Consider the following 288,358-nt stretch of genomic DNA (forward strand, 5'->3'; position numbering starts at 1 on the left):
GTTGGGACGCCAATTGTGGAACAGGAGCCCGCATTACTATCGATGCCCAGGCTGCTGGCGCAAGTCGCCTCTTAGTTCCCATTCTGAATAGTTACCAAATAAAGAGACGGGCGCTGGGAGCAGGAATCACAAGAACAGAGTTTATTTCTCATGAGGAGAGCCTGTCATTTCAGACACGAAACAAGATGTCATCGGGAGGTGCTCTAACAAGTGAGCTGAGACTCCGTCTTTTATACTTTACAAAACACTTGGTATTACAATCACGATATTGTGAAACAAGGAAAAGACATCCCCATAATCCTCGTGTCAATCCTACCCCACATGTGTTCACAATAGGGACCCTTGACCTGCTGATAAGAGGGGAGGGCAATCACGCAGCTGAGTGTTCCGTCAACTGTTTAGGATGTGTGCGCCTGATCATAGCCCAGGGGGTGGGGTGGCCAGGATCAATAGTGGGTCCTTTGAAGAGGAGTGACTCCATACAATAAGCAGTAAACAGCATCTCCTGGCTTAGGCGATGACCTCAGACATGTGTGGACAGTCAATCGCGGAGGGAGGGTTTGGTAACAGAGGGGTTATTCATGAAAGGAGAGGAGGTGCTGGTCAGGCGCGGCCGTGACTCCCAAGGACAGGGTCTTGCAGAAGAAGAAGGTTTATGACTTGCCCATGTGAGGAGAAGGGAGGGGGAGCCAGGGTGGACACAGGGACAGAGTCGCATAGAGAGAGAGAGATCTTATGACCCGTACATGAGAGAGCGGGGGCAGTCAGGTGCAGCTGGGGAGGGCTATGTCAGCTAAGGCGAAGGATGCCTCTTCAAGAGGGAATGGGGGGGGGGTTTGCGTGGGTCAAGCAGAAGGGCTGCCTTTCAGGGCAGGGTCGCGCAGAGTGAGAGGGTTTCATGGTTTATGCATGTGAGAGAGAGGGGGGGTTTCAAATACACGCAGGAAGGGAAGCCGGTGATTCTAATCTTAGGCGGGCAAAAGGCCAGGGTGCCTAAAATGGCTGTCATGTACACACGGATACAGGCCTTTGTTGGCAGAGGGATGCAGTCAATGCTTTACGGTATTCATGGTGCGCGCAGGGAGAGGAGTGGGGAAAGGGAAATGAACGTTGCTTATGTACATCAATATTTCTAATTTTCTACACTCTGACCCTGTTGCCCCATGGGAACAGTCCAGTCCGAACTACAAAAGCCATGTCCTTCCCAGAACGGAATCAAGCATCCGAGGACCGGACCGGTTTCGAGGTAACACCTCTCATCAGCCCGGCTAGCTTGACTCCAAGTGGTGTGGAGTGCCTGGGACCCACGTCTGGGCATCCCCAGCGCACGGATGCTTGATTCCGTTCTGGGAAGGACATGGCTTTTGTAGTTCGGACTGGACTGTTCCCATGGGGCACAGGGTCAGAGCTGATTTGCATATCGCCATTGTCTAACCCAGGGTGGTGTGGAGTGCAAAAAACGATGGATTTGGGCCCAGATCTTTGGACTGGGGTGAATGTGTGACATTGATCCACATTCGGTTCATCACCTGTTTTGTTTGCAAATTCGCCATAAGTGCGCTGGGGATGCTCAGACGTGGGTCCCAGGCACTCCACACCACTGGAGTCAAGCTAGCCGGGCTGATGAGAGGTGTTACCTCGAAACCGGTCCGGTCCTCGGATGCTTGATTCCGTTCTGGGAAGGACATGGCTTTTGTAGTTCGGACTGGACTGTTCCCATGGGGCACAGGGTCAGAGCTGATTTGCATATCGCCATTGTCTAACCCAGGGTGGTGTGGAGTGCAAAAAAACGATGGATTTGGGCCCAGATCTTTGGACTGGGGTGAATGTGTGACATTGATCCACATTCGGTCCATCACCTGTTTTGTTTGCAAATTCGCCATAAGTGCGCTGGGGATGCTCAGACGTGGGTCCCAGGCACTCCACACCACTGGAGTCAAGCTAGCCGGGCTGATGAGAGGTGTTACCTCGAAACCGGTCCGGTCCTCGGATGCTTGATTCCGTTCTGGGAAGGACATGGCTTTTGTAGTTCGGACTGGACTGTTCCCATGGGGCACAGGGTCAGAGCTGATTTGCATATCGCCATTGTCTAACCCAGGGTGGTGTGGAGTGCAATAAAACGATGGATTTGGGCCCAGATCTTTGGACTGGGGTGAATGTGTGACATTGATCCACATTCGGTCCATCACCTGTTTTGTTAGGGTTACATAGTCAGCATAAGACCAAGGGGAGGTCCTGGCACATGTAAGCATGCAAAATGCCTAATATGGGCATACAAGATCTGCTTGCTCAACAAAGTGGGAGGAGAGTTACTTCTCCATACAGCAGCAAAAATAGCCTGACAGTTATACTAGAGGAGCAGGTGCATTCTACTAGCTAGGTCTCTCTGAGCATGTGCAAGGCTCTGAAGAGGGAAACAGCACATGGCGAGCACATGGCTAACTAAATTGACTGCCAAAATACAAAATGGCTTTCAGCTCATGCTAACAAATCCCTGCAATCTTTAACAGTTCCAAAAATGAGTCAGGTATTTGCCCTTTAACAGGGCAAATATTTTTAGTCAGTCATTCTGTTCTTTTTGTTTCTTGGCTTCCCATGTTGATTTTTTGTGCAGTAAGGCCATATTATTAGCAGAGTGCTCTGTGCCTTTCAATTTGTGCAGGCCCACAACCCTCCTTAGGGCTCTTCTTTGAATGGCTAACACCGGGTTAAAAATCTGGTTTGGGCGAGGCCTGGGGGGGTCTGTGGTGAGCTTCAGGGCCTGTTAAGAGGTCTTGTAATTTGACAATGGTGTTTTCTCACCAGTGATGGAAGTCTGTAGGAGCATTGTGCATGAAATTTGGAGTTGTTCCCATGAGCCAAGTGCCCTCCTTGTTGGCACCCAAAGCGTCCCATTTAATTCGTCCAACTAGAGTGTGCAATTCGACCTGCATTGAATGCCCCACTTCATTTATTTCGGCAGCGGCAGGCACTTGCAGGTCCATTGTTACAGTCAAAGGGTTATGGTCGCTCTCGGTACGAGTGGGGATATCCATCATGATTAATTTGCTTTCCAGAGATGGTGATAAAAAAATGAAGTCAATGGTCGAAATATTCTTAAATGTTGGGGACATATGGGCACCAGAATCCTGTTCCAATGTGATTTGCCTCGCAGAACGTAAATTGTATTTGGTTAAAAAAGTGGTCATGACTTCTTGCTCTTTAATTTTGGTGACTGAATGGGCATTGGAAACCAGGTCTCTGATGTTGATATCGCCTAATAAGTACAGTTTGCCCTGCCGTTAAGTTCCGATGATGGGAGTAGCTGCGATCTTGCACCTGTGCTTTATGAAAATGGAGAGGCCCCCTGAAAGTCTTCCATAGGAATTGGGCAGGGAGGCTGATTTAAAGAGTTCATAGTAGCCGTGGAGAGCCGATGGAGATAGACCAAGTCTCTTGAAAACAAATGATGTCACTGTTGATTTGGATGAGAGGGTTGACTTTAACCCAGCTGCATTCCAAGAAGAAATGGTCAGTTTGAAGTCTGAACATTTGGCTTCCCCATAGGGGCAGTACTGTTGGGAGCATACGGTTGGAGGCTCTAGATGGGAGTACCCATAGCGGCTGTAAGTATTGTGGGAGACAGGGAGGCTGGATTTACAACTCACCAGACATTGATTGTTATTACATGAAATGTTTATGAGGTTATCCACTTTTGAAGCATCTGGCAGCCAAACATGGGTTGCACCCTGAGTCCCCTTCAGTACGCTGATGTACGGCCTCACTGGATCGTCCTGAAGAAGTGGGGATATTTTTGTTGTGGGGGATCCAAAGTTCTATGCCCCAGTCTTCAAAGAGGCTGGCTTCCCCAAAAATGTAATCCCTTAGGGAGTCTCATGACCACGTTGTAACAGTTGCTTCCGAACCCCCTTTGCCTGGTATTGAGGAGAACTTGACCGATGTAAGATCAGAAGAAGTAACCCCAGAAAGCTCTGGAACATGCTTGAATAGGTGGACGAGTTTGCTTCTATTAAGGATGTAATGCGGGCACTTGTGTACAAAGTGTGGAAAAAAAACAAGTTCTGCGTCTTTTTCTGGACTTTGGTATTTTTGTCTGCCAGCTATTTCAGGCGGAGGCACGGGGACCTGAAGATGTTGGGGTTGAACTTCAGCTAGACAATTATTCCCCACCATTTGACTTTGCCCTCCTGAGACACATATAAATTGAGACTGAGAAGGCCTCTGCATTTGTTTAGGGTAGTCCCGAAGAGTTTTGGTTGGGTCACCTGACGAGTGACACAGAGAAGGACCCGTCAGTACACCATCTGTTGTAATTTGGAAATCGACGGTTTGTTTTTCATTTTCTGAGCACTCGTTTGGGTTGTTCCATATGTTTGAGACTTCCCTTAGGGGCTGAGCTATGCTGTCTTGCCTGCCCAGGCTTTGGCCTTGAGAGGCTGTCCCCATGGTTTTTGTTGACAAAGATCTGTGCTTCGTGATTGTAGAGTATAGTTCAGTAACTCCGGAGGAATAATGTTGGTGAACTATAGATGTATTTTATATTTACATTGCTGTTATTCTCTTAGAGTGACAGTTCTTACAGTGTTAGTTTTAAGCAATGCCATCCCCTTCATTCATGAGGTCAGCGACCCTACGTACTTGTAATCTGCATTCTAAAGAACACAGCTGGAGACCAGAATCTGCTGTACATAGCTGGAGATCATGTACAGTGGGCACTGGATCAATGGCAAGTGGACAAATGGAATGTTTAGAGGCTGTTCTTTGCATCCATTGTCCTTTGCACTTGACTGCACAACAGAAAAAAAGTTTGAAAATTCAATAGGAATAACAAACATATTCTGGAGAAATAAATAATTGAAGTATTTGAAGCAGATCCCATATTTATGCTGTTTGTTGCCTGCTCATCTCAAGATATCCACTGCAGGCGTACGTGATATCTGCTCACTCACTGCTCCATCTAGTGATTTAAAGTGACAATTCTTAACTTTTTCACTTCTGTGGACCTCTACTGAATCAAAAAAAGGAAGCCACCCCACCCCCTAATCAATTTCTATTATTGGAATCTCAAATCAATACACAAACCTACAGGAATATATGAGCATCAAGCAAAGACACTGTTTTTAAAATATTGTATTTACCTCACAAATGAAAGATATGAAAAATCGAAATTTTAATCAGTAGGTTCGAGTGTTTCAAAATGTCGTTTTTTTTCTGAAAACAAAGTCATAGAAGGATCCTAGCAAATCATTTTGTCTTTTTGTTCCAAATGTATGCTTTCTTTTTGTAAGCATAAACCAGTACTTCCATTGAGGTCACAAATCATCCATACTATATTCCTTTGGCTGTACTTGTGCTGCTCTCAGGAATCAACATAAGGACACAACTTAACTATTAGCATCCAATATCAAATTCTGTATACATTTAGGGGGAGAGATACAATGAAGTAGCGGAGCGTGTCGTTAGCCACGGGGCTTAACGGCACGCTCCGCCACTTCAGAAACGCAAGGCTGCGCCATATTTACAAGAATGTGGTGCAGCCTTGCGTTTCTCAATGCGTTGGCCCTAAGTTTAAAAACGTAGCTAAACGCAGGCACCCTTGCATCAGAGTGCAAGTGTGTCTGTGTGCAGGGAAGGATTGGTTATGTGTGGGAAGGTGTCCCTTCCTGCACGTAAGCAATCCTGAAATCCTATTTTGTAACTTTCATGTGTGCTGCGTCCTGCAGCACACACAAAAGTTACAAAATGGCATTTAAAAAAATATATTTGTTCATGTACAGGAAGGAACACCTTCCTGTACATAAACAAAACATGGCATTTTTCGTTTTCCATGTGTGCTGTACAAGGCAGCACACAAGGAAAAAGCATTTCTCCTTGTTTTGCCAACTTAAGACCAGGATTTTCCTGGTCTTCATGTTGGTGCTGCCTCCTATGTACGCCACCCTTTTACATAAGGGGCAGCCTCAAATACAATGGGCTGCCAAAGATTGAGACAGGTACGATTCTCGGTTAAATAACATGTCAATTGGGTTTCTTTGCCTTTGGAAGAGTTAGATAAGCAGCCTGCAAGCCAAAATATTTGGCAAGTTACAATTGCCTGTGTTGTACTTACAGGCAGATACGACGACAGCGGTACACAACGGCCTCATCCTGCCAAGCAGGTAAGACACAGCACCCGTGCACACGCTGTAGTTCGTTTTCAATCCAAAAAAGAAACAACTCAAACAACTGCTTTTTCTTGCTCTCGCCCCACACTGCCAGATTGACCATAGTTTGACCAATTTAAACCAACACACAAGGAAGTCTACGATGGTTAGTTGAGAGATAGAGTATGAAAGTTGAATACTTGATTAGTAACAGAAGTCTTTGTATATATTCTCTGGAATTAGATTTGACTGATCACCGGGGATTGCTCATTGAAACCCGCCACACGAACTTTGAAGTTCGGAGGTAAGAGATAAAGGGCTTGTAGTGATGGAGGGTGAAGCTAGAAAGGTTAGCAATGAAATGACTATTCTAAAGAAAGGCTGTTCTTCCTTTCTTCACAGATCTTGGTCCTGATGAGAACTCCATAACAACGTGAGTTCGAAACGCGTAGACTATTATAGCCAGAAGTTATACAAAATTGATTCTTATAATTCAAAAAAAGAGAAAAAATGAATATATGGCTTTCTGAGAATAGTGTCATTCCAGTGTAAATTTATAATTATATGTTGTCTGTGGTTGTATGAGAGTTAGGATGATTGATTTATGAGTGAATTCTGATTGAAAATGTATATAATATTTGTTGGTTTTTGTGTTGTGCTTAATGTAAATGTTGTGTACATAAGGTCTTGTAAAATGTAAATTTGATGAAATTATAAACCAAACTCATGAACTAAAAAATCATTTGGTAAGAATAAAAGATTAAATCTATACATAGATGTGAGACCAAAACATTTTGTTTAGTTCAGATGTTTTGAGACAATCAATCTTGAATTTATATACAGTATTGGCACTTCTTTTTGGTTATTATGTCCAAGGCAGCGTTAAGCCACATTAAGTAGCTTAACACTGCCTTGCACATAAGGCAAGCCCCTATCGCCATGGGAACATCTCAAAAAGTGACGTTCCCGTGGAGATAGGGACTTGTATATATGCCCCTTAGTGTTTTAAAATTGTCAATTTCTCTTTTTCATATATATGTATTTTAATAATGTGCTAATACTTAATTTTCTAAACACCTTCCTGTACATAAACAAACCATGGTATTTTTTTCCATGTGTGCTGTACAAGGCAGCACACATGGAAAAAGCATTTCTCCTCGTTTCGCCAACTTAAGACCAGAATTTTCCTGGTCTTCATTTTGGAGCTGCCTCCTACGTACGCCACCCTTGTACATAGGGAGCAGCGTCAAATACAATGGGTGTTGCAGTGAAACGCCCACCACAACATCCACTGCACGCCCTTTTCACGCCAAACATAGCGTGAAAGGGTGCCTTATGTACAAGGCAGCGTTAAGCCACATTAAGTAGCTTAACACTGCCTTGTACATAAGGCAAGCCCCTATCGCCAGGGGAACATCTCAAAAAGTGACGTTCCCTTGGGGATAGGGGCTTGTATATATGCCCCTTAGTATTTTAAAATTTTCAATTTCTCTTTTTCATATATATCTATTTTATTAATGTGCTAATACTTAGTTTGCTAAACAGTCACGCACCCACTGCTTAGGAGTTGCAGACTCCTGAGAATCACTGATCTAGAGGTTAATAGTTGAGCATCTACAGCACCGTCTTCTTCTACACAAGTTTGATCCTAAAAGGTATTCCATCAAGAGCATTTCATGGTGTGTCTTGATTTGATGAGCATAACTGGTCATCCTGTAGCAGTACAGCTGGCCATTTTTCTCCATTAAAATCTATATATTGAATATTTTGCAGACAACAATCTGCAGATTTCATTTTATGGCTCCCTCGGTCAGGCTGACAGAGAATCCTCCTTCTAGGAGATTTTTCGAACGATATAGTTTATTCAACAATTTGGACATTACTGTCTTCGAATTTTAGTTTAGGGTGTAATTGTTACTGGTCCCGTGTACATTGGGGGAGGGAAGTTGATTGAACGCCACTACCTGACACTTGAGAATCCATTGTTTTATTGCTGTTTATGAAAATATGAGCTAGCGCCACAAAGTACATCAAAAAAGGGGTGGGCGTAACTCGTGTAATTTGCTGTAGTTTAATTACACAAAATGACATGAAAGTTATGCAGAATTACAAAAAGGAACATAACCCACCATTTAATGCTATTTTCTTAGCACAAAATGCAGCAGAATACAAACAGCATCAGCCAGCAGGTGCTTGTAGTAGGTATTTTGGCTTCAAATTACTCGGAATTACAAGCGTTGCTACTTGCATAATTGTTGACAGTTGCACATCACAAAGAGTTATGCAAAATTACTCTGGCTTAATTAACATTTTGCCCAGGTCCAGTCTAATCCAAATAGTTGTTCGTGCTGCATAAGACTGAGGAATGACAAAATCTTCCCATGGCTTAATACACATACATTCATGGTAAATTACACTTGCTGTCTTATTTTCTTTTCCTATTGTTATTTGTGCTGATTATTATAAAATTATTTTTGAATTTGTGTTGTCCAAAATGTTAAATCTTTTTATGCAGTGTTTTATTGCACAGGGACGTTCAAGAACTTTAATTGAGAAATATGTTTGTCTACTCGAGAATCACGTGGCATGTATGACAATATACATTAGTTGGCAATACTTCTTGTGCGAGTGTTTTGGAACGGTATGGTACATTCAAGGGCAAGCATATGCCTTGGTGAGAAATTGTTCCCAATGCAAGAACTGGGCGTTTGCAATTAGGAATGCATTTTCAAGTATTTTAGGTGTGTGATTCAGCATGCATGTTTGAAGATCACAATACATAGTCAGTGAGGCACACGCATGTTGATTATCAATGGTTTTCAAATACAACTGTGTTTTTTGAAAACTGAAGGTTTGCATACATCCATGTGTAATCAGAAATAGTGCTGCACAATTGGGAACTTGCATGCACATTGATGATAGTGGTTCTCTAAGTTGCATGTGCATTCGCGAACCAGTGTGTTGAAGTTTCCAGTGTTTGGTAACCACGAGAATACGTTTTTTTTTCAATCTGAAAGCTCACTTCACAATTTCAATACCAAGATTGCTGATCAGCATCTCTGAGCTCCAGCTTTTATTTCTGTGGTCTTGTGGCCAATGCGGGTGCCCATGCTCATTTGGCAAAGCTACCTTGGACCGCCAGGGCTGGTTTTGGCATCTATGACTCCATTCCAACCACAAGCTCCAGAGGAATTGTACTTCTCAGAAAATACTTTTTGTTGAATGAGGGGGCCTTCCAACTACCCCTCAGGAATTGACTGTGCGTAGCAGGGTCGCCTGGCTACCAGCGGTTCTTACTTTGTGCCGACAATCTCTGTTACACAGTGCAAATTAACAAATTTCACATTTGTATTGGACTAGTATTTGAACACTTTCCAGGTTTGTATAATGTTTCCATTTTTTTCGAAGTATCCGTGTTTAGCATACATTTGTACCTTGCTTGTGTGAATATATTTTTCTTAATTTATGAGAAAATAAACTCAAATTACTATAGTAAAGTTACTACTAGAAACGTTGCGAGTGTAGTTTAGTCCTATGTCGTGCACTTCTATACAGCTTAGCTGGAGATTCCAGCCTAAGGCAGGTAGAAATAAGTTCGACATGAAAAATAGGGAAACTGGCATCACCTGAAGGAAAATAAAAATGTGGCAGTCATCCCAACTGAAAGCTCCCACATACAGCTGAAACCCTCGCCCCTTGTACTTCTAAGTAGCCAGACGTCACCTAGAGTAGTGTCATTGTGTGTGTGTGTTTTTGGGACATTCAAGGTGTCATAATGTTTCTTTGATAGTACTGTTAGATGTGATACGTGTCATATATTACTTAATTCATTACCAAATAATAAAAAATGTAATTATCTAAGTATGTACTGCTGGTTTGCTTACATTTCTGCAATGTAATTTGTAAAGGAGTCTACAACGTCTAAAGTTATATGACAATCTTTTCATCCTTTCATGTATTGTAATTCTTTATGTGTACGACACAAATTGAGGTTAAAGCAGGGTTGCGTTCCGGTTCCCCTGCTTTTTAATCTATATACTGACTTAAGGAAATCCATGGAGTCGGGTTGCGTGGTCCCTCCCAAGTTAGGGAGCACCAAGTTGTACATCATTCAATAGGTGGACGACATTGTGATTATGGATCACACCAAAACAGGTATCCAACCTGCATTGAACGCTCTGAATATATACACTCGATTAATCCCCTCCAGGTACATCAAGACCAAACAAAAGTCCTTATATTTTGAAGATTCCTGAACAGAAAATAACTTAACCTTGCAGCTGGGTTGCACGACAATTTATTCAGCAGAGAAAAACAACTGTCTGGGTGATTGGTTCAATGAAAACAGCAAACCAGAGGCACATATGAGGTCTCTCAAAAAGAAAGGAGCTGCCATTACCTACAGCATCGGCCAACTGAACCCGCTCTTAAGTAGCGCGTCTGTGGACCCAACACGCAGGGTCATGAATGCGACACTCCTCCCAGCCTTGCAGGATGGCCACCACCCTTACCCACGTGCACTAGACTCAGTCTTAGAGCAAACTCACTGCCTCTCCTACAGAAAAATATTCCAACAGCCACGGAATATAAACTGCTCAAGATTAGGATTAGAATTCAGCTTTGTGAATGAATCATTAGACTGCAAAGCCTCATTGTTGGCCTTTTACATCAGGACAAGGAAGGCTTTGATCAGTTCTCTAAAGGCCCCTCTAAAATATGTCTTTCAGACTCCAGGCAATCCAGGGTTTAATCAAGTAACGAGCACCGTTACGTCCTTCCATATAGAAGCAGCCCTCCGAGTAGGGGGCATTCCATAATCAGCATGAAAAAAGAAATAAATCAACAACTAAAGGAGCCTTCGATGGAGCATGATATACTATCAATAGGTAACTCGGCGTAAGTACAGCCCCTGAATGACACTGAGGGGCAGATTTACAAGCCCCTTGCGCCACGTTTGTGTCACTTTTAACATGGGAAAAGTGACGCAAAAGTGGCGCATGGGGCTTGTAAATCTGCCCCTTAGTGGGCTGGAAGGGCGCCACCTTATCTTCTGGAATACATAAAGGCGCAAACACGCTGCCAGATCCTGTACATGAGACTTTTAGTGCTTTCAATAAAATAATTTAACCCAGCCTGGGTGGGCCGAGGAGACGCAGGGGAATGCAGGCTAAGCAAATATAGCCAAGAAGCATTGCTACACTTGTTATGCTGCTGCCCCACTCTAGATTTTATACGGAGATTACTGCTCAAGCCGCTATACCTTGTTCTGGGGGTGAGCACATGCCAGGAAGCATCTTCAACTATCAACTTGCTTCACGAGTTCCACACCATGGGCTCTTGCTAGATGCGCCAAATATGTTAATGCACTTAGGAACTTAGGCAACAGCTCTCCCTGATAACAATGGCCGCACCCAGCCATAAGCAAGGGCAATGTCTAATAACAAATTATGTCATCTGTGCTGGGCAGGACAGTTGGCCTGGGCAGTGCTTAATTTGTCTAAAACATAGTGCCGGGGCTCTAGACAGGCGGACACTAGAGCTTGCACCATCCGTTGCCCCTGGCAGCACTGCCAATGACAGCACCAACACACTACTAATCATGACACTCTTAAAAATGTAATTTACCCACAATTATGTTTCGCAGCCTCTAACTTAGTGTTATTTCTATTAGGCCCCTCCACCCCCACCACCCACCACCTGTCCTGAAGAATATCCCCTGCAAGGTTTCCAGTGATCCTTCAACACTGTGGGGTCGAAACCTCGACAACCTACAACCTTGTCAGCACGTGTCTCAGTCCCAATAGATTGACGTGGGCACCTTATGTGCGTGACATTGTGTATACTGTATGACATTCATTGTGACTTTTCTCAAGCTCCACAAGGAAGCAATAGCATGGATATTTGAAATGTAACCAATCTAGGCCATTGTGATTGCACATTTTGATCTGTTCTACTCTTTCAATTCTGCACGCCATTGCACCATTGCAAACTTTTCTTCCCCCTCCTCTCCTTCCTTCACTCCACGGGGCACCTATTTATTTATGCTGGATGTACAAATGCATTGTATTATATGCAAGGTCCATTGTGAATAAATAACAGTGTACCTGCATGAATCTATTGATTTGTTCATTGTCCAGATTTCTTTTTGCCCACAGCTTTATAATTCAGTTCGTAAATATCAGGCTGTCACTTTTTCTCATTTTATTTCTAATTGAAATTTGTTCTGAGACTCCCCCTTCTTAATGTACATTATTATACCCAGGTCCCAGTGACTATAATTGGGTTTACCCTTCGTTTTGTAACATAGGTGGGTAGAGCAGCACAAGCAGCCCAGCCAGACATGATCTCCAAAGCCCCCGCAACTGGACCATGCGGTATCGAGGCATTTGTCCTTGTGCTGGGCTGAACCAGCCATCCAGTGTGGCCCACAGCAGGTCAAGCCTCAGGGCGGTCAATCCCAGTTACTTACCTTGGCAGTCTATCAACAACAAGTTCTCAGTCATCATTGCATTTCACCACTAGAAGGATGTTTTTTTTTCTAAACAGTCCCTAGAAGATATTTTGTGATCAAATCACTTTTATTGCTTCGAGGATTCTGATGATGGTCAAAGAGGTCAAAAATGTGAGGGATATCTGAGTTTGTCATTTTCTGATTCCTATTTTGAGTTAAACTAGAGGGCATCCTTTGGTGTTATACAAAACGAGCTAACTGTGAAAGACAGTTAAAGAGTGTCAGAAGGTGCTTGATATACAGTTCTAACCCTGGGTTACTTTAATGGTGTCCTTTTGCAGGCTAAAGCTGGCAAGGGCCTATAGATTTTTCATGTGTTTATTTGGGTGGATGAATGCTTGATAGTGAGTATGTTCAGATATGTAGTGCTTTGGTCATGTAACTAATCATGTAAACTGCCACAGAGGGCAAATCCTGTTTTGTCAGGATAGAATGTTCAGGCTGAATCAAATTGATTCTCTTTCAATAGAGTGGTGATATAAGGTGGAGGAGGGAATTGAGCAGAGTGACGGGGAGAGCTTTGCTGTCACAAATTGATAAAAAGACCTTCCCTCGAGAGACAAATTCTGGGTAGGTCTTGTATTCATTGGCTGGCAGGGTACAAGGGTGGAGGAGTGTAGGAGGAGGGTGGAGGAAGCGTTGTTATCGGTCTGAATGCTGGGAGTCTTTGCATGTTCCTCACTAGGCTGTGTAATGCAGTCTAGTGGGGAAGATGCAAAGTGTGCATGACTGTTTGGTCCCAAGAGGGCCGGTCAAGCAGTCATGCCCACCTGGAGTGGGCAAACCACTCCTCCTTCGTAACCCCGGTACCGCCCTAACTCAGCCCATAGTGAAAGATAAAATGATAATAACCAAGTTGGGCGACGCCACTGTCTGTATTAGAGCACTATGAGGTGCCCCTCTCTTGATTATGATGGACGGCGTCCTAGGTTCCTTGGATCATGCTTAAACCAGCAGAGCTGCAGTGAATCACAGTGATTCTCAAGTGAATCTCTGCTGATAAGGGGTGGAAGGCAGTAACGTAGACTTTTGGGTGGATCACAAGGATCGTAGCAGGTATCCCCATCTAAAGTGTCCGCCTGTTCTTGGCCTTTGACTTGGAGTAGACATGAAACGTGAAGTGGATGAATGAATTGCTGACTGTCCGCTGGAAGATTTCAGGTACACTTGCACAAAATATAGTTTAGGTTGAAGACTGCAAACAGTCCCACTGGGGGAAAGGTCTCTCAGAGTTTTTATGTGCATTTTCTGTAAGAAATACACCAAATAAATTTTATTTTTATTTTGCAAAGTTAACATGGAAACAGATACAGAATAGCAAAAATTATTTTACAATAAATAGCAGTAAGACACAATTGAAATAAATAACAAATATATCCTTTAAAAATCAATTACAGATGGTGCAACAATTCATCAACAGCCCATATACGTTCCATGTGTCAGCAACGACTAAGGATAAGTTAAAGGATACTATATTTCATCAAGTTGCTTCAGTCCCAAAGGGTTTTTTATTTGCAAAATAGTAACTTTTAATTCAAAATAATGACTCAGCTTGCCTCAACATATTTTAGTAGAGGGGGCTTTCCACTCAAGCCCTTGTTACTGATGATGGGCCATTGGCCTTGCCTGGTCTAGAACGCTGTAGTAGATTCAAACAGAAGACAGTTTGCTTATGTATCCTTCAGTGTGTCACCTAGACAAAAAGATGTCCTGGGTAGGATGGTAGATAATGATGGTCTGCTGAGCCTGTGTGGCCATGTCTATCTGTGTCATGGAAGGATATTACCAAACATCATAACCCAAATGTAAAGGGGTCTGGAGACTGTATAAGATACATTGAGGGTCTCACTTGAGTTCTCAATAGGCAGATCTCCTCTTATATTAAACCACCCTCACCATTCACAGCAGGATAACATTGGCACTAATGTGAGCAAGAGAAGAGGGCTGATTCTTGGTGGTGGAGAGTGTGGAAGTATGCACTGCTATACAGGTGTTTATTAGAGGGTTGAGTTTTCTACTATGTAGATGTTAAAACTCAATATACAAATTATCAGTGCATAATTGTGTGTGCAGTGCTTCAACAAAGTAATAAAAAGTGGTAACATTTATTTGCATCATAAGAAGGGATGCTATCAGAAAAGGACACGTTACTTTACTTGTCCATGCGTCTACTACTCAAACTCAGCATGAACACCTGTTGTAATTATTTGTCCACTTGGCCATCGTGAAGTCCACACATGTCTTTGCATGGATCCTGATGACACTGTCTAATGTGCTAGTGACTTGAATTTTGATGTTCCTGAACCTAACGAGTGCGTGCGTGTGGTTGTGTGAATGTGTGTGTTTGCGTGTTCATGCAGGTTTTTGTGTGTGTGTTTGTGTGTGTGCGTTTGTGTTTTTCAAAATGAGACATAAGGTGATATGTGCATTATTGAGAGGAGCTTGAGAGGTTTGTGGCTGTGTTGGTATATGCTTGCTTTGTAAATAAAAAGATATGGTTTCCCAAATAGAAGGATAAGAACGTTTTGGAATATTCTGGGAATTTAAATGGAGCAAGTCTCAGTTTAAGACCTCTTCGTAGAACTTGTGGAATTTTGTACTGGGATTGTGAGTATTTTTTTTCATTTTTCTTGGTGTTTCTTTAATGTAAGAAAATGTGCAGTGTGGGTGTGGTTGAGGTTGATTATCCCAGATAGATTTAATCTGAATACAGTGTGTGAGTAATACTGTACAATATGAATAGTTTGTTAATTTATATTATATTTATTGGTCTGGCTTGACAGTGCATCTGTTACCAGACATGATCAACAGAAAATTAGATTTCAGAAGTACTTCTTAAAGGGGATTTGGCTCCTCCCAAATGTTAGTTACATAGCATACAGCTTTGAATGGGCAGTATGGGTGCTGCCACTGAAACTGAGTGTTTGTATTGCATGTTTGCCTAATGGCAAAGCGTATGCCCAATACCGTAGGCCTGAGTTGGCTATGGTGGCTATACACCTGATCTGTTGATTCTGAAAAGAATAGAAAGGCAGTAGACCTGGTTTATTTATTGTGAAAAGTGTGTGATAGAGTCAAAAGCCATATATGGTTGGCTTGTTATTTGACTGTATGCCTGATATTGCCTTATGGGTAAGCTTACCATTAATATAATGGGCTTGAATTGCATATGGTGACATGTCATAAGGTAACAACATAACCTTGCTTGTTTCTCTTGTCTCTTTTTGTTTATTATGTATCAAAAGTGTGTCTTCCATTGTATTACACTTATCTTTGCAAAAGATAAAAGAATAGATTTTACGAAAAGTGACAGGGATAACTAGTCATGCATGTGCCCTCACTCTTCTTTTTTGATGTTGCAAGATGAGAGGCCCCTGTCCTGGGGTGGGTGGGGGCCTTGGTGGGGTCGAGGTTTATGCTCATGCCTGTGACTGAGGATACCGGGTCCGCAGCCGGCAGACTGGCATCTCACGCTGCCTTCAGCTCGACTTCAAGTTCACATGTCAACAGACAAACAGCTTCAACCACCTCTTGTCCAGCTGCCCCCTCACCCCTCTAGCTCTGGTGGTCGGAGTTTAGAGAAGCCTTGGGCCACCCAGTGAATGTCTGTGAGATATGGTACAGTCGGGGAGGGGTCATTCCATTCTGCAGGTGGGCACCACCACTCATCTTTAAGCTGTTGCTCTTGCAAGCACACCGTGTCCGCAGTTGGCTCTGCCACCACAGCCCACCGGGGGAGCTATTAGTTACCACGCGATGTGCCGGGGCATTCGCACGTCCGTCGAAGCTCTGCAGCCCGTCACTGGCCCGGCTATGCCCCCATCGTCCCTACCAGCCCTCCTCTTGCCCTTACTAGCCACATGCGCAGCTGGCATCTGACGCTTGGCACTGCATCACTCCTATCATATGTTGGGGGCACCCAGCCTCCATTCGAGCCCTTTGCCTCTCCGCCCGGAGCGCAGCTGAGCTGGCTTGTGATTTCTGATGCGCGCACACGGAGCCCTCCGGGGTACCCTGCCAAGTTCCAGTTTATTGTTCTAAGTGCTTCGCGCGGGTCCCCCATCCCGCGTAAGCTCTCCCTGCCTCTCGTTTCCATAAATCTACTGGCAGCTTGATGTTTCCTCTCCCCTCCTGATTGGGACCAGAAAGCATCGCGTTTTAGGAAATGCCCTCCGCGGATCCCCACGGAGGCGGCCTGGCTGCTAGCGAGCTGCTTTTACTATTGGTATTAAATTGTCAGCCGAGAACAACGCGAGGAGGGTGAAAAAAACGCTGGCGGCCGCCCAGCGGGCCTCCCTCTGGTCCCCAAGCGGGCCCGGCGCGGCGCGGCTCGGTTTCCAGGTCTCTGCTGCTGCCTTGTGTTCAAAAGAAAAGCTGAACAAGCGACCGTAGGAAGCTGGGAAGACGGGCCGCTGCTCCCGCAGGCCGAGCGGCATTTCTGTGAGATGGACTTACCTGCGCGGATACATGGCGCCCCTAAAATGTCACCCAACCAATCACTGGCTTTATCTGTGGTTTTATTGAGGCGAGGATAGCCCTAAACTATCGGTCAGCAACAAGCATCCTAAGTGACCATGCAACCCCTGTCATGGCCACTTTAATTATTTCAGTATTTTTTTTTTTACTTCGATTTTTTCCCCATAAACTTGGCCCCCGACATGATGCCCTGTGAAATGCCGCCCTTGGACACAAGATGCACACTATATAGAGAGGGCAAGTAGTCATTAATACGAACAGCGTGACATGCTTGCAAAGGTGTCTTATTGCCAAGTCACAGGCAGCCGGTGGCAGCATACAGGGTAAACCTGTGGCTTCGTGGTCTGGGACAAGTCGGGCTTGTCTCAGCACTGTCCTGTCCTGTTGTTTCCCCTGCGGCCCTGGACGTCCATCCGTCCTGCGCTGTTGAGCTCAGGTGAGCGGGTCCCCTTTGCACCAGCCCCGGCCTCAGTGAGAATTTGGTATTTTTGAGATTCCAGGATTCAGACGAAAGACCAGGTGTTGTGTGCTGTTGCGTGACCCAGAAAGAATGGCATGTGAGAGCACTACAGGCAGTTTCTTCCAAATTCAAGCTAGTAGAATGTAAGGGGGGCGGAGGGTGGGGGTTACTGTTCAGTAACAAAGGCAAGTGTCCTGGGCTGTACCCGCGGAACAGCCATGATATCTAAACTATAGCCATGGTGGCCGGCGTGAGCCGCATTTCAAAGATGCGCGTTTCACCTGAGGAGTGTGGGGACTGCTCGAGCGGAACTAATTCCTCTCAGAGATGCGGACCCTCGGGGCTCTTGTTTGCACGTATCCCGTGACAGTCTGCACGTACATGTCGCCATTTTGCAGAAAGGCAGTCTGTTCCATTAGTAGCTGTCAGTCCCCGAGGCAGATAGGAAACGAGTGTCAACTGTGGCTCAAGAGATAGTGTATGTTTCGGGACATACCAGGAACTCTGGTCAGCAACTACCTCAACAGGCTCAACTGCCCCCCGCCGCCCCTACAGTAATAAACACCTTTGACCCTCCTTTCCTGTCTATAACGCACTCTACTCATCGCTAATAATCACTGTGCTCAGCACTTAGCTGACACCTATCTAGAACTCGGCTCTTAAAGTCCTTGCTACACGGGCCAGGTAACACTACCCACTGAACAGAATGTGTCTGTGCTTATATATTCACACATGAAGACCCGTGAGCGTCTACCTACCTGGGGTAGACACATCAAATCACCAACCCACGACAGCAGGGTAGGTACTAGTACCCCATCCTCGTCGCCAGTTGACTTAACCTCTTGTTAATCGTGGGGCGTAATAAAAAGTCACACAAAGCTAGCAGCGGGGTCTGCTCTTTCTTTTCCGAAAGGCCCTGTCTCTTCTCTTGCCTGCTTCCGTGGGATGTGACCTCTCACCGTCCAATCCATCCGCTGCCCATCAATGAACTGCCCCGTGCCCCGTCGACTTCAGCCCATAATATTTCACAGGAAACAGTGCTCTGCGTTTGAAAAGAGCTGAGTTGTCTACGTCACATTCAACTGTGTTAAAACAACAAAGGACGTTTCGCATCAATCTATCAGGGGTGGGGGGGCATTTCCATGTTTTTCGTGTGTGCACACAATGGTGTCACACAAGAGTCGGTCAATGAGACAATGGCTCTCGTCGACTTTCGTGCTAAGGAGATGTCTGTGTCCAGCCTTTATAAAGTTCCGAACAGGGCTTTGAGTGGGATGAAAAAACCTGGGAGCGGGACCCCCAAAGGGGCGTGGCCGATGACATTAGGGCGTGGCTAGAAAACGAAGCAACAAATGTGTGGTTAGCATAGTGTGCCTCTCGAGAGATAAGTTGCTGCTTCTGTCATTGCATCCAGCTATATAATACACCACCTAACATCAAACCTACAACAAGCCAGTACCATTGGCTTTCTCAATGGCTGTTAGTTCCTTGACATAAATAAGCAACAACCATGGCTATGGTATCGCATATTGAAAATGCCTCGGTTCTGAAATGAAGAGACTGTGAAAGAACTACAGCGAGTTTCTTTGAAGTGACATCAAAGGCAGTGAAGGATGGCACTGCTGCGAAGTTGAGTTTGCTTTTTTCATCCTGAGGGTGATGGCAAAAATGGACCCGTCTCAACACCTGCTTTTTAGAACTGCTGGTGAGCACCGGCAGGACCCGGCCCACTCAAAGCCCTGGTTCCGAAGGTAGCCAGCAGATGCAGTACACTTCCAAGCGTCATTATGGCGCACACCACTTTTTGCTATAGGGCAGTGTGTGCTGTTTCTACTGCCTCTGGGTGCTCTGAGAGTCTTGGGCTCATGATTCACTGTGGAATATCCCAGTGGAGGGCGCTCCTACGATACAGTGCAGCCTTGCAACCTACTACTAAATTTGTATCATAACATTCCCTCCCTCCATGTCAGTATATGTTTCTTCCCATTGTGAGTGATTCTATGCATTTATTTGCAATTTTATATAGCCCAGTCTATGATCCCTTGGTGGCAAGTGCCTGTAATTGAGTGCAAATTATTTTTAAGTGGAGAGCTGCAGTGTGAGTTCTGAGGGGTACCTTGGGGTAGGACATGTGTATACGGCCCTCCCTGCCTGGGTCCCCCCTTAGCCTTCCCACACCAAACCTCGGTGGTTATTGCAAGCCAATCACGGATGATTCTTCCTCCAACACACAATTAGACCGCACTGTTTTTTGTTGGGAGAAACTGATGCAAGTTTATAAACCTTATTGTGCCATGTGACACACGCAGGAGGAAAAAGGGTGAGCAGCAGCTGTGAGCCTTCTGAAATAGCTGCTATCCCACATCTGGAGAAGGCACCCTGGTGTGACTGTTGCAATGTTTCTAGGGGCCGAAAGATTAGGCATGGCGGGCTTCCTCTGTGGTGACCACAGAAAACATAGTTCACTTTCACCAGCTGATGGAAAAAACGAAGAGCCTAATTACGAGTCTGGCAATGAATGGATCACCAAACTCATGGGGGCGCGGTGGTGAGGGTCTTCTGACCGCCCTTTTACAATTAGGGTGGTCGGACTACCATTGCCCCCACCACGGCCACCAGGGAACCACTGTTCCCTACTATTTGTGGTGGTCAGGAGGCTCAATATGCTTGGAAGGCATTGCCATGGTCCTGCCAAGCATACTACGAGTTTCCTCTCCAGCGTGGTTTTCATGGCGGTCCCTCCGCAATGAAAACCATGGCGGAAAGGAAATGGCTCCCTTGTGCCTCTGCACCGCCAAGGAGAGCATGCAGGGAGGAACAACACGTGCCCCCCTGTGTGCTTGCACCCCAGTTCCTGCACGGCATGGACTTTGCAGGAATTGTTTTTGGCATTCCCATTGCAGTGCCCATTTTCAGGGCAGGTGTGGGAACGTCAAAAAAGCCTGCCAGACACGAGAAATACTTGTAGTCTGGTGGGCGGCCCGACCGCGGGTTTGGCGGTGGGGAGAACCTGTTGCCAGAACCGCCAAACTAGTAATCAAGCCCTAAGTGGCTGTCCCCTCCATTGTCACCCTGCAGGCGACGGGGCCAGCCACCTTCACAGTGACCTGGGTTGATACAGGGTAGCTAGGACATGCAGTCTCCTAATAACACAGGTGGCTGTGAACAGCGGATCCTGTGTTTCGATTATGGTGCGTTCGAGCCAGTGTCACGTGGTCCAGTGAGTGGATGATGTTTTACATGCAGGGCATTCAGCACTGCTTGGTCATCGTCATAATATTGTTGTTACCTATAAAGCGCCAAGGCCAACACATCAGCTCCTGCACAAACATGTAGTACACGCTGCCTAGTCTCAAGAAGATGGCCCATAAGGTTGTTTTCATGACTTTGAGAAAGGCTAGTATTTTTTAAAGTCCCTGAAGAGTGGCCATACATACTCTCTCATGGCCCGGGCTACTGGCCAAGCCGCTGAGAGGTCACTGGCCAGCACTCGTCATTTTCAGTAAGCACATCCCCCGGTGTCGCCACTTCTGACGCAGTCTCTGGTTTTCCTGGGCAGGAAAATGACTGCACGACCAGCCTTGAGACAGCCTTGAAGGCGTACTCTGCATTTCCCACACGCGCCACCCACCCGTGGTAGGATAGGGCTGCAATATTCACTCTCTCTGGTCAATGTCTCTTATGTCACGTGCTCGCGGTGCAAACCGTCCCTCGATGAGGGATGCTGATCTAGCCAGGAAAAGAAAGAAGGCACAGGAATCTCAAAGACGGGCCTAACCCGGGCTAAAAACTGGATTTCCTGCAAGGAAACACTTCAACCCCCCACATAATGTTTAAAGTGGGAATTGCCAGGATTGTAAACTGCCAGGAGAGCTCCCCTGCCGCACACTCAGTCAGGGGCATTGGTGTGGCAGCTGGAAGCAATCTATACGCTGTCAGATAAACTAAGGCATGCGAGGCAATCTTGACCCTCCGCTGGGGGACGTGAATTGCAGTTTCCAGTCAGCTCCCGCCTCAGTTCAGCAGCGTCACAAGTGAGCTTTCGGCCGCTCTTCCGTGGAGTTTTCCACCCGTTTGCCGTATCGCAGATGCAGAAATAATACACGCAGAAGCCCTGTTCCAAGACTTTATTAAGGAAAGCCCCTCGCTAATCCCTGGGCGTGGGCCGTCTGCAGAGGGCGAGTGACGGAACGGCCTGGCTCGGTGTGTTTCTTCCATTACCGGTACTGTGAGGAGGAAGGTGGCTCGGGCTGCAGCTCGTCTGCGCGTCACGGCGCACACAGGGGACTCTCCCTTTCCGGATAATTATTATGTAATTACAGTCGCAAACCACATGAAACTTTGAGCTCCGTGCGGCAGTCCATATCGACCTGGGCGCGGGGAATGGGTGGCACGCACGTGTGCTCCGCACGTGTATTTTTTTTTTGGGGGGGGGTTTCTTAGAGTGAGTACCTAGTAGGTGAGGTAGTGTGCGTGCATGTGTCTCTGTGTGTGTGCGTGTCTCAGTGCGGATCTACAGTGTCTAAGTGACAGTCACTATGTCATTGTGTGAGTATGTGGCTACTTGTGCGTGTCTGATGTAGGTTGGTTCGTGTATATGTTTGTGTGTGTGTATGTAGCTCGTGTGCGTGTTTGGGTGAGCATTGTAACCGTGTGTAGTGTAGGTGTCTCGGCTGGTTTACAGTAAACGACGTACCACTGAGACAATGAAAGTAAATTGAAAAAAATTCGTTGTCACAATACATCCCAGTTCCCCATTTTCGCAGACATTGTGATGTGTGGGGTTTTGTTAACCAGCCGGCACTGAGGAAAAACGAAACTCTAGAGCAGGGCGTGTTGCTATGTTGTGAAAACCGTTATGTTCGCGAACCACAATTAAGTGACTGGATTCCAGGTGCCACTGGAGTGACCGAACTTATGCTCTTGGGCGTAATATCTTCACGTGCGCCCATTACTCGTAGGCACCTTCCATATGGCGTTTACGCACCACCAGTGCACTCCCCCCCCCCCCCCCACACACACACAAACACACACACACCAGTGCTAGTTACAGGGCGCTGATGCTCGGAGTGTGAGGTACCCAGGAAAGTTCTCGTTCTGTGGGGTGCACCCCCTCAGAGTGCATCTGCTAAAAGCAGCAGCTGGGAGAAGGAGGGAGCCAGGGGGAGGGCGCTAATCTCAGTGACTCACTTGGTGCTGGACCCCGGGCTCCTTCTTTTTTTTCATTAACTTGGAGAAAAGGGGGTGTGCGAGGCTGAGCCCTCCTCTCCTCCGTGCCAGCGCCCCTCCCCCGCCAGCACCGACGGCAGATTGATATATCCACGAGGGCTGTCAGAGCTCGCATTTGAACTTGCAGCCAAAAGTGGCTGGGTGGCTCTCCCCTCACTGCCCGGGCTCGGACCAGACGCACAGCACCCACACTCACCCGGGAAGGAGGGCATCGGGCAGGCGCCCCTCTCCGACTGGAACCCTCAGAAGCCGAGGCCGCCAAGCACTGGACTCGCAGCCACCGCAAGCACCGGGCACGGGATTACAAGACTGGCCACCCCGCGACAGAGCCCCGCGATTGATGCACCCCGCGCCTTCTTCAGGTAATGCTCGGCTCGCACCGCACACGTCAGTCTGGCATATGCGGTGAGACCGCACTCGCCGCATGCTTGCAAGCTTGCCCCAAGGCAGGACCTCGCTTTTCAGACTCAGCGTGGCAGTAATTCGTTCTGTTTTTTTAATTCCCTCCATCTGCATTGGCGATGACTTCTAAGACAGGGGGCATCGCCCTTTCTTCGGACATTCACATGTGGCGCGCAGTTTTTGTCTTCTTGTTTCGTCTGCGCAGCGGCAGCTAAACGAGGGCTGCATTTGGGGGGTAAAGTTGTAGGGTTCGTTTCGAGGGGGCTGATGACCGGGGCGGGGGCACACTGAAGTAAGCCGTAGTGTGTGAAGTGTTGGAGTGCTGGGGACGCACCGTGTTTCACGTCTCGCCGAGCAGCTCTGGTGGCTGTTGTACGGGCGGCAGGGTACAGTGGGGAGCGGGGAGTGCGCCTGCTGGGTGAGTGGCACGGCGATGCGTCTTGCTCCGGCTGGTTTTGTTCCAGGAGTGCAGTGTGCCTGGAAAGCTCTTCGCCTTCTTTCTAAAGCCTCTCTGCATTCAGTGCAAAGCGCTATTGTCTCGGGCTGGGAACCTCACAGGCAGCTTCTCAAGTGGGCAGATAAAACTGAAGGCACCCAGCGGAAAGGAGGGAGGGGGGCTATTGGCATCGGAGGGGGCACGGAATGATGTGTTCACTGGAGCTGAACCAGCTTTTCCCAACCCTGGAGACAACGACCTACCTTTGGGGCTTGGAAGAGAATGCCTTTTTAAACGAGAAATGTCCTGCTTGCGGGGTTCTGCTTTGCCACTGCAGCGACTGGACAGTTTAGGAAACAGAGAAAACAAGCAACAGAGATGGGAAAGTGCCAGTTGCAGCTGCAGGCTGATCTGAAAGAACGGGTGGGTCAACTCCGCGAGACACCACCCACGTAAGCCACAGTGTCTACGTGGAAAGGTTCAAGATGTCACAGCCCTCACGATAGCGCCGCTGTCCGTGTGCATTGCGACCCCCTTGGTGTCCGTGGGGTGGCTTCCTTGAAGTGCCCCGTTACTGCCCCCACCCAGTCACACCGGGAAGAGTGTGAGGCTGTGAACTGCCCTGTTAGCACTTAAGGAGGGGTTCTGTGGGACCTGCGCTGGGATTTGTGGTCACCAGTTAAATATTGACTTAGCGCTGGCAGTGTTTCTGCCAGGCAGCCCAAGAGGTTAGCCATTAATCTGCCCCACAACCCCCGCATGACCTCAGCGCGGGCCGGGGGCTCCCTTTGAAGAGCATGGAAGTGTGAGAGGCCACGGTGTTTACTCTCCATCCTCCAGAAGGTGCTGCGAGAGGAGGTCTGTTGGGGTGGAGCGGTGCAGAGGGTACACTGATGCGGAGGGCGCTGTGGTTGCTGCAGACTGGAGGCACGCGCTGTCCGACCGCACAAGGATGACACAGGCAGTGGTGGGTGAGAGAGGCGGGGGCGGACGCTGAGATGGGGAGCCAGGGAAGCACATTCTGAAATCAGGCGGAGCTAGGGCAGAGCTAAGGCCGGGGACGAGGAGGGAGGACTCCGGACACAGGAGCTAGGACGGGAGAGGGGGGGGCAGTGCAAAAGTTGGGATGGAATTGGGCAACCGCGGTCAGGAGCGGAGACCGCATGAGGTTGGGCCCAACCAAAACGGGCAGAGCTAGAGGGTACACACGGAGAAGGACAGGACCTTGACGAATAGGACACAAGCGGCCAGGCGGTGGGATGGAGGAGCTGGGAGGGCCAGAGACAAGGAGCTAAGAGGGCAGAAGCCGCGGGACACCGCTTGGGGTAGGGGTTTGTAGGCTAGAACCTGGGTGAACACCCTTGAGCCAGCAGGACTTGATGGGCAGAAGCTAGAGGTGACGTCCAGAGGGGCTGGGGAGGTTGGGGGCAGATGTTGGAGAGGCAGAAGTGTGGATGGCAGCAGCTGGGAGGGCAGATGCTCGTGGTGGCATCTGGGTGGACATGGCCTAGGATGACAGCACTGAGGGCGGAGGACCTGGGAAGTGAGGGTCGGGGGTCAGATCCCCGGGGAGCACAGCTTGAAAGGCAAGGCTTGTGACTAAAAGCATGGAGAGGGTCGGGAGGAAAGCCTGGTAAGGGGGGCCTTGAAAAACGAAAGTTCGTTGTGCTTGAGAGCAGGGGCGGGGCGGTGGAGCGCCTGCGAAAACAATGCACTCTCTGCAGCACGTTAAAAGAGCACCCTTTCCATGTAATATAAATTAGGCTGCTGTTGGCGGATAGTGTGACACATCCTTACATACGTGTTTTATTGTCATGACTGAAAACGCAAGTATTGCCAGTGCGTCAACTATAGAGAAAAGAAAGGGCTGTCATTTCAGTAATGGTAAAGTCCAACGCGCTGCAATGGATTATGCTTTTCCAGGCAACCGCCGCAGCTAGAGCTGCGATGTCTAGGAATTAAGGACGCGCTGCGATCTGCGAGGTGCGTGGGCGCCCCCTGCTGGAGGCGGCCGGGGGTGGCTGGGACCCCCAGCGGGTGTGAGGCGCGTGGAAGCTCGCGCAGGCCGGCCTGAGGTAAACGAACACCCAGCCCCTGGCACGGTTCCGAGGAGGGGCTCCCGCCCCTGCCTTCGAGGTGGGAAGGAATGACACACACCAGTATCCCACATCAAAATGCCGCCTGCGCACAATGCCCGGGGCAGCAGTTAGCAGACATTAAAGGCTCAGCCTCAAAGTCTTCTCCTGAAGGCGGGTTTTGTTCTCCAGCGGAGCGGTGAGGAGAGACGCTCTGGGTGCCACTGGGAGAGAAGGGGGCCGGAGGGGGCCACACACGGGGAAGAGACAGCGAGTGCAAACCGTGCCATCCCCCCTGTAGCGCTCCCTAATATGTGAGGAGGGGGTACATCCATTCTGAATGGCAGACAGTTGAGTCCTCAGTTCGCTGTCTCCCTTACCCTAGGCCCCCTTATGACCTTTAACCCCCCCCCCCCCCCCCAAGCGTGTGCTAAACTTTTCGCATTTGCACGGCGTGGGTCAGCTGGCGGACTGTTCTGCAAGCGCCTGACGAGGCGCAACACAGTTCTCCAGGAGCTTGTGTGTGTGTGTGGTGGTGGGGTGGGGGGGATCTGAGGGGGGGGGGGGGGTAATCGCCCCGTTATGGGAGGTGGGCATGGAGGAGTGGAAAACAGGCCTTAAGTTGAGAGGCATCCGGGGAAGTACCTTTTACGAGGAACAATAGCTACTGGGGTATTGTGGCTTTGATGAGCTGTGAGAAAGCAAAAGACACACAATTGATGGACGGAATGCAGAACAAATCAAACATTCATCCCCAGTCAAGAGATCTGGGTTAAATCCATCATTCTTTTGCTCACCATGCCCCCCCCCCCCAGTGAGCGATGAAGCTACATTTTTGACTCTTACTCTTGCCCGCTGGGTCCACGCCCATCTTGTGTATAGCTATCTGGGCAGCCTTTAGGTGAAGTTGGCGCTATATAACACAGCACATAAGTACTGCAGAAAAGCAGAAAGAGTAAGTGTGTTCCGGGGAACGAGGGAGGAGAAGGGTCAGCAATAAGACGGGGGACATAATGGAGCGAGCAGTCCTGAGAAGCGTAGTGGGCGGCGCTAGATCTGTACTAGTCTAGTGGGCAGAGAGATGGGGCAGGGATGTGTTTGGAAACAGCAAAAGGAAGCTCTTTTGGGAAACTGTCTTATTTGCCAAAACACACACATTCCCCACACCTTAGGTCGAGTAACCCCGCGGCCTTGCTGTAAGGTCCGCTGAGTGAGCCTCGTGGCTGGGACCCCACAGTTGCCCTCCTTGGACCGGTCCAAGTCTTATTCTACTTCAATCCTGGGGGGGGGGGGGGGGGGGGGGGGTTAAGTACATCAGAGGCGGGGGCGACTCTCTAGGTGGCTTACTGCTGCCAGCCCCCCGTCTGTCTGTCTGTCAGGGCGGCCCACGGGAGAGGTCCGAAGCAGAGTCCAACACGGAGCTCGGTTTCAGGAGAGGGGGGCGGCCTGCGGGAATGAAGGGGGTGTCTCGCGTAACAATAGACAGCTCTACTGGCGGCTGCCCCACATCTGCATGCAGTGGGGTCCGCAGCTTAGGAGAGGGCTGGGGCAGGCACACACCCGTGACTAGCGCCGCAGAAGGGACAGAGCGCCGAAGAAGGGATGTGCGTATGGGGCCCGATGACTGTAGGAGGGAGAGTACGGGACTCAGGCTTCAGGACACCGGGAGGGGCGACAAGTGCTTCAATGGGGGCCAAGAGTTATCGAGGGGAACGAGAGACAGGGGAGTAAAGCAGCAGGGGGGAGGGGACGGCGGGGCAGCCCGCCTGGAGGCCCCCGTTCAGCCAGAGGCCAAGGGACATCCTTGAGGTATTGGAGGCACATGGGTCCCTATCATGTTGCGTTTTCCCTATAGACCTAGAAGGGTCGCAGGACGGGCCAGGACTGCAGAGGGATGGAGGGATGAATGAAGGAGGGGCGAGGGAGGGGAGGCCTGAAGGACCCACGAGCTTCAGAAGGGACCACGGGCGTGTGGTTGCAGGAGGAAACAGGGTCTGCAGAGGCATGGCTTGCAGAAGGGGCCGAGTCAGTGTTGCAGGGGGACAAGGGGCTCGCGAGAGAGAAGGACGCGCGCAGCCCGGGCTCCAAGTAGGAGGGGGAGAGACAGCGATGGAGCCAGTGATGGGGGAGGATTTACAGGCTACATGAGAGACAGACATTAGAGTGGGGGAACCAGAGAGCCCGAGGTCCGGGGGAAGGAGTGAGGAGGAGTTTATGCTCCGTCTACAGAGAACGAGCACCGACTGAGGGACAGCGATGGAACGATGGGATTGGGGGCGGGGCGAGGAGGGGGTGGTAGAAGGATGTGAGAATGCATTGGGGCATAGGCTTATGGGGGGTGGGGGGTGGTACGCTTCTTGAGTGGTCGAGGTTGCCTGCCGGCGAGTTTGCTACCTCTTGTATTATGTTTGCTCACAATTGTCACTTTTGCCTCATGTAACTTAACGTCTGCTTTTGTAATTTGTTCACTTGTAATTTTCTCCTCATGTATCCTTAACCTTCCTATTGTGAAGCGCTCTGACACTTTCAGGTTGAGTCCGCGCTATATAAAAACGCACAAATAAATTAAATAAATAAATAAATAAATAAAAACCCAAGCACTGTAGGAGGGGTCGAGAGCTCCAGGAGGGGGTAGGGTGGGCTGTGGCGATCTGAAGGAGGGTAAAGACTACTGGAGTGAGAGGCAGGGACTGAGGGCGGGTGAATGGGCAGATGGGTCCACGTGAGGGATGGACTTATTTGTGGCTGCTTGAGGTAGGGGGAGGGGTGCCCTCAGACGAACAGAGTGACAGAATGCAGAAAGTGGCAAGTGCTTCGTGGGGGAGCACAGGCTGTAATCCACAGCAGGGCCAGCAGGAGGCGATAGGAGGGACTTGTGAGGGAGGGAGGTGTGACTTAGCGTGGCCGCGTGCTTCAGAAGCTCTCGAGGCCTGCATTTGAGGGAGGGGCCAGGGCAGCAAGATGGACCGAAGGAATCACCGCTGCATGCTACAAGTCACCGTCTCCACCGGGAGGAGTGAAGCAGAGCACTGGTTGGGGGTCGTGTCGGCATAGGGGTCGAGAAGGGGCCATTGGCTGCAGAAGTGAAAGTCTGCTGCAGGGCTAAGAGGGACCGAGAGCTGCAGGAACGACAGCCAATGTGTCAGGGACACGAGTGAAGGAGGGACACGGAGAACAAAGAGCTGCAGGGGAGGTGCGGTCTATTTGCAGCTCGGGGATGCTACAGATAATGCAGGCTGGGGAACATTGCGGAGGGTCAAATGGTTGCGGAAGGGAGAGCATGCGTGATGTTCCCACAGCTGCAGGAAGGGTCGTTATGTGGCGGAGAGGCCACAGAAGGAGCCGGAGCGCACTGCAGGAGAGGCGCTGGGAAGAACACTGCACACAGACACCCGCTGCTTCTGGAGGGGCCTGCAGGGAGCTGCGGCCGCCAGAGGGCGAGCTAGAGCAGTGCAGGAGGGACTGAGGTGGGACGGGGAGGCCAGCGGGATGAGCGCTGCAGGGGGCCACGATAGGACGAGGTATCCTTGGAGGACACAGGGAGAGAGTGCGGTGTGCAGCGGAAGGGTGCTGGAGCGGCCCAGATCCCTGCCTGCCGCCACGTGGCCTGGCACGCACTCACGGCCACACCACAAACCTGACGCGGCTCTGTCATATTTCATCACTTCTCAGGCACGTGCCTCAAGAAAGGCCACGCGAGTGTCTGACATGGCAAAAAGCACAGAGCGCGCTCCTCTCCCAGAGGCATGTCGAAAACCCCACAGTGCAAAGAGAGCTCGGATATTAGCATGTCTTCAGCGGCTGACACTTGTGTTGCATGGGTGATCTACATTGGAATCAATGGAGTTTGCATACCACCCTGTCTATTGAGTGCTTAGATACCTGTGGGTCTTTAGCGCTATAGGTAATTATGAGGATGACAGTAGCTGAGCGTGGCAATCACACCCGCCCCACACCTAGGCAGCACCCTACTACAGAAGGCGCTCTGCAGAGCTCCTCCCCCCAAACCAATAGTGTGAACCAACTGGCCGAACGGATTTTTTACTGCTTCAAAAGACAACCGGCATCAAAGATAGCAAGGGTGGGGGGTCAGGTGATTGATGGTTCATTGAAAAGGGAACATTTGGAAGAGATTAACTGACCAGAGTTTACTGTTCAACACATGCAAGGAGGAAACCAACCATATGTGCATGTCTTTAGGGCGGAGGAGCGTTTAGAACAAGCATTGGTATTTGCAAACGCTCTTACATATGAATGAAACGGCATTTTGTGTCATTGATGGCGTTTGGTACTCAATAAATAATCATTCATGCACTCTGTCACTCATCTGTGCAAACATTCATCCATTTATCCATCCATTGACTCATTCTTTCATTGACCCTCTGGCACAAGCACAAAAAACACACACAAACACAACAACATATGCAGGATCAATGAAAAGAATATATGTAGAAAAAAGAAAATATGCGACAGTCTAAGCATGGCGGACATGTATTGTATTGATTTGTAATTGCATTTGTATAGCGCTTACTACCCCTGACGAGGCGTCAAAGCGCTTTTTTGGCGAGTAGCACACTACTCCGGGATCCATAGAGGATTAGTACTTGCAATATGAATCTGAACATGGTAGCGGGTATCCATCTTGCGGAAGTATTTTAGATAGTCTATCTTTATTTTAAAGTTCCAGCATAGTTGCCACAGTTAGAACTATCAACGTGTTGGCCATCTTGGAATGGTAAAGTAATGATACACTATGGACAGCAGAATTCCATAGTGGCCTCCTGATTTAGAGGAAGTTGTCATATGGGATGCGGCAAACTGCAAATTAAATTAGCAGTAAGCAGTAAAGTTGTTATCACTGCCTTGAGAGCGGTTTTATCCTCTTAAGAAACATTACAATATTAAGAGAAGAAGCAAAGAAATGAATGGGGAATTATAAATGGAGAACATTAAAAACTAATGGACTGGCCAAACAATACTGACACTGAAACACACATTTTCAGGTGGATGTATGTATGTGATCAGAACATGCTCTCATTCACAGGGTAGGAGAGCCAATGACTGATGTGGACTGTACCATTAGTCCGTTCAGGATGCTATCTTGGATTGAAGCAAATGTAAATGATACTCAGATAGACTAATAGCTAATAGCGGAAAAGAGCACACTAGAGATGACCCAAAGACCCTCTATTTATCTAGATAGAAATATATTCAAACATTTGGATGAACACATTATTTAAATATTTGTTTTTTGTATGATCCTGGTAGACAGCTGAGAAGAGATTTTAGCAATGATTATTACAGTGCAAATATTTTCACCTTAGGATTTGTCAGAGGCAGTAAAGAACACTAAAATCCTTCCTTGCAAAGGTAATCTACAATATTTCATCTAACAAAATGGCTATTTGTAGAATTTAATACAGAGAAATAATAATCCGCCTTAAATGCCTATTGACTTTAAAATGCGCTTTTCATAATTAATATCAATATGTTAGGCCTACTGCGTTAATCATAACTTTCCACACAGATCAGACCTATAGAATCAGAAATATTATTCCTAGTGAACCAATCAGGCCTCTTTGTGTTGTCAGTGACCTGTCACCATAACCAACGGAGGCCTCCCGTACTGAGTTTAAGCTTTCCCACATGGCAACCTTCAGGCGTATGGCCATAAATTACTTAATATAGAAAATGACAGTTGTCAAGTGAAAATACTATCTCTCCTAAAACAGCTGAACAAGGATTATTGTGGTGGATACCTTCCACCTACTTGGTGTTATTGTCTCTCTTACCTGCAATATACAAGGAAAGAACAAGCCTGCTATGGTGTATGGCAGATACAAGGGTAACAGAACACTTCATACCAACCTGTTAGGTAAAGCGTGCTGTGCACAATAGCTTTAAAAACACCTCAAAGTGAGTAAAATCCAGTGTAGGCTAAAAGGGAGGCCTAATGAAGTGTTTAAGAAAGCACATCTGTTAGGTATAGTGATCATCCCTGTGATTACACACAGAATTGCAAACAACACACTTGACAATGCAACAATCATGTATGGTAGACACTACATGCATTTAAAAAGCAAAAGTTTTGCTCCATAGTTCCTCTGGTTGCACTGTGAGTCTGTAGTCACATTCCATGCCTATATAAACAGGGGTAGTTGACATGATTAAGTAAGGAAATCATCCTGCAATGTGGGTAAGAGTCGGCTATGCTGTATTTACTGCATCAAGCCGCCCCCTCAGCCTATACATCTCAGAGTACCACACCAGGGCCTGAATATTAGCCGACTTGCGTTATTCATTCTAATTTTAAGTAATTGTGCTGAAGTGCGAGCACATGTATTGCAAGCCCTCACTCCGTGCTGAAGGGTGTGGATCACCAACATAAAATCCCTTACTGTCTATGGTAATCTGTGAAATTTCAAGTATCAAAATATCTGCCTACGTACTTTAGCATATTGTAATAGCAACCCATCCTTAAAAGCTTATAGTTTTTAGCACATGTTTTTCACAAAAAGGTGGTCAGTTCTACTGACTTTGTCATAACATTTCATATTAAAAAAGATCAAACCTATTAAATCTGGCATTACTTCCCCAGGAAATGATTAAGCCTGTTCCACATTACAGCTTGCAGAACAATATGCACCCCTTCTCAACAGGCCCAAAGAACAGTCATCACAGTGAACACTCCCAGGGTTTGTCAGAGTGGGTGACCACTACCAAAACCCTTACTTATTACAGTTATCTATGAGATTATGTATACCAAAATACCTGTCAATAGCCTGTAACACAACCAGCTGTTAAAGGCTTATTTATTTTAACAAACGTGCTTCACAATTATTAAGGCAGACCAACTGCCTTTGTAATACGTTTCATAATAAGTAGGGTTGGGAGGTAAACTCTGCGCCGCCAGAGGAGTTCGCAGAGATTTACCCACTCCGTGCTCCGTTTGGAGTGCGGAGTTTAGCAAAAACTCCACCAACTGCTGCATGGTGGAGGTTTTCTCGCTCTCTGCTCCCCAGCATTAAGTTGGTGAACAAGAAAAAACGTGCACTAGACTGCCTCCCGGTGAGATTTCTCAATGCGGGCCGTCGCGGCAGGTCGCTACAGCTCGCATTAAGAGAGTTGCAGCTCGAGTTGCAAAAGCTGCAGCTTGAGTAGAAAATCTACTCTAGTGGCAGAAAGAAGCTGCGCCCTCTGGCACACAGCGTGGTGCCGTTCGCGCTGGATTTACAGCACGGGACAAGCTACAGGCGCTAAAAATCAGCACAAGCAGAGCAACGGACCAGAATTCGGTCGCTCATGGAAATCCACTGAAGCTCATGGAGTTGTTAGGTAACTCCATGGAATTCAGCAGAGTAAAACCCCGGGAGTTCCTCCCATCCCTTGTAAATAGGAGGAAAGTCCTATGCCTTATGTCATAATTTTCCTAGTGCTCCAATCAGACACATAAATTCTCACCATAACCAACTCATGCCTACTGTTTTGAGCATAAACTGCACTCATCAGTCATAGTCAGAAAATTAGAAAGGTGTACAAAGCTACAATTCGCTAAGCAAAGTACAATCTCTCCTGAGAGGACTAACCAGGGTTTCCCACTTCTATATCCATGGTTTGTCACAAGAGGTAAACAACACCAAAGCCGTTGCCTACTAGAGTAATCTGTGAGTTCCATGCAACAAAATACCTGCCTGTAGGCTTTAATATAGAGTAATAGCAATTAACACTTAAAGGTCAGTTGACTGGTGGTGAGTGCTTGCAATGTTCAACACTCCGCCCATCATCCCCTTTGGTTTTGCTATATTGTAAATATGGAGCATCCATGGTGGCACAAGGGTTTCTCAGGGTGGCACAGAGAAAATTACGCATCTCTGCAGATGCGTCACAGTGACGCATCTCTGCAGATGCGTCAAAGTGACGCATCTCTACAGATGCGTCACTTTCTTGAAAATCTGCCCCAGGGTATCTAGAGGTACCGACTGCTCAAATCACTTTAGTAAGCCTTACTGGCCAGCATTGTATAGTGGGAGAGGGCCTTCTCCTCTGCAGTAGAAAGTGAAGACATACTCCCGGCTGGTCTGGAATATGACGATAGAACCACCTTTGCCCACTTTGCACAATCTACCATCTGCCCTAGGGCTCCTTTTCAGACAGCTCTCGCCCTGCCTTGGCATGGCTATGGCTCCCAGCCCCGTGCACACAAGATATCCTCCAACACTTGGAGCCTGGAGCTCGCAGCCCATTATTCCGCCACCCACTTAGAGGAAATGGCTTTGAGAGCGGACAAATGCTGCTTGTCCGGGGCTCTCCAGCAGCGGCCCTCGGGAGCGGAAGGGACGTGCCAAAAGTGGTGTAGGAGAAGGTGCAGCCCGCAGCCCCCTCCCCTGTCGCTGTCTGCGAGATTTAAGGCAGACCCGGCGCTGATTGGTCAAACAAAATACAGCGGACACCAGCAAGCTCAAGAAGTGCTCGCAGGTATTTAAAAAAAAAGACGTAAAACTGTAAAGGCATGTTATTTTGACTAGGTTACATGTCACAATCTATCAAGATTGCACCACTATCTAGACGTTTATGTATGTGCAAATTTAGGACAGCATTTTTGAGACATTGTTATGAAGTCCCACCGAGCGACATTAACATAAATCTGGGATCATTTTAGTGGAGGAGGAATATTAATTACCCTTACACTGCCTGGAAGGGCATCTTTTCTTCCTCAAATTCAAAAGATATAATAGAAGGGAATTGTGACTGGCACTTTCACTCAAAAGCGTGATTGTTGCCAATTACTCCGAATCACTTTAGACAAACATTACTTATTGATTATTCAGCGAAATGTAAACGCGAGGACACCAGGGGAGGGGATTATGACCGTTCTCAGGTGCACCACTCCAAACCATTAAAGGGGCCAAAGGTCGTCTCAGTGACTTTCACGAGCCTGCCACAACCTCCGCCCACGCGTGAATTCACGATGACATGTCTGCAGTTCTCATGGCGACCACAAGAGGCCGTAGCATTCCTCAGTTTACTATCCTAAAACAACACCAGGATCAGGTCTATTTTGACATCAAGGTTTAAATTGCGTGAGATTAACGTTTAACCACCAGCTTCTGTGCAAAAACAATTGATAAACTGGAATATGGAATCCCTGACAAAAAGCAAGAGAGACGTTTGGAAAGGTGCCTGCCACCAATGACAAACCAGTCTCACACTGTGGTCACAACCTTATGGTCTAAAGATGGATCTGGAAACATATCGCATCCACAATGTCGATTACTACTATTTTGAACTAGACACATACGTACTATGATGACTTAATAGTAGTCCATAATGTGGGTGGGATTTTGCTTCTGGTCGTTATTTTGAAACACTGTAGAGACGCTCACCTCCAAATTGAATTTACTGGTATTTAAAAACATTAAAATGAAAGGCGTCACCGTAGCCACATTCACCCATCTTAAAAAGTCTGGCAATGCTACAGCAAAATTGCAATTTGAAAAGTTTATATAGGACTTGAACTCTCAGCTACTTCCGAACACTACATTAATGTGTTACATATTCAATGAGGTAAGCATCCAAGACTATCAAGCTCTTTATATGTAAATTCTTCACTTCAATTTCAGTGGGTTTTTGGATAACCAAACTACAGCATGAAGGCATACTAAAGATTCTCTATAGCCCTGCATGGAGAATTGGGTCTCCCAAGATACTGCTTTGAGACTGGGCATAAAGAGAGTTCAGAAATGCTAAGCTTAGGCTTTTACTTGAAGAGGATGGCAGTCCTAAGTGTGGATGTGCAGGAAATGCAGTGTGGTCCATTGTCACATCAACTTGTTGTGGCATGCGTACTGCAATTTAAGAAGCAGAATCACACAAGGAAAAGGTGAAAGAGAATAGATGAGTTCTCAGAATAATTTTAGATTGGGGACACAGTCGGACACCAAGGCCACAGGTCGAGGTTATGATGTCCATTTGAATGTGAACTCTTTAGCAGAGTCAACCTGTGCCTGAGCTCCACGGTTACTAGCACCTGTAAACAGTTTATATAATTGTATTCACCTTTAGTTTGGACTCACAAAGTATCCCTAACCCAACTTCATGCATCCAAGTTACCTGTAGGAAGCGCACAAGAGAGCGTGCCATTGAAGCTCAGAAGTGTCTGCAAAGTGACCTGATGGTTATTGGTCTTTTGAGTGCTGTATTTGAGGTTAGATGTGTCACCAGCATCAGAGAGTAATGTCTGCTAATGGGTGGTTGATATTGAGCAGAGGAAGACGACCTTGTGCTTTGATGAAACACAATTTTTTTTTTTTTATAGAACAACAGTGGTCTCATGCACAGGAATATACGGACAAAAATAAATATAGACACAACGGAAACTATATTCAGTTATGACTTGTCCAGCCAGACAGAGGTTCAATTTTTTACTATAAAATGGAGTCACACAAAGATACCTTCAACAATTCTTCGAAGTAGGGCACAATCCTGTACCCTCACATATACAAATTGGCATGGTGAAGGATTAGTCAAGAGACAGAACAAGGTTTTTAGGCAGAAGCTACAGATTTTTGTAAGTGGAACAGTAACAGAAATTCATTTCACACCATTACGAGCATACCACATGAGGTATACATTCAAAGTATATGGTGTTTAGAAAAGTCGACGGCGTTTCAATCCCATTATAAGATCAGAGGGATCATCATCAGGACAAAATAATGCCTAAATAATAAAAGCCACAATAGCCTACGGGTCCCACACAACCGGTATATGCCAGGTAAAACTATGGGGAGGTGGAGTGACATGGCAATCTGAGATAAGAGAAACGGCAATTAATACTGAAAGTACCACACGCAAGCTTCAAAAAGGTAGGACTCGATATGCATCATACCCCTGATGAGGAAGCCTTGCGGACACAGACCGGCAAAAAACTCGGTTGTGTGTAGAATTAGCGCGGAAGGTGGGGTCAAAATCGGACCGTCATCCCGTAATGCGGGAGACTTGGAGTAGCGCGCCAACGGATTGCTCGGTAGCGTTACGGGGAAGTTAAGCCGTGTCAATGGGCTGTAATGTCTTCTCTGGCAGTTGCGTGAAGTGCGTGCAGTGAAAGATGTTCAAAGATAAATAGATAAAACTACCTAGGAGTATCTACAGGAAGATCCTTTAATAGCGTGTTATTCCTGGTAGATTAAAAAACCAAAAGGTTGGTGAGTTACTGTGAGGCTTAATGTGCCAGTGAAACTGTCAAAAGGTCGACATGTTTCACGCCTGGTTTGTCTAGATGAGCAATGGCATTCCTAGGTAGTTTTATCTATTTATCTTTGAACATCTTTCACTGCACGCTCTTCACCACTTTTACTACTGGATCCACCCCACACACACACTCACCTATTGGCTTTCTCTTAAAAGATCTCTGTGAAAGTGACCATTCGGGGTGTTCTCCTGCACCCTTTAGCCTGCTCCTCATTTGTTCCCCCACCCTCCATGTTGAGTTATTTTTTTATTTATTTTTCTTGGTAGGAGGGTCCATCAGCTGCAGGTTGCTGCTGGACTGCTCATTTATAACGTTTGCACGTTTGCACATTTGCACGTTTGCACCGTTAATGTATTCTTCCATGTTTCAACTGAAAATTAAAAAGAAAAAGATCAGTGCAGCGTCATAATATGTGATTATGCATGCACATTTCCATTTCATTGCCGTGGTAGGGACACTTTTTTGCCAATGCTAATGGCAAAAAGCAAACAGCAAAGCCAAAAGGCGAGGCTTATTGGCTTTGCCAATGTTTCCTAGTGCCAAACTCTCTGTACTATTTTAAGGCAATTGATAATGGATGATTTGATGCTATGGCTGTTGTAGGTTGCATATAATTATGGCAAAAGTAGCAGAATGAGGAAAGGTGTGAGAGGAGGCAAAAGCAGTGGCATTCTGTGCTTGCCTATACTCCCGTTTGGAATTCATGTGTTATTTCGAGTCAATGATGAATTGTAATGGTTGCCATTGGTGCTTGCGGTGCTAGAGTTTCCAATGATGATAGGAATATGTTGGTCAATGAGGAGGATGTTGGTGTGGCCAGCACTGTAAACAACAGCTGTGCTTCAGAATGTTTCTTATTTACAGTAAATCCTGATTCAATGGAACACAGGGAGGTGTCTATGACCTTGGATTGCTTTTGCTTCTTGGTAATGGGTAAGTACAATTTTACATCAGTAGTGTCATAGCTGTTCAGGAGGTGATGGTCCAAAATCACCACAGGAGAAGGTGTACATAGTCAATGAAGGATGATCATTGCTAGACCCGGCAGTTGCCGGCTGGCAGGGATGCACCAAAGCCAGTCAGAATCCACCCCTCGAGATAGGATGCATACGATACACTTGTCTGATAACCTGTGCTCACCCTTGCATAGCTTGGCACAGAGAAGTCAGGCTTATCCTCAGGGTCAATGTGTGAAGTATTGAAACAACCCCACCCTCACAACACACTCCAGTTGCAAAAAGACTGCACTCTGTGTGTATAAAACACTGGTCTTTACATTACAAACACACTTTTAGAAATTAAGAGGATATTAAAATTGAAATCAGCACAATCTGCACATTGACTATATACTTTACCGTTTTATGCAGTTGTCCAACTTTCCCATTAGCTGCAGAATGGAATAACCTTAAATGCCCTATTCAATGATTCCTCTTGTCGTTGTCCATGATCGAACTGGCATAGTATAGTTCCAAATCCAAAAGTGTCTCTACTTTTGGAGGTCAAAGCCCCAGTAGTTTTACCCCCAATCGCCTTTGAAGACACAATCAGTTCAAAAGACCACCTTTGATATGCACAGGACCTGTCTAATTTTGTCCTGTCTGCCATCCTACCCTAGGAGGTTTGATCACTATCTTTAGTGGGGTCAAGCTGCTGCCCCTTAGAAGGCAGATGCCAAATCCACCGTATACGCAATCGTCCCAGAGAGGCCCCTCGGAGTCAGTGGTCTGCAGAGAGCCATGAGCACCAAAATGCCCACTTTGCCAAAGTGACACTGCCACTCACATAATGTCGGATCCACTCACGCTACAGGAGAGGATTCACCATTACAAATGCATCAATACCTAATGCTACACTCCTACTATTCTGCACATGGGAAATACTGCTCAATTGCCTTTCGCTAGATTCCCCATGCTAATCCAATGCGAGAAGCAAGCCCCGTCATACCGAACACATCATCCAGAGTCATTCACGACCCTTGAATGTAGCACACCCGCGCACATGCCCTACCTCTACTCAAAACGTACCTTGTTCCGAGGGAGAACTACGATATATCAAGAGACATGCAGAACCATGACCATAGTCTTTTAAATGATATTCTGAGTAGCAGTTACCTGTGCACACAGGCCCCACCAGGGCAGACCTGTGGTACGATCATTGAGCTACCTCCATGTGTGGCACAACCAGAGCTGCAGGCCCATGGCAAAACATTTGAGGTACATGCCCTGGGTTTATGTCTTACCATTAGACAAGGGACTTACAGCTTACTTGAATCAGCCAATCATGTATACACCAATCACCAGTATTTATACGAGGGGCACAACACTTTGGCACTGAACAGCAGTGTCAAACGCGATCAAAGTCCTAAGGCTAGCACCTAAATCAGCGGGAAAGAGAAAAGCAAAAAGTCAAGGAAAAGCATCCTAGAAAGGGCCATTTCCAACAGTCATGACGCTAGAATCTCTGTATGAAATTCCCTAGTGTGTCAATGTTTGGTTAGGAAGAGGCTGAACCAGATAAAGGAGGATCAGTCCAGATACTTTAAAGTTGTAGTGATGCTGGGTATCTATATTGGCCTTGTTTATATTGGGCTGGCCACTATTCCACGTAGCCACAGGTATGTGAGAAATGTATCTTAAAGGTACATTTTCAGAAAATGCTTGTTTTATGTTTTTGTAGCTGTTTTATATTTTACATAAACTTAAGTGTAAAAAGTAGTGACACCATGTAATGCAAGCCGTTGTTCCTTTGACCTAGCAGTTGTCCTCAGTGACCATTCCTGTATGACTGTGACCTCAGCTCAGCATGAGAGGCATAATAGCCAGGGGTAGCTTTAGTGCTGGTGGTGCCCAAGGCAGCAATCATTTTTGGTTCCCCAACCCCTTATGACCTCTTTCTCGGATTCTTTCACTACCACCTGGCAAAAATGCCCCTCATCTCTCCAATCTTAAAGTTATTGCTAAACACAGAGCCCCAGCATGAGGCCAGCGTCCCCCTTCACAGGTCAGCGCCCAGTGCGGCCGTAATGGTCGCACTACCCTGAAGCCGGCCCTGGTTAGAGCATTCAAGAAAGGCAGGCTTTGATGACCACTACAAATCCTGACTTGAAACTCACCGCAACAGCTAAATGTTGTATGCATGCACGTGGTACTTGTACAATGCGAATCTAGGCAAAAGTTAGCAGAGTGCCCAGTCAAAGGTGAGAATACAGTGAAGTGGTGATGGCGAGGCAGCTGGTGTGTCCATTTTTGCTGCATCATGATGTAGTATTCTTCAAGGAGTTGTTTCTTCAACTCCGTCCTGAGGGAGAGCACGCTTGGGGTGGCCCTGATGGATTCATGGACATGAGGAGGCTGCGCCAGAAGCTGTTTGCAAGGATGGAGAGCACCGGCCGCTTTGCTGTTCTCTGTTTTACACTTCTTTATTTCCAGTCTGATGGCCCTAGTTGTGGTTATGTCGAGAGTCACCAGAGATGATGTGCTTGTTAGCCAGATAGTAGTCGGGCGGGGAGGGTGGTGGGGGTCGCCACAACTATGTAAATGATGCAGCATTGAACATATTTAAACATTGTTTTTGCTGTATTTGCAGCTATAATTAAATGTCAGCAGTTCACTGTCAGAATGTACTTTCGATGCCACACTATGTAACCAGGGCCGGGTTTAGGGCAGTGCGACTGCTGCAGTTGCGCTGGGTGCTGACCTGTGGATGGGGCGCTGACCCCGGGGGGGGGGGGGACATTGTGTTTAGCAATAACTTATGTTTGTAGAGATGAGGGTCACTTTTGCACGCTGCTAGTGAGAGAATTTGGGGAAGTGGTCATAGGGTGGGGCGTCGCCAAAAATGATTGTCGCACCGAGCGACGCCAGTCCTAAAGCCGGCACTGTAGGTCACCATGGCTATTATTTACCCACATTATTTTGTATTGTGCTCACATTTTTAACAGTGTGAGATCATTTTCTCTGGCTCTACCTTCTCGCTATGAGTACTACTTATTATTGTCACAGTTAACTACTTTGTATTATTTTATTCTCCACATACTTTGTATGTAACATATTGTCAGCCATGTGCAAAGCACTCTGTTATCTACTGGGTCTAGTCTCTGCTACAGAAAAGTGGCAATAAATAAATAAAAATGCCAATACACATCATATTGCACACTGGCCCTTTCCCCATTTGTATGTTACATGTCCCGACCGTGCAAATAATGAAGGAATAGCGTCTGCCCGTCACACCCGCCAGATTACAGGTCAGAGGTCATGGCCAGGACATCTAATAAGCTGTCAGCAGTGATGCATTGCTGCCTGAAATGTGCAGTCCACGCTCTTCTGAAACTATATCACCAACATTGATAAATATAAGGTGTACACAGCTTGACTATCATGCTTTTTTTCCCTTCAAATGTAGATCCTTTTTATAGCTTTAGAAAATAAATACTTTTACTATGGATTCTTTTTTAGAACATATATTTTCTAAATTGCACAGATTAACCTTTTCTTGTCAGTTGTCAATCTGCTCTGGTCAGCATTACGTGCTATTTTTTGCTCTGTTCTGGTGCAAATGTTACAATATGTAGCTAGCATCAGCAGACTCACGTCATGGCTGACCTCCTCCCTGCCGGGCAGCGATACAATGATTGTAGAAGAACGCAGTGAATAATTGATAGATAATTATGACGTCACAACTCAACTGTAATAAAGTATTCCAAATGAGCACTCACATTGTTTTATTATGCAGGTGCAAAGAGATGTCACAGCTCGACTGTAATAAGGAAATTACATGCAGGTTTCACAAAGGGTTTGCAGGCTCCCATGTATAAATTAATAATATTCAGTGTAAATTAGGAAATCGGATAGACTCCCCATTTATTAAATATCTATGAAATGTCTAGAGATGTCCTGTCAGAAGAACAGTGTGTGTCATCCCGCAGGTTTAACAGAACACGCCACACTTCGTATCTTCGCATCTCGGTCCAGGTGGACAATTTACATCCCATCCACGATCTTTTAATTGGTACTCACCGCAGAGATAACAGGCTTGGGATCAGTTATGAACCAATGACGTCACCCTTACACATGAACCCATGGGTGACATACCAGTCTTGGCCAGGAGTTGCCATGGATGGAACTTGCCCCTGTATTTCCTTTAGCGTCATCTGCTGGTACATCCTGGTGAGACCCCAGATGTGCTCCTGTGCATACAGAACTCTTCTGCGCAATGTGGCAAGTGATGCAGAGAAAATTATTTTTACAAAGTATATATTCCATTTTGGGACAATAGTGATAGGGCAAAATGTAATAGTTTGAGAAGCACTTACCTTCTTAGAACAAACTTTGTAATTATTTTACAAGCCTAATTGCAAGGAATCACTTGTTTCCTTGACTAATTATCCAAGGACTCGAAGAGAGACTACTATTCTTATGACCACCAAAATTTGGATTTTAATTACAATGTCCCATTACTAACCTGAAAATGCACAGACTCATTGCTGATACCATGATGCTAGAATGTAAAGACTAGCCTTGAGAAAGCCCTGGCTCTATCAGCCACATAGGGTGAAACACGTGTCGGCTGTGGTGAATAATAATAACTATTTTCACTCAAATCAACCTGGATCAATGTGTGTTACTTGAACAAGGAATTACCCTTTGACCGTAATATTTCTTTGAAAAGGAGGAACACCTGCTCACAACCCTTTCCTCAACTGTTTATTCAAGGCAGTAAAGGTTCAGAGCCTTGAGCAAAAGTTCCTCCGACTACGCTAGGAATTCATATCCAGATCAGGATCTCTGGACCGTTCACTTTTCTCTCAACTCCCTTATCAGCTTGGCTTCTTGTCTGATGTTAGCATAACAGACTACCACTTTTATAGTAGTAGCAATTTGCTATTTAGTTAATTAAAACTATAATAATAATTTAAATCTGGCTCGTTAAAAAATCTTTCAGCATAACAGCTGTTGACAAAGGATAAGGGCTAATGGTCCAGATCTGGGTGCCGTGGTGTGCGGTCATTGAATTATGGAATAGGTGTAGTATCTGCTGGCGAACCAAGTTCTGAATGCCGATGATGTCGGCTCCAGCACGTTGTCTCCCAATGTCAAGCAAGTGGCAATGCTCCAGTTGTAAATTTTGAAATTAATTGTTGCTCTTGTGTGCGGTCAATTGCATTTGAGGGACAAAGCTGCTGCCTGCGTATACTGACAAATTTGGCACAGCTTGCCAAAGCCCACCGGGCAATGCTCTTGAAACAGATAAATGATGCAACCTGGCAGGTTCACGCCCCAAGAGCCAGGAAGACTGGTCTGGTTAGTAGACTTGTCTCTTGTTCTAATGCAGGACACAGCATAGCAGATGTATCCAAGATTCTTGTTGGTAGGAACATACCCTGCAATCCCCTTTGTCGCCCCCCCCAGGCTGGATTGAAGTCTCTTATAAGGCAATGTCAATAGTCTCATATATAGTATCTGGAGGCAGGTAGGCACATTTATGGCTTCAGTATAATACATTTGTGGTTTCCCTAGGAGACAAGAGTTATTTAGGGGCTGGACCAATGATGACTTGTCTACGGATAGTAAGTCTTTATCCCTTGAGGTCTCTTTTAGTTGTTGGTTAATCCTCCTCTTCCAGATATTGAATGGGACGTCCCCACTTTGGAGGGCTGTTTCTTCAATCTTGAAGGTCTTCATTGTATCTCTTATTTGGGAATACCAAGGTCAAGGTTTGCCTGGAGTTTCAAAGATACATTTTAGGTGACATTTTAATGTCTTAGACTATGCCCTCAAGGTCCCGATGTAATAATTCAACATGGTAGTTTGACAATCCAATGCTTGGACCGCCAGCCCCAGTTGCAGCCTTAGCCTGGGCCGACGGGTATAACACGTTTGTTGGAAGATTTTCCTGTATGGTCTACAGTGGATTTGTTCCAAGATTGAATCTAGGGCACCTGGGCAGGCATGATGGCTGTATGTTAAGGCTGGCAAAAAAGTTCCCTCATTACCCTTAATATTGGCTCTGCCGAGGCTCTGCTCAGCTTCCGATACAATTGGTCGATCCAAGTGCATGATGACAGACCCCTTTTCGTTGAAAGCATTAGCCTGTGCCACTGAGGTGCTATTTTCACACACACCAAGGTAATTCAACTCTCTGGCTGTGCTGACTGTGTTGCTGCCCGTGTCCTTGGTTTTACCCAATGTCATAAAAAAATCTTTAAAAATTTAGGGTTCGGGTATGGCCTTTTGTTTGATGATTTCTGGTTAGGTTGTAAAATCTATTGTGACATCATTCACTGGCTGCCCCCTTTAAATAAATGTGTGCAGTTATTAACCACCAAGTACATGAAGCTGGGAATGGGGTGGGTGAGAAGGCATGGACCAATCGGCGGCCACAGCTAATCTGCCCTATTTGTCGGCTTCATTCACAGTATCCTAGGTAGACTATCCTGTTACGCATGCACATGTCCTGTCCTGATTTCCGAGTTGTAATATGATACACCCTACATTGCGGATGATGCAGCGGGCACATGGAGTTTTTTTTAGTTTTGTGTAATATCACAAACTATTGTTTACATTACTCCTGCCTAGATGGAGGGGAGGATGTGGTGTAAACGCTCTAGATTTGCAAAATCAACCAAGGCGCACACAGAAATAACCTTTGTTATATTTTATTTTTCGTGCAAACATTAAGATACTTGTGTGTAAGAACCGTTTTACGCTAGCATTCGTGAAAAACTACACCAATGTATCTCAGTAATTAACAATGAACGTAGGCAGGTATCGGTGGCTTAAGTCTGTGTAATGGGTTCTGTCAAGTAAAGCATGAAACTTCCCGGAATCCATGTTAATGTAACAGCCCCTCACCACGAGTCCCTGGGAACTTGCACTTCAGCGTTACTCATTCAAACGCCTGTTACTGGCTCCATTAAGTGACCGTAAAACTGCCTCAGATTAGTGGCGCGCGGGTGGAAGGGGACCTGTCTACACGGATTTGATGGGGTGTGAAATTAAAAGGCCGGTGGCCAAAACACACAAGCGTTGCTTTCACAGACAAGTCACCTCACTGTCTGTACATGTGCACTAATGCCACGGAAAGGCTCGGTTACGAATCCACTGCTTTCACGTTTGGCCCCAACTCAAGATTCGAAGGACACCTGCTTTTAATTTGTCATCATCTGAGAATGATTTTTGCCTTGTCAGGAGTAGAAAGAACGATATACATGCAGTTTCAATTCACAACTAAATATGCTCATTGGGAGCCAACTTATTTTTGCGTCAGTCTTACATCATAATCATTAATATGCGAAAAACAATGATACTATTTTTGAAAATGTAAGTTTATCTTTCTTCTATGATTTATTACATTTTACACATATTTTCTGAATAAAACCACAATTTATACAAACCATTCACATAAGAAATTATTGTCCTCCTTTATATACATTTGTTTCACGTCAGCATATCAGGCATTTCCATATCCTCCAATTTTGTGTCTAAATTTTTCTGTATATAGAGAAAATATCTCTAAAGCTCTTTGCCCTTTGTGTCGAAAATATTTTGTATATAAAGGATCACCAGAGCCCAACCAGTCATATTATGTGGAATATTTAATACATTATTGAAGAAAGATAAAATAACAATTTGAAAAATAGTATCATTGGTTACAATTGCAGGCATCCTTGCGCAAACCTAGTTTTCTCGCTGTCAACTAAATTGTCAAATAGCCATGTCTTCAGCTTTTTCCCAGAATAATTTTTTTCTTCAATAAGGTTTATTAATTGTTACCATGTGCTCCAGTTTTTAGGTCTCGCCTGTCGATGCGCATGCGCATCGAGCAAGCGAGAGTATTGGGACTTATCAACTCTTTATCCACACTGCAAGGAATCGTGGCGATTCCTTGCAGTGCCCGTGACTTTTAAGCTCAATGCGCATGCGCATTGAGCTTAAAAGCGCGTGCACGTCCGTCTTTGTTTACCCGCTCCGCCCCCTCCCCTTCCCGCCGTCTCGCATTTCCCCTGCCGCTTCAAAGGCTTTCACGGCCGGCCGGCCATGCTTTCAGTTTCACGACCGGCCGGCCGTGTCAATTACATTCCAAAGCCCGCTCTCCCTGCTCCGCCCCCTGCTCCGGCCGAGACGCATTTCTCCTCCCTCCTCCCCCCTCCTGGGTCAGGTTACCCTGCTTTCTGTTTCGCTTTTTGGATACGTTTTAGATGAAATCTGCCGTTTCCGGCCATCCCTTTGATCTGTAAATAAACATGGCTTACTTCATGGAGTTTGAAGCCAAGAGTTTTAGTTGGCTGGTGCCACTGAGTTCACCAGACTTTTCGACGGGAAGTTCCTGTCCCTCAATGAGAGGAGGAGAAATTCATGTTTCTGAGGATGTAACTTTAGTTTCAAGTTGAATATCCAGTTGTGCATGCCATTGCCTAAGAACGAGTGCACGTAGCGTGTCGGGTGCTTCCTTATCCCGGCCGTTCGCACCCCAGCCCCTTCCCACGGCCTCTTGGTGGTCTGTAGTTGGACAGACACCGGCTCCAGCAGCGCGTGCACTCTCAAGCCACAAATGCTTGGGCCTTAATGACGATTAGTGTCCTGGTCACGTGCTGCCTCGCGCACGCCGATGAGGGGCTGAGTACATTCTCAGGACAGCACCCTCTGACCTCACTGGACTTTCCCCGGCGATAACATCACTCACCCTCACTCTCACTCATCCTCACTCACCCTCAACCCCTCACCCTCACTCACCCTCACTCACCCTCAACCCATCACCCTCACTCACCCTCACCCTCACTCACCCTCAACCCCTCACCCTCAACCCCTCACCCTCAACCCCTCACTCACCGTCACTCTCACTCATCCTCACTCACCCTCACTCACCCTCAACCCCTCACTCACTCACCCTCAACCCCTCACCCTCACTCACTCACGCTCAACCCCTCACCCTCACCCTCACTCACCCTCAACCCCTCACCCTCAACCCCTCACCCACCCTCACTCTCTCATCCTCACTCACCCTCAACCCCTCACCCTCACTCACCCTCACTCACCCTCACTCACCCTCAACCCCTCACCCTCACTCACTCACCCTCAACCCCTCACCCTCAACCCCTCACTCACCCTCACTCTCACTCATCCTCACTCAACCACCCTCAACCTCACTCACCCTCAACCCCTCACCCTCACTCACTCACCCTCAACCCCTCACCCTCACTCACTCACCCTCAACCCCTCACCCTCACTCACCCACCCTCAACCCCTCACCCTCACTCACTCACCCTCACTCACCCTCAACCCCTCCCCCTCGACCCCTCCCCCTCAAACCCTCACCCTCACTCACCCTCAACCCCTCACCCTCAAACCCTCACTCACCCTCAACCCCTCACCCTCAACCCCTCACTCACCCTCACTCTCACTCATCCTTACTCACCCTCAACCTCTCACCCTCACTCACCCTCACCCTCAACCCCTCACCCTCACTCACTCACCCTCAACCCCTCACCCTCAACCCCTCACTCACCCTCACTCTCACTCACCCTCACTCAGCCTCAACTACTCCCCCTCACCCTCACTCACCCAAAACCCCTCACCCTCACTCACCCTCATCCTCACTCACCCTCAACACCTCACTCACCCTCACCCTCACTCACCCTCACCCTCACTCACCCTCAACACCTCACCCTCAACCTCAACCCCTCACCCTCAACCTCAACCCCTCACCCTCACTCACCCTCACTCACCCTCACTCACCCTCACTCTCACTCACCCTCACTCACCCTCACTCACCCTCACTCTCACTCACCCTCAACCCCTCACCCTCACTCACCCTCACTCACCCTCACCCTCACTCACCCTCAACCCCTCACCCTCAACCCCTCACCCTCAACCCCTCACTCACCCTCACTCTCACTCATCCTCACTCACCCTCACTCACCCTCAACCCCTCACTCACTCACCCTCAACCCCTCACCCTCACTCACTCACCCTCAACCCCTCACCCTCACTCACCCTCAACCCCTCACCCTCAACCCCTCACCCACCCTCACTCTCTCATCCTCACTCACCCTCAACCCCTCACCCTCACTCACCCTCACTCACCCTCACCCTCACTCACCCTCAACCCCTCACCCTCACTCACTCACCCTCAACCCCTCACCCTCAACCCCTCACTCACCCTCACTCTCACTCATCCTCACTCAACCACCCTCAACCTCACTCACCCTCAACCCCTCACCCCCACTCACTCACCCTCAACCCCTCACCCCCACTCACTCACCCTCAACCCCTCACCCTCACTCACTCACCCTCAACCCCTCACCCTCACTCACTCACCCTCACTCACCCTCAACCCCTCCCCCTCGACCCCTCCCCCTCAACCCCTCACCCTCACCCTCACTCACCCTCAACCCCTCACCCTCAAACCCTCACTCACCCTCAACCCCTCACCCTCAACCCCTCACTCACCCTCACTCTCACTCATCCTCACTCACCCTCAACCCCTCACCCTCACTCACCCTCACCCTCACTCACTCTCAACCCCTCACCCTCACTCACTCACCCTCAACCCCTCACCCTCAACCCCTCACTCACCCTCACTCTCACTCAGCCTCAACTACTCCCCCTCACCCTCACTCACCCAAAACCCCTCACCCACCCTCACCCTCACTCACCCTCAACACTTCACTCACCCTCACCCTCACTCACCCTCACCCTCACTCACCCTCAACACCTCACCCTCAACCTCAACCCCTCACCCTCAACCTCAACCCCTCACCCTCACTCACCCTCACTCACCCTCACTCACCCTCACTCACCCTCACTCACCCTCACTCTCACTCACCCTCACTCTCACTCACCCTCAACCCCTCACCCTCACTCACCCTCACTCACCCTCACCCTCACTCACCCTCACCCTCACTCACCCTCACCCTCACACAGTGCAATAGTTCTCAGACCATTTCAGTTAGAGCTTTTAGAAATGTTTATGGCTTTTTTTATTTGTAATACTTTCGCATTGGCTACAGGAAACAAAAATGCTAAACATTTACAAAAAAAACCATAAACAATTCTAAAAGCACTAACTCTAATGGTGCGAGACCTATTGCATTTCCAATGCTTGTTTGGTGCTGCAAATGAGAAGGCCCTGCCCCATATCTAGTTTTATTGATTTTAGGAATAGCCAGAAACTCTGGGCGGTGGATATAATTCACATGGGGGCTTATATGAGGATGGTGCTGTTTGAAAATTCATGACTACCACCATATATGACACTGTGACAAATGCACAGACTTTTCAATGTAACCATTTCCTGTAAAGATAACCAATGTAGCTGTTTCAAATGGTCTAGAACCGGGGCCCCTGTGGCAAGTCCTAAAAGGATTCTATTGGCTAGTCGTTGAATTAATAGTATTTTCTATTGCTTGTATTTAGGGAATGTGAGAGGCAGAGCAATGTAATAGTTTAAACAACGTTAAAAATGTAAGACACGTTACTCAACAATCTAGTTGTAGCAATGGAAGAATTTTCCTTTGTACACATAATGAAAACATAATTTATATCAAAATAATTTTTTAAATAAAGATGGTGCAGGTCTCCAGTAGTGTAAATGCATTACTGTAATAGAGCTGAGGCGATCCCATTTGCGTCCATTAGATTTAAGGAAATTGCACCATGACCTCTGCATTCTATTGTGGACATGTGCAGTGTCAGAAACTGTGGTTCTAATACAGGTCCTTAAAACATGGGAACATCCACTTCTCTCCCTAATGCAACCACTGTCCTGCTCTGTGGGAATAGCACATTGTAGGGCAAAATGTTATCATATAAATATTATTTGCTTATGTCGGCCTCTGTTCTGAGTGACACACCGTGGACACTATAAATGCTACCTTTATTTCTCTTTACATGATCTACAGACTCTTCATCATCCCCATCTTAGAAAATACTGTGACCTCCACCCTCCAACCTTTGCCACTCATGAGCTGCGATCCTATCATTGTCAGGGCAAATGTCTTTCGGAGAGCCTGATATGTCTGCCAAACGGCATGACTTGGGACAGAAGGAAAACATATCTCTATCCTGCAAGGACATCATAGTAGCACTAGAATGGGTAAATTAAAAATCAAGTTTGAAATCAGTACCATATCTAATCTTACTGATTTTGTCATGAAATTAGACGTGCTCTTCTGAAATGAGAAATAGTCAGTCAACCATGACCTGAACATGATCACTTATTCTAATTCAAGAAACTCAAAAGGGCAGACATGTTTCACAACAAAAGGCCCCAGATTTTGAAATATCATGACCCCTCAGCCACTGACCTTGAAAAACTACCTTCTTTGACATCAGAAGCCCCACAAAGAGACTTGCTTTCCGAATTTGGCCTTTTTATCATCACTGTGTAAACTTATGTGGTACCTTGAAGCACAGTCAATTTTGTTTATCTTGACAAGAGATGCCAAATTGTAATCTCCTTTCTATATGTTGAAAGAAGTGCGGTGCTATGGTGAGCAGATACAGTCAGGTACACATTATGAATGGACATTATTTACAATATAGAATTGCTTTGATGCTTGAACTACTTTTACATTATAAACCATATTCTGCCGTTCCAGAAAATGTTGAACTGACTGCACAGGCTGTCACATAAATCGTGCACATTGCAAAGAACCTACACCATCACTTGTGATTAATTACTATAGTTTGCTTTTGTGGACGCCACCAACGTCAATAATATGTCTTCTTTGTCCCCAGGTCAAAATGTTAAGACACTTACACCATATCATCTGGTTCCTATTCCTCTTCGTGGTAACCAATGCACAACAAATAGGTAAGTATGTGTTACATTCACACCTTCAAAACTGCTTTAAGATTAATGTGTGCACGGAGCTAATTTGTTTTTAGTATAATTGTGTATTTTATGATAATATTTGTGAAGCTGATTATTGATAAGTATTGATAATGTGTTGTTCTCTGTTTCTTCTGTATGGGTAGTTTTTACTTATAAAAAATCCGGATTATATGTAGTGGTAGATGGAAATCTGTTAAAACACTGTTTTTTTCTCCACCAATGGTCTCCATGACATCATGTAAATCAACAAGAGCAAACACTGAATTGTCTATGATTTCACTTGGCTCCTTGGTGAACAGTATTACTATTACTACACTAAGAACACCTTTTCATCTTCAATGGTATGTTATAGAATTCTCTTCCCTGCTCATATCCAGAGTACAGAGGTAGACAAACCAGTGGGAGAAGAGGGCACATGCACAACATGGCCCCACCTCGCTTCTTCCTCCTAGTCCCCTTTTGAAGTAGCTGTGGTGCTACCATTCACCACACTCCCCTGTGGTACCCTCTCCCCACCATTCCATGTGAAAGTATAAAAATAACAGGTGTTCTGCCAAGCTTTCGACCCAAGCTCAGCAGTACCAGCCCTCCCAGGCCCGCATTCCATCAAACATTTGTCCCATTTTGCCACCCTCCCAAATCAACCTAAGCAACACCCTCACCTTACCCCCAACAAAAAAAAATATATTGATGCTTCCACCCTTCTTATCCACCCTCTGCAGGACACTCCCCTTATTCCGACACAGAAATAGCTGCCCATGTTTTTGCAACCTCTTTTGTTACAGAACAATGTTTTTTTGTAACACATTTATAAGGTCACAATGAAATATATACTGCACACTGACACATCTGTAGATTATCTAGACTAGTCACTCTAACAGACCAACATTTTTCCACTAGAGCTCCCTCCCTCAGTCGAATATTTCACCTCATTGTCCAGGTTGATGAAAGAAAGCTGGGAAGTGACCTAATTAATTTTCACAAGCTGCAATCACAAATTCCTCATATTCACGTAATATTAATTTTTCATATTTCTACATATCAGATATTCCACATCATAGTACCCATTGCATGTTCCTTGCTCCTGTATTTAGTGAGTTCAAGACATCGCTGTTCGTCATGGTTTTAACTAGTTTTGAGTTTGCGTCTCCCTTAACACCTTAGCTGCGGCACAATTCCCTCCCCAGTGCTACGCTGTCCATTCGAACTAGTGCTGAATGAACGTCCAATGGACTTGCGCAGCACTGGGGAGGTAGTGCTGCCGTCGGCCAACGCCCCGACGCAGCACTTAAGGGGTTAACCCCACATTTGGCCAACCATCTTACACCACCATTATTGTGGTGGGGAAGAGTGACCATTATTTCCAAGAGCAGCTGTTTTCTCATTGTCTTCATCTTTTACTATCATTCTATGTGTTGATACAGTGATCCCTCAATGCATAGAACTGATCAAGTGGTGCAGGAGGAAGAAAGACCCCAGGGGGTCAAAATGCCCTTTCTTAAAGTTCATAAACTTCTTTCCTCTGAGTCAGCATCTCCACTGCAACTCATTGCCTACTTCTCCAATGTGCACTTTTATACATCAGTATAGATTCAAAATGTACAGGGAACCCAGTTGACACCCAAAGGGTGGATCTTCTATCTCTATTGGAGAGACTAATGTTCAAGTATCATCTGTCAAGCATTCCAAATCCAAGATACACTGTGTGTTGCACAGGGCTTCAGTCCCTATGCATTCTTCTGGATTCTCTTAATGCTTTCACTCAAGACGGAGGAATCCCTGATGGCTTTGTGAAGTCACAGCCACCCAAAACCCAGTCGGTCACACACTGGCAGTATTTGTGAAATACATTGTTGAGAGTGGTGATAATTAACACATAGTGTGAGATGTCACAACTTTTGTTTCAATGATCCATATCTTTCCTATTTAGCCAATGTTGCTTCTCAGCAACTAATTTTCAATCTACAATACACCTATTTTGCAACCTCGCCATAGAGTACAGCCTTCACGTATCGGCTACTATCTCAAAATAGACACATACAAAGTCACATCCATTCATCCTGTCTTGAATGCCCTGGTACATTCTCATGTCCTCAGGTATGTTCAGATTAAACAAAGACCAACCTCTCACGGCCTGCTGCAGCGCCTTATCTAGGAGCAGCCAGAACAGGCCAGGAACAATCCCATATAATCAGATACACCCTTATATACCTTGGTACAGCTACAAATGGCCGTGATCAGACTCGTACACAGAGACCTCTATTAAATGACAAGTACAGCGTCAGATGGCCAAATACAGTCTGCCATATTTTCTAATGCCCTTATACATAAACCAATATACTTACATTTCTGGCTGTCCTGAAATGTGTACCTCACTCCGTGGCTCAGCTCAAGCTTTGAACTGACATAGACATTAGAAACACAAAACAAATGACTCACATATTGCAACTTTTTTAATGCACATGGAATAGTTCCTCTAATCTACTATATTTTGCAGCCCTAAATAAGGAATGCACATAATTTGTGGCTACTATATGACTAAATGCAGAATAATATATTGTGATTAGTGTCACTTGGTGGATTTAACTGAACAGAAACTGGAACACAGTTTTCTGATATTTGATAGGGCAGATCACGCCAGGCCCCCACCTTCCAATTATGCTATTAGAATTAATTACATTCAATGTGGCTGTTGTTAGGGCAGGCTGGAATTGGAAGCAGATGGAAGGCTAAATATTTTACAAACTTAAAGTAGTTGAGAAAATGGTGAATGATAGGTTCAGAGGTCAGGAAAGTGGATTGGATACAGATTCAAATGATGGTACTATTCCATTGGTGCATGCACTACAGAATTAAAAAGACATCAACGGGCTGCAGAATTACTGGTAATATGTTATGTTTTATGGGCAACGGAATCTCTTGATGAAACATTACCGACTTGTTTACCATTATTTGCCAAGATGTGATGGACTGCATGGATTGTAACATCTAAGACGAGTGGTCCCACTGGCCTTTTAAGACTGGAGTCCTGTTTATTGATCTGTGTCCCACAGAAATCCCTTCTTTGAAGACTCCGGCTTATGGAAACAGTAAAATGACTTAATAACCCTTCTGAAGTCACCTGAGGAGTTGTCAAAACCATAGTGATGCCATTTAGATGAAAACATATTTTGTCTTTGGGGAAAAGAGAAATAACCCATTCAACCAAGCTTCCCGTGGACTATCCAAATGGATGCTCAGGGTAAAATCTGCATTCCTGCTAGGAGGGTCTGCAAATAGAGAAAAGAATATAGAAAGTGTCCATATATTATTCGAAGGTCACCCTTAGGTTTCTCGAAATGGTACAGAGATCAGGAAAAGGGGCTACTCTTTCTCTGGGTCAAGTACTTTTATACTTTTCACATTACCATCTTTAGCTCCAGCAAAACAGCTGGCCTTTACTCCTGCAATAACGTGCATATGCAAGCGCAAGGGGTATAATTCATAAACATCCTGGAAAATATGTTCAGCAAAAAAGCAATTAAAAATCTCTGATCATCCGTCAATGAATTATAACAACAAATATCCGACTGAGCAAAAACCACAGACACCAGTACTGACAATAGCTCTGCTAGAAGACTGGGACCTCGCTAAAGAGACTTTTTGAACCCATAATACTTTGGTATGCAGTTTCAGGCTAGGCCGTTTATTATTGTTGTTACAAATAACCTTCTATGTCGTTGAAGATTAGACTTTTCTTGGGAACACTAGTTTATACTTTGTGGAAATTTCCCAAGATCATCTTCTGTACTTCAGACCAGATTATGACAATGTGCCAATTCACTACTCAAGACTCTATCCGGCTGTGGGCTGCATAATTTAAAATACATTTTAAATATAGCCTATTCAGAGGTGCTTTGTCTGTCTCAAAAGATACCACAAGAACCACCTCTCTCTCACTCCAATAAAGCGTCTGGTTCTTCTAATGACATTATACGCAGGGCCAATGGATTTATGCAGCAGGGGAGGGACAAATTATATGGCAGGGTTAACTAAATTATGCAGTAAGAAGAGGGAAATGATGCAATGTCATGTGGCACATTCGGTTGATAGCGTTACTTAATTATTTGGTAATTTATAAACTTGTTAACACTGACTGGGCATAGGTTGCACCCCATAAGTGCCAGTTTAATACCCAAATCTAGCAATACACAACAGAAAGGTGACCAGTCGTTCCACAGTGCGGCAACAATTGTTGCTATGTTTATAATAACTTTGGAACCGTTACCGCCAGAATTTCTTTTTTGTTTAAATCTACAGATAATGGGCAGATGACGGATTAAGTAGCAAATGCTGCATATCATTTATTATGTAGAGCCGTTACCGCACAATTGCATAATTCCAGGTGCCGTGGTTATACACAAAAAAATATTCAAAGAAAGATATTCTTATACTGCGGATGATCACCTGCCATGGACTCAGTGGATGAAGTTCCAAACAAGTAAAGCTTTTTCGTTTAAAAGAAGTATCTCTGTGGAATGGATCAGACATAGGCATAATCGAATCAAAATAATATGAAGCTCTGACACACATTATCCATAACTGGCAGAGGTTTGGGACCTAGACTTCGGTCTGTGTGTAAACTGCAAAACTGGAATAATTGCCTCTTTAGTTGATGCCACAGCAAGAAAACGACAAGCAATTAACCAAATTACCAACTCCAATCTGGTGCTAATTTGACGCTGCTGGTCACTGCTTTCCTGGGATGGCTGTTGACATGTGACACCCACTACTTGATTAAAGAATTAGGGGGATTTTGCTCCACGAGCTGCCACTGAAAAGTTAGACTCGATGACGTGTTATCTTTCAGCAGTTTATAAACTAGAGTTTGCACTAGAAAATGTAGTAATTGCACTCGAGCAAACGCTTCGCCATAGCAGCCTGGAGTGATGTTGCTTTCGTTTTAATTAGAATTTGTCTAGGATCACGAATTTAGAAACATTGTTTAATGTCGAAGTGCAGAAGCTCACATATAATTCGCCACAGCGTCTGAAAACATGCAAGCCTCATCTCACGCAGCAAGCCTTTACACTTTAGAGTCACTCTATTATGTCAGCTCGGTATTGAGACATGTGAATACTATGAAAAGTATGATACTAACACTGGCAGGGCTTCCCAAGTTTAGGACGAAAATTGGAATGGTAAGGAGCATACCGGGAGCATATGAGTTGGTAGCAATCAGTAACCTTGTAACTGGGCATTTTTAACCAAAAAATTTGGAGTTAGTAGTTACTCCAAATTTGGCAACGCCGCACTCCAACATTTTTAAATGCAGGGATGCGTCGTCTTCACACCCCTGTGTTTCCCCCAACGCTGGTACTAAAAAAGAAACCTAGGGCCAAAGCAAGCACCCTGCCTCAATGTTGAAAGGGTTCCGGCACTGCGGGAGCAAGTGCTTCTGTGCAGGAAAGGACACCTTCCTGCACATAAACAATCAATATTGGGGATCTGCTCTTTTTATATGTGCTGCTGAATGAAGCACACATAGAAAGAGCAAAATACGAGGAGAAATTAATATTTCTCCTTGTACCGCCATTCTAAGACATGGTATTCCCTGGCCTTAGATTTTGGTGCTGCCCCAGCCTTGTATATCTGGGGCAGCGTCAAATAACAATGGATGTTGCGGTGGAACGCCCACAGAAACACCCATTGCACGCCCCTTTGCCACAGTGGACTGTGGCGGAAAGGGGCATATATACAAGGTGGGGTTAAACCATGTTAGGTGGTTTAACACCATCTTCTAAATACCGGGAATGCGCTACGCCACCGGAGCGTCAAAAAAAGTGATGCTCTGGTGGTGGCGAGGGCTTGTAAATATGCCCAATTATGCTGTAGACAAATGGGGACAGTGGTCTATACCTCTCTTACAGCAGGAACACGTCCTACACTGAATGTATTTGGGTATAGACAATTACAGTGGGTAATATAGAGAAATGGGATCTTTTCAGATTTATGAAGTAGTGAAGGGTTCTATGATTTTGCTGATAAGATGCAAAGAATTGAGCACCTGCTGACAGGGACAGCATAGACAAATGCTCAATGAACATTAAAATCAAGTAGGTCTTCCTGTGTATAATGAAGTATTGTAACATCCTACACTGCAATATTAATGTTGCCTTGCCAGTAAAATTATTAAAGATTGGCTAAAAATGTTTTTTGTTTTGTTGCTATCCAATGTACTTATCTAACAGTCATCTTAACAAGGAATATTAACAAACATTGGCAAAGCCACTAGATCTCGCTTTTATGACCTACTGGCTTTGCCAATGTTTTTGTGAGGATGTACAGCATCCCTGAACCTGTTCTGCATAACTAAAGACAAATAAAAGTAGTCTATGACGCGGCTGCCCACATCATTTTGTGGGATGACTCACCACACATGCATGTGCCTACAAATTGATGCAAGCGAGTTTGTTTCTTTTTATTTACTGATCCAAATTGGACGAGTAAATAAAAGAAAAAAAACACAAAAAGCATTCTTTTCGTTTTGGAAGCATGTTTGGAGAAGCAACAGAAGGGTTGAACTGGAAGCAACAAGGGAAAGTGGGTGGAGGAAAACACACCGGCACAGGCAACAAGTGGTATGCCACTAGAGGAAGTAACACAAAGGGTGCAGGTGGGGGCAATGAAAAGCAAAAGCAAAAAACGTAGGAAAACACTAAAATAAACAAAGGTTAAAGGGTTGTTATAGTTAGGTAGAAATGTTAGTTAAAACATACTGTTTTACAAAACCACAGAAGTTCACCATTTATAGTTATCACAAGTAACTATAACTCGTACCCAAGGTAACTATCACTTGTGCCCCGCCTTGCACAGTGGTGTCGTCAATGATGTCATTTCAGATTTTGAAGGGGTTATAAATGGTGTCAGAAGATGTAGTGCACAGTGAAGGCCTGAGTTACACTTACTTTAGGGTACGAGTTATAGTTTGTGCATCCCCTTCTGTTGAATTTGCTAGTGACACCTAAAAGAGTCTTGAGGAGGGTAACCACATGTGCCACTACCCTTAATTTTAAATATGGCCCTGTGGAATGGTGTTCCTGGTTTCTCATGGAGGCTCGGGGACGAAGGGCCACACAGCCCATTCCGCTAATTTTAAACAAACCGCCCTAGTGATGGGATCCCTGGGTCCTCTAAAAGGATCCCCTCCCCCAAACATATTTCTGAACCACCTCTCCTCCTGGTAGACTGCCATATTTTTTTTTATTAGTGGTACTGATCCATGGATCCTTCATTGGATCCAATTAAAAAAATTACAATTTTCAGACCAAGGGGAATCATTCTAGGGCCCAATATGCAGTCCGTTCTAGGGGAGCAGGATATCTCTACCCTGCCTCTCAAATGTTTAAAAAAAACTGGAGAATGAGTCCTGAGTACTAAGATGGTTGACACCACATCTTTTTTCGGAGGTTGCAGCCAATCAGATCTTATCTAGAGATCTGCCAGCTGAATGGATCGTCCAAAGAGTGTTAATTCTACATTTTTAGAACCATAATTTCTCAAAAACGACTGAACTAATTTACACCAAATCACAAAAGAATGCCTTCTGGACCAAGATCTAAGTTTCTGCCACATTTAGTGTAATTCTGTTCAGCCGTTTTGGCTGTAGCTGTGTCTAATTTTCTATGGAAAATTGAATAGGAAAAAAGCTTTTTTCTCTACTCCCGCTTCATGGATCACCCCAAAACTTTTCAGGAAGCATCCGAAGTGGATCAGACTTTTGTTTGCAAAGTTTTGTGAAGATTTGTCAAATGGTGACAAAGGTATTAAGAAAACAAAAAATGTTTTTCCTGTAGAAATGTGTTTCTAACTATAACTACCCACTAGCAACCGCCACTTGAAGATTTAGGCTCACAAGAAAACAACAGCCAGCCAGGGCAACAATCCAGATACAAAAAGGATACAATGAGTCACTAAGTGTTAGCTGTGCAGCCACTGAGCAAATGATCTTGTACTTCTTGATGAAGGCAAAAGCCGAGTCAAAGTGGAAATATATTTTTGATCTTTGGCAAATCCATCTGTTTTGAGTCACTTCTGTATTGGATATATCTATATCTATATCACTCTATGTATGTATGTATGTACGTACGTACGTATGTATGTATCTATCTATCTATCTATCTATCTATCTATCTATCTATCTATCTATCTATCTATCTATCTATCTATCTATCTATCTATCTATCTATCTATCTATCTGTCTGTCTATCTACACATACATATATATATATTTAAAACGCGTTGGCATTATCTAGATGTTAAATGTCTTCGAATAAAAAATAGTTTTGTAGAACTTCTCGGAGTGCCCTTCATAATTTGAATTATATACATGGAGAATACTAGGCTGTCCTTGAGTGTGCAAGGATAATGCATTGGTTACAAATATTTTCTCATTGGCCATGCATTGCACATTAATCACCTTTCCATAAATTCTCTTTTGTCAATACATCTTTCCACATAATTTAGGTAACTGTGATAAAAAATATTATCCTGCTGTGACTATATCGTTTCATGATGTCTCATGAATGATGAGTGGGAGGGCTGGCAGTAAAGTATGTGGTAGCCCACTCGTGGGAAGCAGTAGCCTTCAGCCACTTCTCAAGGCTTGACATGACAGGATGGCAGCCCTTGTAACAGCAATTACAAAACCCTTGACCCTTGCTCATTAACTTGGGTTCGCTCCCAACTGTGTTTATACAGCTGGCTTGATCAGACCTTGGTGACGACCTTGGCTGAGAGTGTCTGGTTCCTGGCATGCCATTGGTGGCACTGACAATCCGTTGATAGTTTCACTCAGAGCTGCTCCCTGCCTGTTTTGAAAGCAATTTGCACTTAACTTTCACACTGAGCAGAGCGCCATGAGTTCTATATTGTGTAAAATGGTGCCACATGTATACACGTTAACACGCCTGAGTCACGATTCGGTGTTTATCCACCAAGAAAGAACGGCCATAGCTGAACCATGATCCCCATTCTCAGAATCATGGTCAAGCTGGAGAAAGCTTAGGTGACATTTCCCCTGTGGGGGCTAGCTGAGGAAGCATTATATGGAATAGTGCTAAGGGACGCACATGCTTGACTAGGTCCCCATGGATTCCGCTGGTCGCGGGAGGGCCCAGAAGCCTTGTATTCTTAGGTATTGAGAGATGTTCCAACCCGCTGCCATGCCCTTGGAAAAGAAAGGAAGCAATTTAAAAGAATGTGTGAGAGGAATCAGGAAGGAGTTTATTCATCTGGTGTACACAGCCAAGCATCCAGCTCACACTGGCTTCCATGGATTCATTTTCTTTAAGAATAAGGATGAAGTGTGATGGGGCGATAGATTTACAAGTTTGCATCAGAAAGCCACTGCATGAAAAGTATAGCACACCCTATAAATTTTTGTCAGGAGCAAGATACTCTATACAAATGCAGTCAGTGTGATGGAACTGGGGCCTTCACATTTACAGAGTGTCCTGTGCACTTGTTGTTTTACTCAGTGGCGTAAAGCAAAATGATGGCGTCCCCCTGCAGAATGGGCTCAATGGGGGCACCCGGAACGGTCAGGGTCCTCTCGGTAAAGCAGAGTGGCTTTTCCAAGCATTTAACTATTTTTTTAATTCCATGTCATTGCATGCCTGGCACACACTCTACAAGTCATGAAATGGCAAGGCTTAGAGGGTGAGGGGGCTCCGTCCAAAACAAGGAACCCTAGGGGCCACCCCGCACCATGGGGACTCTGTTACACCCCCGGTTTTACTTAGTGATTCAGAGGCACTTAAGGCATCTGCTTTAGTTGGGCATGTTTGTGTTTAATGTATCTCTGCTGCTATGTACTCTAACTGGCATATCTAATTTTAAGACATCTATAGTCTACTGATGCAAATGATAAGATGAATAAAAATGCTTTGTTCTGCTTTTTTCAGTCAAGGTGGAGAAAAGCCCCCCAGTGCGAGGGTCGTTATCTGGCAGAGTAACGCTTCCTTGTTATTTCTCCACAATGCCCACGCTGGCCCCATCGGAAAACAGGACAAAAGAATTCCTTCGAATAAAATGGTCTAAGATTGAGATGGATAAAGACCTAAAGGATGTGAGGGAAATGACTGTCTTAGTGTCACAAAGTGGAGGCATCAAGATTGGTCCCATCTACAGAGGCCGCGTGTCGGTGCCCAGCCACCCTGAGGATATTGGCGATGCCTCGCTCACCATGGTCAAGCTACGGGCAAGTGATGCCGGCGTTTACCGCTGCGAGGTCATGTATGGCATTGAAGATACTCAGGAAACCATCTCCTTGGATGTGTCTGGTAAGCTCCTGTTGCTCTATCTTCATCACTTACCTCCAGTTGGGGTTTGCATAGTGAAGCAGGACTGCGGCTTGCAGCTTTCTTTAACAAGCTGAGATGCATTTGCGTGTGCTTTCATTTTCATCAGCATTGTTTGTATGGGTCTACTGAGAAGCAATCACTTATCTCACTAAAAATTTGAATGTACGAGAAGAATGAAAATCATCATACAAGAATAATGTAGCAAAAATCTTAACAAACAGAATATTGTCACGGTAAGTATATAATTTATATGCATACCATGACAACATTAAGGTACCTATAAGTCAAGCTAAATATACTAAACCTATACTTACATAATTCTTACCTTGTCAATAATTTTGTTGTCGTGATTTTTGCTCCTGTAGTTTTGTAGCACAATATTTAAAAACGTTTTTTATGGCCAAGTAATGAGCTGCACTGTGTGATAGGTAAATGGCAGGAATGTACTGTAGTTAAAAGAATGCGGTACATTCCTGCCTTTTCCCTTGTGTTGGTACACTTTTGGCTGGCTAGCACCAATAGAGGACCCTTGCACCATGGTGCAAGGGGGCCTGCTTTCTGAGGAGAGTAGCTTTTGTTCAGGAAGGGGCACCTTCCTGCACAAAAACAATCACCTGAGGCAGTATCCTCTTTCTTTTTGTTCTGCAGCATGCAGCACACATAGAGAGAGGAAAAAACGAACCTGCGGAGGTGTAGATTTGTGGCGCATTCCCAGGTATACCAGTTTTGGCAAATCAGGGAATGTGTTAAAATCCATGAATGTTGTGTGGGAAGACCCATACAGCGCCCATGGAAACATTTTCCTAGTGCAGAGTAATGCAACACAGATATGCATGCTGTGCTGCATTACTTGAGATGTATGAAGCCACTCAGGGCCACACAAAGTAGCCTTGCCTGGCTACATGAATCTCATTTTTAATTTGCGTTGCTCTTGCACCACATTGCGTGTCGTGCAAGAGCGACGCAATCAGGCTTGTAAATATACCCCACGATGTTCTGGTACCATGCTCACAAAGCACAAGCTGGAGGGTTCAAGCACTACCCAAATGAATGCTCTTTATTTGAAAAGGAAGGTCTCTCTTCTCTTTGTGGTATGTCACATGCTGAGCTTGCCCAGTGCTATGATCTTAGAGTAAATTGGCTCAGCTGGCAAAAATGACTGTGATCGACCATTCTTGAGTATCCATATTTCTGACCTAGTTTCCACTTGAATCAAAGCATTGGAGTTCTACTGTTACCGATCACAAAAAGTGGATCATTAATTCATCATAGTTAACAAACGTAACTATGTTTTACGCATATATATTCAGTAGTATAGTAGCTCATTTAATGGTATTCATTTTATGAACCACAGCAAGATGAAATACTTTGTCAACCCTACCTATACTCATATCTAAAGATTTATGCTAATTTTGTGCAGCCAGCTTTCAGTTCAGGAGCTGTCTTGTAAGCTTTGAATAAACACCTGGGGATGGGGCAGTTTTTTTCAATCAGGTTTGACATTAGTTGGTGGTAGACATTGTTTAAGTGCCATTATTGTCTGCTCAACTATATCTTTTCTGACTAACTCTAAGGCACATTATTTGTGTACACTTATTTCCATTGCACTTCAGAGAGTGACAAGCAAAAGCCTTTCCAAAAAGTGATGTCTCTGCTTGTGGACTGGTACATCTTCCATGTCTACCTCTAATAGAGGAACGTCTGACACGGGTTTCGCTCGTGTTGGAAATGGTCCAGAGTTTAGACCAGCCATGAGGCTGGAATCCTGTAGAGTCATACCATCTCCTTGCAAGCTTACAGTCCTGTGTATATTATGCAAAACATCAAAAGGAACTGTGGCATGCTCCCACTTTAGGCAGACAGCATCCATAATTAAATATTCATAATCCTCTATGGGCACCCTAAGAGCCAATTTACTAAATTCTCTTGTAATGCAGTGCAGCAGCCAAAATTGTTGCTTGAGAAGGAGAGAGCAGGAGAGCGCATGTCTACAGAGATATGTCTCTCTCCTCCCTTCTCCTGAATGCTGGCACAGAATTTTGTTGCCGAGCACCATGCACACACCTTTGCACCATACTGCAAGGGTGTGTGCTTGAGTCTAGCATAGGTTTTGTACTAGAAGGGTTCCCTTCCAGTGCAAAATACTATGCCTAGAAAACTTTTTAAACTTTTCCTACTTAGTATGCATGCCGTACCATGTAGCACACATGCAACGTTGCAAAAGAAAGGAGAAATGAAAACATTAATGCCTGCTTTCAAGTGCAGCTAATTTTTTATGGAAAACCATGTCTGAACCTCTTGGTAGATAGGGTTTTGCATCAACAAGCATGGGTGATTGCATGGGAACTTCCAAGTACCACCCATGTAACGCCCCCTTGACGCTAAGTAATGCAAAGCAGTGCATTGCTCTGCTTTGCGTTACTTTTAAGCAATGGTCCAGCACACAGAAAAAAACATTTTGTACTGGATTGCATCACTTTTGTGACACAAACACAGCGCAAAATGTTTGTAAATCACTTGAAAAGAGAAAAATGCCTCTGCAGATTATTTTTGTGCAGGACGGTACCCCTTCCTGTACACAAACATTCCTGCCTACAATGTACGTACGCTTGAACCATTTTGCAAGGGTGCCTGCATTGTTGCTAGGCAGCAGATTGTGCACGAGGGCAGGCAGAGCAGGTATACACCACATAATGTTAACCCCTTCCCTGCGCATGATGGAACCACACCGTCATGAGCCAAAGGCGATGTGTGCTCATGACGGCGTGGTTCCGTCATGCTGCGACCGCTCCGTCCACGCGGCACTGATTCCCTCTCTTTGCACAGCTCGCCCATGACTCATGATGGTGTGGTTCCATCACGAGCATGGCGGCGCCGCTCTCACCCCCTAACCCCCCAGCGCCGCGACAGAATTAGTGCCACTGCCAACTGGTTAAATACGGCACATCCCTGCTGTCTTCCCTTCATGCAGCACATTGCAACAAGGTGGCTTGCTGCATTACGTCGCATGAAGTATTGATAAATAGGTGAGGTTGAAATTGGATCCATGATATAGAACTAGTGCAGGGTGCTATTAGGAGCAGCATGACGTGATTTTCATTTTAGGCAGGGCTTTAAGTGTGCCGGGTCTCGCCGCAGCGGCAGTTTTTTAAAGGGGGGCTCGAAACGGGTCTCTATCGGGCACTGTTTTGTGCCCTGGCACAGGCGGTCCTGTCAAGGAACAGGACTGCAGTGACAATGGGCACATCGATGTGCGCGTGCTCACACTGCTCACTTCTCACAAGTGGAGAAGTTATGACATGATGTCATGCCAGGTGAGCATTGTAGGGGAAGGGAAATCCTTTGAATAGAGTAATTTTGTCTCTGGATTTCCCTTCTCTTTTTGAAACTCAAGAGCAGCAACATTTTCATAGTGTCACCAGGTCTTTAAGTGGAAGCTTTATCCATATTATATAGAAGCCATAGTTGCTGCTTATTTTCTTGTGCAACTAACAACCATTGACAAAGGCAATAGTCCTGACTTGTAGTTGGCATGATGTCACTTGTTGAATCATATATCTGGATGCAATGACAGAAACAGCAAAATATAAGTCGGGTGGTGCAATATGCTAAGCACAGATTTGTGGCTTATGGGCTTTTAAGCCACACCCTTAATTACATTGGCCACACCCCTTTGAGCAACCGCCCAGTTTTTTCATCCCACTTAAAGCCCTGATTTTAGGAAAGAGGAAGTCAATATCTGGCATTTCAGAAACAATCAAGGTTTACCAGCAGTTGTAAATTAAAGAAGAGTGCGTCTATAGCAGCTACAATGTGTGTCAGAAGGCAGTGGTAAACGTGTACACCACCCAGAACACGTGGAGTGAATGGATTGAGCCGGTGGGCGTGGCGCTGCTAATCAGCCATAACACGCCATGTTTCTGTCCGCCTTGCCTGTATTGTTTGACAGGCCATGAACTAAACGGTGCGGTGCTGTAAAACTAACACCTCTGCCAACATTGAGAGTATGAAAACAGACCTGTTGTGTCGTCATGCGGTGCGTTTTTGCGTGTCCCTGTTTAGCCGCGTCTGCAACCGAAATATTCAGTTTCCTTACTTTGCATTTTCGATGCAACATAATAGCCGTCTGCCGCTCCTGGCACGTTCCTTCTGTAATTATATGGGCGGCCTTTGCCAACATTTCAAGGAAAAAGGTCCTCCGAATCGCAAGCCTGCTGTCCGTACTTGCTCTCCATCCAAGCAGACCTTCTTTTCTCGAAGTGCGTAGGAGGAGAGGCCTGAAACAAGGGACAGGCCGCGCACCCCCATTCTCCTCTGTGCTTCGTGGCACTCGCAAACAAAGGGTTGAATCTCCCGAGCCCCACGAGGGCTGCTAATTATTGTAGCCTGGTGCACGGCGAGTTCCCTCACTCATGTCTTCATTCACCTAATAGGCCCTTTCAAGTCCCTCGCACGTCCCTGGGAAATGAAGAGATGTCCGCACTGAGCAGAAAGGTCAAACTGGAGGTCAAATCAAAGGAAGGTGGACAAAGGGATGGCCAAAGCGCCCTGAGGGCGGCGGATGCTCTGCCGATGTACCAAGGCACCCCTTTGACCCGAGTGCATGACTTGCTTCAAAGTAATGGTGCTTAAAACCGGCACTTTTGTTATGTTAAGAAGAAAGCATGTCTGTCAGGCTCCACAAAACGGCAGGCCACAGTAGGATAAAAAAAAAATGTTCTTAAAACACGCTCAGTGCCTATTACAGGAGGTTGCAGATGCTTGCTGGAAGAATGCTTGCTAATACCATAGCACTTCGTTCTACACTTTCCAAGGGCTTCAATGTTGTTGTTATCCAATTTAAGTGCCCTGAATGTAAAGACCTCATAAGGATGCAAGTCAACATTGCAGAGATTCATACTTGTGACATGCAGCTCACCACCTGTGGACAGTAAACACTTGGATCGCTGAACCATCCTGTCCCTCCACCTCCAATGTGCCCTGTCTTTCCACCTCCCAATGATTCTGAAATGTATTTTAATAATTGGATTTTTGCTATTATACTTAATAAGGGCTGTCCTCAGATCTTTGCTCTTCTAATACTCAATCATCCTGGAAAGAAAATTCGTTTTCTCTGACAACAGCTTCTATGCACAATATGTGCATATGCGTGTACATGTGTTCATAAACAGCCAAATATGTGCAGAGCAATGGATGCTGCATTATTTGGGAATTACATAGTTTGGAGATGGAAAGACCCAAGGCAGCTCCTTATTGGTCTGCTACTATGAGATAATAACCACAAAACGGCGGCAGACATTTGTCAAAGCCGTTTAATGTGAGTAAGAAAACCATTTTATGGTATTAAATGTGCATTCTTTAATTCCTAGGGACCCAGGTCGGATTGTTTCTGCCCTTGCCACATTCCAGCCCTGATTGAGAAATTACATGCACAATTACAGATAATGCTTTGAAGGCACACACTCTGTGTACCTGTGCAGTTCTGCCCACTCTGACAAAGTGTCAGACTGATCAAATGCTCTGCCTGGGTGTGCAGGCTCACCTCTTCCCTTTTAGTGTTGGGGGTCACCTGAACTCTTTTCATCTCAGTTGTTTGAACCAGAAGTTTTAGGGTTCCTGGGACAGAGGCAGGTTGCACAATCCTGGCCATGCTCCTCGGCTCTGCTCCAAGGATGACAATCCAGGTGTAAGACGGGGTCCACGGAACCCCTCAGCGGCAAGTGTGCTTAAAGAATTTCTGTATTTCTCATTCTCTCTTCACTAAGTCTGCAAATTGTCAGCGTGGTGCAAATGTCAATAATATTCCTGGTAGTTTACAAACGATGGAATATGATTTAGTTATATATTTAATTTTCCCTATTCCGTCATCTGTCGACATCCTCCCGCCCCACGCGCTTACCTGCACCGGCCATTGTCGCATTCTGCCCCTCTCGTGGGTGGCAAGTTATTGCAGGGCAAGCTGTCTAATGTGAACATACATCAGCAGGTCCAGCCTCATTATCAAATCAGAAAATGCCGCTTTCAAATGGAAAGTCACTTAAACAGCATCAAATCTCAAACTTACAGCCCATTCTGTAATGCTGAAGTATTGTCCTTCTAAACAAATTGTATTGTGTTAGTATTTGCTGTCACTGTGTTTTGTGTAAGAAATTTCCACAATGAAACAGTGTCTCGCAACAACTATAGGAAAGTACAGCAAGTGTCTAAGAACAGTGATTGACTGATAAGATTGACACATGGGGTAGTTAACATGTTGTCTGGATTTCATTTGTTACCTGATGGTCAGGAGTCTGAGCCCTTGGTGACATCTTTTCAAATGTTGTGTGGATTTCATTTGTTACCTGATGGTCAGGAGTCTGAGCCCCTGGTGAAATCTTTTCAAATGTTGTGTGGATTTCATTTGTTACCTGATGGTCAGGAGTCTGAGCCCTTGGTGACATCTTTTCAAATGTTGTGTGGATTTCATTTGTTACCTGATGGTCAGGAGTCTGAGCCCCTGGTGAAATCTTTTCAAATGTTGTGTGGATTTCATTTGTTACCTGATGGTCAGGAGTCTGAGCCCTTGGTGACATCTTTTCAAATGTTGTGTGGATTTCATTTGTTACCTGATGGTCAGGAGTCTGAGCCCCTGGTGAAATCTTTTCAAACCTCGCCATATTAGTACTATTATGTTTGAGAATTATAATACCAAGAGTTCGAGCAAAGGTAAAATCAAGACCCAGATTTATTTAAAGTTGGTGGTGGACGTCTGCATGACCCAAAGCAACACAAAGTGGTGCAACGCAGTGCAAAGAGCAGAGACGATCTATATTCACTCGCAACATTTTTTTGATGCAAGAAGTGGAGCCTTATGTAGCAGTACAAACACTTTTGCGCCAACCCCATTTAATGTAAGGAACAGGCATGTGTATTCAGTGGAACATCGCAAAAAATATAGGTTTTGGCATAAAGTGAGATCTGCTAAAGTAGCAGGAGCTGCCTTTGTCCTCATCCCAATGCCACATTGAACCAAGTGCAAGCAGGAGGGCAAGCATTACGTTGCATGCAATACCTATGTGCAACATGTGATTTATATTTGAGCACACATCTTACACATCTGACCCATTTGGGGTACTGTATAAATACTATGCTAGACACTGCTGGCTCACCATTGCTGCATAGTCCAAGACGGACCATCATGAAGAACAGATATTCTTAGATCAAGCACTGCTGATAATATAATCAGTGGCTGACTCTTGCTGAGGGCCAAATTACGAGTTTGGCGTTCCTGGAGCCAGAGCCCCGCTCCTGGACTGCCAAACTCACTCATATGTCACCCGGCAGATTATTAGTAATCTCGTGGACTGATGAGGCGGTCTTTTGGCATTACCAAGGCCCTGCAATGGGAACACCAACGCCTGTTCCTCTACGGCATGGACTGTAAAGTCCATGCCGTGCAGGAAAGGGGGTGACTTCATATAGGGGAGCATAACATGTGCCCCCTTGGCCCTGAGGCAATAGGGGGACCTGTATGACCCCCCTTTATTCCTCACCACCACAGTTTTCATGGCAGCCTCACTGCCATTAAAACTCTGGCATGAGGAAACCCATGGCGGTCGGCCCACTGGTGCAGCGGACCATGACCGCCGTCGCACCTCCACTGCGTGGTTGGTGGTCAGATGGACTGCCAAACTCGTAATTAGTCACTAAATCTGGTGCTGTGCTATTTTTTGCCCTTTCCGCCAGGCAGCCCTGGGATTTTCCACATAGAGGTCTGTTACACTGTTATTAATACATTTTTAATTACTATTCTACTCCATGCTTAGCTTAGTGCTAATCATGATAGTTTTGAAAACGTTTAATACCACTGAGCAGTAATACTTATTGGTCACCATATAATGCGTATTACAAGGAATTCTTCAGTGTCTATAGAAACGTTTTTGGCTCAGTCCTTCACGATTATTTGTGCTTTTTTCAGGTGTTGTGTTCCATTATCGTGCATCCACCGACAGGTACACACTGAATTTTGACAATGCTAAGCAGGCCTGCAAGGACAATGGAGCAGCCATAGCCACCCCAGAACAGATGAGGGCAGCATTCGAGGACGGCTTTGAGCAGTGTGATGCAGGATGGCTCGCCGACCAAAGCGTTAGGTGAGACATTTAGATTGCATCATCATAGTTTGCTTCACAGGCAGAGTAAAAAATGGTTATTTGGTGCGTTGCACCTACAGTTTATGTATTTTATGTTGCTCCATTTTTAATATTTGTTTTTATTTGTACGCATTTATTTGTTAATGCTTGTATTTTGGGGGGGTAAATCCCACACATTCGTCAAAGGAAAGAATGACCAGGAGCGTTGTTTATATCTCATAATCAGACTTTTACAGAGGGAAGGTAAAAAAAAGATATAGTTCAACGTCTTCACGAGTTTTACTTGTAAGCAGCAGTTACTTGTATTGTTAGGAAATGTTTAAGTGATGGCATGTTTGCACTCATGTTCAGATTGGGTGCATTACAATGCATGCAATGCCCGTTTCAGAAACTTTATTTATAAGATTTAAAAGGGAAAAGGGAACTTTGGGGTGCCACCATTTTTCGGCTCTCCCTATCATGGAGAAGTAGTGAGGCAGAAGGATGGAGCATTGGTCCTATAGAAACATTGTAAATGCCTTAGAAAAAGAGGGTCAGTTTTATTTACTCTATACAAAGGACATTGTTCCAGTAGATATACAGATGGATATCTGTTGCTCTGGAAGTCTTCATATTTATAATAGAGTTAAGATTTTTAGTCATTTCAGTATTGCACCTGTTTTGTTCTGTGGGTCTTTCCCCTGGCATCTTCTGGATGTATAACCTAGGAAGACCATCTACAAAGGGCATGGGTGGTATGGCAGATAGTAAGGCAGTATATCTCCCTTTTAAATGCTCCCTGTCAGAGCTTTATAAGGTTTTAACTGGCCATGTATGAGATGTGTGCCGCCCACCCTTGTTGTACATATTATGTGCCATGCAATGTTATTAGGGGACATAAGCAAATTAATTAAACAGGACATAATTTAGAGGTGGGGGTAAAGAGAAAGCCACGAAAATTTAGCAGCTTCTCAGTTCTCTCTCTTCTATTGCCTTATTTAGACCTAGGAAATGCCAGTTTTACTGTGTGTTGCCCATGCCAGCTCCATCAGCACCAGGGAAAATCTTCACTGTCAATGAATTGCTGGTTTACATGGCATTGGAAGAGCTATCTACAGAGGCCCTTCTGATGTCATGGCCATCAGCATGTTAACTCTTCTGGACAGCTGTGTGAACGCTGGTGATACCAGCCAGGATACAAGTTGAAATATCCCCCTGCAACTGGAATATTACTTTTTCAAACATAAATCTCTGCTTTGGGGATTTCTATTTGTAAAATAAAAAACGCCCACAGAACAGCCATGCCACCACAGTATGGTGAACCTGTCATCAATGATGTGTTCCGTTAGGTGACTCCTGCGGCTAAGGTGGGAGCTGCTTGATAAAAAAAAGAACTAAGAATCTGCCGACCTAGCTGGAATCGTTTTCTCTAATGGACTGGGCGCAGCAAGGATGGCCACGCGGGGATGGCAGAGGCAATACCTTCACCGCCCTAGCTGTTTGACAGCCTTCCAACTGCAGGCTGACTAACCCACTTAGCTCTTAGTCTAACTTACTGCCAGCTTTAGCTGTGGTTGAGAGCCCATGCCTTCACATGTCACACAACCAGTGCTTAATTTGTGCCGGTGCTTTCCGGTGCTTAGCACCGGCACTTAATTATCAGGGCCGGGTCTACGCATCCGCTTCGCAAGTCACATGATGTTTTTTCACATTTACAGTGTCTGTACTCAGTGCGTGCAGCGCAGCCGCGGCGTTTTCATTGTGAGTCACGGCGACTAGTTGCTGCTGTGTGAGACTCTTTAATAACTAAGCCTGCCATGAGGCTGAGCCCAAGTGCAAGAGAAGATTAATAAATTAATAAATATATGTTCATCATGCCGCAGCCGTGGGCCGCGGCCCTTAGTTCACACTACAGTGCAATGTTGACTGTTGCAGACAGTGTTGCCACTTGCCGGTGGGCGTTTCGCGGACACAAACACTTTGGGCGGGCTGGATGTTGGTTCTGATGGGGGGTAGGGGCTGTGCACGCAGCGCGCGGCAGCATGCGCAGATTTTTTCACAAGGCCACGCCCCACCATAACCACCACAGCGCACCACGTCCGTCCATGAGTCATCATCGTCCCTGAAGTCCGCCGATGCCCGACCCGACCGACGGCGACATTGAGCCTGGACACTATGGGCAGGGCAGCCTGTGCAGTCATCGATCAGCCAGTAGTACAGTACAGACCAGTACTACTGTCTGGTAACCAGCAGCACCAGGCCGCGGCTGGCCGCCTAATCGTACAATCAGTTAGCAGTGCAGCCAGTGTGTCTGTGCCGACCGGCCCACCAGTAACGGTAAGACGTTAAACAGTAAACTATCCAAACTAAGAAGTCTAACTACTAGCGATGCCATTCTAATACTGTGCCAAAAGCAACGCTGTGTTTTTTTTGGTTGGGTGGTGGCATGATTGGACGGTCCGCTTGCAAGATCACCTGCGTGGTGGGTGGGAGGCAGCTCGCCTCCGAGGGCTATGTAAGATACGATTAGGCTGCATCCGTGTGATTCATTCGTTCAGATCAGATTCACTAGTATTAGCCCGCCGCCACGCCCGCCGGCCGTAGCAGTACACAGTGTGTACACTTTTGATATCTGGATAGGGCCTGCCGGCGCTGCAGTAATGGCCTGCGGGTTTAAGTAAGTTAAAAGAAAAAAGCCCAAGGCCCTACCGGCCCAGCCCCTGGCTCGCTGACGTCTGTGCGCTAAATCGACAAAATAAATGCATGGATAGAATAAAAACAAAAAATAATAAAGTCAAATATGTAGTGTGGATTATGCCGGGCGAAAAGCCTGCTTCTTTCAAGTATAATTTCCCACAACAAACAATCCTTCTGAATGACCAGGTGAGACAAATCGATAGCACGAGATATGAGTTAACAACTAGGTGTTGTTTTGGCAGCCTTTGCTGAACGCGGACAGAAGAACATTTTCCACGCGTTTATCTAGCCGGGCTTATAAAATTATGGAAATACCTCAGAAAGGCTGTTGAATAGTGAAACGCATAGTGGTTGAAAATTGCCTATTCGTCTTTCAAACTTCAGTGTAAACTACTTTAACTCCAAACGTGCTGGCTGGTGCGCAGCCCGCACTAATTAGTTACCAGTCGACAAAACACAGTTTGGTTTCACTTTCCCAGGCCTTCCCTAAAATCAGGCATAGGCAGGCAGCAGCATTTGTTCCCTCTTCCTTCCCTCAAAGGGTTCTGAACTAATTAAGGAACAAACTACTGGTGTGTTTGCAGTGTGTTCCAGAGTGTCAGATATGTTAACTAAAAGTGTCGCTGTTTGACGAAAATTTAACTAACTAGGGGCAAGGTCTCTTGGAGAGAGCAGAAAGTACACAGGGGGTCGTGGGTCACCGCCAAAGGGCCGGCCAAGGAGACCAGGGTCCGTGGCTTTAGCCACAAAGGTGAGGAAAAATGTCTGTGTCGTGTGTCACGTCACCATAGGCATTGGGGTGTAAGCAAGGTTGTTCTGCTGGACTGGTATTTAGGCAGAGACCGCCGGCTAAAGCAGTTGTCAATAAGAACAAGTCTACTTTTTTTCTTCACTGTTGTCTTAGAACAGAGCCGAACTTAATCGCCTCTGCGCCAGAGTAGGTGTTTGACAACATGCACAGCGACAAAGAAAAATGGTGTACAGTAAGTTAGAAATTTCAGGAGCTGTTATCAACAAACCGAAAATGCTCTTTGAATAAAACCAAAATATGTTTCCACCTCCGATCTTTTTTCGCCCATGTTTCTTTTTGAGACTGACACTGATTCAGCTCACCAAACAATAGGGCGGGTAGTGGGCACTTACGAGGTAAGGATGACGTCCTACATTGGGTGGTGAAGCTATATCCTTGTTTATGCCCATTGCCCACATAGCAGACCAGTGTCAAGCACCAGAGAGCCCTGTACACAGAGGTGGCTTTGCCAAAACGCCCGGGTAGTGGAGGCGGCATCGCGCTCAAGTCTGGTTAGGGTCATTGAGTTTAACCTGTGCGCTCACATGCAGACTGGCCCCGAATTTGTTACCCCAAGAATCTTCTTTACAACTCCAATAGGGTCTGTTGTGGCTTCCAACACTGTTATTGAGGTTAAAATGACTTGCACAAATACTTCATTTGGGAATTTTTAACTGAAGTTTCTCATGATGTACAGTTAATTATAATTTTTTGAGCCCAATGCACTTAGTGCATTTTACACCGCCTGGGTGCTCCTTCAGGACTCAGGAGTATTTCTGTGGTATGTGTCCCTTTTAGTGAGTTTCTTGTGCCTGTAAGATCCAATTCGGAGCACTGTATTATCAGAATGGCGTGCTTATCTAACCTGCCCGCAGCTAGGCAATAATGTTTTAAGCCAGACTGCATGTGTGATTTGAGGCCGATTAAATATTGAGCGCCAGGTGTCCGGCACTAGCCTGGATGTACCTAGAACACCTTTGGAATGCTCGGCTGGTTAGACCTTCACAATAGTTAGACAACCGGGAAACCCTTTTGCAGCATTGGATTTGAATACCAGCTTATAAATGTCAACTTGTTTGATAAGTTTAAAGAGAACACAGGCATTAAGTTCAATTCTTGACTTGAATCTATAGTCCACACTTGAAATGGCCACCTGAGAGCACTGCTGATTGGATGTTTTCCTGCCCCACCACATTATAAAATCACCCAACATTACTGATCCTTCTAGCACCACAGGTTCTTCCCCTAGATGCTTACCATGTTTTCTCTTAAATTCAGCAGATAGATACGCTTATTTGCCATGAAAGACAAATGCACACCTTCCGAACGATACAAGAGAATTCCTCTACTATAATGTTGCTGTGTGCAAGACAGTACTCTGAGACCATGCTATCCCCAAAAGACCATCTCCTCTCTGTTTAAGTTATTTCTCGCTCTGCCTGAGGCACATACTTACTGGTCCCTTTCCACACTCTTCTCATGCCTGACCACGTGTTTCTTTTGTATCAAAGCCAGTTGAAGATGTGGGTGGAGCTAACCGAGTAAGTGGGTGGAGCCAGTGGAGGGAGTGGGTGGAGCCAGAGAAATGTAGGTGTGGCCTCCGACAAACATTTTAGCACCTGCACTTCATATTTTACAAATTAAGCACTGCACACAACACAAACCATCCACACACTTACCACAATGTTTGTTACATAATCATATATGCAGGTACAGAAAGGGGCTTCTGGACAGCCACTTCCACCTGTTGATTGCCTACTATGCTTCAGGTGACTTTTTGAGGGCCGCACATCAGCAACGGTATCAGTACTTAAAACTTGTCTATGTAGACTTCTTCAAAAAATAGTTTACATATTGTTTATACTGTTAAATTATTTTTAATGTGACTGTTAAAAATGTTGTTTTATAAAGAGGCCCCCACATGCTATGGGTACTCGTAATCCCCCCAGGCCTCCTTCTCATCCATTGTTCCTGAGTGCTCCGCCTTCATACTCCAGCCTGGTTTTTATTATTTTGCTTTTTATTTTTATTATTACTTTTGTTTTCAAGGGCTCAGCAACTGCTAAGTGCTACAAGGACACTTGCTTTCTTTTTTGCCACTATGCATGTTCATTTTGTATTTATATTTTACCAATCCAAAATGACTATTTGCCCTGTTTTTAATGTAGAAATACACAGCGGCCATCTGGGAATGTAACCATTCCAAATCACAGTTTTGTGTTTTCCAAGTGCACCCATGAATCACAACAGTAGTGCACAAAATGTGCTTTGTGACCCATCTGCTTCTTTTTTTATTTTTTTTATTTACCATTTCAATATGGCTAATGTCCATTTTGGAATCCTGAAGGTGAAAGCATTGGTAAAGGTAATAGGCTGGCACTAGCATGTTAAAAACGAGACTGATTTGCTCTTGTTATGAAGTTAGGAGGAGTGTGAGGGTTGTTGAAAAAGTACAATATCGGAATGACCTCACATTAGTGTCCTTATGACTAGGTGTACCACTGCTTATGTTTGGTGGCACAGCTCTTCCTTACTATCTCATGATCGTCATCTTTGAGGTCACACATATTACATCTAGATGCAGCAGCATATTTTGTGGAGCCAACTTCTGAAGACAAGCTTACAGGGAGTAGTTGGAGTTCACAAAATCGAATGTAGCTAATAAATGTCACATTCTGAAAGTATCTAGTTTAACAGGTTATCCTTTATATGTATGTGTTTCAAATAATGCAAACTGCTTGTGATTGAGATCTCAATGTATATTATAGTATATTATTCTAAAACATAGAATTGACAATCCTTTACAGATATCCAATCAAAAACCCTCGGGCAAGATGCTGGGGTGACAAAATGGGAAAGGAAGGAATAAGGACATATGGAATACGCTACCCCAATGAAACATATGATGTGTACTGCTTTGTGGATAACCTGCAAGGTAAGCCAAGCAAGGAGTTGCTAAACTCTACTCAAGATGGAACACTGTGAGAGTCCGGAAGGACGAGGATTTAAAATAGGCACGTTTTGCATAGGATGTATCCTGATAAAGCTGCATAAAAAACAGCAGTGGTTTCAGCTGAACCCGTGGTTATGTGGTATGGCAGGCTTTCATTAGAGCAGAGGATGGAGGTGGCAGGGTTTGCAAACAGCCAGTCATTTGAGTAGACTCTATAGTTAGACTCAGCTACCATCAGTGGAAAGCAACTTGGAAGTAGACGTACAACTGTTCAATTGTCAGAAAAAGAAGGAGACCAAGGGCTTGCTCAACACAATTGTTAGAAAACAACATTTGTGCTTCACTTTTTGTTTCTGACTGTATGAGGTTATTTTTTATGTTATTCATAGCTTTATTTAGCATAAACCACTACTTAAATACATGCACTTTCTAACCTTCCCATGCACCCCATACCAGCCGGCATAAAAAAGGGCATATTATCAAGGACAGGCGATACATTATCGCCGCTTTTATCGGCAGGAAACAAAGCTGCGATAATGGCCTTGATAATATGCTTTATGAATACCAATCGAAGCCCATGTTAGATGTGTTCACATCGAACATGCGCTTCGATTGGAATTCATAGAGCATATTATCAAGGCCATTATCGCCGCTTTATCGGCAGTTTCCTGCAGATAAAAGCAGCGATAATGTATCACCTGTCCTTGATAATATGCCCCAACATTCCTTAATCATATGAGAGAGAGTTCAATGTAAAATTAGCACTCCAGAGATTGCACAGAGCCTATGAAACAGCCTTAACTTAAAAACCCTGCAAGAAAGATCTTTAAATGCCTCTAAAAGGGCAACACGTATGGCTAAATGCATGTCTGTACAGGCACTTTGTGCCATTATTTATCTGTAGTCCATATATAAATTAACCTTTCACAAAAATTGCAGAGTACCAAAGGTTACATTATTTGACTCTTGTTGGTAGATCTACTTTATAGTTTTTTTACTACATAGGCAGAATATACCTGCTGTAGAACTTTCACCATTAAAATATTAGTTTCAAAAGTATCTAAGATGTATGAGCTGTCACATACATATTTACAGGCATGGAGTTATGTAAGCATATATTAACGTTGGACCCACCGGTCTATTTTTCGATTTTGTTACACTGATAAACAGAGTTCAACTTATAAACAAATAAGAGAAAAATATTTAGCATATTGTGCAAGAGTCAGCAGAAATACTAGTCACTTTACATCCTACTAGGATTGAGAAAACAATGTATCAGGGGGCAACTCCATGTGTACCTATATTCCCAGGGTGATACTGGAACAACAAAGAAGTATTGGTCCGGTAATACTGAAAACACGTTTCAAAGACTCGGGTGCCAAGAACAAAAAATCACAATTAGAATAAAACAAGTAACAAATTTGCATGTAAGGACATGTATTTTAGGAAGACAAAATGCAATTATAAATGAGAAAGCATCCCAACAATTGTGCTTCTGGCATCAAGCACTGCAAACAGTCAGAAGATATTGTGAAACGTGCAATGTGGGAAATGCAATGGTCACAAATATAATGTTGTGTTCCAAGACATGCTCTGGTGTTCAAGGTAAATAAGTCCTTGATTTTAGTATGGCCAAGCACAAGAGAATGTCAACGTTTGGACATGTAGGGCAATTTGACCCAGGTCTTCTTCAGGACAAGAGAGAACAAGTAGCGATCATTGAAAATCAAAATCAAACTTCATTGCTCTGTATGTGGAAGTCACTGACCATTAGCAGCACTAAAGAAAGAAATGAGATGTGCTGCCGTTCAGTTCCTACAAAAGAGGAATACCTGTTGTTGGGATGAATGCGGATAAGTATTGTTTCAGTTGATAACTTTGCATAGAAAATTGTGAAGTTTGAACTTGAACTTGAGCGGTTGCTACCTGTTTTTTCTTGTCCTGAAGAAGACCTCGGTCAAACTGTCCTGAGGGTCAAAACGTATGCATGGCTGCAATTAAATCATGGACTTATTACCCTTGTGCAGCAGTGAATGTCTCAAAATATAAGAACATATATTTGAGACCTTTGCATTTCACACACGTGCCCTTCTTTTCACAATATCACCTAATCACTTGCACTGCAGCGACCCCAGGAGGACTATTGTTGAGAATTAATTTGTGTTTGTGATTGTACTATGCCCCTGTAAAATGCATGTACTGACATGTGAATTTGTTACTTGTTTGATTCAAATTCTGTTGTAGTTTTTTTGTTGCTCTCCCTTCCACTCCCACTAGAATACTTCAAGTGTTTTTAGTAAACCCCAAGAATCCATTGTTTCTTTGTTTTACTAGATTGGGAAAAGGCAAACAAATCCATATAATTATGGACAATTTTAGACTTCAGCGCGAAGGCTGTTGCAGCAGTGGATGGCACCTTTTACTGACTAAAGTAATGATAATTGTGGTTTGTGTGTTGATGGCATTGTTCATTCTTTGGAAGTGCTGCACTGGTTTGATGCTTACTCTTCTGTGGCATAGTTTGTGCGTTGATGGCATTTCTCACTCTTCTGTGGCATGGATTATCGTCTTTGCAGCTTGCCACTGGCACGACTCAAGCACTCAAACTGTACTTGCGACATAGGTTCTTTTCAATATTCGCTGTAATTTAATGCTTGTGGTTTTTTGGTCATGGCCACCCTGTTCTTACAGACATGAAATCAGTCATTATACTCCCAGCCATGAGCAGTTCTGTATACCGGGAACTAGAAGTCTAGAAATTAAATATTGACAGATCCCTCAATCAGCCCACCAGAGTTTTTCTTCCCACCGCAGTATGTTTCTGTGTTTTTTGACTGTCTTGTGTCTCAAACATAATTAGTTTCAACATTAAGCACATAACAAACGTTATAGCTTTTCTAACTTGCTTGGTGAGAAATTAAGTAACAAGCTTTAGCTGTGTGACTTTATAAGGAAATTTCATATGAAAAATCCTGGCAACGGAATTAATCCATAAAGGATCCAAATGTGTGTTTTGCTGCCCAGTATTTCCTTGGCAGCTTTACGGCAACAAATGATTTATGTTGGGAATTATTGTTTTCCCATTCTTTTAACATCAACACATTCTTAAACATAAATGTATTTTCACTCTTTTTTATTATTAATGTGGTTCAATGAAACTACACAAACTGCAAATTGTTATTGTCTATTTTCGATTAAAAAAATTAAACCAGTCATAAAAAATGTCAACTAACATTTATTTCACTGACATTTCATAACAGACATGTTTGCTGAATGTAAGTAGCAAAACTCCATTCAGTGCAGTTAAGGGTAGGCAAATAAGAAAAGGCAGATTATGGAGTGGGTTGCTAATTTTTTCAAGAGACTCCAGGCACATTTAGGAAACATCTTGAGGTGGCAACAATGTACACCCTTATTGTGCAGTAAATCAGTGGTCAACATGGAAGGAGGGAGAATGAAGCATAACCTTAAATGACTCCGCGAACGAAAGACCTTCATGAGTTTTTTTTTTTTTGTTCAAAGTAAAGTTTTTTTTTTATTGTGATTTTGTGTGATATGTAGTTTAAGGACAAGGTATTGTTGTTTCTTCCTCAATGTTACAAGCACTGTGTAGTATTTTTCATAATGGGAGGCATGGTATCTGATAATAATAATGGTGTATTTGTACCCCCTATTTACAATCCATGACCATCTGAAGTTGTATCAGCCTCGGCATTGTTCTGCTTCCTAGCAAATAAAGGCACCACATCATCATATGTGAACATAGGGAGGGCTGCAGGCCTTTTCCGAGACTTCACCCAGAGCTTGTCTGTTAAGTTATTCTTGGTTATGATTCTCACCTATAATTTGAACTTCGCTCTTGTTCTCCATGGCCCCAAGGTAATTCTTCCCTCAGCAGCATGGCAGTACTTGTTGACATGGAAGGCACTTCAGTAGACGTGAGATCAAGCACCCTGTGATCCCTGATAACAACAAAGGGTTGATCACTTGCCCCACTCACAGGAATTCCGCAGCCTCCTACAGGTCCTGAGTGGGTGGAAGACAGGCAAGGATTGAAAACTGCAAAGAGTACTTATGTCTCCCAGGTGCAGAAAAAAATGTATGTGTGCGCAGTGCGGACGGCCGGGGACCGTCCGATGCACACGCCCACCATGACGTCGTACGGCCGGGGGCTGTCCGATGCATGGAAAAGGTTAACATAAATTCTAATACATGGTAATTACCTAAGCATATCTAGGCTGTTACTGTCCTCCTTATGGGAGGAGTCCCCCTCTCCCGCTCGGACCTTCTGGGAAGTCACCTATGTCAGCAAAATCTTGAACAGGAGCCCCAGCTGCCCTTAGTATGCCTACCGCAGGGCACCACTTACACCCAGGTTTGTCACCCCCATGGGCCAGTGCTAGGTTATGCCCAACTGCGCCTGGGCGGGTGGCTACTAGGTAAGGACCACGTCAGCAACTGCACAGAAACCCCCTGTACCCCTGCCACCTCCTTCCGACCTGGTGGCAGCACCCCTTGGAAGGTCCATGAATGCCGATGTCAAATGTGGTAAAACAGGATGGCAAAAAGGAGCCTAATTGTCCCCCAATCTTTATATCACCCATCATCATAAATGCGACAATGTACAAAAAGGAAGCAAAACTGTTAGTCGCACAAGATAGAAAATTACTGTTACAGCAAACCACAAGAGAGCAAACCTGATCAAATTCAAAATCTAATTCATGATCAAACACAAATTCATATAATAACACGCTCATCAGTCTAAGCAGCAACAATTCCCTCATAAAAAACACCTTAAAACGATCCTAGTTTTTTTACATGGTGGGTGGGACAAACTCAACAACCTGCGCGGCTCCCAGGGAGGTTTTAACCGGTTCCAGGAGGAAAAGAAAAGGCAGGTGGTGGGGGCACCAACACCTCCGCGGGTTCAACTGGTGAAAGTACTGAGGAGTCCGGTGGCCATGTAACAGGGAAAAGTTTGACGCGACCGCGTCCTGGAGCAGGCAGGAAACAGAGACTTGCCTGCACCAGTGCAGCCGCTTAAATAGTGGCCGGTTCCCAACTGCTGCCCCGTAAGCACTTACGTGCTTCTGGGGCAGCAGGTGCGGCGACCAATCCGCAACTATCCCACCTGGAAGGACGGGGTGGCCCTGTCCACGTCCCCCCCGCTGGACCCTGGCTCCCCGCCATATATAACCCCATGAAGGGGAGAGCCTCTGTTAGTGCCCTTGTTAACAAACACAGGCAGTGGCGACCCATGCAGGTAAGCGAGGTGGGGGCGGTGGGGTGGAAGTGACGAAAGACAGAATAGGGAAAATTCAATAAATAAATAAGACCACTTACCTTGTGCTCGACACATCGGCGATGTGGCGAGCACTAGGTAAGTGGTTTTATTTATTTTATTTTCTCTAATCCGTTGTTTGTCACTTTCAACGTCCCACCCTACTGCGCTTGCCTGCACAGGCCACGACTGAACACAGGCCAGGGACCGTAGCTGCTACTCCCAGCTACATATAATTGCCCACCACTGAGTAGTGAAATTCAGGCGGGTTTTCAGAATCACCAACATAGGTCCACATGGTCTTCACTGAAATCCATCATATGTAACTTTGCCTCATAAACATTTGTTGTGTCTATTCTGAAACACTGAGTGGATGTTGCTCTTTGGTGGGCCTCTGTATGAAGCCCTAGTCAGCAGCTTCCGCAGTCCTGCACTCTCCTGCTGCCATGGGACTGCAGCGGTGATCCTGTGCACATTATTTTGGTCACTTCACCATGGTTGAATAGAATATGGACTTTTAAGCCTCTTGGGCTCCATGGGGGAAATAGTATATTCCTCTGTGGAGTGTGTCCGATACATTATGCGAATGATGAAGATGGCATGTTCAACAAAAGAAAATTTTGTCACATCATCAGATAACATTCACAGAAAATATTTTAATAGTTCAAATATTAATTGACTGATTAACGGAGGGAGGCATGGTCAATATTCCACAAGTACAGTTGCCATTCTAAGATATCCCACGAATCTAGCATATCCACCTCCTTATTTTCATTAAAAGTGTTGTGACAATGACGAATCCTTAAAGGAATGATTGCCTTTGTGTGCTCGCGGGCACTTTTTCTTCTTCACTCTGTTCTCGATGATTTGTGTTCATTCGGGATTACTTTTCACACAATTGCAACTGCTGAAGCCCCAATTGCGGTTTTCACCTGGCTCCGTAGTACCCAGAGCTGGTCGCCCTAACGCCCCCTCGAGCTCGCTCGCGCCCGTGGTGACTGGTTCCGTGAACTCTGACGAGCGCCCCAACGCACGTGACAACCGAGCACGCGACGGCAGCCAAGAAGGTCTCGTTTCCAGCCTCTGAGGCCTATCTCTTGACTCATGATAGACGCGGTCAAGATTATATTGTCCAGAAGGAGTGTTACCGAGAAGGAAACGCACGCAATACTTACAGAAGAGTGAGACTGAACAGGCTCTGGGAAGTCCGCTGATAAGCCTCGGGGCGCAGAGCTCACAGGGCGGCACTTTTCAATCGCCCTTTGTCTGAGAGGAAAGAGCCCGGTGTCTCAGACTCGTCTGCGGTTTTTGGCTGTAATAAAAAAACGAACATTTAAATGGCCAGGTGCTGGTTTTTTTTTCTCCTTGGCAATGCATGCCACACACATGGGGAACACCTCGCCAGTTCTCAGAGCACCGGACAGACTAGGGCCGGGGACCATTCTGAGGGAGAAATCAAAGGCGTCGCCAAGAATAACACCCAGTGGATTATTGTCGGTAACCTGAGCAGGGTCATGTTTTCCACTCTGGCCCTTTCTGGTCAGGCCGTCTCCTGCAAGCCCCAAGCCTCAGGGTTTGGCTGGCCGCTTTTGCTGACTTACACCTCGGCGCTGGAGGCTCCAGCTGACAAAACACACCAACGTGTAGCGCGCAACCTGCCAACTCCCCTCCCCCCTCTTGAATCTGTTCTTCATTCTTTCGGCATCTACGGATACGTCACTCGACATAATACCTCCCGGGGCCATGGTTTCTCTTTGGTGTACCAAGGTGCAAAGACGTACGATGCTCTACTAGGAAACCTTGGACGTTTCGGAAACTATACTTAATTAAAGGCACGCCTTGCCTTCTGCGGGACACTCTCCCCGTGACTGCTTGTGATGCTATTAATAGATCCCCTTGTCATGATGGGCTTCGGATAGCAGCATACCTATTGTTTAAAGTACGAGAGCTTTTATTAAGATGATTTGGACAGCTTACGGGAGAGCTACATACACCATTTTTTTGGGACCACCCATAAAAGGAGATTTAAACTACTACGATTGATGACACGTTTAACTATTGGCATCCCTCTACAGACGAACGCTGCAAAAATACACAGCAACAAGGAGAGGGTGGAAGACTGTTTGACTGTGGGCATCTACTTGCAAAGTAGATGCCAGCCCAGTTTGAGTAAAAGCTTCAAGATGTATTAGCTGTCCGGTGCAGTTTCGTGTAACTCACGCTCTCTCTCTTTTCTCTTTCCCTTTTACTTTTACTTTTACTTTCACATTCCCTTTCTCTCCTCTCCTCTCCTCTCCTCTCCTCTCCTCTCCCTCTCCTCTCCTCTCCTCTCCTCTCCTCCCCTCCACTCTCGCAGGCAGGAATTGTGGGGGAGCGGGGGGGGGGGGGGGGGGGGGGGGGATTTTGAGAGACAACCATGAGAGAAAATTAATTATTTCTTTAATTCATTGTTATGGCCGTCTCTTGAAATCCCCCCGCCCCCCCCCCAAAAGCTGGCCTCACTGCTCTTACCTGCAGCAGCCGCGGCTGCCTTCTAGTACCACCTTTCAGCTCTTTCCACCTCCTCAGCCTGTGGCCTTTCCTCTCTTATGCTTCTATTTAGCCATGCGGACCAGCACCAACTCCCACTGGAAGCAGCTCTTAGTTCCTTGTGCCCATTGGTCCTAACGTCTTCTTTGATCTGCTTATTCCCAGTCGTTTCTTTTTGGTATGTCACCTAGCACTAGCTTCCTCTGGCAGACACTCTCAACTCTTCTGTTGGTTCTATGTGGTGTCTCCTTTCTTCTGCTTCTATCGAGATTTATCTACCACATCTGATATCATTGGCAACAACTTCCAATCCTTCTGTCCCCTGTTCATAGAGTTTTCTCTCATCTCCTCTCCTCAGCCATTCCTCTATTTCTCGTCCGTCTGGCATTGGATCCCAGCCACAGAAGATACAACCTTTTCCAGTGCGTTGCTGTGGTGTCTCCTCTCTTCATCTTTGCCCTGGAACTCCTCCCCTGTGCTTTCAGCCTAGATCTGCCCTACATTCTTCTGTTTTCTGTTTCACCTATGGTTTCCATTTTATGTGCAGATGACGTAACACAAACAGCATGATAGATGTGATTGTGTTGTCAAGAGGACTGCTGTGCTAACTTATTGGAAATTATCTAATCTTCAATTCACATAGACACTTGGCACGGAATCAAAGGCACAGACAATGTTATTCTTGTCAGAGATTGCTTCGTCTGCTCTTTCCCGAAAGCACATACTAAAGACAGGAATCAAACAAACATTATAGGGAGATTAATTTCAAGCTAAACGGATGGCTGAAAAAACAGCTATTTCATAGTTTATCAGATCAACAGAACCACCCAGTGGCACCGGAGGGCCTTAATGCATGATTATGTATTTACATTAATTTGCTCACTTTTGAGTTCAACTTCACAGGCACATGTTAAGCTTTGGGGACACCCAACAAGCCCATTGTGGGTGGAGAAATTACATTTGTCAGACTGAAGGATTTAGAGCATGTCAACATGATATCGAGACACTAAAATCACATATTGAAACAAAACCATATTGTACGAAGGTGTGTCTTACATTTTCTGAAACTGATGGAGACTCAAGATCTGTTTGACGCAAGTGTATTCAGATTTTGCCAATACAATTTCAAAACTAGTGTTGAGTGATAAACTCAAACCAAGAGACGTGATAGGAACCTGAGGACTGGAGGTCACAGTGGTAATTGAAATATGGGCGGGCACGTGATTTCAATTCAAGCCTTGAATCTAAGCATGGCTTGTGCTGGGAATATCCCAAGTTGCACAGCCAGACACAAATGGGTTTCCATTGCAAAGAGAGAGACACACTTCAACATCTAATCTGAATAAATGTAAGCTTCTCCCTATTCCATGGCGGGCTTCTGAACCCAGAACTTCCCCACACCTAGAACATGCTATCACAAAGCTGTGCGTCCATGAGGTCCATGATGCAAAGTTCTGAAGTGACAGAAGAGAACCAAACTCGCAGAGCCCTTCACGGTGATAAAACCAGATGACAATAGTAAAAAATATAAAACCATGTCACTAAATTGTGATCCTTGGATGCTGGAGGAATCTGAATACCAAGCAATGTGTACATATTCTTATTACAGTTATAGGCATTCACATCATCACACTCTAGCGTGATTTCCATCTTGTCGTACGTTTGTGAGACAGAGAGACTTCTAAATGTACTGAACAAAGTACAGAGCAATGAGAAATTTACTGAGCAAGGGGAATGCCAGTACCAACTCTCTGGGTACCAAGAAGGGCGCTAAACTCTCCATAGCCAGAGTTGTCTGGTTATGGAACTAGTGAAGAAGGATATGGGTGAGATTAACCACCGAGGTTTACTTTGTGCTGCCATCTTTACTCTCCCAGGAGCATTTTCTGTTTCTGACGACGTGAGTGATGCAAAAAACACAGTTGATGGAAAGAATGCAGAACAATGTCTTACATTCACCCCAGTACAAAGATCTGGGCCTAAATCCATCGTTTTTTTGCTCTCCACACCACCCTAGGTCAGACACTGGATACATGCAAATCAGCCTTGACCCTGTGAGTGATGCAGTCAGTGACCAGAAGTGTTCCTCGTTGAGATTCTGTGATACATTTTAGGTAGCATTTCCTAGCTGTTTTGAACATTAAGAAGTTGTGGCAGCCCTAACATTACCTTCGTTTTATTTCTATTGCGTGCTTTTGTGTTTGTAGCTGTAAGCTTGCAATTTAATATCAACAGACAGCATGGACCAAAGATCAGAAGTTCCCAATTTAAATCAGCACAAAAGTCTGAAAAACTCAAATGCCTCCTTTAACAGTCAAAGAGAGAGACAGTCGCAAAACCTATGGAAAAGTTTAATTGTAGCATAAATCATACCTGTAAAGTTTTATTGCCTGCTGAGTGGCTTGGAAAATGTTAGCTTTTTCTCTGGGAGATGAAGGAAAGGGCCTGCGTCTGTGGAAAAACGTGATATAATTGTAAGGTTAAAATAGCTGGTCATCTGAAGTATTTATAGATTCTGCTTTCATTAGATGGAGTATTTATATACATCCCTTATATGGGTACAAAACGGTTACAATGTATCAAACTGCTCTCGGCATGACTATTTGGATTCACATCCAAAAGTCAGTTTGCTGATGCAAAAGTGGGAATTGTAAGTTTTGTGACTGCAAAACGGCCTATGTTAATATACTAGATATTCATGCTTTCAAACGAATTGGGCACTGGAATTAAGTTCAGTTTCAGAAAAAAAATTAGAGATCCAGATCTAACATCAGATCTAAAATCAAAAAATCAAAATACATCTATTAATACAACTGCAAATAAGAGCTAAACATGTAAACATTTTAACAACACATTCATTCATTAACTGGACAGTTTATCATCTCCGTTGCACCTGTTGCCATTTTAATGCCATATTTTTTAAAAAGTGATTTTAAAATTATCTGTTGGTAAGTTTTTAAGGCGGGGCATAAAAATACAGCATGTTCAATGGTCTTTACATCACATTTACATAAGGTGTAAATTCTCTCCACCCATCTTACACTCTTCCGTGCATTCATCACAGTTTTTATAATGGCAAACATTTAAATCTGCTTAGCATTAGACATCTTCACACCCTATGCTCCAAATTCCAGCTCAAATATACTTGGGGATTGGCTGCTTGACAGGATTGTGTACTATAACGGAAACAGTGTTTTGTTCTACATAGCTCTACATTATTTTCTATGGAGAAGTTTTTCATAGTATCTTTTAAGTCAAGTCATGTCAAATAAAACTTTATTCAGTCAAAATGCCATAAAAGTCTAACACAGACATAAAAAAAAACATACAATGGGAATAGTCTTAAAAAAACAGGTCATGAAAATACACATCATTTAAAAATCATCCAATAAAGAGAATTGTATTACGATTGCTATCTTTTCGGATGAATAGGCAATTTGTATAAAATGTAGTAATGAATACGCGCTTGAGGTAGTGTTGTTGACTTCCTTCCACCCAGCGCTAGCTGATAGACGCAGAATCTGTTTTAAAGTCACTGTTATTTTGGAAAACTGTTCACCCTGATTGTTTTAAAATAACCCTGTGCCTGAAATTGTAAGGAACTTACCTGCACTTCTCATTGAGCACTTCCGGTCTCCTCTCCCCGGTCCACTGCGGGTCGCAATCCCGTTTGAGTGGAGGGAGGACATTTCCGGTGAGAGACGGGTTGGCGGTCTAGTCCCCACCCTCAGTTTGGTATAAATGAGGATGCAAGGCGAAACGCGCAGCGGACGCGCATGAGGTAGTGTTGCTGACTTCCTTCTACCCAGCGCTAGCTGATAGACGCAGATTCTGTTTTAAAGTCACTTTTATTTGGAAAAACTGTTCACCCTGATTGTTTTAAAATAACCCTGTGCCTGAAATTGTAAGGAACTTACCCACACTTCTCATTGAGCACTTTCGGTCTCCTCTCCTCGGTCCACCGCGGGTCGCAATCCCGTTTGAGTGGAGGGAGGGCATTTCCGGTGAGAGATGGGTTGGCGGTCTAGTCCCCACCCTCACTTTGGTATAAATGAGGATGCAAGGCGAAGCGCGAGAAGCGGGCGTGCCGAAGGCAGGCCAAAGGCAAGCCCATCTGTGCCCGTCTGCGCCAGGACGCCGCCAGGAGCCAGGGAACCTAGCCAATTGCTTGGCCACGCTAAACATATCCAATATGCCAAACAACAACTAATGAACTTACAGACTAATCCCCTTTCAGGATGTAAGCCGAAATCCTGGCCTGATCCAGAAGGCCCATTTGCCTGTCGGGCCTGCCGATTTCAGGCAAGCCACTCCACTCTTGAACAGGACATATTCCCCCTATTAAACCTACACATAAGGGATGGATAACTCTTCTATGTAACATCAGATCTATGCCCAAACATGCCACAGAGGTATGGGACCTATTGTCTTCAGTCCAACCGGAGATGGGTTTTTTAACTGAGACCTGGCTCAAACCCCACAGTGTACCCGCCATTACACTAGAAATACCAGAAGGATATAAGATGATCAGATTAGATAGAACTACGAAAACAGGGGGAGGAATTGCCATTGTGCATAAAGAAGATATCCAGATCTCCATCCTGGATCAACGCGAGGATGCCAACATGGAGATCCAGGTCTTCAGAATTGAATCCTCCCTACAAGCTAGCTTGAAAGGGGCATTAGTTTATCGTCCTCCAGGACCCCTTGCCGATTTTTCTCTGCAAATGGTCGAGTTACTAGCTCCCTATGTGAACACATGCAAAAACTTCTTACTCCTAGGAGATTTTAACTTTCACAGTAAAAGTATAAAGGAGCAAGCTGCTCAGACTGCGGGGTTTTGCTTCCATGTAATGGGCCTACTACGCCGAATCTTCCCTTTGCTCCCTGACTCCTCCTGGAAAACCCTTGTCCAGGCACTTATATTAAGTCGCCTGGACTATTGTAATGACCTGTTAGTCTCTGCCAATGAAGCCTCGCTGGCCAGATTGAAGGTGGTTCAGAACTTGGCAGATCGAATGGTCCTTAACTTCCCCCGAGAACTCCCTCCCGTCCTCTCCTGATGAAACTACACTGGCTTCCCATCCGCCAAAGGGTCAAGTTCAAAATATGCTGCACCATTCATAAGGCATTGTATTGCTCAGGCCCCTCTTATTTATCTGAGAAATTCAAGCCTTACACTCCCCTGAGATCTATCCGTTTGAGCACTAAACATATGCTGGAGGTACCACGAGTAAGAAGAACAAGACTGGGAGGTAGGGCTCTCTCTCCTCTTGGTTCTCACTACTGGAATGAACTACCCTTACCTCTGAGGCAGTATGCAGACCACCTACAATTTAGGAAGCTGCTAAAAACCACTCTTTTCTGTACCTATTAGCCCACAGGGTCCCACACCACCTTCATGTGCCGTTTAAGCGCAGAGAAACCCCTTCGGGGGTCGATTCTAGCGCTATATAAGCATATAAATAAATAAATAAATAAATAACACAAATCCAGTGAGCCCATGTATTGCAGAAATGCTAGCCCTCCCTTATGGAGTCTCAGGTTTGATTTGCATAAAATTGGAACTAGGAAAGAGCGTCTCAGCTCTGAATATGAAGTGCAAAATGAAATGAAGTGGCTAGTGCTTTGTACTGAGGTGCTATCACACCCACAAGGCGGCAGATCCCTTTTTCAGACCCCAGCAATGAGAAAGGCAAATTTGAAATGCAAGGTTCCAAGCCTGATATTAGTTAGCCAATATCGAAATGTGGGATTTTCAATCCACACTAAGTACGGCTCAGTGCTACATGTTATGGATACAAGAGCGTACCTGGCAATTGAGTCCTTGACCTGGGTGATTTCCAGGCGAGTATTTATTCAATGCTCCATTTAACATTGTTTAACACGCACCTTGTGTTCGAGCCCAGCCATAGAGGGATTGTCATACAGATCCATTAAGCCTAGTATCATCAAGGTGTCTTTCACGTAGGACAGGTGTCTCCAACCAGTTGATCAGTAGCTACCAGTTGCTCCCAAACACCTTCAGAGTAGGTCACAGTCTTGAGTTTATTTTTAAATAAGCAGAGGGTTGCGTTTTCCTTTTAAAGTTAAGGGAAGGCTGAGTTTATTTTACACTAGCTTACCCGTCGTGCGTTGCTGCGATCTCAGAAGAAAGGAAATTTAAGGAAACTTGTTATGATAACATTCAATTTACATGGTGTCATTTTTATTGAAACGTATTCATTTTAATATGGAAAACATTTTAAAGTGTTGTTTTGATTCTGTTTATTTATTTGAGTGCTTGTGAATACACGGTGTTTTTTGTTTTTCCGTCTGGTGCGTACACAAATAAATCAGAAGGTTTTCCGACGCGTAATTTGTCATTTGTAATCTATATTTATATAGCGCATTATCACCAACGGTCTCTAAGCGCTTGCTTTGGGAACCCGTCCTGGTTTTTCCCTGTGAGATAACCCGTACTGGGCACCCGCAAGGTGAAAGCCAGGCATCCCGCTACGGGGGGCCATAGTGAATATTAATCAAGCTATTGCCCGGAGTTGCAGAGTGTGAACCCGTGATTCGAGCAGGCACCGAAGCGAGAATTATCGAGTCCGTGGACATTTTGGGCTCAAGACACTGCCGCGTCGGGAATTGAACCCTGGTCCCGGGTCTGACCTCTGCTTCATCATCTTCCTCTTCTAACCATTGAGCACTGGTCATCATCAGGACTAAATCATTTAGATCAAATAGAAGCAATACGTGTAGCTTGGGAGCTATTAACCACACAAGGAACAGGGCAGATATGATCTCTATGTTTGAATGGGAAACATAAATGTATATAAATAAATGAAATTGTAAGAGAGGCACGTTTAGGATACATCGGAGCAACACACAGGAAGGTGCAGGACTGATAGATGAGACAGTCACTGCAACTCTCGCTGTTTGTGATAATGCAGAACGGGAGATGACACTCAATCCTACAGTGCAGATCTTAAGATGCGGGCACGCTTAAACAGAGAGGCAATGCGACTGTCAGTGTCCATGTCCAAAACGGATTGGAATATTCTTAATCAATACTCAGTGAAAGAACACCTTTTCGTCCTGCCAGTCAGATGCCTAAGACCAATTGTGATCTCACCATTTCTGGCACCTATGGACATTGCTGGCTCCATATTCTATCATAGGTGCTCTTACCAGAACTCTCCCCCCTTCTACTGGCTGACTGGCTGGTCCATGTACTCCGCGTTTATCACCTATTCTTCCTCATATGTGTATTTTTATCCCAAGCTCACTGAAGCAACCACAAGGTGCTATGTAGCAATTTCCAAAAACTCCAAATGAAGAGAAATAATAGTATTTTTATGAATAGTTTGCTAATGATTATGTCAAGGCTTTAACTGTAAATTGCTCCCCGATTTCCAGGAATTCCCATTTTGAAATAGGACACTCATACTTGGGCATGTCGGTGTGCAGTGCTTCTGTCTTTAATATGAGAGGGTGTGGTAACAGCTAAAGCTGCCGACTTTGGCACCGAGGAAAGGGCTTCGAGTCTCGACGTTGGTTCAACATCCTGTGATTCTGGCCAAATCACTTAATCTCCCCGCACCTACAAAACATGAATGTGTCCTTGTGTAATGTAACTGGTGCTCATGTAAAGTGCTCCAATATCTTCAAGTCGAGTTCCTGCTATCTAAAAACTTCAACAACAAAAAAGTCTACTTGTTAACATAGATGCTTTCTTAAAGGCTTTAAATATACATCAAATAGAGCGGGCCTCATAACAATAATATTATTGACCGTTCGTACAGCACCACCACAAACGTACTTGACACTTAAATATTGCAGTTAGTATCACCAAAAAACACTAAGGCTCTTTTCATCAACTTTGTAAGGATGAAAGGCAATATCAGCCCTGACAAGGATGAAACGTGTGCATTGCAGGATTTACTTAGACATCAATAGTGGGTAATTCTGGTCAGAGTTGCAATGTTTTGTAAGCATTGTTGGCCCTGTTAACAGGGTGTTCTACAGGTGCCATTCATAAATAGGAGGCTTAGTTCTCTGGCATTTTCAGTAATCATCACAAGTATAAAACATCCTAACCTAATTGTTGGCATCTTGAGGATTTGTCCAATCCCAGCAGCCCTCATGTTTAAGCAAGAATAGAAAATGCTGACATGACTAAAAACAGAATAAATCCCGGTTTAAAATCGCGGATCTTTTTTGTTTTAAAAGGTCAAGAGATCGGGCGTGCATTGAACCGTGGCGTGATGTGAATTAGCGGAACTTATGTACTTCTACACTCACCAAACCCCCTACTGTTTCCGAAAGCAGGTTATTGACATGAAAGGGTGTGAGTTAATAAAATGAGATATTCATTCTACTATAAGCCTCACCTACCCCCCCCCCCGCGAGCTTAAATCCAGGCAAATGATGTGTAGGCAGTGCAAGGGGGCACTTTTGAAGGTGTTGGTGCTGGGTGGCCAAATTCACCTATATCTACCTATCTGAAAGCGTTCCCCAAAAACGTTTCTCTAGCTGCCTTTGGAAACTGGAAACTTTATCTCAGGGAGGGGGCAGAGAAGGGGTATTGAGAGCTGGGGCTAGGCTAGGGTCGGGGGTGCAGTTGCAGGAATTATAGAGCGCAGGTATATGAATGCATATTGTCAGTCCTCCCAGTTTGTGCTTGGGGAGGGCCAGCATAATTCTTTTAGATTAAAAATCAGCAAAGCTCTGTAAACCACATGTGCGAATTTCTTTCAAGCTATGCAACGCATGGCAATCCTTTGAATACACATGTATATGTTCTAAGAGGGCCGTCTACAACAATGTTGTGGAAGTTAAAGATAAAAAATATTAATGCTACAGTGCCTTATCTCTAATTAAATTATAATAAAAAGGATGGTGTAGCCTTTAATGAAAGAAGGGCACCCTATCTCCGTGTACATATGCGCTCTAAAACTAAAACGGCCTTGTAACATACAACAGGAATTCAAAACACCGCCCACTTTGAGAGGCGTGCTACATCACGTGGTCTGCTCTTCACTCTGCCGGGATGCTGGAATCTTAGGAGATGTGTGACCAACACACACGTCTCACACATGAACACACGGTTACTGCTACTACAGTGTCAGTGTATTCATGGGTTGTGCACAATCTTCTAAAGTAACCGTGACATTATGGGTCCAGAGGAATAAAATTGTGAATGTGTGTGCGTATGTGTGAGTGTGCGGTAACCCCTAAGGTTACTAGTAGGCACTTTTCACAAAAGTAAGAAAAAGAGGTTATAATAAGTCTCTTCATTTCGAAATTGTCATCAATTGTGCGCCTCTAAAAAATCCTTGATGGATCTTTAGCATTTATCGGGACAGTGGTCTGACTTAGTCTACCCAATGGACTGTGTGGCGTGAGTGTTACTAGTAGAAAAATCATTATAATACAACACAATAATAGGATAACAGGTGTAACAATGGCCAAGAACCCGGAAGGAAGACCGACCTTGCTAGACTCGCCTACCTCCCTCTAAGGGTGAGATGATGTGGCACTAGATTTAAAGTCTTCCCAGAAGCTCTCGGGGGCTGCAATGCGAGTTACTCCTCCTTAGGTGCAACATTTAAAATGTGACAAAGCCATCAAGGGGTGCAGACACCTCAACAACAACACCACAAAAAACAATGATGTGGAGGAACAAATAGACCCAAAGTATTAATAGGGTCCATTCAATTACCCCTACGCAGTGGTACCTAGTCCCATCTCATTAATATATATTTTTACAAAGTCACATATCAACGCTTGCTCCTGATCATAACCAATATATATTTCTTTTCATTGGTTTACTGCTTAAGATCAGTTGTTCATTTTCCTTATTTCATCATTCATTTAATCTACATAAAACATTAACACTCAATAACATAAACTCAAATATATAATTATACAAAAATGTATTAGAAATAATTTCCTAACTCCCTAAATACAAAAAAAGTGTCCGCTTTCTCAATTCACTTCGGTCCACTGTGAGGTAATCCTTTGCACACTTTAGGTACCCTATCCACCTCTATATCTTTTTCCGGTGTATATGTCCAATTTTAATGCAATTATTATGTTTTAACCGATTCCTCCGTCCTTGTCTGTCGACGCGTTTCAGCCCTGTTACTTGGGCCTCCTCAGGACCGGGGTGTAGGGACCAACTTATGCAGTACTGTCCCTGAAGCACCAATATTACAGTGCCATCATCACCATTTATACAGGCGGAATCTCTTGTTATGCCCCCTACAAATTCAGGACTTCTCTATGTCTCGCAAGGCTCTGTCAAACCGTTTTTGTCCTATATACGTGCGCCCAATGTCAACTGCATGTAACACCTCACTGATATTCCACTGGTTTCCAAACTAGCATCATTCTGTGCCTGCCAGGTCACTAAGGTGAAAACAATAACATCATTGTTTTGTGTGTGTCTAGCATCCTGGCACTCTCACACTATCAGCCGTGGAATGTGGTAAGAACTGTTTTCAAACAAGTGAATTTAAGGAACTGAGAACTGCACTCCATTTTGGGGCCTCGAACGCATCCTACCAGGTACAATAAGCTTCTTAATGAACCAGGATACAAACAGCAAGAGAGGATGTAACTTGTAACAGAGCAACCAGTGGGAGAGATTTTATACAGAGGTGACTTGATACTGCTGGTAAATGACTTTATAAAACATTTCACCACATATATTACTCTGTGTTACGACTGTTGAAAAATACATGCTTTCTGCATAACAAAAGAGCTCTTACGCACTACATTACTTTGCTACACTCTAACTTGCTTTAAAGAAATCATTAGACACAATTTGTTAGAGTGAGTAATACAAATTGCTGCCTGAAACCGATCTGGCATCTGTAATAACATATCGCCCCTCTGTATGAGAAAATAATGAATTGGCCCGCTGCCCACTTCACACGTCCTCTACTTTCACATTGGCGCTGCAAAACCTTACTAATGATAGAATGCGTGCTGTATATATATATCTACTATAACATAACATACTAAATGAAACATGCATGATGATTGTGAGAAATATTTTCGTTTGTGTCCCCTTTCAAACAGTTGTTGTAGCACAGAAAGGAAAGACACAGCAATGGCACTGTTCACCAATGAATATCGCCTGCTGAAGATGCGCTGCATTTACACACATGAATGTGAGCCCTGAGGAAGGATTGGGCCTTCTTCAGGTTGTCTGTGTTAGGTTTGGTTGTCTTTGGTTCTTGTTGTAGAACAGGGAGTGGATAGTCTTGGTATGGTTCAGGGTTTTTTTTTTTTTTTTTAGAATTTTTTATTGAAGTCTTGGATAAGCTAAATCGAAACATACAATGACAAATCATATACTAACCATAATGTACACATACCCCCCATATTCCGGAGCCACAACTATGACCATCTCAAAAAAGATTAAAGAGAGAAAAGGAAAACCAACATAGTCAGAATAAATCAATTAAAATTGAAATAAGAACCCCAGATTTTCTCAAATTTCCGAATCGCACCAACTCTTTTAGCATACAGTTGCTCACTATTTCTGACCTTTTGCATTTTATAACGCCATTCATGTACGTTAGGGCAATATTGCAAACACCAATTTTGAAGAATTAACGATCTCGCTACAGCCATAGCAATGTATATTAGTTGAACTAGTTGCCCTTCTAACATCAATTCCGGATCAAATCCATACAGCTCCGTCTTTTCTTTCTTCGGAGTGGATATTAGCATGGATCTCCTAGAAAAATGGCAGAGGATAGGGTTTATGAAGCTAAGCGATTATATGGAAGATAACGCTTGGATTACGATGGCAGATATGACATCCCGGGTTCAAGGGAATTTCTTAATGCTGGGATAGTATAAGCTGATTTATGGAGTGCTGCTCCAATTAGATCCCTCACTCCTTTTTTCCCCTGTGCCGTTAGTTAATGAATTATTTTTTTTAATACAAGAAAGAAAACCGGGGGAGTGGAAACGTCGCTTAACCGCGAATAGGGATCCGGACTTATGTCTTAAAGCAAGTAATAAGTGGCTAGGGCAGGAAAATTTGGTACTAACTCCTGCGGTATGGAAAAGAATCAATGTGCTGAACTTTTCTGTACTAAGAGGTGCCAATTGGCGCAGAATGCTGTTTTTTAGTAAATGGCTTCTGTATTACACTCCGGCAAGGGTTAGTAAAATGTATCCTAATTGCTCTTCCAATTGTTATAGGTGTCTGCATCATAATCCTGCTAATTGGTCTCATGTTGTTGCTCAATGCTCTAAAATTGTACCTTTCTGGGAAGAAATATTTGCATTTATGCAAAACCAGTGTAAAATCTCAATCGCGGTTAATCATAAACTGATTTTGTATGGATTTGATCCGGTATGGTTCAGGGTTGACGTATCCCGTGTGCAGACTGATAACCTTACACAGTGTGGTCTCCTTGCTGGTTAGCAGCTTGAGTCCCACTTTCTCAAGTTGCTGCTCATCAGAGCTTTGAGCGACCGCTTCGATGTTTACCCACTGGTGGACAGACCAGTGAGTCCCACACACTTTGCACCTTACTGTGCTTTGGAGACCGGCCGAATCTGACGAAGTCCCCAGATCTTTTATTTCAGGTTTTCTTTTCCATATTTTCAGTAGCACTTAGATTAAACCATGCCCGGTCCTCGTTACACTTCCTAATTTCCCTTCACTGTACATTGTTTTGGATTTCTTTGTACGGGGCAGGAAGCAAATGCATGAGAGGGGTGCATTTCACAAACGACCATGGAAGAAAGGGGCCATTAAGCATGTTGCAGTTGAAACCTTCATTAGCCTGGCTTTGGTTAATGTTTCTTCAGGCAAACCCAGGAACATGCTCTGCCATTTTAACTGGATGCCCTTTCACCAGGCCTTTCGGCGGATTTAATGGAGTTCGTTTTATGTATTATGCACTTATATAGCGCGAATCTGCCACCCAGAGGGTATCCTGGCGCTTTTGACTCTACTGGACCAGCTACACAGACACGTTGTTATGCTGTTCTAGGGAAAAGATGGGTTTTAAAACTTTTCTTGATTCTCTTATGTGTGTGCCCGCACACACTGACACACACAAATAGCCACACCCACTCAGACGTGAACACGCACACTCTCAAACACATGCACAGAGACACACAAACACAGAAACATAGAAACTTAGATGTAAGCATGCACACATTCATACACCCAACGGCACAAACATTGAAACTCACAAAGACAGATACACATGGACATAAGTAAATAAATAAACATACACAAAAACACACACACACAACGACTTAAAGGTAAATAAAAACATTCCTAAGGATGCTGGTATAAATGAATTGCCTGCTGCTGCTGACATTATCTTCTGCAAATAACATGGAGGCTTAATTTGAGCGGACGGTTTCCGATGCTCGGCACCGGCTCTTAATTGTCAACACCTGCGCTTGTGGCAGTCTGCCATAAGGTGGCGCTGTCTGAGATGACTACATCAACAGTCAATTATTAATTCAGTTTATATTAAAATTGACTTTTACCTGCCGCCCAAGCTGTTCTTATGGGGAACATCCTTTACAACGCAACTTTTACCACGCAGTTCCTTTACGACGCAACTATTACAACGCAAACCATTACAACGCATTGCGCTGGGGGGCGCTCTAGGATAGGGAATAGATTTAATTTACTAACCAACACCTATCCCTAGTCTCCATGGGGACTGGAGTTGGAATAGTAAATTAAACTATTCACTATCCAGCACCCCATAGCGTTATGCGTTGTAAAGGTTTTCGTTGTAATACTTGCGTTGTAAAAGCATGCTTGGTAAAAGCATGGGTTGTAATGTCATACATCCGTTCTTCTAGCTTTGGGGGCATGGAATAGTCTGAATTGTCACACTTGTACGAGTGTGATGGTTAGAAGCTGTGTTGTAAACGACCATTGGCAGCATGGTAGGGGCAATGTTTAGTGCAAGTTGCAGTGGCCTCCTGAGGAGAGCCCTGGCACTTCTTGTTTTACAAATGCAGCACTGCTTGGAGGTGACACAGGCACAAACCTGCGCTATGAAGCAGACCTAGAACAGGTGGAGGTGAATCCACAAGGACATTCTTAGTCTTTCTTAGTGAGTCATTTGTAGGCCTGTCTATAACAAAGGCCGGAATACAACAAAGGCTTTGTCACACACCCATCAGCGGGTGCCTTGAGGTTTCCTTGCCATGAAGTCTGAGCTCATGAATAGTGATTGACCCGAGTCTAACTTGGTGGCGCTTGAGTCGTGAATGGAGGAAAGGCATGGGGCAGATGGGGATGAGGAGAAGAGGGTACTCGTGGAATACGACCCTTCTCTGGAACACAAGCGACCAGTGTAACCACGGCCGCGCCTAGGCCATGGTGATGTTACCCTAGGGGCCAGGCTCTGCCACTGAGACAGTCACATTACTCTCTTCCCCGCGAGCAGAGCATTGTAAAGTGAAGGGCAAGCAGCACCTTCTATGAGCTCCTTAGACAAACATGGAATGCGGTTAGCAAGAGCGAATACACATAAACTGCAGTTTCAGTGTTAGGTTCACCATAGACACCGAAGGGGTGCACCCCATTCATACATCAGCAGAGAAAGCCCAGGCGAGAGCCCGCAGGCAGCCTGGATGGCCCTGGACCGAGCCTTTTATTTTTTTACCTTACATGTTTTCTCTTTTTCTTCCCTTTTCTCCTGTTCATGCAATCTTTTGTGTTTCTATGTTTAATGCGGCCAAAGTGACTGTGTTCAACACACGGAAGTGATGAGTGATGGACCGACAGCTTGTGCAGCATTGGAATGCTTCCTGCTGAATGGGTGATTACGCTCTCTCGAGATCTAGCAGACAGATTCTCTGTTATGTTTGCTGATCTGTGTGGAGAAGAGAGTGATAACGCTATAAGTGCTCAATTGCTCTTGTGTTGGTTAAGCAGCTAATGATTTACTTCCGGGTCGTCTCCATTTCCTCCGGAATTCAAGGCGGAGATGCAGTCTAGTGGCTAATCTGTTGACTGTGGATTTAGGAGACTTGATTCGAATCCCAGCATCCCACTTCAAGTCCCTGTGTGCTCACAGGCAAATCCCATTTCCTGACTCGGGCTCTGTTCGCAAATTTGCCAAATTGAGAATCTTTAGAAGTTTGTTGATCCTCAACATTTTTCGCTTCAAAAACAACTGCACAAGTGAAGGTGTTTCCTTAGAAGAGTTAGGCATGTAATGCTAAAATATGTCTGCTCAGATAACCGTATACGGGTCAGTCGTATACGGTTATCGAACTGATATTGAAGGTGGGATTATGGCACATATACGAGGGGTGTTTCAATAACTCGAACGAAGGAATCCCATGGCAATCCTGCGAAAAGGACATTGAAAACCTAAGTCAGCCTCAGTGAGACTGCTTGTTGGTAATTCATTGTTCTGAGGAGTGAATCTTGCCTTGTGGACGGTTAGTCAATAATAGTGTGACTTTCTATTTGCGTGTCTGTGTAACAGTCTTCAAAGCTGAGGCTTCGAATGCCTGTGTGATGCAGAGATCATGTCACAATTCCTAATATCTGTTTTTTCAAATAAATCAGCTAAAAGTCCTAGCTCTTTACATTTGATTCTTACGGCTCAGAATGTCCCTGCATTGTCCTCAAGGAGTTGTACGACCACACCATACCCTGTGTGTACTCTCATACAATACCCTGTGTGTACTCTCATACACTGCCTGCTCATTCATGACAGTTCCGATGGCAGACATGTCTTGCGTGGCCACACTCACTTACTTGGTTTGTGAAGCATCTGTTCCTGTCGTGCACCACTTTCACTTCATTTCTGGCCCCTATTTGATACGTTGTGAATCGCGTCCTCGTGATTCTTTTATACATCTGGGAATCCCTGCAGTTTACGTCACCAAATGGCCTGGTTATTTCAAAGAAGAAACACACAACCTATTGATGTGTGCGGTGTGCCCTGCTCTTCAAAGATACAAAAGAGGAGAGACACGTTCCTCTCCCCTGGGCCCTAATGTGTTTTATGTTGAAAGGCTATTTAGCATCCATACCGACAAGTACCCACTTTAGACATGCTGATTTCAAATATTAACTTGTGCTGCCAGAATGCAATAATTCCTTCAAATAAACGCTATTTCCGTGCAGTGCCAGAAAAAGACTCTTACAGCCAATCTATTCTCTGTCTCGAAGAGGAAACCAGTGTGTTACCCAGACTAAGGCCTCTTCTCCTCCCATCCTTTTTAAGAACGCCATCCATTGACCGGCTGCGTGTCCTCCTGAAGGCACCACAATATCTTTCCTGTCTTTGCTGCTCAGGTGGGCTGAATCATAGCTGTCTCCTGATACTCATTGGTTTATAGCCCTAAAACGGTTAAGGTACCTAGCTACTGCCGCTGGTCACTGCATCAATTCCTTTGAGCATCATGACTTGCATATCTTTCTTTCTTCCCGCGAATGGTGCATAATTACGCAATGCGCCCTAATTGCGTAATCTAGAGTAAACACGGCAAGCAAAATTGCTGAAATTACGCGATACTACGCGGGCGTAAAGGAAATGCTAGCAAGTCTTAATGAAAATCCTGTCCTACACCACCACAGCTCATGGACAAACCAGGCAGTGCTTTATCCACATCTACATATTTTATTTTTAAATTTAGAGATTGGCTCGCTAACGAGCATTTAAAAAAACAGAAGGGTTCCAAAATCATAGTGCAGCTCTAATGCATCAACACTGCCATCATGTGGTCAAACAGGGAACATCTTTAACTTGCATTTCTTTGATCTCACTCCAGCTCGAATCAATAGCATATAGGCAATATGCCCAAACCTCTTAAGAGTGCTATATTAAATCAAAGTTTCTGCTCCATAGCATCAGCTTGACTGACTTTCAAAATTAACAATCTCGATAGCATCAAATCGAATAGCTAAACTACATAGTAACTGATTCTGTAGCTGGACGGTCGGGATCTGTGCCCCTCAATCTCAGATGTTGGGAATTGGGTGGAAACCCATCCTAAAGTAAATTGAGGCTTAAAGACATATTAGGCACCAAATATGAAATAGAAGTAGCATCTTTTAAATGCTACATAATTACATGTTTTTTCCTGTAAAAATTGGGATGAAACAAGGAAAGCCTTGCGAACGCTCATGTGGCTGCAACGGCTCCGCACTGATGGCTAGAGCTGAGCTCAGTGGCACTGGACTGATTGTATAGATTGAAATTGATTAGAGAAATGTGTGCACCTTTTCTAACATTGGCACTGGTTGCTTGGTGTAGGAGCTGGTGTCAGAGTCCCTTCCATTGTCAACTCAGGCCCCCATGTAGGGGGAATTAGCACCGCAAGGCTTCTGGCTGAGCTGGCCTACGCCAATATGAAAGGGCAGGAATGACCATATTTATGAAATACAGTGCATTCCTGTCCTTTCCCCCTGCACTGGAGCACAATTTGCTGCCTAAAGGGAATGCAGGCACCCTTGCACCACGGTGCAAAGTTGTCTGCGTTGCATTCAGGATTGTGTTTGTGCAGGAAGGAGCACCTTCCTGCCCAAAAACAATTCAGAGAGGTGTTTTCCTCTTTCTGTGTGTGCTGAAGAATGCAGCACACACAGAAAGAGGAAAAACCAAAGTGAAGCAAAAATATTTCTCTTCGTTATGCCTGCTCTGGGGTGGCGTAAGGTTTTGGAGCTTCCCTAGGTTTACATAAATAAGTAAATCTGGGGCAGCATTAAAATCCATGGGTGTTGCTTGGGAAAACCCTCTGCAGCGCCCATAGAACGCCTTCCTTGGGCAGAGTAAGGCAACGCAGCGACTTGCTCTGCTTTATCTTACTCCATATCTAGGAGGCCGTGTAAAGCCACGCAGAGTGGCCTTGATTGGCCTCATAGATATGACTGAGAGGTTTGGGAGGCCATCAAAATAAGTGATGCTGTGGTGCCGAAAGCCTCTCATAAATAAACCCCCAATCTGCTGAATCCACTGCTTGTTTTGTGAGCAAAAGCATTTGATTTTACAATTTGTAGAAGTTAATGCAATGATGGTGGCTGGAGTCTGTAGAAGGTAAACATGTAAACCATTGTCTCTTGTTACAATAAGAAATCGTGCAGTGTGGATCGTACAACTGTGACTCCTACCACTACTACTACTTCTACTGCCATCACTTCTGCCAACACTATTACTTCTGCTACTACTACATCTGCTCCTATAGTACAACTACTGCTGCTACTGTCATTACCACCAACACATTTACTGCTATTACTACATCTGTTCCTAGACTTTTACTACTACTACCCCATAATACTTCTGCTGCTACTACATTAAGTACTAACATTTCTACCAACACATTTACTGCTACTTCTACATCTGCTCCTATACTTCTACTAATACTGGTACTACTACTAATTCTACTACTGCCCAATAATACTACTGCTACTATCACTACTACCAACACATCTACTGCTACTACATCTGCTACTATAAAGCTACTACTACTGGTACTACTACTAATACTACCACTGCCCCACAACACAACCACTACTGCTACTAATACAATCATTACTACCAACACATATACTGCTACTACTACATCTGCTCCTATAAAGCTACTACTATGGGTACTACTACTACTATTACTACTACTACTGCCCACAATTCTACCATTACTTCTACTATCCTTCTTACCAACACGCTTACTGCTACTACTACATCTGTTCCTATAAAGCTACCCCACTACTAATAATGCTTACAATCACCTCATATATTTCCACCTGGAATACTTTTGCAGCATACAGCATTTACCCCACACAGACACAGCCCGTTCCTTTCATTTACTTGGCCATGGTTGGCTCAGTAAGGACTGAACATATGGACAGCCGTGGTCCGTGGAGGTAACAGCAGTGGGGTGCTGGGCTGGGTAAGGGGGGATTTCGAGGGACAATGCGGAGGGAAAATTAAAGAAATAATTAATTTTCCCTCAGCATCGTCCCTCGAAATCCCCCCTTACTCGGCCCCACTGCTGTTACCTGCATGGAACACGGCTGCATATGGAGATGTAGTCGGAGAGCTGTCAAGGAAGGGGGACATTTTTGATAATCCAGGCCCTTTCCGCTGAGACGTTCTGCCAAGGTTTACCTACTCAAACGTGTCTGCTGAAGATGAGGAGGGTACAGTATCCCTGCGACGATTCTCCAGACATCAGTTCCAATGGAAACATCCGTTTCTGTCCATATCACGATCACAGAGGAGATTGTAATCAGTTCTGACTTTTTCTTGATTTACTTGTGAATTTGCAGGAGTAAGTCACACCTACCATTTATCAATTGGAATCGTTGTGCTTTAGAATTCTTTAGTTGTTTGTTGTCTCTAGTGGAATACATGCTCTCAATCCGGATACCTGGTCTTGTGAAAATAAGTTATGATGCAACTTTATTTTCCTTTACACAGGTGAGGTGTTCCACATCAGTTCTCCAACCAAGCTGACATTTGAGGAAGCAAAGGCGGCCTGTGAGAACAAGCAGTCTATCTTGGCATCTGTTGGAGACCTCCATGCTGCCTGGAGGAAAGGTTTCGACCGCTGCGACTATGGCTGGCTATCTGACGGCAGTGTCCGGTACCCCATCTCGGTGGCTAGACCTCAATGTGGAGGTGGGCTGTTGGGGGTACGCACCAAGTACCGCTACAGGAACCAAACCTACTTCCCTGACCCTCAGAACAAGTACGATGCCTACTGTTTCCAAGGTAAGCATGTGTCTCCCATTCATTTCTGCTTGATTCAATCAGAATATCTCTGTGGGAGTGTCAAAGGAGGGGACATCTTTCTTTATGTGTTGACATTCTTCACCCTGAGCGGCCGTTTTTAAATGCCTTGAGGATGCCTGCACACATTGGACCTAAGCCGCTTTATTATTTCTGTGAGAAGCTGTGTCTTGTTCATGATTTTGGTGTAATTTACCTAATAATGTCCTTGAGTAAGCACACTGATCAATAAAATACAGATTTAAGAACTCACTTTAGAATAACCTAGATGAGTGTAAATAATATAGAAATGTTTCACACCTCAGAGGATTAAATAGAGTGGATGACGAATTAATATTTGCATTAAATATGTTTTTCCAGATATGATTTTTTGGTGTGATCCATGCATTTTTTCGGTGATAAGTATATACACATCATTTTCTTTCAGCAGTGATTTTGAAGCATAAGCCCTCATTTACACGAGGCGTGTGCCTCCGGAGCATGACTTTTTATAACTATCCGAAGGCCCAGGCCTCTCAATCATATCTATGAGGCGACATACAGCCACCTTGAGTTGCTTTGTATGGCCTCATAGATATGGAGTAAGGCAAGGTCTTATTCTATGTCAAGGAGGCATTCCATAGGTGTTGCTTTAGGTGTTCCCGCTCAACACCCATGGAATTTGACACTGGCCCAGATCTACAATATCACATAAACCTCGGGCCGGACCAAAAACGTACACCTTCCCACAGCAGGCGTAACGAGGAGAAATGTTTGTATTTCTTCTTGTTTTTTTCTCTTTCCATGTGAGCTGCATTCTGTGCCCCTTCCTGCTCAAAAACAATCAAGCCAAAAGCACAGACACCCTTGTACCGTTGTGCAAGGGTGCCTGCGTTGGAGTTCAGCCACAAATTGTGTGCCAGCACCGGCTGAAAGGACAGGAATGCACCATATCTTGTAAATATTGTTCATTCCTGCCATTTGGAATCGGCATAGGGCAGCACAGCAATATAACTTTTGGTGCCTCCCTAAGCCAATTCTTTGTAAATGAGGCCCAGAGTTTGCAATATAATGGGACTAGTTTAAAAATCCATTTGTGGGTGTAAAACTATGTTTAAGGACCAAAATGAATGCATTTTAGCCTGTCAGCTAGCAACACAAATGAAACCTGTCAGGTTTAAATACTTTTACTACAGTCTAATTGTACACAGGAGTAAACCTCATGCAAGAAGTGGGAAGTGGTACGACAAAGGCATGGTTATCATTAAGATATTGCAGATGCCCTCTAACTTGTGAATTTATTGGTCTCCACAAACTTTTTTCCTACCCATTTCCACGCTGGCAATGGTCAGGATTTACTCTATTTCTTGGGTGAAAAGGGTAGCGGAACACCATCAAACCTTAAGGTGGGGCAGCAGAAAAGACATTTCCTTGTAGACAAGATTTCCCTATGAAGAAGAAAACAGAAAGAACACGAATTTGCACAGCTTGTTGTCTCTCCACAAAGCAGAGTGGTAACCCGAGTACAACTCACAAGGGGGAAATATCAGTTACCACATGATATCCCAGCAGTACACCTGGAAAGCTGCCACTGGTGCAGCATTCTAGTCACACAACTGGGAATTTTTATGAGTTCCCAAAAGTCATACATTTACACCGGTGCATAGCACTGCAAGTAAATATTAAACAAGGTATAAATATTCAGCAACCTTTTCCAATTCTTCTTTAAGTCAGTTGCTATTATGAAGTGCTGAATATTGCAATGTAACACTTTAGTGGCAAACTTACAAATCTGTCATGAAATGCAGCAACCAAGTCTTCTGTGCTGCATTGCATGAGAAGGGGAGAACAGGACAGCACCACATCTGAAGAGATATAGTGCTGTTTCTCTTCCTGCCTGCACTGGTGCTCTTTGAACCTGCCTTGTACCATCGAGTGGTGTAATGAAAGCCCCCACAGCTCCCACGGTGCAGGGGGCACCCGAGCTTTGGGCCCCCTCTAGCACTGGCAGGTCCATGGCCTGAGATCTCTGGACTGGGTATGGATTGTGGGGGGACCTCCTGCATGTACTTTGTGGGGGGCTCACATTTTGTTATGCCACTGGTACCACCCCCACACCATTACATCATAGTGTCTGGCATAGGATTTGTATTGGAAGGGCATCCTGCCAGTACAAATTTGAAAGGTACCCTTCCAGTAAAAACCACTAGGCTTAGACCAAATTTAAAACTTTTCCCACATTGGAAGCATGTGTTTCAGTACAGCTCGCATGCAATGTTGAAAACGTTAGGAGAAATGCAATATTTTTTGGCCCAAAGCCCTTTCTATCATTTTTGGTAAAGAAAGCTTTGTGTCAGAGCCATTGGTGGTTTCATGAGAATGCCATTATATCAACCACAAAAAGTCCCCTTAAAGCAAAGCAATTCAAAGTAACAGTAAGAGCTATTTGCATTATTTTTTGGCAACTTTCCAAGGCAAAACTAATTTTGCACTAAATAGTATATCAAATTTTGGAGCAAATTGGGTCCATTGTTGTGCTTTTGCACCTGCGCAAAGCCTCGATAAATCTGCTCCGTTGTCTTCCGAGCTTTTTGACGATGGCTAAAAACTGTAAGGGGCCATTGACAGTGAAATAAAACCAGGTTATTGTTACCTTTGTTCTGAACAGCTGAATCAGTGGTGACTAATTGGAAACATGGAACTCCACTGTGAGCTAAATAAAATCAAGCAGGGATCTGTAGGTAGCTGGAGCAAAAAGGTCTGCAGTCCAGATGCTCAGGGAGGGAAAAGGGAGTGATGTCATGCTACAGAGTGCCTCAGAGAAGTTTCCTCTGCCTCCTGCTGCTAGCCTGGTTCTGTTCTCACTGACTCAACTCTCCAAGTGCCAGAGACACATGTTATGCATTTAGTTTGAAACAAAATGGCTCGAGCTGTCCACAGGACAAAAGTTTTCTCATGCACCCCTGAGAGTTTCTGTCTTAATCATTATCCAAACAAATCTTTCTCCCAATGAAAAAGACATTTCTCCAGAGCCGTCACCATTAGTTTATTGCCAAAGACATAGTAGTATCCCCTTTTATGGAAAAAGTTATTTCGTTCTCTAATTTTTACAGTTAGAAATTGACCCCCAACTTCCTGAGCCAGAAGACTCCAGTCTGGCATTTCTGCTTTGTTTTGGTTACACAAATCCACAATCTCTTTTCATTCGTTACTATTTAACGAGTTAAACGAAAGAATCCGACTGCAGCTTCAGCATGTACTGCGTTTTATCCTCAAAGATTATCGCCCAGTGCATAAGTAGCCACATCAGCACCCACAGGAACAAGTCTGCCTGTTACAGATGCATTGCAGGTTTGAAATGTTTTGTGTTAGAATGGTTTAGTGAAATTATCCTTAGTACCATAACTAAATAGGGATATACGAATATCACATAATTGGTAACAGAGAATATCTACATAAAGATATATAAGAAATAATACTTTTCTAGAAATATTCTTCTTTATTAGAGGATTATGGAGAAATACATTTATAATTTTAAAATAACAATAGTGGGATAGATAACATGTCTGCATAGGTCAGTGTTCTTCAGTCAGTATTATTCAGTCAGACATGTCTGCATAGGTCAGTGTTATGGAACTTTTTGAATCATTTGTAAGTAAGGAATACAAATACACATGCATCAAGGACCCTTAGATGATTGACACTTGTTTCTGTCTATTCAAAGTCATTTTTTGAAAGGTGTATTTGATTCAAGATCTAGCAGTGGCCACTCCGCGTTGGATGAATATGTTTGGAATAATAGCATTAAATAGCTTCAGCTCAAGGACGCCCATACATGGAAGAGATTTGCTGTATACATTCCTGACTAAATTTAAACCAGTGGTGTGAGCATTATTGTAAACACAAATCAATCATAGGCCTTCTCTAAACCAAATAACAGCAATGTGGTAAAAGAAATGTCCTAAACTATAGAACATACTGATTACTAAATGGGATATCAGTGTGCATTCAGTGCTCTTTAGCTCCTGTGAGATCTTTCTGAGTGGATGCTGACCAAGCTAGGGATGCTCTTGAGGATACTATTTCCCTAGAATGCTTAGTACATTCCAGTTAATCCTACATCAGCGAATTGGGGAGATCTGTTAGGAAAATTATTCAATGCAATCATTTGGGTGGTGAGTATGACCTAAACTATTATCCCAAGGAAAGGATTGAATGTGAACTCATCTATGTAGATACCAGTCACTCATCCCAGACTGCCAAAGATTGTAGCTGGATTGGAGGAATCATGTTAGGGAAGCTTGCAATGTGCTTCGCAAACAGTCGGATCTCAGCTGTGAAAATAGTTTAACAGAACTGTCTGGAAACTTCCAAAATATTTACTTTAGAAAGCACTGTACTAGACATTTCCTCAGATTTAGACATCTCTCTCTGCTCATCGTGTATGATGAATTAAATTATCCTACATAATAAGCCATAATAAAATATTTATCATAGACTTTGATTCCAATTAATGGAGAGCCTTTGCTTAAAAAAATTATTTTTGTAATTCATAATAAAGTGGTTAGGAGCCACCATTACATTTATTAAAATGACATGTCTAAATGAATGTCTTATTATAGGCCACTCTGACCTGTTGAAACCTTTCAACAACACATCTTGTCTAGGTGTGGGCATAACTCACGTAATTCCATGTTGTGTAATCTCGTGGAATTACCTAAAAATCCCACAAGATTATGTTTGAATTACACAAGAGGTGTAATTCTGCATTCAACGTTGTTTCTTTGAGCAGAAATTCCTCCTCGCACTTAAAATGGACATGAGGATGTATTTTGAGCTAAGAAACAGCATTAAATGCAGCAGTACACAAATAGTGGAAGTGAGCAGCTACTCACACTTGCTAAATGTGCTCTCTCTTTAGTATTTTCCCCCCAAATTACTCTTAGTTATGCAAGAAGGAGTAATCATGTAATTATCAGTAATTCGAACGTCAAATGCGGAAATACCAAAATTACTCTAATTACTCTGGTGTAACTGAAAGTCCATCAGGTGTAATCTTGTCTTCAATGGCTGTACCAACATAATGTGCTTGCAAAACACCATCCACCACGTTACTCAAATCATTTAATTTGGAAAAAGCACTAATAATGTACCTTAAATGCTCTTCCACTTCAGCATTACTCACAAAAGGTAAATCTGTACATATTTTTCTTTCTTCTTGGTAATGAGTGAATAATTAGAACTTATAATGAGGTTTGAATGAGGCAGAGATGAGTTTAAAGATGGTTGTTGTGTTCCAGTACCAGACAAGTGGAGTTTAGTAATAATATTGAATGAGGTGACGTGGATTAGAAAAAAGAGTTTCTCTTCTATTGCCATTCTAGTCTTAGTCTCGTGCCAGCCTTCAGGCTAGGATAATCGGTGCAAATCCCATGGAGCGTATGGCCACAAAGGTGAGTTGTAGCATCTGTCAATTGGAAGAGACTTCATTTTTTTTAGAGTTTCTTTAAGGGACTTGGCCTCAACATTGTCTGTGTTATCAAGGAGGAGGTTAAAGTCTCCTATCAAAGTAAAATACACATAGCGAATTACTGCAGGGTAAGCACCTCCCCCATTGTAGACAAAAGGCTTGTGTTAGGACCTGGGGGCGCAGTGGCATAGTAAGGAGGGGGGTTTCCCTCTGGCGGCATGAGTTTTGGGGGAAGAATCCTCCACCCGTTAGTACCTGCCGTCTCGGGGGCGTCAATCCCCCCACCCACTCTAAATTTCAGCTGTCGCGGGGCAGCAAAAGCTGCAGACTCACCAGCACCGCCTCCCCCCCACTCTTCAATGGGGCTGCCATGGGACAGCAAAAGCAGGGACCGCCACAGGCGGCCACAAGGCTAGCTACGCCACTGGAATGGTGATACAAAAGACAACCAGTGAAAGAGTCTGATGCAAAGACCCTAAGACAGAAGCCTAGGCTTTCTGCAACTTTGAGGGTGTCCATGTCAAAGGTGGGAAATTGAAAGCTTTCGCAGAAGATAAGGGCTATTCCGCTGCCCCATCCACCTATTCTATTCTTGACACAGTTGTATAACCAGACGGTATTGCTGCAGCAATATCGGGATTACACTAAGCTTTCAACCAGGTTTCAGTGAGGAACACAAAATCCAATTTCTTCTTGGTATTTAAATCAGTAATGTCTTGTGCATGTTTACTTAAAGAATGACCATTGATGAGACCTCCTCCAAGAGTAGTCTTGGGTGAGCTGAGGGCCCGAGAGGCCAACGAAGGAGGCTCTAGAGGACAGCAAAACTCGTTTCTGCAGGCAATGCATGCAACAGGGCCCATTAAACATATTGGGTCCTATAAATGACAGTTAGTTGAGGGCTGGCTCCTAAGGCTGTGGAGGAACTGAGAGGATAGGGCCATGCCTGTCTCCAGCTGAGCATAGTGGCCAGTAAACCAGCTTTGAAGAGCTGAGCAGGGTCATAGCTAAGCTATAGTTGGTGCAGCAGGAGCAGTGGTATCCAAAGACCCTACGCTGAAAGGGCTCACTGCAACCCAATTATGGCTGTCTTTTACTACCCAACCATTTGCCTTATATGCTTACATCTCCATGGTCCCTTTCCATGCCAGGTTTCAATAAATTATCATTGGACAGTTGTTAGCTCCAGTAGTGAAGGCAACTGCTCTGATAAACATTAGTCACTTCATTTTATTTTCCAGTGGCCACTTTTTGTTGCCTTAGTGACATACTTTTGCTCTAATATATGTAGCTTAATTTTGAAGCTAATATTTCGTCATTTTGTGAAGAAAGACTATACACTACACACTTGCCTGTTGGGGCACACTGAATGTATATTCATTTGATGAATTAGGAAAGTTATATCACAGTATAGCTGTGTTCACACAAATCTGAATTTAAAATATCTGAACCAATGCTTTGGTTAAGTTACAGCCACACTACAATATTGCAAGACGATGCAAAAAATGCATTTATTGAATTATTAAAGTAAAGATTTGTATTTACATCCATTTGTTCTACAGTTAAGGTGTACTGGAAATACGTCGAAAGCAAACCTGTAAAGTGAAACGTTTCACTCTGCTTAAATGGGTCAGCCCACTTCAGCCATTATCCCCCTTGCACTGTGAGTGAGGTCATTACCTGATAGCTTGCATACATCTGCCGAAAAAGAAGTGCTCTTCAGTGCTAGGGCTGGTACATTAATACTTTACTTTGCCAATACCTTCTCTCTTTCCATTCGTTCTAACCTCTTTTATTTTCGTTTAGTCATTCTTGGTATGTCTTCAGTAGTTCAAAGCATACAGTAACTTGTCTTAGTGCCAATAAAATCATATTGACCTCTGAGGGTTTCTACATCTGTTCTACGTTCACGTGCCTGCTAGGTAGCGCTCTTACTGTTTCATTACAATTATTTGCAATAGTTAATTGTATGGTGATTGTTTATTTCATACAGCCAGCACATTTGGGTGGCTGCATGTTTTCTTGTTTTTTTTATCTACGTTTTGTGGCATATGCTTGTAATAAAATTCGTATCAATAGAATTAGTTTGGCCAAGGCCAGCTCTGTTTGATCTGCCAATGCTTGTTAGCTATTGTAAGCAGCCACTCTTTGCCCACACACACTCGTAGAAGAATCACTTTGTGTGGGTTTGGTCTTCAGGGTGTTTTATTCTAATTTCTTCATGGCATTCTCCACTGAAACATCAATTATATATGCATTTATGTGGTGATAAGCAGAAACAATCGATAGCAAACCTTTGCTTGTACCTTGGGGTACAAAAATCCTTACACCGCGAGTGTCACTAGTTTGCCCAGGCACTGCATGCCTCAGAAGGCACTTCAAGTTTCCTTGAACGTTATTGATATGACATAGGCAGCCTCATTGACTTTGAATTTTTTCATCCTGAGTTGAAGCCCAGGTTTTCCAAATATAAGCTGTGTGATCTGAGATACATCATGCACGTCTGTGTTTCTGAAATGTAAACAGGGCCCACTTACAAGCTGTCTTCTTCTGGATTTAAGAGATACATAAACATGTGTAGCCAGTTTCCAATTCGAGCCAAAGGAGTCCTTTCCTTCTCTCTGAAACGGCAGCCAATATTTACTTTTTGGTGGAGTGTCTCAGTGTTATAATGATGGCTTGCAATATTGCACTACGAAATGCAAACATTAAAAGCTAATTAGCAACACAAAAGTCTAGACTGGTGTGCGGGGGATAATCCAAAAAACATTGTGAATAAAGGACTGTGGCTCCAGGCATCCTATTAAAGTAATATCCATTTAACTCACTCCAGGAATAATATACTTTAATTTAATTATCCGAACTTAATTTCCTTACTTAAACAATTTTGAGAAGAACAGAAGTGAGCTGTTCTACATTGATAAAAACCGCCCTAGCCCTATAAACAGTGATACAGTCAACCTAACATCAGCCCTTCCTTCCTAGCATGAAAGGCCCCATTAAATGCGCCAGATAGCCTTTGATCAGTACAGCAGTGGGCCGGATCATTTCCGTCCTTTTTGTAGTGAAGAGACTGCCGCATTCGTTAGGAAGTGCTACCTCATTATGAACACAAAGATCACCCTCTTTACTTAAGTGCTTGTGAGACAGGAGCTGCCTACATGCAATAAAGACATCCTGAGAACAATGCAGAGCAAGCTGTAGCATGTCTGTATGCATTAAAGTGAGCACAGAAAGTAAAGGCGGGAAACAGCTGAAACACCTCCAGCGGCACCTGTAATTTTTCACCTCTGCGCGACCTCCCTTACTCTAGGCTGAATCTTGCTGAACTGACGATCTGAGCAGCATCCACCCATCTGGGAGGATCCCCAGCATAAGTCCTAGATCTGTGCTTTCTGTCATACCTGATAGGTGGCCAGTCTGCCTTTCCCTGTGACCTCCTCCTTGTAGAATGGTTTCGGCATTCCATCCCCTGAATTGAGCCTTCCGCATATCGCTATCCTTGTAGATGAGGCTTCTGGTGTTAATGAGCTGCATTTTTATCATGTTTGTGCATTTCCTCCCTGGACAACAAGCTTCCATCCTGTGCCTTTTGGCAATCTAATGCCCTCTTCTGGAAACTGTCGTCTTGATTTCCTTCCTTTGAGATAAATAGTCTAGCCTACTTGATAATAGTGATTTGTAAGAGTAAAACATGACAAAATAAGGTACTGACATCATTTCACATGGAAGAACTAGAGGAACCATTGCGCTAATCTCTTCTCCTGGCCTGTGCCCTCACCTCTCGACTTGTTGCTTTTGTTTTATGTTGTGTTTTTCATGCCTCCCCCCCTTCTCCCCTTTGTGGCCATTTTGACGATTTCATGGTAAAGGCATGAGCTCCCTTTTCCCCTCCTGCCAGTGTACTTTAGCACAAGAACATGTACTTTGTTCTTCATCCGTTAAATGTCCACACCATTTACACAAAGTCTCCTTAATACTGTGCCAAGCAAAGTTTTACAAGATATTTTTCGAGGAAGAAATGTATGTTGCCCCCAATGAAATAGAGTTCCATGAAAATGCCTTCTTGGGTGCGGTCAACGGAAAAGGAGAGGCAAATGTGGCATCAGGGGTATTCTTTATTCCAGTGTGCATGCCTGCAATAAATGGTCCAATGATGAGAAGTTTTCTCTTCAAGCTGCCCCCTACAGTGTAAGTCACCCACGCCTTGCAGTGGCTATGAACAGCCGTTACAAGCCCATCCAGGGCCCAATCAGAGTTTATTGGAAAAATAAAGGTTAAGAAATACACAATATAGAAAAAGCAGTTCGAGTTGAACGCTTGTTCTCTACTGACTTCACTGCTGGGTTAGGCAGAGAAAAGGGTGAAAATGGACCTTTGATGATGAAAGATTTAATGATACACGTTTCAAAGCCTAAACTCCTGCTTGCTGGCAAGTTGCTATGTGTTTAGCTGCAGTTGTTATAGCAATCCTTTCCCATTTCCCTAATGACCATAACAAAGCAAGCTGAAAGACAGGCCTGGTGTAGTAGACCATTCATGCGCTAATGGCGCTGATTGCTTGTTTTCGCTATGCCAGGGGATAATTTTGATCTCACTAATGTACTTTTGCGTAAACCATTACTATTTTTTAGGGTATCACACGAAAGTTCTGTTTTTCTTACACTGACGCACTGAAGGTTTGGGTCGAGGACAAAATGACTTGCCGGGGGAGGTTTGTATGTATAAGTTGCATGTGTTGCCATAGCAACGTTCATTGCACAACTCACAGAAGCAGGATGGAAATATCTTGTAGTGAGGGAAAGTTAGCAGAAGTGATAGTTACTTAATCCTAGATTGCGTAAATGGGGATCTTGTGATAAAAAAGCATCACAAAATTTTAAATTGTCGCTCAGCTGACCTCCCTCTGGTAATGTATTAAAAACCCATAATGTTTGCAAGAATGATGCGTATCACATGAATAAAAATAAATAGATACAATGTTGCTGACTTTTAGCTTTAGTCAACTATGTTCTCCAGTCTTACTTACTTCCTATGTAGCATGAAGCCACCCAAATATATCCACCCCAGGAATCCGTCTATGGTTAGGGAAGGCATGTGGCAACAAGGGGCACATCGTGTGCTCCCACCATAATGTTGCAGGGGTAGGTAGGGGCCTATCTGTGCCTCAGCCCTCATCTCCTGCCCCATTCATGAGAGGTTTTACCTGGTGGAAAACCACAGCCCATAAACCTGGTAATCCACGGTGCGAGAAGACTAGTAAACTCCTAGTCCAGCAGAGCCGTATTACTCCAAAGTGAGATGGTCTGAGCCCCCATCAGAATGAGAATGGGGAAAGTGTTCTATTATACTTCATTTTCACAAAAGGTGTAGGAAAGTAAGGCCATTTATGCAATAACATAGTTCATGGCCAACAAGAAGTTTCCAATACATTTTTTGTTGAAGTTTATTTCCCTAAACCGACTATTTTGGAATCTCCACACGCCGGATACTCTACTGATAGAATTTTAGGCCAAAAAATCAGGTGCCAAGTATCTTACACAAATCAAACCTTGCCCTGGAGCACGCCTAGGAGAGTTATTCGTTATTATAAACCTCCGAAATGTATGATCATAGACCAGGCAGCCTGGTGTTTGCAAGTCTATTTTGAGAACGATGCTTATCTTTTAAAATCCTTCATTGTGTTTTGAGATGACTCCTAAGTAATTGAAAGGGCCCTGGAACAGAAACAAGGCCAAGCTTTAAAAAAGAACATCCCAATCATGAACATGGTCATTTCATTCATAATTCGAATTACTCTTCATTGATAATCTCCCCTCACATATTTACAAAAGAAGAGAGACCCCTCGAGGACCAGATGCGAATCAATTGTATACATTGCTGTTCTTCCCCCATTTGCCAGTGTTGCCAGTCCTCCAATCAGCACAGGTCTACTTACCATGTGTTCTTTCAAAATATGACTCAACTGAAGGGTCATGCTGGCCCAGTTTAGGACAAGAACCCACTGCTTGTAAAGCTGTCCATTAGTTTATATGGAAGAAGAGTAAACTCGTTTCAGCTGGTACAGTTTTGTTTTTACATTTCAAATCTGGATTCATATGAAGTGAGCTAGTATCATTCCTAGTAAAATGTGTTGTAAAGAAAGGTAAGGTGGCATTGTAGATCACTGCTTGTCAACTATGATGGTATCTTGGCACTTATCATGGTGACTAATCTTTTGATGGTTTCTGGCAACATCGTGTGTCCTGGGACAATCAGACAGAAAACAATGTATTTTCTGTCTGTATTTATTTTTAAAAGCAGAAAATAGTGCTTCTTATGAGTGACTCTTCATGCTGCCCTTCATGAATTTTATCCAAACTGCTGAGCAGATAAACAGCATGGGTTGTTAAAAAACTGGATGAGATTTTCCTGAATGCAGGTATATTTTAACATATATTTGTACACCTGTGGGTGCAGTGTTTTATTATATTTGACTGCTTAGTTTTGTAAAATGTGACAGGTATCAAAGTGTGAGTGCATGTTTAGCAGTTAAATAAATGTGGAAATATACCGTTTTATGACTCCATGTATTCTCAAAACACAAAATAAATATGAATAAACACAAATAAGCTGGCCCAAAAATAAATATGGATAAATACTGACGGAAATCTTAAAAAAAAAATAACATAACACCGGGAGCCCTATTTATGACTCAGATACCCTTTAAGATTTTTTTTTACTCAGTAAAATCAATTTACAGTCGTACCTTGCTACAATTCTTTGGCACACCCCTGAAACATCACACATCTCTCCGTCACATTCCCTAGACCTACTGACCCCGCATCGCCACAATCTGTGGCTCTATGAGTGCCAGTAAGAATAACATTCCAGCAGAGTATTTAAAAATATGCCAAACGAAAAAACAGATGATGTCATACCTTGGCCATAGGAATGGCCCAGAATTGACCCCAAACTATCTTAGAGCAGGAATAGTAAAGTAGAGTTGCAAAAATAACATCCATATCTATAGATAGTGTTATTCTATAGATGTAAGTGCGTGATTTCTGTGTTTAGAAATTGAAGAATAATCTGGCACCACATATTCATCAGCATCTGCATGCCTGAGGTCATCCAAGTAAAATTTACATCAGGTGCCTCTCTGAGGCGTGTGGCAGGCAGGCACATATGAAATGTTTACACAGCCTGGGTCAGAAATGTCATGTCTTTGTCACCACAAGCGGCAAGTACCTTTTCCTACATTAAAACAACGTCTTCGAGGAAAGTGAAAGCATGGCAGCGCCAGTATTAGCAGCCATCTTGGGATTTTAGCTCTGATAACTGCCAGAAATAAACAGGTTCAAGCTTGCTTCCGATTCTGTAAGTAGGGCGGGCCCTGACACAGAGCAGAGCCAGGGAATAATGACCCCCGTGTCCCTTGTTTCTTCTGGCACAGGTGGCACAGACATACACCTGCGTGTCGTCATTCACATAGAGATGAGCTCTCTGCCCTTCCCCTACGAGAGTCACAATCTATACAGGCGACAAATAGACCCCCAGGCCCGTGTCCTTCCCGAGCTGTGACTCACAGATGTAAAAGGACACTCTTGAAGTTAGCATGCACCCACCTGTTTAGCATTTAAACAAGAAGTGCACGCACGATATGTGTGTCACCAACTCGGCAATGGTAGTGAGAAAATGCTCGTATGCGTTTTAGTGTTTTTCAGTATGCTAAAAGTAAATAAGCTGTGAATGTATTTCAGCCATGAATATTCAGTTTATTATTTTGATTATATGTATTTTCATGCTCTATTCTCCGTGCTAGCGATAGTAACGAAATATATTTTGCTTTCAATTTGGAATACGATACAAATTACAATGTTCACACCGATTGTGCTTTTTGTTTTTGCAGAAAAAAAGAAAATATCCGACTCGGCGCCTGTTATTCTGATATTGCCGGAAGACACTGTGTCTGCGAGTGCGATCCGCAAAGTTGAAGCACTGCCCGTACAAACCACTCTAAAGCCACTGGAGTCAATAACCCAGGAAGTTAAAGAAGGGGCCACAGAGGCGAGCAGTACACCGGGAGAAGTTGTAACGGAAGCAGAAGTGACTCAAACGGACGACTCTGCAACAGCAGCGCCTGCACTCTTGATACAAGCAGAAAGCACTTCCTCTACAGAAAATGAGGATGCCACAGAAGATCAGACTGAGAAAATGGCGGACGCTACACCAGTGCCAACAATAGGCACAGTTAAAACAGAAATGCTCGAAGAGACCCATGCAGTGGATGAATTGTCAGCAGAACCAGCCACAAGTCGCATTACCCCCACAATTGTGCCAACACAAAGAACTAGTGCGGATATTACAGACATTGCCAGCAGTTCACTAAAACCCCTCACTGATCAATCACAACTTGGAGAAGGCGAAGAGGACAGCCAACAATTTTCAACTCAACAGACTGAGACAAGCACAAACATTGCTTTTCTGGATGACTCGCTGCAGACCACCTTGCAAGAAAATGCCACAATTGAAACATTGGAAACAGAGAGCTCAGTTACGCTGACAAAGGAAGACATGCAGTTAAGTGCTGAATCCACCGAAGTATCAGTTGAAGCAAAAAGTCCTCAAAACATTACAACCATCATAATTTCCCAAGGAGCATACACCGATCAATATGGACCTATAACAGACTTGGGTGCTGAAACTGTAACACTGCAGCAGGGTATTGCAACTTCTGCAGCATTTACAGAACTGGACATAATCACAGTATCTAAGACATTCCCAGATGGAAGCGGTGTGACTATGCAAGAATCCTCAGTGCAGCATGTGTTATCACCCACAGATAAAACACCCCTCTTTGTAGCCTCATCTAGCAGACAGCCCTTTCTAGAAGTTATCACTGTTTCAAAGACATCTCCAGATGAGGCAGATGTGACGAATAGTGAGGCTCCTGCAACTGTGGCAACATTGCCTTACAAGGCACAGACATCTCTTTCCACTCTGGTCGAAGAGGAGGTATCATCAGGAGACCACGAAGAGCCTCTTTTGAATATAAGTGCTACTGAAGCAGATGGACTGACATCTACTGATGTCACTGTAGAAACTCTTCCACCCACAAGCACGCCATTCGGGATAGAGTGTGACACAGTTCCCGGATCAACACAAACTACCACTCAGTCTGAAGATTTAACAGAAAGTGCATCTCAGTTGGTTGCTGAAGGAACATCAGCTGTTGTTTTTGTCCCTGAAGAAACAGAAGGGTCAGGTATGCTTGAAAGCAAGGAGGAAACACAATATACTGAAAAAGTAGAGTACACTACTTCTCTTGTTACTGAAAGTTATAGACATGAGAGTGCTGACGTGTCTACTGAAGTTACGTCACTCTCAAAAGTGTCAGAGGACCAGTCTGATGTTGGAACCTTTCCACCAAAACCTGAAAAGCCTTCTGAAGAAGGGGTATCACCTACCCCCTTGCTAATTGAAATAAGCAGCAAAGGAGAACTGGAAGAAGCTGTATCTGAAAGAAGCAAAGCACCTTCCGCAATTGAGAGGCCTGAGCACAAAGATGAAGACAGCACACAGTCTACACCCACGGAAAGTAGTCATCAGAAAATGTCAACGGCAACAGCATTTGTCGCTTCTAGAGAGCCTGAAGAAGACACAGATGTCACTTTAGCGGCAGAAATTCGGGTGGATACAAATGTTGAAGGCAGTGCTATGGGAGAGGAAGGGACAGAGATTGCAAAGAGAGTGACCACACAGCAGGTACAAACCCAGCATGGTGATGAAACAACACCTATTGCTATTAAGACAGATGAACTGACTTTGCATGTCGATCTAACAACAATGGCTCCTGATGCTTCTGAGAAAGATACAAGTCAAATAATCGAAGCAACACCCACAGCTCCAGTGCCAGAATTAACCTATACAGAGAGCGCAATTTCGGAGCAGTCAGTTTCTGGTTCAGATTCAGCTCTGGAGGTGACATCTTCACTAATACATGAACAAGATGTGAAATTGAAGCCAGATCTCTCAGTAGATACAGAAGGGTCAGCAGATTTTGGTAAAGACGACACTACTGGAGGGGAGCTTACCCCTGGAAAGATTGTTATAGCTACACCCGAAGCTCCAATAGGCACCACAGTCGCGGAGATATCTAATGAAGTCGACACCACAAGTGAACAGGAAATTGAACCTGCAGACACTACAACAGAAGCACCAAGAACTAAAATTGAAACGTTTACCCAAGCTAAACATGAGGAAGAAACTGAGAAAGTGGGTCCTCTGAAAGCAGTGTCTGAGGAGGCTTTGCTACCTGAACATGTGACCCATGTACCATCAAGATCCGAAAAAGAGGAAACATTTACTGAAGAAATCCTGGGTTCAGGTATGAGTGTTGAAAGCACAACCACTGAACAAGCTATTGTTTCCGATAAAGAAAAAAGCATGTTGCCTGTCTCAGAAACTCCAGGTACAACTTCATCCGCTGGGACAGATGATGTCGTGACTGTATCATCAATACCTGAAAGATTGATCTTGCCGCCAGATAGCACAGCGGAAGTGGGTATAGAAGAGGCATTAACACAAGACAGTCCTAAGCAAACAGAAACAATTCAAGCAAGTAAGGCACCAGAAGCAGAAACTGTTGCAAGTGATGTGACAGTCCAGGCAATGTTGCCAAGTTCTGAAGATATAGGCACGCCTTCCCATGGCGGTATGTTAGAAAGTCATACCCCTTCGACTACCCATCAATTCATATCCACACAGCGACCACTTCTAATTGATGGGGAACCCGGCGAAGAGACGAGCAAAGACATGCTTGTCATAGAAGAATCTGTTTCTCCCTTTAAAGCTACTACTGAAGTGGATTTACCAGGCAAGAAGACGGAGACAGAAATAGATTCTGAATATTTCACAACCGCAAGCGATACAGTGATTTCACAGCCAACAACGACTCCAGCGTGTGATGAGGCTACTGAGGGCTTGGAGCCAACCCAAGAAGCCGCCCCGCTCTCAGAAGATGGATCTGGTGTACAAATATCACATCCTCTTGGAATCATTCATGTGATTATGGTTAATATCACTGATAATGAAACAGGTATGCAGACTGTTGTTTTAGTCATAATATATCCCCCTTTATAAATATAATTGATCATTTACGAATATGAACATCACTGTGGTAAACTCTGTTGTAATGACCCAAACAAACATTATTTATGAAATGGTACAATTTATGCATGCAAAAAGTATGAAGATTAATGTCTTGACATTCATCAATGCAGATGCTGCAATTTAATGAATATGTTGCTGTGTCTGTGCATTTTCCATGATCTGAAGCTATTAATGTACATATGTATTTAAATATTGGACATTTGTAAATGGATACAAAGCTAGAAATGTCCACTTTAAAGTGTAAGGCTGAGTCAAATCGGTTAGGTTATGGGTGGGTAAGCAAAAGGATTTGAAGTAGGTAAAGAAATAGGTTGTTAAAATACCAGATCAGTATTATATGCTCACATGCATCTTGCAGGGCTACTGGCTGGTCGACAAAGAATACTTTTGAGAGTTCTAGCGGCTGGTGCTTGATGAGCGGAGTTCTATAGACTGTGTGTATATGGTGATCCTAGGCTTGAAGCATGATGGCCCTTTGCCATGTTGGCTCTGTCAGGGGGCAGAGGGGTCTGTAGTCTATGAGGGCTGTCACAAGCGGCCACTGTAGTTATTTCACTGCTTCACGAAGATGATTATTTGGGTTCAGTTGGAAAATGACCCGTTCTGCTTATATGGACTGGTTTGAAGATTCCTGATTAGGACAATCGACAGACCAAGGTGAAGGCAGCTGGCAGTGAAAATAAAGTTTGGTGGTGCCAATGAGACTTTCAAATGAAAAGGCAGACATGTTGTGAGGTTTGCCAGCATTAGGAGTGAGTTTGTATGAATTATTATATAGGCCTTGAAGGAGTGATTGTCATTACAAAGACCCCTTACTTTAGGTGTCAGAAACAAGTGAAAGCTAAAGCCAAAAAAGAGCAATGTTAATTGCAAATGAGCTGTCCAAAGGAAACCAAAATCTAGGATTTTAATCTAAATTCAGGTGAGTTATTTTGAACCAGTCTTGTGGCTAATTCTTGTGGTCTATGGAGAAATGTTCCTATATTGATGCAAGGTTTTAAATGGGGAGCCTGTCTCAGAGGTGGCCAGCAGTATTGGATGCTAACAATATGTACTGAAGTGAGAAAAGGATAGATCGAGACATTTCTTCAATGCTGTATTTTGGGATGTCGAGGAAGACAGATTCAAGGCTGCCTTCTGGTCTAAAAGCAGATTGTCTTTTACATTAAAATGAGATTTCCGAATCCAGTTCTAGATTGGTTTGAATGCAAGGTAATCAATCACTGGCTGGTCAGTAGAAGGAACGAGATTAGAAGCCATCCATGCTTCAGTGTAGGTGAGGGTTTAGTTTGATTGAATGGCTTGTCTGTGGTGAAAGAGAAGTCTGAACAAGAACATTGGTCACAAAGTCAAATACTGATGATGGAATGCAGTTAAGATTTCAGGAGAAAAGTCCTGCTGGTTCTGTAGCATCTAAAGTACTATTCCTAGTGAGCGACCTGGTGAGGGACGCAAGCAATGAGGTTTCCTGGCCTTGTGCGGTATGATTATTTTCTCGTTCATGGCACTGATTTAATACATGTTGCACATTTTTGCAAGATTCTTAGGCATATGAGAAGTATTTCTAGGTGCACTTGGTTCTGGTGAGGCGTCTGCAATTTTAGAAATGTTAACTGGTAAATTTTCCCATGTTTTAATTGTGCCACTGTAGTGAAGTCAATTTTCACTTATATTGTTGCTCTAGCGCCCAAAGGGTTTTGTGGAACCTTTCCATTTTAAACATACATGTCAAGGGTGGTTTATAATGTACTCAGGTGTTCACCTTGTAAACCTAGGACCAAAGTGAAGAAAGTGAAGCTTAAGAAAGCCTAGATAGTTCTTTTGCATGTTATAACTTGACACACACAGGTAGCTTGCATGTTATAATTTGCTCAGGTAAGGTGAAATATGAAACATGCATGGACATAAATTGAAGGACATTTATGTGAGAGGAGAAAATACCATAATCATCCAGGTTTATGCTGTAAATATGTGTACAACACTCACGCCAAGATTTACTTAGATTTTTCATAGAGTTGCATTACTTTTGTGGCACAGCTCCGATGCAAAATTCATTTTGGCAGTTACTAAGCCACACTAAGTCCATTTGTGTGGCTATGAGTCATTTAGTAAATGCCAGGCAACACAATGCAGTTCATAGTGCTACTTCGCCTTACTTTGCATCGTGTAGGCGTTACATGTGTGGAGCATTGGTGTTCCCATGCATCCACTGATGTATTTTGATGCAAACCCAGATTCACAAAGACTTGTAAACCTTGGTTTCCCCAAAATAGTGCACCTACCTGACAGATATTTAACAAAGAAAAATATATTTTCTCCTGGTTACATCCTCTTTCCATGTGTGCTGCAAACTGAAGCACACATGCTAAGAGAAATATGTCTCTAAGGATTGTTTTTTTGCAGGAGGCTACACATTCCTGCACAAAAACAATCCTGCCCATAACACGGGCACCCTTGCACTACGGCGCAAGGGTGTCTGCATTTGTGCTAGGCTGCCACAAATGTGCCAGTGCAAAAAAGGATGTGAACAGTGCCTTTTCTTTGTAAATATGGAGCTGTTCAGCTCTATCCCATCCACACAGTGCAGCTCAGCAATTTGTCCTGCTGCGCTGAGTTGCATGACCTATTTTTCAATATGCTCCTCAGTTTAAAAACAAATAAGATTAGATAATGATACATCTAATAGCATCAATGCAGCATACACGACATTCCATTTACCCTCAGCCAGAAAAACTGACAAGCAGTGCTTTGAAAAAGTAATTTCAAAATGATAGAAAAGGCATAATTTACCCCTTATAGCAAAACTGTGACTAAAACAAAGTGAGTTACTAATACTAAACCCCATATTCAATGTAGTCAAAATAATGATAAATAATGGTAGTCAGTATATTCAGTGTGTTTCAAACTTTGTTGTCATATTTACGTATGTATGGGAAAAAAACACAAATCATGGAACTGGAAATCATTAAGACAGTAAGAGGCTGAGCAAATTGGAAGAAGGCAGAAGGAAGGGGTTTACTGGCAAATAATTTGTAAGATGTGTTTTGGTAATGTTTGAAGATGATAGTTTGCTCAAACTTAACAGGTTTAGATAATAACATTGACTAGACTTATGCAATCCAAAGTAATATTAGATGGTAACCATGGAGCCATGCTTTGCCCTATAGTTGTCAGTGTTAGAGGATATTTACCAACTGTTACATGTGCATTTCTGGTTTCCAAATACCTGATCCTCCAACACTTGTGTCTTTTCAGTCATGTTGCCAAACTGAAGTTTGATTTTCAATTTGTGGTAATTGCAAGCTGAGTTTTAAACCCAGCAATTGAGTATCTGCAGTTTTAAAGTTTAAATGCCATTTGATCCCAAAAATCACGTGGCAAGAAATTAATAGAACTTAAGCATGAACCTTGATTATCAGCATACCTCAACAATTGCATCTACTTTCACAAACAACTCACTTGCCGGACTCTGACTTGCACATACAGAAAACCAGATCTGGTGGTAGAGCCTTCTACATCACTCCCAAACAATGGAACAACCTGCCTCCTCACATAAGAGCCTCCTCTTCATTTCTTGAATTCCACAAGAGGCTGAACATCTGACTTTTTGAGTAGTCCCACAATTCCCTAGTTGTGGTGAAACTCACAAATGCTCAGCATCGGGATACCCTCCCTGGTGATAGTGTGCTCTACAAATCTGCATAACATAAAGTAAAATAACATAACATCTTCAAAAAAGCCCAGTTCCAATTTTCCATTTCTCATTCTTATTTTTGGTCCGTATATTCTTTTTTTCCCTTCTTTTCCTGCATGACTCTACTTATTGTTTCCGGGTACTCTGCCACATGTCACAGGATCAAAGAAGTGCAAGTTATGAGGGGAAAAAGCTCCACTTAGCTGGATCATAGAGGAACGATTGAGTTTCCATACCACTGGGCTTCCAAGCACATTATACAAAAAGAAGAGACTCTCTGCTGTGCATTACACCTGTGCAATGACTGTACAAATCAGATTATGTGGTTTAAATTTATGCAGAGTTAGGTGGACTGAATTTATATTCTCTAAAGTTAATGGATTTATTTTTTGAGTGTTTCTCTGCTGCAGTAGCAATTGTATTGTGTTTTTTACTATATCTTCACACATTAGGGTTTATGGTTTTGTTAGATCAGGAGGGAGTTGTTCTCCTTCATAAAAGCCTGAAGGCTTTCAATAAAAATAAAGATGTTTCAGAAGTCGATTGACATCTCTCTACCTCAAGAAGAATTTCCGTTTCATCTGCTTATATATGTTCTGGTGATAAGTTATCTCATCTGCCAAGGGACATATATAAGCTTTGAAAAGGATCAGTGAAAATAGGTGTCCTTCAGGTTCTCTATGTGAAGTTTATTTGGTGAGGACATTGAAAAAGGTCCAGGGACCCCACTGTAATATATGAATTTGTTGTGGTTCACTGTGATATCTGGTAGTAAGGTGGTGGTGCTGCAGCAATTGATGTAGGATAGGCTCCTTTGGCTAGAAGTCCATATTTAGTCTTTTCTTGAATATCTATTTATTGTAGCAAAAGAGGCAATGGCAAATTAGAACGATATGGGTTGAAGGGATACTCGAAAAAAATAGACGTCCTGTCTCAAGTCAGTTATTAAGTCGCCACATACGCGGAGCAGATCATGGAAACACTGAAACCCTATCTATATGCAAATTTCAATAAAAAATTTCAACACAAAAAAAAAGAAACACTGAAACCCAGAGCTTGAGCAGAACAACACATCTTCAGACTCAACACCACACTATGTCAGGACCAATTTGTATATTGCTGTTTATGTAACTTCATTAAGCATATGCTTGAGACCTAAGTCAGATTTAATCACACAATGCATTCCGTGAATCATGCCCTCTTTAGCCATTGAGATTAATAGCGGTTTCCCTGATAAACTGGTTATACCTAACTCACAAGGCGCTTAGAATAAGACCAGCTGTGCAAATATTGTGAACAGTTTATGTGAATGAGGGAAACACTACTTTCTGTACTAGCAAGGACACTATTCATGTGTTTGGCTTGCACACACCTTTTACCCAGAGGGGCAGGCTGCTGCCTTTTACTTCCAGACACAGTCAGCGACAGTCTCATTTCAAAAGGAGCATCAAAAGGAGCATCCTGCCGTGTTTTATGCCAGAACCTCTCCACTGCATCTGGTCTAGACTCGGGAACCACAAGCAGCTCTGGCAAAAATGCTCACACCAGCCGTACTCCCTTCATCACCTGGTGCACTCGCTTTCTTCCCATCTATCCTTTCCCTTTCCTTCTCTCCTCTCTCTCTCCTCCCTCTTTGGTTGCTTTCTCTATAACTCCCCCCTTTGTCCCTCACTTTCTCTTTCTTTGATTCCTCCCTGTGTCTGCTGCAATTATTCTTAAGGAGCGGGGAAAAGTGACAGAGGCAACAAGAGTAGCACGGGGCTTTCAAGAGCTCCAACCCACTGGGGGAATGCCCAGTGGAATAAAAGCCTGTCCGGCCCTGCACTATATCGAGTAAAGGGAGGTATGTTTGCTGTCACTAGAATGATTACTCATTAAGTTATTCAGTGCACTTTTTCTTTACGTCCCTACACTTCATTACAATCTTGAAACATCTGCAGTTTCAGTTAGCAGTGCAGCCCTCTCGAGGAGAATATGTTCTGCGCACTAACAGTTTATGAGCTGAAACAGTTCGAATTAACAATGGCTTGGAGGGCGCTAAAAGCACAGCATGCGTGTGTTTTTTCCATAAAGGTGTTCACCTGTTTTGCAGGAGTCATTGTTCGAAGTGTGAATGCTCATTTTGCTCAAATATTTTGCTTGACTCAGCACAACCCCACAAAACAAAAGGGCTCACTCAGATGTGTCTGGCTTTCATCATCAGATATTAGAGTCAAGTTTCATTTATGGTTCAAAATGATTAAAATATGCTGTTTGTGGTCAAACAGCTTTTGCCAGAAATATCCGACCATGGTTTAGTTTCCACTGTAAATGACTGAGTGCGTAAGCAGTGTTTTAAGTGCATCTTTTCATTACTGTGTTTCCATTTGCAGTCAACATTTCGGCACCCTGTGGGATGCCAGCCCTGTTCTCTATATCGGTTTTTCATTCCGATTTCAGACAATTGAAACAAAATCCTTTTTGACCTTTTTGTCTGCAACTGTTGCTTTTGTCTTTAGGTATCTCGATGACATCATTAGGCATTATCAGCCATTTTGATAATTAGCAGGGCAAGCTATTGGTAGTTGGACTCAGTGGCTCACCACTATGAGGACAGCTTCGTGCTGTGAAGCGAGGGAGGGAGTTTAGAGCCTCGAAGGGGTGTCTGAACAAAATATCATTGAAAAAATATTGTGTGGACAAAATATTGTGTCAAAAATATTGAGGACAGAACTATTGTGCAGGTAAGCGAGGTTTTACTAATTCTGCATATATGGTCAAGGTACATAGATGTAGAGTTAAGAACAGAAAATCTTTACATACCTAATTGCACTTACCTTCTCAATAGTTTGGTTCTCCATATTTTTGACATATATTCTGTCCACACAATATTTTGACATGGATATTCTGCAAGACACCAAAACTGCAGCATGTTTCCTGAGCATTGGCTAAGATGCTGCGTCTAATCCACCAATGGCAGCCTTGTTTAATTTGAGGTAACATATGGTGCTGCTTGCATTGATGGACATCAGTCTCATCTGGTCAAAAAAGCCTCTTCTTCTTCATGCTCCATCTAAACTTTTTCTGCCTGGTCACTCCTTTCACGGCTGCTGATGTTGTACGAATACAACACCAACATTTGGAAATATAAATACACAAATGCACTCTTTGTGGTCAGCTTTTTCTATCAGTAGCTACATAATACTCAGACAAGGAAATGGCTCTGCAGCTTTTAAAGGTATCCATTGGATTTATAATAGCAACGAAAACTTCCTTAAGTGTCTTTTGCTGCTTTGTAAACTATCACCACATTTTGCAAGTGAAGGGGCCCGCTATTAGACAATATTACATAGGTACATCCAAGTGCAATATTTGAAATGATTACTTTGAAGATTGGCTTTCCCTGTGCTCCCTATTGAATTACATATTGTTTAGCTTCCTTGGAGTAGGAAGCACTATGCAATGCAATACATTACGAAACAGTACAATAGAATAAAATTCCTATTTACTAGTTTTAGTTTGGGATAACATCTATTGTTTAAAAAATTTCAGTTAAACATGAAACTGTCATAAGAACCGCATATGGTTCGTTTAAAATATCCATAACTACATAAAATAATGTGGCGAACCTCCCCAAAAGTTTCCAAAGTCACCAAGCTTGAGCGCTCTCTTGGATGTATGTCATGCTTTTACTACGCATGCCTTTACAACGCTGGTTTAACAATGCAAGTCGTTACAACGACTTGCGTTGGGGGGGGGCGCTGGATAGTGGAGTAGTTTAATTTACTATTCCAGCTCCAGTCCCCGTGGATAGTAAGGAAGGTTTTGGATAGCAAATTAAAATATTCCCTATCCTGCAGCGCCCCCCAGCGCAATTCGTTGTAATGACTTTCGTTGTTAAACCTGCGTTGTAAAGGAAGGTACTGCGTAGTGAAAGTTGCGTCGTAATGGATGTTTCCCGCTCTCTTCATCATTGGTCAAGTCTTCTTACTAGCTCCATTATTCTTTTTAACTTTCCTTCTCTGTCATTGAGTCAAAGCATCTGTCTTGTCGCAGAGTGGGTCTACTGTAGGCGTTTACTGTTTCCACTTTCCTTGACTCATATATAGTGTTTCTTTTGCAGACTTTCTGTTGTTCAATGATAGCTCTGTGGTTATAAACTAATTTCTATGTTGAACTAACCAAAAAATTCTTGCTAAAAAATGACAAATATTTCGAACAATAGTTCGCAATGCTTCTGGGCTATGTATCTTGAACAAAATGATGGTGTAAAATCTAATATGTTCATGGTCTTCCTCTGGGTGATTTTATTGGAGTTCTTGAAGTAATATCAGAATATTGAGAATAATGCATGAAGTTACTCCACTTGCGGGTATAATATGCGACAGTGCTACCACTACTGCTTGCTACTATTTACTACATTTATGTACTGTCTCCCACACAAGGGTCTCATGGTTCATTATAGCCACAGCCCCTACGGCAGTGGGCCATACCAGCCATCACATGTCTGCTCCTGATTCAGGACCCTGAGCCAATAGGATTGTTTTAGGGTAAAGATGGTGAGACGAAAAGCTTTTTGAACGAATTGTCCACTGAGTGCAGAATTCTTTCATAAAATATACCCGTATCCTGTGAGTCTAAGGTGTGTAATACTGCCATGTATATTCTATGCAGTATATCATTTTACTCAGTGGTGGCGCCAGCTGGATACAACATGGATTGGTAAAGCCACCACGCACAGCCTTTCCTACAGTTGTCAGTTATTAGTGTGCATTAATGGAGTAGCTATCTAACTTGCAGGAAGAGAAACAGGGGTGTAGAAAGTTGGAGAAAGCCTGGAGAAAGACGCACACACCTAGTAGTAGAAAGTCGTACTTGGAGGCCCTAGCCAACTATCATAAAAACATAAAATTGGCTAGGAAAAACAGTCTTGCTCTACAACTAGCGGATGCAGGGAACTCCTCTAGAGAACTCTATACAATTCTCCAATCATTTGTAAAACCTGTGGCCTGTGAAAGCCCTGATGATTTCACTCAAATCTTATCCGATGACATCTCTGCATTTTTTCATAACAAAATAGAGTCTATATATGAGAAAATTACACAACCCTCAAACTTTAAGAGCAATGATGACTCTTCTTCCTCTCGGAAACCAATGAATGAAAACAGACGACTCACTACGATCCCGGAGGTTAGTTTGTCTGAGGTCACGGCCTTGTGTAGTCAAATTAAATCTGGATGCCCGCTAAAATGATAACTCCTCTGGGAAGCCTGCTCTCCCCAGGTTTTTGAACATTAATCAACCTCTCTCTTAAGGAAGGGCAAGTGCCCAATGTCTGGAAAAAGGCGATTGTGAACCCTATTCGTAAAAACGCGGCGTTGCCATGGTCAGACTTGAACAACCTCCGCCCGATCTCCCTCTTGCCCCATCTGAGTAAGATGACTGAGAAACATGTCAATACACATGTGTCCAAATACATCGAGGCAGCGGATGGTCTGGACCCTTCTCAATCTGGCTTCAGACCCAATCACAGCACCGAATCAGCTCTCCTCTCCGTGACCGATACCATCCGGATGGCACAGGATAGAGGAGGCTCCATGATTCTGGTGCTGTTGAATTTGTCCGCTGCCTTCGACATGGTGTCACATGACATTCTTATCAGTCGTCTGAAGAGGGTAGGGATAGGCGGAACTGCTCTGGCATGGCTAGAAAGTGTTATTACTGGCCGCTCACAAAGTGTTCGATTGGGCTCCCATTTTTCCATCTCCAGAGACTGATCCTGAACGTTCCATCCAGATCCCCCTCTCGTCCCCTGTTGAACAGACTACATTGGCTACCTATTCGCCAGAGGGTGAAATTCAAGATATGCTGCACAATTCATAAATGCCTGTTTGGCACTGGTCCAAAGTACCTTATGAGCCAGCCTGCTCTCTGCGCTCTCAGAATCAATCTTTGCTTCAGGTACCACGTATCAAAAAGGAAAGACAGGGAGGCCGAGCTCTATCCTATAGAGGCCCTACCCTCTGGAACTCCCTGCCCCTCGCCCTTAGGCAAAATTCTAATTTAGCCACTTTTAGGAAATGTTTAAAGACACATCTGTTTCTGACCATGTAGACACTTTCTCTTCCGGCTCTGACTGTCTTTTATTTGGATATAGCTTTGGTAATGAACACAAGCGCGGAGATACCCCTCCGGGGGTCGAATTCCTGCGCTATACAAGTGATTAAATAAATTAAATAAAGTCCTAGGGCACAGGGGCATAGTAGTATGGGAGAGAACTGCACCTCAAATTCGCCTTTTTTGCACTCCAGCTGGAGGATACCATCCATTCTACTTACTTCCATTAAGTGCCTTGGCAACCTTTCTACACCAGAGGTGGATACCACTGAGAGAAGCAGGTTGAACCCGCTTTTTCTTCATGCAGTACTAGGCAAGGAAGAGCAGGGATTAAATATATTTCCACCACCACAGTTACGTCCTCTTCATGCAAAGTAATACTATATTTACAGTAGGTATGTTTTCACCATCAGGTGCGACAATTAAAGAAAACCAACTGAAGGGGTTACCTTAGTGAACATCTATGGGTATTTGCACAACATAAATATTCTTTTCTGTGGCATGTTTCCTCCGTTTTAGAGTTTGCGGGCCGGGTTGTTACACTACAATATTAAGCCCGTCTAGTTGGAAACTTTAATTTCAATACAAGACATATTTCTCATCATTTGATTTTGATCCTGCTTGTATAAATGTAGAGTAAAATATGCTGTTTCAACTAAATACAGTATCAGAACTCGTGCATTTTTCACAGAAAATCTGTGAATTCTCAAGGAATGTGTGAATTATTTTAGAGCCAAGTACATTATTTCGGAGCCCTATCATATTTGTGTGGAGATATAAGCTGCCAAGGATTCTTTAAGAGTTATGTCAGAGTAAACCCTTTCATTAATAGCCCAGAGCATCTAAACTTCACAAATACCTCACAAGGGAGTAGGGGGACACTTAACTATTGTTGTTCTTTTACATTTTTTTTAAACTTCCAACATTACCTTCATGTGTCCTTTGCAGATGAATTGCTTTCTTTGTAAACATAGATTGCGACAAGGAAGAGGGAACTACTGTATGTGAAGGGCGCTTATTGCACAGTAGCATCTGTTACATGGCATTCTCAGCCATCATTGATTCAAAATACTAGCTAATTTTAGGACGAAGGCAAATCCCCATGGATACTTCCACACAATGTCATCATGGTGCCTATGACATGTATAGGGCATTCACATTTCCAGCAGTCTCTGTCTTGTCACCAAGGAAACATCCCAGTTTTGAGGCAGGGTATCGCATTGGCATCTAACTCTTGTTCTTTGTACATTCATTTCAGAAATGAAAGACTATTTATGCTAAAGAAAGTGAATTTTTTTTTGCATTTACATTGGGAAGAGCAGTGACCTTTGGTGAGTTCATAGTCCTCATTTCCTTTCCTTGTCAGTGCAGGGTGCTGCTTGGATAGTTATGCAGACAGAGAGTTACTGTGCTATTTTTGTAAATCCGTTTAGACCATGACATAGTCTTATTGATAGAAATGTTGGAATTTGACATAAGGCCATTGAGTTCCCTTTATCGACATATATAATAAATCTATCCCCCTAGTTGTGACAAAATGGAACTAAATATCAACTCAGGAGAAGCAGAAGTAGCTTAGAATGTATTATCTAAGAACGAAATTAAAAATATCTATTCCTGTTATATGGGGATTTGAAAAAAATTTTCTAACATAACATTTTACTTGAGTATTAAGAGCCACTAGTGTCATGCAGCTGTGAATTTTGATATATTTATATATGTGGTATTACATAGCGCGAACCTTGTCAAGAGGCAGCGGAGCACTGTACAAGGGTAAAAACTTACCACATTGGTATATCAGAACTTTCCTTCCATTCTTCAGTTCTTTGGCTCACGGTTAACCGTGGCTATGCCGTGGAACAATTCCTGTACTTGCTGTGGTTTGAGTATAACAGGGTTTTGCATTTATCAACTCCAAGGCAGAGGATAATTATATAAGTAAATGTAGGCCAGTCAGTGTATGTAGTCGATCTGGGGTTCAGATTTGAGTCATCCGTACTAGCCTGTAGAATGCACTCCCAATGTCAAGAGGAAGAGGTACACTTTAAGACTCTTTGCAATTTCAGGAAATCCTCTACAAGTCTCAGGGCAAGAGAAAGGATGCTCCAGAGGGCGGATCCCTTTTCACAGAAATATATATTGTAACACATCTTTGACCATTAGTCGATAGGTGGATACTCATACAACTCATACAAGTTAACATCCAACTTAATTTACTTTTTTTAATGTGGTTATCCTAAATGTACACCCAGACTGCCTGTTCCTTAGGCTAAGGCGGTTGCGTTGCCATATATAATGTCCGTGGACCACTATCCTATTCCTGATAGGTCTATAGAGTGACCATGAGTTCTCTCTTACATCATCGATATTTAATTTCTTTCTATGCCCACTTATTTGAGTCATAGAGCGTTCCAATATCGTACTACATTTTCACCTTATATTGTAAGGCTGCAAACCACTTAAAATATTGTGTTAATGGTGTGGTTCTAGATCTATCTAATGCTCATTTATTTGTGTTGTCTTATTTCCATGCCTGTGTATTCAGTATCTGCCCTTGCTATTGTTTTTTCTCTTTATGCATCATTTGGAGTTTTGCTACTAGTCTTTAGAATATGGTAACAATACCTACATATAAGATCTATGGTGGTGGCCCTATGGATTAATAAAATCCAGTCAGATTTGCAGGCCTCTTCGTCAAATGAGTGCATACCACTGCAAGAAACTGCCCCTGAATGCAATTAAAAGCAACAAATATTCACAGTGACTGCTGCACTGCCTATGCACGGCTCTGACAGAAAAAGAGGCCACACGCAGGATAGGGGCTTATCTAAAAACATGACGTCTTAACATGCCAACACCTGCATATTCAACTGACTCCAAAGGATTACTTGCAAAGTGACTCTGTGTGAAAAAAAAGGATTACATTTATTTCAGTAGAGACCTTTTGCAGGTCTGTGAGCCATTCTAGGGAAGAGACTAAAGCACCTGTGAGTAGTGGAATGAGTCCAATAATTCTTACACCATGAATAATGGCCCTTTCAAAGGACACTTTCCTTGGCTACTGAAGGCCTTGCAATCTGCTTCTAATTGTTCAATCATACAATGGCCATTTGAGCACTTTCGTCACCCTCAGTCCCATGACTCAAGGAGCCCCCCCCATAACTGGCAGATCCAAATCCTCTTATTGTCTAAATCGATAAAACTGAGATATGGAAGCAAGGCCAAGGGGCCTTTTCCTTGGTACTTTGTCTCATTTTCATTAGTTGGAATTAGAGCATGAAACTGAATCAGAATTCGGGGATTAATAACAAGACATATATTTTCAAACAACTCATTCACCTCTGGTTCTCAGAGCTGAAATGACAGACATTGTTAACAAACTCAATGGTACTTATTTTATCAATATTGAAAGGGATTACTGACCCCACCAGGATTGACACTTGTGACCATGAGGTCAAACACAGATTACTTGAATTAATGCATAAATCTACTAAGCCACTAAGGTAATGCAATGGTAGTGGTGTATTCCTGCAATCCATATGGTCAAGAGTGTTAGGAAGGTGTTATGAGGACAAACCAGGATTTCAGAAACAATTGTCAAGAGGCAATTACTTTACTCCACTGTGGCCAGACCAACAGATGCTCAATAAATATCTCTGCAACCCCCCCCCCCTGGTTCAGCATGGAACTACCAAGACTATCAAGATACCTAGGGTTTATTAAAGAATAAAAGGTGAATATCAAACACCTTTCATGTGTCAGTCAGAGCAAGTGTGCCTACACTGGGGAGATATGAATCCAATGTTGGAAGTTAGTCAGAGGCCTTCATAAGCCTTATACTGTCCTGAACATGAGGGCCACTATATAGAACTGCAAGAGTTCTCAACCCTGCTAGATGAATAAACTCAAACAGGACATATGCAAAAGGGTTTGTCAACATTCCTAAGTTGTTCACCTAATGGCTCAGTACATTATTACATCTGTTGCAGTGTTTTGTTTTTGACTTCCACTGTGAAATGTTCATGTCGTGATAGGTCCACTCAGCCTTTTATCTTCTCAAGGCTGATAAAAAGAGTACCTTTGTATCCTGTAACTGTATATTACCGTTTTTTGTGTCAGAATGCCATGAGCTAACGTTACAAATGCATGTTATGCATTCAAGCAACAGCAACAATGCTGAAATTGTTGACAAGGAATAAGATTGAGGGCATGGTTTCCAGTGTATTTGTCTACATTTGATTTAAAAATCAGAAAACAGTCTTCTTGTGGATGTCTTTGAGAAAACGCTATTCAAAACACTCTTAATTAATTGTTCAATTGGACAAGAGGTTGAGACAATTGCTGTCCTTCAGAATACCCTTCAAGATATTTTCATGGTCATAAGCAAACCGCATGAATAGACAACGAATGCAGGCAGTGAGGCCAGTTGAAGGCACGTTCATTGCAATCAATGGAGACATGAAGAAGGCCAGGGAGAGCTGCAATCACAATAGTCAGAACCCTTGCACAACCTTGCCTTCCCTAGGCAAGATCAGCAGTGGCTGGCACAGGCAAACGCGGTGCGGCACGTGGTGGTGGTGGTGGGAGGCAGTCAACAGACGTCGGAATAAGTATATATACATGAATAAATAATACCTATTCCGTCATCTGTCGACGCCCCCTCCACCCCATCCCACCCTGCCCCGCCACCCTACTGTGCTTACCTCTGCCGGCCTGCGGGCTGGACTGATCCCATGAGGCACAGGGTCAGACTGATTTGCATATGGTCATGTCTGAACTGGGGTGGTGTGGAGTGCAAAAAAACGATGGATTTGGGCCCAGATCTCTGTACTGGGGTGAATGAATGACATTGTTCTGCATTTTGTCCATCAACTGTGGTTTTTGCAATTACCTCTGCCGGCCGCCGCTGTGTAAGATAGATTCTAAAAAGTCACGGTGGACCATAACACACACATCAGTTAACTTTACCTTGTGCAAACTGTCAAATGTGAACAAAGCTCTTGTTAGGTTCAACTATCCCACTGTGGGACCACGCATTGGCCTGCCAAGCGTCTGTCTAATATGAAGTCATTGCCTGACAGGCTTTCTAATAAGACCCTTAGATGTGCCTAGACGTGAAAGCGCCCAAAGTGCTCCATGTCTCTGCATCTCTATCATAGTGACGCTTGTTCTCGTCAATGCACTGGCAAGCTGAGTGACGGAGGACCAGCATAGACTCTCATGAACTAGCAATTTCCACCATGCATGGCCACTTAAAGAAGACATCATATCATAGTCTGATGACATAATAGAGAGAGCAAGAGTGTGAGAAATAGTGAAAGAGATGCAAACAGTGAGAAAACAAAGAGATGTTAAAAGTGACAGATGAGCTTGAGGCAGACAGAGAGAGAAGAAGGAACGCAAATAGAGTGCTAGAAAGAAAGAAAGAGTGAGAGATAAATGTAAGAGTTCAGAAACGTTTGCGAGAGATGATATAGGGGTAGAAAGAGAGACATAAAGAGAGATGGAGGTGAGAAGAACAGACGTAAATGATGTAGGCTACATAGAGAGGTAAGAGGGAGAGAATGCTACAGAAAAGACAAGGCGAGAGGGAGGAGGAGACGTTTTTGGTGCAAGAGGATTGAGAGAAAAAGCGAAAGAGGGTGAGAATTAGGAAACGGGAGAAATAACATAGAAGACAAAGGTCTTTTCTCGTATGAAGCACGAATAGAGTCTTCTGAGAATCTGATAATCCCACAGGACAGTCTGTCCTTTAAATGCTTGAGGGTGAGTGAAATTGCAGCTCTCTCTAAGAGTGTATATTTCAAAGAAATATTCTGGATCCTAAAATATCCCGACAGACACCGAATAAATGTCCATTCCTTCATAAGTAATGGCGCTGTGGATTAATGTAGCTCAGACGACATGGAGAGCGGCCAGTCACCAAGTATGTGAGCCACAGAGGCCTGCCAGCCAGCTGCAAGAGCCCTGGTCTCATGCACGCTGCTGTGTCTCGCTTGAGGTGCCCAGTGAGGGAGCCAGTGAGGGGAAAGGCGTAGACAGGATACATTTATTTTTAACTGAAGTAAAGGGCTTACTTCAGGGTGTCTGTTGTAAGTTGTATTTCATTGTTATTTTTTGCTAGTGATTCTCTCTTTTGAAATGACCTTTGCTTGACTAGATGGTTCTGCAAATCAATGTCCTACAAAGACGTCTCTTCGGAGTAGTTTAAACATCAGTGCACTACACTGTTAGATCACAATATGTTACCAGCCAATCAAAAAACAAGCACTGCACCAACCTCAGAACACACAAATGCTGTAAATTGATGAAAAGACAAACAAAGACTTTTTTTAATTCAATGAGGCAAATTCTTAGAAGCATTCTAGGGCCTGCTAGGATATGACACCCCCTCAGACTAAAATTATGCAACCCTAAGAGTTTGTATCTATAAATTCAAACCTAAGCATTACACAAGATTCTAAACATGAATTGCAAAGTGTTTTTTAAAAATGGGCTCCCTTCATGGTTCAGTCCTTTAACATTCTGGGGCCTCAGAGGCTGAGTAGCTGATTTGTATTGGACGTCCTTTCATTGTTGGGCGCTGCTTTCAGCCGCCACATTACTATTCTCAGCTGGAGACTTGGCAATGTTTGAACACCCAGGAAGGTAAGCAGGGCAGTCTGCGCAGGCGGCATCAGCTATGTCAACACCTGCAGCGACTGAGTCAGATAATGCTCCTCTTAAGGAAATCAGGATAGAAAGGGAATAGGCGGAAGGGCCGACGGAAGGAAGGGGTGAGTGAGCGTGTATAGTGTTAGGCGCCACTGCTCTCAAGTGTTGTTGCAAGTGTGGGCCATCAGAAGGTGGGAGATAGCTGGTACGGGAAAATACATGTTCAGAAAAGGATTCCAGTAATGGCTGATTATGAAGAGGTGATGTGCAACTATTTTTCTCCAACAAGGTGTTAACCTCAACTAACAAAACCAAAGATATTCTCAACACAGTACGGGAATTATGAAATCCGAATCGTGTAACCCCACCAATCCCTACCACACAGAAACTCTGCAACGACCTAAGTAATTTTTTCATTGAAAACATTTCATGAATCCATGGATACCAAACATAAGGAGGTGGAAAATTGGCCTGTAAATACCAACAATGACGCCATGACCACCCTCCCATGGATAGGCCAAGATCAATTCTTGGAGTACCTAAACAAAATATAATCAGGCTCCCCAAACGATGTATGTCTTCCGGAAATACAAAAATCCATCTGCAAAGCATTTCCAGAGACCATTCTGTCTCTTGTGAATCTTTATTTAACCCAAGGGACAGTTCCACAAGCCTTTAAAGAAGCAGTGATTATTCCACTTCAGAAAAAACAAGGAGTCGACCCCCAGACGTTGGACAACTATAGTCCAATATCCCTCCGCCCCTTCGCCCAAAGTATTGGAGACACATGTCTCAGCACCTTTATTGAAAACACCAATTTCTTAGACTCACATCAAGCAGGTTTCCGTGCAGCCCACTCCACTGAGTCCCTTATTCTATCTGTTAAGGATGACCTAAAGGGGACGGCTGGGGTAGACAGCACTCAAGCCTTGATTCTCCTGGACCTGTCTGCAGCTTTCGATACCGGCAGCCATGAGATCTCGGTGGACCGTATGGCTGCAGCAGGTCTCAGTGGGGCTGCCCTGAATTGGTTTCAATCATTTCTTGCGGATAGAAAACAGTCAGTTTGGCTCTCTCCGTACAAATCTGGCATAGTCAACTTGGAATGTGAAGTACCACAGGGCTCATCCTTATCCTCGCATCTCTTCAAAATGTATATCCGCCCCCTCATTGTCACGCGTCGTCAGATGGGATTTCAAATCTAAAACTATGCCGATATAATGGAGCTGGTCTTCCCAATTAAAACAAATCTACAGATTCCAAGGAATTTCTGAAAAACTCCATGTTGTTCATTATGAACTGGGTGAACAAAAACCAACTAAAACTCAATGCAGAGAAAACGGAAATCATCATTCTCAGCGATAAACTTAAGTATTGGACCCCCGCCCAATAGCCCACTGAGCTAGGCCGCCCTGCACTAAAAAAACTCGATAAAAAGCCTAGGCACACACCTTGACTCAGATCTTAACAGGAACATGCAGATTGAAGCTGTCATCTCCGCCTGCTTCTTTCAACTGCGGAAACTGAGGAAAATCAGAACATTTTTCAGCGGAGAGGAGTGTATCCAAATCCTCATCTCCTTGATCCTATAAAGAATGTATTATGGCAACTCAATATACCAGGGCCTTCAGCGCAACCAGCTACATTGTCTGCAGCTAATACAAAATCAGACAGCCAGAATTATATACCAACAAGGCAGACGATGTCACATTAAGCTGCTGCTAAAAGAGCTGCAATGGCTTCCAGTGGAGGCGCGCTCCATGTTTAAAACTGGCTGTATCCTGTTTAAAGCCTTACACGGGACTGACCCAAAGTACATTTCCTCAAAAGTCCATAAGTACACCCCACCACTGTACCTTAAGATCCATGCACAAGAACTTATTAGAGGTACCAGACTTTAGACACCAAGGAACAGGAGGGTCACGCTTCTCAATACTAGCACCTAAATTCTAAAATGCTCTGCCACCCCCATTGAGACTTGAGTCAGACCTCCTTTGCTTTCGGAAGATGCTGAAGACCTGGCTCTTCACCCAAGCTTATAGCTAGACATCAACCTTTCTAACTAGTAACCCCTAATGGAAAGTAAAATTTCCAGCGCCAAGAAACCTGTTGGTGAAAGAGTGCTTTACAAGTTCTAATAAACATAAGATAACATAACATAACTGGGGTGGCTACAAGGTGTGAGACTGAAGGCAGCAGAGCGGCATGTGTGGGGAAAGAGCTTGCACCAAAGAGTATCCACGCAAGGGCCAATTTGAGGATTGGAAAGTGGCCGCACTGTAGGCCAGAGTGAGATGATGGCATAGGTCCTATGCCACCAGGCCTCAGAGCACTTGGTGAGAGCATGATATGTTCTTTGTCATGTACTTTGGGTCTAGAAGAGCATAGGTACATAACTGTAAATGCCATCAATAGGTTTACTATGAATGAGAGAAAAACTATTAAAGTAAGTATGATTTGGTTGGCTATCAACAATCAGAATGCAGAACAATGTTATACATTCACCCCAGTACAGAGATCTGGACCTATATCCATCGTTTTCTTTGCTCACCATGCCATTCCAGTTTTAACCCAGCCATGTGCAAATCAGTCTTGACCCTGTGCCCAATGGGAACAGTCCAGCCCGAATTGCCCGGCCAGGGGTGCGGGTTGTGGGGGCGCCAACCAACACTGTCGCACCCGCGCCACCAACACTACCAACACTAAAGCCAGTCATGGGCTTGTCTCCTGATTATATAATGAACTTAATATTGAAAATGAGAAGTTTGGCTCAACCGAATATGCTTGAGAGCTCGGGATAAAGACACAATGCTTATATAGGAGAAGGCCTTGCATGTGCCATGTCAATGTCCTTTGTTATTTTATAAAAGTAGCCTTGGCTTGTATCCATTTTTTAACCCAGCCACTTGTTGAGTCACACCGTCTGTGAAAGTGCACCACAGGTGTGTGTTGTCCACTACTAACTATCCCCATGCACGCCTCTGTATTATTGGACATTATTATTTTTTATAGGTCTTATGTTAGATAAGCACGCCATGCTCCTGATTACGAGTGGCCATAACATTCCGACACCGATGTGTTTGAACTTATCAGATGCAATAATGATCTAAAATCACATATTCTGAGTTTCTGTTGAAGGGCTTGCAGATGTTGGTGCACCTACACCGGCGGCTACAGTAACTATTGTACACTTTTCCTTCTCAAAATTCGGGCAGCTTTGATCTGCCGAAATGTTAAGAAAGATGTGGTCTTCAGCACAACTGGTAATTATAGGGTAGGTTAATGTGATACAGCTAGAATTCCAACCCCTGCGCCAACAGGAAAACTCTGAACCATTTAGAATCAGGCTCCAGGAGTGTTACGCCTATGTTTTAAAGACAAATATTATTTTACACATTGAATATCTGTATGTGCGCTGTGTCAAGAAGCTTTACTATTCAGGGAACCCACTTTATTGATCATGATTAGTTGTTGCAAATAAACTATAGTTTCTTGGTGGCAAATGGCATAAGTAATGCATTTCTGGGGATTAGACAGCACGTTCCGGAGGTGGTGACTGGGTAGCGACTCAGTGAACCAATAGAATAAATAGATAATAACAAACACACGGGTCTCAGCTCCTGGTGGAGCACTTATGCCAAATTGGGTGCAAACTACGATCCCCGCCGTACTCAGTATAACAACCATTGGTGACCGTTATCAGGGCAGACTGGCGAAGTGGGAGGGGGGTGACAAAAATGTTTTAAAATAAATAAAAATGAAACCACTTACCTTCCTCTTGCCGCTCACCGCATCACCAACTTGCTGCTCTTCTGCTGCTGCACTGCACAGACTCCGCAGCGACCAATCCTGGCACTGCTCTCATGTTTGAAAGCAGCATCAGGATTGGCTTGAGCACTTTGAATTTCATTTGCACTCCCAGACAGACTGGGAGCCTGTGCTTTGCTGTCTCCAACCCTGCAACACTGCTGGGTTGGAGACAGCTTCAATGAGCATGTCGGTTTCGCCGTCCTGAGATGGCCGGCCAAACCGACATGCGCACTGACAGCAGTGTTGCCCACCACTCCTCCTCCAGCCTGTCACCGCCTACCCCACCCCCAAGACTCGTTCATGCTAAAAAGACAACTATAATAAACGTGTATTATTATCATTTTTTTTCTCCGAGTTTTGCTGCTGCCGGTGGGGGAGGGTGGGGAGGAGGTGACGCTCCTCCACCATAGCGGAGAAACCGCCGCTGGTAACAACCTGGATGCAAAATCTGGTGGCCAAATAAAAGACATGTGGTCTTATAGGGCCCCTGAATCAGCAATAACACACACATAGTGAGACACCCCCCGTTTCAAGGTGCACGTAGTTGAATGGGCCAAATTGCTCATTTATAAAATAGTAAACTCTGTAAAATGGTTGACAAGATAAGCTCAATGCATCCATTATAGATTTGTAAATGAAAGAACAAAAAAAAAACATATTCCTTTTTTGTACGTTATGCAATGTGTCTTTGAATATTTGTATTTATATCAGAGAGACGGAAAATGTAGTGAGTGGCATCTTAAGGGTCAGAGGTAGTCTTTGCGCTGATCACCGCTCGAGGTGCGAAGCCGTGCAATATGTGTGTTATTTCCTAAAACTCGGCAGATGCTGGTAACAGAACATCCCCCCCGCCTGGCATGTCACGGTTCACCCCCCTCGCGTGGGAACCAGTTGTCCACATTTCCAAGCCTCATTTTCCAGGTGTTTTTGGTCATCGCCTGCGAACGTGCCAAGTCAAGGCTTGTCGAGAGAATAGCAGGTCTGCTGGGACCGACACTTCCAAATACTTCAGTAATGAATGGCCAAGGTTCGGGGACCCTGCAGCTTTCATGAACTACAGAAACACCGACCTGGGAGCGCGGGAGACCCCACAGTTCAGAGGCAGACGTCATTTGCGGCCCGGGTCCATTCATTAACAGGCCATAATGTGTTTTCCGGCCTTTCCACAAGATGAATCTTTTCTCGGCTTTGAGTTACAAAGCATTGTCGGACTAATTATAAGGTCCCAAAAGATACTTTAATTACAGGGATGCAGAACATACAGGTAGTTTGAACTCCCAGAGTGTCACTGATGTACAGTGCTCTACGCACATGCGTTCGATGGACAAATGTTTGTTTTCTAAATATATAACAGGCAGTTATTGGCCTTTTCTTCTGATTGCCTCTTACACCAAGTTATTGGCATGATATTAATTCTGAACGTAGAGTGCAGTACAACCCGAATAGCCTGCTAGGGCCGAATTAATATCTCTTACCATTGCCTAATCAATACGTGGCATATAACGAGGTATGAAGGATTAACCGATAGTTCTGCGCCTTGATCTGGAGGTTCAACAAATCTCTCTGCTGGCCGTTCAGCTCACTACCCTTAATGATGCTCTTGCTACAACTTGCAATTCAGTTGTATGCATTGTAGAAAATAATGAATTCTTTAAAAAATATTTTGAATCCTCAAGATTCCAAAAGTAAAGCTGCTTTAGACATTTGCCATTACCTACTATTTTGTATAGACCTACATTGCTGGCTGACCCCTATTTCCGGAAAACCCAGACGCGCATAAAAAATATAGATAGACATCAAACTTTCGTATTCCTTACTCCAAATGAAATAACTTGTCTTTTATTACCAATACTTAAGATCTGTGCACTTTAGAGAACCAGCCAAATAACATATACCAGCTCCACTTGGTTGTAAGTTAGATGAATGCGTCTGATGCACAACCAAACGGGTTCCAGAAAGGTCTTACTTTTCCAATGCACTAAACATTAATATATTTCCCAAACTTTGAACCTCCATAGGGTATGAGATTCAGGGGTTTTGGAGGGTGATACCGCTGAGCTCACTGGAGATGACATTTTTGGGAGGGTGAGGATTGTTCTGATGGCGAGCGATGCCACTTTGGCGTCTGGGAGGCATCTTGTTTCTTTGTAGAGTGCATATGAGTCCAGGGAGGGGGACAGCCTTCCAGATGAAAGTGATCTGAGAGCTATGACTCCAGCTTCAGACAAGCAGAGGGCCCAGATCCATGGGATTCTTTTGCACAGTGGAACAAGCAGCAACATACATCACACCTGCGTTTAAATCCCCACGTCTGGTATGATATATGCGCCTCTTTTAAGAGAGCTTAGCTTGCAAGTCTTAACACGTCTCATGGCTTTTGATCCCAACAGTAGTGTGAAATTGGTCATGGGAAGCGTGCAGCAGATAAAGCGTGTGTGCAAAGCTGTTGCAGAAGCTGAGTTAGCGGCCAGCGGGGTCAGCAAGACTGTTAGGTTCCATAAGCTATGGTGGAGTCACACGCACCACAGGCGACAACATTCTCCCGCTCACGTAGGCTGAGGGCGGACATCTGGCGCAGCCACTTACCTGCCCTCCTACTATTTCAGTTCACCATGACGTCAGACTCATCTTTATTAAAATGTGCTTGCAAAAACAGAGGATGTCTTATCAGCCTCTCTGTTAAAAGTCCTTACTGCCTTATAGAGATTGGGTGTGAGCAGTATTGTTTCTCACATACTCGAGCACAGAGGCACATTTAACCCCAAAGGCCAGGCTTGTGGACAGGCGCCCACGTCCACTGTCCACGCATGCATTGGCAGGCTATTCAGTGAGATAACTATCAGGCATCCGGGCCAAGTGATGGTATCAACTTCTCTTTTTTCTGTAAGAAGGGCATTGTGTCCTGATGGGTGGCAGATTTTTGAGGTGAGTAATAGTGGATAAAGAACAGGGCACAATTAAAAAAAACGTTGCCTTTCCGATTCAATTATGTTATGTTTGGATCAATGAATGAGTGATAAATACCCAATAAACCTTGAAATTCTTTTAATACTTTTACAACTTTGACAAACGGTTGAGTCATATGATCATCAATCAACCCAAAGCATTATTGATAGATGTATATGATAGAGTCTAAACCTTTAATTTGCATTTTGCCTAATACATCCTAGGAGATTGATTTGAATTTCACTGTAAAGTGTCAACTACATTTACAGCTGAGCACAGCTGAACAATAAGCCTGTTTGCTAGCAGTTCCTTGCAAAGGGTACTATTGTTTAAAGAGGACATCCAGGGGAAAGGAAAAACGGTGCTGTTTATCAAGTCCTGCATCTCTAACAACCTCCGACGATAGAAATTCTAGATTGTTGGCTTGTTTGATAGCATCTGATTGGGTTTTGAGATGTATAGTGACATCATTCCTCGAGTAGGCCCCTTCCATTCTAGTAAATTAAAACATTACCTGTCATAGGCTGTATCTCAGTTTTCAATTAACTTGAAGTCACTTCAAACAGCATTCCAAACAGCAGAGGGCAGTACAAGGAGCTGAGGGACTGAGAGTAGCGGCACCGGGATGGCCCAATTCAAAGTCTGTGTCAGTTGAACAGTGCTCCAAAGCGGGAAAGAATGCAGACAAATATTCGAACCTGGTGCACCAGCTGAAAAAATTGTAAAATGCGCACAATGGTATAAAAGTATATATGAAAACGTCATAGATAATCACATGATTAGCATATTAAGCAAGTGTGTATTTACTAAAAATGGCTTCTATTTTAACTTTTCACAGGTCCAGTGAACCCAATCTTGGAACTCTTGAACCAGAGAGGTCATCTGCAGCTTCCTGAGTATGGTGACCATCTTATAGTTGACTTGTTGCCCATATATACACCGGAGGAGGAAGAGGCCGACTGTGAGAACTCTACTATTGAATCAACCTCTCCTACTGTAAAGTTTATCAATGGAAAACAGGAAATCACCAGTGCACCTAAAGACAGAGAAGCCGTAGAGGCAAAAAGTGACCTCATTGAAAGTGTGGCACCGTCAAAACACATTGAGACATCAGAAGTTAGTGAAGTTGATGCTACTGTAACATATGTGGATGAGGCAACAGGTACAAGTCTACCTGATTTGTCAAGACTAACTGACCAATCAGCAGAGGTAGAAGATGTTGGGCCTACAACAAGTGCTTCAGTTTCAGAATCTATCTACAGTGGAGATTCAGATTCATTTACAGAAGACCTCTCTCATAGTGTCATATTAGCAACTGGAGAGACCCCATTAGAAGCAGTGACAAACGAGGATATTATGATCCCTCAAACCCCATCTGAAGCCACAAAACCCGTAACGTTCACCGCACTGGAATATTCTGGAGATGATTCTAGTGATGTGCAATCATCTAGTACAGTGGCTACAGAGATTGTGAAGTTAACATCAGATGAAGATGTTGAGGAGAGGACTACCCTGCCATCTTCTTCCAGCACCATTGAAGACTCTGCTACTTTGGACACAACTGAGGAAGGTCTAATGCCGAAAACCTCAATTCATACTGATGTGCTTTCTACATCACAAAGTCTTGTGGAAGCTGCACCATCTCAAATAGTGAAGACTGAGTTAGAACCCACTTCATTTTTAATTCAAGAAGGCTCTGGAGACATTGAAGAAACCACAGTGACACAGGGAACAGATTTAACACAGACTGAGACGATTATAACAACAGGCCATACCTTGATTAAAGAGCTCGATGTCAGTACTCTTCAAACTACAGTAATTATTTCTGGTGAATTAGAACACATTTCTGAAACATCTGCACCTCCAGTGGAAAAAGTTTCTCCAGAAGCTATAGAAAGCCTGACAGATACTGTTCCAACTGAAAGTGCTACTGGAATAGTGACGGAAGAAAGTGTTTCTTTGATACCTTTAGATGATAAAACAGATTCCATGAGCCCTACAACTTCACCTGCACCTGATTCAACTGATATAGACTCTCAAAAGATCATAATTGAGAAAGAACCAGAGGGCTCAGCGTTTGAAGAGATGCCTTCAGGTCAGGTACCAACCTCAGAACCGACAACAGAACACGAGGGTTCTGTGTTGTACATTCCCTCAACTGTGAAAACCCCTTTTCAAGAAATGGGCTCTGGGTCAGAAATAAGCAACTCCAGTCTAATTTCAGAGGCTCCAATGCATCCAAAAGATAGCACTGCGTTGACTTTTACAGAGCAAGGTTCTGGAGACATAGACCTTGTCACAGAAACTGTCCCCAGTGTGTCTGTAGCACATGGCATACCTCACTCTGAGGTGAAGGAGATCATTATTGGAACCACCGTTTCTGCACAAGAACAGCATCTCACTACTGAGCCAACATCATTCATGTTCTCAACAGAAGAAGTGCCTGTCACAACTTCTGAGGATATACAGGGTGCCAGTACAGAGAAAGAAGTTGAACAACAGCAAGAGACTGAAGGATCTACAGAGAGCATGTATACCTCTAGCACAGATAAAGCATTGCAACAACAACTGGGGACAGAAGCAACTGTTGTTTCTACTGCCTTCTTGTTATCTGCAGATGACACAACCATATCTCCTTCCCAGACTGAAGCAGGAGTACAATCTGTTGATGGTTCAGGGGATGAACTTTTCCCAGATTTTCCTGTAACAGGCATTGCTAGTACAAAGACGCCAGGAACGCTCCCTACTCCAACTGAAAGTGAAGATGTTAGCTCTTCAGCGTCTTCTACAGAGGAAAACTTAGTTGCCCCAATTCCTATTGAAAAACCATCATTAGCAGAGCCAACTAGCATCACACAGGTGGCTGAGGAAAGTTCAATACAGACATTAATCAGTACTGAAACCTCATTACAAGAGCAGGGATCGGGATCTGGAGATATAGAGAGAGCCACTGAGTCTGTCTCTAAAGCATTGAATGAAGATCTGGAATCTGGGAGTGGTGAAGAACAAAGTGGAAGTGGAGATGAAGAGACTTCGCCTGGACAGATTTCAACAAGCACAGAGAGTGATGAATCCTTGCCAGAAAGACAAGACAGGCCAACAACCAGCCATCCACAACTTGTTTCAATAGCCCACCCTCTGGAGGGAACTATTGCCACTAAAGGAGCATTAGAAGAAACATCTGTTTCAGGAAGTGAAATCCCTACAAGTGTAGCAGTAGGCTCTGAATTTCTATTCTTTGGAGAAGGCCCTGGAGAAGGTATTGTGTCTACCCCATCTCAAATCAAAGAATCAGATTCCATCAGTTCCTCCGCTGAGCAAAAACTCTTTAGATCCACAAGCCCTGCGCCATATGTATCTGAAAGTGGAGAGCCAACAGATTCCACAAGCACACCAAGACTACTTGAGACTAGCCATACTGATGAACTTTCTTCAGGAGCTAGTGAAGATGTTGGAGTACCAACATTTGCAGCTGAATTTGCCACTGAACCAGTTGTCAGCATTGTTCCTTCTGCATTAATTCCAATTGAAGCAAGTTCTCAGGTTATTCCTTCCGTAGAGCATAGCACACAATTGGACCACATTTCATCAGAAAGTGATGGTGTAACACAAACAGAACAAGTCAGACAAGAGCTTGGAAGTGTGACTGAAAGTTTCGTGACGCCTACTTTTTCTGCTCATGAGGAGGTATCATCGGATAATACCATTCCAACGGACTCAGCTTTAGTTAGTGTAGCAATCAGTACAGAAATCACAGACAAAATAACTGATCCAAACTTATTTGAAAGTTCTGCAGAAGGATCGGGCATGCAGATTTCCTTAGAAACAGAAACAGTTAAAGATATTGGAAGTCCTAGTAGTTGGGAAGGACCGAGTAAAGAAACCACTAGCTTACATGTCTCACAGACAGTTTCTGTTTTGCCTGTTGATTTAAAAGAAGCAACTCAAACAAGCCCAACTAGCTCTCACATAAGTTCCTTCATAGATATCAGTTCATCAGAAGACACAATCACATCAGTGGATATAACTACAGGACATGTTGGCAAGGAACCAGATGAAATAATTGAAATGACCGAAAGAACAGTTGTTGAAGAACCACACAAACATGGTAGCATCCCTCCTGAAACAACTATTATAGATATGGACATTGTAGAATCTAAGCACACAGATGTTCAAGACCTACATGTACCAACTGAAGCATCTTTCCTTTCTGCTGGCAAATATCAAACTTCATCAAGTGTACTTTTACCAGAAGACACAACAGAAGGATCTGGTCTGAATATTATATCCAGCTCTGATCCACCAATGACACAAACACATTTAGCAGAAGAATCCGCTGCCGCAGTAGAACAAACAAGTTCCAAAGTGATTGATGATCTTCATCACACAACACAATCCTCCATTTCTGTGCCAGAAATCATAGAATCCATTTCAACAGTATCCTTACTTGCTAGTCATACTTCCACCCCTGAAATTGGCATTGATACCACAACATCCCCATTGGATTCAGGACTTTTAGTTGCAGAGACAACACTGGAGGAGCGATTGGAATTAAGCACGCAGACTGGAATCCAGTCTGCCTCTACCCAAAGTCAAATAGAATCTACAGTTGAATATTTAGAAAGCGAGTCTGTTGAAAGTGAAACAGAGACTCCCAGGATTTCTTTACAACCAGAAGTAACTGATGAAGAGGTGCCTGATGTAGCAACATCTCCCACAGAGCTAGTTTCACAGAGCATTGGACACTTGCCCAGTGGGGCTGAAGACTTAGATACACACTCAACTCCTGAGGAACAAACTCAAAAGCCTTCGTTCACAGTCATTTTGGTTAATGGGGCATCGGAGTACCCTCATCAAATTATCCCTAGTACTTTGCCATCATCTGATTCAGTTATAGGTAAACTTGCTTCAGAACAAGAAGTAATTTCTGAAGTTGCGGCAACATACAAGCCCTTGCTTAATGAAGAATATAATGAAACTGAGACAACTTCAAAATCCGTATCTGAAAGTGAAGCTGAAGTTGATGAACAGATAACAGAGAGCACAATAGAGACATTTCATGTTGATTTTACAACTGAGACACCTGACAATGAAGATGTTTCTGCTGAAACATTCACGGATGAGACCCACACTGACTCCCTTGTGTCTGCCAAGCAAGTTATAGAGGACTATACAGAGGGTACAACAGCATCTGGGTCTGAGGAGGCTAAAACCCCAAAGGAGGATGTAGAAGTATCTACTACACCTCCAGATTCACTGCCTGATAAACCCACTGACAGCACACCATCCATACTTGGTACTCCTGAAAAGACAGCAACATCATCCCCTCTTGACATTTCGGTAGAAACACAAACCGCACTTGTGGTACAGAAAGATGCATCCACCATTTCGTCGATCATTGCTACTGAACAAACAGCAGTAGAAGAAAGCGTTTCTGAACCCGATCAACATATGCCAGTAACTGGAGACGAGAGACCGCAGACCAATCTTTCAGATGTTACAAATGAAACTGGGTTTCTCATTGGCACCAGTGAACCATACGATGAAGCAGAAGTAAATATACCAGGTAAAGGAGAGTTGTTGTTTTTTTAATCTGCCTCTTGCAGTTTTTATTTGTCAAAATGTTAGGATTTGTATTTTTTGGTACATTTTAGCAATTTATGTTTCCTGTAAATGTGCCTCCTGAGAGAAAAGGAGAAAGAGAAAACTACAAGTTGTGTCTTCCATTTCATATATCGTTGTTTTTATTTGTGTCTCAAAATTGGAGCTTCCATTATTTTTCATTGTGTCCTAGACCCTAAAGAAGTTTATGAATTTGAGATCCTCAATCATATGTATTGATTATTAACATCATTGGCGATCTCAATATTTCAGTGTTTCTGCTCGTCCAGGCAAGCAGTACTCAAACCATCCATGCTGAAGGACAATGTCTAGAACTGTGTCATCAATATTAAGGTCATAGGAAATGTGATGCAGAACCTTTGTAAATTCCATTCTCCCCCAAAAGAGGACATAGGCTGCCCGGCTGAAGACATAGAGAATGAAGAGTTGCAGTAATGAGTCCACGACCAGCATGATCCACAGATTTTTTATTTTATTTTATATTTAGTAGAAATTCTTGAGGGTAGTCTTGACAGTAAATTGTCAATATAAATATGAATTCTACATGGTATCTGAAATATTAGATAGCCGCTCAATGTGAAATGGGATGTATTGCTAGCTGGATTACCCAGTCTGCCTCATTATCTTGGCCAAACTTGCTGCACTCAGCTGTTAAATCTCCAGTTTTATTGGAAGCTGGGCAACATCCAATGCCTTACACTAGCTGGAATGGGACAAGAGAAGAAGAGGACCAGTTTCCATGTCAAGCTTGAGCGGAGCACCTTTACTCCATGGGATTTTCAACTATACTTTTGGTCCTGAGGTTGGGGGTACGTGGATTTATCTGCTTGACACTGTCAGTGTAGCCATTAACCGTACGAACATCAATATACAGATCTGAAAAGCACAACAAGAACGAAGCCCACAGGGGTTGGTTCTTTGACCCGGGCTGCAGAAGTTATAAGTAGTTGTGCTTCTTTTCCATGTAGTGCATATCACTGATTCCACTTGAAAACTGCAACAAATCGGGCCCGATTCCCAAAGGTAAACTGAGACGAAAGTCTAACTTTATGACTTTTGGTATTCACAAAAGGCATCTACTACTCGTAAATGTCCTTTGTGAATACCAAACGCTGAGCTTTACAACTCTCGATATTCACAAAGGGCATTTACGTGTAGTAAATGTCCTTTGTGAATACCGAAAGTCGTAAAGTTAGACTTTTGTCTTATTTTATACCTTTGTGAATCGGGCCCCTAGTTTTGAAAGATAGACTCCAAAGCACGGGCTGCTGAAATTTCGAACCTGCAGAATATATGACCAGTATTTAACTCCTAAATTCAGTCACACTCACTCCCCATATACTAGGGCTGGGTTGCTATACTACGTTTTCATCAGCATATTTAGAAGCAAGTGCTAGAGGGCGGGGTTCGGTGCTGGTCAGAGTTTGAGAAGAGATATTTACGTGAGGTGAAGATGCGGGTAGTGTGTGTTTTGGCGTCTGTGTTTGTGGGTAAACATGATCTGTGCAGTACTCCACGAGTTACTAGTTTTCTTCCCACTACATCCCAGTTTCTGCTAAGCATTCTCAACCAGAGCCCAGCTTCAAATGACTGTTTCTCCTACACCTCGAGATGTTAAAGAGGCTCCTGCTACAAAAAAAGAAATCCAAGCAGTGCTGCACTGCTGGCTGCAGCTGGTTGCTCAATTTCAGATAACACCACCTACCCAAAGGAGTGACCACAAAACCACAGTCCAGATGAAGCCCACAAGGCACAAAACCATGCTTATGTCCACAGAAGGTTGAAAAGAACTGAATGGGGTCCTTCCTGCTCTGCAAAAGGTTGTCCTAGCATGCCCGAACTAGGGGCGAAGCTTAGCCCTGACTTGGACACCTAGAACCCAATAAAAACTGCAAAGCGTAGCGTTCCTGGGCAAATGTGGTTTGTAGCTGGTTCTTTGTGTGGATGGGGTTTGGAGTAAAGAAATGCCAACCGTTTACACAGCCCTGGTCCATTCTGTTTATACAAATAAAACTTCGTTCTTGGGAAAAAAAGTATGAAATGAAGTGGGAGTAAGGGTTGTAAGGGTTTAGTAAATTACATATAATAAGATTAACTGTTGTATTCATCTTCTGCTACAGGCCAGGATCCCTGCAAAAGCAATCCTTGCCGGCATGGAGGTACCTGCTACACAAGAGGTTCTTTCTACATCTGCACATGCATGCCAGGATACAGCGGCGAACAGTGCGAATTAGGTGAGCCTCCCTCCATCATACACATGTTCTAGAACCTGGCAGTGAACCAAAAGAAACAGCAGCACTGCGCCTTACCTCCGAGATAAATATAGCATGCTTTGTGTGAAGGCCTCCAATCCAACCAGATGGTGAGACAGAGGTCACAGCATAATGTATAGAATGTAATGAGTGGGCTGTCATGTAATGCATGCCTACTTTTCACCAAGAGAGGGAAGGGAGACTTCAACAAACCACAAAACCTAAAGGTTTGAGTGTTTTTTGAGTGAGCAGAAACCACAGAAGGAAAATGTAACTTTGCAGTAGAACTGAACATATGTTTTACTTTACATTGTGTGACAATTGTATATTTCTGAAGCATTAGGTCAGGATACAGAATTAAGAGAAACTGTTAGTTTATTTGAATGATGATGTCAAGTAGTTTGGTTAGAAGATAAACATTTGAAGGCAGAGTACAAGAAAACAACTTTTTCTATTCTTATGTTTGCAAATACATAGATTTGTGTATTCATATGAACGTGTGACCGCACATGTTTAAAAGTGACAAAAGAATCAGCGTATTTTGCATGATCATTCTGGACTGTATCAGATTAGATAACAAACTATCAGACCTAAGGTCTCGAAGCAATAAAACATGGTGACCTGTGAATATCACTGGTTCTCAAACATTGCAATAAAAGCTACTCTTAAGAGGCTGTCTGCTACCCATGTTTTATTATAGCATGTGTAGTTATGGCTTATTTTGTAACTAACAAGTGTATTCTGAGCACACCAAATTTATCAAAATTAAACTCGTTAATCTGGTTCTGAAGATCTGTGTGCTGCACCTAATAGAGTATACCCTAATACTCAAATATAGACAATGAAAATATGGCTAGTCAACAGAAATGTTGACTCAGACTTAGCTGTGTACAACTTAAAAGAATTTATAATGATCAAACACTTTTACTTTCTTCGCTAGTACAATTTATTCCTGTTAATTCACAGTGAATTTCATCATATACAGTGAAATACGACTCGTTTTTTACAAATTTACATTTGCAGAAACATTTTTCAACAAACACATCATTCTGTATACAAAAGAAACAACCAACCGTAGGTTAGGTTGTCAATCGCCCAATGCATTTCGGGACACCTTGGAGGTTCCTTCGTCAGGGGAAACACTGTAAATAAAAGATGATATATTTTGTAATGTCAGAAAATCTGCTACTCCGGGTCATGATATTACACAAATAAATTATGCGGTTTTATTTAATTGAGTAATGTAATATATTAGCAATATAATGACAGTTTGCAACCCATCGACCTCCAATTTGATTTCCATTTTGACAGAAACATATGGTGGTTGTGGGTGTGGGTACCATGGCAGATGGGCTGCTACAACAGAAGTAGAGGGGTTCTCAAAAATCTATAATACTTTCGATGACCTTAAATTAATCAATATTTATTTTCTATATTTGAGGAATAACATAGGTCCTCCATAATAAATCTGTGTACAACCTAGACTACATTTATGAATTTGTCTTCAAATCACTTAGGGCCTAATTAGGACTTTTCAGAAGAGCGGTGCCACCTTTCTGCTGATTGTCGCCATCGCCTGCCTACCAGATTACTGCTTTACAGTGGTCTGGTGGGCCGACAGTGTGGTAATTCCCCCTGTGATGCCCTTTCAAAGGGGCTGGTACCCTTATAAAAGGCATAGCAATGGGAACGCCTCACAAAGTTCTTGCACAGCTTGGACTCAAAAGTCCACGCCCTGCAGGAACCTATGTCCATGCACACAGGGGGGCACATGTTAAGCCCCTCTGTGTACATCCACATATGTTGGAGGCACAGGTGGCCCTGTAGGGCCACCTTTGTTTCCTCTTCGAAGGGTTTTTATGGCGGTGGAACCTGCATGAAAAGCCTGGTGGAGAGGAAACTTGTAATATGCTTGGCAGGACTGTGGCAGTTTTGCCAAGCACATTGCAGCCATTGACAACCATACCTAGGCCAGGTCGTAAATGGGTGGTCGGACCACCAGTGTGGCAGTAGCTGGATCCACCACTGCCACTCCACCACGAGTCTGGCGGTCCTCGGAACACCAGACTCGTAATATTGCCCTAAGTCTATGTTTTCTCTCCTGCCTTGTTGAAATGTGAGCATTACTTTCTCATGTCAGTTCATCTATTACTTTTACTCCTCATAGTGCATTTTTGTCAGTGAGGGCATTTTCATCTCACCTTCAAACTCCAGAGCTATCGTAGTATCCGTTTCCCCAGTGGCAGACACCATCCAACGGCTCTTTAAAGTAACACCAAAGACAGCAGGCCACATTTATCTACTGTCCCCTTACACTCAAATATTTGAGTAGGTCTAATGTGGACCAATAATAACAATTACAACCAAATTTCCTTTTGCAAAAGATGAAGCTGTTTTAAGCCAGTTAAAGGCAAAAAGGGCAAGTAAGACTTTACAAGGGAAAAGGCTGGCAAGTCCCACAGTCCTTTGAATGGAAAGAGAGACGCTCGCCATGAAGGCTTTTTAGTAATCCTCAGGTCACTGCTAAGGTGCCTTTATCAGAACGAAGGGTGGGAATAATGGGCGCAGAATTGATTCTTAGATTTTTTTTAACTCTCCTTTTGCTCTTAAATTATGTACATCGTTAAATGCGTGCCTTCTGCAACTTAACTGTTCGTTTTAAACGTACACACTGTAAAGTCATCTACCATTTGGGTGCAGATATTGATGAATGTCAGCCCAGCCCCTGCCAGAATGGAGCCACGTGTATTGACGGGATCAATGGATTTTCATGTGTGTGTCTACCAAGCTATGTAGGGGTTTTATGTGAGCAAGGTAAGGCAAGCCCATTTTTTCTTTCTTTTTTATAATTTTCCATTTTCTATGTCTTCTGGGCAATAGCTTGCTTAATCTCCACAACGGCCCCTCGCAGCGGGATGCCTGGCTTTCACCTTGGGGATGCCCAGTAATGGGTTATCTCGCAGGGGAATACCAGGACGGGTTCCCTAAGCAAGCGCTGGGACGCTTCCGGGCAGCCATGCGCTCTACAAATCAAATTTCATTTCATTTCATTTCATTTCCATGCTCTAATTTTGGTACTGTTGTTCTGTTTGCATTACTTTACATGCATTTTATAATGTTTGACCATTAATTTACAACTGTATATATGTTTCATTCTAGACAGCAGCTAATTCATAAATCATCACAGGGGTTGCGACTGTCAGAAATGGTCACAAAGCATTCATGAATTCCTTTGCAAATGACAAGTCAGGCGGGGGAGGGGAATAGTCCTCAGCCGCCCCCTTTCACCAGCATCTCTCAAAGGATCCCAGTGCTTTGAGCATCAGACCCCTTCTTTAACTGCTGTTACTTGTCAAGTGATTTGGGTCATTTATTTAATTATGCAAGTAAGACCTTGTGTGTGATATGTACCTGCTCTTGCTGGCACAGCGTGAAAATGGACTTTAAATGATGTGGTATAATTTAAACTTTAGAATACATCATGACACATGCTACCTTAATGGCTTGTGGCGCTACCACGGTAGATTGCCAGGGTAGTGACATTGGCCTTCTTTTCGGTAAGAAAAGCAGAGAAAGGGTGTCCTAGGTGTTTCTAGGGGTCACTAAAAGTGCATTTGGGTCAATTTGGAAAGCCATTGGCCTTATTGAGAGTTTAACAGACGGAATACATTGTCAAAATCTTGCTGCTATCCAATCACCCTTTTTACAAGTGCCATGAGCTGGAACAAAGTGTAATACAGTGTCCAAAATATCTGCCATGTTTGAGAATGAGTATCCCATCAGATAATCTCTAAATAAGGCACTTAATATTTTTTTCATGGATTTTTCTTGTAAGGAAATGTTATTGCAGAGAAATTAAATTCTCCACACCCTACCTATAGAGAAGCTTTTTAGGCAGTGGACATAGCTTTCATTGCTGAAAAGTGACTTTGTGAAGTTAAATGACAGAACAGAATGACATAGAGGGAGGCAGCTGTACAACTATTTGGGACCTGTGGTTAAAGTAATACCCCATAGTCGGAAAGGTGTCTAGATGGGGGCTTCCAGGGATAATGAGGGTATCTGCTTTATGCTTGTCGAAGATTCAGTAAGCACAAGGTCCGACCATCTTTCCTATCCTAACTGGGGCCCTTTTAATATCAGTGTCTGCTATAATCTTTTAGAATCCAATTTGCATTCAGTCATTTCGGATTTCGAGCAGGATAGTTATTAACTTGATTAAAGGTTTTGTGACGCAATTTGAGGAAGACCGTCTCCAGACTAAAGACTGATGTTCCAAGCATTAGGAATGTTCATCCTTTTTTTCATTGTTGTTGTGTGTTATTTTTTCTTGTTGTTGTTGGAAAGGCTTTCACACTTGAGTGATGTTTATCAAGTGCAAGTCGGAGCAAATTTACATTATTAGGGTTTTCACAGTGAAGTATCAAAAAATTAGGATTAGCATATTTTCCCATAGTGTTGAACTTGGAGTGGGAGTGTCAGCCAGTGCTTAGTGTGTAAAACAAATAGTGCCTGGTCTGCATCAAGACGCCACTGCTGCTTCAACCACCCTTTGCACCTGCCAGTGCTGCCAATGACTGCAAGCATAACTACTAATCATCACTCTCATATAAGTGTGAAATTTCAGGCTATTCCAGGCCCTCACATCTATAAGAAGGGCTTGGGTGGTAGGTATTTGTAATTTTTTAATGTATATTGTACTAATGGAAAACGGTTGGTGTGCTTTTTTCTAAATTAGACAAGCAGCGCCACCATGTGGCAGACTGTCATAAGAGCCAGTGTTGACAATTAAGTGCCAGTTCCAAGCTCCGAAAACCACCGGCTCAAATTTAGTACTGTGTATCACAAGTGAGTAGAAGGAGGTAGTAGCCCAATGAGAAAAGGAGCATATCATTTTTCTTAGTTTTTTTTATTTTTAATTGAGGCAAACTGAGCACATTCCGAGGTTTTGGACCTCAAAACAGGGCCATGGGGACATAAGTTTTGCTTTGTTACCCATCAAGCTGATGGAACAATGTGGTAATTTTTCATACAATAAATCACGCACCCATTGGTATCTGTATTTACCTGGTGGGTATTACACAGAAGCGGCCCATGCAGGTAAGAGCAGTGGGGCCGGGTTGAGGGAGGGGGGAGAATTCGACAGACCACCACGAGGGGAAATTAAATAAACAATACATTTTCCCTTGTCGTCATCTGTCAAAATACCAGTCCCCACCCTGCCCCACCGATCTTCCCTTCAAGGGCCGCGGCTGGATTTCACTCGAGTTAGAATGACTGCCCTAATGTGAAAGAATTATCAATTCAATACATTGAATGTTAAATCTGCTTTTGGAGGGATCCGTGGTTTTAAGCTGCTGCCGTCTATGAAAACCAATAAAGTGGTGCACACAACTAGACAGGCTGGAAACGTCTTGTGAATCAGAACAGTCTAAAATTACAAGCCTTCCGCATACAACAGAAACATCATCCTGTGTTTCTGGATGGCAAAGAGGGAACAAAGGAAATGCATTTGAAGGAGTTAACAGGAGTGTTTCCTGACCTGTCAGTCAGAAAGAGCCTTAAATGTTTCTGTGGTTGAAAGCCAACGTCCCGAGCAGGCCCGGACTGGCCGTTGAGGGCACCGGGCAATTCCCCGGTGGGCCGCATGGTTGGGGGCCGGTTTTGGGCCCCTGGGGCCGTTTTTGTTACAGGGCCGTTATGCTGCAAAAACGGCCCTGTAACAAAAACGGCCGAAACCCGGCCCTGTCACAGAGCGCGGTCGCACCTCTCCCGGAGGGGGGAGGGGGGCCGGCCGAGCACTTTGCCAGGGCCGGTTCTGGTTCCCAGTCCGGCCCTGGTCCCGAGGCTTTCAAGTGCTGTTAGGGCTTGTGACCTGGAGAAACCATCGTGAGCCAATTCTTGGACTCTGCCAAAGGAAATAAAACGAGATTGCAGACACAGACACAGTTGTCTGGCAGGAGACAGGATTTGGAAGCCTTGATTCACATGAGTTTAATGTAGCCAAGGAGACCAAACACTGCGATGCCTGGGAGAGGCTTGCAGTGTAGAGCGGTTTCTTAGTTCATGTTACATGGCTTGAATTCGGTCTTGTCATTTCGCCTTTTCTTGTAGAACACCAACTGGCCCGGAAAGCTGTTTGTGACACTCGTCCAATCAATAAGCCCTTAGATTCTGTCTCATGCACCCCCTCCCCCACTGCCGACATCGTTAACGCACCTTTGCGAATGTGCGATAATATTAAGGCTAGGTATTATCATATTGATTAAAAAAACTTCAACAGGAAACCCATCATCATCTGCCCCATATGAATTGTGCAGTGTACCCACATGTGAAGATATGTACTCAGCTCAGCTGGGCACCTATTGATGTGTTATGCAATGCATTTGTACAGTGCACCGTCTCCCATTTGGGAGCAAATCGATTTCGGAAGTCCCAGATACCTCTCTGTCGGGGACCTTCCATGACAGGCGGGAGATTAATCGTGCAGTTGTGCTGTAGGTAGCATAAATGGTGTGTTCCAGTGCTAGGTGAATGGGACATCTTCAGTGAGTTGTGGGCGACAGTACTTGGTCTTCGATGAGCAAAACACAAGTACTTTCTGAACTTCGAAAGTAGCAGAGCTAGGAATCTCACACGGTAGATTCACTTATGTTTTTTAAATGTTCTGGGTTCTTAAAGCAATACAAATAAATGAAACAATACACCTAAAAGTTATCAACCTTAAGGGCCTCATTCACAAGGTAAACTTACACGTTTTAGTCAGTTTATACTTAGGAGTAAGTTTATTACTCTCTGTGTTCACAAACTCTGACTGTATAAACTTGATAAAAAAGTGTAAGTTACATATGTCCACTCCCAGAGGAATGCAGTTGGCTTACTCTTGTGTGGGTGGGTGATGTTCCTCCCTAAACTCCTCCCTCGATCTCCCTAAACCTCTTTACTCCGCCCTAATGCCACATCCCTTGTTGTAGTAAATCTACCCCTTTTCCCACTCGCTTCCTCCAGTCTCACTCACATGTACTATGAAAATGTCCTCTGAAGTTTGTCAGGGCAGGAAACGCCACACACTTAAGTGTAGGTAATGCAGAGGCGTAAACCTCTGCACATAATTTGTGAATTGCAATGTGTAGTATGTTGTGTAGTACCACACAATGTACCACAAAGTGCTTTTTGTATATCACGCCATGAATGCTTTCTTCTTTTTTCCCCTCCCTTTCCTCATCAAAGCACTTACCTGAGGAGTTCTCACATACTTATTTTGTAATTGCCCCTTGTGTAACGCATCACACAGCCTAGAGCTGGTGTTTACTGAGTGCAAAGTCGGGGTGAGTGCTGCAAACCTTATGCCGATAAGCACAAAAATAGAGTGCAAAAAATAAAACATAAACTACTGGGACATATTTATATATTTTTAAGGCAACACTTCAACCAAAGTTGCTGCACCGTGTTGTGGCAGGGGAGCACAAGCGCAACGCCATATTAGTTGGAAATTGCCTGGTGCTGCTTACTACACGTGCAGAGGGGCAAGAATGCTGCTCAGTACTACAGACAACCCTTGCACCATGATGAAGCTTTGCGTGCATACTGTCTAGCATAGTATTTGTACTGACAGCCTACCATTCCATTGCAAAATCCTATCCACTGACAAATTCTTAAAAATGCCATACATTGTATTTGTGCTGTCCAGTGCGGCACATGGACAATTGTGTTGGATGCTTGGAGCAACAAAAACACTTCTCCTTCTTGGCTTCTTCTTCAAGTCACAGTCTGGCTTTCTTAGTAAATTGAGCTTTGTTTCAAAAGCTAAGGGTGCTTGCATTGAACCACCCAAGTTACACCCTTGTGACACCCCCTGACACACAGTGGCACTCATGTGACACCCCTGACACACAGTGGCACCCATGTGACGCCTCTGACACACAGTGGCACCCATGTGACACCCCTGACACACAGTGGTACAAACCAGCTCAGAGTGCACACTTGCTGAGAAAAGGACACCTTTCCAGAGAAAAATTCCTATTGCACTGGGAAATAAATATCCTTCAAGAGTTTGCTCTGCTTTGTATCACTCTGCATGACTTTGTCCTGGCACAAACTCTCAGTGAATCTGGCCTTGTGTGCCTGCTCGTCCTGCTGACCTGACCCTAATCTGAGCCTGAGAGTGTGACACATCAAACTGCACAACCTCTCACAATGATGCATAGTGTAGCCTTGAAAAGGCATGTTCAAACATATAACCCCGCTTATCAGCAGCGAGCCCCGAGGCAAAGGCTGAGCCCCCTTCAGGTTTACCATATGAATCAGTGTATTTCTGACCCCTGTGTGCACTGATGCTGCTTTCGCTGATGCGGCTGGGCTCACAGGGTATTGTTCGCAGAGCACCAGGGTGATTGTTTCCTCGACTTTACTCCTCTAGATGAGTGGTAGGTCGAATGCAGAAAACAGATGTTCTGCTCATTGGGTGACAAACATGATTTATAATGCGGGCTCCTCCCGGCTGCTTTTGATCAGCGTTGCCTCAGATGACCCCCTGGATTTCCCATTGGAAAGGATTTGATATCAGCGGTATGGCCGTGCAGGGTAACACGAACCTCCCTCTGGAAAAGGGCAGAATAGATGAGGGAAATGCTTTTTCTCACCAATGTGTGGTCCTGCTCAGATGTTTTTCATTTTGAAACACCCGATGCTTGGTCATGACATGTTATTATGTTCGCACACTTTAGTAATGCTCCTCTTCTGTGTTCGCCTGCTTTTGCAGCACAAAGGGGGTCTTTATTTTGTAGAAACATCGTGGGGAAAATTGCTATTTTCTAAGCTTGTCATCATTAGTGCCACACTGCTAATGTTCACATTCCTTTCTCGCCCTCTCTGTTACATCCTTCCCCGTGCTCTATAGAATCAGGCAGGCTTGTCAGGAGTCATTTCACAGCCTTGAGCCAGAGGAGTGCCTGGCCCTCCCAATGGTGGCTCCATTCTAGGCCTCTCGTACCAGAGAGCCAATGTGGTCTTGCTGGGAAAGACCTATTGTGAACTTAAAATGAGCTGCCCACCTGCCTATTGCTTAAAGTCGGTTGGCTTTGTTTGCCCTTCTCATTTGCTTGCTTCTTATTCAATGCCTTGCTTTACTCTCCTACTGTTTGTCCCTCTCCTGGAGCACAGCCTCTTTAGCATCCTTTTTTTCTTCTGGGTTAAGCATTCTATTAAGGTGGATGTGTTTTACAGCTAGCTCCCTCAAATGCACATCCGCACTCCATGGTTCTCTCTTCCTTGTGTGCTGCTCTCTTTCTCTCTCTCGTGTGCTTCTTCACCGAAATTATCCCCGCCTCTGTGCTTTGTTTGCTCTCTCACTCGTTCACGCACCCCTGCCCCGGTGTGGCTCTCTCTTGTATGCTGCGTTCCCCTCCTCTCTGCACGCACTTGATCCACCGATTCCTTCATGGCCCCATCCCCCCGTGGTCCTTTTTGATGACAAATCACTAAATAATAACAAAGAAAAAGGCACCTGCATCAGCATCTGTGGTCTCCACATTCCACCTTTTTTTCTTTCTTGCCAGTGCACTTTTTTTCTAATCGATGGTGCTCAACATCAGCAAACTGCATTGGTAAAGTCCAAAAGATGAGACATGTTAGCTCACCAGTTTTCCCATGCTGTCCAGCTGTCTGGCTGGCATTAGCTAAACTCTCTGGCTTACATGCTGTGTTTGCCTTTCCTTTATCTTTGCTGGCTCACACTATATAGGAATGCACTACAAAGCCATGTAAAAGTGTCACATTTCTACTTCTGCAAGTTTCCTTCTATGTTTGCAATATATTTTTAACTTTTATGCAGTTCACAAACTTCCAAGTAGTGCTCTTGGAACTCTATGACAGCAGATGCTTTCAGAATGACTCCTTTATGCTCACTCTGATGGACTGTCTACTAAGCAGGCAAGCCCTCTTTCTAATTGACATGGAACAATGCCTTAGCACATATATAGTTTAAAAATGTTTTTTAATCACAATGCAAAATAAATTTCCTTGTGGAGAAGACACTTACTTTACACACCTACTCTCACACATTCCCACTTTGGAAACACCCTTTTTTGAAGTAGCTTCATAAACAATTAACAGGTGGAAACCAGCCGTGGCCCGTGCAGTTAAGAGTGGTGGGCTGGGTTGGGGGGCTGAGGGGGCGGGGGGGTTGGGATTCGACAGACGACCGCCCGGGAAAAGGAAATAAATAAGTAATTTCTCCTCGTTGTCATCTGTTGAAATCCCCCCCAACCGTCCCAACCGCCCCACCCTTCTTACCTGCATGCGCCGCAGCTGGTGGAAAAGGCAGTGCAAAATAAGTGTGACTGCCCACAAAACATTCAAGATTCGAAATGCTCCAAGCACCGAGCATGACACTCTCCACTTATGCTGCCTATTTCCTGCATAGTACTCATAAATGCAATGGTAGGAGAGGTGCCATACTAGTGCATTTCTGCTGACCTAAGTGTTATTTACACTAATAAAACTTCACTTAGCCTCTGTCTGCAAATCAGGATGTGGATTGAGAAAGGTAATTACATTTTGAAACAATTAAGTACTATTTAGGTGCAGTAAAAGTTGTGAATCAGGCTCTTTGTGTTAAGCAAGTAAAAGAGAAATGTACAGAAGTGGTTACCTGGCGCTGCTACAGTAAGTAACGTATTGCGTTTCTCTCTGGGGAGTAATTCTTCTTGAAATTGTTTGCCTATAATGATAAACTGTAGATTTTCCAATGGGAATGTGATCTGCCGTTCACTTAGAGCTGCTCTGTGTGTTTATTCTTGTGGGTTCATTAGGCGTATGGCTGCGGCCTGAATTGGCAGAGGTGTTACTTGAATCCCTGTATTACCCTGTCATAATAAGCGTATGGACACAGACATCTGGAAAAGGCTTTCACATCTTAAACCATCTCAGGCACAAGGTATAAAAGTGCAGTGTTCAGATGGCAGCCTCCAGTTTCAGCTCAATCAATCAATCAATTTTCTTATAAAGTGCGACTACTCACCCGTGAGGGTCTCAAGGCGGTGGGAGGGGGGTTCTTCGGTTCAGTCGAAGAGCCCGCAGATCTCCTGAGTGCAGCCCTCCTGCAGTATATGGTGAATATCTGGGTACTTCTATTTTCAAAAAAGAGAGGAGGATGTTTGCAGTCAAGCAGTATGTTCCCTTACGAAGGACCAAATGGGTCCGAAATGCATTGGATAAATAAATAAACTGCTTGAAAGGAACCATGCTTTAGTACGTGTTTTTGGTTGAGAGGTTCGGATGACCTGCCATTACATGAGAAACCCAGGAAATTCGCATTTGCCTTGCATGAGGAGGAGTTTAAGAAAGATAACTAAAAGCAAAGTGATCGTGCAGTGCATTACATAAGGATTAAGACATGAAGTGAAAAAGTTTCAGATGAAATAAAGGAAGCATATGCATTGTTGAAAATTAGGCTGTCGCCACTGAAGTGGGGTAAAGGAATGCCCCACTATTTTTGGTGAATATCTGGGTACTGTCATGCATGTGGGTTTGCAGGATGTCCCATTCTGCTTCGCTGCATTTTAAGTTCTTTAGTTTGCATCCACCATTAGGCATGGGCGGAAAATCCGTTAAGCTCGCGGATTTTGCGGATTTTTGGTAAATTCGCAATCCGTGAACGCTCGCGAAATTACCGAAAATCAGCAAATTCGCACGCAGCGGATTTTTTTTTCTTGGTGATACAATTTTGCGGCGTGCGGTGTAAGTTCGCAATTGCGAACATGTAGGTGCGGCGGGCAGCAACAATCTCGCACTCGCGAAATTAGAAAAAATTGCAATTCTGCACAAGAAATCTACTAGCAAGCAGCATAGACCTTCTGAAAATGATGATTTTTATCAGAATAACTCCTCAGGTTGACATTTGCCTGCACTTTTTTGAATTTGAGGCCTTTTGATTTTCTTTGGATAACTTTTGGATTAGAAATCAACTTTCTCATATAAGCTTGGTGGGGCATTACAGTTGCTGTAATGCTGTTCTGCAGACTGTTCTGCAGAAAAACGAGTTTTGCAAAAGTGAAAGCAGGTTCAAAAGTTCAAACTCATCATTAGTAACCATTCCCTGTAGTGCTTCCTGACAAGGGCCCCTCCAGAGTTCAGTTGCTAGTTGCAACAATTGTATGACCCTGCTCTGACCCTCACAGCAGGCTCATAGAATAGCTACAAGTAGGCCACAAAGGTCCTGGAAAAAAAAATTGCACTGCAACAGAAAGCAAATTATAGATAAGGAAGCAGGTGCCAGACTGGAATTTTAAAACAGTGACACATTAATAAATCAACCCCAAATTATTTCATGTCAGTTGAAGCAGGCAGGTGTGCTTGCTTTTTCCCCCCATAATCTACAGTGATTATGAACCAGAGGGTGGTATTGATGTACCAGAGGGTGGCATGGGTGAAACAGAGGGTAGCAGGGGTGAAACAGAGGGTGCTAGGAACCTGTGATGATGAACCAGACGTAGAAACAACATAATCGTGACCGTTGCGAGCCGACATATAAGTTCGCAATTGCGAACTGGTACAAAACCCTCACGAACTGTCAGAAATCCTTGCGAACTGGCAGAAATCCTTGCGAACACAAAAAAAAAAATCCGCAAATTCGCGAGAATTCACGGATTTTGCGGATTGCGAGTTCGCAAATTCGCAAAATTCGCGAACGCCAGATTCGCAAAATTCACCCATGCTTATCCAACATCTAAACTCCATTGCATCAACTCTTACCTCCCTTCCCTTTATTCTTTTTGCTTCCCTTCTCAGCTAATATGACTGCCCATGGTTTACTTAAGTCAGTCTGCGTGCTTCACCCACTCACATGCATAAACGTGCATAAAAATGCATACCCATGAAACTTTCCATTACTCATATTTAGTCCATCACATACATTTACTAATCGCTGGGGCTTACCATGCACATCCTTACACAATCATGATGTACAAAGCGACTGGGAGGAGACATTTCTCATGTTGCTTGGATGTATTCCGTGCAAAGATTCCTGCTACCCTTTTGTATGGAATGGAATTGGTGGATCCATATCAATGGGAGTTTATGCAAAAAATGGAGGGGAAGGTATTAAGGAAAATTTCTTCATTAAATTCTGCCTGCTCCACTTCATCTTGCAGGCTGGAATTCGGTCTGCGAAGTTGTAGGGCTCAAGGGTTAGCTGCCCTAGTAAAATGGATAACATGCTTGGCTCGAGGCAAACCAGGAACCCTACGAGAAAGCCTAAAAAAGGAGCTCCTGGGCAACTTTAATGAGTTCTCGCAGCTAGTAAAAAACTTTCGACTGGCTGTTTCAATATTGGAATTGGACGAAAGTACGTTGTTTTTACTTTCTCCATTAGAACTAAAGCTAAAGTTAAAAAGTGTGTCCTGGGAATACTGCTACAAACTGGATATACTTGCCCAACAGAAAGATAAAGACAGGGAACTCCTGGTTTTAACCTATACACCTAAACAAGCCCAACAATATCTAACTTGGAACATTCCGCATGGTGTCCGTAGGGTATGGTACCTCCTTCGCCACAATTTGCTTCCACTAAATACATTACTTGCAAAATGGTATGGAGTGTCCCCCTTGTGTATTTTTTGTAATAATGCCGTTCAAGATTTTAAACATGTTCTGTTTATTTGCCCAGGCCTGTACTTATTGAGGAAAAAATGGATAAAACCAATCTGTATGCAAATGGGAATTACGAACGTAAAAATGTTTTTTAATGCTCTCCTCTGCCCCCCTAATGAAATGTTCTGTTTTAGAATTTTTAAATATTTTAAAGAATTTTTAGATATCTATTAATGTGATTCTGGTGAGATGTTGATGAGTGTAACTTTGTATATAACAAGTGGTTGTTTAGTCGTTGTATTAAGTTTGTGTTTTAAAGTATGGTTTTATGTATGTTATTTTATGTGGCCCTCTTTGAGAGCCAAATCATAATAAACTTTGACTTTGACTGACTTTACACAATCATGATGGTGCAGCTCTTCAGGCAAAGAAATGTACACTGCTGTGAATAACATCACCAGCCATTGGTACTTCTGTTGCACTGTTTCTTGAAAGCGATAGTACATTTAGAAAAACCACACCCTCAACATGGTGAAATGTGTCATCATTGGGCGGTACTAACAAAGATACGACTTTAAGATTGGAGAAATGATGCAACATGAAATAAAATACTTTAGACATGTTACTTCCATGGAATCTATTTTATTGAATTCCCGAAAGAGGAGAACAGCTAGAATTGTGAACATAAAAACTCACTCATGAAATATTAAAAGGAACACGTTTTCTTCAGCAGCTTTAAACTGGATGTCAGTGCAAGCGAGCTGAGCCAGTCATATCAATTTGCTGCCTAGCTATGCTAACATAAACACAGCTAAATAAAGCTAGTTTCTAATTAACAAAAACGCTTTATCAGTGCCAAGGTATTGAGAGAAAATGGAATTTGCACAGCTCAAACATTCCCCAAATGAATAAGGAACGGAGACTCCATCTCGCGACCCTTTTCTGCGTCCCTGGGTCTTGTCATCACGCCTGCACGTTGCCACGTCTTACGCAGCAGTTATTCTCTGCAGACTTCTCGCCCCCCCTGCTGAAACTTGGTCAAGAGAGCTGTGCTCCTCAGAAAGGTTCTTTCTCTTTTCTTTGGCAAGCCAGATTCTCCCTCGAGGTAGCCGTTGAGCTTTGCATCTGTGGGCTGAACAGTGATGAACATGTTCCTTCTTGGTCGTTTCAGTTGCTAGTTTTCCAGCGTTAGTCATGGTTTGCAGGGGCTGAAGCAGTATGTCATGAACTTCGGCAAGAGGAAGTTAGACAAACGACATAGAAAAAGAAAGACTAGGAGACTATCAGTGATAGAGGAGAGAGAAAACAGTGTGTGAGAGAGAGTCAGAGAGTAAAGCAGAGAGAAAGAACGACAGAGAGATCGAGGGAGACAGATAGAGGAGAGCTAGACATGATGAGAGCCAGAGATAAGGAGAGTGGAGACAAAGACAGAAAAGTAAGAAAGAAGGGGAAAGAGGAAGAATGATAGAGTAAAATGTGAAGAGAAATGGAAAGAGAAAGAAAGACAGAGAGGGAGAGAACATTGTAGGGCAGAGTTAGACCCTAGCTCAGATTTGAGTTTGCATTCTGGGAACTTTAGAGGTCATTAATAATCTGCAACAATCTCAAGCATGGTTGTCATTGTGATACAAATTAAAAATGAATTCCTAAATGCTTAATATTTACATCTGTAAGAAAGTAAGATCACTGCTGACTGACATATATAAAAATGTGCAACTACTAAAAGCCCAAATAGGAGTGGGTGTTCCGTGACGTCACTGTTCTTCGTCTTCAGTCGCAGCAGGAGCAGATGGAATCATGGTATTATACATTTTTTGACCCAGCATCTTGTGGAGTGTAAAAGTTTCAAAACAATAATTTTCTTGACTAACAAAGCTCTGTATTCTATGTGAAAACAAATGTAGAAGCAAAGGTGATTCCTGCTCTGCTGCCCTTGTTCTGAGTGTGACCCTTTGCTTTGCAGACACGGAGACTTGTGACTACGGCTGGCACAAGTTCCAGGGCCAGTGCTACAAGTACTTTGCACACCGGCGTACCTGGGAGGCCGCGGAGAGAGAGTGTCGCGTGCAGGGCGCGCACCTGACCAGCATCCTGTCTCAGGAGGAGCAGATCTTTGTCAACCGTACGTGCAATTTTTTGGTTTGTTGGTAGATCGACAACGAAAACGTAATATTGAACTGGGATATCATGGTCAGACTGACTGTACCTGGCCTGATGCAACCTTTCCACACTAGTCATACATCAGGCCAGGGTTTTGGGCCTGCCCCTCTGTAGAAGCCTCAGACCTGTTCCTATCTGTGGTGCATGCCAAGTTGAAATGACGTTTTACAATATAAAAAAAAACAGAGATGAAAAACAATGGTTCTGAAATTGACACAGACCTGGAAACATGTTGAGCTGCCCTGATGCCCTTAAAATGTCCCTCCAAGTGTTGCTGTACTGATGGAGTGAGTTTCATCTCAGTCACTTAAGCAAGCATTTTTTCAACAGGTTTCTAATTTTTTAAGCCTGCAAAGAGAAATGTAGTGACAAGAGATCTTTCAGAGGGCAAGAATTGCATTCCTGGTTAGATTTTTTATAAAATTAAAAAATGCCAAATGCAACACTAGGGCAATGAGTTTGTCACTGTTCTTTATCATAGTGTATGTGATTCACACTTCAAAAAGCCTTTGTTTTTCCATGATGACATTGCTCCCTTTTATGGTCAAATTGTCAATCCTTCCTCCTTGGCTCTTCCTTCCACAGGGCTGGGCCATGATTACCAGTGGATTGGCTTGAATGACAAGATGTTTGAACATGACTTCCGCTGGACCGATGGCAGCATAATGGTAAGACGGCCAGTAGATTGTGCACCATACCTCAAAGCTGTGAGGAATGCCATGAATGTACAATCTGAATTCAGGATTCTGACCTTTGAATTGAGGTGAAACTGTTGTTCTTCATTCTTGACAGTGTGGGGCGATAAAAGGGAAAGGTTCTTGTATGTATATAGATATATATATATATATATATATATGTATGTATATATATATGTATATATATATATGTATGTATGTTGCATTAGATGTAGACACTTTCAGAGAACTGTGCAGATATCTTGTGATTCACGGCTTGTTAGGGCACAGTGGTACCCGTAGGTTGGTGTTTTATCAGTAAAATAGTGATCTGCACACTGGGAGTCATATTATCAAGAAAGGGCGATACATTGTCGCCGCTTTTATCAGCAGGAAACTACCGCTAAAGCGGCGATAATGGGCTTGATAATATGCCCTTGTGGATTCCCATAGAAGCCCAGGTTCTGGTGTGAACATGGGCTTCTATGGGAATTCACAAGGGCATATTATCCAGCCCATTATCGCCGCTTTCGAGGCAGTTTCCTGACGATAAAAGCAGCGATAATGTATCGCCCTTTCTTGATAATATGGCCCTTTGTTCTGAAAAAATTGGAGCTCTGTTTGATGTTCTTTTCATGTTTTTGAACCTATAACCAGAGTAGTAATTGCACAGGTGCAGGGTCTTAAGTTGCACAAGCGTCTTCCTCATACATAACCAGAATAAGTCATCCCCAAGTACAGCGTGTGCCTCCCGTACAGCCTGCAAAATGACTCCATGGCTACACGTGAGCCTCACAACAGATCTCCTTCACATGGACCAAAGTGTTTTACAAGGCTTGTTAGTGTTTGCGGCTTGTCATGCCCCATAAACCGCCTCAGCTAGAACACTTCACCGGGCCGACAAAGATACTTCAGTGAGGTCATAGAGTCTGCGTGAGGCACTTCTTGTCCTTCCAAGCCCAGGTGCCACTTTTCCATAAACAAATTACACTGTAACAGTTTGCGTAATTACACTAAGTAATGCACAGAGAGCTCATCATATAAAACAGCCCAGCTGCGAGCACAGCTTGGTTAACAACAGCACACACTTGAAGCCAAGATTTCATCTGGAGCAGGGCCTTCTCCCAGTGCTGAGCCTGATAGCTTCAAGACTTTCCTGCCTGTTCAGAAGCAAGCATGTTCCATATTAGGCACGGGCTGACAACAAAACATGTCAGACCGGGGGAAGCAGCATAATGGTTTCCCCAGATTTCATGGAATCGGAATGTAGATATGATACACAAATGGACGGAATGCCGAACAAATCAAACATTCACCCCAGTCACAGATCTGGGTTACATCCATCATTCTTTTGCTCACTATGCCACCCCAATTTGGATCCAGCCATATGCAAATCAGTATTGACCCTGTTCCCCGTGGGACCAGTCCAACCTGAACTGCCATGCCAGGTCCTCCCTGGACCAGACACAAGCATCCTGGGACCAGTTTCGGGGTATCACCCATCATCAGCCAGGCTACATTGAATCCAGTGGCACACTGAGCCCGGGACTCACATTTGGGCATACCTGGCGCACTTAGGGCAAAAAAGCAAAAGCCACACAAATGATGAACGGAATGTGGAACAAATCAAACATTCTCCCCAGTCAAGAGATCTGGCTTAAATTCATCATTCTTTTGTTCACCATGCTACACCAGTTTAGACCCAGTTTGGTGCCACTTTTACATAAACAAATTACACTGTAACAGTTTGCATAATTTCACTAAGTAATGCACAGAAACCTCATCATATAAAAGAGCTCAGCTGCGAGTATGGCTTGGTAAACTGCACGTGCGTTGACAACAGCACACACTTGAAGCCAAGATTTCAACTGGAGCAGGGCCTTCTCCCAGTGCTGAGCCTGATACTTCAAGACTTTCCTGCCTGTTCAGAAGCAAGCATGTTCCATATTAGGCATGGGCTGACAACAAAACATGTCAGACCGGGGGAAGCAGCATAATGGCCTCCCCAGATTTCATGGAGTCGGAATGTGCATAACCGTAGCAAGCAAGCAATGCTGGGCAGAGGCAGGTGTAACGTTGCAGTGAGTTGAAGACAGCTGGGAATGGCGCTGAATGCCGTGTGGTGCCTGGAAGGAAGCCAAATGATTTACATTACTAGTTGCTTAGTCTCGCTGTATATGCCACAAAAAATATGGCAGTAAAGAAAGATGGCATTTTGCAGAAACATTATCCTTCAAACAGCTGGAATGTGATCCTAACATCTGGATGACAGAGAATGCTGTTGTAAGTGCCACTTTATTAAGTGAGGATTCTGGACTGGCAGCCAAGACACAATTTATAATGGACTGGAATGTGCTCCCAAGACACACTAGATAATGAAGAGTTCCTAAACATCCAAAAGGAAATTAAAGATTTTTCTGGCAGTGAAAAGTGCTATATGTACTTACATTTTACAAACAAAATCTGCATATCCTTGTTCACTGCACACATTACAGAAAATGTTATGGTACATTTAAAAATCCCTAGTCTACATAATGGGTTGTACAAAGACGGAACCAGCCAATGCACATTATCATACAGGTAAAAGATGGAGGGTGAAAAATGTAAGAGATCATTTGTAGAGGATATTTGAATTGGGTGAGTTTGGTGGGGAGGGTGACTCAGAGACATAAAGCCTTTTGGCTCTGAATAAAAGGGCACACATTGCCAAGGTGCAAAACTCATATAGATTTTGTGACTTCTGTCCTCCGTGTGACATGGAAAGGTGTTTTAACCCTTCGATGGATTAAATGGTCGTCATATTTGGACACCTCTCCCCCGGATGGTCAAATACCTGGTGGCCCCCAACGCATGGAACACCCCCTACACCAGCCACCACGTCAGAAATCTGGGGGTGATTTTCGACGAAAAACTGACTTTTATTGCCCACGCTAATAAAATAGCATCATCAGCCCACCATAAACTCAGGCTTATCAAAAAAATCAAACCGTTTCTGCCAATTTCAGCAGGTAAGACGCTGATAAGCGCTCTCGTGTTGTCATCTCTTGACTACGGTAACGGCCTATTCACCAACGCCCAAGCAAGAGTGATTAACAAAATGAAGACCATCCAGAACGCTGCAGCTCATCTCCTGTCAGGACTCTCAAAGTTCTCACCAATCTCTGATACGATAAGGGACTTGCATTGGCTTAAGATTCGAAACAAGATCAAGTTCAAAGCGCTGTGCATACTCTATAAAGCTTTGCACAACTGTGGTCCACATTTCCTGAAATCCCAACTCAGCTACCAATCCTCCATAAGATCGCTCCGATCTAGTAACCTTCAAATGCTACAAATACCACGAACAAAAACTGTCAACTGGGGCGATAGACGCTTCCTTGTGGCAGCTCCCAGACTATGGACCTCCCTGCCACTCTCCATCAAAGACAGCCCTTCCCTGATGCTCTTTCGCAGAAAGTTAAAACCAGGCTCTTTGATCCAGAATAACCCCCGGCCTCAAAAATAAATAAATAAATGGCGTCCTCTTGACTAATAGCAGCACCAATGTATCCAAGACGCAACGTCCGTTTTTTAACACCACATTCATGCGGCCACAAAGCAGACCGGGTTACGGGGCTGCACCTGCGGTGGTTGATGTCATTTGCACTAGAGTCCTGGAGTCTGACCTACTTTGATTCTGCAACTGAGCCAAGCCCAACCCTTACAGCTGTGAGTGTCTGGGCAGGGGGATTGAGCACTCACAGCTTCTCAGGCAGGTGGTGTGCATGTGTGTGTGCTTTGGGGGGGAGCAAAAGCTCAGAATTCAACCAAACAATCCAATCACTTAATGCCTAGCCCAGTCCTTGTCCTTTGATAAAGCAAGAATTGTAATCATTCAACAGAAATAAATACTACACTCTTCAATTTATGGGAAGTCGATAGATGGTTGTATCGCTAATTGTATTCTACTGAAGGTGCTACACCCTCCCGCTCCAGTATTCGCTCCCTTCAAGGTAAACTTAGGCATTTCAGTTCCCTGTGTGTGGTGGCAGCGGTATGAATTAGACACATGTGCACATTATCACTGTTTTCCCATGGAACTTAGAGGTCCACTTAGGCCTTCATCACAAGTTTGAGTAGTATTTATTGCACCTGATAAATAACAATACCACGGGATGCCTTATTATCTGGTGTGATTAATAATACCTATTATGAGTTGGTGGAGCATAACATGCAGATTTTGGTGTTTATTGCACCGAAATCCACATGATATGGTAAATATCATATGCTTTTCCCTCTTTATATTTCAGCGGGATTGACCTGCCAACATTTAACGAAATTTGTAATGCATTCGATAATTATCAAATATGTTAAATATCTACCCACTCGTAATTCCTGCTTTTCGTAATCAGGCCTAAGTTACTTATTGCTACCCTTGATTTACTTTGAGCAAGTTTCAAGCCTTGATTGGAGCATGTTTCAGTCCTTTTGTTACAGCTATCGTGAAGCCTTGCAATGTCTGCGTGTTGGTTCTCACAGGTTGGATGGTGAGTGGAAGCAGCCCTAAGCTTTATCTTCACAGCATCCTCCCTTTGCGGCTGATTAGTTGGATGAAGGTAGCCGAGCTGATCCCAGATCCTCAAGCAGTTGTGGCATTCCATGTCAATCAGGCTCACAGTGGTGAGGTGCAATATGGCCTCCCAGGTTTATTGTGCCCACAGCTGTGAGGCACCTTCTTATCGTCTGGGATTGGTGGAAGAAGCACTACTTCACGGCACAAGAGGCGTCAGGAGACCAAAAGTTCATGGACACAGATAAAATTAGTCTAGGTATACCAGGGATTCACAAAACCCAGTACAGTGTCTCACCAAGGCTGTCCTTTTATGTGCTATATCCAGGCCAGGGTCGGTAGTCCTCTCTTCACTATGAGGGAATTGTAATTTGGGGAATGGGATATCCATCACATTTGTGATGGAGTAACCCTCCCTGCCGGACTCTTAACCAGGCCCAGAGCTTGCTTCAGAAGTTCCATTTCATCTCTTAAATTTACTTTTTTTGCCCTTATCATGAAATTCAGGTTCAGTCTGTTTGAAGACAGACACAAGTGTACTATTTGAAGTTTCCTTAGTAGGAAGCCAGCAACAGTGCTTAATTAGTGAAATATTAAGTGCCAGGTCTCTGACCAGGAGGCCACTGCAGCTTGCACCACCCATCGCCCTGGTCATCGCTGCCAAAACAACTACTAAACATCTCTCTCGCATGTAAGTGCAACTGTTCAGATTATTCCAGGTCCCCAAAGCGAAAGGAATTGCCGGGGATGCAGGTCTTAGCCATTTTAATGCACATTGCATTTTCCAAACAACTGTTGTTCTGCTCATCTGTAAATTAGATGAGCAGCGCCACCATCTGGTAGACTGTTCTTAGTATGGTGTTGACAATTAGGTGCCAGTGCCGAGCATCGGAAATCAATTAAGTGCCTGTGGTTAGCACCAGAAACCACTGACTCAAATTAAGCACTAGCCAGCAAACCAGTTTTAGGAAACAATTTGAGGATCTCTCACAAAGTTGTATCTAGTTGATTAGGGGGCATATCAACAAGGCGGTGATATAAAATTATCGCCGCTTTTGCAGCCGTTTTTGGCCGAAAAGCGGCGATAATTTTATCGCCTTATCAGCAAAGACACTCTATCGCGTATTTTGCTGATTTTGCTCCCGTTTCCAGTGCGCCTAACTTTGCATCGCTAATGAGATGCAAAGTAGGCGTGTCTGTGGAAACAACATGGATAAATATCGCGAAAGCAGCTTTGCTGTATTTACAATGCGGGGAAGCGATTTTTTAAATCGTGCTAAGTATGCCTTAACGCAGGAATTTAACGTCTGTTAAATTCCTGACTAAGGCATACCTAACATGGGAGGTTGATTCATGTAATACGACCACAGGGTCGTATTTTCAAGCATATCGCCGTTTTACATGGAACATCGCTGAAAAAACAGCGATATTACATGGAAAAGAGCACTATCGCTGGAATATTCATCGCCATGGTGCTAAACGTTGTTAATTATTCCTGCCTGTTGCAAATATGCCCCACGGTTTTTAACTACCTCTGCTCTCTAGAAAGCCCGGAAGTTAGTGTGGGCCCTCGTCTCAACACTTTAAGAATTTAAGGATGCACGGTTTGTGTAAAAGGCAAACGTTTTTTAATCAGCTTCCTTTCACTGGACTCTTTTTTTAGGTAATTTAATCCTGTGATTGTCGATGTCCTAAAACTTGTTTCATAGCCATAGGGAATTGTCAAATAATATTGATGTGTCTATAGCAATGAGGAACTAATATCAAAACTCAGTAAAATGTAATGCTAGTATTTGCAGATGACAATTCCAAATGTGGAAGACATTGGGTTATCTTCTAGTATGATTTCGAAGGGTTAAGATTTCCCTGGACGTGCTCAAGATGACACCGCACATAGTTGCATTATGTGTACATCTAACAGAACCAGTCATCGGCCAGCAAGAGTCTAGGGTGAAACTCCAAATCAGGGGCCATCAACGACGAGTGAAACGATGTGTGGGACTTTACGAATACTCTCTGCAGGCATCTCAATAGAATGGGGAGAACATCCCACATTTAAGTGGCTGCGGAGAGCAGTGTCACAAAGGGATGTGTTGAGCATTTTCTCAAAGAAGATTTCTGCCAATGGGCAAAATTGTTACTGTGAACCGAAACAACTTTTCGAATTTGCACACCGATGAAATTTGCGATGCCTTTATTCCTTGTTTTCAGGTCAACTTAGCATTTGCTTTTTTTTGCTGTCAGACTCCTCTATTCCCTGTAGATTCCCTTGCGGAAAAGCTTGTTTCATATAAACTCATGTGGGCGACATTTGGTTGCTCTTGTTACACCTCTTCTTTTGTATTTGAAAAGGTTACTATGAGATGTAAAGACTTTTACATCACTTTAACCCCTTGCATGCTGATGACGGCCCCCGTCCATCATGCACTACGGCGCCGTGTGCTGATGACGGCTGGGGGCCGTCATAAACCCCCCCACTTGCGATTTTGCCGCAAAGGCGCAGAATTGCGGCCGTATGCTAGGGGTTAAGCACCAAAAAAGCATTTAATTAAACCCACTTGAATCAATAAACCATACTAAAAAAAAGTTTTTAGAAGTTTACCATGGGCGAAAGAAATTCATATTTTTGTAACCAGCTAGTCTGCATGACGTACCTCACCATGCAAGACTCCCACGAGACTTTTTGATAACATAATCTTAAATCCAACTGCATATGCACTAAGAAGATATAGAAGCCCAACTTTATACGCCCCATTGAAGCTAATTTGAAAGAAAAGAAACACTTCCAAAACCCGTTCGCTGCTGCCGTCGGCCGTCACGCGAGCTACCTCCCTGGTGCTGCGCACGTCCAACGGCCGACGCGGCCGCACCCGTTTCTTCGAACGTTCAGCAATGGCGCTGAACGTTCGAAGCAGGAAACGGGTTAAAGACAGGTTTCTAAAACAAATTAGAACACTGGAATGTTGAGAGCTCAATTGAAGACAATGGAGTGCTCAAGGCTTCTAATGGCTGGTAGAAGCCCAGAGCCTCAACATTCCAATGTTTGGTCACAGCAACAGCTGTGAACAGAGGCCTCACAGAGGCTCGTGAGACCAAGTAGATTTCAAACCCCTAGGGCTCGTGAGGCCTTTGCTTTACATATTAGAACATTCTGCCCTCTAGCGGTATAATGTTCTAATAGCTTTAGAGCCCTCCCTAGGGCTCTACCAGCCATCAAAGCCCCGAGTCTAACTGGAGTGGCCTTTAATGGCCAGTAGAGCTGCTCTGAAGAGCTATAATAGAATGTTGCTTTTTAGATCGGATTCTACTCTGACCAAAGAAATTCCCTTACAAAGAAACAGCATCTCATTTTGAATGCAGCAGATTTAGTATTGAATTCAGTAAAATATATAACAGATGTTTGGTTTCTACAATTTTTTCGGTCCCAAACATTATTTTCATTGTTATTTCTGACTTTAATCGATTTTAAATTTGCATTCAAAGACGAAAACATACAAATGTTCAGCTCCACAAGTCACATTTGCCCTTAGAAGGATTTGAATAATGCACAGCGTTTCATCTTAGTGCGATATATTATCAGTTATAAATATAAGGACATTATCAGTGCCGTGAAAATAAGCAGTAAAACTGCTCATTAGCTTTTTCTTTGTCTCTAATGGTCTTGTGGATTCCTGTTAAAAAATGTGCACTAAGAACATCGAGCCATTGGTTTCTTGGCTCAGTTATGGCTAAACTGCACCACCCAGTGGACGAATTGTGCCATTACAGCTCACACAGTAAACGTATGAGGAGTAAAATTCAAGGCGTCATTGACATACACGTATTTTATTATTTTGTTTTTGTTTAAATTAAAGAGATGTTGATAAATCTTCTAAGTGACATTACAAATGAACAAATATAAGAACGTATACGAGGATTGTCATGGATCTGCATATAGCTGAGGCCCGGTAGTGACTAGTGACAAAAACTTAAGGTAACTCGCTGGGATTTAACAAGCATTTTCAAAGCCATTAAGTTTTGGCTCTAAATGGTCACAACATTGGCTTTGTCAAAGAGTTTTTCATGGCCATTTACATGCCAAATTGGCTATAGGAGTAGGAATGCATTAGTGGCAATCTTGGAAAGTGCTTTCCCATTGGAACATGGCTGCTGATGCATATGTATGTGCCATGATGCATGCATGCGCGTATGTCTTTATGCATGTATGCTCATTGTACATACGCACAAGCGGAGATTTTGACATTTCTAATTTACCGTTCTAACATGACAAAAGGCCATTCTAAAACAGTGAATTAAAAGCAAAAAAGAAAGTGTACACCTGCACAACAAAGAAAGAAAGCAGTTCAGATTACTTGGTAGCTCGAAGGCTCTGGTAAAAATAAATAAATAAATACAAAAATGTAAGTCGAGTAGTGGGATTCAAAACAGAACAGGGAGGAGGACATGGAGTTTCAGGGAAGAGGAGTAAATACAGAGGGACAGATTTACAAGACCCTTGCGCCACTTTTGCGTCATTTTTCCAATGTTAAAAATGACGCAAAAGTAGCGCAAGGGGCTTGTAAATCTGCCCCAGAGAGTGGATGGGGGCAGAGAGAAGGCTCAAGTGGGGAAGAGCCTGAGTAAAACACCTGACCTCCCATGGATTTATTTATTTATTTATAAAGTTTCATATAGCGCGAACAAGATCCGCAGGATATCGGAGCGCTTTACAAAAGTAAGGCATGAAGGCAATTTAACTATAAATGCAATATCGACATAAAATAAGAATAGCAAACATGAGTAATTGGAACCAATAAAATAATGGAGTGGCTCCAAGGCAGCCAAGGAGGGGTACTGCTCATCCGCTCAGAACAGAGTGAGACTCAACTGCTCTTGTGTCGGACAAACATATGAATTGGGAAGAAAGCCATCCAATCAATAGCATACGCTCGAGATAGAAACGACACCCTATTGCATTATGAGCAAGGGCTGACCCAGAGCCCATTCTAAGTATTTTTATGTATTGTAAAAAATAAGTCTGCCTAAAAATGGCCGACTTGTCACAGCCAGGTGATTGCACATAGAGTAGAGGTTTTCCACCAAAACATTGACTACAAAACATCGTATGGCCAAAGTATCCTGGCCTAAATATCGAGTACCAAAATATCCTGAAGGTAAGAATGTATAGGTAGGTAAGGGGAGGTTTATATAGATAGATACAAGTTTGCTGTGCTAAACTTCACGTAAACTGGCAACTAAAGGCTGAAACGTCCGCGATATGTTCAACCATACTCAAAGTCTATCTCCCTGGGACACTCATTTGAAGTTTTACACTAAAAACTTTTTGATTGGTAGAGGCATCTTTTTTTTTTTTAACCAATTGCAACCACTAGCTAAAGAGATGTCGTAGCTAAGCAAATAAATTGAAGAAAAGGTGCCACAGAATTGGTACAATAGACATCGCAGGCATGTCAGAAGCTTTTATGGGGTCAGGAACCAGAACCTTTGACAAGCCTGTCTTTGGTTTCAGATGAAAGGAGCAGTTCTTAATTAAAAAGACATTTACTCTGGTGAAAAATAAAGGCACAGCATTTGCAGCACCCAGGGATAATGCCCTGTTAACTGTATCAAGAAGGAACACGTCATCCCTTCTGTTTCATTCTCTAGAAACATCTTGTAACAGGAGTGCAGCAGAGGCATAACCAGGAGTAGCCACTGGGATATGTAGTGGTGAGGAGGGGGAATTGCAAAAAAAGAAAAAATGAAGAAAAGTAAAGCTCACTTATTTGCCAGTCGCTGCCTCTCCTCCGTCCTCTTCTGTAGTCTCGAGGATGCAGGAAGCACGCAGGCTTCTGACTCCCCTAGCCAACTATGACGCTGTTGTCACCAGTCAGACAGCAGCGTCGTGATTGGTCTGAGCACCCTGGTTCGGGACTCAGACAGGGAGTGAGAGCTTGTGCATGTTTTCCACCCAGCCTTGATAAGTGTGCACGCCGGTTTGGCCGGCCCAAGATGGCTGGCCAAACCATCATGCGCACTTATTGATGCAGCAACCACTGCTCATCCCTCTGAGGACAGCCAAGTCCCGCCCCACTGCAACCTGGCTCAGCTCCGTACACAAACTAAAATGATAATTACATAACGTTATTAATGTTGCGTTATTACCATTCTATTTTTCCTTTGAACTCAGGGGGGCGACGCTCCACCGCTTTAGTGAAGGAGCCACCACTGCGTGTGATGCAGACCCCTGCAACCACTGCGATGAAGGGGGTAACCAACCCTTCATGGGTCCCCATGCCTTCAGAGGGCCCCATTGACCACAAGACCAATGAATATCTGTGAGATACAGGAGGGCCTCTCTTCAAATTCTGCTGGGGGCCCCATCATTCCGCGTTACGCCACTGGAGAGCAGGATCTCAAAATACACTGGACTGTGGGTGACGAGCCCCGGGTGCCATTCTCTTGTGTCAGCCCTATTAACCATAGCACATGTAAGCATTTTGTCAAGTGGTTTTAGGCACAGCGCGGTACCAACAAGGCAAAGCAGCTTTGTGAAACCTAAGCATGCGCGGTTCTGCTCTCACTGCAACAGTATATAAACAGACATCCGACTTATTTGTTCTACATTCAGAAGTGATAATTGGCTACAACCTCTGCAGGAGGCAAAGAAAAGACTCTTTGACAAGTGTTCTAAATCGACCCCTCGCCTCTCATAAAACATTTCCGCCCACGTCAGCGCCAGGCGCGTCGTTACTGCAGCACACATGCCTGGCAACACTTTGGTAACTGGAGTCTGTTCAAAATTGTACATTACAGAGATTTCTTTTGTTTAGAAGCTTGGCCTGGGGACACAATTCTTCAGCAGGGTCTGCTCAAGACGTGTTTTGGAGAGAGGCAGGATGCACTGTAAGTGTTTCTGCAAAAAGAAGACGCGCACATGTGCTGACGTGCTTAGTGGTATCGGCTTCAAGTGGATAGATTGACCCCCACCCATGTAATTTTATCAGAGCATAATGGAAGCCTCCTCATTTCCGACATTGCATTTGTGGCCACTTCATGGTGGGGGCAGCCTTTTTCAGCCCACAGTCCCGTATGTTTAAAGATTTGGCCAGGCTAGTGACACGGGTGCCATGTGACGTCAGCTGTAAACACATGACACTCCCTGGGCCCCAAGACAAATACTAACAGATGTTTAATGAAGTTCAATCTTACAGAATTGAGGGCAAAGTATAAGGATCCAGGAATGGGGTCAACAATCAGACATATGTTTACGAAAGAATAATATATAGAATTATAGCTAGGTAACTCTCAGGTACGGGGGTGTATTTCACTGAGAGGTTCTGAGTGACATCAAGCAAGATAACAAGAGCAAAGCTCGATTTGTCTATGATGTGACTCAGAACTATGAGGTGAAAAACATTCCCATAACTCATAATTATCCATCAATAATGTATTGCTGTGTATGGTCCCCTGCTTAGGACTGCTAGACTGAGGCAAAGAAGTGAAGGGGGGCCATACATAATATGGCCTCTCCTCCCTGCCCCAAAAGTGAAAAATATACTTTACCTGCCATCCTTAACCAACCCCGCCACCTTCCCTGCCTTTCTTTCCTCTCCTGCAATGGTGCTTTCTGCTTCCAGTCAAAACAGACAAGCACTTCTATGCTGACAGGCTTTCCGGGAGGCCTGGCCAGTTAGGCTTTTACAGTGGGGTAACAATGGGTAGCACTTTTTAATCAATTGTTGATATGTCATAGCAGTTACTTACCAGTTCTGGTCTAAACAATAGAGGCTTCTTGTGGAAGCCTTCATTACAATAGCAATGCAAGTAGTAATAATAAATGTTTTATTTAAATCTTTGTGTGGTACTTGTGTGTTTCTAAGCACTGTAAATCACTGATGACGCTATCACTGAATTTAAAGTTTACTCAATGTGCCCACCTCTGGAAGATGTGGCAGGATTAGAACTCACAAACTGATGATCGTGGCATGTTTCGGCGGCAGTAGCTTGCGGTATTGAATATCATATTTACCGAGGCAGCAAAGCCTGCTGTTGCCCTCTCTCGAAAACGTATACTCCAGCAGGGGCCTGGGGCATTCAGAGCATCTCGTTTAGCATAGACTTGTACTGGGCTGGACTGAGAATCAAAAGCAGCAGTGGCAAAAATGTTCAAACCAGCCTCACTGCCTGCCAGCAATCCATCCACCCATCCATCCATTAATCCATCCATTCAACCAACCATCCATCCATTCATTCTCTGGCCCTCTCCTCTCTCCTCCCTCTCTGATCTCTCTCCATCACTATCACTCTCTGTCTCTCTCTGTCTCTCTCTCTCACTGTTGGTATCTCTCTCTCATTGAGTCCTTATGGTGCCATCCAGTATTAACCTCTGGGAGATGGAGAAAGTGACAGGGGTGCTAGCAGCGGCCCTTGGCCCTCAACAACCTGCTAATGATTCCAGCCACCCAGGAATCGCCTGCTAGGTAAAATGATCAGTCGGGCCCTGGACTCAGAAATGGGGGAAGGATATCTTGAGTGCATTACAATAGTTTAATTATATCAAAAAGTGCGTGCAGTCCACCACAAACCACCAAAAACAGAAGGGGCTTGGAGGAAGACATTCTTCAAAATACAAAATGTGCTTGGAAAGTTTCCACAAGTTGTTGGATCCCTACACATCATATGAAAAGTAATAATCTCCAACTCCAGAAAAGTGAAATATTAATTTTTCTCTGTAACACTATTTTCCCTTTAAAAAGCCCTTTAATCTAGCTCTAAAGAAAGACGCTCAAGTGGCATGGAGTCTAGCATTAGGGCTGCTCACTCAGTGCATTTTCTGTGGTGTTTCCGCACAATTATAATGAAGAGAACCGAGGGCCATATTTATGTCAAAGTGACGCAGCGCAGTACAGCAAGTATCAACATGCAACATGCAGCACACATAGAAAAAGACTCCCCTGGGAAGGCATAGCATGTTGGCGCATTCCTAGGTCTACTAGTAAATCTGGAAATGCGTCAACATCCATGGAGGTTGCATGAAGTCACTCAAGGCTACACAAAGTGGCTTCATAAATCTCATTTTTGAGTTGCGTCATGCATGCACCACGCTGCACGGTGCAAGTGCGATGCAACTGGCCTCATAAATATGACCCTAAATGTGATTGGCAGTGAAAGGAATGACTTGCGCAGAAGACGTGGGGCGCACACCATGAGCAAGCTTCAGACTGCTTGTCCGCCTTATGAAACAATATAAACAGGGAGAAATACCTGAGAGAACAGATCTGTAGATGGTGCGGCCTTGCTCTTGGCCCCAATCCACCAATGCCTGTCTACCTACGCCATTTGAAAGCTACAGAGGAGCTGGGTGGAGGAGACCGAGAAGGTCATAGGTCTGGAACTTCCTATGCTAAGCTGTTCTGGCACTGCACTCAAGAAAAAACAGGGAGAAGCAGCCAAAATAAATGTGTGCAGGGATTCTATCAGATATGAGGTAACAGCATGTCATGGCGACGGGAAAAAAGAGCGTCTGGTTTTGATTCCGAATCAGTAGACTTGTTCCAGGCCAAATGTTTTGAAATCAGTTTTGAACACAAAACAGACGTTCACAAGTTCCCACAAAGTAATCCCATTTATTTAAACTAATTATGGGACTGTACACTGGCCTTAAAAAAATGCTTATCGTGCTCGTAAAATGAAGTTCCTCAGTTCTCGAACTTCGCGATGGTCTGTGGCCCATATCATTTCCTGAAATTGGACAGAAGGGCCGAAACCGTAGTTACTGTAGCGTGCATTCGGAACTTGAATATATTTTCATGCACTTTCATTTAAGAGCACGACAAAATGGCAGATCTCAACAAAAATGCCAAGCTTGCCTCCCATGCACGAGACACAATGGCAATTTCTTCATGGTAGCATTACAAAATGGAAGAAGAAACGGAGATATTGGTTTTGTTCAGCTTGCCCTGTCACTTTTTCCAATTGATAATGAAAGCCACTAGGCTCGCAGGTTGTATTTGAGATTGGTTTCTGGTTCTGTCGGGCAGACCTTTCAAGAATGGCTGCGAGTTGTTATTTTTGGAAAGAGTTTTGGGCATCATATAAAATGTCGGCCATTAATGAGCAGTAAAAAGTTCAAGCACATGCTATTTATTGTTTTAACTAGTGGCTGGAAGGGTTGACCAAGCCGTAAGAAATGGAGGCAGGAAGTGTGACTAGATATTTTGTGTAATAGTAGACATTATAGCACAGTCAACTGAGCTGTGCATCTTGCTTCCCAAGATGGAGTCGTGGCTCAGACATTAACTCAGCCCCTGGACAGCATAAAAATATGCATTGAATAGTAATATGTCTTAGTGAATTTGGATCTAGAAGGTCATTGAACACTGGCCTAATATTTTATTTGAAATGGAGCTGGCTTGTGATGGCGAGATAGCTTATTTGGCTTGCCTAAAGTCTGGGCAACTGGTGACAAAAGGACAACCTCACCTCACAATGTGAGCCACAAAGTTATACAAGCAGTTTCTTTCCATCACCATTTCTTCATAGATTTTGGCACGTGGCATTGAATTGTCTGCTGGGAACACATAGAGTCTGATTTAAAGTACATGTCAACACTCACAAATGGAAGTGTCCTTTTCTATACCACATCTTATAGTTGTGTGATCACTGGTTGATGTTCTACATACTGCCCACCATAAAGGCTTTCTCCTTGTCTCTGTTACGGCACGTTTTTATGAGATGATGCTGCCCCCCCACTTCTCGCTAACCAGAACTTGGATGTCTGAAATCAGTAGCCTAGCTGTCTACCATATTATATCTTAGGGCTGCACATTGTATTGTATTGCAATTATGTTTAGATAGCACTTCCTCCCTCGGAGAAAAGACGTTGTAGCACTTTACATGAATCATGAAAATACTATACAACCTTGGAATAAAACTTCTCAGATGGCGTACCCTTCCCTGATGCTCTTATTGACTACCAAACCAGCACAGTCATGTTTTAAATCAATGTACTGTCATGGCATGCTGCACATTTTTAGTATGCTTACAAGGGACATTCCGGTGCTGCACATTGCAGAGTAGCCACAAGTCTACATACCATGTCTTTATCTTTGCAGCAATATGAGAACTGGAGACCCAACCAACCAGACAGCTTCTTTTCTGCCGGAGAAGACTGCGTGGTGATCATCTGGCATGAAAATGGCCAGTGGAATGATGTGCCTTGCAACTACCATCTCACCTACACATGTAAAAAGGGGACAGGTAAGCGCGCGTATTTCAGTACTTGCTTGTGACGATGAGAACAACATATAGACAAAAGAGTTCATTAAGCTATGTAAAGGGAAAAACCTTTATTCATAATCACGTAACTTAATTTTTCGTTTTCAAAATGCGAAAAACTGATGATAGTACCTCATGTTTGAGTATGATTTAATGGTAAATTATAACTGTAGTTCCTTGTGTCTATTCATCCATGTAATGGCCGATAACACGCAGAGCTTAAAGAAAAATAAATAACAATAAAAAAGCATGTGTTCATCAGTTGGAGTTTTACATTTTTCGTTCATACAAGTAGTCTTGTGATATAATTCTACACTTGGAGACACACATTGAATATTTCTTCATCTACCATTTGCACAGACTGTGATACAGGGCTGTAACTTAGTAGGATAAAGGTTACTGTGGCTGAATGGCGAGAGATTGGTGGTTGGCAGTGATTGGCATTTCTGGGAAGCGGTTCTCACTTGTGACATGGAAGCTTTATTTATCATGAAGGGAGAAGTGTGACAAAAACATGGGAGTGACATTGCCACTGTGTGCCATTTTGAAAAGATTCCGGATAGGAAAATTAGAGAGAGAGTAAGTGTGTTTGTATGTGTGTGAGAGAGAGAGAGCGAGAAAGAGAGAGAGAGAGAAACTGAGACTTAGGCGAGAGAAATGTAAAAAAGGGAAAGAGAAACAGAGATTCACTGTGAAAGAGAGTGAGACAGCGAGTGAATGAGAGATATGGAGAAATAGTAGAACACAGAGGCCCAGATGCAAACCAGAGTAATGTGTAGGTCAAAACTTGTTTTACACAGGAAAGTGGGCCAGATGTAAAATAGTGTAACACTATGCACTACTACTATGCATCAAAGGGGCATGACATGGATGGTGCATGGGCGTTCCCATGCAACCACCAATGGATTTTGATGCATAGTCCTATCTACTAAAAAAAGAGACTGATTTATGCTACAAATGTACATCCCCTGAAGGCATGCATGACATTGGAGAGAAGATGTCTTTTCCTAAAACTTTTCCAACTTTGCATTTGTGCTGTAAAGTACTACAAACATACTGACTCAACAATGTTATAAACTATATATGCCTGGAAGGTCATGGGGCAGTTCAGCCAATATGAGTGTTTGCTCCTTGGCTAATCAGATAGGTCCAAATGCACAAGCCCTCCAGGTCCACAAGGCCAAGAAGCACCAGACATGTAAGACCAAGACTGCGCCTCTTAGGCTGGGCATTTCACTTCAGATTGAAAATTAGATGGCAAAAAAGGGTGTCCCAAAGGCGACCAATTCCATTCAAACTTTAAACAGCCTTCATCAATAATGACGCATGGTTGTATCTTGTAGTAAACAGTGAATAATAATAGCATATGCAGTCATTACTAAATTACCTTAAACTAAAGATATGCTTAATTTTGAAAGGACTGTATTCAGATAGTTAAATCATATGGCCAACAAACAGCATGGCTATTGTTAATGACAACTCTAATAAAGTATGGCTTCAATTCTGAGTTCAAGCTAAGTTTGGATAAAATAAATGCATGGGGTATGGTTCAATTGACTCAGAAAGCCAGCTCTAGTAAACCATATCCTACCACCTGAACCAATACAATTTTTTTCAATGTCTTCCAGTGGCCTGTGGTCAACCCCCCATTGTGGAAAATGCCAAAACGTTTGGAAGAATGAAGCCTCGTTATGAGGTTAACTCTATGATCAGATACCACTGCAGGGAAGGATTCATCCAACGACACATTCCCACCATCCGCTGCAGAGGAGATGGACGATGGGACTACCCCAAAGTTACCTGCCTGAACAGTAAGTGCTCAAGCATTGCGTCATATTTATTGGATCCAGCCTGAAATATGATTCACAGAATTAAAGTGCTTCTTTTCTCACTTTTCAGCATCCACGTTCCAAAGGAGTATGTCTAAGAACTATTACTATAAATTCTCTCCGCCAGAGAAGAAGATTCCGCTCAACACTCAGAAACACTATCACCGCTGGGTCAAGACGTGGCAAGACTCACCACGCTGAGCGTGCAACGCGCCAAGTGGAGAACGTTCGTTGTCATCATTCCTGCCAAAGTCCTGACTAACTGTGCCTTTCCTGTCAGTTATAGAAGTATTATCAGACGGTTAAGAAAGTACGGACTTCAGTGTTTTTAACACAAGTTAGCGAGCCTCAACATGAAAGTAAAAGAAAAAAAAATATTAGCAAAATGCACAGCAAGCAAACTGAACTTCTTCCAGCCGACCTGAATTTTGTGTCTCATTTCATTTATGCCACCAGCTGGGACCATTTTCTAAGACATGGACCTTTCGCCTGTAATATTTATGCACCCAATTTTAGCACAGATGAAAATGTAAATAAGATGATTTAATGATATTTCAATGTTTTGTTTTTATCCTGTATATAAAATGAAGAGTCACATGAAGTTCGGGCATATTTAATGATGGTCACATGACCTGGTTTGTATTTGATCATTAAGTAAGCAGCGAGCGGGCTGGAATTGGATTCAGTGTCCATATTGAACTGTGCATGGCTCAGGCTCATCTTTCCAGATAGAAATAATTATTTGTGTCAATTCTTCTTGTAACATGCATACCAAGCTAGATGGCACAGCTTTTTTTGTTGGGGGGGGGGGAGGCAGGGGTGAATGGGGGAAGGTCCATTGCTTAAATACACAGTGGTATCCAGTCTCTCTCGGGACAGATCTGTGCAACATTTCTTCTGTTCATTCCAGCTGCCTCGTCCGCCAGAGGCGATCAACAGATGTTTTTGAACTTCCATGAGTAGTGTGTTCTTTAGAAAGTATTATGCCTACACAGTTCATAACTGGGCCATGCAACCATTTTTGGAAATTGGCGCCATGTGGGATGCTCAGTGCAAATCACTTTCTCATGTGCTATGCACATGGATCTATGTTTGCTGCCTTGCCTCATGCATATTGCAATGGGGCAGTGCTATCCCACCCTGTGGTGGGAACATCCGTAATGTGTTGGCCTGTTGACGGTGCCAGGCTTCTGTATTGCAGCTTTGTGGCGCATTGCGTGTGTTTGGGGCTGTAAACTCTAAAAAGTAAGCTTGCTTTATTTGTTGTCCAAGAAACACTGCATATTCGTTTTGTTTTTCAAATTGCATTGAGGGTTTTTGTGTGAAATGTATTTTTCCTTGCCTCACTTGCAATCATTACAAACTAAACCACGGGGCAACTCACATGAGCAATCTCTGTGCACTTTCTGGTACAGTATGAGGCAAACAGTGCCCAATTTTCTGCTTGTTCAGAAGTCCCTTCATGGGGGTGCATTGCTGTGGTGCTCAATGAAATGCATCACTGTAAAACCTCCTATCTGTACATAACGTCACTTTTATAGTATTTCTTATTTCAAGCAAAACAAGTATCAGCATAAAATTTCAGTCCTGTCTTAGTTCATAAAATACTTTATTTTCAACCCAAACCAGCACTGTCTTTTTAACTGGCTTCCAAAACACTAACCATAGTTTACTTCAGATTTTTGCTTTTTTCAGAAGGGAAAGACCTCGTTTTTTATTAAAAAAAAATAAAAAAAAACAACAAAGAAAAGGTAAATAATTTTGTACATATAATCATTTCTAATTCATTTTTTAAATAAAATAATGAATGTTTGTGTGTGAATGTTGCAAAACATAGATAAATAATTAAAGTAAGCCATAGTGATTTAATTTATTGGAATGTATTTTTCTGTAAAAATAAAAAATAGGTCAATTGCTTTCGGCAGCTACTTTTCAGTATTAGGCCCTAGACCAAGGCTCATGCGTTTGAAAACGTGCCCGGCTCACTGACTGCAGTCACCACTGGTAAACGACAGTGAATGTACCTCGGAAAATCGCTGCAGTGTGGGCGATTCTGAACCTGTCATACCATTCGGAGTGGTTTTCAGTCCACTCACGCTAGATCACATTTTGCACCTAAACCCGGAGACCGTCAAATGAGGCCCTAATTATTAACAATGTTAAGCGATCATGTGCGATAGTCAACCAAACTTTAAGAATATTTTTTGCCTCGTGAACTCCTGTTGCCTTTGGTCGCTCCCTTGGTGCTCTGTGATTGGTTGTTAAGTTGCTAACATCGAATAGCTGCCTACCGTCTTCTCTCAGTCGTCCTATCCTAGCTCACCTTTAAGTTTTCCTGCACCAATCTTGTTTAGCCGTGCCCAGTGGCATTTTCTCCCAATATTCGAATGCGTGGGCGAGTCCATACGATTTAGGCTCCTGTTCCTCAGCGACACACACCAGTGCAGCCGTACAGGGTGTCCCCTATTCTAAATAAATCCCCCTATGGCTTTCTTTGTCTAATTCGATTGTGTGGTTTGAACGCGTGTTTTTGTATTTCTATTCATATCCATACTTGACGCGGTACTATTATCATATTTTGTTAAAATATTTCGGATATGTCTGCATTAGTTGTACTGTGAGGGTGTGAAACGTGTTGCAATTTGTGTGTATTATTGAGGGGCACAATAATCAGAACACTGATTTTACGCTGTTGCTTGCCATGGTGTCGCACCTGTCTCTAGCCCAAGGCATGACAGCAGCTTTAAAAGTAGCAAAGTACATCTAAAATAAACTGCCCTTCCGAATGCAGGTTTTAATAAACAAAATGACATGTTTACCGTATTAATAAAAAGTTTCAATGGGGATTCTGCAGCTGACGAATGCACTTTTACCACGATGCATTGATATGAGCGTCATTGTTACGTGCAAGTGTTGCGCTCACATCACAGTAGGGTACAATACATTTTACCATGTCGACCAGGAACATGTGACTCTGCACAGGCCAATATTTATAGGGCAGTATCAGAACATGCTAAAGAATAGCACGGCCCTCAGTTTTCCATACTATTGTCCCCAAAGGGACTAACAAAGTAAGTTTACATTTCAGCACTTTCTAGAGTGCAACTGACACCCAATGGGGCTTCCAGGCGCTTGCAAAATAATCATGGCAAAATAAATAACTGTGATGAAAGTTAGGAGACAATTGTAATCAAATACACTGCTCAAGTATACTTTTTTTTACTAGAACGCTCCTCAGATGAGTTTTCTTGGTACTTAGTAACACTTATGCAAAGCCCTCGCAACATGGCACTATACCATATGTGACAAACCGCAATAAAAAACGTGCATTTTGTGCTTAAGCTGTTATTGTGTGCCCACAGGAAAACATGCATTGGACAAACCAGGGACACATGCACGCACATGCTTGGAAGGGCTGCCAATGTTTGTAATTGTGCACTGGGTGCAGTATAGATCATATATGAACTTTCCTCCTATGGGGTTGTTATCATGCTCACCGCCTGGTATTGGCATGGACCCACTGCGGATGGCAGGCGCCCTTTATATGCTTTTTAACACTCGAAGTCAAATGACCTGCAGCTATTGAAGTCAAGGTTTGCCCTTGTAGTTGTTTTCCATATTGGTATCCACAGTGAGTTTGTGGAAGCGCCAAATTGTACACAAGCGCTTTGATGCCAGAAATTCAAGGCATGTTTCCTACATGAGAGGCCATCGCAGGAAAAGGGGCAAGCATGCCTGCCACTTATGGGCTTATTTCACCTGTGCAAGTGTTTAAATAAAGATGCTAAATATGCAAAAAGTGGGCTACTTTTAATATTGGCCTTAAGTTAGCTGATAATTTGTTTATATTTTTGTTTGTGCTGCACCACTATCTAAGTTTGTAGGTCCATCAGCGTATTTCCAATTCCTGTCTCTGGTCTCCGTCGTTTTGTTTTTATTCCTCTCTCTTAATCTCTCACTCAGCCTCCATTTTGAGGTATGCCGCAGTGAGAATACATCCGCTTCTTCTTTCCTGAACTCTTTAACCCTCTAACTTTTAATACATGCCCACGTTGTACATAAACACATGCATATTTACGCTCTTCTTATTATTAGAAGGGTTTAGAATATTTACTTATTTATTATTTTTTTAGAAAGATGGCGAGGATGAACTTTAGAAAAACAACTAAGTAGTGATATTTCGAAAGGGCAGGGGCAGAGAGCTAATCCAACAGGTGTGAACAAGTCAAAAGGTGAGAGCCTATTGCCTGTCGAACTTTCAACTGGAACGTTATATTCGGTCATGTGGCTTCAGAGTCACATCATTTATTATGAATGCCTCATTAATGCCCTGTGAAATAAACAAGATGGCCGACCAGCACGCACGGGTGTATAGTATGATTTCCCTAATAAATGTGTCAATGCAGATATGGTTTCTCAGAAAACATTATAGAAATTGTCAAGTCATGCGAAAGCTCCATTAACTGCTCCCCAAAAGGTGTTTCAGGAAGACCTGTGTTTGTTTACGACGGTAATACTTCTTGTGTTGGCCGGTATGTTTTTCTACAATTACAATGCACATAATAACTTTTGCTGTATTTATATTATAAAGTGTATAGTGTATAATGTGAATGTCTGGGTTTTTGTGAATGAAAGTTGTACAACTTTGTAACTTTTATACATGCTTCTGTTCACCAAAGAAACCTAAAAAATCTTGTTTTGCTATATTGTGACTGGTCTCATTTTTTCAAAAAAGCTTCCTGATGCACAAACGAATGTTGCGTGATGTTAAAACACAAGCTAAGGGAGGACAAGGTTTAGTGTAAATCCTTTTGGTTTTCACTAAGATCAAGTTGGGGGCTCCCTAGTACAGCAAAGGTACTAAGCTTCACTCATACTGTATATCTATTGCATGGAATCACTCATTTACTGATTTAAATGCCTCACTCACTTAGGGTGAAATGTAAAGAGAATTAGTGTTCTTGAAGGCCGTGCTTAATGTGAGCTGATGTTTGTATGTGGGGCCTACTGGCAATTCTTTTTGGGGATCAGCACTTATTTCTTCTCATCAGACTTTCACCCAGAACAAGAGAGAAAAAAACCCAGGGGGGAAGAAGGAGGGAGAGAAAGACAGAAAATAGTGATAAATGGAGAAAGCAAACATTAAAAGGGAACTGAAATAGTGAGATAAAGAGGCAAGCGGTGCCTAGAGATGGATAACAATGGTATAAGGTGGAATCAAGACCATGCAACCTTGGTATTCGGCACCCTGATATTCATAGAACTGTCTTTAGGCTTTGACCAAAAAGTTTTGACACCAGCACATATAATTTGACAAATTACTCTGTGGTTGCTGTGATCATGATGCATCTGTGGATTAAGTTATATCTTTGAGCATCTCACATATTAATGATATTAGTTTTTTGAACCTCTAAGATGTTGATTAATATAATACAAGGTGTGCTTTTAGAATGAAATCTGAGCTCAGTAAAACAGACCGTTCTTTACTCCCATGTAGCACTATGATTTTCTCACCGACCACCTACATAAAATCCAATTAAGTGTGAAGCGCACAACTCCAGCTATAGTTTCTATTGTGCAGGTGCCTTCAAATCCCATTGATATTTGGATCTCGAACAGCCACCAGTAATGTACTCTTCCAAGAAAACAGTTGGGGGAAGGACCATGCTATTTTACACAATTGCTTCAAAATAATTCACCTTAAGACATCTTTCTATATGCAATAAAATTCTATGAACAATCTTTCCATACCCAGAACTGATTCAAAAAAATCAGAATATCAGTAAAATATTTACTCCCATAAGCTTACTCATGTGACAGGAGTAGATGTCTCACTTTTTTGAACATCGTAATGGCTTTTAAATGTACCCAGCTGCAATCCTACGACATTCCTCATATCTGGATGTATGACATCATAACGCATGCTTTTACTTCGCATGCTTTTACAATCCAAGTTTTACAACGCAAGCCTTTACAACGCATAGTGTTGAGGGGTGCTGGATAGTGAATAGTTTAATTTACTATTCCAACCCCAGTCCCCGTGGATAGTAGGGAAGGTGTTGGATAGTAAATTAAATCTATTCCCTATCCTAGAGCGCCCCCCAGCGCAATGCGTTGTAATGGTTTGCATTGTAAAAGTTGCGATGTAAAAGCACTGCGTGGTAAAAGTTGCGTTGTAAAGGATTTTTCCCCTCATATCTACATTCCAACAGACAGTTCCCTTTCATGACAGGTCAGCATAGGCTGCGCTATTTAAAGATATCACCTACATTCCTTATCTACTTGCATACAGAATAGAAGATCCCTTTTTTGAACCTAAATGCAGTTGTCTGGGGATATGATGCGTGGAATCCAACCCATCCATGATAGGTGTACTAGCAAGTGGTCAGTTTTAACTACTCCAGATATGATGAGCACCTTACAGCAGGGCTTCAGGATGTGCTTCTGGAAACTTAACAAACTTTATTTCACACCGGCATCATAGGGATATCCTCTGTCTTAATTGTCGCTAGGGGTTGTGAGCCGGTAGGGTTTGACAACTGGGCATAGATGGACCACAGACCATGCCTCTCCCATAAAGAGCCCAGAGAATACCTACACATTTACTAAAACTGTTAATGTCTACTGACACCCCCCCAACCAAGATAACACGTGATTGTCGGGCCACAATCCTGCTACCATAAATAGGTTGAAAGTATGCACGGAGTTACTTTCTTCAAAATGCTCCAGAGTAAAACAATTTAATTGCCATAAATTGAATAGAATTGATGTGTAATGGCCCCATTCATGAAACTCTAGCATACTTAAAGTAAAAGGTGTGTGAGATGTTGATTTCGCTGTTGCAAATCCTAAGCCGTATTCACAGAAGGTATATTTAACCTAACATGCGCACCCCTTAAAGAATATGTGCCTGAGAGCCCATCACTTTGAGATGTCAAAAGGATGTCTGACGGCAGGCGAATAACTCCCTCCAGGGTTCCTCTTTCTTGATTACACACGCCTCAAACCATCTCCCTCTGACATTGAATTATATCATCAGTGAGCTTCCAAAGAAAATAAAAACGTAATCTCTGAAGACCTCAATCTGCAGGTAAATCCTACGTCTGGATATTATTGTGGCGTCTGTCATAAGTCCCACGAGCATAACTGGCAAGTGAGAACAATAAAGGACCACAAAACCACTAGAAATTATGCCGTCGTAAGATCTGCTTCTGGTCATAGTCTCCTACAAGTGGTAAACCTAAAATATGACATACACCAGCATCATTATTGCTGACCACTGGTCCATGACACACGTGGAAGTACACTTCATTAATTATGCAGGTTATCACTAAATCACTAAATCTTAAGGTTATCCCTAAATCTTTAAGGACGAGATGCAGTGTCCTCCCTTGCCACAAGTACCATCTCTGTGACATGAAGCAATTGTCTTGGCACAAAGCACTTTATCTTAGATATGCTGTGAAACCACAGTTGGTCTAATTTTGAGCTGCTGTTATTTGACGATGTAATATCGCACCCAGCAAATAGTGATTCAGAAACTTCTGATTTGTAGGAACCTTCCATTGACACTTGCCCCATCTGTTGTTTGTCTGAGCCATGCTCAGATTCACCGAACCCTATTAACAGCCTGTCTTCAGCCTGTCTTCATCCTGTCTTCATCCTGTCTTCATCCTGTCTTTATCCTGTCTTCAGCCTGTCTTCAACCTGTCTTCAGCCTGTCTTCAGCCTGTCTTCAGTTTCACCAAAGCCTTCAATCAAGAGGGAGGACTTAACAGGCCTGGAGTGGAGGCTCTTCCATGCGGCATCCAGTGTGTCCTGTGCATTCGCTGGCCCATGATATTCCAAAACCTGCTGTACACTAACCACACTACCTGCTCAATTCTAGAGGTTTACGCAACAAGACAACTCATGGTATAACATCTTCTTTCTGCACAATCAGTCAACTTCCAAGGTTTGGTGACTGTTAATCAATTAGGACAGCAGCCATTCTCTTAGAACTCTAAAGTCTCCTTTATTAGTGTATATGTCTTGCCCATCGCACCTGAGAACACCAAAGCTGGACACCTTCCTTGGTTTTGGTGCACCACATGTCTGAGATCCTCTCAGATGCTACTTGACTGAAGTGCACAGATGTGGACACTTAAATCGACAGCAATCTGCCTTGAAATATATTTGTACGCACAAGAGTGCCATGAATGCCTGAAGAAAAAATAAGGTGTTCTGTTGGTGTTTCAGAGGTTCAACCCAATATTCTTCCGTATCCGGGGCTATGCAATGGTGTTGAATTAAAGATTGGCCACTTTCTTCTGGCTGGATCAAATATAAAATATATTAGTATAATTAGTTTATTTCTGCTGCTGGTTTACTTTGGAGGTTCCATGTGTATTTGGGGCATGCTCTGAAAGGTGGAAGGGACCCAATTGGATAAGTGTGGAACACAAGGTTTTCAAAAGGACCACATTTTACATAGTTGTTAGGTGTTATCCAGATCTTGATGCATGCCTTTTCATAGCACAGCAGCCCCAGGATCTCAGCTGAGGGTAGCTGCCATTATCAGAGGCAGGCCACTGGCTGTCTGACTTTGCCTGCTGCAGGCAGGTATGGATCGGTGATCTCCTGCTGACACAGCACCAAATATGACTTACAACGTTTGTGTAATGTATATACATCAAGCTGCAAGCCAACGCGGACCCATCATGGGGATGTAGCATGGACTGAGGGTCCCTGTCAGATGGTCTGCACATGGGGGTTCTGTGAACCTGCTGCTATCCTTGTACAGTGTGGTCAAGGTTATGAAACAGGGAGTCTTGTAGTATTAGAAATGAAAGATTTTCTCGGTCAAAAATTGATCAATATAAATGCACCATCAAACTGTTAAACCTCGTTTTGCACTATGATGAATAGTGGCTAGCAGTGGGTACAAGTAAAAAGCAACAACCTGGCCAGGATGCATGCAGAGACAGTGATCAAATTCTGGCGTTACGCTAGGTTGTCTAACTACAAACAAAACTGTTTTTCCATGCTAACAATTGCATGCATTATTGCCTATATATAGTTCAGCAAATTTAAAGGAGACAATCATTGAAATAACACTTCTCAAAAGTCCTTTTATTTTATGACGTCTGTTTTTATTTTGATCCCTACCGTGGGATTTACCATTAGCAAAGCCAAAAAGTCTGCCTATAGTAAGCCCATGGATGCACAATACTGCCTCCTTCTCCCATCATTTCAAGCCACCCAGCTTGAAAGAGCATGGGAACATATAATTCGAACTAGATGTCTTGGAGACAGCTATTACCCAGTCTCTAGACCCAATTGCACCGAGATCAATAGACATTAACAAAATACAATGCAGGGCTAAAAACTCACGTTGGTTCAGTGACTCACTAAAATTAGACAACAGACGAACAGAAGAGAGGGTAACAAAACCATAGAGGACAAAATAGCCTATAAACTCACGCAGAGACAATATCTAAATAACATCAAAGAAGCTAGGAATATACATCTTAAATAGAATCAATAGAGCAGCCAACTCCCAAAAAGAACTTCATGGAATAATAAAGCAATTGACTAATCCCCCGTCCTGCCAGAACGCCAGTCCCCCTCTCAAACCACGGTTGAGGAACTCTCTTTCTTCTTTAGAGATAAAATTGACAAGATTCATAACTCCCTCTCTTTCCCAAGATAGAGATACCTATTATGGAGGTAGAAGTTATCTCCTCACGCAAGACTGCAAATCTGGAGGCGTTTGCCTAAATAACCCTGGAGGAGTTAGGGACAGCACTCAACAAAATTAAATCAGGGTCCCCGGAGAATCCTGCCCCTCGTCATATCTTATCTAACTTGTTTCCTGCATTACTCATCAGTCTTTCCGAGCTCCTCAACGTGTCTCTAAACCTGGCAAAAGTCCCCATTAAATGGAAATCAGCAATGCTTAAACCAATCCTAAAAAAACAATCATCAGATCCAAAAGACTTTAACAACTATAGACCCATTTCCTTACTTCGATTCTTTGGTAAAATAATTGAATCGCTTTTTAACAAACAACTACTACCTATCTAGAAAGTCACCAACTACTGGACCCCTCCCAATCAGGTTTCAGGCCAGGTATCAGTACTGAAACAGCCCTGGTGGGGGTAGTAGACAATATAAAACTCTCCTTAGACAATGGGCAGCCATCAAGGCTGGGCCTGCTGACCTGTCGGCAGCCTTCAACACTATCTCTCATGCTATCTTAATACAAAGGCTTGAAGAGATTAGAGTAGGAGGTAAAGCTCTAGGCTGACTAAAAAACTTTCTAAAAGATTGTACTAGCACTTTCCAACTGGACTCTATAGCCTCCAGCAGCTCAGAGGCTGATGAAGGAGTCCTGCAGGGATCAGTACTGAGTTCAATTTTGTTTAACATCTATGTAGCACCTTTGATGGAGATCATCCGATCATATGGGTTCGAAGCTATGTCATATGTGGACAACACCCAGCTAATTGTCAATGTGGGTCCCAACCCGCTAGACACAAGAACTGGATTTATTAAATGCATGTCTCATCTATCCAACTGGATGCATACAAATTATCTACAAGTAAATGCCTGCAAGACTTAAGTGATGATATTAAGCAAATCACAATCATTCTGATCAACAGCATGACGGCCCTTCAGCATGCCAAAATCTACAGTGCAAAACCTTGGCATTATGAGAGATGATAAGCTATCTATGAAAGAAAACATAAACCAGACATTGGCCACATGCTATGGCACCCTGAGAACACTATGAAAGATTTTCCAATGGACCCCGCTGGAATCCTGGAAAACGCTGGTGCAGGGTCTAATAATTAGCCAACTAGACTATGGTAATTCCCTAATGGCATCCATTAATGCAGAACACCGCTGCTAGACTAGTCCGGAATCTTCCTTCCCAATCCCCATCTGTACCCACCCTGAGAGCACTGCACTGGCTCCCATTCATGAAGCGTACCTGCTTCAAACCTATGTGCATTGCACATGAAGCCCTGCATGGAGCAGGGCCAAGCTATTTATCCAAGACACTCTGCTGGTACTCACCAAGAAGAAACCTGAGATCTGAAGAAAAACATCTTCTCACCCCTCTCAAAGTGCACACCGCCAGAAACGGCTGTAGGTCTTTCTCTCACCTGGCCTCCCAACAATTGAATAAGCTCCCAATACACATTCCTGCCATCTCAGACCATAAACAATTTAAAAAGCAAGCTAAAACCATGGCTATTCTAAATCCAGCTTTTCCATGTTGTAGGACCCCTCCTTTATGGCCCGCTACAGCATCATGAGACCCCTCTGGGTTAAATGTGAGCTTTACAAATGGTCATAACAAAACATAACATTTGTTCATGACTTAATTTGCACATGTTAGCTCTTTAAAGCCAAATATTGACAGTAGTGAGGTTTGTTTTAGATTGTTCCTGAATTGTAACAGGGATAACATGGGCAGATTTAATAAACACTTTTTGCAAGGTTTGCCTCAGAATTGTGATTGCAACTTGTGCAAAATATCTACTTTGGATTTACTTTCATGCACAAAACTTGTTTTGAACTGGAAAGCTGGCTCTAAATAACGTATGCAAAAGGAACAAACGATGGACAGAATCCTGAACAATGCAGGCATTCACTCCCAATCACAAGGATCTGGGTTTAATCCATCGTTCTTTTGCTCGCCACACCACCCCAGTTTGGACCCAGCCATATGAAAATCAGTCTTGACCCTGTTCCTCATGGAAACAATTCAGAAAAGGGGGTGGTGATGAAACAGTCCAGCCCAAACTGCCTAGCCAGGTCATCCCTGGACCATAAATAAGCATCCTGGGACTGGTTTCAGGGCATCACCCCTCATTGGACAGGCTAGGTTGAATTCAGTGTTGCATTCAGCATGGGACCCAAGTCTGGGCGTGCCCTTCCCACTTAGGGTGACACAAGCAAAAGGAACAAATGATGGACAGAATGCTGAACAGTGGAAACATAAACCTCCGGTAACAAGGATCTCGGTTTAATCCATTGTTCTTTTGCTCACCACACCACCCCAGTTTGGACCCAGCCATATGCAAATCAGTCTTGACCCTGTTCATCATGGAAACAGTCCAGCCTGAACTGCCTATGAGGCCTTCCCTGGAACAGAAACAAGCATCCTCGGACCGGTTCAAGTGAAACGAGCCAAGACTACAACTAACAGAGTGTACCTATTAGGTATATGAAGGCTCCAGACTGGAATTGAGGTGTCCTGCTATCTTGAAATGATTTCGCAAGCCCTAGGCATTTTTTATCGTAGAGATGTGCTATATAACAAAGGCTAAAAGGAGGCGAAGTACCCAAATGTCCCAGGTGAAAAAGGGTTAGAATGGAAACTACCAGCAGGGTAGTTAATGGCCATGATAATGCAATGAGGTCACATCCTATCCTCAAACTCCTTTTAGTTAGGGAAGCGTTTGGAGAACCAGACACTACAACTTTACATGCAGCACAAATAACTACATAGGGGTGGGAGCACTACCATTTTTCATTACTTGCCCACTACACCCCTTTTTCAGGGAATCAGGAATGAAGTTCTGCATTGTTCTCACAAATCATGTTTCACTGACTGAGGGTAGATTGTTACAGTGCTAGGATCTTTAGCTATGTTTACTCTCCACAACAGACTTGCTTCTATTTTCATTCCTTATTGAGCTCTGAATACTGTTGCTATAGTCTGTAAACCCTCTGCAATCCATTACTGTGCTACATAAAATAATTTCTATATTCGACTGTGAGCAGCAGACCCCTTTCCTGTGTGCATAATATGCATAGAAAAAGCTGCATGCCAACTGCAGGCCTACGAGGATTGAGACACTTTTTTTGCCCCGATAGTGCCCTAACCAACCGTGCTTTGAACATAGATGAGCAGCTACAGAAGTGGTTGGTTGCAGCCACTCTGAATAACCTCACTTCTCTGCCCCTCTCTCTTTGAGCTACTGGCAGCAGCAGCTGGCATCACTCTAGCCCCATAGACTACCTCAGACTATTGACAAGCCAGAGGTTGCAGTTGCGATGCCTGCTGACCCCAAAATGACACCAATGCCCCTCCCATAAAAAGCAATAACATTTTTTACGCTTGGCTGTTACCGTTGCATCAAACTGCTGGGACCTTCTTACCCAGCACATCCTCACTGCGGTACCTTTGCACCAGTTTGGTACGGTGCTACCGTGAATATTTTGAAAGAATAGGAAGTATGGGGACCAAACATATTGCAAAAAATACATATACACAGAATCACTAGAGACATTACCATGTGGGCTATCATGTAGCTGTCACCAAGAATATGTACAAGAAATTCACCGGACGAGGTAGCACTTACTAATCAACCAGAATAAATAGATGAATTTGGCGGGACATTGTGGATTGTTCTTGGATAAATATAGAGACAAGTTTCTATTCTAGCACAGATGCTCTGAACGGCATGCAACCCACTGACCACATTAAAGAGTTTGGCCAGTTCTAAACACCATTTGTCCTCCAGATATATAGTTGAAAAGAAGAGCAGGGTTGAGTTGAGTTTATAACAGCAGCTGTTTTTTACAACATTTCAAAATAAAGAAGCTGTGGTAATAATCTACTCATAAAGTAAATATGATTTTACTTGTATTTTTCTGTAGGCTCATAAAAATAAATATTTCCCTTAATTGTCCTCACAAACATGTGTTACATCCAGAGTAATGAAGTATCAAAAGGCAAGGTAATTTTGCAGCAGTCAAAACAGTTGTTATATCTATTCCGGAATCACTAGCTTGTTAACTTTGTGTTTATGATAGAAACAGCCTCATTAAATACTCACACTTTTACAGGTAGAACCTTGAATACCTAGGAAAAAAAGATTTTTTGATAAAAACACTTTAGACTGATCCACAAAGGTAGACGTACACTTTTGTGTACATTTTCACTCGCTGTAATAACTTTTCAACTTTTAGGTATTCCTAAACTACGAGTATAAATTTACTATTAGTAAAGTAGTAAAATTACACTCAGCTTGCCTGATTCACAAAGGTAAACTTTGACCACAAGTCTAACTTTGGACCTGAAGCCTAAGTGTAGACCTAAAGTCTAACTTTACTACTAGTAAAGTTAGTCTTTTGGTCTAAGTTTAGACCAAAAGTCTAACATAGACCAAACATCTAACTTTACTATTACTAAAGTTAATCTTTTGGTCTGAGTTTAGACCAAAAGTCTAACTTTACTACTACTAAAGTTAGGCTTTTTGTCTAAGATTAGACCAAAAGTCTGACTTAGACCAAAAGTCTAACTTTAGTAGTAGTAAAGTTAGACTTTTGGTCTAAGTTAGAATTTTTGTCTAAACTTAGACTAAAAGTCTAACTTTTGCTACTAGTAAAGTTAGACTTTTGGTCTAAGTTTAGACCAAACGTTTAACGTAGACCAAAAGTCTAACTTTAGTAGTAGTAAAGTTAGACTTTTGGTCTAAATTAAGACCAAAAGTCTATCTTTACTAGTAGTAAAGTTAGACTTCAGGTCTAAGTTTAGACCAAACGTCTAACTTAGACCACAAGTCTAACTTTAGTAGTAGTAAAGTTAGACTTTTGGTCTAAGTTAAGTTAGACTTTTGGTCTAAGTTAGTCTTTTGGTCGAAGTTTAGACCAAAAGTCTAACTTAGACCAAACATCTAACTTTACTATTACTAAAGTTAGTCTTTTGGCCTGAGTTTAGACCAAAAGTCTAACTTTACTACTACTAAAGTTAGACTTTTGGTCTAAGTTTAGACCAAAAGTCTAACTCAGACTAAAAGTCTAACTTTACTACTACTAAAGTTAGACTTTTGGTCTAAGTTAGAATTTTGGTCTAAACTTAGACCAAAAGTCTAACTTTTGCTACTAGTAGAGTTAGACTTTTGGTCTAAGTTTGGAACAAACGTCTAACTTAGACCAAAAGTCTAACTTTAGTAGTAGTAAAGTTAGTCTTTTGGTCTAAGTTAGACTTTTGGTCTAAACTTAGACCAAAAGTCTATCTTTATTAGTAGTAACATTAGACTTCAGGTCTAAACTTAGAGTTTCCCTTGTGAATCAGGCCCATAGGTTGTAAATACCCGAAATTATGAAAGTTACTACAGCAAGTGCAAACTTACAAGAAATTCTAAGGCAAGGCCTGATTCACAAAGGTAAACTTACACTTTGTGGTAAGTTTACTGCTGCTTTTGTATTCACAGTGGTACAAAAGGGGGTGGTAATGGACAGAGCATCTGAACCAATCAAACACTCACACACAGTCAAAAGATCTGGGTTTAATCCATCACCGTTCTTTAGCCCACTCTGCCACCCCAGTTCAGACATGGCTATATGCAAATCAGTCTGACCCTGTGCCTCATGGGAACAGTCCAGCCCGAACTGCCAAGCCATGCCTTCCCTGGACCGGAAACAAGCTTCGGAGGACCAGTTTCTGGCATTCCAGCCGTCTTCAGCCCGGCTTGCTTGAATCCAGTGGCAAAGTGAGCAAGGGACTCACGTCTGAGCATACCCTGCCACACTTATGGCAGCCAAAAGCGGTACAAAAGGGGGTGGTAATGGGTGGAGCATCTGAACCAATCAAACAATCACATACAGTCAAAAGATCTGGGTTTAATCCATCACCGTTCTTTAGCCCACTCTGCCACCCCAGTTCAGACATGGCTATATGCAAATCAGTCTGACCCTGTGCCTCATGGGAACAGTCCAGCCCGAACTGCCAAGCCATGCCTTCCCTGGACCAGAAACAAGCTTCAGAGGACCGGTTTCTGGCATTCCAGCCGTCTTCAGCCCGGATTGCTTGAATCCAGTGGAAAGTGAGCAAGGGACTCACGTCTGAGCATACCCTCCCACACCTATGGCGGCCAAAAGCAGTACAAAAAAGGGTGGTAATGGACGGAGCATCTGAACCAATCAAAGACTCACCCCCAGTCAAAAGATCTGGGTTTAATCCATCACCGTTCTTTAGACCACTTTGCCACCCCAGTTCAGACATGGCTATATGCAAATCAGTCTGACCCTGTGCCTCATAGGAACAGTCCAGCCCGAACTGCCAAGCCATGCCTTCCCTGGACTGGAAACAAGCTTCAGAGGAACGGTTTCTGGCATTCCAGCCATCTTCAGCCCGGCTTGCTTGAATCCAGTGGCAAAGTGAGCAAGGGACTCATGTCTGAGCTTACCATGTCACACTTATGGCAGCCAAAAGCGGTGCAAAAGGGGGTGGTAATGGACGGAGCATCTGAACCAATCAAACACTCACACCCTGTCAAAAGATCTGGGTTTAATCCATCACCGTGCTTTAGCCCACTCTGCCACCCCAGTTCAGACACGGCTATATGCAAGTCAGTCTGACCCTGTGCCTCATGGGAACAGTCCAGCCCGAACTGCCAAACCATGCCTTCCCTGGACCGGAAACAAGCTTCCGAGGACCGCTTTCTGGCATTCCAGCCGTCTTCAGGCTGTCTTCCTTGAATCCAGTGGTAAAGTGAGCAAGGGACTCACGTCTGAGCATACCCTGCCACACTTATGGCGGCCAAAAGCGGTGCAAAAGGGGTGGTAATGGACGGAGCATCTGAACCAATCAAACACTCACACCCAGTCAAAAGATCTAGGTTTAATCCATCACCGTTCTTTAGCCCACTCTGCCACCCCAGTTCAGACATGGCTATATGCAAATCAGTCTGACCCTGTGCCTCATGGGAACAGTCCAGCCCGAACTGCCAAGCCATGCCTTCCCTGGACCGGAAACAAGCTTCCGAGGACCGGTTTCTGGCATTCCAGCCGTCTTCAGCCCGGCTTGCTTGAATCCAGTGGCAAAGTGAGCAAGGGGCTCACGTCTGAGAATACCACGTCACACTTATGGCGGCCAAAAGCAGTACAAAAGGGGGTGGTAATGGACGGAGCATCTGAACCAATCAAACACTCACACCCAGTCAAAAGATCTGGGATTAATCCATCACCGTTCTTTAGCCCACTCTGCCACCCCAGTTCAGACATGGCTATATGCAAGTCAGTCTGACCCTGTGCCTCATGGAAACAGTCCAGCCCGAACTGCCAAACCATGCCTTCCCTGGACCGGAAACAAGCTTCCGAGGACCGGTTTCTGGCATTCCAGCCGTCATCAGCCCGGCTTGCTTTAATCCAGTGGCAAAGTGAGCAAGGGACTCACGTCTGAGCATACCCAGCCACACTGATGGCGGCAAAAGAGGTACAAAAGGGGGTGGTAATGGACGGAGCATCTGAACCAAACAAACACTCACACACAGTCAAAAGATCTGGGTTTAATCCATCACCGTTCTTTAGCCCACTCTGCCACCCCAGTTCAGACATTTCTATATGCAAATCAGTCTGACCCTGTGCCTCATAGGAACAGTCCAGCCCGAACTGCCAAGCCATGCCTTCCCTGGACCGGAAACAAGCTTCAAAGGACCGGTTTCTGGCATTCCAGCCGTTTTCAGCCCGTCTTCCTTGAATCCAGTGGTAAAGTGAGCAAGGGACTCACGTCTGAGCATACCCTGCCACACTTATGGCGGCCAAAATCGGTCAAAAGGGGTGGTAATGGACGGAGCATCTGAACCAATCAAACACTCACACCCAGTCAAAAGATATAGGTTTAATCCATCACCGTTCTTTAGCCCACTCTGCCACCCCAGTTCAGACATGGCTATATGCAAATCAGTCTGACCCTGTGCCTCGTGGGAACAGTCCAGCCCGAACTGCCAAGCCATGCCTTTCCTGGACCGGAAACAAGCTTCCGAGGACCGGTTTCTGGCATTCCAGCCGTCTTCAGCCCGGCTTGCTTGAATCCAGTGGCAAAGTGAGCAAGGGACTCACGTCTGAGCATACCATGTCACACTTATGGCGGCCAAAAGCGGTACAAAAGGGGGTGGTAATGGACGGAGCATCTGAACCAATCAAACACTCACACCCAGTCAAAAGATCTGGGTTTCATCCATCATCGTTCTTTAGCCCACTCTGCCACCCCAGTTCAGACATGGCTATATGCAAGTCAGTCTGACCCTGTGCCTCATGGGAACTGTCCAGCCCGAACTGCCAAACCATGCCTTCCCTGGACCGGAAACAAGCTTCCGAGGACCGGTTTCTGGCATTCCAGCCGTCTTCAGCCCGGCTTGCTTGAATCCAGTGGCAAAGTGAGCAAGGGACTCACGTCTGAGCATACCCTGCCACACTGTTGGCGGCAAAAGCGGTACAAAAGGGGGTGGTAATGGACGGAGCATCTGAACCAATCAAACACTCACACACAGTCAAAAGATCTGGGTTTAATCCATCACCGTTCTTTAGCCCACTCTGCCACCCCAGTTCAGACATTTCTATATGCAAATCAGTCTGACCCTGTGCCTCATGGGAACAGTCCAGCCCGAACTGCCAAGCCATGCCTTCCCTGGACCGGAAACAAGCTTCAGAGGACCGGTTTCTGGCATTCCAGCCGTCTTCAGCCCGTCTTCCTTGAATCCAGTGGTAAAGTGAGCAAGGGACTCACGTGACGTCTGAGCATACCCTGCCACACTTATGGCGGCCAAAAGTGGTACAAAAGGGGTGGTAATGGACGGAGCATCTGAACCAATCAAACACTCACACCCAGTCAAAAGATCTAGGTTTAATCCATCACCGTTCTTTAGCCCACTCTGCCACCCCAGTTCAGACATGGCTATATGCAAATCAGTCTGACCCTGTGCCTCATGGGAACAGTCCAGCCCGAACTGCCAAGCCATGCCTTCCCTGGACCGGAAACAAGCTTCCGAGGACCGGTTTCTGGCATTCCAGCCATCTATCTTTACTAGTAGTAAAGTTAGACTTCAGGTCTAAGTTTAGACCAAACGTCTAACTTAGACCAAAAGTCTAACTTTAGTAGTAGTAAAGTTAGACTTTTGGTCTAAGTTAAGTTAGACTTTTGGTCTAAGTTAGTCTTTTGGTCTAAGTTCAGACCAAAAGTCTAACTTAGACCAAACATCTAATTTTACTATTACTAAAGTTAGTCTTTTTGCCTGAGTTTAGACCAAAAGTCTAAGTTTACTTCTACTAAAGTCAGACTTTTGGTCTAAGTTTAGACCAAAAGTCTAACTCAGACTAAAAGTCTAACTTTACTACCACTAAAGTTAGACTTTTGGTCTAAGTTAGAATTTTGGTCTAAACTTAGACCAAAAGTCTAACTTTTGCTACTAGTAGAGTTAGACTTTTGGTCTAAGTTTGGACCAAACGTCTAACTTAGACCAAATGTCTAACTTTAGTAGTAGTAACGTTAGTCTTTTGGTCTAAGTTAGACTTTTGGTCTAAACTTAGACCAAAAGTCTATCTTTATTAGTAGTAACATTAGACTTCAGGTCTAAACTTAGAGTTTCCCCTGTGAATCAGGCCCATAGTTTGTAAATACTTGAAAATATGAAAGTTACTACAGCAAGTGCAAACTTACAAGAAATTCTAAGTTTACCCTCGTGAATCAGGCCCATAAGGCAAGGCCTGATTCACAAAGGTAAACTTACACTTTGTAGTAAGTTTACTACTGCTTTTGTATTCACAGTAGTAGTAAAATGACACTTGTAGTTTGCGAATAAACTACAGCAAGTTTACATTTGCGAATCATGCTATCCCTGAGTCACAGAAGGAGAGATTGCAAGGAAGTATTCATGCTGTGAACCATTAAATAGGGTGAAGCACATCAGTCCACACAGGATGTGCAATGTGTGACCATGCAGGTCAATATAATAGGAATACCTGTTTTACAAAGAGCAAATGTTTACATTTCATTTCCAATTGCAGTTTGTTTTCAGTCTTTGATTGTGCTAAACCTCAAAACTCATTGGAACTAACAGTTTTAGTTTTGGCTAATCTTTTTCAGTTAATAATTTGAAAGAAGGCAGAAAAGGGTATTTTGGCTCAAGTACAGTTTTAGCCATTTCCTCCATGTCATCATACAGAGACAACCCTAAGATATGATGTAGTGCACAGTTTTCATATGGTACTCATCTACCAATTACTTGGTCTCTTAACACTTTTACCTATAGACGCATGTCTCAGCATTGCTGGATTTACCCACATACAAGACGGTTTTCTCTGGGTCTGTTGGTGGACAGACCATGGCCAATGTAAAGATATTGATGTTAAGTTCTCCCTGTGGTTCCAATATATCTATAAACACACACATACACTGGCCAAAGAAAAAAATGAGCACTCGGCAGGAAAATAAAGGGGGCATGGCAAACAAATGAGAAAACACTACCATTTAGTCATTTAGTCAGCAATGTGAAAATTAAGTCAACTTTAACAATTCCACAACAACATGCCTCTTCTTAAGACATAAATAAAAATTACTCCACCAAAATACACTTTTACATTTTGTAGAAAAAAATTAAAATACCAAAAAAAAACATTTTGCATTTAATCCAAGGCCATCTCTAAATCATAGATGCTTTAAAATTACATATACCACAGAAACAGTTGTTTATATACCTAAAGACTAAAACTGTCTGGATTGCCCTTGGGCAGAATAGGCTACATAGTAAAATGAATAGTGCAAATTTCACAGACATGGAGAAAAACTACTAAGCTGTGCAACCTTTCTTCCTGATAAAAACGAAAAAGTGAATGCAAAAAATAGGCCCTTACTGCGACTTTATGCCACCAAAAATCAAATTTCAAAATTAAATAAAAAACTAAAAAGGTACAAATATATTCTGGTGCATCCTCTCTATCAAACAACACTCTTAACCAAACATTTTTTTACTTACTTGATCGATATGTCATATAAACAAAGCCCTTAAAATCAAATGATATATGCAACAGCAACTGTAGACAAAGAGAGTTATCCTTTTACCTAGAAATCCGAATGAAAAGTGATCAGGGGATTGGAAAAGCAGTGGAAGGAGACTTCTGGACAGGAAGTTGAAGTTGAAGTTGGAGTCTCTGTGGTACTTCCTTACTGTTACAAAGAAATAAGATAAAAAAGCATGTTTTGTGCTAAAAAAATCTACCTGAACCATCTGTTCGGGTAGAATATTCACTTGAAAATTTATTTTCAAGTTGATTTAGCTGCTTCTTGAGTAGACAATCTACTTGACCAGCAGCCCCACTGCTCTTGACTGCCTGTGTTAGCAAACTGGACCTCGAAGGCTACCTGGTGACTGGAAATTGTTTTGGGGGACGCCAACATTTCGCTTGCACTCACAAGCTCAATTAATGGAGCCTTGTGTTGTTTCTGTTGTCATCTCGTTGCTCAAATGGCAACAAAATTCTATCATGTGATAACTGCCAGAATTTGGAAGGAACTCTGTGGTACAAAAGTAATGTGAATTTACCAAAATCCGTGAGCAAAAAATAAAATTCCACTTGGGCCTACATTCCTACTGCAGCCCAAACTCCAAGTCACGTACCAACGAAGATACAAAATAAAATAGTAAAAAAACAGTTGTCCATACCCCTCCTTCAAACACCTGATATTTCCCTAAACGGCAAGATTCTAATGGTGTGAATACAGTAGGGATTTCAGACAAAGCAAGAGAGGGATGCTTTCTCTCTTAAATCCAAAGTTATCAATGACAGGACAAAGCAGAGGGAGCAGTCGTCGGAACAGAAAGAGAAAGTTGATATTGTATATACAGTAGTCTCCCAGTCTCTATAGCACTTCATTTCAGTTTAAAAAACAGTGCATTTCACATTAAAAAATATACCCAAACAATCTGTTTGGGTAAAATATCAACAACAAAAATGCATTTCAAGTTGATTTTCAAGCTGTTCGATTAAAAACTCAACTTAAAATGCTGACTGATTACTACCCCCATTAAAATACTGCTGCTTGTGTTCAATGCAAACACCAAAAAGTGAGGTTGAGCGTTTGCACTCTTGCCTTTATTCAGTGCTTCTCGTGGGCCGATTTTACTTGAAGAGGAGACTTGGTTCCTCAATCTGATGTCATGGCATTACAATCGGTAGTTCTACGTCACAAAAGTAAGATGGAATTACCAAATCACTCTAATTACTCCGGAGTAAATAAAATTATGCAGTTCAAGGCACTCTGCCTTACGCACAAAATTCTTAACGGAAAAGCCCCCCCTATACTTAAAGATCTGGTCACTCCTTATACCACCTCCAGACCCCTCCGATCTTCTAATGCCCACCTCACCCGAGTACCCAAGATCAATAGAGCACGATCAGGAGGTCGTTGTTTTTCGTACAACGCGTCCAGATTGTGGAATTCCCTTCCCTCTGACCTTCGTGCACAACCCAACCTGCTGGCATTTCGAAAATCTCTGAAGACATGGCTGTTTCCGTGAGCTTCCCCCCCTCTTCATTCCATCTGTAATGGTTCAGCGCTGGGACGCTCACGGGCAGCTATGCGCTTTAGAAATCCGGTAACATTAACATTAACATTAACGCCAATGCCTAGAGGAGTTCTGGAGGTATATCAAAGTGGCCCATACAGTCATACATTGAATATGAAGTCAATGCCCACCATGCTTCTTTTTTGATAGATACGAGACTCCCGTTCTACAGATCATTCTGTGGAAGTCCCAAATGCATCATGTTCAGGAAGAGAAGTCCAAGTTGTAGGTATTAGTAATAAACAAAGTGCCTCATTACGATGTCGGTTGTAAAGCAATCCGACCGACTCCTTGTCGGAATCAGTTCTGATGACTCGTGTATGGCGAGTCTGAATGATGGCTCTGAACACTGTTCAGAAAGTCCCCCATTGATTTCAATGGTAGCCTGTGTTCCGACTGACCACACAGGCTCCGATTGAAAAATAGGGTGGTTGCCGTAAACCTTGCACTCTGTCGCAGGTTTAACAGGGGGTTGTCTCTTGGGTACACCCAAGGCCCCCAACCGGAGCCCTCAGAATGAAGGGGGGCCTGCTAAGGGCAGGTCAGTTTCTGACAGCCTTTTTGGGTCAGACAGTCAGAGTTGGAAACGCTGTCAGAAGCCAACATTGTGATACAATGGTCAAAAACGCGGTCTGTAGAGCTGTATGATTTGGTTTTGACCGACTCGGACTTTCCAAATGCCGGTTGGAACCGATTCGACATGACCGAATGGTTTGCTTTCAGACCGAGAACATCGTAATCGGTTGGTCAGAAATGTTTCCAAGTCATCGGAAACATAGGGTCTGACACTGTTTAGGAGAATTGGAATGTCGTTCAAAGCCTTTTCAACCGACATCGTAATCAGGCCCAAAGTGTTAATCTAGTCACGCCAAATTTCCCTGTTAAAATTGGGTCAATGCTGATCAGATTCCAAGTTCATCAGTGGCGAGAGAAGGTTCACTTTTAGTTACCTGAGAAGAAACAGATGAAGCAAACAAAACATTGAAAATAACCTGTAAAAGAAATCCCTGGCCACAAGATAGACTGAAGGTAATCAATGAAGAATCTGAAATAATTGAGTTAGATTTAGAGAATAGTGACAGTGAGTCACAAATTGCTAAAAGACCAACAAGAAAGAGAACTCTAAATAAAAAGTGTGCATAGCTTGAATGGGTATATCTAGCAACAGTGTCTAAGGAAGAAGAGGAGTCAGAACTAGAGATCAATAGTCCAATAAATTGTTACCAAGACAGTTGTGAAAATGAACTTGAAAGTGATTCAGAAGAAGGAGAACCACTTTAAGTACTTGAAAAAACTGTAAAAGACAAAGATAAAAGTAGAAATTCTATCCAAACAGAAGAAAAGAAGAGTGTTTTGAGAGCATGAAATTGAACTTTTGGAAAAAAAGATTTTAAAGTTTTGTTTTGATTATTGTTTTCAAAGAAATAAAAAAGAAGAATGTATTATTGTTTTAAAGAAAATGTAGTTTAGTTTAATTTTAAGAGCTTTACTAAAAAAATAGTTTTTAGTATCAATAGAAAATGGAATACCGCAAAACAGTTGCACAAATTAAGCATGAATTTAATACTAGTAACTAGGAATGTGTTTGTAGTTTAAGTAAAGAGGAATATGAATTTGTTAAAGAATAAAATAAGAGGAGAGCGAAGGTTCTGGGAAATGGGAAGATAATAGAAAGATAAGGGAGGAGATTAAATCTGAAGAGGATTTAAGATTGTTGTTTCTACATTCAAGATTGAGGATGAAATATGAGAAAGCGGGAGAAGTGTATTGTGCATCATGAACCTTCTAAAATTGGAAATGTTGAATATGTAGGAGAAAGTGATTATAAAATAAGTTATGTTAGAAATAGTGATTTCTTGACTGGTGAGTGGTAAGACTGCTTATTTTACTTCAGTATGTAATTTAATTGAATCTTAAAGTTTCATTCAGTCCATTGTAGGAGTGGGATGGATGACACAGTTGGTTTGATGAGAGTGAAACATGGTTTTTGACCGGTGGTATTAGATATATTTAGTGCTATTATTCTTCCAATGGGGTGGCTATGAATGATGTGAAAGTTAGATGTCTGTCTACACTTGTGGACTGACTTGCCTCAAGTACAGCTGGTGCTTTATCCAAAATATATCATAATTAGTCACTATTAGAGCTCTGGTAATGCAAAATCTCAGAGTGCCAAATATCTAGAGGAAGTTAGTGTTTGCAAGGTAATGAAGGTTAGAAATGTTACACCTTAATACCTCATAACAGCGAGGTTATTAATAAAAACATAAACAATGTTACTAACATCTCTTGTGAACTTCAAGGTTTAGAAGACCATGGTTTGTGGGAGATTGGATGTTCCTGGGTTAGTGAGCAAGGGAAGGGTTTTAGCTAGGTTGGTGAATGGATTGATAATTTGGGTGGGGAACCTTTGAGACTAATTATAATTATTATAATGATTTGTGCAGATGTGTTGTTTCTCTTAAAATGTTGTGGGTGTCTGTTTAAATATTATGGGTGTAAGGGAGAAAGGATATCTTCAAAATGGAAACATGTGGAAGAATTTTAGATGGAGGCTGTTAAAGATTGTTTTTACAACCAACTGAAGATTTTGGCGGAGAATGCCAGAAAGAAGCACATTTGATGCTGTCTGTTATAATTAATACATTCATAGTAACAGTTTTTAATAATTATCGAATAATCATAGAGGAATTTGTAAAAAAATTGTATGGATTTATATTGTTTGTGCATCATTAACAATGTGCAGTATGCATTTACACTCACAATTTCACATCTGTACACTAACTTGGAACAATTGCTTTTGTAACAAGTTCTCCATGATGAGAAGAAGTGCATTATCTAATGGGTCCTATTATGAATTTGGCTTTGCAGGAGTGGGACCACTCCTCTACCGCACAGCCAAACCCATGTTTGAACCGCCGGCCAGATTATGAGTTTTCTCCTGTCTGGCAGACGGTTCTTTGACGTTCCCACGTTGGTGCCTATGAAATAGGCATCATAATGGGAATGTCAAAATTAGTACCTGCATGGTATGTACTGCTGCAGTCAATGCCTTGCTGGTACTGGGGTGCATGTACTAAGGGGGGCACAACATGTGCACCCCTACAGGCACCCCATGGTGCAGAGGCACCGCACTGCCATGAAAAGTGTGGTGGTGAGGAAACATAATATGCTTGGTGGGGCTGAAGCATCCCGCCATGCATATTCCTCCCTCAAGACCACAGCACTACCGCCAGACAGTTGCGGTGGTCCCAGGGTAGCCGACCACCCTGGTCATAATAGGGCAGTAGGAAGAACTCTGCACGCCAGTGAGTCTGGCGGTCAGTAGACTGCCAAACTCGTAATAAGCCCTAATATATTTTAGTTAGGCCACATTTCTGTGTAAAAACTCACATCTTGTCCAAAATGGTAGGCATCTGTTCCCCATTCAGTGCTTCCCCGGTGCACACCCTCTCTCCACAAGTCACACTGTAATGCATTTAGGCATTTTCCACTGTTATTGTTTTGTTCTTGATGAACCTTCCCCAGTTCAGCTGTAACTTGCAACCTGTTTTGTTTTCTTCTGCTGCTTCTCTGGTTAATGCAAATAAGAATTTATTGTTGATGTTTCATATTCTGTTAGAATATTTCCAGACTACATTAGCATAGAGGGTGTTGAATAATTATTGCACCACGTGGGCTGCATGGGTTAGTGTTACTCCACTGCTTGGCACAGGAATGTCATCACTGCTGTTATGCACCAGACCATCACTGAAGTCAGTTTTGTCACTGACAAAAAACAAACCACAATCATAGCTCTGTTCACCAAGTAAGCAAAAGAAGAAAAGTAAAATTACAGAAAACAAAGTAAACATTTTAGGCTTGGAAGAAAGAGTGGAACAGACAAATTGCGGAAATGAATACAGAGAGGACACTGAAAGTTGCATTGAAGCAGTCAGGTAGCCACCAGTGGGAGAAAAAGAAAATGTATGTGTGCATCACACTACTAATGCATTTCACCATGATGTGATAAAAGTGATGTGCAATCATTTTCAAGGAAAGTTTATATTTGTGTATCTTTTATATCCAAAATATAATAGTGCGCTTTAGTTCCATTGGAAATGAAAGATGCACAAAATGTACACACTTGCATGACAAATTATCTATATTTTCTGTCAAAAAACATTTACTCATGACACGTTTTCAATTTGGGAAAGTCTTTTTTGCTGAATGTTGAATGAATGCAAAATGAGGGCAACTTGAAAGTCTTCGTTTTTACTAAAATACATTAAAGTGAAATACTTTGTAAACTTAATTTAGTTGCAAGTCTCAATGAGCTTTGTGAAACTCATAAAAACTTCAATATTTTGCACAACCATATCTTTGACATGAGTGTGTGCCAAATACAATTTCAGGCTTATGAGTACAAGGTTTGGTCCAATCATAATTACTTTAACGGAAAGTACCTCAGCATAATTCTTGTACCCTTTGCAACTTATTTATTTGTTCTTTTTTATTCACTTTTTCAAACAACTATGGTAAATGCAAAATGCACTCTTAATGATAAACTTTCACACTGAATTGATTCTTTATTTTACACATAAACCTTAATTTATGCTGCTGTTGAGTTCAGCTGGGCCAGTGTTGTGTAGTGCTTGTATGTGTGTGTGAGGAGTTTGAAGTGAGTGCATTTGTGTATGGGGAGCCAGTAAAGTTCCCTGAGGTGTGGGGTGATGTGGGTCCGGTGAGGTGGTTTGAGTATAAGACTTGCTACAGAGTTGTGGATGGTTTGGAGCCTGTTCAGGAGCTTCTTGGTGATTCCTGTGTGGAGCGTATTTGCGTAGTCCAATCTGGTATGCTAATTATGACCTGTGGAATCGTTTTCCTACTGTTCTCTGGTAGCCTCTTTGAAGATCTTATGCAGCATCCTCAGGATGTAGACACTGATGGAGGTCCCCGCCATTTACTTGGGCTGTCATGTCGAGCTTGTCAGTTCGGCAACCTGTGAAGCACACATGAATTATTGGATGTGACTAACATGGCTAATAGTACTGATCAGGCGCAGATTTGACAAAAGCCGGCTTTCGATCCTCAAGTACCCCAAATACCCCAATCTGTGGTGACGGGCCTTAATACAGTTATAAGTACTAGCAGTACTAAAGTGGCTGATCTGAACAAAACAAACATGAATAACATTGATGTTAATGCAGACTTTGAGAAGGACCCTAGTGATTTTTTCTCTTTTTCCGATGAAGCAGAGTGGTCTGATGATACCACGTCCTGTTTGACGGATGAGAGTGTTAGTGGTGAGAAAGTAGAAGCTCTTAGTGTCAGACCCAAAACGGCTCGATGGGCTAAATTAAGCTAGCTTTGCTTAAATATGCGCAATGTGAAGTGAATAAGAATGAAATGAATAGTACTTAAAATATTATGGTGTTTGTGTTCGTACAGAAAAACATTGCAGCTCGGTATTAGTATATATGATATGAATAATTCGGTATTTGTATGTATATAAATGAAATTTTTTAGATCGGGCTCTGATCACATGTTGCATGCTCATCACAACCAGACTCTCATAGAGTATGTACGTCTCACAATGGGTGTGGGGTGGGAGGGGGGGAACGGTGGCGGGAGGGCAGGGGGTAAAAGCACATAAAAAACCAACTTCAATTTGAAAATGGAAATAATTACTGATATAATAAAATTTGCAATATTAATAAAAATACACCAAAGGATCAAGATGTTCGGAAAAAACTGTCAGAATGCTGGGAATACAGGCTCTCAAGAATTTAATTAACAAATTATAATGGGGAATATAACGATATGTCTGTGGATTGTGGCAGGGCTTAATGATAGGAATAAATGCGCCCATCTTAGCGAAATAACTAAACAAAATGTTGCTGATATAATATCTCCAAGAGACTCACTTGCCTGCGGACAAGAAAGATCTACTAAAAATTAGTGATTATAATCTGTTGGCCCGCACCACCCAAACGTCGAATATCCGTGGCGTAGCTATCTTAGCCAAAATCTCCTTAGGGCAAGCCACACGTAAGGCATCGGACACTCAAGGGCGGTGGGTTATTATAGAGCTGGCTCTGAGTTTAACTATTTGCTCAGTTTACGGTTCAAACCAGGATGACCCTCTTATTTTTGAAAATCTAGAACTGGAATTTGCCTCCTGGTCAGGATTGCTTGTATTTAGTGGCAACCTTAATATTTCGTTGGGGTCTCAGTTCAGAAAACAGAGCGAACAAAGGTATTCTGTCCGCAAACCAAGAGTATTTAGTGCTATCAGTCAGCTAGAGATAGCTATGACCTTGTGGACATTTGGGATGTTAAAACTCAACCAGACCCGGGGTACACATATTTTTTACATCCCCACAATAAATATGTTATAATTGATTATATATTAGTAACAGGGGACCTGTTTAATCAAGTAAAAGATTTTAAATGTCTGAAAATAATATCTGATCACAATGCCTTAATTCTCACAATTGATTTAATTAGTTTTACCAGACAACGTTCGAACTGGACATCCGATAGGAAACTCTTTGTTAATAGAGATTATATAAACTTCATAACTACTTGGGCTCAAGGAATTTTCATCATAAATCGATTCAGTGCTTCTAGGGGGAATGGTATGGGACTGTTTTAAAGCTACCATTAGGGGGAGACAATTAGTTATGTGGCCAGAATAAAAAAGCAACATGACAGTGAAAACCGCTTACGGATGCTAGAACTAGCCAAAGCAGAGGAAGAACATGTCGCATTAATAGCTCGGGGGTAGGACGGGAAACATACAATGCGCCGAATGCTACTATTAAAAACAGATCTAAACAGTGGGCTGACCCAGAAAGCTGCAGAAACCTATAGAGTACACCAAAGTAATATTAATGAGAATGGGGAGAGGGTTGGAAAACAACTTGCTCTGTGTACTCGACAGAAAATTTCTTACAATGTGATTACATCTATTAAGACAGAAGGCTACGAACATACAAAACCAGAGGATATAGTTGAAGTGTTTCAACAATATTACCAAAAACTTTTTCAAAGGGATAGTATAGCTGATGTGGATGAAATTAAACAATTTTTAAGGCAATTTACAATTAATACAGGATGGAGTAGGGCCAAAGATACTATAACGAGAGAAGATTTGGAGAAAGAAATTAAAATTAACAGAACTACCAATTGCTTTATCGGCCTAGCTTCAGGGAAAGCAGCAGTCCCGATAAAATCCCTTTTGAGCTATACAAAATTCTAGGAGAACTGATACTGCCTTTCCTATTGGATTTGTTTGTTGGGATACAATGGCGTGGCATTCCGCCTGAATCGTGGAAAGAAACTAATATAATTAGATTTCCTAAAAAGGGTAAACCCGCTGATCTTCCATCATCATACCGCCCAATCTCATTGATTAATTCTGATTCAAAGCTATATGCTAAGTTCTTGACTAATCGGCTCGGGAGGGTCATCGAACATCTGGTCTCCCCCTGCCAGCATGGCTTTATTCCCGGCAAGGGTACTACGGATCATACTTGAAGAGTTATTTCACTCTTCGACATCATGTCTGGGACGGGGGGCCAAATGTCGATGATCCTTTTAGGTGCCGAGAAAGCCTTTGACCGGGTGTCGTGGGAGTTCATGTGGGGCGTATTGGAGTTTAACAATCTTGGGTCTAGCCTTGTTAAGTCAATTAGAGCAATGTATCAAGAACCAACAGCTAAGCCCCAAGCAATGGGTATTGAATCCGGCGCAATTAGGATATCGAGAGGAACAAGGCAAGGTTGCCCCTGCTCCCCGATATTGTTCGCTTTGTACTTTAATACCTTGATTTTTAAACCTCTACAGAGCCAAGTAATAAAACCCATTACTGTTGGTATATATTAAACAAAAATATTAGCTTTTGCTGACGACGTGGCAGTATTAACACCAAACCCGTCTGAAGCAATTACAGAAATAGATGTTATCAGACAGACATATGGTCACTACTCTGGATACTCCCTCAATATGGACAAAACGATCATATTATGCAACGATAATATTGACTATATCGATTCCATAAAAGCAGAAACAGCTATGTATCTTGGGGTATGTATATGTGCAAAGGTCCAAAATATTTGTAAACTTAATTATGAACCACTAATGAACACCATAAGAACAGATCTATCACGAGCTAATAGCTTACACTTGTCAATCATCGGTAGGGGAAACTTTCTAAAAATGAATATACTTCCTAGGGTATTATATTTGTTTTGCGCCATCCCTTTAATTATTGAGGATAATATTATCAAATCTCTCGTATCACAAATGTCTAATATTGTTTGGCAATATGGAAAAGTCAGGAGGTCACTGAAATATTTATGGTTGCCACAACATAGGGGTGGCCTAGCAATTCCCAATATGATGCTCTACTTCTGGGCTGCCTTTCTTCAACAAATGGTACCACTTTTTAACACCTTGGCTGTCACTGAGAATACAGGGGGCATGGAAATACCATCTATTTATGAACTAGCAATTGGAAAGAAAGCCCGAGGGCTCTTGCTGAGACAACCAGATCCAAGTTATTTAAAAGAAATTAAATTTAAAGTCATCAGTAGTGCATGGAAAGTATAGTGGAAAATTTCTAAATACTTGCTAATCCCTAAATTCAATAGATATACTCCCTTGTGGCATTCCTCGCTATTGCCTGTGCAGGCTAATGATGACATTGCTAAAAAAAATGGGAAAGCATGGGAATTATTACAGCATGGGACTTTCTGGGAGATGATTTAAATGCCAGATTTTTTAATTTACAAAGAAACTTTGAGGTCTCTAATAATGATTATTTCAATTGTATTCAAGTTAACACTATTTTGAGTCTTAAAACTCCTAGTATTACTTTTGAAAAGATTCCATTTTTAGAGACTATAAGTAAACATACGACCAGAATTGGTATAATATATGGTTTGCTTCTGGAAAAACGGCAAGATGACCTGGAACATACTGAAGTATTATGGGCTGGTTAACTGGCTAATCCCAATGTTGATATTGACATGAGTCTGCAACTAACAATACGCTTGCTCTTATCATCTAACCTAAAAGCCCAGCTAAAAAAAAACATCTATAATTTGTACTACACCCCTGCTAAGCTGCACGCATGGGGTAAAAGGATAAATGACGAATGTCCTAGATGTGGGATGGGTCCAGCTACCCTAACACATATGTTTTATGAATGTGATAAATTAACACTACTTAAGAAAATGCTATCAGAATTCTGGGAGGAGGTGTTTGGGCATAACGTGGCGGAATCGCCCACCTTTATATTCTTGGATATGATAGCACTCTTGAATTAAGCATAGAATGGGAATCATATCTTTTTGTTGGTACAGCAGTGTATAGAATAATACTTGCAACACGTTGGAAAGACGTAGATCCACTGAGCTTTCAAATGTGGCTAACTTGGGGGTGTATAACCAGGAAAAAGCCATTTATGCTACTAGGGGAAGACACTCTAGAATACGTGGTAGTAAGATCTGGTCCCCAATTGCAGCCTGGAGTACGGCTATAAGAACTATTTAAGATCAAATGTTCCCATTATAATATGTATATTATTGTAGTGTTTGAATATAATAAATGTAATGAAAGGCACTGTATATCCTAGCTTTTTTGTATTGATCATGAAATTCTTTTTTTTCAAATATTTGATACTGGTGTATATTTTCATCTTTTCTACTTGTATCAATTGTAGTTGTTCAATCAAAAATAAAAATTAAAAAAATGAACTATTGGAACGGTCCATGTCTAATTGATGTGCCATTGTAAGTGAGAGAAATATTCAATAATTATTTTTGCTTTGATACAGAAAGAAAGGAAAATTATAGACATACAATCTAATTGTAAGCAGGCAAAATTTTACATTCATCTTAATATCAAAAGGTGCTTCCACTTATTTTGTGAACATTCAACAAAGGACTTCTGCATGATTTTAACTTCTTTAAAACAAGTTCATAATTATTTATTAATCTTCATTAAAAGATATAAAAACATTTTCTTTCCACGACAATTTATTTTAGGAAAGAGCTGATCTGTTTTGCTAAACACGCTCCTCACTGACATGCATGTTTCAGTCTAATCCTCAGGATTCCCTAACTCCGAGTATTTAATAAAATTTGCACACCTAATCAAATATAAGGTGCCTTGTCTGGTAAATTGCAGTAGTGCTGCTGAATGTTGCACTAATTACAGCCAGTTTTGAACTAGGGCGAATGAGTTTTGCTCCAGTGTGAAACCAATGTTAGCATCCATCCACTGGTCCAAAATGTAATTTTTCACTTGCCATGCTATATAAATGTTGTTTTTGCATTGGCTATTGATGAAAATTTAGCTTTAATATTGCTCCGTAGCGAAGAGTCATCAGTGTAATTAAGGTAAAGTTAGGGGTAGGATATTGTGAGGTGTTAGTTATGATAGTAAACTGACAGACCTAATCAAACTCTTAATAAGCAATATATTCCGTCTGAATATTTACATTTTAGTATTTTATGATATGTTATACTATTATGGTATAATATATAGTTAATGTAAGCATCTAAAGCGTAGTTATTCTAAAGGAATGTATTCTTCATTGAGAGATTGCTTTAGGCCTATCCGTTCACAATTATAACTATCACCTCACAAAGTCCTACACCTAAATCTAGTTCTAAACCCATATGTTGTGTTGTTGCAGAATAAATCACTTGTGTACCGGACCAGTGTACTGCTTTCCTTTGTCTTCGGACTTGAATTTGTATTTATATTTGGGAGGCTTCTGCCACCACCGCAGGCACTGGCACAAAAAGGTGGGATATACAGCGTCTTTGGCAGCAACCTACTTTCCCCATAAATAAATCTATATATGTATATATTACCTACTGGCGGTCACCAGTAGGTAGCTATAGTTAGGACCTAGTTAACATAGGAAATCCGCTACATTCTATTTGGAATAACTTTGGCACCGGTGGACGAATCTTCGCAAATTCCTCCAAGAAAATGGCCTGGTCTGCTCCGCTCCTTCCCAGAAAGTGATTCATCAAGTGTGGGCCGAGAAAAATTGGGGGTCCCAAAACATGTTTTCCCAATGCAATTTTCCATAGGGACCTTTAGCCAGGGCTACAGCCTGAACGGCTGAACGGAATTACACCAAATTTGGCAGAGAGGTAGACTTTTGTTCGCAGATTGTGCTTTTTGTTAAATGGTGTAAATCCGTTCAGTAGTTCCTGAGAAAATCAAAAGTAAAATCATAGTGATATCTAGAGACAAAGTACTGTACGCGAACGGAAATCCGTACAATTACGAGCACGAGCTGCATGTTGATTGGATGTCAACTGTCTGTCAACACTCCAAACCAGGAAGTGTTGACAGCCTTCTTGTGCCTCGGTAGAACCGAGTCACAAGAAAACAGTAAAACAAAGTTGATAAATAAGGAAAGGGGGCAGGGTAGAAACATCCTGACCCTCTATGCCTGCTCAGGGGGTCCTACATGGATCTTTAGGCCCAAATTGTTTTTTTTTTAAATAGCGTGGTACGCGCATGGTACGTGTTTTAGGGAAAAAAGACCACTTTATTGTTAATTAGCCCCCTGGGGGCAAATATCAGGGGCAATTTTTTTTCATAATGGGGGGCCCAGAGGGGTCCCTCTGCCCTGGGGATCACCATCCCCTGGGGCTTTAACTGTATGTATGCGGGGGGCTCATGGACTGGTGGTCCCTGGGGCCTCTTTTTATTTAAAAAACTTTGTGGGGGGTTTTAAGCCCCCCACACACGCCCCGGGGATCACCACCTCCCCGGGGCTCTAATATAGAAAATAGGGGGGACGGACCACCCAGCCCCGGGGACTACCACCCCTCAGGGCTTTTGAATGTTGGGAGGGGGGCCGCGCCGTCCCCTTCCTGGAGCCTTTGATGGCCCTGGGGACCACCACCTTTCAGGGCCGGCTTCTTCAGTGTCCTAGGGTGCCTACAGTGCCCAAAAAACTAAATGTAGAACAAGGGTCTGAGGGGAACCTTTTAAAGACCTGCTTGGATCCTATCCCCGAATCTCTAATCACAAAACACAAAGGATGCTAAGGGTCAAATTGGTACCATCCACACTTAACCCACTTCGTGATTGTGGGATGATGGTGTGAATTTAACCAGAGCGAGAGAGAGATGTCTCGGCTGAAGGGTTAGAAGTTGCAGTGCATGAAAAAAGTGTGAATACAAAGAATAATAAAGGTGATTAAAATTGCCTATTATGATGCCGAAGAACACATTTGAATAAAGTGGTCATCATAATGGCAAGGTTAAAAACAGCAAGTGGAGATAGTATAACAGCAAATATTACTATCAATGGTGTCTACGTGGTCAACATGTTTCAGCCTTGGAGGCTTTTGTCAGGACCTAAGAATATATACCACTACTGCAACAATGAAAAAAATATATAAGGGATATAGAATAATTTCACCTCACACATGACACAACCTACCCCAAACGGTCAACTACTCGTGGGTATGGAGTCACTGTGATGAGAATTTGCTCTCCTATAACAAAAAAGAAAATTATGCATATGGACATAAATAACCATATCAGACGCAGTGTGTAACATCAATTGTCTGTTAAACTATTGTCTAAATATACACTCACCCATAACTTGTATGGAGGAAGCCTCACCTCACCTGGCGCTCGCTCAGGTTGAAAGAGGCCACGCCCTATGGGTTAAGTGTGGATGGTACCAATTTGTACAAAACAACCCAGATGACGAGTTTCCACCAATGAGTGGGCTGATGGGTTTATATATCCGCATACCTATATGTCTCTCTCCTTCCAAAAAACACACACATATATGTTAAAAAGCACACACATATATGTATTTATAAATTAGGACTAATATTCGTACACCACTTATCAAGTGAGCCGATTAAGTTCTCTAGTGCCTACAGTGCCGCCTTCTGCAGTGCCCGTGGTGACAAAAAGTAATGCCGGCTCCCGAAGGACGCGGGGAGCCGGCTGGGACCGTGGGGGATTTGGGGCTCATAAAAAACAGTTCTTTTCAGAACTAACTTTACTGGTCAAAAAAAGAGCTATATTTCTATGATAGTAGGTAAAACTTTCCGGGGTTTTTTCTGCACCAGTTGTACTCTCTATGCATGCACAGCCTCATTTCCAAGCCCACGCTTCTTTGTTTTTCTTCAAGTTCGCCAAGCAAACCTCTCCTCATTTCAGGTATTACATTTTCCGCTTTCCTCTGCCAGGTCGTGTGCCTCTTCCGCTGCTATACTTTTGTAATATATTAATAATCATATTCTATCTATATTTATTTGAAATGTATTGCCCAGGTGCCAAACGTTAATTACATACTCCGTCATCCGCCATTTTAGTAGTTTTCCTCCGTTATTTTTATTATACCTGATACCCCGCCTATCTTCTCTGTGATCCATGAGATTTCCTGCCACAGACACCACAGTGTTTGTCATTGGCCTCTGATCTTATCACACTTGGTCACACGCATACCTAAAAACTAATTTGAAGCACGTAAGGCACAGCCATTACAACGCGTGACTGTCACCACAAAAACATTACCGTGCTTATGCCTTTATCATGCGTGGTAAATGTATAGTTGTTTTTAAAAGCATCCGTGGTAAAGCCAAATGCGCACTAATGAATTTGTGGTGACGGTCACGCGTGGTTATGACCGCGTTGTAATGGCTGTTTTCCCCCAGGACACTGCGGGAACCGGATCCGGGTGTGGCGGACTCCAGGGCATCTGGCGGCGGGCCACGCAGCCTCCCTCACACAGTATAGAAATCTCTTGGGGGTAGTCGTTTTCATGGTTTGAGGGGAGACATTGAGGCCCACACAGTTAATTTTGTAGGGGGGTAAGTTTGCACGCGAAAATGACGCAAGAGGTTTGTAAATGTGGTACACATTTATTTGTTTTACTTTGATTTCCTTTCTATGTTGTAGTCCATCCAGAGAAAATATAACTTATTGTACATCCAGTACTTTCCAACCCTACTGTCAAACATCTTACTATAGTACTTCAAATTATAAATATTATTTTTGTTGTGGACCGTCACCACCACCCCCCCCCCCCAAAAAAACACGTTTTTGTTTTTTTTATTAACTTTTATTAAAACAACAATAACTGTAAATGTAACTTAAAGATAATATATCAAACAACTAGAAAAATAACTTTAATAAAACAGTGTTATAAACAAATTGTGATGTGGACTCCAAAAAAAGTTGGTTAGGTAATCTGCAAAACAAAAAAGACAAAAACAGTTTAAAGTTATGTAGATGTGACTAAATAAGGTGAAGCATTACAAGTGAAGGTAACACTACGATTTTACGTGTGCAGTGTGCCTAGTACATTTCACTTCTGTTATAGTCCCTCGTTCAAGTGGTGTCTATATGGAAGTGCCTACTGCGTTACTGACACAAACGTGGCACAACGGGATTGTAAATACGCCGATTTATTTATAAATGCATTGCAATGGAGGCATTGTATATCTAGGCCGCAGTGCTTACCTTGTATAAACACTGCGGCCACCAGAGTTCACAACTTCAATTCAACTCTGCTTCTACTCGTCAAAGTAGACAGCAGTGTCTATAACTGTAAAAGAGAAAGAGAAATGATGTCACAGAGAGTGAGAGAGAAAAAGAGAGAGAAAACATTAAAACTGTCTCACAGAGTCTGGAGTTGAGATTTTTTCTTGAAAAGTCAGACGCAGATTTACAAGCTCCTTGCGCCTCTTTTCCCATGTTAAAAGTGACACAAAAGTGGTGCAATAAGCTTGTAGATCTGTTTCTCAGACTGTTGTAACCTATCTGTTTTCACTGCTCGGAGGTAATTATACATTTATACACAGTCAAGCTGCTGCACACTACCCACTCTCTCCTTTCACAAATAATTTGTTTCGGAAGCATAATTCTTTGCTCACCTAGTGCCATTGGCGTGATTAAAAGAGGGTGCTCTACGTGTCGAAGAAGCCTTCACTGTAACCAAGAGAGTTCACCACTTCAACTCAGATAAGTTTCTATACAGCAGACCGGAGATAGCAGCGTCCAACACTTTAAAAAAGAATGAAAAACAATGTGAGAGAGTAAGAAAGAGAAAGAGAGAAAAAAGGACATTAAAACGTGGGAGAGACACACACATGGGGGGTGACTAAAGCCAGAGGCGCAACCACAGTCAAAAATATCGGAGGGGGGATTAGAAAAAAAATTCGGGGGGCCTAACTTCAAGCAAAAAGAAGAGTGGAGCTGTAAGCGGGGGGAGACATCAAAGCCTCATTAACAAGCAACATGTCTTTAAAAGACCTGTTAAGTACTCAGGTGCGACTGTGTGTGGGCCCAGGAAGCAATCTCATCCTAGCTGAAGCCCCGTTAGCCCAATGTGTGTTTTGCGTGCCTGCTGCATACTACACATTCTCTCCTTTCACAGATAACTTGTCGTTCTTTCGGAATCAAGCTTCTTTGCTCACCTTGTGCCATTGCCGTCGTCCTTGTTACATAATCCATCCTGAAGCTCTACATCTAAAATATATTAAAAGAAAGATGTTATGATTTGTAATTGTTAGTATATTAATTTGGAGTTAGATAACTTTGCGCTTTTATACACTTTTCTTCTCACATTTCTACGAACTGTTTGTATTGGTAATATTCCGGACATTTCAGCAATTATAAAAACGTTCCTGCTATTGGGAATAAAATGTATACATGTAAATTAATACACTATATAGGAGTGCGTTTGTCTGAAATACTAAGTCGCGTTTTTGTATCTAGTCTGCTACAACCCTGACTCCCTCCGATGCGTACTCAAGCCTCACTGCTCACCTTTTCGTGGATAAGACACTTCTGCATGATGTAGTCCGGATCTCCAACAAAGAAGTCTCATATATGGTGCCGAGTCTTGATATCTCTATGGCTAACGACATACTCCTGCTCCCATCATCATCTTCGCATGTTCTTCACCCGCTCAGTGCTTCGGGCACCTCTAACTCAGTGACCAAAAAGGCCACGCATGTAGTAGTGGGTCCCTTGTTCGGTACTTTGGGAACAACTCTAAAATGGTGTACTACACGTGCGCTCCGTCTTTTTTATACATAGGGTCAAGTGTGTAGTGACGAATATGCTGGATGGGTGTGGTGTGGCTGTATACCAGCCATGAGGCAGTGTGTATGTCGATCTGACAACTAGACCTGCAACTAAGAAATCACTACCTGGGCCTCTTTTTATTTAAAAAAAAATGTGCAAGGGTGTTGTAAATGTGGTATTTTGCTTTCCTTTCTATTTTCTAGAGGATCCCGGGTAAATATAAAGGTTTTTTGTACAGCCAGTACCTTTCTGCCTGTTACCATAGTAACAGTTCATGGATCACTTCCGTGAGTACAGAGGTTAGAAGTTCACCACAATGTGTTGCTAATTGAAATAGTTACTGAGCTGGAGATTTATATTTATTTTTTTCATAGGAACCGTTAGTCATAGAAGAAGTCAGTGGAAAAGTTTTGCAAGCGATTCCTTCCTGTTCGGGGAGTACTAGGGTATCGTGCTCCAAGCGGGATTTTATGAAGCATAATGTTCTTTGGCTGTGAAGTAGAAGGTTTGGCAGTCATTCCTTGCTCATCTGTGGAACAACATGGACATTTTATTGGCTAAAGTGTTTCGAGCACAAGTTTGCTCCTTATTGGGTGGGAACGGTTCACTGTTGTCAGTGATATTGTGATGCATTTTCCAAAGGAGTATGGGGAAAGAAAGTAGTAGAGGGCAGGTTAGGAACACTATTAAATCTGTACAGTGCCCATAAGGTGGTGGAGAGGGATTATGAGGGAAACAATTTTTTTGATATGTTTCAAGAGCCATTTATATAATTGCTGTGCGGTGTATAAATCACGGCGGAAAAATGATAGTGTCTTGCGCTGTTTTTTTAATCAAGTTTGTAGGAGACATACTTCTTAGGAGTACTTTTTACTTATAATGTGGTGTTTACTTTCCTGATGGGGAGGTGCCGTTGTGCAGCAAAAAAATCAGTCTAGGTTTGAAACAGTTTTTATTAAGCAAATACAAATAAACTTTCTTCAGAAACTGTCACTGTATATATGAAAGGGTGACAATTAAAAATTGAATTTCATAAAATATCAGTTAAGCGTGGCTATATACAGTTTGTAAAAGTGTTGCCCCACATTCTTGATGATGTAAGAGGGCATCAGTTTCTTTTAGATAAAGTAGAATAGAAGTGCTTCAACAAACACTCCTGCACTACATTATCTCAGATCAAGAGAACAAGTAAAAAACTGTTAAATTCAAATGATTTCATATTACATAGAAATGCATGCATTATTAATATTTTCAAATTTGTATTCTGTACAATTCAGGAACGTGCTGTCATAGTGCATAGAGGTTGCAGGCTGTTCCGCTAATAAATCACATACTCCCTAAAGAATATATATAGGATGGCACTCTTATAATATAAAGTAAAGGTCCTATATATTCTTTAGGGAGAAGGTGAATAGGAACCACAAATAAGAATAGAAATTAGAAAATAACATTCAAAAATGTAGGGTTTAATAAATATTTAAAGTAACAAAGTATGCAAGATAGCTATATTATTTTGTTCTGCTGTTTCGTAAAATATGTTTCTTGAAAAAAATATCTGATCAAGAACTTTTTAATATTTGAAAGTTATATTATAGATGGTGCTGAAAAATCTCCCATTCCTCTTCTGTAGCAATTGGACAATCTATTATAATATAACGATTGATACCATTGTTACTGTAAAAGGAAAAGGAAAATAAAGTTATGTATTTAACAGAACATTCATAATCAAATACTTTTGAGCTGTAATTATTTACTGAACTTCTTTTCTCCGGGAAGTGAAAAAGTTTGATCTTCGTGGTGACGGGTAATAAACTCCTCTGAGATCATGACTGTGAGAATAATAATATGAATATATTCTCACAGCACATGATCACAAGGGGAAAATAGATTGAAAACCTCAAGCCGGTATCGTTGCTAACTTATCGTTACTCTTTGTGACGACGGATCGTGAACTCCACTAAGATGACCAAGACTGTGAATGTTATAATATACATATTAACAGTATGTCATCTCTAGGGCAAAAAAAACACAATAGCAAGTGGGAGATCGTGACGTTGATTGTAAATGTTTAGGGTTTGCATCGACGGGTCACCAACTCCTCTCAAGCTAAGTACAGTGTCAATATTATAAAGTCACTATATATAAGGTGACAGGAGCCAGACAAGGAGCAATGTTTGTTATAATCTATCTAAAAACAAGCTGCTGACGTTACAGAGAAAAAGCAAAAAACATGCAATAACATTTTTTTATACATATAAATTTTAAATATTGATAAATAGCAACAAATTATAACTAAGTACTATGCCTATGCCATATTGAAACAACTTACAGCTCCGGAAAATGTTTGTTGATGCAAAAAGAGAATCCAATGCTAGAAAACAGAACCTGCAACATAGATTGGCGGCTCAGAAATAACTCGCAAAAAAAACCCGAATTGAACAGTAGGTATGGTTTATATAGTTTTTGGTTGTTTGGTAGTCTATAGAAGGAAACTGTGGGTCCGCCTATTTAGATGGCACGCTTTGCAGTTTGCACGTGCTCATGTTTTAACTGTTTTTCTTCTGCAAGTGTTCGGAAAAGTTACAAACTGTGAAGGTGTAAAGGTTTCGATTTCGATCGTAACACATATGAGGTATTATTATCTACAAACGTTGGAGAGTTTAAAAAGTGTTACTCAGTAAAATGTGTTCTTTGCATTTTCAAGATTAAAAACATGTAAATAGAAGACATAAAAAAATATTGTTATCATTAGAAGAAAAAAAAGGATTAATATTTGTTGTTATTATGCTTCTTAATTTAAAAATTGCTAGCTTTTGTAAATCGTAAACCTATCCTCAGAAAGGTGTGCTGGAGCTTCGGGCGTTGGGAAGATTAATAAATAATAAATTACTTTTCCTATGCACCTGCAAACTTGGCTTTTAAACTTTCAATTGCCCAGTCTGTATCTTTACACTTCCTGCAAACTTTCTGCTACTGCTATTTTAGTATTGTAGTGAGCCATACAGCAGTATGTGTTAATCTATACACTGTTTTAAAAGTGAAGCAGTGATACATTCAGCTCGACACTCTCCATGGAAAACTGTAATCATCCAGTCAGTAGTCATGGAGCAAAGTAGGCCTTAAGCCATGGACTGTTTTAAAATCTTGTAGACTATGCTTGCAGTCTTCTATGCACCTGCAAACTTGCCTTTTATATGTTCAATTCCCCAGTCTCTATCCTTACACTTCCAGCAAACACTCTGTCACTCCTGTTATAGTTTTGTAGTGACTCATTGATCAGTGTGTACGAAACCATTCACTATATTAAAACACTAATGGGTAGATGTACAATAACTGCCATATCCCCAGGGATATTCCAGTTATTGTGCACTGTGACATCTTCATTATGGATATGCCGTATTTAGAATGTGGTGCACTATGGGGCAAAAACGGTACAGATATGTGATGTATTTGGGCAGTGAAGGCGGCGCATTGCTTAAGTTGCGTTGCAAGTGCAACGCTTTTCTAGCAATGCGCGAGGGATCTAAGCTCTAAATGCTGAGTCAATCCTTTCACCTGCTTTGAGCAAGTGCAGGGTTTTGACGCACCATGAATTCAAAAGTGACAAAGTGAAATCTTGTATATTTCACTCAGCCACTGTTAGGAGGTGTTCCTGTTCCGGATCGTCCCCCTGTTCCCTCACTTCAAATCATTATAGACTATGCATTCACTGTTGTATACAGCAGCAAACTTGCCTTTTGTATCTTCAATTACCCAGTGTGTATCATTACACTTTCACCAAACACTCTTACACTACTGTTTCAGTATTTTAGTGAACCATACAGCAGTATATATGGCTGAGATACCCGCCACCCCCTCTCAACACAATCCCCAAATGAGGGAAACTGGAAACAGTTCTTGAAGTTTTTGGAAGTGGGAGGGAGTGACCCTCCCGGCCGTATTTATTAAAAACAAAATTAAAAAACAATTAAACATTAATGTACAATTTCATACCACACTGCGATGTTTGGCTAACCTTAACAGATTCTCTAATACAGAGGTTCTCCTAGCCGATCTAACATCCTACAACATTTACTTGAAACATTGAAATTGTACATCCTAACGTTTAAGGGCCAACGGCAAGGTCGTAACCGGTGTCAAGATCCCTAACCAGACATACCCCCCCCACTTGGGAGGGGCGACAGCACTGAGGCGTACTCACGTGCAACTACTACAATTTCCCTTGTCTTGACGGGGGCACTTATCAACTCGACGCCAGTTAAAGGTCGTTCGAAGACTCGTGTGAGGTATCTAGAAGGTATCGTAGACCTCCCCCCAACCCCACACAACTTACCGCATCTGCCGTCGCAGATGTCACTGGCCCCGGGAAATTCCCCAGGAGGGGGCTGTAACCCCTCCTACACAGGAAGGGGCCTTGACCGCCTTTCCTCTTCTTCCGGCGACCCATCCTTAGAAGGGACCGCCTCCCCGTTGAGGGGCCAAAGGCCACCTCCCCCGAGCGCTCCCATCCGTGTTGGGTGACGCCCACTCATAGGGATCTTCCAATTAGTGCTCACCGATCATGACCTTACCGCCTACCGCCTGACCGAAATAAATACGACAAGTGTTAGCTAAACGAAACTACATTGGCCACTATGACCGCAAAACCTGTGTCTAAATGGACCTTAAATCCGATATTCTTTAATCACCAACTTGTAACATTATACCAATCTTTATTACACATTAAATATCAACATAACACCAAAACAACCTGAAAACGAAATAGAATAACTGATCAACTTTATTAAAACAATTAGCTGTCCTCAGGGGCTGGTGGGTGGGTCAAAATTGGCTCTTCGTTCCGTCTCGAGCTCACGTGCAGCGGGGAGGTGCAGCTTCAGAGCACAGGAACAAGAGGATGTCTTCTGGTCTTGCGTCTCTTTTTATCCATCTTCAGGGCGGGCGTAAACCCGCCCCTGCCTGCCCCGAGGGCGTGGCCGGCGGCGTCCGTGTCTAGGCCAGCCCACTCAAGGGCGGGAAAAAGCGCGCCCCGGCTACGCCGCTTCGGGCATACCAGCCGAGACGCGCCTCCCGCCCAAAAATGTCTTCCCGGGGGGATCGAGGCACTCTGCCATACGTTCGGGGGGACCGAGTGGTCGCCCCTTTCCATGCTTATCTATACACTGTTGTAAAAGTAAAGCTGCTATACATTCAGCCACACACTCTCCTTGCAGAATTGTAATCATTCAGCCAGTACCCAATTACTCATGGTGGAAAGTGTGCCTTAGGGCATGGACAGCTTCAAACACCTATAGACTATGCATTCAGTGTTCTATGCACCTGTAAACTTGTCCTTTATACCTTCAATTCCTCAGTCTGTATTCTTACACTTTCACCAAACACTCTCACACTACTGTTTCAATATTGTAGTGAGCCATTCAGCATTATGTGTTTATCTATATACTGTGGTAAAACTGAAGCTGTTATAAATTCAATCAGGCTCTTTCCTTGCAGAACTGTAATCATCCACTCACTACCTAAGTACTCATGCATTAAAATAGGCCTTAGGCCATAGACTGCTTCAAACCCCTATAGACTATGCATGCAGTCTTCTATGTACTTGCAAACTTGTCTTTTATACCTTCAATTCCCCAGTTTGTATCCTTCCACTTCCACCAAGCACTCTGTCACTGCTGTTTTAGTTTTGTAGTGACACATTCATTGGTATGTAGTAATCCATTCACGACATTAAAACACTAATGGGCACATATACAATAACTAGCACAACCCCACGAATATGCCAGTTATTGTGCACCGTGACACCACCACCATGGATGTGCCGTATTTACAATGCGGTGCCCCAGGGGACAAAAACGGCACAGATATGTGATGTATCAGTGCTGTAAAGGTGGTGCATTGTTTGAGTTATGTTTCAAGTGCAACGCATCTCCAGCAATGCTCGGGGGCCCTATGCTCAGAATGCTTACGACGATTGTCGGCCGTGATGCCCGTAATTGCTTTTAAAAGTAATATCCGCTTATTAAAAGTAAACAAAAATATTTCCATGATTATCCCAGATAATGTCTTCCCTTAATATTTACATTAAATACATGAATATGTTTTTAAACAATTAAAAACTTTTGCGCAGTACGCATACGGGGCGCCGTAAATGACGTCACACGGAAGCGTTGATACGACGCGTAACATCAAAACGTAGTCATAAAAACGTATGCGCTGGTACGTGCAGAGTACGATTACCAGTGCAAAGTATGGTGCGATCGTACACGTACCGCATGATTACCCCTCAAAAAATGAAAAAGGAAATATATAGAATTTAATTTTAATATATTGAAGAAAAAAAATTAATGAATAAAAAAATTAATCTTTAATTTTGTTTTGTTATTATTTTACATTAAGAATATGAAATATAACTTAAAAAAATATTTATATGTAAGAAATTACTATAAAAAGAAAGCAATGTAATAATGAATACATTTTAAAATTATCATTTACAAAACCTTTCAAATTCACTGAAAAAACCATAGGTTTCAGCCACATTATATTTAGAAATTAGCATTTAAAAAACCTTAGAAATTCACTGAAAAACCATAGGTTTCACACATGTTATAGTTAGCTGGGCATTTCACTCATACAAAACCATTGAAATTCCACTGTTATAGTTAGTTCAACTAACTATAACATGCACGAAGCAATGCACTGCTGATGACGTCACATATTACATTACTCATGACATGGTCAGTGACATCACTAATGACATCACTCGTGACATCTCAAATTACATCACTGATGACATCGCTGAACCGGCTTAGGAGGGACGTGGCAAGATGGAAAGAGCTACCGCTCTCCCTTTTGGGCAGGGCGGTGCTCTTCAAGATGATGACCCTCCCCCGATTCTTGTACGTGCTTCAGAATGCAATGGACCCGGTGCCTATGTCCTACTTTAGGGAAATTGAGGCCCTTCTAAGGCAGCTTCTTTGGGAGGGCAAGCCCCGCATCGCCTTCTCTAAGCTTTCCCTTCCCTGGTATGATGGTGAATTGGATTGCCAGATTTGCGGAAGTACTATTGGGCATCCCAGCTAGAGGCGGTGAACCACGCTATCTATGGGTCTCTTGGAGACCCAGGGTATGCAATGGACCGCGGACTGGTGCTGGGGGGCGACTTCACTAGGCTGCTATACGCCAGGGATGGCCGATTTCCCCTTGTTGGGCCGTCGGCTCATGTAGTGCGTGTGTGGCACACAGCTAATCGACATCTTAAATGGGATGGAAAGCTCACGCTCGCCACTCCACTATGGAACTCGGAGAAGCTGGGCAGCCTGTGGAAAACAAAGGGGTTTGATAAATGGGACCTCATTGGGATAACGCAGATTAGGGATATCTGGGGAAAGGATGCAATTCTTACATTCAGTGCCCTCCAAGAAAAGTATCATCTTCGGGAGAGTGAGCATTATCACTATCATCATATCCGGCACGCCCTGCTTGCTCATATTCCCAGAGGCACTACACCCCCAGAGGCCTCCCCTTTGGAAGATCGAGTGTTGGACGGCCATCTCCCGGAGAAGACCACTTTATAAATTTATAAAAAACGTATCAACAACATGGAAGACCAGCTGGTAATTCTTAGGGCACAATGGGGCGCCGATGGCTTGGGATTAGACGATGAGGACTGGAGGGAGGCCGTCTCCTCTCTGAAGGTTGTGGCTGTTCAGATGAGACTCTGATTGGTCCAGTTAAAGATCCTACATAGTAAGCATGGGCGGAAAATCCGTTTCGCTCGCGGATTTTCGGTAAATTCGCAATCCGCGAGATTCGCGAATCTCCCGCAAAATCCGCAAATCCGCGAGCAGCGGATTTTGCTCGCACTGTTCGCGTGAGTTTGCGGCTTCCCAGTACAACTTCGCGCCCCGCGAATAAGTGCAAAATTGCAGAAATACGATTTTAGCAAAACTGAAACTACTTACCAGGTTCAAAAGTTCAGGCTCATCATTAGTAGCCATTTCCTGTAGTGCTTCCTGAGGGGCCCCTCCAGAGTTCAGTTGCCAGTTGCAACTATTATGTGACCCTGCTCTGAACCTCAGAATAGTTACACATATGCCACAAAGGTCCTGAATTACAGCTAAGGGAGACAAGCAGGAGCCAGGCTGGAGTTCAAATCCATTAATCAGCCCCTAATTAATTATTGTCAGTTGGGGCAGGGCAGGTGTTGTGACTAATTTTGCAACAATGAAAGCACTTAGCAAGTGCAAAAGATCACTAATCAGGAAGCACTAAGGAAGCAGGTGCCAGCTAAAAAAATATTCTGTGACACATTAATCAGCCCCAAATTAATTCAGGTCACTTGAGGCAGGGAAGGTGTGCTTGCGTTGCCACAATAATGTAAACTGACTGGACAACCAGAGGGTGCTGTGATGAAACAGAGGGTGGCATGGGTGGGCCAGAGGGTGGCATGAGTAGTCAGAGAGTGGCAGTGGTGACAGAGAGTGGCAGTGATGAAGAAGAGTGTCCCAAACAGGCTGGACACGTAGAAACAACAAGTTCGCGAAACTTGCGACCCGACAGGTAAGTTCGCAATTTGCGAAATTGTACAAAACCCTCGCGAACTGGCAAAAACCCGCGCAAACACAAAAAAAAAAAAATCCGCGAATTCGCGAGAATTCGCGGATTTTGCGGATTGCGAGTTCGCAAATCCGCAAAATTCGCGAACGCGAGATTCGCAAAATTCGCCCATGCTTACTACATAGGTCATATGTCACGGTGCCCCAGTTGGTCTACATGGGTCCGGTGGAGGGCAGGAAGTGTCGGGGGGGATGCGGGGAGAATGGAACTTTAATGCATATTCTGTGGCACTGTGCAGTGATACAGGACTATTGGAATACAATTCATGGAAAGATGCGAGAGCTGCTGGGGGTGGAGATGACAATGGAGACTCGAAGGTGTGTTTTAAATGTCTGGGAACCCACGGATCTTAGTGTGAATGAGAGACAGTGGGTGACCTTGACGTATATGATTGCCAAGCGTAACATTGCCCAGTTGTGGGGTGGTTGCCAACCGCCCCGGGCTGAGACGTGGACGGAGGACCTGGATTGGTGTATGTACAGAGAGAGGTCGGTCTACGTTGCTAGGGGCTGTCCCAACAAGTGGGGGAAGGTATGGGGAGCATGGAATAGGTATCGTAGTGACATTTGTGTTCCTCCAATTGCTTGGGATGAAGCAGTAGCGCATGGATCCCCGTGAATCCCAAATGTTATTCTGTATGTATTACCCTGTGGTACGGAAAAGTATATAAGACAAAGGTGAAACGATGTATATCACCTGATGTTTTTCTTTTGTGTTTTAAAAAAAAAACATATACTGGATTATCATTGTTTGTGGGAACTGCACAAATACCGACCACGGATTTCAACATAAAAGATCTTTGTTTTCTGTAGTGCTTATAGTCTAAAGAAAGAGAGATTACCAAGGGCAGAAAGATGTCTTTGAAGGCGATTTTATCAGGGGAATTGCTTTTAAGTTTTGTGTTGCCAGTCCTTTAAATGTTCTTCCAAACCAAGTTTCCTGGCAGCTCTGTATCAGTGTGCAGTGCCAAAGAAAGTTTAGGTAATTTGCTGAAATGTTCCTCTGTCCTTAAAATTAAATTAAGCTTCAAGATTTACACACATAGTTAAACTTGTGTTACCCTAGACTTTTAGCAGCATTTTAAAATCTCATTTTACAGAAATTCTACTTTAAATGACTTGGTTTGAAAATTAAGGTTCCAATGCAAAGTAACAGCTCAATTAATTAGTACATCCATTATCAAATCTTGCTTCTATCAATTGTTTTTCCTACCAGCGAAGTCTCTTTAAAGAATTAACTAATTATTTAAAGCAAAGAAAATGGCGTCACTGCTTTATTAAAGGGTAGATGCCTGCCAGTGTATGACTCTTAAAACAATAGACATAGCAAATTAAAATGGGAACGATGTGTTGAAGATGTATGCAGTTGTAAAGGAATTTCACATGAATAAATGCTACCTAACAAAAGCGATTGTGCATACAATGCACCAAATGCCAAAAAAGGTAATGAATGTATAGCCGAACATCCAGATAAAGTAGTATTAAACAAGAATGCAATTGCGTTTTTATCTCTCTTATCTCTTATAAAAGATGGTAATCCAAATTGTTTGCATTTTTCCTATGTAGGTAATACTAATATAAATTCAAGGCCATGGTTTTCGTTACGCCGGTGTAGTCTGAGGAATTTAGCGTTGTGAAAATGATGTGTAATGCCAGGCATAAATAATATGTACATTCAGGGAAAAATCCTATCCCTTAAGAAGGGGAACAATGTGATCACCGCATGGAAAACAATTAAATGGGCTGGGAATGGCATTTCTTTAAACTGGGCATTGATACAATTAACTCAAAAGTCATTTTGCATTACCTTCTTTACCCAAGCCGACTGTTTAGGCAATTTCTGAGCTTGAAATGCATCTTTTTTTGGGACGGGGCTAAAAAAGGCAGTGCCATAGAAACTGAGGCTACTGCATGTACAGTATCAACTTCCTCGTTCTTCCCTGAAACCTCTTCCCTGTGTGTTGTCCAACCTTTGGCTATTAGTGATTTAGGTTAGGAGGTAAAGCATCACTATAACTTTGTCTGCAATCTCTGCTTCATCATCCACCCTTGGAATATTTACATTTATTTGGGAAAATGAAGTAAGTTCAGTGGAGTTCTTGACTACGTTTTTTGCTGGCTGGCACCTCTATTTTAACTGTGTTTGTATCTTGCTGAGGGCGTAGACTTTTCAGCAGGGTGGGTGCAGGCAGCACCCTGTGAGCACCCTGTGAGACAGCACCCTGTAAGTGAAAGTGGACATTTGTGGATCGTGGAGGTTTGGGATTAATATTTCCTGCCTTCCTTTGTGTTTTTGTGGATTCTGTCCAGATTTGTTGTCATGCTGTTGTTTGTTTTACTTTCTGAGACCAAGGGCCTGATTCCTATCCTGGATTTTTTTTTCCATACAAATAGGATTTGTAGTTTTTTTCCATACAAATTGTACAAGTCCCTTCCAAACCGTGAAGTACAATTCGTACGGGAAAAATACATACAGATCGGCCCAATCCTTACAAATCGGATCGGGAAAAGCTGTACGACACTGACTTGTAAAAAAGACCATACAAATTGTAAAAAGGCTGTCCAACCCGTCAAGTACGATTCGTACCAGTTTGTCAGCATACGATTTGTATGGAAAATGGCCTATATACGGGGAATGACTCGTACCGGGCAACGAAGCGAACCTCTATACGCCTCATACCCTGGTATGACTCATTCTGGGGGTACGACTCATACCGGGGTATGGTTCGTATAGAGGTATGAGGTGTACAGGGGTCCCCCCACATGCGAGGCATGTGTATGGTGCGTACACCAAAATCGCATATGTACGCACCGTACCCCAAAATCGTGTATGTATGCACCGTACCCCAAAATCGCCCATGTATGCACCGTACCCCAAAATCGCGTATGTACGCACCGTACCCCAAAATCGTGTATGTACGCAACGTACCCCAAAATCGCCTGTGTACGCATTGTACCCCAACATCGCGCATTTACACACCATACATACGTGATTTTGGGGTCCGGTGCGTACACGGGCCATTTTGGGGTACGGTGAGCACATACGTGATTTTGGGGTACGGTTCGTACACGGCCGATTTTGGGGTACGGTGCGTACATACGCGATTTTGGGGTACGGTGCGTACATAGCGGTTTTGGGGTACGGTGCGTAAATATGCGATTTTGGGGTACGGTTCGTACAGAGGTGATTTTGGGGTACGGTGCTTGTAAGGTGCGTACACGACCAGTACCCCTTCATCGCGTATGTACGCACTGTACCCCACTTTCCGTGTCATCTGTACGCACTGTGCATACGCAACGTACCCCTGTATTCATGGGGTGTACGACACGTACATGGGGGGGTCTGTCTCGCACTATTTTAAGGGCGTACAAGGCTTTTCCCGCACTTTTTGGCTCTTGTAAAAAAAGAGCCGTACCGCATGCCGTTTGTACGAATCGTACTTGCCGGGTTGTAAACTGCTGCCGGGAATACATGGGAACGTCGCTTACAGAGCAATCCGAATCGGAATCGCTTGTATATACGAGTTGTATGGTCTTTTTTACAATTTGTATGGAGTGCGTCTATTTGTACGGATCGTACTTCCTAGGTTGTAGGGGCCTCCTTACAAGTACGAGTTGTATGGAGAAAACGCTCCATACCACGGTTTGTACAGCGTTTTTCCAGGACCGGAATCAGCCCCCTAGTCTTCTGAAGGCCTTTGATTGATATCACTGTTTCCCTTTGGTGTGCTCCTATTAAATGTTTTATTTTGTTTGAATTTTCTTTTGAATCGTTATTGTTGTTTTACTGGTGATGTACTAAATGCCCTCGGCTAGGTCCAGTCACATTTTGAGTGTATGTTTGTGCAATCCTTTCCCTGCAATTCTGCAAGTTTTTATTGATGGAGGAGTGAGCTCTATCTATGCAGGGCAGTTATGTTCTCTTTGTTTCCCATGTCTCCATCTTTGCTGATCACCACCATTATGTGGAGCCAGAGTGAGTATGTGTATGATATGCAGACGTTTTTTCTTTGTTCTTCATGCTTTCTTCTTTGCTAGTCAGTAGTTTAGAACGACCACCATTTGTGGAGCCCTTGTACGTCTTTTATTATTAATAGTTTTATTCCACTTCTAAAGGAAAGTTTCCAGGAGCGTTAGTATTTGAAATCCACGTCATTTTTGTTTATTTTTCTTTTTTCCTTATACATTTTCCTTATGAAGTTATTTGAGCGTGAAGCTGATTTTAGCAGTCTACAGTACACTGTTGTATTTAATTAATGTACTACATTTTCACTACCGCCTCTTGCTCCTAAACAGGGCAGGTGGGCCCTGCAGCGAAACCACGGGGCCGATTCACAAAGGTAAACTGAGACAAAAGTTTAACTTTACGACTTTCAGTAATCGCAATGGGCATTTACAAGTAGTACAGTTAGACCTTTGTCTCAGTTTAACTTAAGTTTTGGTCTTAAGTTGAACTGAGACCAAAAGTCCAGTCTCAGTTAAACTTAAGACCAAAACTTAAGTTAAACTGAGATAAAAGTCTCACTTTACTATTTGTAAATGCCCCGGTTACTTACCGGTAATCTTCATTACTCCGAGTATAGTCTTCCTCGCCACATGATTTACATAGTGAGCTTTAGCTCCACAACAGAACCCTCCAAAGCAAAAGAAAAACACCTCCCACCCCCTCCCAACATGGCCGACCAGTCCCACCTGACCTCTATAAGAGGCGGACCGGCCCAACCAACAGCCTGATCTACCAAGCAAACAATGAAGCCGATAGCCAGACAGGGAGGGGGGGAGGGAACTCATGTGGCGAGGAAGACTATACTCGGAGTAATGAAGATTACCGGTAAGTAACCGGGGCATTACCTCCTCGTTAGTCTTCCTCGCCACATGATTTACATAGTGAGCAAATACCCAAGCCAACAAGGCTTCATTGACCACCATAAAAACAACACCACACGGTGATGCAGAGAAACCAACCCAAGGTTGAAGTAGAATCAATGACAAGAAAACAGGGATCACAGGAAACCTGAAATCAAGATAAAAAGGAAAAGTAGGCCAGCCAGGAGCCGCAGCACCTGCCTTCCGAACGGCCCCAGCGAAGACCCCCGGGACCGAAAGAGTCCCATGAACAAGGCGGGGGACGACTCCGCCGATGCCCGACAAATCTCCACAGAGGAGACAACCTGAAGGGGGCCCAGGACACCGGGCCACACCCCGTGGACCGACCCTGGACCCCCGCCGGATCCACCGAACCCAGCGAAGCATAGGTAGGGATGATAGCCTGTGGAAGCCAGCGAACCAAGGTGGAAAGAGGGCTAGTGGCCCGAACGAACCGGGCCAACAGACACAAACCGGCCATCCAACCGGGAAAGGAAAGACGCACGGCCAAGAGAAGCCAAAATAGCACGCCGTCAACCAGCCCGGACAAGAGAGGAACCTCGTCGGTAGGGCAAAAAGGCGGTAAAGATACCACCCGAGCCCGGGACCCCAGGGAAGGAACCCCGGGAAGGACACGGGGGACATGTCGGAGGAACAACCATGTCCGGCAAAACCCGCAAGAATGGAGGGGAGCGGAGGTACGACCCCCGCACGCCCATCCGCCCAGCAGCCACCACTGCCACCAGGGAACAACCACCTAAAAGGTGAGGAACCGTAAAGCCACCGAGGGCAGGGGCCCAAAGGGGCGGACCCCGAAGAGCTCGTAGAACGAGAGAGAGAACTCATATGGAACGCCTCACGAATTTGCGTGACACCCTTGCGCAGGGGCCATGCCAATCTACCCTGTATCGTTCCAATTTAAGTATATGTGCTGCCGAAGCGAGCACCCAAGGGGGAGACCGGCAGAGCGGCCGTGGGCGAAGGAGAAACAACACCGGAGCCAAGCGAGCCACCAGGGAAACCAGCACGTCGAACACCGGACTGTGGAAGGCCCGCAAGGCCGCCCACTGGGCCCACAGGGAAGAAGGGGCCACGTATACGGGACGCCTCACGAATCTGCGTGTCCTCCTTGCGCAGGGGTCATACGAAACCACTCTGGATAGGTCCAAATTAAGAATATGTGCTGCCGAAGCGAGCACCGGGACCACGGATGCGGGGACAGCACCGAGCCGACCGCGCCAACGCGAGAAGGCCGCCCCGTGCTGGGCACAGGAAGAGAACGCGGAAGACCCGCGGGCACCCAGCAGTGAAACCATCACCCCAGAAGAGCAACCCCGAGCAAGCAGCGACATCCGCTCAAGAACCAGGCCTGCCGAAGGAGGCAGGCCCGCCGAAAAGAGCCGGCCAACACCGACTCCGAGAGCGGGGGACCCAACCACGGTACGGGAAGATCCGGGATCGGCCAGGAGGCCCGGACCGCCAGCTCGTAAAAGGCGAGGGCACCCGGGGCGGCGGACCCCGCCGGGAACCAAAAACAGGAACGCACCACGACTTGCGTGTCAACCACGCGCGGGTGCCAGGCACCTCTACCCTGCCACGTTCCAAACTAAGTCCAAGCGCTGCCGAGGCGAGCACCCAGGAGCACCCTGGCCCTGCTCAAGCGGATCCAGCCGAGGACCCGCGATATCAGAGGGCACGGGGGAAACGCGTACCACAGACCGAAAAGGCCACGCGACAGGCCGGGCAACCACAAGGACCCGGAAGGAGGAGTAGAACCCGGGCAGGAGGGCCGAGTCCCCCTCCGTGAACAGAGGCACCGGAGGCAGCCCGAGCCGAGGCCCCAGGCGTCGAAACACCACCGGGGCAGTACGAGACCAGGCAGCGAAGGAATAGATCCGACTCCGTCGAACCGCCTTCACCTAGCCGGACCCCGGGGGAACGCCCACATCACCAGGTCGCCAGACCCGACCAAGACCTGGGGACCCAAAGCCCCCCAATTATAGTAAATGTGCGGCCGAAGCGAGCACAGCAAAACGACGGCAGGCCAGGAGGACATACAGCAATCCCCGAAGCACGAGGAGTCGTGTGACCGCAGGAGATCCCACCGACCCCCAAACGACCCGGCGCCAAAGGACGCCTCCCCCCCCCCCTGAATGAACCAGAGGGAAGTACCGGGGCCAGGCACACGCCCCCCGAAGGAGGACAAGCCCGATACGAGGACCGAAGGGACCACCGTACATAGGTCAGGGAGCCGACGGGTGAGAGACACCGCCAGACGTGAAGCCACACCCACGGGGGAAGAAGAGAAACGAGGCCGAGAGGTAGTGAGAGTGGGGCCCCCCCTTCGTAGGCCGGCCCCACAGGCCACCTCACGGTCCCCGAGCCCAAGGACCGGGACAGCCACGTCCCAGGACGGGTCGGGAAAAGCCGTCACTCGGGCCCGGAAGCCAACCCCGAAAGCACCCCGTGAAGACTGACTTCGGGTGGAAAGGCCGAAGGGCCCCATCCCTGCAAGGGCGGGACGTCCACACCCACAGGCGGACGGGGAGTCCGAAGGAAGGCCGCGCCCGGGGGAGCGGGCCCCAATTGAAAAGACCGGAGCCTATACCGCCGACAAGGACGCAGCCAGACCAGACGGCCGAGCCAGCCTTGCGGCCAACCGAGTGGGAAAGGTGACAAAGCCCCCCCCCCCCCCCACGCCCCTCACAACGGACGCAGGCAGAGGAAGGGAGTCAGGAGACCTGCGCAGAGACCCTCCCCCGAGAAACCCCGGGAAACACCACTGCCGCCGGCAGAGGGAAAGTCACGCCCAACGCGGAACGAATCACGCACTTGCGCGACCTCCCTGCGCAGGGACCATCTCGAACTGCACCGAAGCGCAACACGCCACAGCACACAACACATCCGCAAGGGCCCAAGGCGCTCGCACGAACGCCGATGTGGACCCCCTCCTGGCCAATACCCCGAGGCGTCCCATCCCATTTGACAGTACGGGGCCGGACACAACACAACATTTGCGAAACGGTACTGACCTCGCGCTTTTTAAGAAAATCACTGTTTGAAAATTGCCCATCTTGGGATACTTCTACAGCACTGGCAGGATTCGAACCCTGGTCTGTGAGGGTTGTCCCCACCAAAGGCACAAGCCTTACCTTTGAGCTATAGCTCCTTGGTTGGAAAAAGCCCTCACCGAGGATTGAGCCGCGCCGCGTATGCTGCGTCCAAACCTGCCGGAAAATGCCGTGCCAGACCGATGACAGAATCATCGGACGCACCTGGTGGCAATCAAACCCCGCCCCCGAGGGGCGGGGAGCGGTCGGAGCAAGCACTCGCACGGCCAACCGCCGCGGCCCGTAGGGGCCCAACTTTTACGGAGGGAGGCGGCAGCGCCCAGCGCCGCGCACCAGAGAATCCCGAGGAGAGCCTCCGTACCCGGACCGCGGAGCCCCCGCCGACATGCGAGGTTAGACTGAGTCAGCTGTCCAGGGGACCCCATATCGCACCAACTCACAGCAGGGTATGTGCGGAGCTCCAGCGACTCCCAGCTCAGAAGCTGGGAACCACACGCTGCGAGACTCTCTCCTGCCGAAGCGCCGCCGCCCCAGGCCAGGCCAGCCCGTCGCGCTCTACCACTGAGCTATGCAGTGAAAGCCCAGCGCCGGCTAAGCAGCCAGCGCACACGCTTGCAGTTTAAAAGAGCATGCAAGTAATATACAATTTCTTGAACCAAGCCCTCTACTGACTGAGCTATCCCAGCTCTTCCACACCCGTGGAAAGAAGGCAGAGCGCCATCTGCACAAAACACAGCAGAGAGCAGCGGAACTGACCTGATAAGCCAGCCCACCGTCAATATGTATACAAACACACGCAGCTGCATTACCCCACCGGGACACAAAACGCACCGCAGTCAGAATACACGGTGAGAATTAAAAACTGCAGGCAGACCGGCCGTAACAGGGCAGCAGCTCGAGCCCAGGGGTTATTCACACGATGGGCCTCTGCAGCGCTGGACCCAAAAGCCCACAGTAGCCAGGGCCCATCAGTAATGACCTGGGGATACAAGGGAATGACCAAACACCCCACATCCCCGCCCCCCCCCCCCCCTGTAGACCCTTGGCACGCTATAGCAGCACCTAACCGGCCCCACAGGACCGGGGGAAGGAAGAGGGGGGGGATTAGTAGGCCTAAGGCACCAGGGACCGCTAGAGCAGGTCCTCCACCCTAAACCCCAAGGGCCAGCTCACGCCGGCCCATCTTACCTGAACAGCGCCTCTGGAGAGTATCGCGCAGAACAAAAAAAAACAGGCTGTTGGTTGGGCCGGTCCGCCTCTTATAGAGGTCAGGTGGGACTGGTCGGCCATGTTGGGAGGGGGTGGGAGGTGTTTTTCTTTTGCTTTGGAGGGTTCTGTTGTGGAGCTAAAGCTCACTATGTAAATCATGTGGCGAGGAAGACTAACGAGGAGGTAATGCCCTTTGTGAATACCAAAAGTTGTAAAGTTACGCTTTTGTCTCAGTTTACTTTTGTGAATCGGGACCCAAGTATTTATTATTAATTGATTTGATTTTTGCCTGTTCTCTTGGCTTTCATGGCCCCCCAAAAGGCCCTGGAGGAACACAATGTGCTTATGTATTAATGTATTACATTTTTGATTTCTCTCTTCCTTCCATGGGCCCTGAACAGACACCATATGCATTTATTTTTTGTTTGGTGCTGTATGGGCTTTTGCACAACACCAGATAGTTTTGTTGGTGTAATCAATTTTTATAATATTGTTACCATGACGCTGGTACACTGATGATGACTTGTAGTGCATTGACAAGAATTGGCAAGACTCACTCTCTTCCTTCTTATTTTATTGCCTGGAGTTGAACAAGAGGATAATGGCTGAGATGGTGAGAAACCAGAGAATTAGATAACAACAGAGTGAAGAGATTTTCTTCAAAGTGCTTTTGCTGCACACATGCAGAAGAAGTAAGCAAGACAGCCCAGAAAGAAGCAGACTCCTGCTAAGAAAGAAGCCACTGATGAGAAGAAATATTTTGCCACCATTGCCAACCTCATCCTTATTCTGCAATGCAGCATACCTTCTGCATACTGCTCTGAGCAGTAATATTCTGGGAGGCAGACCAACGAACGGCACCACCATCACTAACACTAAAGCAGATGTCTCTCAGAGCTGCAGTGATTGCAGAAAAGACTGACAGCTGTGAATCTAAAACCAAATTGCTCCAGCAGCAAAATGAATCTCAATAGCAACTCGAGTTTGCTGTACTAAAATGTCTGGAGGTAAGAGCAGTACAGGAAGCGAAGCTTACTCCAGAAAAGCAGGTTGTTGTGACTGCTTTTCCATTTGACACATTGTCTTTATAAACTACTCTGATGAAAAGACTGAGCACTCCCCCATCTTCTCCACACCCCACATAATCACGACAGGGACTGGACGCCTAAGTTCCACCATGGGTGACAAGGGAAAAGCAATATTGCTGAAAGTCATGGAGCTGAAGAAGAAGACACAGTGATTGTTCATATGGTGAGTGGCAGAGAGGGAGTGCAGAACACTTCTATTTAAACTACTCTAAACAATGTAATATCACCAACACAACCTGCTTCTAATTTCATCATCAACCTCAAGACCTGCAAAAACCACTATCTCTACTGGGGCTGTAGCCCATCCCAGGGAAAGGAAAATACAAGCTCTTAACTCCACCACAAGATTTTTGGCATTCACGCTGTAAGGAAGCTCTTTTCCCTTGCTTGGGACGTCTTTACACTTAGGCTGCATACCATTGCATTATGGGAACCCCTGTGGGCAATATGGTACAGGTAGCCACCTGCTCCATTTGAAAATAAATGCAATGTGTGGGAGGAACACCTCAAAGTATAGCTGCAGCGGAGAGAGGTTATAATCAAATAGATAGAAGGAGGTAAGGAAGAGGTCATCTGTTTGCAGTGAAGCCCATCACTGTTAGTATGAAGACGTCACCTACTGATACTTTAGCATGGTGCAAGGAAAGGATGGTTATAGTAACCATAAAGCAGCCTACCTGCTACCGGTACAGCACTTGAGGTGGTGGTATCTTTACAAAAAAATAAACTGCCACAACAACCTATTGTCAAATCTATGCTCAGCAAATTATCACCATTCCATTAAAATCTTAGACTAGTTTATTCATACCAGAGAAATCTGGCCAAAATGTTAGTACCTGACCTCCCTTTTTTTCATTGAAGGAGAGATGTTTCTTGAATTTGTACAGACCCTGTGCCAAAGTTGAAGGTTCCAAGTTGGACCTATTTTTCAATTGTTGGTGTGCCAGTGCTGCACCATCAAGTACTGAAATTGATTAGTGAAGCAATGAAGGACAGTGTTTCGGCAAACCCATCCATAATTTTTACAGCCCGCTGTCTCACTTGGTTGAAAATGTACCTTTCATTGCTGGCGTTCTGCATTGGATTGAACTTGATTTCTAATGCTGCCTTAATCCAACGGTGAGATATTTAATCAGCTTGTGTTTTTTGCTTTATCGCTTATTTCACTCCTTCACCTGCAACGCTCTTTAAGAATTGGATGATCTTTTTGTCATCTACTTCTTGTAACACGTCAATGATATCATTCATTTTTTGTTGCATGCAGTGTCAAATTAAAGCGGCAGTTTCAGGAAAGCAGCAGCATCATAGCCAGTTGTGGACCTCGTTGACGGTGAGAGTAGGGTCCTCTCCGGTACCGCCTGCTGCCTACTTGATCCGCTCTGTTCATACCATGTGTAAGCCCCAGCCGCATGCTTAGAGCTGTTGAAGCTAATCTGATGTTGTATGGCATCATTTCATCTTTGGCAGGGAGTAACTGTTTTCTTTAATGTACATGGTCATCAACGTTCTCAACCTTCGGCATCATAACTGGTATTCACTGCCTATATCGTGTCTTGGCACCTGGATGTTTCTGCTTTTGTTGCACTTTTGAACCTGTTTTTGAGGCCTTTTGTGCTTCTCTGTACCTGGTTGTTGCTATCTTCAGTGTTATTGTACTGTATGTATGCTGGCTCTATGTTATGTTGCAGTGCAGTACCTCTTCTTTCAGCCTTACGAGCAGGTTCTGGGAAGACTATGATTGAACTCTCCATAGGGCCTTTGCCTTCTTCAAAAGCCTTGCACTGGTTGGAGTTGCACTGTAACTCCACATATACCAACCATTTGCTGGACCTCAGCAAACTCTCAGGGATAGCACTCAAGTTTCTTTGGGTTACAGATTCCCTATCTCATTGCCAGTTGTAGCATCCTCCTCAGCCCAGTAGAATGCACATGACTAAACCACACATGGAGCTCTGTAGTGCACATATTTATTCTTCAGTGTGTAACTGTTAAACATGTGCACTTCATCATGAACTTTATTAACCACATCCAGATACACCCAAACTATTATGTCATCCTCCTATGGAGTCCATCAGGGACCAGAAGGGTTCTGCTATTAATATTTGCAAGATACTACACTATACACACACACATCCTGTTCAAGGAAAATCCCAGGAAATCAGATACCACTAATCTAACACCTATATTTATAACCACTTACAATAGGGGCTCATATACAACCAGAAACTGCCTAAAAACGTTGGGATCTTATAACAATTGACCCAGGCATAGGGGAAATATAGAGGCTTGTCATGGGATTACCTACAAAAACCCAGATCTATTAGGGATAGGTTTCGCCATAGCTACTCCAATTCTGCGAAAACACACATAAGGTGTAGAAGAGCAAAAAAAGGCTTTTTTAAATGCGACTCGTGCAAGGCTTATAAACGCCTTACAAACCACAAGCAATTCATACTTCCTACAGGCAGGACGTACCCCCACATGCATCAAGCATTTTTGAAGTCGCAAACGGTGCGATTCCTTAAAATCGGCCGTTTGCGATTCCAAAAATGCTTTTTCAGATGCATCATTTTTTTGTGATGAAAATCGCTAATTTTGCGACTTTCCAGAATGCGATTGCATTTAAGGAATCACAAATTTGCGATTCCTTAAATGCAATGCATCATTCTGAAATCAAATTGCGAATACAAAATTTGGAAGTGCAAATTACCACGAGGTTGATCCTCGTGGTAAATTGCGAAAAATGTTTAAAATGTTCTAATTTACATTTTAAACAATGTCATGTTACAGACACACATGTCCTTAGGACATGTGTGTGTGAAACATCCATTTAAAAATACATTTCAGGGGTGCAGAGGGGGTCCTTTGGACCCCCCCCTGCACCCATGGAATGCATCAACATTTGAGAATTCAAAATTGTGAATTCGCAATTTCCATTGATTCCTATGGGCCTTTTGGCCCATAGGAATCAATGGGAATAGCGAATTCGCAATTTTGAATTCGCATAATATTTGCGATTCGGTAAAAATTGCGATTTTTACCGAATCGGAAATATTTAGCACTTTCTATGATGCATCCCGTTTTGCGAATCCATATTTGCGATTCGGTAAAAATCGCAACTTTGGAAACGCAAAACGGGAGTTTGATGCATGTGGGGGAAGCCCATTAGTTAATTCATTACCCGCACATCAGACTTTTCCATTTATGCCTGTGAATGTCCTTGTAAACTCATGTATATTGGCAGTACAAGGTTACCTGTCAAGAAGAGGATATTAGGACATCTTCGTGCTATAAAAACCAGCAATCCAACGTATCCTGTGGCATGCCATTTTGCTAAAACACATCAAAGTGACAATGAATCACTTACTTTCTTTGTTATAAACAGTTTGGAAAAGCACATCAGAGCAGGTGGCAGGGAGAGACATCTAAGAGTTCTTGAATTGCAATATATTATCGAACTCAATACAAAATGGTCAGCTGGCCTGAGCAGTGATGAGGAGCTAGCAATACAAATTGGAGAGGGAAACCACCGTTACAACGCAACTATTACAACGCACACCGTTACAACGCACACCATTACAACGCAGGATCCTTTACAACGCATGGTTTTACAACGCATGACATTACATAGCAGATGCTATTACAACGCATGCCATTACAACGTAAGTATAGGTAAGTAATTTATTTTATTTTACCTTTTTTTTAATTACTAAAATATTTAAAATATATAAAATAATTTAATTAAAGTAATTTTATATATATAGTTTGGATTTTGGGGTGCAGGGGTATTTTTAGGGTTCAGGGTTGGGTTTGGATTTTGGGGTACAGGGGTATTTTTAGGTTTTAGGGCTGGGTTTGGGTTTTGGGGTACAGGGGTATTTTTAGGTTTTAGGGCTGGGTTTGGGTTTTGGGGTACAGGGGTATTTTTAGGTTTTAGGGCTGGGTTTGGGTTTTGGGGTACAGGGGTATTTTTAGGTTTTAGGGCTGGGTTTGGGTTTTGGGGTACAGGGGTATTTTTAAGTTTTAGGGCTGGGTTTGGGTTTTGGGGTACAGGGGTATTTTTAGGTTTTAGGGCTGGGTTTGGATTTTGGGGTACAGGGGTATTTTTAGGTTTTAGGGCTGGGTTTGGGTTTTGGGGTACAGGGGTATTTTTAGGTTTTAGGGCTGGGTTTGGGTTTTGGGGTACAGGGGTATTTTTAGGTTTAGGGCTGGGTTTGGGTTTAGGGGTACAGGGGTATATTTAGGTTTTAGGGCTCGGTTTAGGTTTTGGGGTACAGGGGTACTTTTAGGTTTTAGGGCTGGGTTTGGGTTTAGGGGTACAGGGGTAATTTTAGAGTTCAGGGCTGGGTTTGTGTTTTGGGGTACAGGGGTATTTTTAGGGTTCAGGGTTGGGTTTTGTGTTTTGGGGTACAGGGGTATTTTTAGGGTTCAGGGTTGGGTTTGGATTTTGGGGTACAGGGGTATTAAGGTTCAGGATTGGGGTTGGGTTTTGGGGTACAGGGGTATTTTTAGGGTTCAGGGCTGGGTTTGGGTTTTGGGGTACAGGGGTATTTTTAGGGTTCAGGGTTGGGTTTGGGTTTTGGGGTACAGGGGTAGTTTTAGTGTTCAGGGTTGGGTTTGGGTTTTGGGGTACAGGGGTATTTTTAGGGTTCAGTTTTTAAATAAATAATTTAAAATGTTTTTAAAAATTATTTTGATTATTTTTATTTATTAATTATAGTTCTTTAATAATAATAGTTCTTTTAAAAATAAACTATTTTTAAAAATATATATATAAGTACAAAATAATTATTTAAAAATAATTTAATTTATTTAATTAATTACATTTTATTAAATTACATTTTTAAATAAAAGAATATACTTACCTATACTTACGTTGTAATGGCATGCGTTGTAATAGCATCTGCCATGTAATGTCTTGCGTTATAAAGGTATGCGTTGTAAATGTATCTGCATTGTAAAAATTGCGTTGTAACGGTGTGCGTTGTAAAAGTTTGCGTTGTAACGTCATACATCCATTGGAGATTAGTAGAGCAACCGTATATTCAAGATCTGCATTTTGGTTTCTGGTTACTGATATTACTTTTCATACTCATTCCTTTATTTGTGTTTTCTCCCTTTGAAATTATCGCAAGTACGGTTGCAGCCCTCCACTATACTCCCGGAAGACTCTGCTCAACTTGGGTGAGTACACGCATGAGGGTCACCTCTCATTCGCAGACACTGCTCTCCCTTTGAAAGACTTTGTGATTAGGGGTCTGTTATCGTGCGGACTTCTTACTGTCAGATCATTGCCCAAACATGCCGAAGAAATCCAACTACTGGTGGACACTCATCTGTTAGACGCCTTGTTCCTCACTGAGACTTGGACCCACCTTGACTGCGAAATCAAACTGGGCTGGGCCTGCCCGCAGGAATACAAAATCCTGCACCTCCCCAGACTGAAAAGATGAGGTGGTGGGGTGGGAGTTATCTATAGAGCCTCTTGGCATATTAATATTCTAGATATGGACTCGGTTGTTGGGACTGAGCTGCTTGGCCTCTCTATTAACAGTCACACAGGGGCTATTTTCACGGTGATCATCTGTTATAGACTTCCTGGGGCCTTCAGCACCCAGCAGCAACAATCGCTACTCAATACCTTCTCCAACATGGCGACATCCCACAATAAACGGATTATTTTAGACGATTTGAACCTATGGCCGAATGGCACCTTAGATACTGGGCTGCACAATCTTTTGCTCTCTTGTGAAAGTGTGGGTCTCCATCAATTAGTCAGGGAATCCACTCATAGAGCAGGGCACCGGCTTGACCTTATCTTTTCGGTCCCACAGATAGTACACCTGGATGAAATCTTGTCCGTGGGCTGGACTGATCCTTCCCTTCTTAAATTCCATATTAATAGTAAGGGGGTTAGATTGCCGGCACATGGCACCACCTCTGAATTTATGTACAGAGACTGGAGAGCTCTTGAAAGGCTGAGAACTACTGATGCTGTGTTCAAGGTGGATGACAGCTTCTCCCCGGACCGTCAAGTCGATGACAATTACGAGGCTTTGTGTCACAGGATAACCACGAGGGTTGACTCTCTTGCTCCACTAAAAAAACGCAAGCATAAGGGCAGAGTGTCGTCTCCGTGGTTTAATGTTAATGTTAATGTTAATGTTATGGGTGTCTTATATAGCGCTCGGCTACTCCGAATGACTCTTTAAAGGCTCTAAAACTTGCCTGTAAACAGGCGGAAAGGAAATGGCGGCAGGGTTACACCGATGCCAGAAAACTGCTCTGGAAAACTAAACTCTCCGAATATAAAGCCTTGATCCAGAAATCTAAATCTGATTATTTTTGCTCCACAATATGCACAGCCGCAAATAACTCCAAAAGCATTTTTCAGATTCTAAACAGTCTTACCCACCCTGAATGCTCAAAAAAATCGACCCTTCCCACACAGCCCCTTTGCGATAATCTAGCTCGGTTTTTCAATGAAAAAATAGAAGCCATCATTCGCAACTTGAGTACCACCCCTACTCTGGTCTGCCCCCCTTGCTCTGGGGAAGGTATTATAGACATCGGAGCGGGAACCCCAGGATGGCAGCCTGCGGACTGTCTGCTGGAGCTCCCCCCTATTACTGAGGCAGACTTCGACAGACTGGCTCGCAATATCTCACCTGGATCTCCTCTGGACCCTATCCCCCACAAAATCTGGAAGGCTTCCGGAGAGGAAATCTTTCCTACTCTCTGTAGGATCTGTAATCAATCTATGCGTAGTGGCACAGTTTCTGCTTCTTGGAAGCAGGCTCTTGTTTCGCCACTGCTAAAAAAAACCCTCCCTAAATCCAGAGTGCCTACAGAATTACAGACCCATCTCCTTGCTACTGTTCCCTGCAAAAATCGCTGAGCGTTGGGATGAGCTCATGTCTCTCCAAACATTTGGAGCAGCATCAATTTCTGGACGAAATACAATTCGGTTTCCGCCCAGCCCACGGCACCAAAACAGCGCTACTCACCGCTATGGAGGACCTTTGAATGCGTGCAGACAAGGGTCAGGCAGTAGCTCTGATTCTGCTGGACCTGTCTGCCGCATTTGATACGGTAAATCATGGGATTCTATTGGAGAGACTGAGGGAAGCCGGGGTGGGTGGCATTGCCCTGCACTGGTTTCGTTCCTTCCTGCGGGATAGGAAGCAGGCTGTATCCCTTCCTCCGTTTCAATCGGCCTTCTCCCCTGTATCTCATGGGGTGCCTCAAGGCTCATTCATCAGCCCGATTTTATTTAACGTGTATCTCAAACCATTGATCACGTTGATAAAATCTCACAGGCTAAAGGCTATCAATTACGCAGACGACACTCAACTCATCCTCTCTTGGGAGGGTGAGGAATCGATTCCTTTGGAATCCTTTCATGACTGTCTGCGAGACACGGCTGGCTGGCTACACAACAACTCACTAGAGTTTAACGCCTCCAAAATTGAGGTTTTGTTCTGTGCCGGAAGTCGGATCCCTCGCCCTTTCCCGATGGATTTTTGGCCCACAGAATCCTCGGAAAAATCCCAGCCGGTCACCACTGTTCGCAACCTGGGTGTTATGATAGACAACAAACTCAGCATGGAAACCCAGGTTGCGAAAACAGTGTCCACCTGTTCGGCCCTCATTCGATCCCTACGTAAGATCCTGCCACTACTTCCCTTGCAGGCCCGGGCTTTAATAGTCAGGTGTACTATTCTAAGTCGCCTCGACTATTGTAATGCGCTGCTACTCGAGTCTCCAGCCTCCCTGTTAGACAGACTTCAAAGAGTACAATCTGCCACTGCTAAATTGGCCCTTGGCTGGCCTAGGAGATCCTCGGCCACAGCGGCGATGGCCGAACTCCACTGGCTCCCGTTGAAACAGCGAGTGGCCTTTAAATCCCTCTGTCTCGTTTTCAAAGCCCTGCATGGACTTGGGCCCAGCTCTCTGCAAGCCATGTTTGACTGGTACTCCCCAACCAGAGCACTTCGCTCTACAACGCATGCCTTGTAAAAGTGCTGAGATTTAAAAAAGTTAGGACCGGAGGCAGATCCTTCAGAGTTGCGGCTGCTAAACTCTGGAACAGTATGCCCCTAGATATCCGTCAAACAAAAGAACTCCTATCTTTCAGGAAACGTGTCAAAACCTGGCTGTTTCCTAAGTGTTAACTTCCTGGCCACTGTACTGCTGCTCTCCCCCGTGCTTCCCCCCCTGGAGATATCTTAGCGCCAGGATGCCTGTAAGGTGACAGCCGCGCTATACAAATGTTTTAAATTAGTTAAATTAAATTAAAATGAAAGGATCCCTCTGAGATAGTTTTTACACTTTCACATTAATAGCACACTCTTTGTATGAATGTTGTTTGTTTTCTTTTGCTAATTTGATTATTGTCCTTGATCGGATAGATTGCAAGCACAAACATTTACATTTCCATGTATGATCCTTTGATCTGGATATCAGCTAAAGTTTATCTAATGTAAGTAGGTACAATAATTGTAAATTTGAAGATACTTTGTATACTAATTTATTGATCACAATTTGACTGTATTGTTTCCAGTATTAGAATCATGCATACTGGTAGATTGAATGATTTTTCTTATATCATGCTTTCCCGTATCATTAAGTTTTCTCCTAAGAGGGATTGTCCTGATAACTGATCAGGCTATTTCCACCAGTATTTTAATTACAATCTTTGGTATCATGCCTTGCATTTCAGACTTATTGTTCGAATATAATCATTTTTGCATAGGATAACATGCAAATATTCCATTTCATTATTTACTTTGAACTATGGTGCAAATTACATTTGTTTCCTAATCAGCATATGCCTGAATATATCTGGACATTTGTCCTAGTACCTACTTCAATATTTGATTTTGATAAATATGAGATATTTTTAGCATATGGATCAACAAGTAAAGTAAAATCATTTAATTATTGATAAAACACATAATTGACAATATATCTATTGCACCATCTGCACTTTTCACTTTTCTTTACAGTTTAAATTGTTAATGGTTGTATTATTATATTTTGTAACAGTGCGGTTCCAATATTCTCTGCTCAATTGGGCTGTATATTTTTGATATAATATTAATGCTTATTTATTATACATTTGAGCCACACATTCATTAATTATTTTTGTGATAACTATATAAGGGAGGATACATGCTTTGTACAAATTTGTAAAGTAGGATTCAGATATTATGTTGTATTTTTATTCTACAATTATGTATCATTTGAATCAAGCATAATCTCACAGTATGTTGTTGCTGTCTATAAATTTAGACATGTATTTCTGTATTTATAGAGAAAATTGAGCGCACTGAAATTACTTTGGAAACGGCTTCGGTGAAGCTGAAACACGTTGATATTTAGTATGATCAGTGGGTGGAATAACCTGAATTGATATGCCTCTTTCTCTTTCTCTTTGCTGTGGATTTCATGGGATGACCGTTTATAAAGTTTATAAGTACATAAATTAACTGAAAAAAAACCTAGGTTTCACACATGTTATAGTTAGCTGGACATTTCACTCATACAAAAATTAAATTCCCTCGTTATAGTTAGTTCAGCTAACTATAACTCACGCGCCCGCAATGCACTGCTGATGACGTTACATATTACAACACTCATGACATGGTCAGTGACATCACTCATGGCATCACGGATGTCATCTCAAATGGCATCACTGATGACATCTTAAATGACATCACTGATGACATCACTGATGACATCATCCAGTAAATGTGTGTCTTTCTGAAAAATAAATATTTTTTATATATGTATATCTAAAGGTCAATGGAAGAATAAATAGGTAAATAAGTGTCTAAATGGATGTTTTTTTTGTAAAATTGATTGTATAACTGACTTATTCAGTGTATCTTAGTGAATACATATATTAGCGAGTAATGTATAAATATGTAAATATCTGTATCAGTGTCTCACTTTGTGTATAAGTGGCTGCATGGGTTGGTGAGTAGCTACATGAGTGTCTATATGGGTTATTAGTTGTTTTTTTGAGTATCAGAATGAGTGTCTGTATGGTTTGGTGGGGGTATTACTTAGTGCACAAATGCATGAATGACTGACTGTATGTGTTTTGAAGACAGCATGTGTGCAGGACTGTATGGGTGGATGAGTGTGTGTATGGGTGTGTTAGTGAGTGAATGACTGTCTCAAGAGTATCTTTATGAGTAACTACATATGTTTTAAACTAGTATATGTGAGTATTGATGTATATAAGTGGGTATATGTGAGAGTGAGAGATTGAAAGAGTTCCTGTATAAATAAGTATGTGTTTCTATAAGTGAATGTTTAAGAGAGTAAGTATGTGTACGTTTCTGTAGAAGTAAGTGTAGTGGTGTGTGTACAGCTGTATATGCAAGTAAACAGATGTGTGAGTATGTGTGTGAGTAACTCTATGGATGAGTATCGGTGTGTAACAGGATGTAAAGGTGTATGAGTACATATGATGAGTGAGTACATGTATGAGTGACTGTATAGAACTGTTGGTGAATGAGTGGATGTGTATGTAGATGTTGGAATTACTGAATAGGTTGTTGTAACTGGTATTGGTATCTCCATTTATTTGAAAATGTTAGTTTCTATTTTTGAATGTGTGTATCAAAGGTTATATTAGGGTAAGAGGAGGTCTGACACATTTCACAAATATGATGTAATCAGTGATGGCATGAGTGATGTCATTTGAGATGTCATCAGTGATGTCATGAGTGATGTCACTGACCATGTCATGAATGATGTAATATGTGACGTCATCAGCAGTGCATTGCGGACGCGTGAGTTATAGTTATATGAACTAACTATAACAGGGGAATTTCAATGGTTTTGTATGAGTGAAATGTCCAGCTAACTATAACATGTGTGAAACCTATGTTTTTTTCAGTGAATTTCTAAGGTTTTTTAAATGCTAATTCCTAACTATAACGTGGCTGAAACCTATGTTTTTTTCAGTGAATTTCTAAGGTTTTTTAAATGCTAATTCCTAACTGTAACGTGGCTGAAACCTATGGTTTTTTCAGTGAATTTCAAAGGTTTTGTAAATGATAATTTTTAAATGTATTAATTGTTATTTTTTATACTGATTTACTACATTGTTTTAAAGTATTTATTTTTAGAGATTTTATTTTTTAAATTACATTAAATATTTTAATATAAATTGAAAAAAATGTTTTAAAAAATATTGAAATGATAATATTTCTTTTTTTTCTTTTATATATTTTTTTATTTATATATATTTTAAATATCAGGCAATGAAATCCTATGGAAGGAAATTCAAGTTACTGGTAAGTGCAGTTAAAATTATTTTTCAGGATCAGTACTGGGCTGAAAGATGCAGCACTGACCTCTCTCCTGATAACCGGTGAGTAAATCGGAATTTGTCGTTCGACTGATTTTAGAGGAATTTTTTAAAGTTCCAAAACTCAACACTGAGAAGAATTTCCAAGTGAAACCAGTCATTGTTAGCCTATGGAAGGACATTAAAGTTATTGAAAGTATGGTTAGAATTACTTTTCAAGAACGGTAGTGGGCTGAAAGATGCGGCACTGAGGTCTCTCCTGATAACAGGTGAGTAAATCGGAATTCGTAGTTCGGCTGATTTTAGAGGAATTTTTTAAAGTTCCAAAACTCCACACTTGGAAGAATTTCCAAGTGAAACCAGTCAATGTTAGCCTATGGAAGGAAATTCAAGTTACTGTAAGTATGGTTAGAATTACTTTTCAGGATTAGTAGTGGGCTGAAAGATGCAGCACTGAGTTCTCTCCTGATAACAGGTGAGTACATCGGAATTCGTAGTTCGGCTGATTTTAGAGGAATTTTATAAAGTTCCAAAACTCCACACTTAGAAGAATTTCCAAGTGAAACCAGTCAATGTTAGCCTACGGAAGGACATCCAAGTTACTGTAAGTATGGCTAGATTTACTTTTCAGGATCAGTAGTGGGCTGAAAGATGAAGCACTGAGGTCTCTCCTGATAACAGGTGAGTACATCGGAATTCGTAGTTCGGTTGATTTTAGAGGAATAATTGTACTTTTCAAAAATAGACACTTGGAAACTTTTCTGGTGAAAACCACACAATAGATTCCTATGGAAGGAAATACAAGTTACTGGTAGGTACACTTAGATTTACTTTTCAGGATCTGTACTGGGCTCAAAGATGCAGCACTGATGTCTCTGGTGATAACAGGTGAGTAAATCAGAATTCGTATTTCGGCTGATTTTAGAGGAATATTTTGCTCAATAGTGAAGGAAGTGGACGGGGCCTGAGGTGACATGTGTGCAAACACACCCTGTGGCGCGTTTTAAGTTGGGGAATTAATTCCTCCTCAATCCTGAGGTCCCCTGTGGGCCAACTAGCCCACCAGGTACCTCCAGTATGCGCCAGGGAGCTTCGCTGCAGAGAGGTGTTCAGAGGCCACGCCCCCTTTTTACAACACTCTGCAACGCAGCTCCGTGGCACTTACTGTTGGTACCTATTGGGCTAGTTGGCTCCTAGGGGACCTCTGGTTTGAAGAGGAATTAATTCCCCAACTTAAAACGCGCCACAGGGCATGATTGCACACATATCACCTCAAGCCCCGCCCCCTACCTTCACCACTGTGCAAATGCGCCCCGTAGCACGTTCTAAGTTGGGGGATTAAGTCCCCTTGCATACTGGGGGTTCCTGGGGGCCAACTAGCCCACCAGAAACCTCCAGTATGCGCCAGGGGTTGCATTGCAGAGAGGTGTAAAAAGGGGCGTGGCCTCATTACACCCCTCTGCAATGCAGCCCCCTGGCGTGTTTCCAGAGTGGGAACTAAATTCTCTTGAATACTGGGCCTTCCTGGGGGCCAACTAGCCCACCAGGAACCTATAGGTTCCTGGTGGGCTAGTGCTAATGCGCCATGGGGCACGTTTGCAGAGTGGTGCAGGAGGGGATGTGGCCTCCTCCCTGATCCCGTTTTTTTGAATTTTTTTGTTTTTAAGAAGGGGGACACCCCTTCTTTTTCTTTTTTTTGGGCCCTGGGGACCCCTTCCCCCAGGGCCTGACCCCCCAATTTATTTATTTTTCTTTAACGGGAAGGGGGCCGCGTGGCCCCCCTCCCTTGGCTAATCCGGGCCCCGGGGATCCCATCCCCCGGGGCATGCCACATTTAAAAAAAATAATTTAGGGAAGGTGGGCTGCATAGCCCCCCTCCCCGGCCACTTCTGGCCCCGGGGACCCCATCCCCCATGGCCTGGCCCTCTCCATTGGGGATGGTGGGGAGGTCTCCAAGTCCCCCACTGTCCCTGACGGCTCCCCGCATCCTGCGGGAGCCGGGATTGCTTTTCTGCTTGGGGAGCAGCTAACATGCTTCTCCCCATGCAGAAAAGCAATCAGCTTTGGTTTTTGAAAGAGAGAGCAGGTTTCCTTCTGTCTCTTTTCAAAAACCAAAGCAGTTTGCTATGGTAGGGCAGGAGCCGTGAGGCTCCCGCACTACCATAGCAAACAGCAGTGTCCCGGGGGTGGGCACCCCGGGACACTGCAGGAGCCGGCCCTGTGGGGTGGCGGTCCCCAGGGCCATCACAGGCTCCAGGAGGATGGCCGCGTGGCCCCCCTCCCATCATTTGTAAAGCACAGGGGTGGTGATCCCAAGGGCTGGGGGGTCCGTCACAGACTCCCCAATTTAAATATGTAGTGCCCCTGGGAGGTAACAGTCCCCGGGGCATGTGGGGGGGGGCTTGAACCCCCCACACAGGTTTAAAAAAAAATATTTTAAAAGGAAGCCCCGGGTGTGTAGTCTTTATTACATGAACAGATCAGTGCATATACAGAATAGGTGGTATTGCACGTCAGTGCTTTCTTTATTACCACCTCCCTTTTGCTGCCTGAAATGGAGAGAGTAGTACAGTTGACGCTGTTGCTGCAAGCCTTGCAGTTTCTATATCATCGAAAGCCCACTCGACTGGCCCACTTGATTTGACAAACTCAGTTACAGAATTGGGACTGAGTTCATCTCTCAAAGATCTGCATTTTTGGAATGTGATTTGGGGACAACTGTTAAGATGCTTTTGAAGACTAATGTCCATTAATAATACATGCCAGTGTCTTTTAAGTATTTAGCAAATATCTTGTGCTTGCCCTGAATTACTAGTGATAAAGCGCAGCTTGCTATTGTCTTCCTGTCTTTGAGCTGAATGCAATAGGAAGGTGCGCGTTACTGCATCCCCTTTTTTGCAAGCATCTGATATAGTTCTGACGCTATATACCCTGTCCTTAAATCGTTACACCATAATGTTCTTTTCCTGGAGATAGCTGTTATTCGAACTACAGTTCCACTTGGCGCGGAGTAACTCACCAAAAGGAATACTGTGCACCAGTTTTCAGGGGTGGGAGCTAGAGGCACTCAGAATGCTGTTGCCAGATGTTACCTTGTGTCGAATATAAAAAAATTATTAGGGAGGCGAAACTCTATCATAGCTAGGATCATTCTAGAGTGTGATAGTAATGAGATAGAATGACTGTTAAGGACATATTTGACTGCCTTACAACTTACAACATCAACAGTTTCACATTGACATGAATGTTAAGCCAGTGAGTGGGTTTAAACCTAAATCTGTATTCTTGCTGCATATCGAGTGTGATGCCATTGAGGTATTTGAAAGAGGAGTTTTAAAGATTAGATATAAAAAAACACCTATGCATGGGAAAAATCTCACTCTTGATCAAATTGACGTCCCTTGATAATCTTAAATCAGACACCTCCATTGTCATACGTCAGTCTGACAAAGGAGGAAATGTTGTTGTGCTTGACAAACTGACTTACTTGATAAAAGGTTGTAGACAGTTGATAGACAAAACATGTTATTGCACCTCTGACAAAGGGAAGATAGCTCAGTCGAATATGAGATATGGTGAGTGTCTGGAGCAGGGACTGTTGGAATGGGAAGAATATAATTATCTGAAATGCGCCTATCCATGGACTCCCATCCTATACTTGCTTCCCAAACTCCATAAGGACCCTATCAATCCCCCGGGAAGACCCATTGTTTCTTCTATAGGGTCCTTACTTGAAAATACTTCCCTCTTTATTGATCCTAGCTATGATAGAGATTTGCCTTACTAATAATTTTTTTCTATTCAAGGTGGTCATCTATTGCCAATCAAAGGGCACAGCAATGGGTTCCTGCTTCACCCCCCTGCTATGCCAATTTGGTCATAGGCTGGTGGGAGGAGCGGGTGGTCTCTCGATTGGAAGATTGGATCATGCTAATGTTTTTATTAATACCCACATTATTGTTCTACTACACTGATGCGTTTTTTTAAATGCTTTTACGTTATTCTGCTCTACTCCTCCAGGGCTCCTTAACTGCATTAACTTGTGATCTCGCTCTTATTTTTGTTCAATTCCCTGATTCTTATGGTACTTCTCTGGTGCATTTTATTATATGATGTTTTGCTCTTCGTGTTCTAGGGGACCACTGATACCCCCAACTCTTAAACTGTTCGATTTCCCCTTTGTTGTAACTTTACCTAGTGTAACATTGTGTTTGTACCCTTGATTTTGCCAATTCTGTACATCGCTCTGATACCCGTATGGGTCTTGTTCGTGCTTTATAAAACTATTCAAATAAAATAAAATAAATGAGTAAAACTGGCACAGACTTAGCAGATCTGACTGAGGCCCAAGACCGAACTACCAAGACAATAATGCATTTGTGGGAGTGTCACAACTCCCAACACCTCCCTGAAGCTACGCCATGCTCATCCCACCTGGGCCTGGTAATTCTCCCTGGGAGCCCATGACTACGGTCACCTACAAAACACTAGCATGGAGTCTCTACCCTGGTTCACATATTTTATATGTATTTTCACCGCATGCACTCTTCTTTTATCTCTACTACACGTAAACTTGATGGTAGTGTTGTCAAATCAGTGTATGTAGGCAGGGCTCAATGTTTCTACAATTAACCTTTTACAAATCATTTTATCAAGGAGGTAATGGCCTCATGTACTACTCCCAAGGAGCAAATAGAGGTGGGCGTGCCAGCAAATTTATAGGGTGGGATGAGTCAAGGATCAGGTTTGGCTCTACGAGCCAAGTAATGCAAGAGTCATGCTGTGAAAATGTTTGGCAATGATATTGTGCAACAAACAATGTAAAAATATGAAGCAATATCTCCAAAATTGAAAAAAGTGAATTTCTGTAATGCGAAAGTATTTCACCTTAGTACATCAGATTATAACATTTCAAAGACAGACATATATTAAAGAATGAATTTAGAAACATCAAAGGCTCACCCCCTAACACCAATATGATCAGTGAACTAAGAGGCAAGCCAGTGATATAAACCCTAAATGTAGCCTAGATTCCTATTATAAGGGGAACAATAATAAAGTCTATTAAATCAAACATAAGCATGGACAGCACATATGGTAAAATCAAGTATTTAAAAATGCTCTCATATGTGATAATAAAGAAAAAGGAGGCTCTGTAAAATAAAATGTTTCACCTTTTGAAATTCAGTCACCAGATGTACATCTCGGTCTCTTGCTCTCCCTCCCTCCCTCTCTGTCTCTCTCTCTTGCTAACAACATACCTTAAATATTGTTTAAAGTTAACAATCAATTTGCTTTTCTCTGCTAGGACTATTGAAAACGCCAAAAGGCAAAAGGAATCAAAATTAATGATTTCCATAATTTCGATCACAAGCATCCATTTTCCATCATGTTAGGTTGAAAGTATTATTAACAGATTTTTACTAATGTGATTGCTACTCAAAAGATTTAAAAAAAAATACAAACGTAGGCCCCAATTTACAGGGGTTACTTTTTTCGCACAGACCCAATGCAAAATCCTTTTTGAGACTTACAAACCAAAGCAAATTGTCATTGTATGAAAAAGTCATGCTAACTATAGCAAAGCGCTGCTTTCTGTTACTTTGCATCAAGGGGGCATCCCATGTGTGTTCTTGTGCAACCACCTATGTTTTTTGATGCAAAATCTTATCAAGTAACAATAGTAGACTTTGTTTTGTTTCACAAATGAACGTCACTTGAAAGCAGGCGTTGAAAAGGAGAATTGTTTCATTTCTTCACACTGTGCAGCACACATCCACAGTTGGAAACATTTTAAAGTTAGTCTTAGCATAGTATTGTATACGGGAAGGGAACCCTTACAGTACAAAGCCTATCTTAGAGTCATGCAGACACCTTTGCACAATATTGCAAAGATGTGTGCATGGGGCTCGGCAGCCTGATTGTGAGACAGCGCTAGGGAGAAAGCAGGATAGTGCCATATCTCTACAGAAATAGTTCTTTCCTTCTCTCTCCCTGTCCTGCAATGTAGTACAGCAAATTTGGTTGCTGCGCTTCATTGTGTGAAGGGCAAGGTTCTTTGATAGACAACATCTATTAACATCCCGCACCAAAGAACCTAACTCTAAGATGGTCTTTGTAACAAGGCATTCAACCATGAAGGAAAAACTTCAACAAATAGTCTTTTCAAATTGGCACATCCTGAACGCCACTAAACCTAAAGAACACCAGCTCCCCAAGCCAGTCTTTGCATACAGGAAAAACAAAAATCTAAAAGACTTAGTTGTACGGTCAAGAATGGAACCTAAACACAACTCTGTAACACAAAGAGCTTTAACTGGCATGACCCCCGTTGTAGGCAACTACAAATGCCTTACATGCACTGCTTGTGATTTTGCTATAGAGACTAAGGAATGGACCTTCAGTAACAGACCACTCATATCCCAAACTTTGACCTACTGCAAAACCACAAATGTGGTCTACCTTCTACTATGCCCTTGTGGTTTGGGGTATGTTGGTGAAACCGCCCGCATGATGTCAACCCGCCTATCAGAACACAGATCAGCCATTCGAACTGGAAAGATGCAGGCTCCTCTGGTCAAACATTATCTGGAGGCCAAACACAATCCTAATGACATACGTTGGTACATCCTAGAAAAAATACGAAAATCATCAGGTACACAAAGTACACAAGTGCGTAAATGCAGAGAAGTGTACTGGATTTTCACTTTGGATACGTACATCAAAGAGATGATCAACTAAATACCCTGGGATCAGGTCCTTAAATATAATTATGGCTAAATTATCGTTTTGCCATCATTACTATCCTTGCTCCATAGCCCGTCAATTTCATATACACCATTTTACTATACCATCTGGTTAATTTTTCATATATCATACTTTCCCCTGCCCCCCCCACCCCGCCAGCCCTTCCTCGCCACCCCAGATCACTCACCCTTCCCTGCCCACTGACATTATCTGTTCCAACATGTCTGCCACGTTTCGTGTAACCAGCTATACCATCTAACACATTCCTTTCTCTACCTCTATCACGGAATACGTGTAACTGAATTCCTGTCCTCTCATTGGCCCAATCACGCAAGCAACATGCCTTTATAAACACCGGCCACTTCCTGGCAATCCCCGATCGGGTCCGACCCATTGAGATACCGGAAAACTCAACCATTGGAAGGCAGGCGGGACCTCTTTTCAAGGTAATTTTACCCGTGTCTGCATTGACACGCCGCAGCCCCTTAGCCCCTTGGCCTCCACGCTATGCAGCCTATATCGAAGCTTCGCTTCACTAATGCCCTGTTCATTACCTTCTTGGCTTCCAGATCACCATAATATGGACACCGTCTTGGATGTACCATACTGAAAGAAGTACCCGACCCTCAGACCCCCATTATAAATATATTTGACGGACTGCCTAAACAGGTATTACTGCTTCTCTCCGTCTCTGTTCCATTATATTACAGACTTACACTGTCTTGTTGTATTCCTACCCCACAAACCGTCCGTCTTCTCCTTCCCCCCTTTCCCCTCCTTTTTTCCCCTACATCCCCCCCTTCCCTTACCTTTCCCTTCGTCTTCCCTGCTCTCTGATTAACACACGCTTGTATATCTGTCTTTGCCCACAGGTACTTTAGTCATTTCCCCGGCAATCCCCTTTCCCTCCTGAGCAGTTCCCGACAACACTAAACCTTCTTTATTGGCAATTGCGACGGACTACTGATGCAGGTATTTATTCAAGATACAAGTCCCTTACGCCAAATAAAGCAATTAGAAACTCTACGCTTTAGCGCAATATCTTTACATTAATCCTTTCCTTCTTTGCTAGAATCACCCTTAACTCAATCGGTCTCCTGTGGACCACCGTTTATTGGCAATTGCGACGGACTACTGATGCAGGTATTTATTTAAGATGCAAGTCCCCTCTGCCAAATAAAGTAATTAGAACTCTACGCTTTAGCGCAATATCTTTACATCAATCCTTTTCTTCTTTGCTAGAATTACCCTTAACTCAATCGGTCTCTTGTGGACTAACGTGGCCCGAGGCTTTTACGACATTGTATCCGATTAAACAAAGGTACACACACAGTCTTGATACCTTATTTGTTTGTTTTTCACTTAACATTTTCCCTCTATGTCTACCCATAGTAGCCAATCCTATTTGTCCCATATCTTTACCATAATTTTGATATTAACATATCCCCCACTTTCATCCCAGTGTCTAGATAGAAGACACACCTATAGGACTTTTAGACTCTGTTCCTACGCCCAATATTTGTAGATAACCAGTCAGGTTGCCTATTATGTTGTATACATTTATGGAAAGGCAGCTAGGATATGCACAGTGTTCTGTATATATCTTCTGTATATACTCTGATTCTACATCCAATCTGTGTAAATAACCAGTCAGGTTACCTAATATGTTGCCTACATTTATGTACAGACAGCCAGGATGTGCATATTGTTCTGTATATATCTTCTGTATATATCTATGCATAGTCAGCCAGATTGTACACTATGTTGTAAATATCCACGTAGATACCCACATGTATAGCCAGTTAGGATGTACACTCGTTTGTACATATTTATGTACAATCAGTCAGGATGGGCACCTTGTTTTGTATGTAGATTTGTAGATAGCAGGACAGGCTCAAGTACTTTCAGGACATTTTTGCCTGTGTTTTTAACCACAAAATTGTATATATTGCACTGTATGTTCTTGAGCACATTTATGATTAGGACAACACACTGACACTGACATGTAATGTATTTTTTGTATTTTTCTGTTTGCATAGGTTCATTTGGAAATTTCATGGCTTCCTGATGAAGGCCCTCAGCCGAAACACGCGTAGTTGTTACATCTAGCCATGTTTTTAGATCACAAATGATCAGTTTGTATAGCACCACTATTACAGTCTCCAGACAATGAAATGTTATAAAATGTATTGAAAAACGGAAAAGAACAAAACAGTATAGCATACTATATATGTAGATTAATCATCACATGTACAGAGGAGACATTAAAATGTGTGCTTTTTAATTATAAAGAAATCTCTAAATAAAATAAAACATATATTTTTGTACCATGCATGTTGTTTAACTAGATTTATTACTGTCTGATGTCAGGTTATGTCCATTAGTTAAAAATTGTTCCTAATTACCTGTTCTTCCAAACCAATTTGCGCTTCATTGTGTGACAGGAGTGTAAATCTGGGCCGAAGATAGATAATTATGATACTCTGTAGATCATAAGGAGGGGTTGGGATGGCCTAAGTGCAGGCCCAAGAATCCAAGAGCGGGAAGCAGTGCATCTTCATGAGGACCCAAGAGGGCAGAGCCTTTATTTGCAAGGGCATAGGAATGCTGATTGTCTTAAGAACAAACAATTTATTTAAGACATTTATAGAGCACAGCTATCACCTTACAGGCATCCTAGGGCTGTGACTTCGCGAAGTGGCAACACGAACGTGGCAGAGAGAGGCGTCCAGCAGGTTAAGCCTTCGGGAACAGCCAGGTTTTGACATGTTTCCTAAAAGGGAGAAGTTCCTCCGTTTGACGGATCTCCAAGGGCAGACTATTCCAGAGTTTGGCAGCAGCAACTCCGAAAGATCTGCCCCCGGCCCTAGCCTTCTTAAATCTAGGTACTCTCACCAAACAAGCAGCTGCTGAGCGAAGTGCTCTGGTTGGGGTGTACAAAGCAAAATTGGCTTGCAAAGAGCTGGGCCCAAGTCCATGCAGGGCTTTGAAGACAAGGCAGAGGGATTTAAAGGACAATCGCTGCCTAAGCGGGAGCCAGTGGAGTTCAGCCAGCGCCGCTGAGGCCGAAGACCTTCTAGGCTAGCCAAGAGCCAGTTTGGCGGCAGCGGATTGAACTCTTTGAAGTCTGTCTAACAGCAGATCTGGTGACTCGAGCTGGAGCGCGTTGCAATAGTCAAGGCGGCTTAAGATGGTACACCTGACTACCAAAGTCCGGGCCTGTAGGGGAAGAAGCGGTAGGATCTTTCGAAGGGACCTGATAAGGGCAAAGGAACTGGACACGTTTTCGCAAACTGCGCTTCCATGTTCAATTTGTTATCCAGCATAACGCCCAGATTTCGAACAGTAGTGACTTGCTGAGTTTTTGTCACTGATTCTGGAGGCCAGAAATTAACCGGGAAAGGGCAAGGGATCCGACTTCCAGCACGGAACAATACCTCAGTTTTACTAGCGTTAAACTGCAGTGAGTTGTTATGTAGCCAGCCAGCCGTATCTCGCAGACAGTCGTGAAATGTCTCCAGAGGGGTCGATTCCTCACCCTTCCAAGATAAGATGAGTTGAGTATCATCTGCGTAGTTGATAGCATTGATCCGATGAGATTTTATCAGCATAATCAGGGGTTTCTGATAAACGTTAAATAAGATCGGGCTGACTGCCCAACCTTGAGGCACCCCATGAGACACCGGAGAAAAAAGCAGATTGAAACTGGGGGAGGGACACCGCCTGCTTCCTATCAAGCAGGAAGGAGTGAAACTACCGCAGGGCACCACCACCCACCCCAGCCTCAACCAATCTTTCTAGGAGGATCACATGATTTACTGTGTCAAATGCAGCAGACAGGTCAAGCAGAATCCGAGCCACTGCTTGACCTCTGTCTGCACGCATTCGAAGGTCCTCCATGGCAGTGAGTAGAGCTGTTTCGGTCCCATGGGCTGGGCGAAAGCCAAATTGTATTTCATCCAGAAATTGATGATGCTCCAGATGTTTGGAAAGGCTTGAGCTCACCCAGCATTCAGCAATTTTTGCAGGGAACGGTAACAAGGAGATAGGTCTATAATTCTGTAGACATTCTGGATTCAGGGAGGGTTTTTTTAACAATGGAGATACCAGGGCCTGTTTCCAGGAGGCAGTAACTGTGCCACTAACCAATGACTGATTACAGATCCTACAGAGGGTGGGAAAAAGTTCATCTCCATAGTCTTTCCAAATGTTATGAGGAACAGGGTCCAGAGGTGATCCCGATGAAATACCCCGAGCCAGTCTGCCGAGGTCCTCCTCTGTAATGGGAGGAAACTCCAACAGACAGTCAGCAGGCTGCCATCCAGGGTTCCCAGCTCCAGCATCTGCACCTCCGCCCCCTGGACTGGTGGAGCAGATCAAAGTGGAAGTGGTGCTCAAATTGTGAATAATGGCCTCAATTTTGTCTTTGAAAAACAAAGCCAGGTTATCACAAAGAGCCTGCGTGAGGGGTCGACTTTTTAGAACAGTCAGGGTGAGTTAGACCGTTCAAAATCTGAAAGATGCTTTTGGAGCTATTTGCAGCAGTACATATCATAGAGCAGAAATAATCGGATTTGGATTTATGAATCAGGGCTTTATATTCAGCAAGTTTAGCTTTCCAGAGCAGTCTGCTAGCATCTGTATATCCTTGCCTCCATTTCCTTTCAGCCTGTTTACATGCTAGTTTTAAAGCCTTTAAAGAATCATTAAACCAAGGAGCCGAAGCTCTGCCCTTATACCTGCAAATTTTTAGCACAAACATTAATGACATGGCACAGGGTGCACATACCTGATTTAATCTCATTTCAAGAAACCCATTACGAAGTTAAGAAGCATGGGAAACAAACTAATGAAAATAATAATAAGAAAATAAATGTAATAAATAGATTTAAACAAAATATATGAAGTTAAGACGCATATTTGAGATCATAATTGCATAAGTCAGAGATCTTTCTTCAGCTCAGGCAGCTCATAAAGAAGTGGCTATTTATTAGGTCTCGCTGGCGTTGCAGCGCAAAGCGATGCCGCCAACGAGACTTATAGTCGCCGTGTTTGCCTCCAAGGGAGACAGACCTGTGCACGAGCCAATTCAAGAATGGGCACAAGCCGATTCTGGTCTGTGAACGCGCTTCACAGTGGAACAGCTTGTGCGCGTTAATTAATGCGCAGCACGTCAGGTGCCGCAAGTAACCATTATCACAGCATGAGACCCCACTTATCCCAGCATGTCAACAGGCGCCCCAGGCTGCTCAACTATCATAAATGCGCAGTTGAGTGCTCCAGCAGCGTGGGGTGCCTCTCAGCATGCTGTGATAATTATCACTTTGGGGCCTCATGCTGTGATAATTTGTCTCTCCCCACCCCGACTCCGAACTCGCTATTAATTTTGAATTAATTAAATATTGCAGCCCACGCCGAGCCTCGTACCCTATTCTCCAGCTCCAGGCAGGGCGCTCAGACTGCCATCTGTTTTGGATCAGGTTACTGCTTTCACTTTTGCGGCTATTATTATAAAGAGCATTCCATTGTTTTTTTGTGACGCTACTTCATTTTTATGTCATTTCCAATTTGCTTACGATAGTCACCTGACTATTTTCCTTAGGACTTGTGACCTGAATATACCACAAAGGGAATTTCATTTAACCGCATCGATGCTAGGCATTTTCCCCTGCTGTGCTGGGGAAGCTCCAAAATAATGGTTTCATGACGAGCTCAGCTCGTCATCAGTGTACCAGCAGTACACTGCATGACGAGCTGAGCTCGTCATGAGTGTCGAAGGTGTTAAGATGTGAATATTATTTTGCTTATAGCAACTGTGCTTAATGCCTTATCTGGATAGATCCACTAAATGTGAGGTGTTTTAACACAGTAATTTAGAAGATTTATTTGAGATCGGGCTGCTTGGGTGTATCCTCCCCCGCCACCGCCCTCGCCTTAAGAACAGAGCACTGCTCAGGCGAGCTCTACTATTTACAATCCGCCTGCCTGTGCCAGCTCTGCTGCGTCACTTCTGCCCACCCGGGCCTCGCTGTGGATCTGCGGCTATGCCCGCGGGAGGAGAGCGGCCACCGCGTGAGGTAAATACAGGTAGGCAGCGAAGGTTGTGCGGTCTCTGTGGGGCACGAGAGACCTGGGGCGGACACAGGACTGGGAGGGCCCAGCCTACGGGCAGTGTTGGGTGGTTCAGGCGCTCCGGTACCACTCAGGCCAGCACTGCCCCTCTTCCTTAAATCCACGGATAAGGTATGCCTGGGAGCCACTGTTGTTCTTCAGGCCTGCCCTGCCACTGAGTTGCCCCTGCTTAAGCTGGGCTCACCATGGCGATACCCGGGAGCCAGGCACCGTGCTCTAGCTGGGGGAGGCGGGGAAGTTTAAGTACCAAGCATGGGTTCGAGCTCTTTCTGGCAGTAGGGACAGATCCAGGGGTCCATGCAAAGGCCCAACTTAACCCCGGTGAGCGCATAGCATGACACTATGCATATTAGCAGACACTGTCACCATCCCTGAACCGGTTGCTTCTCGACCACTTTCGCTATTGAGTTATTTTGGTACCATAAACATGAGCGGGTGTAACCTGGATCATTGAGTGGGAGACTCATGTCTTCTGTCTAAAAGTGTCAAATACGTCATACAGTGTTGTTTTTAATGTAATATCATGTTATCTGTTTCTGTTACATTATGCAGTGTTATGAGAGCTGCTAAAACCATACTGTCTATCACAATGAGATCCCCTATGGATTGCACTTGTTTTTTGTGCATATAATCCAATGTGCTGTCAGCGAGAATGCATGCCCTCCTCCTGTGGCACAGTCCGTATATGCTATTTGCGTTTTTATTTTCTGAATGTCTGTATCCCGACACTCTGCTCCTAGGGTGCACAGGAATGCTCGACTTCCTACGGACACACATGGGCACCCTTCTGCATATAGCAGGACTTCTCTCCCCTCCCCTCCCTAAGTAGCTCGAGCGTGGCTCTCGCATCCAGGCTTCCTTCCAACGGTAAGTTTTAGAAATCCCCTTAAGCACGTGTTTCATCTCTTGTACACATTTACACAGACATTCTTTCTCTCAAACACTGTCACAAATATTTTCCCAAACTGTGTCACCCTCTGACACTAATTCTCTCACACATGGTTCTCTCAGGCACAAGCTCTCTCTCTTTCTCTCACACCCACTCACACACACACTCTCTCTCGCTCACACACATTCTCTCTCTCTCTCTCTCTCTCTCTCACACACACTCTCTCACACACACACTCACTCTCTCTCTCACACACACTCTCGCTCTCACACACACACACACACACACACACACACACACACACACACACACACACACACACACACACACATTCTCTCTCTCTCACCCACACTCTCACTCTCTCACTCACACTCACTCTCTCACACTCTCACTCGCTCTCTCACACACACACTCTCACACACATTCTAAATCTGTGTTTCGTCCACCAGTTCAGAGCCCCATCCCTGGGGGTGCACAACCCCACTAGCCCATGCCGTGTTGCCAATTCCGCTGCACATGCGGTGACCGCACAGGTTGCTGCATCCAGACTGACTTCTTGATTCTCTGCACCCGCCGGTACTTCACAGCCAACGGGTTCTTATGTCTGGTTGTCAGTGCCGCGGGTACAGCTTTTCTTTCATCAACCGCTTCTAAAACTCCCAAATCACTTGTCACTTTGTTACACTTGCAGCACTTAACGCGAACACCCCCGCGATGCTGTTGTGCCCACCCTGTGCCAGGAGGAGTCTCTGACTGCATATGAAGCTCCGACTGCCGCTGGAGGACCTCTTGTAGTGTGCCTGTGTTTCACTGAGTATTAACATGTAGATTATATAAAAAATAATGGATTATGCAGCAAATCTCTAATGATGGGAAAATCGTTATGGCCGCACAATCGCATATTTCCAGTGGCCCTATCTATACCCCAGGAGCTCAATTACCGTCAATAGTGCCCCTCCATCTCTCCATCATTCTTGCAACTTTTTTGCACATCATTTTCATGCATCTCTTTGCTCCATGTTGTAATTTGTCAGATTTCCTTCGCTACTTCTTTGGTTTTCTCCGCAATGAGTCATTGAAACGTTCCACAGTTGCGCTCCCTAAACTCAGATGGTTTTTAGGTCGAGCCTGGGCAGTGCATGTGCTGCTCTATGAGGTATGCTGTTTTGAGGTAGGGACTTGAAGATCCGCCCGCTCTACGTCCACATTTTTTATTGCCTTGTGTCATTGTCCGCTGTAAACTCGGGCTGTTCATTTGTCAAAAGGCTTAGTAGTCCCGCCTTAGTACCACCTTGTCTCATTTTGTTACCTCCCATGGCGACAACCCTGTTACGTGTGTTGTTGCTCAGTAGGCTTTAATTACAGCCTCCGAGCACTATTTTCTCAATTAGCTTAATCCTGCCTGCTGTTGGAGGCAGGACACACTCTCTCCTAACGCTTTTGTACGCATTTGCAATGCAATAGGCCTCGCCTTTGCAAGAAATAAGCTATTGACATTGTAAATGACAATGCCTTTTATTTATCTGTTTTAAAAACAACACCTAAAAAAATGCTTTGTAATTTATAATGCCAATAGCTCAAACTCTCATAAATGCGAGACCTATTGCATTGCAAATGCTTGTTTTAAAGAAAGGGCTTACACTGTAACATTCTACAAACCTTTTCTGACAAGGAAGGCCATTCATTATGGGTAACAATTTCAATTCTAAAAACTCACTTTATGCTTGTTAGCTAATAAGGCTTCACTGAGGATGATTTCAAGCCTTTGTCTGAGCTATGTGTTTCTTTAATGAAACAACTGTTATAGCGGAAACTTTAGCTTTTCACAGTCATCTATTCTTGATTCTTCTTAGAAAGACAAGAAACAAAATAAACATAAAAATATTATAATAATCCTTTTAAAGGAAGAATAGGATCTTGTAGGCCGCGTAATGAGTTGACATTCACTTATTGAAACAATTTTCATGTTTTTCAAGGAGATTGAATTCTGGTGCATGTTTGTTTTGCTTTCTGATTTTGCAACAAATAACAAAAAAAGTAGTAAAAATGGTAGAAATAATCCTGAACAGTTTTTCAGATTATTCGATTATACTAACTGAATTAGAAAAGCATCACTCTTTTGTTAATAAATGGCTTTTTAATAAATTATAGCTGCAAGATCAATTTTGGGTTCAGCACACATAGTTTTATTTCCTTCTCATATAGGCTGCAAAATAAAAATATATGCAGTTCTGTTTGAGGTGATAGGTTGTCGCAAGGGCGATTATATGCTGTTGGCGAAGGATGGCCGGGCATTCTTCCCATGCTTTTGTGATTATTATTTTCCCTTTTCTAGTGCTCATGCATTGAGGCTCTGTCTCCTGTGCCTGTCTTCATCGATCTTTATATATTTTTCCCAGATTTCGATCTATTTTTTTTGTGCGCACATGTTAATGCCTTTCTCTGTGTTTTACTTGTCAGCTTGACCCCTTGTTTGCAGTGAGAAGGGGCCAGGCAGTTCCAGCAGGTCTACTTTCCAGGTGCAGCCAGTTAGGAGCAGCATGGGCATGCGTGCTCCAGTGTTGAACACTCTTTCCCTTTTCTCCCTTTCTGCGCCGGTGGGGGCTGGCTGGAGGAAACTTCCCCAATGCGCACACATGGCCCAGCACCTCACTGAGCAAGGCGGGCACCACTCACCCCTCCTCTGTTGCAAGCTCCAATCATCTGATCCCGCTGGGGGCGCTGCCAGGTATCGTGTGCGCAACACTGCAAGTTCCAGGCACCTTTCGCTGCGACATCGCTGCGGCGGATCCTGCCAGGAAGGAGTCGTCTAACTGTGTCATCAGTGTAGATCAGCGGGCACAACCCCGTCATCACCAGTGTTGCGCGGGCAGTCAGGGGTAAGGTGCCATACACCCATCCTGTTCCAGCACCGGATGACAGGACTGCTGTCCAGTTACATCAATGACAATAACTATGTGAATGTGACATATTGTTTTAGGGAATGTCCCTTTGATGGAGTAAGGTTTCGCATGCAAAGAGACTTGCTCAGATTCAATCCTCTCAAAATAACATATAATGTATTAATGCACATGTTTTGTATTACTAATAATTGCACCACACAACAGTATCTAGAGGAAGCTTATCTATGTGCTTTTACTAACAGTAATTCAAGTGACCTAATATGGCCGCTGCAATGTGGGAATTTTTCTGCGCATGCGTCTGTCACACTCACGTGACATGACGTACTCTCTGCTTTGGTGGGAAAACTCTGCTTTTGAGATCTAGACATAAAGATGGCCACTCTATGTCTCACATGCTGATGCTTGCACTGCTGCTTGTACTAAACTCTGTTAGTTTTGCCTAATCACTACTACTGTAGTTAAAATAAAGTAAAGGGAATAGAGTAGAGATAAGTGGTATATAGTGCATTCATTTATTCTTTGTTCTAAAACTGTTTCTCTTTGACTTTGCTATTAGCACGTATTTGGGCCTGATGTGTCATGTGCTGAATTATCTTGAGTCCACAAGCCATGCCAGCGACAGTCTTGCCTGCGATTCACCTGAAAAACTTAACTCTTGACCCTCAGAAAGGAAGACAACTTACAAATCTTCTTATACATTGTATTTGACATTGAAACATCGATTGTTGGGTGGAATAAAAGTGCATGGGAAAAAAAAATTATGGGAGGGAACATTGATTTAAATATTTGAATGAAATGATCCCCTAACTGGTATGGTGTGATTACCTCTCCTCGCTTTTGACCAATCAAATTGAGGGAATACCTGAACTTGCAACATTGGGGGGTGGTACACTGCCCTTAAAAATAGTATAACTAAGGTAGGCTTAGCTAGTTAGATTGTCCGACTTGTCCGAATAGCTGACCTGTCACTGACCCAACGCACTCAGTAGGCGATTGAGAGCAGAGGTGCTGGCGGAGCACTCTGTCAAACAATTCGATAACCCAATCGGGATTCTGAGAAGGAGTTTAATAACCCAGACTGTTAGCTGCAGAGAGGGGTGTGACGGTAGTGTTGCACTGTAGCTGTGGGTGCCGGTCCTGACCTGCGGTGGTCCTGTCCTGATCCAATTTGGTCCCTACTTGTCCTGATTCTGGTCTGCACCTATCAAGTCCTGTTGGCACCTGAAATAGGGTTGGTATTCACACCATTCTAGGTAAATATAAAGTTGTGTGGGTATGTCATTGTACTGGTTCCCTTTTCTTACCTTTCCTATGTTTCAATGCTTAAAGAAAGTCTCGTAATATTTTGCTTTGATTATTTTCTAAGTATGGGCGAATTTTGCAAATTCGCGATTCGCGAATTTGCGGATTTGCGAATTCGCGATCCGCAAAATTCACGAATTTGTGCAAATTTGCGGATTTTTTTGCGTGTTCGCGGGGCGATTTGCGTGTTCACGGGGCGCTTTGCGTGTTCGCAGGGGGTTTTTTGTGCGAGTCCGCTCGTGGTTGTGCCCTTCTGCCCTCTGCCCCACTCGTTTTTGTGCCATTCTGCCCTCTGCCCCACTAGTTTTTGTGCCATTCTGCCCTCTGCCCCACTAGTTTTTGTGCCCTTCTGCCCTCTGCCCCACTCGTTGTTGTGCCCTTCTGCCCTCTGCCACACTTGTTGTTGTGCCCATCTGCCCTCTGCCACACTCGTTGTTGTGCAATCTGCCCTTTGCCCCTCTCCTGTTTTATTTTAGAATGGCGCCGGCAAGCTGCCAGAGCCATTCTAAAATAGTTACTAAGTTAGCTTAATCAGGAAGCACTAATAGATAAAATAAAGCAGGTGCTCGAATTTAGTTAAACTCGAGCACCTGCTTCTATTAGTGCTTCCTGTTGAAGCTAACTTAGTAACTATTTTAGAATGGCGCTGGCAGCTTGCCGGCGCCATTCTAAAATAGTTACAAGCTTGAAGCTTGAACTTTTGCCCCCCGGATCCATTCTGCTCGTGGATTCGCGAATTTTCGGCAAATTCGCAGGAATTCGTGGATTGCGAATTTGCCGAAAATCCGCAAAATCCGCGAGCGGAACGGATTTTGCGCCCATACTTATTATTTTCTTCCTAATTGAACGAGCTTTAATTGACTTGGTATGGACGCTGACATTTAAGAATTTACATAGATAAAGTGTTTAAACTTTTCCAGAGTCTGTGGTTATTTTATAAACTCAAATGTTTATATTCTACCTATTATGCTATTTCCCTTGATCCCTTAGGACTAGAGGTATCGGTGACTAGGATTGATAAGTCAATGGTATAGGTCCTAAAAAGGTTAAATCCGGATTAGCGAAGGTTTACCTGTTCAAAATGTGTATGCTTTTGGGCCCAGGTGAGTATGTTAAAACGAGCAGGTGAGCCTGCGCTCTATCACCTTCCAGGAAACCCACAGAGTGAATCAGAAGGCAATCTTCATGACAAAAGAAGGGAAAGTTGAGTATTCCTGGTACTCTCTAGAAATGTACATTGAGTTCACTGAAAGACTACAAGGGGGAAACAAAGTAAAAAACTCATTCCACGTTGTTTTTTCATGTGACAAGTTACATTACACCCCAAGCTACTTCCAAGCGAGTCCATGAATGATTGAAAGGAAGGGACACAGGTTAAGGCACGGTAGAGGACCTGACCAATCCTGAAACCAGTTATACATCTTCTTTTTTGATTCCAATCCGTTTCCCCTTAGAGAGAATCTCACCATTCTCGGGCAACTAGTGACGGGTGGGCATGGCTAGATAAAAATTGGGTACTAACCTCAGAGCCTCCTGGACCACATCTCACTTCCACAGGATCAAGCACCCCGAGTGAGTGCATCTGGTCTTGAAATGTTGCGTGTTTGTTTTTGAAAAATTGAAAACGTTTGGTGAGCGGCTGTATGAAACATGGTGACTGCTCAGCAGACTATCTGTGCCTCCATAGGAGCATCTGTTGTGGTGGCCCCTGTGAAGGCGCAGAGATTACTATAGTGCTAATTGTGATCTCATGATATGGTGGGCGATAGTCCGTTATGGTAGCTGACATAATGTTCCCCGCCACACTGATGGATGGTGGGTTGCTCACCCAATACTAAATTGTACCCTATTTTTCATAAGATCACTGTCACATAGCACCACAGTATATTCAGAAGAGTTAGTGATACAGTTAGTCATAGATGAATAATATGGTATTACCTGCAGCTCTGAAAAACCAGTATAAGGAATACAAAAGAAATGGATAGCAGATCTAGTTCAATATGAGAAAATGGTGTTGAGGTGAAAATATCAAGCAATATGTACATATCAGTCTCCCAATTTGCACATGAGTAATCTTTAGGCGCTACTTTCAGCTATATTGTTCTATATGTAAAATGGATGATTTATTATACAAATTCTTAATAAGTTTTATCCTAGAATTTCTTCAGTATGCAACAGCCAAAGTGGCAGGAATAATGCCATAAGGCAGGTGTTCAAAGTAAAAAAAGACTTTTCGAAAAAGTGGACGAGGCAATTATGATGAAACAAACAGCATAGATGGTATAGGATTTTGTGCACAGGAGAAAGAGCCACATAGCAGGTGGTAGGAAAGAAGGGGTCCCTGAAATAAAATATTTAATATATATGGGGGTTAACAAGCTGGTACAGGTATTGATATAGATTAATAATGTAAACTTGCCAAATTGATTGCACTGCCTCATTTCAAAGTAAGGTGTAAAATCAATGTAATGAATAGGATACATTTTGAAAAAGGCGAAATGTACCTAGCACAATACAGAGGCAAACAAATGTGCTTTTGAAGTAAGCTAATTGAGGGGGCAAGATGGCGGCCGTGCGATCGGCTGTGTGAGCTGACGTTCTCTCACACAGATGAATCACCTCTCCTGAAGTAGCATCTTTAGGCTATCTCTCCTTCAAAGGAGATTGTCGGTGATTGTACTGAATAAGCTGCATGAATAGGCTGCATGAATAAGCGGCATGCTCAGAGTTATTACCTGTTTGTCGAGTCCAGAATCTTGCAGCGGGTACCGGTTTTGGCGTTCTTTGGCATGGTCTTTGGTGTCGACGTATCAGCGCTCCGCCTTTGGTGTACGAGGCTTCTGGAGGCACCGGAGTATGGTCTCTAAGGCGGCATTGGCAGCAAGGGTTCGTTCCGCGGCATCAGCAAACAGCCCAGAGGTGGTGAATGATTCAGGGTGCATCTCGCAGGCAGGGCGGAGCGGCGAGAAAGTGGCTGGAGATGGAGGCATAGTTTGCAACCGTGTTGGCTCCAAAGGAAGCGGTAAGACAGGGCCGGCTCTCTTCAAACATTTAAATGGCAAGTTAAAAACCCCTGTGGTAACAGTCAGCCAAGCATCTGTGGGTCCTGTGAAGGTTACAGAGGCAGAAATAGGAGGGGTACCACCAACATCAGACTCTGTTTCTGTACCTGCTGTAAATGTGATCTCTTCACATGACAAGACTGGTGAGATTTCCCTGATGGAGCAACAGGGGACTATTGCAACTTGTCCGGTGCTAAGCCCTCAGAGAGAGGATTCTGGTTCTAGCTCAAGTATCCCGGTGAATGGAATTCTGGGAACTGTAGTCCAGTCAGCTGAAAAAGTTGTAAGCCCTCTGTGCACTCCCTCCCTAGCCAGTATATCTGTTCTCAAGGCAATTGATGGCATTATTCATCGCGCAGATGAAGGCAACGAGTCTACTAAAATGATTGAAGGTGATACGTTTTTTTATCTCTCAGAACATACGGTCTCATCTCTGGATGGTGATGAGCATGGCCCTGAATGGATGGTAGTGACATTGGAGACTGGCCGCAGGATTATGTCTTGAGTGAGGAGATGTCTCCCCTGCATCCCCGCACAGTTCGTAAGGTGGATGGTCAGAATTCTCAGGATCCTGTGAGAGAGGGCCCTGAGATGCATGGATTCTCATTTACTGATAATCCTTTTACTGCTTTTCATAGTCCAGGGACTGGCAAGTTAGCTACAGCACCTATAGCGCAGTTTAATCAGTCTGATTTGCCGCCTTCTGAGATCACACTTACGCTTATTTATCAGACGATCATTGCACAGCGCGAGGAGTCGTGTCAGGAGAACGTCCGTACTCAGGGGGCCTGCCGTAGAGTTCAGAACTCCATTCGTAGATTTACAAAAACATGTACGGAGATTTGCAGCTAGAATTGGGGAGGCTGAGTAGAGGATCTCCAATAAGCATGGGCGGAAAATCCGTTACGCTCGCGGATTTTGCGGATTTTCTGTAAATTCGCAATCCGCGAGATTCGCGAATTTCCCGCAAAATCCGCAAATTCGCACGCAGCGGATTTTTTTTCTTTGCGGTGTAAGTTCGCAATTGCGAACATGTAGGTGCGGCGGGCAGCAACAATCTCGCACTCACGAAATTACAAAAATTGCATTTCCGCACAAGAAATCTACTAGCAAGCAGCAAAGACCTTCTGAAAATGATTATTTTTATCAGAATAACTCCTCAGGTTGACATTTGCCTGCACTTTTTTAGATCTGAGGCCTTTTGATTTTCTTTGGATAACTTTTGGATTAGAAATCAACTTTCTCATATAAGCTTGGTGGGGCATTAAAGTTGCTGTAATGCTGCTCTGCAGAAAAACGAGTTTTGCAAAAGTGAAAGCAGGTTCAAAAGTTCAAACTCATCATTAGTAACCGTTCCCTGTAGTGCTTCCTGACAAGGGCCCCTCCAAAGTTCAGTTGCTAGTTGCAACAATTGTTCAGTTGCTAGTTGCAACAATTGTATGACCCTGCTCTGACCCTCACAGCAGGCTCATAGAATAGCTACAAGTAGGCCACAAAGGTCCTGGAAAAAAAAATTGCACTGCAACAGAAAGCAAATTACAGATAAGGATGCAGGTGCCAGACTGGAATTTTAAAACAGTGACACATTAACCCCTTCCCTGCTGGCCCGTTTCCGCCCCCGTGCGGTAAACAAACGAACAGGGGCGGGCCATGACGAACCCCAGCCGTCATCAGCACACGAGCACCGTAGTGCATGACGGCTGGGGTTCGTCACCAGCATGGAAGGGGTTAATAAATCAACCCCAAATTAATTCATGTCAGTTGAAGCAGGCAGGTGTGCTTGCTTTTTCCCCCCATAATCTACAGTGATGATGAACCAGAGGGTGGCATAAGGCATTGATGTACCAGAGGGTGGCATGGGTAAAACAAAGGGTGGCAGGGGTGAAACAGAGGGTGCTGGGAACCTATGATGATGAACCAGACGTAGAAACAACATAATCGTGACCGTTGCGAGCCGACATGTAAGTTCGCGATTGCGAACTGTTACAAAACCCTCGCGAACTGTCAGAAATCCTTGCGAACTGGCAGAAATCCTTGCGAACTCAAAAAAAAATCCGCAAATTCGTGAGAATTCGCAGATTTTGCGGATTGCGAGTTCGCAAATTCGCAAAATTCGCGAACGCCAGATTCGCAAAATTCGCCCATGTTTAATCTCCAACCTCGAGGATGCCTTAGCAGCGCACAAGAGTGCAACTGACTTAATTGGTACGCAGAAAGAAGACATCGTATGGAAGCTTACCGACTTGGAAAATAGGGCCAGAAGGAACAATCTTAGGATCCTAGGGGTTCCTGAAGGTCCTGAAGGAGGCGATGTGAGGCAATTCATGTTGGAGCTGTTTGCCGAGGCATTTCCGGAAATTACACAGTGGGACTGGCAGCAGGAGGTTTTGCGTGCTCATCGATTTCCCTTCAAACAGAGGCAAATGTCTGGAACTTCAGGGCACAAACCTTGTGCTATTTTGATATGCCTCAATAATATTTTGACAAGGGAAAAGATATACGACTTAGCTAGACCGGACAGAAAAAGGCGGGGGAAAGATTGTGATTTCTTAGTCCGGACGGAATTCTGTCCAGCCACAGTGGAGCGGAGGTGGCAGCTCCGCCAGCTGATCACCCCTTTTTAGGCGAAGGGTGCGCAGGCCTTTTGGCTTGAAAATCATTTTTCAGGGGCAGACAAGATTTTTCTTGTCCGACATTCAGGCCAAGGAATTTCTTACCACAATATAGTTGTGGGGGTAGCCTTTCAGAGGTGCTTAGCTCACTAGTTGGGGGTGGAGACGGGGGCAAGCGCAAGTCGGATTATAGGGGGTTTGTACCCAATTGTTTCTTCTTATTAATTTTCTTCTGGTTTGTCTTGTGAATTCTTTCGTCTCCAGCCCTTAATTTTTCTGTTTTGTTTTGAGGGGGTGAGGGAATCCATTGGGATTGGGCAACCAGCTCTTCCCATCACAAGGACCTAGGTCCTGTTGCCAGATAAGGGTGTTGTAAGGGATGGGTGGGTGAAGGGTGTGGGTCTTGGGGGGTTTGGGGGTGGGTAGGGAGGGGGGTTGTGAAGGGGCCCGGTTAAGTAGGGATTTGAAAGGTTTTGCAGTCCTGGCATCAAATTTCGATCAAAGCTGTTATATATTTGTTTTTATGTCTATAAAATTGGGAAAGGTGCAAAGCAGGTGGTATTTTTTTGGTTTTGATGGGGCAGGATAAACTTATTTTAGGCACATGGAATATCTGTGGCCTTAATGACGCCAAAAAGCGGGCACTATTTTTTAAAATTGTACATACTGTGCGCCTAGACATTTTGGGGCAGATTCCGATCCTGGAAAAAAAACGTCCGTACGATTTTCATCCGGAGCCATCGCCGTACGATTCGTACCCATCCGTTCGAGTCGCGTAGTAAGATCCGTATTCCGTCAATCCGTCCGAATCGTCACGATCCATACGAATTGCAAGGCTGAAACAGTGAACTGTACGACTCGTACACATGCTGTACGACCCGACGAGTACGATCCGGACCGGGGTATGAGGACGCGATTCGTACGGTCCACATCAGGTAAGGGCGATTCGTACGGAAAAGCACACAATCACTTACACACCGTACGGTGCATACACCCCATGATAGCAGGGGTACAGTGCGTACCCCTGTGATCATGGGGTGTACGCACCATACACCCAGCGAACATGGGGTACGGCTCGCACACCCCGAGATCACGGGGTATGGTGCGTACACCCCGTGATCGCAGGGGTATGGACCATACCCCTGCGATCATGAGGTGTACACACCGTACCCGGGGGGGGGGGCGTTCCATACCTGTTTTGGGGCAAACTCTGCTTTTATGGCTGTTTTGAGCTCCCGTAGAAAAAGGGTCGTACGGTGCGTACCCGACACAAATCGTACTTGCCGGGTCAGAAAAAGCATCCGCGAACCGTACAGATGTCGCGTACAGCAGGTTCCGAGGGAGATTCGTACGGAGTCCAGCTCCTGGTACGAATCGTACTTTGTCGTACGTACCGGGGACGTTGTAGGGTACGATTCATACGGGAAAAACGCTCCAAACGGCTATTTGGAGCAGTTTTTCACGAATTGGAATCAACAACTTTATGTATTCAGGAGACGCACATACCTTGGGGGAGGCGTTTGTCTGAAACTGCCGGGGTATGATTTGATAGCGTGTTCTAAGCAGACCTCTATGATTAGAGGAGTGGCCATTCTTTTGAAGCGAGGAATAGGGGTCTGTAAAAGGGTTCGAGAAGATAGAATGGGGAGGTGGACCATAGCAGAGCTACTAGTTGGCGGGAGGTTGTTAACCATTTGTACAGTCTATGGTTCAAATACAGAAGATGTAGAATTGTCACTTGGCCCAGTCCACTTCTTGTTTGTGGTGATATGAACATTAATATAGACTATCAATAGACAATGGAACATTATCAACTCTGGGGGTTTAAATTTTCCACGCCCTAGATTTGCATTTAAACGCACCCCCAATCTAAAGGATGCTCTGGTTCATACAAGACCTAAAAAACTGAATACAAGTAACCAGAGCACCTTATGGGATCTTCCGCCAGTAGAGGGTCATTTTCCTTGCGGTGGTTGTGCAGTATGCCCCCAAACTAGTGTAACCAAAGAGATCCAACTGTCAAATACCTTTGTCTGGCGACTGCGTAGGCATACTAATTGCAATAGCGCCAAGTGTATTTACCTCCTCACTTGCCCCTGTGATCAGCAATACATTGGGATGACAATGAGACAAGTAAAATTGCGCATTCAAGAACACAAAAGCAACATAAGATGCCTTAAAACGCACACAAGACTGTACCAACACTACACACAAAGGGGAAACACGGCTGACAGCATCCGCTGGTTGGTTCTAGAATGCCACCCTGGAATCACCAAAGAAGGCCTGTTCAGGATTGAACAGAGATGGGTACATCGATTGAGACTGGACACAATGGGTCTCAGCGACGCCATCCCTTGGTCCTCTTTTCATGATTAGACCATCTGAGTGACCTACACTTACAACATATACACCCTCATCCGCCCCCCCTCCCGCCCTTCCCTTTTCATACCCACCCTGTGGCATGATCAACTTAAGCTCGACTCCACTACAACGAGCTATCAACCCATTCTTTACGGTGAATCTCACCACCTGCAGGTGTATGAAAACAAGATGAGATACACAATCTCTGTATCCCCGAGCATGTTGACTAATATGAGATTTAATTGATCAATCTGAAATCTCACGATTATTCGGGATTAACAGTCTTCTGTTTACTTCCGTATCTCCCACACATCCAACATGGCCGACGGATGGGACCACTCTTCTGTTTTCCGTCTAGTCAACCCGGCGCTACTTCCACTTGCCTGCCTATGCGCATGCGCGGGAACTGAACGCATGACCACGCCCCCGCTGCACTCGTCGGAGTATGGAGGCACAGGGTACAAGAACGCTTCACTTACAGAGACTTCGTTACCAGTCGCTCCAGATCCCGCACGGATTACGCGTAGGGGTAGGTTTGCAGGCAGAGACCGCACGCCGCTTGGGTAAGTTTCTCCAGATTGGTGTCGGCTCACTACGGGTTGAGCACCATGAAAACACTTGTGGCTTATCACACCATTACACGCTGGGGCCTTTTGTATATGCTGTGACCGGTTAACTTGGGGCATATGGGCATATACAGGAGACAGGGGTCTCAGTTACATTGCTTTTTGGTGGATGACACACTGACAACAAAAGAATCACCTTCCGCCTCCTCACCCACGCACACAAAGCCCTACACGACCAAGGCCCGAGCTACCTCAACAGCTGGATCAACTTCTACGCTCCCAAACGCCACCTCCGATCAGCCAACCACGCCCTCGCCGCCGTCCCCCGCATCCGAAGAGCGACTACAGGAGGAAGGTCCTTCTCCTACCTGGCCGCCAAGACCTGGAACTCCCTCCCGACCGACCTGCGCCTGACCCAAGACCACCTCTCCTTCAGGAAGAAGCTGAAAACCTGGCTGTTTGAGCAGTAGCGGCACCCCCCCCTCCCCCAAGCGCCTTGAGACCCTACGGGTATGTAGCGCGCTCTATAAGTGTCATTGATTGATTGATTGATTGACAGATAAACATGGGCTTATTCTCTCCTCGCACTCTCGCGTCTTCAGTCTCTAGTTGACGCTGCAGACTCGACGAAGCCCGGTGCTTTACCCTCTCAAACACCACTAACACAGGAATGGGTGTACTTCCAGAATCTACTCCGTTTGCCTAATTCTGCTACTGTTACCGCTCTGAAGAGTGAGCATTGGACACCAGCAGTGGAATTAGCTGGGTTAGCCCGGTTGCAAATAATCTTTAACACGAACTGATTACCGGCTCACATTTAAGGGAACCAATTGTCCTTTGCCCTTCCCCTACCTTTCTTAGGTCCCTGACTCCTCTGTGCAGGTCCCACAGTAGCAGACTGCGGGGCACCTTAGGGACACATTTAGGGTAAGCACTTCTGACCAATCTTCTTTTGTTTTGATTCGGCTGAGTCTTTTAAGAAATACTTTAGTGTGTGTGTTCTTTGTGTAGAAGAATGCACCTAGGTTCTAGAGGAGAACTATTCTGACAAATCTCCTTATATGTTCTTCTTCTCCCTAGGTTGCACCACTCGAGGCAGGACCAGTTGGCCTGCCCCATCACAGACCTTAATAATCAAGGTTGTATGAAAAAGTTTTTTAATTCACTGTGTGGTACTGAGCACTGAGGTCCTGAGGAATTGCTAGATTAGCAAGAAGCATGTCGACCTAAACAGAGGGTTGCAGATATTTTCGCCGCAAACACTTGTGGCGTCTATCTCCCCTCCCACTATTTTAACCAAGGGAGTAAGCCACGCCATTAAAGTTCATTGTGGAATAACTTACCTTTTTTAATTCACCACCACTTTTCCATGACTACACATTCACCTGCCCTCTCACACGCATGCACCATATGGCTGGAACAAAAGATCTCCGCTAATGAGCCCCTTCGCGGGTGCCCGTCAGACATTGCAGCGCCAAAATGATGACCCATATGATGACACCTAGCTTGCTGGGTGTGTGAGGGTTCTAGTTCCCAAGAGGGAAATTCCCCCTTCCGCCTTCCCTCTTGGATTTCTCTATCTACACCATACACATACACACTCCTTCTATCTAGTCCTGTGGGGAACTTTGTGCTTCTTTTTGCTACTAGGGGATGGCAATTACTCTGGCAGGAAACCTAAAGTGTTCAAGGCACTTCAAACATTATTACAAGAGCATGGGGCAATGGATTTATGGTTTCGGCACAATAAAATGGATGACGGATATACATATTATTCCGCCCCAAATAAATTAGTTAGGCTTGATTATTTTCTTCTTTCAGACCAGCTTGCCGAAGTCTCCTCTATTTTCGCTACTCCCCAGATTTTATCTGACCACAATCCATTGATAGCTGAATGTCCTTGGCCCCGTGCTAGAAAGTCCCCCCGTCAGTGGACTTTTGAAAAAAAACTTTTATTGGATAAGACTTATCACGCACATATTAAAAAATGGATAGTGGAGTTCTTAGATATCAATAGGGGCACTGCGCCTGATCAAGTAGTTTGGGATGCTTTAAAAGCTGGAGTACGCGGAGAGACTAAAAGCTTCTCCTCATTCAGGTGGAAGACAGAACAAGAGCAGGTTAAGAGTCGTATGGAGGAACTCAAGTCTGCAGAATTTGAGTTAGCTCTTAAAATCAAGCATTGTTATAATATAGAGGAGTGTCAACAAAACTTTTGAAGTCTTCCGGTCAGGACCTTGCCACTAAGTACCTTCAATACCGTTAAATGATGTTTGAGTATGGTGTAAACTCCTCCAGGGTACTGGCTAAGAGGCCCCATCAGAGAAGTGTACAGAGTAGTATCACCAAAATTCACGATGAAATGGGGACTGTACAGGACACTCAGGAGGGTGTGAATGGGGTGTTTCTAAAATATTATGCCAAATTGTACACTGAAGATATTATGAGTGCTCAGGTAGAGTTAGAGATTGAGGATTTTTTATCGGGGGTAAATACTTCTAAGATTTCGTACGAGCAGAGCAAATTATTATTGGCTCCTATTCTATGGGAGGAGGTGGAGACTGCTGTTAAGGCCCTAGCTAATGGCAAGGCCAGTGGCCCAGATGCCGTGCCCCTGGAGTTTTACAAGACATTTCTAGGGGAGATTCGGTGGGATCTCCTTAAGGTGCTTAGGGCTGCACAGAAAGGTATTCTTCCGGACTCATGGCGACAGACTACCCTCGTTCTGTTTAAAAAAAAAGGTTAAGTCGGAGCTGAGACCATCATCCTTTCGCCCAATTTCACTTATCAATAGTGGTTCTAAAATGTTTTCAAAAATCTTAGCATCCAGGTTAGTTCAGGTGATCATCCCATTGGTATCTCTGCGCCAAAACGGATTAATTCCAGTGCGGGACACTGAAGATTATGTCCGGCGTATCATTGCCCTATTAGACTGGGCACAGGTCACAGCCTCTCGCCTTGGGGTGATCCTGTTGGACGCCGAGAAGGCATTCGACAGGGTCTCCTGGGGGTTCTTGTGGGCTGTGCTTCGGTGGAAGGGATTTAGCATTGAATTTATTCAGGCGATTCAGGCATTGTATTCCTCTCCAAAGGCGGCGCTTTGTATTTCTGGCCACCAGATTGGTTTTTTTTAATATAAGTAGGGGCACTCGGCAAGGCTGTCCCTGTTCGCCCTTGTTGTTTGCCCTCTACATTGATCCTTTCCTGAGTAAAATTGAAGGACATCAGAGTATAGCACCGATAAGGGTTGGTGATACAGAGTACCGGGCTTTAGCTTACTCGGACGATATTGTTGTTCTAACATCAGATGTTCCTTCTGCATTTAGGGTACTCAAGCGTCCGCGGAGCAATTTGGGTCAGTGTCAGGGTACAAGTTAAATGTTGCCAAAACTCAGGTTGTTCAAATGCCAGATATGCTATACTCAGAGGCTCCAGTCGTCACCGAAGCAACGTATCTAGGGGTTAGAATAACCGCTTCAGTTGAAACTATTCCAGACTTTAATATCCTTCCTGTAGTAGACACAGTAAATATTAAATTAGAGTGGTAAGACAACCTACACCTCTCCCTGTATGGACGTTGCAGTTAAGCATGGGCGAATTTTTCGAATCTGGCGTTCGCGAATTTGCGTATTTGCGAACTCGCAATCCGCAAAATCAACAAATTCTCGCGAATTTGCAAAATTTTTTTTGTGTTTGCAAGGGTTTCTGCCAGTTCGCGAGGGTTTCGTACCAGTTTGCAATTGCGAACTTACTTGTCGGCTCGCAATGATCGCGACTATGTTGTTTTTTACGTCTGGTTCATCATCACAGGTTCCCAGCACCCTCTGTTTCACCACTGCCACCTTCTGTTTCACCCATGCCACCCTCTGGTACATCAATGCCACCCTCTGGTTCATCATCACTGTAGATTATGGGGGGAAAAGCAAGCACACCTGCCCTGCTTCAACTGACATGAATTAATTTGGGGTTGATTTATTAATGTGTCACTGTTTTAAAATTCCAGTCTGGCACCTGCTTCCTTATCTGTAATTTGTTTTCTGTTGCAGTGCAAATTTTTTTTTCCAGGACCTTTGTGGCCTACTTGTAGCTATTCTATGAGCCTGCTGTGAGGGTCAGAGCAGGGTCATAGATATGTTGCAACTAGCAACTGAACTCTGGAGGGGTCCCAGTCAGGAAGCACTACAGGGAATGGTTACTATTACTAATGATGAGTTTGAACTTTTGCACCTGCTGAGTGCTTTCAGTTTTGCAAAACTAATTTTTCTGCAGAACGGCAACTGTAATGCCCCAAACAAACATAGGCAACTGAACTCTGGAGGGGCCCCTCAGGAAGTACTACAGGGAATGGTTACTAATGATGAGTGAACTTTTGCACCTGCTGAGTGCTTTCAGTTTTGCAAAACTCGTTTTTATGCAGAACAGCAACTGTAATGCCCCAAACAAACTTACTTGTGAAAGTTGATTTCTAATCCAAAAGTGATCCAAAGAAAGTCAAAAGGCCTCAAATCCAAAAAAGTGCAGGCAAATGTCAACCAGAGGAGTTATTCTGATAAAAATCATCATTTTCAGAAGGTCTATGCTGCTTGCTAGTGGATTTCTTGTGCAGAATTGCAAATTTTGTAATTTTGCGAGTGCGAGATTGTTGCTGCCCGCCGCACCTACATGTTCGCAATTGCGAACTCTCGCGATGCGTCACCAAACTCCCGCGGGATCCGCAGCAAGATCCAAAATGGTGCAGCACTCGCAAAATATCGAGAAAAACAACTCGGCAAACGCTGAATGACAGTAAGTGAACGCCGCACGCCGCAAAATTGTATCACCAAGAAAAAAAAATCCGCTGTGTGCGAATTTGCGGATTTTTGGTAAATTTGCGAGCGTTCGCGGATTCCGCCCATGCTTAGTTGCAGTGTCATTAAAATGCTAGTACTCCAGAAGTTCCTATATCTTTTTAGGACAATTCCTTCAGAACTATCACAAAGCAGCCTGATCAAGGCTGATAGGATCTGTTACAGGTTTTTGTGGGGGTATAGGCGTTCTCGTAGGGCAGCCAAGTGGATGTGCCTTCCTCTTGACCGAGGTGGCTGGTCTCTATCAAATCTGGTACTGTATTATTCGTCAGTGATGGCCCAATCTCTGGGAGTGCCATTGCTAGGGGACAATGTCGAGGTGCCACTATGCAATCGACCTACTATTTTTGAGATTGGCTTAGGCACTGCGGCTAAGGGTATTTTGTAGGAGGCTTTGGAGACAAGCTACTTTAAAAGAACAAGATTTAAGGTAAATATAGCTATGTTTTTAATCTGGCAGAAAATCAGGCGGAAACTGTATATTCCTAATCTTAATATATACACTCCCTTTAAAGCTGCCCAACTCTTACAATGCATATTTCAGGATCAGACAATGTTTAGATGGCAAGCGAAATGTTTGCGGGTGATAGGGGACTTAGCTGGGGATGGGCAATTATTATCCTATGCTTCTTTGAAGGACAAATTTCAGTTGCTTCCACATGATTTTTAAAAATATCTTCAGGTTCAAAGCTTTGTTCATAAACATTGGGATGGTACATCCTCTATGTTTGATAAACTACCCATATTTTAATTAATTCAAAATAGAATCAGAATAGGAATGTTGTATCGATACTTATTGTCTAGTCTTACGGATGATTTAGGGGCCCAAAGTGCCAAATGGGAAGGCAAACTCGGAAAGACGGGTATTGATCTAAAGCCGGAATCGGAGTTTGCCAGTGAGGTGTTGGTGTCTGATAGTCTTTGGACCCAAAGCTATATGGCATTGTTTGATTTATATTATACGCCTGCAAGAATTGTGAAATGGGGCAGTAGAAAGGGGGACCACTGTTCAAAGTGTGGGCTGTTTGCAGCAGATGTCATTCACATGTTTTACTCTTGTCCGCGTCTTTCTGATTTTTTATCAGCTGTTGAGCACTTTATTAACATTACCGTCAAGATTTTTTGTACCCTGACTCCAGAAATGGTGATAATGGGCTATGATTCAGGGAATATTGGAAATTCATGGCATATGTCTGCCTTCTTGCTTATAGCTATGTCTCAGATGTGGCTGTGTATAACTTCGCAATGGTTGTCTTCTGAAACACCGACATTTATGAACTGGAGAGCTAGACTGCTTGCTATTCATAAAGCTTGAATTCTCAGTATTTTCCTTAAAGGGCAAGAGGAGGAGGAAGTTGGCGGCTAAGATCTGGGCACTGATTCAGGAGTGGATAAAATGATAGGATTTCTATTAGGTTTTCATTGGTTTATGGTTAATCCTCTGCCCCACTTTAGTTTTGAGCATCCTGCCGGATTTATGTAATATTATTTAATTCTGCGGGTCATTTTTCTTTTACCATTTTTTCCTTTAAAGAATTTTTTTTCATATTGTTTCGTCAAATGAAATCTGATTTATAATTTGATATATTATTGTATTGAATGCCATGACTGCATTGTTTGGATCAAATTAGTATCAATAATTTTTTTTTTTAAATGAAATAAGCTAATTGAGATTTTGTAAAGCATCTCGAAAATAGGTGATACTTCTTTAAAATAATTAGATGTTACCTGGAGAGATAGACAAGAGGATAAGAAGAGCAATGCCAATAGATTTGCTATTTCTACCAACCTTCCCTGGTTTTCTGCCATGGATGGAGTTAGGACTCAAAGATATGTAAAAATGTAACACAAGTACAGCCTCAATTATGAGTGCATCTGTAATAGGGTGTTTTTCATAACTTCCAATAAATAATTATACACTTGAGGTCATTATTTGTCAGATGCAATAAATAACACCTCTCATTTAAATAATGATTGACATGTGGATATGGATATTTACCTCATCAGAGTCTGCATGTCCTGGGATTTACTGTTTTTTTTAACTGCTAGGTTTTGAAAATGCAGCAGGTTTGACTTGTCAAAATGTATCAATGGAAACATCAAACTTATGGATTCCACACAGAAACTCATAAATCCTAGTGAATGTGTACCAGAATTCTGTGAGCCACACATAATCAATACCCTTGGGGGTGCTGTGTAAACAATGGCACTAGTTTTCTTTATATGAAGGCATTCAAGTACAAAATGGGGCTCCCAAAAAAAAACCCAAGGATATTGGGTTTAATCTCAAATGACAATAGTATGCGGTGTAATGCGCACATTTTGTTATAGTATTACTTCATTATTTTCTCATTTTTAAACTTATTAACCCTGTAGTGTAGTTCCTATTTTCCCAATAGGCTCTGCACATTGGAATAACATAAACAGCAGTGTAGACGTAGGACTGAGGTCTTCTAGGTCTCTACTGACTATGTTAGACTTAATTTAGGTTTGCGCCAGCTAGCTCAGAGGTCACTGGAAACTTTCTTGAATGAATGGTGAGAGATCATCTTCCCTGGCTCAGACAAGAAGGGATTCAGCTTCCGACAACCGCATAAACATGACAACTTTGCTCCCTCAGAATAAGAGTGAATCTCTAGAGTCGTGTGAAAAAAATAGACAGCTATTTCACTCAGTCAGATGTGCGTTGTTAGTTTCACCAGAGTGCAGAGAATAGAGAGATGGGCGTTTTCAATAAAAGGTATTATGTATTGAGCAGTCTTCCTTCTCATGCAAAAGAAATGAATTGCCACAATTGCAATACTTAATATAAAGTAAAGTACGTACAGTAAAAGGAGTAATATGAAATAATACTGTAAAAGCATTGATATGGTTTCTTAGCCATAAGACACTTTAAAATGGATAAAATATATACATACATAGATACATAGACTAACTGGTGCTTCTAAAATAAGCATACCCCGGTGTACCTGGCCTAAGCCTAATACGTGGGAAGGAGTAAGTAAGTAGCAGTTTAAGTTAAGTTGGTTTTGCCAAGAATCTGGTTCAAGAATTCTCCCTAAGGGTTAGTCAGCACTGTACCTTGGGAATAGAATGTAGGAGGTCTGGTATCTCTCTCTCAGGACTCGATATCACAGTCACCCGCAAGGGTAGGCTGGAAACGCCGGAGGTGGATTTTCTCGGCAGGAGAAAAGACAGCGTCTTTCTCAGAGCGTCAAAGAGGAGGGGCAGCGTCCGTGGGCTTTTCGCATCTGCTGGGCTCTCGGCAAGTAGATAGCTGCTCTGCTCCAAAACCACCACCGTGTGTTTGCTTAAGGCAACGTTGGTAAATTTATACCTGAAAGGT

The 288,358-nt window shown here is 43.6% G+C and overlaps 1 protein-coding gene and 2 non-coding genes across 3 annotated transcripts; 1 reads left to right on the forward strand and 2 right to left on the reverse strand.

Moving 5' to 3' along the window:
* The first annotated feature begins 22,930 nt into the window (after positions 1 to 22,930).
* On the forward strand, positions 22,931 to 188,616 carry VCAN (versican). The gene is made up of 15 exons (XM_086960854.1): positions 22,931 to 23,181; positions 50,717 to 50,792; positions 60,758 to 61,135; positions 69,114 to 69,288; positions 75,562 to 75,689; positions 102,948 to 103,241; positions 116,600 to 119,788; positions 143,901 to 148,628; positions 150,805 to 150,918; positions 153,637 to 153,750; positions 166,490 to 166,648; positions 167,272 to 167,354; positions 183,006 to 183,150; positions 184,797 to 184,979; positions 185,068 to 188,616. Exons 2-15 carry the CDS (start codon positions 50,723 to 50,725, stop codon positions 185,196 to 185,198), a joined length of 9,891 nt encoding a protein of 3,296 aa, XP_086816980.1. The 5' UTR covers positions 22,931 to 23,181; positions 50,717 to 50,722; the 3' UTR covers positions 185,199 to 188,616.
* A 49,121-nt stretch (positions 188,617 to 237,737) lies between these two features.
* On the reverse strand, positions 237,738 to 237,844 carry LOC147726807 (U6 spliceosomal RNA). The gene has a single exon (XR_015309666.1). It is a non-coding gene; the product is annotated as a U6 spliceosomal RNA (small nuclear RNA).
* A 145-nt stretch (positions 237,845 to 237,989) lies between these two features.
* On the reverse strand, positions 237,990 to 238,096 carry LOC147726808 (U6 spliceosomal RNA). Its single transcript, XR_015309689.1, has one exon. It is a non-coding gene; the product is annotated as a U6 spliceosomal RNA (small nuclear RNA).
* Between the last annotated feature and the right edge of the window lie 50,262 nt (positions 238,097 to 288,358).

The sequence above is a fragment of the Lissotriton vulgaris genome, chromosome 3_1 (assembly GCF_964263255.1).
Source record: "Lissotriton vulgaris chromosome 3_1, aLisVul1.2, whole genome shotgun sequence".
NCBI lineage: Eukaryota > Metazoa > Chordata > Amphibia > Caudata > Salamandridae > Lissotriton > Lissotriton vulgaris.

Coding starts and splice junctions, on each gene's coding strand:
- VCAN (XM_086960854.1), top strand. CDS start 50,723: ATGTTAAGACACTTACACCATATCATCTGGTTCCTATTCCTCTTCGTG. Junction 69,289..75,561: donor CTCGCCGACCAAAGCGTTAG/GTGAGACATTTA, acceptor AATCCTTTACAG/ATATCCAATCAAAAACCCTC. Junction 167,355..183,005: donor GGACCGATGGCAGCATAATG/GTAAGACGGCCA, acceptor TTATCTTTGCAG/CAATATGAGAACTGGAGACC.